The following is a 216292-nucleotide window of genomic DNA, read 5'->3' as shown; positions in this document are numbered from 1 at the left end:
ATAGGCATGTTAAGATGAAACCAAACAGAGCTGCACACAAAGCCATGGAAACTACCACTCATTTCTCTCAGTATAAAATCACAGATTAAGTTTTAAAGAGCTTACAGTTTACACTGATATGATGGGTAACATGATTTTAAAGCAATACTTCACCCACAAAATTATTTGTAGGGTAAATCATGCTGTGTTAATTTGGATCTGTGAAGAAAAGTTTGTCTCACATGCCTCTATGGAAAAAGTCAAAGATATTAATTTGTTGATTGATTGGCGACCATGTTTAAGTGAATAGTATCAAAATATCCATTCAACTGGATAAGGAAAGCCCTCAGCTTTGTTAATTTGCATAATGAAGGGCTCTCTGATGAAATTTTGCATGATGTCTGACCCCTTTTCCAAACAAATAGGAGAGCTGGACTTTCCAGATATTCCTGAATGATTAACCATGTATTTTAGGGACATTAAATTGCGATAACACAGGCAGTTGCCCAACGAACAACCTTATGTTTCAATATGTTATGTTACTTTTACCATTCTACACGTAAATGTATTTACAAATTTTTCTGCTCTTGATTTTATTACTATGTTTTTGTCTTGATCTGGGTACACTGATTTGTAGTTAATTCAGAGAGATGTGGATAGAAATTGTGTCTTTTGTAATAATGAAATCGAAAGTATTTGTCATTTATTTTATAAATGCCTTTGAGTTAAATTATTTTGGATGGAAATTGAACTTTTTTTTAAAAAAAAAAAAAAAACACACTAGTTCTAGTTCAAAGGTTCAATAAAGAAATATAATAATATTGTTTGATAAAAATGGACTTAGTAGGAAAAGTAGTAGGAAAAATATTTTGAATTTATTTACTTTTTATGGGACTCATAAAAAAAACCCAAAATACAAGAATTTAAAATAGAAATAGAACCTTACAGCCAAACACTACACGGAGTGAAAGACAGTAAAGCTGAAAAAATGGACACTGGACATCTGTAACTCCTTTAAGATTTTTTTCAATACTCCCATGTAGAGTATATATGTGGACTATTTTTGTAAATAGTTGTGTGTAGTTTGTCCTGCATGGTTTTGCGTTTAGTTTTTTTGTTTGTTTGTTTTTCTTATGTTTGCATTGTCCTATCTTATTCTTGTTACTTAACTGAATTTGTAAATATGCTCGAACTATTTATGGAATAACTGGAAAAACGATAAAGAAAAAAGAAGCGTGCACTCGTCGGCCGATTCATCATGAGGAATCGGCTGCGGTCGTGACCGTCGATGAATGAGGTCACTCTGATTGGCCGTTCTGCTCAGCGCGCGAGAACAGAAACGGAAGTGAAAAATGTCAACAAAGGGCTAAAGTCAGGGGAGAGCGAGATGGAAACAAAGTTGTTACATGAGGTAAGAATGTTTTTCTTTACCCATTTAGCTCTTAACAGAACTGTTTCCTGATTAGTTGTGTTGTTGGTCATTGGCGCACAGCAAATATGCTTTGTCCTTTCAATATTGGGTTGTGTTGTTAATGTGCTAACTAGCATTAGCTCGCTAACTGGCGCGCTTCCTATTTTAAAAGACGTTTGCAGATGGCTGCCCTCTGCTGGTGTGGAGGGGAATCCCTCAGAAAGTACGCGCTGGTTGGCCGTCGGTCTGGTGTGCCGCAGGAGGCTTTAAATGCCGCTAGCTCTTGGATGTCGGCTTGGTGTGTCATGGCCGTAAGGTAAGAGTGCGGAATGGGGACACAGTTTTTTCAAACGTTTAGCCATTATGGAGGTGGTAACAGCTCTGAAACTGTTTCTATGTAGAGACAGGATTATGTGCGGGATGGGTGTGACAGGGTTTTAACAGTGTGTTATGTTTGCGACTCACCATGGGAAATTAAAAAAGCAGCTAGTAGCAGTTAGCAACTACCTCCAAAAAATGTCCGCAAAAGGGGAAAACAAGGAGATTCGAGGTTCTCACTATCCAAGAATATCAGCCACCATATAACAGGGACTGTGAATGACTGTTATTGCCATGTTATGCCATTGTCATTATTTACACTGTAAAGTGCTTGCAGACGTTTATGTTGTATGTCACGTTAGGGGCCAATGCTGTTGTATTAAACGTCAAGCCTGTCTTGCCTCTCTTGCTTCCACAATGCCGGCATGCCATATAAATTCACGTACTGGAGCGGCTGATGCCACTGTTGATTGGTTCTGTGAAAAATACAATGGCGTCATAAAGAAAGGACTTTGTAGTGGCCCTATCACCGGATCTGTGTAAGAGGATAGATACATTTCACTTTCAGTCTAATTTTTTGTTGTTTAGTTTAAGTGAAAATGCATGTGCTTGGGCTGTACTGAGCATATGACTGGATAAATGAGACTTAGATTATAGTGCAAAGTTGTGTGAGAGTTTGTAAATGGATGTTGTGATATAATCATGCAGTTGTTAAACATGAACCCCATGACTTGAATTCATTAAGAACTTCTGCTTTTGGATTCTTTGTTCTTCAAATGTTTTGAAATAGTTTTGATGTTGTTAATTGTGGTTCCGAATCAATCAGTAAATCAATATGTTTGCCGTTTTCCACAGTGGTATGCGAGACAAAGTTTCTTCATGAATTCGAGGTAACACAGCATGACTGATTGACAAATAGTCATTTTGTGTTTGAAGTAGTCCTTTAAAATCTGATACTGCACTGCACATTTTAGAAGATCCTGGCGCTTTTGCCAGTGTAATGATCCACATCCTTTGTGCGAAAAAGAGCCCATAAAACTTAAGCTGTGTCAGGGCTGCTCAATTTTTCATCTACATGACAGCCTTTGATGATAAACCAGGACTTTTATCCAAGTGAACATTGCTCTTAAAAGACAGCCTCAACTCTCTCTCTGCTTCCAATCTAAACTATCCTGTCAGAAATGAACAGTTGTTGTTTCTGCTTGAGACTTTTTTTCATCCCATATGTATGTCATCCATTTAAGTGGGATGTTAAAGAGGGAGTGGGAGAAAGAGGATGAGGGAGAGGTACCTTGTAAAGAGGCAGAATCCTGGGAGCCAGGCTGCATAAAGAAATGGTGATAATTAGGCACGGCAAGTGGGATCAAAGAAAGCTGCCATCAATGAGCTATGCAAATGTCGGCTCATCCTGTCAGCCGCAGACAGTGATCTGAGAGTCCTGTGTCTGTGAGAAGTCAAATGGCAGACAAATTGACAGGATGAGCAATATAGCTCCACTCCACATTCATCAAGGTATGGTAGTGAAACTGGGACACTGTGATATAGTAGCATTTTCAGAGAAAAATAAGATGTTCTTCCAGCAGCTCAGCATGTCTCTTATGTTCCTCTAGGCAGAGCTGCTTTGTTTAGGTAATAAAGGATAAGGTTTAGTGCATGGGCTGTAATTTCTTCAATGACAGCAGCTCTTTGGAGCAGTGAGTGAGTGAGCGACAGACACCGAGTGCATAATAACAGCTTATGCCTTGATAACGTGCAAAGATCAAAGTCAAATCTTTCCTCATTCTGAATATAATCTGCACAGGAGTGGAATATTTACAAAACACTAACATAACATTCATGTTTTCATAGCGAGCCAAAGGTTGCCTTAGTGAATGAATATTCATAACTGTTGGCATGTGTCTTGCGGCTGGGCCCTGTTTCAACGCCCTGCCAAAGGAAACAAACTATAAAACTGCTGAAGAGCTTTTGATGTCTGGTGAGGTTGAAGTACAGCATGTTCTTCCTGGTTTTCTTTTATAAACAACAGTTTATCTTTAGCGTCTGTTGTGAACACTTCTAAAACAAACTTTGGAAATTGTAATGGGCAGCATATCAGTGTGTGGTTAGCACAATAACTAGTCGAATAATGATTTGTTAAATTATAACATTAATTTAACTGCATTTTGAGCTTTTAGCTACACACCAGAAAAGCTGGAAAACCTTGTTTTTTTTTTCAATAAACCAACATTTAGTTTGGCTTGAAATTTTTCAGCATAAATCATGTTTCTCTAATCTTGGTAATATGTAGCCTAATCACAGTTCTAATCAACTTTTTTGGTTTGTTTGATTGTTTTTTGATCCAATAACTTATAAACCTATACTTAGATTGAGAGAGATGTATGATATAAACAGGCCTACATGCGTCTAATACGATAATACAATTATGCAATAAATTATCAAAACAATACGTGTCCTCGAAATAAATATAAATCTACACAAAAACCATGAATGGAGCTGTTCGGAGAATCACACCAACAGAGGACGTGGTTTTAATATTCAACGACGCATGAGCTGCCAAACCAGTGTTCAGCGTGTCAAGGTAAACAAGACCTACAACCGGAAATCAAGTAATGTGCCTTTCAAAATAATGAAACCTTTGGTAAAGCCAGAACTTGAAACATAATTGAATGTAGAAGGACAAATACCGATTAAAATAGTCAACTCAGAGGTTCCACTGCATATGGTAAAAATGCACAAAAAAAAATACAATGATCATCAAAAAATTGTTTGCAAACAAAACACATTTAAACATATTTATCTATTATTATTGTTATTATTATGATTTATTATTATCTTGCTAAATTTCTGACAGCTTTTCACATTTCTCCCAGTAATGTGCAGTTGAATGAGACATCTCTTAGATCAAGGACCACAAATTTCAAAAGGGGAAAGGGCTGGAGCACATCTACTGATGTGAAATTATCATTTTTGATACAGTTATGCTACATTATATGAAAACAACAACAAAAACCTTGCACTATGTTGATCAGTCTTTTTCCCACTATAATGCCCTAAACAATACTAAGACTTAACTTTGACCTATCTGCAAAAATGTGTCAGGTATTTGTCATTTTAGACACTTGTGTAGGTCTGGTGAGTGATCAGTTATTAAACACAGCTATCTGACTCAGATTAAGCATCATAAAATGACTGAAGCAACCCTGGTGACATGAAGAAAATAGAGATTCTTCATTATGGTAAGTAGATTTATGATTGAATGGACGGTGATCTAACATCTATGTCTGCTTAAGTCAAACTATTTCATTTGGAACTACCCTTTTTAAAAATGTCATTAATATCTGACACATTACTTGCCACACTGCATAAAGGTTTTGCTAGTTGATAACGCTGGTTTCAACTTTGTCATCAATCTTGACATGTGTTTTGAAAAGGCAGTAACCGGAAGTGCCGTACCTGCTGTGTGTGCGTTGACAGAAACAGAAAACGCTCCGTGATCGCTGCTGTTCAAAGCGCTTCCACATTCAGTTGGACTGAAGGGGAGTCTGGAGACAGACAGCGTGTTGCCCTGTCTCCCCCACAGACCCCTACTTACACATTTATCTCGTTTCTGCACGCGGACAACCGATGCTTCAATGAACACGCGACTCTATAACCTGCTTTTGGATGAAGTTGGAGTTTTCTTCTTGCAGAACAAACACAATGTGACCATGCTGAATCAGTGACTGCGTTGTCCGATATTGGAGTACCTTTATTGATCCGGGGAAGAGGGACTTAAGAAATGGGGAAACTTCAGTCAAAACATGGTAATAAATGTTGAAGTTTTTCAGCACCGGGAAAGAAAATGTTGAAATATTTTGATTGCAGTTTATAAAAACTAACGATTGTCTGTTTTGCATCCCTGTCTCTTATGATCTGAAGCGTGTAAGCGCAGAGAAAACCCTGAAGGTGAGCCTTTTTTATGTGTATATATATATATATATATTAGGATTAATAAATGTTAATAATGTGGTGAAGAAGGTTGAGTTTGAGATGTGTACCTGCTGATCGGTGTGTTTTCTACATGTCTCAGGGGACAGTTTTGTTGTAAACGCCTTCCTCCGGAGAGGGATGGAGGAATGTGAAAGGTACAGCGCGACGGATCACAAGCTGAAGAACATGCAGGTAAAAGGCATTCATTTTCGCTTTATTTCTATGTCATTAAAATGAAATGAAAACACTTAAATGCCATCAAGTCTTCCTCTATTACGTGGAAACAAGTTTAAGCACAGTATCTCCAAGAGAGAAAAGCATGCAATAAAAATCAAAGTTGCTCTCTGATTTATTTTGGCAGAGAGGATTCTTTAATCCTATTCATTCTAAAAAATGTAAAATGTTGACTGTTATTATGTTTTTACACATAATTGAACTCACTGTTGTCAAGCTGCATGTATTAAGTCATGTTCAGCTTTAAATGAACTAAATTCATTATAAGAAAAAAACAGTGTGCCAGATGTGTGTGAGTGTGTGTTTGCTGATGAGATGAGCCTGTCAGTGACTTCAAAGTTGTATGCATTGAAGCTGTTACATTCCCTCTTCTTGAAAGATGAGCTGAGAACATCTTGACTTGAGGGGAAGGCAAACTGTATTCATAAGTATGTGTGAAGACACGCTGGTGTCTTTGCAAAGTTGTAGGTTGTTGTTCTTTCTGTCATGTCTGGCTCCGGCACAGCACTGCAGCGGTTATTCCCCTGCCAGCATCACTGGATGGGTTATGACAGCCATGAGCCCCGTGAGTGAAGCGGCTTGGCAATCCAGCACACACGCGCGCACACACACACACACACACACACACACACACAGACACACACACACCGAGAGAGACACACAGCCTGGATGGAAAGGTATTCGTTTCTCAGACTGAGGGATATAACGCTTGCTCTTGTGGCTGCTGGCATCGTGACTCAGGGCTGTGTCTTTTTCCTCAATGCCTCCCATTCTAGTGCGGCTCCCAGTGGGAAGCCCTCTGTGGCATAACATTACATCACTTCAATTAGTGTGTCGTTTTTGAGGGGTACAAGAGTCCCAAGCTCACGGACAGAAAGCTGTGATAGGTTCACACAGAGGTACTGACAATCTGTGAGGTGGGTGGCTGTAATAGTGAAAGAGTTATGGATTATATCAGGGCTATAAACCGCCCACTCATGGCAAATTAAAAGAGAACTTTACTCTGCTTCAGAGGAGGCAGAGTTCACACTCCCCTCAAGGAAAACCACCAAAGGCATGAGCTTGGCACTTATTAGTAGGTCGGTCCCACCCTCGCTTCTATCAAAGTCAGGCCCCTGATTTATTTTGAGTCATTAGTTGGTTTCATTAGAGGCTCACTCACAGACCAGAACTGGATAACTATCAGCATTTAGCCAACCAGCCTATTACTCTTTCTGCTTTCTTTGCTTTGAGGCTAAATTAGGATTGGTTAAGAGGAGGTGGAAAATGCAGTTGCATCAGTGACATACTGATCCTGATGAGTATTGATGGTAAAATATTGCTAAGTGAATAGCAAGAAATGCTTTTTCGAGCCAGAAAATATCACAAAAAATGACTTTCATTTACTCCTGTAATGCGCTTTTTTGGGCCATATCATTCTAGCTGTATGTTGTATACCAAACTGCTCCACTCACAGGGTTCAGATTACTCCTTAGTCATTGATTAAGGTCCGCACATCATAAGTTACCACATAATTTTGTTGGCCTAAATCACAAAGAAATAAAACATAGTGCAGGAATAAACAGAATTTGGCACTTCACTGCACATCAAAATTAATTGTGTGTGTGTGTTTTTGGTTTTTTTTTAAAAATTTGACATGTTCTTGAGTCACTTGAGGTCCATTTAGAGTGGACCTGCGAGCCATTTTTGAACCACGACCCACCAGTTGAGAACCATTGTGCTATACAAGTTTTTTTCCAGTACTGGGTGTAACACAACCCAAAGCACGATGCGAAGTGGAGCTGAAACAGTTAGTAGGTTAATTTATTATTGAATTAACAGGAAATTCATTAAATACTTTGCAAATAAGTTTAAGTTATTTTTTCAAACAGAAAGATTCTGGTTTCAGCCTCTCAGTTGTGAGGATGTCTTTGTTTCATGTCACATGTCTTTGTTTTTTTGAGCTGTTGATTGGACAAAACAATCATTTTGAGGATATCACTTTGGGCTTTGGGAAATAGTATTACTTTGTATTGGGTTTTTTTTTTTCATTTTTTTGTGATATTTTATAGAGTTACAAGGGCATTGGTTTTCTTTCATCGACAACTGCACATGCTCTAGATATTGAGGGGGGCATGTCCCCTGAGTCCCCCCAAAATCTACACTTATGATTGATGAATGTGAAATTATGCACATATTATCTTTTATCTGTAAAATATTAAATATTTGCAGCCCTGATGCAAAGTATCAAATTATCAAATACCAAATAATCCAGCATCACAAATATAACTGATACAATGCTGTTACGTTGCATATATGCTCAGTGTTGTATAGGAGAGGCAAAATCTGACCGCCTGCTCATATACAGTGACAGCTCTGTTCATGCTGTTTAAAATGAGCTCATGCTTGCATTAATGTTAAGATGGATGATGACTCCAGGGGTTTCTCATGCTGTGTAGATTCCCATCCAACAGAGTGACAGTTAGAATTTATCTCTGCTGTAAGACGATAACGCCACTTCCTCTTTTGATCCCACATACTGTTAATTAATTCTTCACCAAGATCGGATTACATTGTCACATTTCCAGATGTAATTATTGGATTATGACTTCTCAAATGTCCGGAGGTTTAGACTGTGATTAAACAAGTCCAAGTCAAATAAAACATGTCAGTAATTATTCCTGGTTTTTTTAAAGGTGGATTTGAAGTTTTTAGATGTATTTTAGCCATATTTTTTCTCCTCTGGGGTGTTTTAACATATAGCTCTCTAGCTTGTTGGTTGATGAACAGTTAAAATCACTTATGATTTTGTGCAGGAGATTGGCCAAACACACTGTTTAGCTCTGACCATCCCCCTCCTCATTGTCAAATGGGGGAGTAGGATTCCTGAGCTGTCTGGCTGCAACTTCAAAGCGTAGAGCTGGGAGTTATAAAAGGGCTCTGATATCAGTGGAGCCTCCGAACCCTCACCCCTCTATCCCCCTGCCCTGTCCTGGGGGATGGGCTGAGAGGGATGGAGTACAACCAGGAGAAAAAAACAACAAACAAGCGCTAACATCAATTTGTGTAAACTGACAAATCTCCTCAGTAAAGCAGTGTCTTTTCAACAAAATGTGAATGCTTTGCTGCACCTTAGCAAGAAATAACAAAAGATGAAAGACCTGTTTAAATATTGATATTGCTGCTGATTCAAGATCACAGCTGGCATGTTGCCGTCAGTGTGTAACTCTATAGGCTCCTTAAAGAGTGGTACTAGAGGAAAAGAGAGTGTGATTCAGCAGGATGACTTGGCTCATCCCGGCTATAGTCATCAGGAGTTTGACACTTTTTTGCAGGTGCTCAAAACAAGTCTAACTCGTCCAAGCACCTGGTGTAATATAGAAATATTGCAGGTGAGATCAAAGTGGCAGCCCGATGTATAATCTCCCACCCCACCCTCAAGAAATGAGTCTAGTCTGTGGTTATTGAATATGTAAAATGCAGAAAAACTCCTTACCCTGTACTTATCCAAACCTGCGTTCATTAGTGGAAGAGCTCTGTGAAGGTTCACTGTGTTTCACCTTTGGAAACATCAACACATCAACAGTCCAGACCCTCACACACACACATACACACAACCACAGTGCTTCATTTTGGAGCTTCAAACAGACATGCTTGGATGCCCAAATAATGACAGGCTAATTCAGCCTTTCAGCACCATCTTTTGTCTCAAAGCTTCCCACAGACTTGGCCTGTGAAGAGGGAGTGTGTCAACATTTTAAATTCCACAACAAAGACCTTTATTATTCCACTTTGAAAGGTTAATAATATCACACTTGAAGTTAAAAAGGCTCGGTTAGGGATTTGGTTGGATGCGACGACGTGCCAAAAGCACCCAGACGCAAATTTATTTTGACTTGCCGAGAGTTACACAGCACTCACCTCTCAATAATAAATTTAGTTTAAGAGCAGAGTTCCCAAGAAGCTCACTCAACTAATTGTAAGCTAATGTTTTTTTAACATTCATTTGGAATCTGTGAATAAGACTTTTCCCATATATAAAAATCCTCATTTGGCAATGCTGCTCAAAAATGGATGTTATGTTTGGACATTTTTTGCCGCTGGGCATTTGGGGATATCTTCTAGTCACCATGTTCATTTGGAGTTTGCAGTATTTGATTTGGATCTCAGGCTGGGATATCTGTGTAATCTTAAGGCTGTGGCCCTAAATGACATTTTGTTTTTCAGTTTAAAACTGAAGTCATTTCTTTTATTTTTTTAAAATTTGTTTGCAAAGGATATAAAAGCGCAGCTCCTGAAGTCTTCTTTCAAGAAATATTCCTGTCAGCAACATCTCATGACTTCTCCCTTCCACTTATCTTATGAACAGAAATTACAAAAAAAGCCTGTCCCTGATGCAGCACTACCAGGGAGCAATAGCCTACATGGCAGAGAGGAGACAAAAAGGTGTGCTCATATATGTACTGCTTTTGAAGGGACTTGAAGGCATTTGGAGAGTTTGTTTTTTTCCACCCCTTCTTTTTTTTTGGAAATTGGCTTCACAAGAAGGCTAGCTGTGAGCCTTCATCTCTGAATGAAAAGCATGTGGCTGGCATCCAGAACAGCGGGGTCTTTCAGCACGGCCCCGGCAGACATCTGTTCCTGGTTTGTACAGCAAAATCCTGGAGCAGGGAGAGGGGCTGTGGTGGGATGGGGGTGGAAGAGGGTGGTGGAGAAGAGGAAAAGCGGAGGAGGAGGAGAAGGAGGAATTGGGGGGGTTTAAAGGTGTTTTTTTCATGGGGGAGATATTTGAGGGATTTTAAAAGTAGTGGGGGAAGGGGAGTAATGGAGAGCCTCATCCGCTTCGTCCTCTGCATTGTTTGGGGGAGGCAGGAGCTGACCATTGATCTCACCTTACCAAATCACGCCGCTCCCTCTCTCTTTCTGTGTTGGTTGCCATTTGTCCAGAACAAACACTCATCTCTCTGTCAGTGTAAACATCATCACCTGGCTGGCTCCAACACTCGTCACAAGTGCGAGATGCTTGTTTGAGGCACTCTTTCATTAAGTGCGCATCACCACATGGCTTCACCTGTGAGTCAGAGGTCGAGTCCCTCTCCCGCTCTCTGTCAGTGTGTTTGTGAGGGAATGACTGAGTGAGAGGCAGAGTGTGGTTTGTGTGGCCTGTGCCTAATGGAGAAAGACATTAGAAACACTGCAGGCAGATTAAATGTTTATTTTTCTGAGGATATTTATACGGCCTGAAGTACTTTGAAGCAGTTTGCTCACTTTCACCCTAATTCCCCTGTGACCTGCACTCATGAAGGGAGGAAGGCTTCTCTCTCTGGCCATCAGGAGGAATCTGAGTCATCACACATTGGTTCACAATCCTTTAGCACAAACCAGGGCTGAATTTATCTACCAGGAGGCGTCTGGGAAAAATTTAGCTGTGGGTCCCTCGTAACCCTCCAACACCTTTGATTTGTGGGTCCAAACTAAATTTTCACCCTGATTAGGGTAAATCCCTGGGCCACCTTAAGTATCATAACATTTTGGCTTCTATTGTGTTTTAGTGGTGCATTTTACCTAGGGCAGCACCTTAATGTCAGAGATTTGAATCTTCAGTTGGAGAACCCTCAGTTGACTGAGATAGATTCATTTGACATTGTGGTCCCCAGACTTTCCTGCAGAGTGAGTGCTCTTGACTGTTACACTACTCTTTGGTAGAGGCTGCAGTGGACGTGATGCAGCGGCACAGAGGAAGAGACACTCTGCATTGCAAGGCTCCAAGATAACTTTATTTTCTCTCCTCTGCTTCAAAGAGTGGAATTTACAGCTCACAGCAATTTAATATAACACAATCTGGATTTTTTTATATCTAGTGTCGGCCAGTTAACCAGTTAAACACTTGTAGTGGAATAGTTGGTGTTCACACCTGATGCGTATCAATGCGTGTCATTGTCTTGGGCACTGATCGTCTTACTGTGCCGGGGAAATATAAGGAGTGTTCACACTAATCAACAACTGGATACTGGGGTCATGTGCTCTCAGATTTGGGCCCAGGTCCCTGATGTGAAAGCTCCAAATTGCCATGCAGAGATCCTTAAGTCTTTAGCCCTGTTACCCATTTTATCCAGGTGTTAATTTTATTTACGCCACATGCTGAGAAGTAGATTAGATTTGAAGATCGATACAACTATCACATCATTACAGACAAATATGGTGCTCCAGCCAGTGGCTTAGCATATTGGAACAACTAGCCTGACTCTGTCCAAAAACCTTCAAAATCTACAAACTTCCTATGAGTACTAGAAGTGCTTTCAGACAGTGAGTGGTTGCCACCGTCTGAAAGCATCTTAAGAACATATTCAGATTGACAGTCTGAAAAACACAACTCTTTCATTCATTTGAATGGATCTAGTCTGGTTGTGTTGCCAAAACAATGGGCCCCAGCAAAAAAAAAAAAGGGTTGTCTGGCAAAAATGTCAAACTTGGCTTAACGTTTGATGCAATGCACAATAGTGTGGCAAACCCTGCATAGACCAGCTTAATACATGCAAGATTACATTCCTGTTTTCTTGCTTCGGACAATGTATTTCCACCGTTAAGCTTGCAATTGTCAAATCATAATATAGTTGCTGCCAGATGTGTAAAACCTCCATTAGAGTATTATAAACCATTGTGTGGTGTTATGGCCTTGGTAACCTCCAAGGCTGAAAAATGAAGCCAGTGCGGAAGTGCCGTAACTGCAGTTTCTCTAATGGCCACTTGAGGCTGGCTTTAAAACAGAGTAAATACCTATTGACACCCGTGTTAAAATGCCCAACTTTACAGCAGAAATATGCATGTTTACAGCCTGATACAAAACACGGTTTTGGTTTCTGTGGCTAATGATAACATTCATGACACCAGTACAGGAGGTTAATTTTTTAATAACTCACCCGTTGCGCAAATCTCAGAGGGGTCCACATGAGTGACAGGCTTTCTACCAGGCATTGCAGCAGTGGGTGACTCAGATCAGAGGCCGATGGTCAGATCCACCCCTCGCTCCACAGCTCCAACCTCTCTTTTCAACTATGGCCAATTCTGACTCCAAAAAAACAAGATGGCTATGGCCCAAATGTTGAACTTCAGACTTTAAAATGACAAACCATGAACCAGTAAGTGATGTCAAGATAGCTACGTCCATCATTTATACAGTCTGCAGTGTTGGCATATAAGATTACCTGCTATTTAAACTGGACTTCCTCGATCGAATTTCATGTGTCACCAGTACAGGAAACAACACGCTCCACCATGTGAAGGTCATTAATTAACACATTAGATCTTGTTTGTGTAGGAAGGCACTGCTTCCGTCCAAAGAAATAGTCCCTGAAAAAAGAGATGTGTTAATTGGTGCACTTAAGAGGTGTTTGTACACAGATTTTTTTGAGTCAGGTTAGCCCTCTCTCCTTGTTTCAAGTCTTTGTGCTACGCTAAGCTAACTGTCTCCTGGCTACAGCATCATGTTTACTGTACAGAGTGGTAGCAGTCAATAATATAAGCCTGTAAAATAGCATATAAATGCCTATTTTTTGCCAAGGGTTTTTATAGAAATAGCTAAAATAAATATAACACACATCAGCATTTTATCCATATGGTGTATATATGATGCATAAATATTATGTTAATTTTTCCTATGGCTTAAAAGAGAATAGTATATATTTAGACATGAGAAATGACAGTCGCTTCCTTCATTAGTGGAGCTCTTATCTGCAGACATATGGAATGAAGCTCTGTCGCCTTTAGAGCGAGCTCAGTCCCATCATCGTGGCTTTGAAGTCGCTTCTTGTCACTGCCTTTCATGATATTTATGAGATATCTGATTGAGTACTTCAGAGAGATCAGTGTAGCTTTACAGGACCAGATTGCAGCAAGTCGTCGAGCAGGCAATTATATGTGAATACCTCAACTTCCCAAGTGGAGCCCATTGCGGGTTTTCAGTGACACGACATGACCTAGACGTGCGTGGTCAGTGATGACAGCACAGAGACCTCGCTTCCCCTTCATGGTTAGTGCGCTGGTGGCTGTTTGGGGCAGCCCCGCCTAGGGTTAACACTGGTCTGTGTCTTTGCTCTCACTCTCTGCCAGGGGAAAGAAAATACCTGAAGCTGGAGCCCAGTGCTTAGCGCTGACATTTTTGGCAAAGGCTGCTGGATCCAAGTCTGTGTTTGATCTTATACTTCTCCCAGCCAAGTAAAACACCGGGAGACTCAAAGGTTATTACATTTTAGTGTGTAAGGTATGTTTCCACATAAACCCCTGTTCCCGCTTAGAAAGCTTTTGCTCTTTTCCAAGTGGACTTCATTTTGCAAGCCTTAGAGCAGCCAGGGGAATATCATATTTTTTCAGTTATGGTTGTTGGTGGTGTTATTATATGCTGTCATTATAGCCATTGTTAATTGATTACATTGTTTAAATTAAATCTTCAGCTCAGTAAGGACACAGAAAGCTTCAACGTGCAGCCTATACATTATCAGAAGAGGCGTTGCAGATCTGTTTGCTCAATATTTAGTTGCTTTAAATATTTGCAGATTGAAAGGGAGGGAGAGGTTTTGCTTGTTTGTTGAAAGGGGACAGGGGATTCCTCTTTTGGACACGAGTTTGTTATCCTACAAATTCAGCCAGAGGAAACTTGAGATTGTCTCCACTAAGGTCAGATGCTGACCTGACATATATTCCACAATGCAAGCTCAGGAGGAAAACAAATAGTGTGCAGCACAGTACGCTCATAGGCATGAATGGCTTAGAACACAAATCTTTGCCATGAATACCTATACTTTAGTTGTTTGTGTGAGAAGAAAACAAATACATTAACTCTAAACAAAACAGTACCCAAAAGTAGTTTTTTGGCCCGTAATCATGAGTGCTCCAGGAATGAGTCCTAAAATGCAGAAATGAATCCCCTCATCTTGAAGACAATGGGTTTTTTAATGTTTTTTTTTTTTTGTTTTTTTATTCCTGAAATAAGGTCTCTGGTTAACACAAACTTAAGAGACTCTTGTTTTTTGACACAAGATCTGTCAGTAATTATCTCCCTCATGAATTATGAAGCTTTTTTGTGTCTTAAAAATAGCTGGTTGCTAACAAATGTCTACATGAGACTACAGAGCATCATCACGGTGAACACGGCTTTATAGCCTCATTGTGGTGGCGATGTTGAAGTTGTCCAACCGTGCTGTAGTTCATATATAGCTTAACATTTGCTTTTACCTCAGGTGATCACATCAAGGCTTCAATAATCATAAAAGTGGCGTTCACATGTCAAGATTATTTTGCTGAACAAAACGTGTAAGTATCATAAACATTTGTTTGCTACAGAGCTTAGTTTCTGTTATATTCCAAAATCCAGTGGAAAAATCCCGTTGATGTTTTTATGTGGGAACCACACTTATACATTGGCCTACCCATCTTATAAAGGCGCTACACAGCACCTTGGTCAAATAGTGCCATAAAGAATCATTGGATATCATATTAACTGATATACCATGGAGTAATCAAAATCATTCTAAATGGCAGTTTTACTTTATAACATGAGTGATTTTACCATTTTTCCTTATCTGCTGTGAGGGTCCAAGGGCAGAGGGATATTTAAATTACTATTTGTACAGCCCTTTGGGCCATGCTTTGTGATTGGGCTACAATGGATTTTGACTTGACTAATCTGTAAAGCACTTTAGGTTGCCTTTGGGTCTGAAATGTGCTATACAAATAAATTTGCCTTGCCTTGCCTATTGAGAATATCACACCTTTTCAAACCTGGAATATTCCCATGCAGATGGGGGCAAGACTGTTTTAGGCCATTCTCTTTTTGTAGGCTATTTTAATATTGTGTTTTATTTTCCTAGTAAACAAAACTGAACAAAGCTGACAAATCACTTAAAAGAACAATACACGGGCTTAAAAGATTCTGTACAGCTTCTTCATCTTAGTTTAGTTTACGGGGAAAAGAACCAGTAGAGAAGCTCTAAAGATCCAAACAGAAGCTTAAAAGTTTTTTTGTGTGGCAGCGGTGCTATACAGCACCTCAATCTACACTAAAGAACCAAAATTTTGCTATATGTAGAAAGAAATCTCTAAAATGTGTGTAAAATTTATTCGCTTTCATCAACACTCCTAGTGTTGTGATGTTACCTGCATCTCCTTTTGGCCCTTTACATTCAGTTTCTGTGTTGTTATTTTTGCGTGAAGAGCCTTCAGTCACCCCTGAATGCTTCGGAACTTTGTTCTTGCTCCACATTCCTGAACTTGACGCCCTGCTAGGTTTGAGGCTGGAGAGTGAAACACCACACACCACAAACACTGGCTTCCTGTATGCTTAAAAAAAAAAAGCTTAGTCGACAGAGGGCACTTAGAGATGCTGGCATTGTTGTTCATTGCTGTGATGATGTGCTGTTTTAAGTATTCCTTACATATAGTTGTACAGGTTTCCCATGGTCATGGAAAACCTGGAAAAATTATGGAATTTTATAATCAAGTTTTCCAGGCCTGGAAAAGTCAATCCTGAAAAAAACCTGGATATTCATTGTGTGTAATAAATTAAATTACATTGATATAACATAATGATGAATTTATTTTCTGTAGCTGACAACATAACGTAGCTTTAATATGTGTCGACATGTGACAATGTTTTGGTTGTTTTTTCAAGTGAGTTCATCTCGAAAGTATTTTGCTTTCTCTCTACGTACCATCTCTCCATTCGTGTATGCCCACGAGGGTTGAAGAAGGTTAAAAAACTTTTAAGTCCCTTGGCTTTAGGAGAAGGGCATACAACCTTAAATGGCTGTATTTTGTTTTTATTTCACTGCAATTTTCCAAAAGGTGCTCTTTTTTAAAAAAAAAAAAAGTGTTGGCCTTTCTTATTTATTTTTTTATGATTTTTATAGGAAACAAAGATTGTTGACAATTTTATTTTTTTCTTTTTAATTTATGGCATTTTATTTTTAATAAATGTGCGATTCTTCCTTTTTTAAAGAAAAGGTGTTAAGATTGCATGTTTTTTTTAATGGAGATTTTTTTATTTGTGTAATTTTGGCAATTTTTTACAGAAAACCTTTTTCTACATTTTTCCCTTAAATTGCTGTTGGTGATTTTTATTTTCTTTTAAATTTGGGGCAGTTTTTTTCTCTTAAATTTTTGAAAGACATGTTTACTTTAAAAATTGCCATAATAACACTATTTATTACAGCCAGAAGCTGTAAAAACAGAAATTATTGTTAGATTTTCCATAATTTCCAGCGGTCCTTGAACACATCATGTGGGATGCTGAAATTATGTTTGAATAGAGCTCGAGTCTTTTATGTTTGAAAAACACTGGGCACAAGTGAGGCAAGAAAAAACTATTGGGCAAGGAAAAAAATGTTTTGGGCCTGGTTGTAGCTCAAGCATTCTGCAAGGTAGTTAGCCTTATAATTTTCACTCCAGGTGTCCCTCGTGAGATTTGGGAGCATTGCCATGAGTCCGAGTGTTTTTTCCAAACAAGGAGTCAATACCTTAGGTTCATTTCAAGAACATCGGAGGAAAAAATGTGTACTTTATAGCAGAAGTGTGCTCATAGGTGAACACACTTTACATAACATCCATCTTCCTGTCCTCCAGTTTCATATACAGAATGCCACAGTACAAGATTTATCAAACACACCCAAACCCAGCCCCCTGAGGAGTTAGGCATCTTTCTCCTCTGCTCTGAGCTGAGCCTCCCCCTCTTTGGGACCCCAAGCCTGCACATATGTAGGTATCGCTATTACTCAGCTCATAAAACGCCACAGTTCCATCTGAAAGTGGTTAGCTGTTGAAACACACTAACAGCTTCAAAGCTTGGATCCAGGCTCTACAGACAGCACAGGCCTGGCCCGTCCTTCTGCACATCACATTCCTCTCCGATGGGGAATGGCTGCAAACTCGCTTTTGTTACACAAACCTGTTCCCCGTTATCGAAACCCTAAATGGGTCTCCACTGAAAGGAAGTGGTTTATTTTTGTCATGGGTGGTAAGTTTTCAGGGGGAATTTAATTCGGAAAGGAATGATTGTTCGGGGGAAAATGATAAAAACAAAACAGCAGTTCTAACTTTCTGCATTGGTGTATTTATATACTGAAGCACCTTTTGTGCTGTTACTATATGTGACAAAAAGGGAGGGAGAGGATGAAATGGTGCTGAAAGAGCCCACTGTTCTCATTTCCTCTGAAGGCAGCCTTCTGTTCTTCCCCCACCCATTTCTTTCCTGAGCCTCGTCCACTTCAAAAGCTGATCTGGCCCTGTGTGTGCCATGTAACTTGTTTACCTAAAGGCTCATTTCAAATAAACAGCAGTTTTCCTTGAGATGCCTGCCCCCCTCACTGAGAGCCTTTCAGAGACACCATCTGCTTGTAGGAGGTGCTTCACTAAGAAAACGTTCTCTTCTAAATCAGGATTTCATTTCATGATATCGCTGCTGAGTGACTTTTGAAGCTTGTAGCATTGAAAAAAAAGCACACAGCGTAGTACATTGTGTTAAAAACAGTGTTAACAAGATGAAAAAAGTATCTTTTGCTCATAGAAAATCTGCTTTTGAAAGTTTGTGGTACAAACATTAACAGTAAGCAGTAGATTTGCATATAAATGAAGACAGCAAAGATCTCAGATATAGCAGCTCTCTATAACAGCACCTTCGTCTTCATGTTGATCGGGGCTGACTGATCCTATCACTTCAAGAATGCCAGTGTATCAGAATATCTGAACTTTTACCCCCAGTGTCATGTGCTCAGCTTTGAGCACCACTCTATCCGGGCAGCACCTGATTATTTTATAGCTTTAAAGGTGTTATTGCACATCAGCCTCTTCAGCTTTTTGAACCATAAAACGTCTTCCAAGTGCTTTTATCAAACCTTAAGTGTCACACTTAGTGCTTTTAAGTGGGCTGCCTCCAGACTTGCTGTGTGATAGAGCACAAGACTCTATCAGACTTGTAGCTTTATACCTGAGATAAGATAAGACTACACAAGCAGCTAAGCTAAGCTAACTCAGCTCATGTTTAAGTGCTCTTTCATATTGCCTAACGGCCCTGGTTTCCAGTAATTATGGCTGTGAAAGCAGCAGCTCTCTGTGCGCTCTGCTGAGCTGCCCTCTGCACCATAGCCTTTTGATCTCTGCTTGTGCCATGGATGAATTACGTTCCAGAATTTCACACTGGGGAACAGTGTTTCAGACACACACAGCTAGTCTGTGAGGTCACTAAAGTGCACACATGGCAGCTTCAGTCCAAAAGGAAGAAGCACAGATGTTGCAGTCTCGCCGACTGTGGCCTCAAAATCTCTGCTCGGCATATTTCCGTGTCTGTGATGTGTCACAAATAAAAATTATAATTCATGGTTTGCACCATGTGGCTTTAAAATTCTTGTCTTGTAGCTACATTTTCAAAAGTAATTCATCATTCACATTCCCTCATATCCTTTTTTATTTTTTTCGACCAGTAATTTTCTTTGAGAATAATTCAACAGAAATATGAATGAGCTTTGCATGATTTTGGTGCACCAGTAATTGGCCCATGTGCTTCTTTCTTTTTTCCCCCCGTCTGTTCATCTTCAGCTTTCAACTTTGTCCCTTTTTTCATGGGAAGTTGCATTTCATATGCCAAAGCATTACAGCCAGTGGCCCTTTGGCAGCGGTCCATTTTACATGTCCAGGCTTCCTTCACATCGTCTGAATATCGTGGAGTCTCCTCTGCTTCCTGAGCCCAGCAGGAGTGTATTTTTAGGAATCCTCAGGAAAACACTTGGTGTTGACCCTGGGATGACCCGCTGTCCAGTTCCAGGACTGTGAGGAACTTCACAGCTTGGAATTAAGCCTGTTCATGCAGTGTCAAGAATTCTCGTGGTCTTTGAGACTGGCAATCCTGACCGGCTGCAGGAGACAGTCAGAGAGTTACACAACAACACAGAGACCGGAGATAAAAGAGGTGCAGCTAATTTGTATATTTAGCAGCTCTTTTTTTCTGTCAGATTCACAATATTTAAAGTCAAAAACTGGGCAGCAATCTGCAAAGCCAAGACATGTTTCGCCCAGAGCTTTAAATATTTCACAGTAAGGAGGAACACTACCAATTATGCAAACAAGCGGCGTCTCCTGGGACCTGAGGTTTGGCAAGTGTCATTGAGAATAGTTAGGCTATAGCAGATGAGTTATTAGGAGCTCTGCCTGTGTACTTGCCGTTCTACCTTGGTTATTTGTTGCATCCTACTGCACTTAACTCTGTATTTTGGCGGTCTGTGACCAGCGAGACTGTTTCTCCCTGAGGGATGAATGCAATAATAATAGTACTGTACAACAGCCACCTGGCTGTGTTTGCCCAGTATGCCTCACAGATGGACGTGTTGAGACTTCATACTACATTACCGGCTGATTGGTCATGGCTGCAAAAGCTCCTCTTATCGTGGTCAGTCATATGGATCCGCACCTCTCTGTGTAAGTTACCCATAGGGAGCAGTAACTAGTGGACGGTAGAGCACTGGTTTTGACCCTGAACCTGTTCTTATCCTGCTGGGGGACATGTTCAGGAAACCAGCATGCAGTTCACCCACCAACCCACAAGCTCTTAACAGCAGGAGGAGCACATCAGATTTAAGTGAGCAGCCAAAAAGTCATTGTGGATCAGAGAGAGAGCATCATTCAAGTGTGTTCTTTGGTGATTCCCATTGGGTACGCATTTTCCAAGTTATGTGGTAAGCTCAATTAAAATAAACTCCACTAACTCAAAATAAAATTTGTAGTTTGTCAAGTAATATGATTAAAAATTGGTGTGGCTCTGATCTTTAGTGAATTTAATGTTTAAACTCCCCATCAACCTGAGCAAGTTATTACATTTTTAAAAAAAGAAACCAATTTTCTCAGATTTCAGAGATTAAAATTGTGAAAGTGGTCTGATCACAGCATAAGGAAGCTGATGTTGATTCAGATATTAAAGGGTTAAGCATGACTGACACATGGTGTAGCCTCTGCCATTATTAGTGCAAGTCCAAACTTGACAAAGCAATCAACACAATGACAAATTAAATTTTCTAAAAAAAAAAAAAAAAAATCTGCTATAATCTCCATCTGACATCGAGTTTATAATCCATTCATAAGAACCGATTTGGACCATGCTAAAAGGTCCTTGAACTCATCTGATGTCGGGGTACATCGGACAAAAATTTGGGGAACTACTCTACATGTAAAGCTTGGCCAGTGTTGCAGCTCTTCCACACTGCCGCGCAGCTGTCCTTCCCCAACATGGTTTGTTTACATTTCTCAGTCACCCACAGGAGCACTGTAACGCCTGTAGTTCCACCAGCCTCCAACCACAGAGCCTCGCCCCTATGAACTGCCAGGCCTGGTTTTCAAAGCTGTGACTCAAATCCCTTTCAGCTTAACAACACGAGCAGTGAAAACAGCGGTGTCGGTGGTTATCTCACAGGTGAGAGCAATTATAACTGACATCTCAATACTTGACAGACAGTTGGAAACCTGACACTGGCTACAGTACACAAAAAGCACCCTTACAGGTGAGAGTGATTGTGTTGACATGGATTTTTCCTCGCAGAGCAGACAAAGTGGAGAGGGGCTTACAAATGCATTGTTGACTGTAACTGACAGACAGCCAGTTTGAATAGTTATACCAAGCCACTGGCGACACGAGATCATTTTAGCTGATCAGTTTTGAATACAGCTCAGCTGAACACTTGTGGAGAGTACCTGGTGGAGTTGCTTTGGACCATAATGGGATTGGCGTTGCAGCCACCTCGCCCACAACCTGGCATTCTCAGATCCACTGTGTTGTTTAAAGGGCCTAAGGAATGTGGAACAAATCCCCTCAGCTTTATCGGCCTGGGCGCACTCCCCATTGGCCAGGCTTAAGAGCCAGGGGCCTGCGCGGGAGCTTACAGAATTTCACATGGAGGCCAGAAACAGAGGAACATCCTGTTTGAGTCTAACCGCCTGTCCCACATTGGCTTTGATATGCCGGCGCCTTGTGCACTCGCTTCTTTCTTGTTTGTCAGGGTGTGTGTGTGTGTGTTTGAAATCCTGACTCTTAATGTCCTGTCTAGTTTCTATGCAGTTTTTATGCCTGGTGCTGACTTATATAGTTAATTTTAAAGCTGAAATGATTAATACATTGATAAATAGGTTGGTGGGAATAGTTGTTTAACCATTTGAAACCTGAGCAAAAAAGTGTTTGATTTCTTTCAGAAACATTTGGAGAGAGCAATGAACAACTTAAGACATGGTTTGAAAATTTGCAAAAAAATTTTTACCCAGATTACCCAAAAACGAGTCCAAAAAGAAGTAAAAGACAAAACACAAACAAGAAGATAACCTGGAAAAAAAGTGCTGAAAAAACGCAAACATTTTCCCCCATTTTTGGGGAACATTTAATTGAAATCCTCCCTTCTTTATTAAAACTAGTTTTTAAAGTAATTTTCTTGATCACTAATTTCGTACAATTTGTGGGTTATTTCTTGCCAAGTTGGTCTTGCCCTTTTCCCCATATTTTTGAAAGAAACTCATGTCAGTCCAGGTTTCAAACAATTAAATAGTTTATTTAGCATATTCACTAAAATATTTTCCAGGTTTTGTATTGTTGGTTAAACAAAGAATTTTAATATGCAGAGACACCACCTTGGCTTCGGGAAATTATGACAGGCATTACTCTGACATGTTAAAGACTAAACATTTTTAACATAGTAAGTTAGAGGTGTTGTGTGCAGAATTAAGTGGCATCGAGCGGTGAGGTTATACGCTGCAACAAATTGAAATTTATCCTGTGTGCTAAGGATATGAGAGGACTACAGTGGCCAATATGGAAATGCTAATGGCCCTTTCTAGAGCTAGTAGCCCGTTTTACACTGTCCATTCAAGGTGCTAAGGTGGTTAAGCTGGCAACGGAGGTAATAACAGTGCAAAATCAGCGTCTATGTAAAATGGACAGCTGTAACGCAGTGTGGTAGGACCCGATTGCAGCACAACAGAGCAGGCGAGTAGTTAGTAATGACCTTAATTTAATGTTTTGGCAGGTTGAATGGAGCAAAGCTGAGTAAAATCTGGTTTGTAGACAGACTGGGTGAGCTCACGTCCACAGGTGATAGTACAGAGTTCGAGAGGGGAAATTGTGAATGTGGAGCACACTGGCAGGTGAATGTATCATGTAAGTTTCAGAAACACTTACGGCAGGGAGCTTGTGGGAGAAGCAGGGACTCCAGAGAGGGGCAGGCAGGGTCCTAAAATCTGTATACTGGACCTTCAAGATGCTATATACATAGAAGTAGTATGCCTTATCACAAGACATGTAGACTGGAGGCATGAACCTCTAAAGACTTGACATTTTTATATTTTTACCCGTTAAAATCCCTAAACAAAATAATTTTATGACTCTCAAAAGAACCCCTTTCACCAAACTTTCGCTTGAGTAGATCATTGAATGTTTGAGTCCGTATAACACATGGCAATGGCCATATAGAAGTCCACACAGAGGCTTTTGCGTTACCACGAAGCCCTGTTACCTCAGAATTAAAGCAGCGTGTTCCATGTGTCGCACGTGTGTGTGTCACCACATTTTAAACTTTGCTTTTTTGTCTTTCTGTAAAACTCTTTTGCAGCAACTGATCAAATACATGAACAGTATTATGATCTACTACCTCTATAATTCAATACATTTGCCTAACCCAGATTCATGAGTGTGATTCCAGTCACTGGTATGAAGCACATGGTTTCTAAGTCCCTACAGTAGCTGCCTTTGTGACAGCTGAGAGGAGGGCACTCCATTACATCAGACTCCTATCAAAGCCCACTTTAATGAAGGCAAGCTGATTACAGCACCGGTGACAGATGCAGGGTGGTCAGCCAGTGATGCTAATCTTTGTTTATGCCATCCAGCAGGTCATAATCAAAGTGAGAGAAAGATCATTGAGAGGGGTGAAGAGGGGCGTGCAGACTTTAGGAGATAGTCTCTCCTGATTGAAGGCGAGCGGGTGACTTTCAGTGGTTTACGTGCTGCTCTGACATAGACAGGCAAGCATGCTCATCTCTCCCCACAGCTGTTGTTATACTAGGACCGAAGAGGCTTCGCCCCAGTGATTCATGTCCTGCCAAGGGAGAGGTTTTGCCTCCTGTTTGACCTCAGAGAGAGTCCCACTACCCTGAAAGGGCCATATCTGGGCCATCTTGGCCACATGGGGTCGGTCCAGATGACAGGATGGCATTTGCTCTGATCTAATTTCCATTCATAGAAAGACATGTCAGGGCACATACATACCGTAATTAGTAGACAGAGTCACATTTTAGCTATTGAGTAATGGCAGGGATTGAAAAGTTAAAGTTGAGGCTCATCTTGAAAATGCTCCAAACCGTTATTGTGAGTCCTTGGCTCAGTCGTGGTAACAACATTAAGCTGTGTTTCCATCAAGGGGTTTCAGTATTGTACCAATGGAATTAAAAGTAACACCTACGAACAGGTACCTAGACCCTAGATCTGTTTCCACTGCAGACAGTACTCTTACATATGGTCAGTATTGTTGTTGTTACTGGCTGCTCCATCCAGTGGCACTTGCTGTATTTCACTTGTTCACCGGTGATACAGAGTGGAGTCTTTACCCTGTTTATCGTCCACAGAACAGGGCTACGGGCTTGCGTGAGGTACTTTTTTAAAAGCTTGAAGATTCACTTAATACTAAAAGTGTACGTTATCCAAGAGAGACAAGAAAACAAGTGGAGTGGTCAAAGCAGTCGGCCCAGGGAATTATATGATATATTTTTTTTCTCAATCATCTTCTGGTAGAGGCTGCGAAACATCCTTTCATTTTATAATTAGTTATCTAATGTATGTAAAACTTGTCACGGTATGAACAGTGGTTAAACCAGCCACAGCTCAGCCCTGAGCACAGAGTGTTAATTCCCTACTGACCAATCAACAAACTGCAGCATTTCTAGCTCCACCTTTTGGTACCTGATCTGTATACTAGTTATCCCAGAGGCAGCATTGTATTCATTAGCCTAAAGATAAGGCCTTAATTGTCATAAAAATGTCTTAAATCAATCTTTCAAAAGTTTAAAACATATTGGGACATGAGAAGTAGGATTTTATAAACTGTTGTAACTGATGTTGCATTGTAAAATCTCAAAATAGATGGTAACATGAACATTTGTATGAATTTATCCTTTAGTTTTGGTTATTGTAAAATCGGTCTAAAACGTCATTCTGAAAAGCAATAGAAAGTCTTAAAAAGTCTTTAGTCTTAAATTTAAATAAACTTAAATTTCCTAGGAATAGAGATGGAAAATTTGAAGCTTTGAAATGTTTCAATACTTTTAAACCAGTGCTTTGAAATGTTTTAAAATGTTTCAAAACCTGTTCACTCTACATTGGCATCTGCTGGTAGAAGCTTGCATTGCACCCATTTATCATTGTTTTTGTTGTAAGCTCCCCTTTTTCCCCAGCCCAAAAGCCTACCTTAACAGGTTTCATGCAAATCAAATCAAACTGCTGTTGATTTAGTTCTTGTAGGATATGGTGACTATTTCATATCATTATTAGCTGTGTGACCTAATTGACCTAATAGTCTTGTGCTATGTTACAGTTAGTTTAGAGAACATTTTAACGGTTTCATTCATTAACAGAGACTTAATCTGTCTGGGTTTGGTACCGATCACGGGATGCTTCGAAATCCGTCTCGAGCTACGTGCTGGAGCCGGAAGTGAAAAAACGTTTTGAAACAGTTTGATCTTTAGTGTTGAAATTGCCATCTCTATGTAGGAATCCTGTAGAAGTACTTAAGGTACCATCTACAACTTTTCACAATGGAAACACTACAAAATGCCTACCAAACTGAACTAAACTGAACCGACCTGCTAGTGGAAACGCTCCATTAGAAACTGAATCATTAAAACTGCCTTTTAGCTAGTGTTTATATTGTGGTGGTCATTATTAGGCAGGCTCACTGTATCTGCTGTTTGTTTTAATATTGCTACTCAATACTAGCTGAAGCCAATCTGCTCTGTTGACTCTGAGCACCATAATTACCCCGATTTGGACTGAAAACTGAACCCTGATGAGGGAGAGAGAGCTTTCTGTTTAGCCGTCAGGAGACCTACATATTGTTCTTTTACTATCTTGCAAGAGAAGAGGCAGGAGTTGTGCAACTGGCCTTCGCTCTTTAGCTTCCCATATTTTCAGCCCCCCCTTCCCCTCATCTCTTTCACTCTGCCTCTCTTCAGTGTAACCGCTCACATCTGGTTTTGAGTCAAGGCCAGGTTGGTTTCTTCTGGAATGGAGGGCTTTTATTTCTCAATGGCCCCACTCCCTCTCCAGTTTCATTCTGCGGCAAAGAGTACGCAGTTTGTTTACGAACCAGCGTTCCTTTCTTCATATTGGTTCTACTCAATCCCTATTTCCATCATTGGGAAACCCCACAATCATCCCCAATTAATGGCCAGTGGGAGCAGGAATGCTGGTCGGCTGGTGGTTGTCAAGGCTTTCCTGTGGCGCCCTCCGAAGTGTCAGTTCCAGGTGACTTTGTGTTTCTTGAAACTGTGTACATCCTGGAGAACTCCCACTGTTAGCCACTCTGTGTTTGTCTCCCAAGACACTCTTTGCATCAGATTAAGGAAATAGCTGTTGGTCTGGTTCGGACAAGAAACCGCACAGGAGAAAAGAAGAGACGCAAACACAGAATTACATGAGAAATTTCAGCGCCTACTGTACTGCAAAAGTTGTTTTTAAACTGATTACTCTTTTATATAAAAAAATAAGCTATCTGAACTATTTCAGGAAAACTTCAAAATGATACGAGGAGGCATCCAGAGAGTATCCTGTGTTTGTGTTTTTTTTTTTTCCCAGCATATGTTTGTACTTGGATACGCATCCAGACATCTGATCATGTTGCCATATTTCATACCCCGAGGCCAGAGGAACTGTGTAAACAATCTTCATGTTAGCCTCCACTGTATTTGAGGATGATTTTCAAAATCACTTGTGCATCATATGAAGAATGGACTAAAAGAAATGCTTATATTTAGGGGGTGAGCTATAGAAGAGGGGGGATGTGAGAACAAAGATGTGCAGTGTTTTCCAGCGGGAGGATGGGTGGTAGGCAGGCAGAAAGAGAGAGACTGCTGGGGGATGTCTGATGTCACCTGGTAGGGAGCTATGAAAGCTTCCCCTGGTTACCCTATCCCACATAAAAGTCTGGCAGTAGGCTGAGGCTTTAGGGAAGCTTGGCAGAACTGCTGCATTAAACAGGAACAAACATCACACACCTCTCTGTCTGTCTCTTATGTCAAGGCGCCTGGGAGACAGAACCTGTTTACATGGAACACTGTCAGTGCATATTTTCAGTGCACTTTTTTTTAAAGCAACGGAGATCTAATATCATCTCCTTGTCATTCTGGTTTAAGCGTCCGTCCCACACATGCATCTGTCTCCCTTAATATCACACACTGTGTAGATGTGTATATCATGGGCTTCAGGTGGAAAACGAGCAACACTTTGCTCTAAAACGCTAACACATTTGCGCAGCCTACAGAGCAGTCTGTGATCTGATAGTGAAAGAATGAGAGCAGCTAGATGCCAGAAAGCAGTTAATTACACATGTGGTGGGCAGATTTGAGCCCGACACCGTGGGCGATGTGGATGGAGATGCCATGTGTTTAGACGTTAAACTGCAGACTGCGGTCGGACCCAGCCTGCTCTCTCATTAGCTCCCCCGATGAATGTAATGAGCGTGGAGGTGGTGGTGGTGAGGGGGGGAGCCATGTGTTCAACACAGGCCCTGCTGGTCCCCTCCTTGTGCACTCAGCAAGACGTCTCCTGATATCAGGATTTTAATTAGAGATGAGATTCACTTTTGGCAGCTGGTTGATTGACTCGTTTCATTATATTTAACACTGAATCCTGTCTTTCATTTAGAGGTGCTTATACCTTGTTCTGCACCCTCATGGGAACACGGATAAGAAGAATCAATGGTTTGTCTTTGATGTTCCTCTGAGCTGCAGAACAGTGCGTCTGTGTGAACTCCCTCTTCCTTACATACTGCCCTTCATTAAGGGACTGCGGTACAAAGGCGGGAGATAAAAGCATCAGAAAGGAAACAACAACTTGGCTGCAGAAACCACAAAAGATGGAAACTGTATGTGTGTGTGTGTGTGTGTGTGTGTTTGTGTAGGGATGCACACTCGTCTAGTTTCTAGCGTGCGTATTTGGTGATTAAAGATGGCAGCTTGTACCAGTTTTCTCCACCTTACCCAGAAGCCACCCAGAGTGTGTAAAAACCAGCAGTGGAATGTAACAAAGTTAGTCTACTCAAGTACTGTAATCGAGTACAAATCTGAGATACTTGTACTTTAGTTGAGTATTTTCTTTTCATGCCACTTAATACTTTTACCCAACTACATTTCAAAATGAAATAGTTTACTTTATGTTTCACTACATTTATCTGAATGCTTTAGTTACTTTGCAAAATAAGACTTTTGCATCAAAGCATGGGTAGAATTTAAAAAAGATAATGCTGGGGCGACCTCTAGCTCTCTGGGTAAAATGTGCGCCCCATGTGCCAAAGCCTTCTACAGCGACCCGGGTTCAAGTCTGGACTGTGGCCCTGTGCTTCGTGTCATTCCCCCCTCTCTCTCCCGCCTTTCCTGTCTCTCTCACACTGCCTATAAATAAAGGGAAATGCCCCAAAAAGTAAACTTAAAAGAGATAATGCTTACATTATATACAAGTGCATCTGCCACAATTAGTTAAATAATCAATCAATTGACAGTAAATTAATCAGTTATTTTTTTAAAAACAGATTAGGTTTTTTTTTGGGGGGGAGCAATTGCTTTTTTTTATATATATCTATATATATAGATATATATATCTATATAACATATAGATATATATATTGCTTGTCTTTTGATAAATGAAGTTTGGGGGTATTTTGTATATTTTCATAATAATTTTGAGTTTTCTATTTTTTAATGATTTGTGGGAAGGGGTTTTCTTTCTTTTTGTATAATAATAATTTTGAGTTTATTGGGCGGTGCTTTATTTTATTTTTTAGTTATTTAATTTTTTGTTGTTTTGTCTCATATAATTTTGAGTTTTTGGTTGTTAATTTAACAATATTGAAGGGTTCGGGGTGTTTTTCCTGTTTTGTTTTGTTTTGTTTTGTTTTGTTTTGTTTTGTTTTGTTTTGTTTTGTTTTGTTTTTTAAATTATTTTATTTTATTTTTTAAATTCTTTTTTACTAATAATTGTAAGGATGTGGCGTGTTTTTGTTTTTTAAAGAATTTTCTGTATTGGGTACTTTTATTTTTAATACCTAAAGTATATTTTCCTGATCATACTTACTTTTACTTAACACACTGCACTTTTTCTTGTAACAGAGTATTTTCACAGGGTGGTATCAGTACTTTTACTAAGTAAGTAAAAGATCAGGATACTTTGTCCACCACTGATAAAAACCCACCTCCACTTCTCCCACTGAGCTCATGGTGGCTGGAGTAAGCAATAGATAGACCATATCTCCCCTTAACAAACCACATCCTCCCCTGCTTCTCTTATCTGCTTCTCTCTTCTCCCATCTTTGTTCCTCTTATCTTTCCTTCCCTCCTTTTCCCCTTTGTGCCCTCTTTCCTTTCTTTCTGTTTTATTCCTCCCGCTCACTTCCTGCCCCTCTCCTGTTTCCCTCTCCTCTCCCCATGGCCCAATTCCCTTTCTCCTTTCTTTTCACTGTTTTCTCTCAATGTCTCCAGTGGCTAATTTGCAGGGGGTGTCCGAGCCTTGACCCTGAGACTCAAGCACCCCCCCCCTTCAGCGGTGAAGGTCAGGGCCAGATTACAGGCTGGAGGTATCATCCTCTGAAGTGAGGAATAATCACGGGCTCTGAGATTGTTAAATAGAACCACAGGCCCTGGCGCTGTCATTACTCTGAGAAAGAAGGGGAAGGGGAAGGGAGGGGGGTGGGGGGCTCGTTCACCTAAACGCATGCAGATGTTGCGACTCTCGCTTGAGCTCCGGCTCTGTTGAAGGTACACGGAGTTCTTTTGTTTTCTAGCATCTATCTGTTTTTTATTTGTCTCGTTTCACTGGGCCTCCTTGATTCAATCTGGTGGGATTTTATTTCAAAGTGCGTGCCGAGCAGCTTAGAGGACTGAGATGACGTAAATAAGATGAATCATTTGTTGTTTAAATACTTGTGGTTTAGGGGCTGTGCTGTACTTAATTTTCATTGTTTCCACAATCCAGTTGTAATTAAAGAATGGCTCTCTGTGTGTGTGTGTGTGTGTGTGTGAGCGCGTGCCCGTCTCCTCTGCCTCAGTGTGCCTCAGCATTAGCACATGTGTGGGATGGTTGTGAATACATTGTGGTTCTGTTTTATGCAGGATATAGATTATTCTCATATGACAGCGGTGTTTTTCCCCCTCCTTTTACCCCTTTGTCCTGCCTTTGTTTTATGGCTATGGAATAATGTATTTAATCAGTCCCATCCTATCTGCATGGAAATTTCCATGTGGCAATTATTCTCCATTCAAAATAAATACACACGATGCTGAGAGCTCACTGTGAGGTTTGTTTTATGTAAACCAAACTTCTCAGAGTCAAGTTGTCAGTGAGAAATACAACAAAATCTTTTCCCTAAACTCTTCCATCAAACTCTCCTTGCTGGGTTCCATGTCAGACAGGATGAGAATAAACAGGTTGGCTCGGAGAGAGACAGAGCTGAGACGATGTAGTGCATTATGGGTTTTTTGATGGATGAGAGGGGTCCATTTGAAGGGCTTGGAGGAATCTTGAAAGCTTGGCTTTGGCTGCGCTTGCTGCGTCCCAGACAGTGAAACACAATAAGCGTGCAGATGTTCAAAGTGTTTGGCCGCGCTGGAGCCTCCAGTCCTCTCCTCTCATCTGAGTAGGAAATGCTTTAGCTGGAACTGTTTGTTTTCTCTGTGTCTGTGGTCTGAACTGTAGATTCACTTACATCTCTGACCCCCCTCCTCCTCCCCTTCCCTCTCTCCTCATCTCTCTCCTTGTCCCAGGAGTTTCCAAATGGTGAGCTTAAGGAAGGACCATTCACAGATCAACACTGTCCCCTAGAGGGTAAGCAGGATGTCTTCTCAGTCTTTAATGAGCTATATGCTGAAACAATCTTTGAATATTTTATGCTGCAGAAACAGATCAAACTTTGTGTGACAGATGAGCATGTATGTGCAATTAGCATTTACGATTACATAAATTAAACAACCCCAATGCTGGTGTAAAAACATATGGATTATATCGCTGTTTGCATTCATTATTTACAGATACAGCAAAATCCAGTATATTTGGGTTTTATTTCGTTAGAACAACACCAATGCATGTGTGTTACTGGCACAAAAGTACAAAATAGGTGTGTGTTGGGTGAGCAGTTTAGTTAAAAATCAACATCTAAGTAAAGTTTATGATACTGTGACAGTTTTGGATTTTCTTTGGAATTGTAGAGTCGGAGCCAAAACAAATCTTGTCTCATTTCTGCATGCTTCCTTGTGTCTAACTTTAACATGTCCTCATGTGTTGACAGTGGTTCTTCCTCCAGAGAAGGCCGAGGGCTGTGAAAGTTACCTGCAGTACCTGCACACAGAGGACGGAGAGCGGGAGATTCTCAGAGACTCCACCAAAGCTCCTGGGAAGAAACGCATCAGTCTGGATGTAAGCAGTTAAATGACCTGGAAACCTTGCAATGCAGTCATGTGGTTTAGTTTATCGCGTGCATAAACAACAAAGGGACACATTTTGTAGCCCAAAGGTTCAGGGTTCTATTTCTGATCTAGGCCTGTTCCTCTAGAAGGTGCCTTCCCACCCAATTTTAGCAAAGTTATACCAGAAACATCCAGCTCAGGTGGATTGGGACTAGAGCTGGGTACTGGCACGCAATACTGATAAAAGGAAAATTCTGTGTTTTTCAACCTGGACCCTTTTCCCATTTTTGTATCTGAGTGTCTCGTGGCAATAGCAGTTTTTAAAATTCATCTAGTATTGAGCAGCTGCAGCAGCGAAACAGGATGCAATGTAATCCCTTTGGGCAATTGTGCAACGTCAATTTACGTCCAGTAAAAGTGCTTGTTTTTACCACTGACAGGCTCAGATTGTTATCACAACCCGACTGAAAACACCTTAAAGCGAAATTAAACATTTTTCCTTACCTTTTGTTGACATGGTCTGTTTGTTACTGTGACCAAGTCTCATTTAAGGAGAAGTTTTGTACTGAAATTTAGCTTGAGATGAATTGTTTAAACACCTGCATTGTGTTGGAGTACAGAAAGTGTAGCTTAGTGTTATCCAAAAGATTTGCATTGTCATGGCTGAATTTAAGCTGATTTCAACAATGTGAAAATGTCAGAGAAATTTCAGAAAATGTTATATATCTCTGTAGGCTTTCTCGTTATGTTAGCCTGTTAGTGGCAAAAACATAATTGATGATGTACAATTGCCAGTAAGGATTACGTCACAGCTGGTTTCGTTCAAAGTTTAACTGTAAGGTATCAACCAAAATAAGCCAATACTAGGAAGAACAAACACTCGTCCAGTCAAAGGATCCCTGCATTTGATCCATCTGTACCCAGATTTTTATAAACATGATTTGCATAGTTTTGCTTGCAAACAATCACCACAAGCATTCTTTAATTAAATTAAATGTGACGTGATTGGCCCTCAGCAGCAACAACCCATACAGTCTGTAGTGTGACATTTTACGCAACTTAATACAAAGTACCTCCATTCACATGATGTTTATTGAATGGTGTAGAGAAAATGTATCAAATGAAGTACTTTATTGGTATCTATATCACTTCAAGGTGCTGCTATTTGTTCTGGTATCATATTTTTTTTAAACTATGCCCAGGCCTAATTGGAACTCCAGCTTTATTATTATCATTATTAACGGGGGTTCGGCTATCTCTGCTAGCCACATGGTGTGCTGAGAACTGTTTATAGTGTTGCAACACTCTGCTATGAACAGGCACAAGCAATATTCCAGAAACAATGAATTATACTAAAGTGTGGCTTCAGGTGACAAGATTTTGGGGGGGTCAAAAAAAGGTCTCTCCTAAAGCATTTACCGAGAGTTTCAACTTTTTTTGTGTTCCAGTGAGCAAAAATAATTTAAACATAGGTGAGGAAAAGAAAAGCACGGTGGGTAACCTCTATCCGAGCCGTGGCTGTACGCCCTCACCCTGTGCACAGAACATCTGTCTGCATGTTGACACTGTTCCAGCCCATATCCTGATTGAATTTAGGGACCAATAAATAGAATAAATAGATTGTAATGTTTAGACTTGCATGTTTTAAACAACTGCTTAGATCTGCCCTTTGGTGATCACTCCTGGTTATGTGAGCTGAGGAGATATTATAGAACCATAAAGGGCTGCTTCTCTCCCAGGGGTCTCCTCCCCTGTTAATGTACACTGCCTTTCACACAGTGTCAGCTCTCCACCGTGCCTGCAGCACGGCCTATATTCCAGATGTTTATTTTTCCAATTATGGCCATGTTACTAGATACATCAGAATCAAAGTTACTGCCAAAAAGTTGTAACTGAGAGAAGAGGTTGCGCTCATTTTTCCTGGAAGAAGGTAGTAAGAGAAGGTGGTGGTGGCAGGGCCCGCCACGCTGACTTATTCCTCTGTGTTCCCCAACACAAAGGAGATGTAGCAGAGAAGTGGTCTGTTTACTTGTGCAGAATTAGAGTTGGCCTCTGCTCTATTCCTCTAAAGATCTATGAATACTTAAAGAAAATATTTTAAGTGTTCCACGCCTTCTCTCTTCTTTGCAGGGGAAGGCAGTCTTTAAATTTGCTGAAAAAGGGCATGCCCATCCAGACAAGGTTTCGTTTGATTGTGAAAACAACAGTGTCACAATCCTTCTTGTAAACAATAAAGTCTCATGCAGAGTGAAGATGACAGCACTCATTTCCTTTGTAAAAATGTTTATGAATCACACGGAGCCCGTGACAATGAAATTGGACGTACTTTGCTGCCCCCTGTAGTCATAAATGCGGCTGTGTTTTGTCTTTCAAGTCTTGTGCAAGTACTATTACTTTGCTTCAGTGGTGGACAAAGTGTTCAGACCTTTACTGAAGTAAAAGTACTAACCACATAGTTAAAATATTCTGTTTCAAGTAAAAGTCCTGCATTGAAATTGTTACTCAAGTAAAAGTATAAACAAATATACTTGAAATATTAAAAGTAAGAGTACCCAATGCAGAAAAATCTTTAGAAAACAGAACATGACAAAACCAACCAAAAAAAAAAAGATTGTTTTTTTTTTTTAAAAACTGTTAGCAACTAATTTTTTCTGTCAATCGACTGATTAATTAACTAATTGTTGCAGCTGTACTTGTATAAACTGTTTGGTAATTTAATTTATTACAAAACAGCATATTTTTTAAACTCTTGTTATGCTTTTATATGAAAATCTTAATCTGTAAACTAACTAAAGTGTTCTAATAAAAAGTACCACTTTTTCCTCTGAAAATGTTGTGGGATAAAAGTATAAAGTGACATGAAAAGTATATTTTAAAGTAAAGTACAAGTGCCTCAAATTTGTACTTAAGTTCTTCGCGTATTATTGACAAACAGATGTGGATAGAAACCTTCATATTGTTGATGTGTATTAAGTATGATTGTATGTATCCACAGGACTTAGAGTGTGACGTGTCTGTGGAGGATGACAACCGTCAGGAGTGGATCTTCACCCTTTATGACTTTGACAACAGTGGGAAAGTTACAAAAGATGTGCGTGTTTATTAGTTTTTACGCCTCTTTTCTTCAGTTTTTTTTCTATCCATGCACCCTCATTAGCTGTGTCCTCTTAATATTCATATTATTATTATTATTCATATATTCATAATATTCAATAATCTGCCCCTTTAATGTGTTTCTTTTTTGTCAAAAAAAGGACCACAAACTGTACTAACTGTGTTGTATCTGTCACTGTAGGATATGTCCAGTCTGATGCACACCATCTATGATGTGGTGGACGCCTCTGTGAATCAATCCTGCCATAATAAGAGCAAGACTCTGCGCGTCAAACTGACCGTCACTCCAGAGCCCAGATGTCTCAGAAGAGAAACCGGGACAGGTGAATATTCATGACTGTTTTCTGTTTTCTGTTCTTCTGTCTGCATCTTTGGTGTTTAGCAAGCAGTCATTGCTGTGAAGTTGTTGATGTGCACTTATCAATCAACCAGTGCAATCATCAATCTCTGATAGCAGTGGCCGGAGACATTATCTTTTCGGGAAGTTGTACGTATGTCTCATATCTCAAAAACGCCTTGAGGGAATTTCCTCAAATTTGGCACAAACATCCACTGCTACTCAAGGATGAATTGATTATAATTTTGGTGGCCAAAGGTCACTATGCCCTCAAAAAATACATTTTTGGCCATAATATGTAACTCTATAACAAAATTCTAGTTCTACACATTTTCAGAAGTTCTGGTGGTAATTGTATCTGGTTTTTCATCTATCAATATTTCTGGACTTGCCAAATACAAACAGCTGTTATTCTATGAAATACAATAAAAGTAAAAGTCAGTTTGTTTTCCTGGTCTGAGTTTTTGTACTTTCCATCCTTAGATCGTTGTCACCAAGACGAGGGGCGCTCAGCTGACAAGCGGCTTTCCTCTTCTGTCAGGTCAGTACACATCAAGTACTGAGGCCACCTGTGTGTACTGTTAGAAAAAACATGTAGTTTAATTGTGGAAATAATTTCCAGTCCTGTAGTCATGAGAGTTTTAATCATTTTTAGCAGCAAAGGGCAGAGCAATGAGGCGCCAGCCACCGAGGGTCAGCATTACTGTGTGGACGAGAACACAGAGAGGAGGAATCACTACCTGGACCTGGCTGGTATCGAGAACTACACCTCCAGATTTGATGGTAAGGGTCATTTATACTGTTTTACGGCGTGATTGTTGTAGACTGTAATTGCAACACTCAAAGAAATTATTTGGCCTATCTTTTTAGATGTATGTAATCCAGTTACATATAAAAATTCCACCAAACTGAATCAAGTTGTTCTAACAAAAAACAAACAAGCACCATTGTATAAATAAATGGAGTAAAATTGAGATGAATAGACTGGGAATTCATATAACTATAGCTGGTAGAATTGACCTAATTCACTTATACATTTACTATAAATAAGTTCAAATGTGTTAATGAACGTCAATATTTTTTAAATACATATCATTTATTAATAGCAGTTACATAAACTTTATTAAAATAAGTTAGGTCAATTTGATGAGCTGTACAAAAAAGAGTATTTTTTAGTTTTTGTTAAAATTGCTTGAGTTAATTGGATAGGAATTTTATATGTTTTTGTAATACGCAAATCTGACAAAAATGACCAAATAATTTCTTTGAGTGAGTGGCAGATTGAGAAATGACTATGGGGATACTGGGGGGGAGGTGGGGGGGGATATCAACTACAGTGTTATAAGCGATAGTTGTATAACCGTCTGACACTGTGTCTGCTGCCTGTCCTGCAGGAACCACACCTCCTCAGGAGGCTCCCGTCCGGAGCTCTCAGAGCCAGAGCCGCTCCCGCTCCCAGGAACCAGAAACCCAAGTTGTTCACCAGCGCCGCTCACAGGTCATCAGCGACAGCTACAACCCCCCAGAGTTTCGAAGCAAGGGCACACAGTTCGTCAAATCTCCCAAAGGTACCTATAAGGGAGGCGGAGGGAATAATGGGGGCAGCGGAGGTGGCAAATCCACTAAATGTCATGGCTACCACCCGCCTCTGCAAAGCATGCTGCACAGTGGCAGCGCAGCAGGACACGGGGGCCAGGATGTCTACCACTTGCCGCACCAAGCCCAGTCCTCCGGCCACCACCAGCACCCTTTGCAATACAGTCACAGCAAACGCCTGAGGGCAAAAGCCCGAGAGGCCATGTCCCCATCCAAAACCCCGCTGTCCCCTCAGTCCCACCCCCAGCAGCCCCCTGTGCCCTCTGTACTGCCAAACCTGGAGAGAGAGCAAGCGTCCGGCCCTCCTGGGAGCCCGGGGTTTGTGGTTCCTGTGGTCCAGCGTCACGAGCACCACCATCACCATGAACACCACCACCACCACCACTACCACCATTACCATCAGACATGACCGCATTCAGTGTGCAGTGACTGAACTGTACAGGACCAACCACAACCAACCACACCAGTCTGAAGGACTAATCGTCATCCCACAGGAGTGTCTCACGCTCTGTCCAGGATCTTTTTACTCTCCTCTTGCCAAGCTATACAGATATATCCTGAGATTAGATGTACTGGGGAATCGTGTAGTCTGACAGCTGATGATAGTGGGCCGGACAGTTATTGTGTAATGTGTGACACACTTTTGAAGTTTTTGTAGATTCTCTGCTGGGACTGCAGCGATCATGTTCAATAAGGGTACAGACGCCACACAGGAACAGATCAGAGGACTTTTAATGAGACGTTCCCTCCTGATGCTGTCGGTTGACGACCCTGGAAGCTATATGTCAGAGTAGGTGTGTTGTTCTGTGTGAGACCTTTCCAAAACATGGATCTCAGGTGTAAAGGTGCTGCTGCTCTCATGCTTTTCACAGAGGCTTCTTCCTCTGGGAGGCCTGATGTGGACTGAGGGGTTTCCTGTTTGGGGGGAGGGAGGGAGGGGGGAGTATGAAATCACCACTGCCAGTTTTAATGCAAAAATATCTTGCTATATGTATAAAAAAAATCTATATATGTAAACACATTTTACTGTATAATTATTATACTGTTTATGCATATGTCATCATGGATATAATTATGCATATAATGTATTTTGTCTTTTATATATTTTAATAAACGTTATATAGTTCATTTATATTATTGCAGTGGCAGTTTGTGTTTTTCTGCTCATAAAACAATTTATATTAGTGTGTTTGCTGCCACTGTGTGGACAGAAAAAGAGCCACAGTCGCTCAGTATGATGTTATTTGTTGGGATTTAACATAGTGTGTAGGATTTAGGGGCGTCTTTTGGCAGAAATTCAATATAATACTTACAGCCATGCTTTTATTATTGTATTATCCCCTGAAAAAAAGAATTGTTGCATTTTTGTTCCTTTACCCTGAGACATTTATTTCTACATATGGAGTGGGTCCTATAGTCTGCCATGTTGTTCTTAAAAGCCCAAAACAGACAAACCAAACAATGACTCTAGAGAAGGCCATTTTCACTTCATTTTTCACTTCATTTTTTTGTTATTTGTTTGTTTGTTTATTTTTGCATTTTAGCATTGGCCACATTAGTTCTCCCACATGCTTGGCACATGGGAGATGTTTCAGTTCTGCAACCACTAGATGCCATTAAATCTGACATACTAGATTTTTTAATGATAATACAATTATAGTTATTTTTTTATAATTATAATATCATTTTTGGTTTGAAAGTAGATTAAAAAAAACCCAATTGCATTTATTTTCTGGTCTTTTTAAATGAATGGGAATAATTTAATTCTCTATTTTCCTGCTAGACTTTGAAAAGGTGCCAGGCTGCAAATGTATATTGCATTTTAGTTGAAAATATATCCGGTATATATGCAACACATTTTTACTGGAGAACGTAAGAATCACTTTAGGCCTATAACAATGATAAATGAAAATTTAAATATTAAAAAATAACTTATTTATTTTCATATAGTTGCTGTTTTGTTTTTTTTGGGGGGGTCAAAGTCACAAGGAGCCAATGAAGACAGGCCAAAACCACCAAAAACCACAAAACTGATACTAAATCAATTATTGGAACTCAACGGCACAGGTCAGGCATATCCAGAGTCCAGCCCGGGGGCCAATTATGGCCCGTGGACCAATTTTAAATGGCCCTCGGCTCGACTTTCAAAGTATACTATGGCCTGCCACACAGTATTGGTGAAAGAAGCATGATCACTTTGGACTTTTGTCTTTACCTAAAAGAAGACATTTTCTGCCTTGTCCCAGACATGAATACAGTAAAGAAACGTCAAGTGGACAGTTAGGACCTCTGATTTCAGGCACAGTGGGAAGTTGACTTCATTTTCACTAGAAGATGAAACAGAAGATGATTACCTATTTGATGTCCCTGCTGAAAAAAAACAGCTTGACAATTTTAAGATGATTAACCTGGTTGACAGCTTTTTTGACCAGCTCAGTGTATGTTTTTGCATAGTTTTTGATGGTTTAGCTGATCAAACCAGTTTCTGATGGTCACTCAAGCTGGTTTTTCCATTAAAGTTCCTATAAAACTGAAACCAAATCAATGTCCTTGAGTATCCAGAAATATAATTGTCATGAGGAGGAAGTATGAAAAGCAAAGGGCATAAATCAGTTCAGTCTTCTGTCATGTATAACCACAAAGATAAATGTGCTCGGCATGACAAGCTGCTCACACCACCATCTCAAACCATCAAAGACCAGCAAGAACTGGGTCAGGCCCATCTTCGACCAACTAAAACCAACCAAATCCAGCTACCAACATAAACTGTTTTTTTTTTCAGCTGGAGTGAAAACCAGCTGGCTCCCAGGTATATTCACATTATTGAATCTGGCCCCCATTCAGAAAATGTTGGACACCCCGGGCATTAGTGATTATAATTACGTTTCATGGTGTCAGTATTTAATTCCATAGATTCAGCTTCCTTCCTCTTGGTAAAAGAGGTTCAGGTTGCAGCTATCTCAGGTATTTCCATCCGGGGTCGAGTTGAGCTGTCACCTCTCTGAACATGCGTGTGTCACGTGACCACAGATGCAACAGTCTGAGCCTTCCTGTCAGAGCAAGCGGCCTAAAACATGACAAAAACCAAAGCAGGATGTAAACTAGTGCTCATCTGTGTTAGACATGTGTTTGTTAACTTTTCCCTAACGACCAGATTGTTTAATGTATTATAATTTAAAAACTGTCGGCATAATAGTTTCTTTGTGTTGCTTCATATCAACGCGCTTTTGTTAATTGCCAGGCCGGCTCAGAGAAAGCAGCATTCCCTGCTCCGGTCGTCAGGGATTTAGGGAAGGACTGAATCCGAGCCCCGACTGAGACAAACAATGGCAGCTATGAAAGGCGAGGGGAGGGTCGGCCTAATGCAAATATCCACTTTGTGCGCCTTGGAGAACCTGCACTAAACACTGACAACTTACACCCAAAGTGAGTACGCACTACAGACTGCAAAACAGCGCAGGTTTTAGGGGTTTTATCGCTTTTTTTGCTCGAAATCGCGGACTAACTTCTCACATGGAGGTCCCTGAGCTTTAGCAACAAGTGGCGAAGGCGGAGTGGAGACAGGGTGGTGCAGCATCTCTGAAATGTGCCAAGTGCACCTGCTGAAGGACGAAACACAGAGGTAAGAAACGTCCAAAAAGTGCAGCATCGCCATGTATTAAAAAAGTACTAAATAAACTCTCTTCGTCACTTCTTTTCGGTAGTTTCAAGAGTAAATCTCCACCTTTTTTCGCATTCCGCAGTTCTACTTGTGTGTACGAAGCCTTAAGGGGGAAACTTTTGGGGCTTTTCCACCTTTTTTTTCCCTGTGCGGCTTATTTAGTGCAGCTAAGCCTGTCTCAGGAAAACGTGATTATCCTCAGACCATCGATACGCTGGCTTTCATTCAAGACATGCATGAGAAAGGCTTTGCAACATAATAGATCAGTGGGAGCCTGTCTGCTTGTATAGACGTGGGGCGAACAGGAGGGGAATTTCACTTGAATGTTGATATTGTTTGGTGTAAATCTGAGATTCTGGAGAAATATTGCATGCAAAGTGTGAGTTTGACCCTCTGATGTTTAAATGTAAGTTAGAGCAGTCTGTATTTGTTTTTAAAGTGAAGTCAATTTAGACCCCCATTTTGCATCATCTCTGCAGCCTGCACTTTCTGCCAGCGGTGAGCAGCAAAGTAAAGTGAAATGCTACTGTAAAGTCCCAGCATATCCCCCCAGAGAAACATCAAAGCAGACTCAACATGAGGCCTTTATCTGAACAATTGCTCCATTCTACCCTGCACCCCAACCCCGACCACCCCCACAACCCCCTATCCCCAATTTCCACTTGATTAAGCCCTAAACTGAGCAGAGTTGAAACTGGAGGGAAAATGGTTCACTAATTCTGACTCTCAAGTTATGACACAAAAGAAGGAAGGCTGTTCTCGCTGTTCTAATTTAAATCTGATTAAATACGTTGCCGAGAGTTTTCTTTGCTGGGATAAGAAACCATATTGTTGGACAAAATATAGACGGAAGAAGAGGTGACAGGCGACGGAAAGCTTCAGGTTTTTTTTTTCATATTTTTCAGTGTAATCATTCAGTTCCTGCTTGATATTACAAACTCAGGATGCGTAAATGTAATGCTGCATGCTGTATGAACAAAGAAAAGAATGCATCAAAACCAGTGTACCTGATTGCAGGCTGTTAAAGGCCCATTGTGTAGGATTCAGGGGGATAGATTTGCAGAAATAAAAAGTATGTTATAATCACATGAAATTAAGAACTGTTGTGTTTTTGTTGCCTTAAAATGAGCTGTTCATATCTACATAGGTAGTGGGTCCTTGTTCCTAGAGTCCGCCATGTTGCACCACCATGTTTCTACAATAGCCCCAAACACTGGCTCTAGATAGGGCCACCCATGTTTTTGCATTATTCGTGCCAGCCACCGTAGTTAGCAGGCCCTCTGGGCAGGTGCGCATTATAAGACAATGGGCCCCTGGGAATTGAGATGCAAAAAGCACCCCCCCACACACATACCTCTCAAGACACGTAGTTGTTTAGCCAGACTGTTTCCTTGTTTTGCATCTCTTTGTAGTTGTAATACATCTTTTTATGTGGTCATTTTGTGTTTTTGTGGTTGTTTTGCACCTTTTCGTAATTATTTTGTGTCTTGTTCCAGTTCCTTTGGATCGTGGGTTTTTTGAACACAAGTAAACCTGCTGAAAATAGGCTATAGTCTGCTTTCCCCCTGTCAGGAGGGCAGAGCGGCTCTGCAGCAGATGAGCATGCTTTTCTTGTGTGTGTGGAGAGTTTTGTTAGTGTGTCAGTGAGACATCATGGATGGACTGAGGTCACAGGTTCACAGTGGAGAGCAGCATTAATGGAGGCCTGTGAAAAATTTATGGTGGTTACTTCCTTGTTTATCTCTTACTTATTTAGTCTCTCTTTCAAACTTGGTGCAGACTAAATTGATTGAATCCACTGTCACTGCCACACTCGTCCACAGCTTAGGTGGAAATGGATGGTAATTAATGGCGGCGCTTCATCTCGCTGGTTAAGTAGCTGACATTAGTGCGCTCATGTAGGTGTTGTGTTCCCATCAATGCCAATCAAAGCCAGAGGTGATAAATACCCATGACTACTGCAGAGTCATTTGACCTGGATGCTAGCAGTTTTTTTGGGCAGTGGGAATAAAGCTACAGTGGTAATTTGAATCTGTTCCTGGACAGTATGTTTTAGTGACATTTTGCAGGTGAGGGCCAGGGCGCACTCCCTACACTTTGGTTCCCTTGCCCTTTGCCTAGTAGACCTGTTCAGTGATCTTTCCATGTTTCTGTGGCGAGCAGCACCAGAAAATTACTGATATATAACATGAAGTCGCTTTATTTTGTTTTTTTTTACTGGTTTATATCACCTAGTGTATTTCTTTTGGTGAGCAAGACACCTCTGCAGATAATTCAGCGCCCGATACAAAATCTCCTAAACTGTGAACACTGAAGGAATACTAACCAGGAGTTTATGCTTGGCATATGAGGGAAGCAGCAGCTGGTTGCAGTCTGCAATCCTCTCTGCTAGAAGCCACACTGTTCTTTAACTACTGAATATTATCAGCAACAACATGTACGCATACTGCTATACTGTCTGCATTTTACACCAAAATCTTAATGTTAGCAACCAAGCCAGGTGTTTATTATCCAGCATACATTATCATGCATGTGAAACAGTCTATAAAAGATGCAAAATAATAGTTAAAACTGCTGTTCATTTAAGAGTTTTCAGGGATTAGTGTGAATGCCACCAATGCAGTTTATGACTGCTCTTTACAATTCAGGAAAAAGTTGCAACAGCTCCTCTTCGAGACACTCTTTATGGCTGTTTAGAAACTTCTTAATGTTGCTGCATGCTCAGATATCGTCCAAATCTAAATGGCGTAGTTGAAATCCATTTCTCTGCATTAGTTTTCCAGTGTTTGTTCGTAATTATCTGTAATGGTGAGAGTAAGCAGAAGCAGCCTGCAGGCCACTGTACACATTCTCTGTCTGGTGGTGAGGTTGCCAGGCAATGTGAACTGCTAGATGGAGGCTGCTCTCCATCTCTTTCTGTCTCACAACCCCCCCACCTCTCCTCATAGCTTGCCTCTCCTCCTCTGCATACTAATACATGGACTAAAGGCTGATTACAAACCAGGGCTGTCAAACTGATTATTAATATTCCTCGCTTTGTGGGCCATTTACTGGGACAGAAGTTTATGGGAACTTACTCTTTTGTTATTTGTTGGATTTATGGTCTTCACTAATTCGCTTTGAAATACAGTAGACAGAAAGTCTACCAGTCTGCAGTTACTGTCATGTGTATGTGATAGTTCTGTTGAATTTTGCAGAAGTTTTTACATACCTTTATGCTGTCTACCAGAGGAGGGCAGTGTTCACGTGCTGTTGACAATGAGTAAACCCAGCGTTTAAGTAGTAAATCTACTTTTAACTTTTTTTTTTGGGATATGCTCCAATAAAATGTCAGTGAAATATCTTCTGGAGCTACAAACACTTTGCCCCAGACTCAACAGTCTGTCAGAAGTGTCTATCTCATTTGCATCTTTAAACAGGAAGGAATCATTACGCTGACAAAAACTCACACACAGATGAAGTGAGCGTTAAGTTTATTTAAAAGCAGGCACTCTCAATTGCAAAGGGGACCAAGTGTGCCAACTGTTAGCATCATACCAAATCTGTGTTTGTTTTAGTAGTTTTTGTATTATTTTTGTCTTTTTTTTAAATGAAAATTTAAGCAGCTAGCTGGTATTTCATAGAATTGCATTATTATTATTATTAGCACCATCATTATTGTTATTATAAAGCTGTCTCACCTAAATAAACAATGCAAACGGAAATGTAGTAAAGATAGAACACAAACAAATACAAAGAAAAGTTTTTTTTTAATGAAATATCACATAAATAAAATCAAACTTATAAGAAAATTAAACAAAAAATAAGGTAGACAAGCTGACATGAAGTGACATGCCCCCTGTTTAAAATGTCAATACTGAGGAAGTCCACATACAGAACTTCAGGCTCCTCTGTCTTCCACCAAAAACAAGTGCAACACTGATCCTTAAACTCCATGAACGTTTACATCCCATGCTGTCACAATCAGCCTCTCATCCATGTTTAGATGCACACTTTCTTTTGTGTGATCCAGTTTGCAGAGAAAAAGGTTCCTGCATGAATCTGCTCACAGGGTCTGTGGATTATTTTGGGTAACAGGTTCATGGTTTCTGGAAAAAGACATAGCTGTTCAGGTTTGAGCTAAGATATACACTTTTTTAAATTTGGGTATGAACTGTCCCTTTAACATCTTGAGTTTTCCATGTTGCTCATTTGTGTACTTTATCTAATCCAGATATGTAAACATAGATATAGGAACATATAGAAACTCAGCATTCTGTCATTGAGGAATTCCTCTTCCTGATAGGCCGTATCCTCTGGAGACAGGTATAATTAGAGCTATGGAAACAGGAAACACCTCGCCCTCCCTATCGTTTCCCCCCTCCTCTCTTTACCCCTCTTTTCTCCCTCTCTATCTCTCTCTCCCCCCCCCCTCCTCTCAGATGTGCATTTATTTGTACAAATTATCAGGTGCAGAGACGTAGAGTAAGGCCTGTAATGAGTCCTGTGATGGTTATCAGTGTGTTGTGCATCTTTGGGTTTACTGGAAATGAGGACATGGCTCGTGCCTGATTTTTTTCTCCCCCAAAAACTCAGCTCACAACCTGCACATTCAGTTTGGACAGTTTAAAAAAAAATTGACCTTTTTGCTCTTCTGTATGTACCTGTTACAATGAAAACTCACAATTATTTTCATTATAAATTAAATAGGTTTCTTTTAGTCTATATATTGTCCAAAAAGACTCCCATTACTAAAGTGGTGCCTTAAAGGAACAGTGTGTAATATGTAGGGGGATTTAGTGGCGACTTGCGGTGAGAATTGCAGATTGCAACCAGCTGAAACTTCACCCGGTTAGAATTTCTTCAGTGTTTGTTGTTCAGGAAGTTTTTACCGTGAGCCAAATTAAGCACAGAAGTCTCTTCCTCTACAAAACAAATGGTGATTTAAACCTGTGAATAAAGCTGTTTCATGCTACAAATCTGTGCCGTTCTGACAAAGCTTGTTGCTGCTCTCTTTGTGTCTGATGTGATAACGCGAATGACCCTATCCAGACCCAGTGTTTGGTTTGTCCACACTGGGCTACTTGCGGTGCAACGTAGCAGACTTTGTGGAGGACCCGCTCTCTATGTAGATGTAAACCGCTCATTCTAAAAACGAAACTCAATGATTCTTATTATAATCAAAATAAAACATACTTATTATATTGTATTCCATTTCTGCCATTATATCCCACTAAATCCTGTGCACTGCACTACTAAAATGGCAGAAAAAACCTCAAAGGCTTTCAGTTTACAGTGGTATTAAAGCAGAAAAAAAATGTAAGTATGTATGTAAGCAGATATTTTCTGACTGTATAGTCATTAATATGATTTTTACCTCAACTTATCACTGCTTAAACCTTAATCTTTTCACACTCTTTAGCTTGACTTGCATCACAATGGCGTTGACTGTCAGGGATTCATTCGTGGTGGATATTTACACACCCTCAAATGTGAGAGATGTAGGAGAGGAGCCTCTAATTTCTGTTCCTTCCTCTGAAGATTAAAGACCCTGCAGAGACCAGGTGTACAGCTCAGACCAAAGATTAGCCCACTTCACACTTCCCTTCATCTTAGACCGCATAAACGACTTGCTCGTGCGCCGCACTCCGCCTCTGTGAGGGTGCACAGATTACATTTTCAAAACAAGGAATCTTCTCTTCATTGTCCATGAATAGGGGAGCACCAGCACGTAGCCCAGTTCCAACAGTCTCTCCCCTTTCTGCTCAGGCACGCTGAGTTCAAGAGAGAGAAAAATCAGCTCTTTTTATTGATTCGAAGGAGCGGCTCCCACCTTTCCTCTTCCTGGTGTGGAATGCACACCTGGAGGTGTTTGCTGAGTGGCTCTAGTAATCCATATAACAATGCAGGCTGACATCTGGTGTCATCGAGAACGCTCTAAGCCGTTTGCTCTTACAGGCGCTGCATTGTCTCTACAGATCAGCGTGGCCGAGATGCTGTTGATCTCTTTATTGTGGCATTTATCTCTAATCCTTCATTTTTATTACCGACAGCACAATAGAGGAGTCCACAGGGTTTTGAGATGTCTTTTTAATTAGCAGAAAATGTGATGGAATATATGGAACTGATAAGAAAATACATAAATCTCAATCAAAACTTTTGCATAAATGGGGGAACAGAAAGCACAGGTAAAGTGCAGTTGTCTGGACCTTGTTGACATAGCAGGCCAGTGGAGTTGCACTGCTCATGGTTCCCCTCACAGTGTACACACAGGAGGGAGATGGGTGCAGATAAAACGACTGGGTCACGCCCCGCCGAGGAATTGGGATGCCTGGGGGGCTGGGAAACTTTCTGCCTGGCTAGCCTTAATATTGTGATTCTCCTCAGTCAACAAAGCAGTGCTTTTGATGGAACATGTCAGGTTCCTCCAGGACTCGGGGGCTGGTCCTCTCCTCTGGTTAGACAGCTGTCAGCCCGTCAGAGCCCAGAGAACCAGCGACTCCTCCATGTGTTGTTGGAGACTTCAAAGCAGGAGAGCAGAGCGAGGTGAGTGCTCATTTTAGAAACAACTGAACAGTTTTATCTGGGATTCATTTGGATCCTGTGTGTCGAGCTGTTGAGTCAAGTTGTGCTCACTGACCTTTTGGGCATTGTTCTGTCTTGGGATGTTTGTTTTTTGTTCTTAGAATTAAACCTGCTTTTTGTGAGGGAGAAGTTGAGCAGCGGCAACTGCTAATTGCACTTAATCTAAGAGCAAAGTTAAGCATTGTTGTTGTTGTGATACAGTGTTTCGTGTAGAGGATGGCAGTCATTGTTGAGAGTTTATATTGTTGGAATTGTTTATATTTAGAGGGAATTTTGAATTGATTCAATTAAAAATGAAAGTTATGAAAGAGCAGGGCATTATTGGCCTTTTAGGCTAGTTTAATTACCTGTCACATGACCAGATTAATTCATATGAAGAACAGCAGCACACACAGCCTCTAAATCTTAAACAATATAAAGCGGTGTGTGGTTGTGGCGAGGATCCAAAAACAAACATAACCCTGGGCATTTCTAGATAAATTCACATATTTAATGTGGGCAAAAAAAACAAATAGACATGTTTTAGCTCAAAGCTGCACGCAGGTGATGCCTTTAATCCTGAAATGTTTCTGTTTTTTTTGCCCCTTATTAAATAAAGAAATGTATGTAAGACTGTCGGTGTTCTGACTGTTTTCAGTGTAACGGATTGAAGTGTAATAGTACAAACATCTTATGACCTGCTCATGTCAAACTACTCCGTTAGTTAGAAGAATTTCTATTGTCCTAATAAATACTGCAACAAAGTACAGCCCCAACTCAGTATCAACTAAGTATTTAGTTGATGTATGTTGTAAATGCTTGTTGAAACAGATTTCTGGGTGCGTGGGTACCCAGGCAAGTCTGTGCAAGGACAAAAAAATCTCACATCAGTGCGTTTAATATAGGAAATATTTTCATGACTTACCTGTTTATCTGCCCTACAGCACAGATTAGATTTGCTTCCATGTGATTAGACATTAAAGGGAAGGAAAGCTTGATTAGTATAGTTTAAGACTGGAGAAAGCATCTATAACCTAAGCACTAGATGCTGTAGTCTCTGTGTTTACTGTGTGTCCACATTCTTGGTCAGACCGAGCTTGTCCTCTCCTTGACTCCTCGCTGATTTGAACTGTGGGAGCCGCTGCTGTAATTCGACCTTGCCTCCTCCAGCCACCTGTGCTCGCGTGCTCAGAGAAAACACTGGCTTTTGTGTTGGAGTGAGACGTCCACACAGCAGGGGGGCTAAGGTACATGAGGCGGCTATGACAGGTGGCATACTCCTCCTGAGCCTCCCCGCAGTAAAGAGCATGAATATGGTCGTGCTGCTGGTGGAACAGCTGCACCACACCGCCATGTGAGGGGAGGGCAAATCTCTTTCCTGACAAAGACATCAGAAAAACAGAGGAACTTTAGATCTGATTTAAGATGCGTTTCTTTTTAAACCTGTCAGTATGCATGTCTACATACAGTTTTTGGTCTCAGTCTTTGCTTGGCAGTTGGAGGCTGGGATTTGGAGGTGCTACAGTATGTGTGTGTGTTTGTGTAGCTGTGTGCATTTGTATAGCGAGGTAATTAATCTGTATCCTGGAGCCTAAAGAGTGCAACAGCACCACTTTGTCCCGTCTGTGAGAGGAGGAACGGTTCAGTCAGAGCTCCCAGTAAGTGTTTTCACCCGCCTGCTAGGACCGGTTGAGAAGGGGCAGAGGGGGCAGTAGCTCAGCCTGGATGGTGATGAGATGCGAGTTCCCATGGCTGTGTGAGGCAGTCAGAGGGGGAGTGATGACTCGTTCACTCTGTCCTCTATATGGACTCTGCTGCTTCACGGTCTGACTGTAAGTATAAAACTTCTTACAAAATGCTGCTCTTTTTAGTTCCTCTGTGCTATTACAGGCATAAACAGAAACTTCTAGAAGAGTTAGATATGAAAATTGTTGAATTTTGTCATTTTTATTCCTCATGCACTGAGCTTGTTGACGTAATGTTGTGAGCAAGAAAGTGTAGGCTCAGACAGGGTCTTATTTAATGATTGATTAATTGCTTAAGATGAGCAAAAATGCTGGTTTCAGGTAATCAAATGTAAGAAATTGCTGCTTTTCTTGGTTTCCTTGCATTTTAGTAAATTAAATATGGTCAGTTTTAGACTGTTGGTTAGACAAAATGAGGCATTTGGAGATGTTTCTCTGGTATTTTATATCATTTTACATAACAACAATGAAAAAAAAGTAGTTGCACCCCTAGTTGGTATGAATTTCCAAAGCTTTTGCAAAAATATGTTGAGTTGAGATGGATCTGACAGACATTATGCTGCAGTAAAGTGAAGTTTAAACTCACTTTGCTCTGTCTGCTGGCAGTAAATTACCACAAGTGTTGCCGTTCAGGAGTTTAAGAGGAAGAAAAAGGGTGAAGTTTTAAGAAGTTTAACTGTTGTTGGGTGGCCTGTGTGGCACTGTGAGGTTGGTACGAAGTGAGGTAGGACCAAGGTGTCACATTCCACAGTTTGGTGTGTGTGTGTGTGCGTGTGTGTGTGTGTGTGTTCATCACAAATGACCACCCATCTATTTACAACGGGGCATGTACTTGGCCTAATCTTGCTTAAATTTAAAGGAAGTGCATAGGTTGTAGCCAGTTGAAACGTTTCCTGATCAGAATTCCTTCTATGTTCGGGAGGTTTTTACCAGGAGCTGAATTATCTGCAGAGGTCTCTTCTTCTTCTCCTACAGAACAAACGGAGCAGGTGATTCAAACCAGCAAAAGCGCTGAATAAAGTAGTTTCACATTTAAAAAAAAACAACAGAAAGCAGTGGTTTTGGCACTCTTGCCACAGAGCAGACGCTTACTACAGTGGTAGACACGAAAACACGAATGGCTCCAGAGCCAGTGTTTGGACTGTCCTCTGTGGGTCACTGTAGAAGCATGGCAGTGCTACATGGCAATCTCTGTAAATGAGGACTTGCTCCCTATGAAGATAATAACAGCTCATTCTAAGGTTAAGAAAAAATGACTTATTTTCAGGTGATTATACACAAAAGAAAACATGCTTATTATTTCTTATTCCATTTTAACCAATAAGTCCTCTAAAATATATTTTCCAACATATTCTGGGTAAATATTTGGTGGAACACATGTATGTGTTCAGGCATGTACATCTGAAATGGACTGCAAATATCTTTCAATCTTAATCCAAACAAATCCTGTGTCCATCCTCCCTCTGCAAATCTGTCTTGTATTTTTATCTGTAGAGTTGTGGTCAGATATGACGATGAAAAATGATGAAACTGCAGCTCTCATGTCGTCTGACTAATTTGTTGCCCTGATTGCTTTATCAGATGGCGTATCACCCCTGGGACCGCCCTATCTGCCTTTTCAGATCGCATAAATATTGTTTACAAGAATTCTGCGTAAACGAGGCTATTTTAAGCCCAACCGTTGCTCGTGGAAAAACAGCAGGAAGAGTTTAATTCTTGTAGTTGAGCTGATGTTTTACTGTCCAGAACTCGACTGTTGTGTTGATTTGAATCAACATACTGTAGATAAGAACGCATGAAGCCCAAACATGGATTTATTTTTGTGTGTTACAGGGACATCAGCACTGTGGACTAAATCACCACACATTTAAACACAGCTTTCAGGATACATGTTGTTTACTGTTTGTCCCGCTGCAGCAGCAGAGCTCGATCCTGACCTAAATCACCAGGAATACAAACACGCTGAGGCCTCCTCTAGTGGCCGCAGAGGAAACACACGTCATAAAGAGGGGGGGGGGGGTTAAGATGGATGGAGATGGTGTTTGTCATATTACCAAAAATCCTTTCTGAGAGACTTTGAATCTTTTACCCGTGTCATTGGATGTTCAAAATATTAACTTTGTTATGAACTGAAAACAATTCATTTCTTTCAAACCACCTGTTATCAGTGTTAAATTGTAAAACTCACAGGCAACAATGTTGATCAATCTGTTATGGTTGATTTACATAATTACTAGATGCTGTTAACAGATAAAACTGGGGGATTATAGAAGGAAGGTGTAAATATACAGTACATACTATATGATGCAGAAGATATATTAAGAAAATTATCTGGAGCATGTCAGCAGTCAAGAAATAGATCCCAAAGTGCATCTTTTAATTAATTGAATAAGAGCATTAAGTCAAATTTGATGGTTAAAACTTGTTTTGCTAATAATGCTTGTTAATTGATATAGCATACAAATTTGACAAATTTCATCAATATTAATGTGAAAAAATGCTGTTAATTGTGAAGAACTCATTTTAGGACATTGGGACTTGATTATTGTCACGTTTAAGGAAATTAGGACTTTATTTTTGTATTATCACAGTATTTCAGATTGTATCAATTTCAGTGGGTCTGTACCGAAAAGCTGCCTTTTCAAGAGTAACTGGATTTGTATCAAACATGGCAGTTGAACATCCATTTTAATATAATACTTTAAAAATCTCAACATTTTTGGGTGGACTATAGGGGTTGTGGCACCAACCATAGAGCACAATGTTCCCAGTCCAAGAGCCTCAGGGGAGCTCCGCTGCATGTCATTACCCCGCACTTCCTGTCGTCCCTCTTCTGTCAACTTCATTTCATTTGCTTCAGAATTTTAAAAACAATCTCCTCACCATGGAGCCATGACAGACACGACTGCAGTCTCACTTCCTTGCCCAAAATTATACAGGACTCACTAAAAACGGCTTCAGTGGGCATCCTGCTTGGCTCAGTTGGCTGACGGGCCAGCATCTTGGACTTGTGCCGACCCGAGACCTTTGTTGACTCCGACTTGAACCGTTTTGTTGCTTATGTGCCGTAATTTCAACCCAATGAGATAAGTAAGAATTAAAAAGAAGGAAAAGGAGAAAAAAGCGGGAAACGGAGGAGACATAAAAGAAGAAAATCTGCCCGCGTTGACAGTGAAACCAGCCCAGTGGAAAAGGCCGGGGCAGCAGAAATTATAGGGTCAGACATGGCACCGACATTATGTGACTTGGAGAGGGAGGAGTGTGTATTTGCATAGTGCAGATGCAAGGTGTGTGTGTGTCTGTTTATGCAGCAGATTATACAGTAGAGATATACATAAGACTAAATGTAGATTCACTGTATATATAAAATTAGGTGTTATTGCTGATTTATCATCTTAGTTTACAGTAACGTCTCTGCTTATTTGTGATGAGTGGAGATGTGTTGATACTTTTGTCAGCTGTAGAGTAACTACAGCCCACATGTGCTCTGTGTGTCACTGCAGCCAGCGACTGTGTGTCGTCTTCGTCCTCTCTGTCGGGTCATTTTAATTAAGAATCTATTGCCTCTCTCCAAATATAAACCAACCCAATTACCTATCCTCACTACTGTCTCTGTTTACGCAGGCTGGCTTAATGTGATCGCCGCATTTTCACACAAAGCGTGCATTCTCACAGAGCACGTTTTCAACGAACAAGGATTTCCTGTGTTTAGGCAGAGCTGTGAGGGAGCTAACAAACAGCACAAACACACTCACCTCTGCTGTGTTTTTGTGTCTCGGTGACAGTTTTCTTGTAATGCGTGCCACATGTCATCATCGTGGAATGTTAACCAATGATATAATTGAGTTTATTGTCCCATGTCTTTAAATCTGCCCTTTAAAGAGAAGCAGTTTCTAGAGTTGAAGATGTCATGTCTGTCTCATGTGACAAGAGGATGTCCCGCATATGTCGGTCAGGGCTTGTTCAAAGATTGTGTATTCCCCTGACAATATTTAAGAGGAACGCCATTGTAGTGAGTGACCTGAGCCACCAATCCTATGCTGATGTCTTCCTTTCTTTTTCCTTTTGAAAAGCAGCAGAATAAGCTGAAACCCTAGTCCATTTGTATTGTCAGGACAAAGAGAGACTATTGTGGCAGGAGGGGTGGAGGGGAGCTGGGGGTGGAGGTAGGGGTGCAAGAGGTCAGGGGGTTGGCAGAGAGGAGTTAGTCACCCCTGCTGGGTGGAGTGTTGGGGGTGGTGGAGGTGTGCAGGTTAGGCAGTGTGTGTTTTTTTTCTCTCTCTGAATGATGAGCCTGAAGTTGCAGCAGTTTGCATTTATCCAGCTGGAAGAGGCTTCAGTAGCAGAGCTGCAGGGCGGGGGAGGTTTTGTTGAAGGGAGGGAGGGTGAGTGACGGGGAAGCCAGCGCGCTGCCTCTCTCACGCTTCGAGAGGAGTTTATTCTGCTCCAGCTGCCAACTCCACAGCACAGACAGAGAGCGTTAGGAGAGAAAAAAGTCCTGTCGATATCACAGAAATGACTAACAGCACTTACAGAGTGGACTGCACACTGGATTTTAGCGCTTGGAGTTGATGACAATTATTTATTTATTGTTTGGTGTTTTGTCTGGTGCCTAAATGCTGTCACTGGGCAAAATGCACTCCAGAGCAAAGTCCCGGAGCTGTGAAAACTACCTGAGTATTAAGGTACGAGCTTTAAATGTGCCGTCATTACAGTTTTGCTGAGACTTTTTGGAAGTTGCTGGGTTTGTTTGTGTGTTTTTACACGTTTTTCTGTATCGAGTGTAAACTTGGCTTCTTGGAAACTTTCAGTCAAGTGTGTGTGTGTGTGTGTGTGTGTGTGTGTGTGTGTGTGTGTGGTGTGTGTGTGTGTGTGTGGTGTGTGTGTGTGTGTGTGTGTGTGTGTGTGTGTGTGTGTGTGTGTGTGTGTGTGTTGTGCACATTCAGAGGATGGATGTTTTTAATGTCTCAGCTTGTAGATAGCAGATATTTTGACTTCTTGTTCTGTAGCCAAAACATAGCAGGTAGCTTTTTATTGATGTATAAAGTGAGAGAGAGAGGGGAGTCAGATGTTTTTACTCATCTAGCATTATATTATTGCTTGATGTAGTATTCATATCCTATTTTATGCCTCGTTTTCTTTTTTTTTTCAGAAAGACAACTCAGTACATCACAGTGTGTAGATGTTTGTTTTTTCAGCAAGTTTTTGTCTGCTGCTGTCTCAGATACTTGCCTGTTTGCAGGACTCTGTGTTCACGTTGAAGGGCACAGGGAGTGTAATTTGTCACTGATGGCTCCTCAACATGTTCTCCACCTGTCGTATGACAACCATAAACTGAATGTGGTGAATCTTGATGTTGATTTAAGACAAAGTGCAGTTTTAATGGGGAGCTAAACACAGAGCTCCTTAATATGCTTTTTAACAAGATAAATTTACTTCTTTAGGAGATACAGAAATCAGTGATTTTCAGCTGCGTACCTTCATCAGTGATGGTGGGCTTTTATCAGTACTCTAGATGTGATGAATGTACTACTTATCATTTCTGAGTTCAGTGAAATACACAAGTTTGTATCCTTTCTGATAAGTTAGTTTCCTGTATCATCCTCCCACTTGTTTTGGTATGCCCCAGTGCTATATTTACCCTGCAGAGGTATCAGCAGACTTTGTTGGTCTCCTGTGTCTCTCCTGTCGCTGCTCATCATGGCTCTGATTGGTTAAAGGAGCTCTATTCACTTTTTGTCTTCTTATGGTTTCCTTTATGTAAAGTCTTAATCAAGTGTGTGAATGTGTGCGTTTTGTTGTTTACAGTACAACAACTATCTATTGGGTCTGTCAGGCTGCTCAGGAACACTATCCTGTCAGTGGTGTTTACTTCCTGTAGGAAAGAGTCATTAGTTGACAACATAAATCAAGTCTTTCTGAAAACCAACGTGGGAAAAGTTTCATTTTGTCTCATTTAAAAATGAAAGTTTACAGCTGTCTCTTTGTCTCTTAGCTTGCATCTTTTGTTTTGTGTAATGTTTTTTGAAGATCCAGCTTGAAAAAATACGGAGGCCTTACAGTTTACAATGTATCACATAGGCTGATGGTTAGCAGAAGTGTTTGTTTAAATTACGGTCAAGCCGTGGGAATAAATAAAGGAACTGATTAAGTAAGTAAATTAATAAAGTAGGGCTGCAACTAATGATGATATTCATTGCTGATTTAACTGGTAATTATTTTCTCGATTAGTTGGGTGGTGTTAAAAATGTGAGGAAACAGTGAAAAACTTTGATCAGATGACGTCCTCAAATATTTTGTTTTGTCTACGACCGAAAGGTAATCAGTTTACTGTCATAGAGATGTAAAGAAAACAGAAAATACTCACATTTAAGAAGCAAGAATCAAAGAAATTTTTTTTACCTTAAAAATTACTCAAACTGTTTATTCGATTATTAAATCAGTTGGCGATTAATTCAGTAGTAGACCACTAATCGATCAATGGCTGCAGAAATGATAAAAATAGTAACTTTTGCCGAAGTGGGAGGGCCAGTTTATCAACTCCAGACTTCCCCTATTGTTGATCTCGCTGTCACCTCACAGACCCAGCTGTGTTTGGCACACAATCAGTGTGGGCCTCTCGGGGTTAAAGTTTATCTGCTGAGATAACATTATAACATTTACTAAAGTGTCCTCTTACAGTGCTGTTCTAATATTATGCTGTTGTTGACTGAAGAGTGTGCTTTGTAGTGTTGGAGAGATTTAGTTTCTTTGTGTCTAGTATGTGTGTGTTTTTTCAAGTTCAGTTTTCCTTCGATATCAAGATATGGAACGAATCGAGAAGAATTTAATAATCCCATTAAATACAGTTTCATTAAGAAATATTTTGATTTAAGATATTTGGCATTATTATGCTACATATTACCTGTATTTGGAGTTATTAGTGAAATGGTCAGATCTTTTGTCTGACTTTATTTCCTGGCTCCTCTCCTCGCCCCTCCTACTCTCATAAGATAGGATTTCTATTGGTACAGATCAAAAGCCGAATCAAACTGCGGGCTCAATGGTAAGGTCTCACCAGGCTCTTTTGTTGGCGTCCTGGCACCTGGCAGCAGGGCAGGTCTGAGCAACCTGTGGTCTTTGTCATTCTGCTGCCTTTGAGGCTGCTAGCAGGTTGGTTAGTGAGCAGCCTGTATGGGGGCTCCAGGCTCTCCTGTTACACTCCCCTGGTGGCTTCATGCTCCACTGGAGGCCTGGTAGGCAGCGCCTTTTGTGTCCCTGACCCACTAAATGTGTCAGTGACCACCTCTCGCTCTCGCTCTCGCTCTCCGTAGGTCTCTCACTCTTTCTTTCTCTTTCTGATGCACCCCCTCTCATTTTTATCCCTCTAACTTTGATTCCTTTCTTCTTCCACTTCTGACACATGCTTTAAAAGGTGCTGTACTTTTACACAATATATTTATAATTTGCGTCTTACATTGCAATATTTACTTCCACCACAACTTGACATGAAAGAGAATTAAGAAGCTATGTTTTCCTGTTTCACTGAGAGACAAAAGCCTCATCGTTTAGCTCTCTCACCGTCTCCGTGCATCTTCTGAACAGCTGGTTTACTGACGCTGCAGACAAAAGTGTCCCACCTGGAGTTTAAAGCCATTAATTACCACCTCAGTCCTCCATCACACAGGCGGCTGCTTTTACAAAGACCTGGCATCAGAAATGGTGGGACTTCCCAATGTGTTCCTGTCCTGGCTGAGGGTCTGAGGCTAGACATACACAACCATACACACTGCATTCCTCTGTGGCTCAGAGCGGATGGGAAGCTCAGCTTTGGTGGCTAAGCTCAGTCGTTGTGCTGAGACATGCAGATATGTCTCCCACTAGCCAGGTGACACTTTTTGAAAAGCTTTACTTACTTCCTGACGATGGAAAGCTACACATGTTGTACTTTATATAAGACATTATCTAAAGAGTGATGATGTAATGTCTATTTGCCACTGCTTTGCATGTAAACATTGCAGCTATTGTTCCGATGAGTGCAGTTTTTGTGTCCATATTGTAGCGTTGGATTACATGGGCTGCCACTCCGGTGTAACAGGTTGAATTTATCATTGAACTCAAGTCTCTGGTATATTAAGCAGAGTTTGTACAAGGTGCTTGAGGTGTTTGAAAATCAGTAGTACTTAAAGTAAAAAGTACTTAAAAGTACTTAAATATAATTGAGGAAAATAATGACTTCTTTTCTAAAACATTTAAGATTTACATTTAACATTTAAGAAACTTTTTTTTTTTAAACTTTTTTTGTCCATTGCCAGTTACATGCCTGAATTATTTAACCAGTTAATATTGAGTTAATTTTAGGCCTTGGTAGCATGTTTGCTCCTTTTACAAATCTGCACAATTCTTTTTCCTTAAAAATATAAAAGTGAGTGCTTGAAAAAGTACTTGAAAGTCCTTGAATTTGACCTGCCCCTGTCTGTGAGAACCCTGGTTGAGTAATCATTCTTCAAAACACCACCTCTGTCACTGCTTTTTTCTGCCTTGGGAACCTCAAGAGCAACTTGCTGGTGTGTTGTAGTGAGGGCTTTCCTCCCATTGTTAGCTTTCCTCCAATAAAGCACCGTGTTATTCTTCTCCTCCCGGGTGCAACAGTGACTAATGCCCAGAGACATTTTTGTCTCACTAAAAGCAGGCTGACTGCTAATGGAGGTGGGCGTTTTGTTTCAGGGCACCAAACACTGTACAGCACATACCACTTAGAGAGGCGGAGTGCACAATGAGCGCCTTGTAGTAGAGTCGTGGCATGTGTACGAATGCGCTGAACTGTACTCACTCTCCTCTAATTGATGGTGCTGAGCTGCTTAGATCAACAGGACAGATCCTACAAAGGGTGAAACATGGGCTGTCTGACAGGCTAAATTCACCGCAGCTCAGGCGATATCTTGATTTCTAGGCATTTTTTTTTACAAACTTTTTTGTCATGTAAATGCATTGGACAGTAGACATTCAAGTAAGAGTTAGGAGCTCAACCCCTGCGTTTTTCAGTGTGGTCCACAGTTGTCATAGTGTGGGACTTTCCCTGGCATTGCTGTCTATCTGTGTGGTTATCACTGGAGGCAGATGTCACTGTTGTGCTCCATTCGGGAAGGACAGATAGCCGAGGGGTGTTTGGCCTTGGCTCCAACTGCTGAGAGGAAGGTCATAACCTGAACCATGATCATAACTACAACATCAGGTCAACCTCATCTAGGTAGGCTGTAATCCCAAATGTCCCATCTTGTCCCAGACAAGTTGTAACTAAAGTTGTCGGACGTGTCATCTGTCCTGTTGGGGACAGGTGGTGGTGGTCCAGGTCATGCAGGGGACAGATAATATTCAGCGATGACATGGTTGTTATTACTGGGTAGCATTGCACCATCCAGCCGCAACTGGAGTCTAGTCTGTACTTTCCAGTTCTGCTGTTTGTGTCCGCTGACAGTGACGTCACTCCCACCAGGTGTTTCCCCTCTCGCTGATGGAAAGACCATCACGGCAACGTTTCCTGTCATGTTCGAACTTCCTGACTGTGTTGCTAAGTGGAATCATGCTCAGTAACTCACGTGCATATGCAACCGTGTGTTTATCTGGTTGAAGTCATGTACAGTAAGCACATGTTATTATATGGTCATAGTTTTGCAACGTTTGTTTGATATTTTTAACCGTACTTGCAGCATGGCGTTGTCGATCAGTCGTCAGGTGATTGATCTACCATTTTGGTCCACACTGTAATATCTCAATAACTATTCAACGAATTTTCATGAAATTTTGAACAGACATTCATGGTTTCAAGCGAATGAGTCCTACTGACTTTTATGATCCCCTAACTTTTCCTCAAAGGATACCAGAAGTTTGACTTTTTTTTTGTGAATTACAAATATTCAATGGATTGCCAAATTTTCATCAGCTTTGGCTGTACTTTTACTGCTAATTTGCAAATGTCAGCATGCTAACATGCCAAACAACAAGAGACAACATCAAATGTCTTTTTTTTAAAACATCAGTTTTCAATTGTGCTCTTAAAATAACATGATAATTATCCACTTTGTCAGCGTGCAGGTTGTGGTAACATTAGTCATAAAAGCAAGGGAAAAAATACTTTGCAAGATCCAATAGCTGTTACTTTCAGCTTTCAGATGATTTGTGAAGCTCGCCACCTTTGTAAATTTTGAAACTATTCCACATAGTTGACTTTTTCCACATCTTGCTAGCACATCTATAAGCATGTGACAGGCAGTCAAACTGTGTCAAAATCTCCTTACTGAGTCTAAATGTCCATATTTGAGAAGAACTATTCATAATTTGTGTTGGATTATTATTTCTTTATTTATTCGCTATTTGGGATTTTCTGGGATAATGGTATAGAGAAATGGAGCATATGAATACTTATTTGGTCATCGATTTCCATGGTAAGCTAATAAATGACTGGTAACTGAGGGATTGAAAGCCAAAAATGTTGGGAACCACTGGTATAGACTCCCATGTCCATTTTGGATATGTTCTAACGTTTTGCTGCATCTTGGGAAGAATGACCTGATTATAGATATCCAAACTAATCCAGCTCTTTCTTTTTCCCTTCCCCTTTCTTTTTCTTTCCCTCAGGACACTGAGTCTTTGGACAGCTGTATCCAGAGCACCTTGTCGGCCCTTTACCGCCCCTTCACTGCCACCGCTGCCACCGTCCTGTGGCAGCTCTTCAGTGTGGTGGAAAGGCAGTACAGAGGAGACGGCCTCCGCTGCCTCATTGACTTCTTGCTTCCCGCTAAGAGGATCCTGCAGGTCATCCAACAAGAAACCTGCGTGAGTTGTTGATAGATATGGCACCTGAGGTTTAATCAGTTTAACCTTCCTTGATTTATTTCAGATTTAATTTTGAGTTACAATATAGTCAGTCTCACCTGGTACCGACCTCAGTGATTTCCTGTTTTGCCTTCAATCTGAAAATGGAAATAAAGGGGCAGTGAGGGTAAAACAATGAAAAAGAAACCTAAAGCCATGCTAAAACATGTGTCAGGACATGTCCTTTCCCGAGGACTTCAAACATAGAATAATAAACATCTTGAAAGATAAGCAACTGGAGTGATAAGACAAAATGTTTGTGTGACAAAAGAATGTGAGAACAGTGCTGCTGAGTGGGAAAGGGGAGCATCAGACTGAGACAGAGTTGATTATTGTCCTGAACACAAGCTGAAAAGCAGCCATCTTTCTCTGAATAGACAGACAGAGGGAAACTGTGGTCTGTTTGAGAGGCTGCCATGGACTCTTGGGCCCAAAGTGAAATTCAATATTCGCTCTCTCAAGCTTTGATTGCTGTGTGTTAGGGCTCTACAACCAAAGCACTGAAACTTTATTCCTCTGCATTCATCTCTGCGGTGATTACACTGTGACGATAGCTGTAGAGCAATAGTTTCACCTAAGCCTAGCCCCTGAGAACAGCTTGCCGTGCATAAGAGTCTTTGTTTTGCAGGCAATATGAGAGGCTTCAGAGGAAGATCACATCCTCAGTCATATGAAAAACGCCAACCCTAAAGCAGTGTCTTTTCTCTTAGGGTATGGTTTTGATTCTGCCGTAGTGAAGATTTGTGTTGTGGTTGCTGCGAAACCAGGCCTGATCAGACAGGTTTTCCTTGTTGGATGAGTGATCGCTGTTAGTGATTCATCCAGTACGTCCCATGCAAACATCTCGCCACTCCATTAAAGTTAAACATGTGTTTGAACACATCTTAGCAGATGTCAGTCGTACCGCAGCCGAGTTGTGACACACCGATGATAATCCGTTACGGGAGTGGGTATTGACTGATTTCTCTGTTTTCTCTCAGGTGAGGTTCAGAGGATTGCTCTTCTATCATGAGGGGTGGCCTCTCTGCATCCATGAGAAAGTTGTCCTGCAGCTCGCCCCTCTGCACAAAGTGCGACTAAAGCAAGGAGACTTCTACCTACAGATTGTTCCTTTAGGACGTAAGACTGCCAAGCTCGTGATAAAATGTCTGACGGCCAGCGGGCAGGCCATTACAGAAGTCCCCATTGCAGAGAGCATGTATGGTAGCGTTTTCACAGCTGAGTTCCTGCAGAATGTAACGCGTGATCGAAATCTGCACCCGCTACAGAACTGTCTGCTCACCACTGGTACGACTGTGTACAGGACGCCGTGGAAGAACGTGGTCAACCCACTGTTTGTCAGTAGCACGGCGGACGCCATCATGCAAGCGCGCTGCAGTAGAGGTGGCTTCCGTGGCCATCTCAGCACCTGCAGCACCAGCGGATCCACGGGGACTCTTGACAGCCACCGCAGCTCCAGAGAGTCCCTGCACTCTCAGGGAGCTGACTCCATCTTCTCTGAGCCCACTTCTCCAAACAGAAACCACGCGGACCCCAGCAGTGAAAACCACAGCGTACTGGACTCTTCTACACCCGTCATTAAAATTGAAACCCCCCCTGAAGAGTGTGGGACAGGGAGTGAGGATAATGGTGGGAGGGGAGGAGGGCCAGGGTCCAAGATGCTCTCTTTTAGTACGGACCTCAGTAACCCAGGCCCTCGACGCCGCCTCCCAAGGGACTCTGTAGCATTCGAGAGCAGGAGACTTTTCAGGAAATCTTACATGGAGGCCCTGCAGAACCCCATGAGCCTCGGGTCCAGCTCTGAATCCATCCTGGAGGAAAGCCCAGATCCCAGCGCGGCCCTGAGAGAGAGCACAGTGACGCCAGGCAGCAGCCCCGACACCCGCACCTCCTCCAGAGAACACTTATCTCGGAGGCTGGGTGGTCGGAGCTGGCTCAGCGGGGACGACTCCAGGCCCAGCACACCTTTACTTTACTTACAGAGGGGGTTGAGGAGCGCAGAGAGACGAGCAGAAAGACGTTCAAAGTCGCTGGAGAGGACTAACAAGGCAGGCCAGGTTAAAGGCCACCGGGAACGATCCTCCTCTGGAGGCTCAGCTAGCAATTCGCCCAAAAAGCTGATGAATGGCTACACTCTTCGTTTTGGGAAGCTGGATGTTGAGGCGGCTTTTCCTGGTTCTGAGAGGAGAAGCAACAAAGAGGAGTCAGGTATGTGATGTTGCATTGACGTTTAACCCCTTGCGACAGATATCACATTTAAAGGGACACTTTTCAGTCAGGTCTGTGTCACTGCGGTGTGGCCACGTGTACAGATGAGCAGCGTTAAGGCGCCCACATTTATCTGGCGGATATTCGCTGGTGGACAGGAATTTTCATCTTTCTCTTCACTTCTCATGCAGATAATCATCTAATTGACATTTGTATATTAATACGGGATTATAAAGTGATGAAATAGACAGCTTTGCCGTTTACTGAATCATTATCAGTCCTCTTGATGAGGGTGGCTTCAGCTACAGGTGCAAATTTGTTTTCTGTCTCCATCTTTGGCAAACATGACTGTTGGTGTTTGAGTAGACGACACAAGGTAACCCGAATAACAAATGTTTTGCTGCTGCATCTCAAGGGCTCGTTTTTGTCATAAGCTTTGAAGAGACTATGTTTTTCATTTGGAGAAAGTAACTTTCTTGTTCCCATTGTAATGTCAATGTGCAAACTGCAGCAGCCTCAGGTAGCTGGTTGGAAGGAGATGCGTTTCTGTGAGGTAAAATATAGCGTAAAAAAAGATTTACTGAAGATTAATTAATTTTTTTATTTTGTCATTTATAATAATTATAATAACGATGATAATAATAACTTTATTTATATAGCACCATTAAAAATAGAGTTTATGAAGTGCTTTGACAAACAAAGCAAAGCAGAAATGAAATACATAGACTGCAATACAACAGAAAGCCAAACAGCTTTTTTGAACACAAACAAGAAGAAACAAGGGTAAAGTCAGCAAGGTGCAGGATGCATATTGTTGATATAAAATAATACAAATAGACCAAAAACAACAACAGAAACAAACAATAAAAGCAATCACACCATAAATTTAAGGATATAAAGTAGATAACACATAAATTAAAAAGATAAAATAAGTAAGAAGAAATAAAAGAAAGTGAAAGAAAAGACCCCAAATGCAAGAGGAGTACTTGATTACTCTAAGCAAATAATCTAAACACCATCTGTGTAGGAATAATTCTGTCTCAAGCTTTTTGATCCACACAAACAGTTGATCACTGATTACCACAGCGGTTTCCACTGTATTAATGCGCTCATTCACAGAACCTCAGGCTTCATTAGTATTGACAAGTTTGTTATTTTGGTGGTTAGATCATAATGACGGTCTGTGACTCATCATTTCTCGCTTATCAAATAGTACAACCTGAGGCTGTGAAAACCAAGCTTCCATCTCAATAACTAGATGATGGTTGTTTCTGTAGTCACGCCCTGCAGCAGGAGTGATTACAACAGTTCATCAGGTGGCTGCAGTTGGAGTCTGAGTTGAGACATAACTGTGAAGCATTAACGTCGTCATCAGTGGTGACAGATTGCTTTTCAAAATCCACCATGTGTATGCTTTGGCACGTTCAGGGCACAGGTATCGGCCCTACCCTGGAAACAGAACTTTACTCACAGCCCTGTGTTTTCTTTACCACTGTCAGACTGTTGTTTTTTTGTGTTGGTTCATACAGAGTAGTTTAGGAAAGTGGCGATGTGAGAGTACCGACTAGGGAATCATGCTGTTTTTAGAAAACACAGATTCTTCCGTGAATTGAAATGCGAGGGGAAAACCGAGTTTATTTAAATCTCTGAATCCTAATCTTGAACGCCGCGCCAGAGCTACAGCTGTTTGGACTGATTTTTTTAAAATAGGTGATTATGATTTAAATGTGTTAAATACACACCATGCAGCATAAATACAGTGGTTAAATAACATCATTACGTTCTTGAGATTACCTCAGAGGGGATTGTGTTTCAGCTGCTGCAAAGCAGGTTTCCCACAATGACATTTCAAAGGCAACAAAGGATCCTGTAAACCCTGTAAACTAACCACAGGGACCCCGGCATCCCACAATGAGATGACCCTACAGTGTTATTGGGGCTGGGGGCTGCACTGATCCCAGATGGGTTGCCTCATTTACAAAAGTTTCCTTTGTGAATCAATCAGCCACTGGGGATCCACCAAAAAAGCCTTTCAAACTGTGCCTGTGTCTTTGGAGAGTTCATTCAGTCCAGAAACACAAGACCTAACTCGCTCTGACTCACACCACTCTGAAAAAATACTCCAGCAGGATTAAATTACTCATGATATCAGCCAGCAAACTCTGGAATATCAAAACTCATCCTGCGTGATTTATGTGATCAGTAACTCAAAGCTCCAGCAACCACTGCAGATTTCGTCTCTTTGACGGCTTACAAATGTGTCCCGCAGACTACACAAAAAGACAGACTTTCACACAGGACAATACTCAGGAGGCTTTACTCTACATTTGTCACTTCCTCTGAAAACAAAGCAATTTAGGAAACATGCAGCAAACAGAAGCCTGGCCACACAGTCACACAGGAAATGCACTGACTGTTTGAAGACAATAGAGGCTGAGCTGGGAGGGTTTACTGTCACAGGACAGAGTGGGACAATACAAGAGGCCTCAGACTGTTTAAAAAGACAACACACAACAGGTGTCCACCAGATACAGATCTAAAATAACACATCTATGGCAGCCTATAAAGGTTTGAGGTTTATTTTAGTGCTTGGATGATATTTTGATAGATGCTGTTCTGTGTCAGTGCCGTCCTCTCTTTTGTCTCACAGTAGCAGAGTGGCTAAGGGATGGACATGCTTGTTCGCAAGTCCACCATTTTGGTTTAGACTGAATGTCTCATCAGCGGTTGGATGGATTACCATGACCTAGAGCAGCGTTAAGGTGTTAGAGAATGAATGACAATATTTTTTTCAGGGATACATGGTTGTTGTTGTTTTTTAAATATTTTTTAGGGATTTTATTGCCTTGATTTGATAGGACAGACGTAGTGTGAAAAGGGGAAAGAGAGAGTGGAGGACACGCAGCAAAGGCCCGAGGCCAGACACAAACCAGTGGCCGCTGCGCCAGGGACACAGCTTTGGTACATGGGGCCCCTGCTCTGCCACCTAAGCCACCGGGTACCCCATTGTTGTTGTTTTTTAGATGTTTTTTAGGATAGATGTCATTTGAATGTTTGTGAGAAAAAATAAGCTTTGATGGAGTTAGTATGCTCTATAATAATTTGTCCATGATAATAACCTTCTTTGTGCCGACCCAAGCTGCGAGTATTTGCTGTTGATCAATGCCGAAGCTCCAGAGTACCAGGAAATGGTGTTCCAGACAGTCTTAGTTTAGCGTGGAGCCTGACTACATTTATGTTTGTTCGGTGAAACTGTCTTGTTCTTTCTTTGTAATGGGGCTACAACTGTTTATTTGTATCGAATAACCTGCCAACTATTTACAGTCATCTTTATCAATTAATCATTTTGTCTAAAAGATTCATTTTAGAAAATAGTGAGAAATGCAAATGACCATTTCCCAGAGTTCAAAGTGACACAGTTATTCCTGTCTTGCTTTGTCAGACCAGCAGCCTCAAACCCAAAATTGTGGAGTTTGACAATCAATTGTTTTCTTGCTTATAAATGTTCTGTCAATCAGCCAATGGGTTAATTAAATAATTGTTGCAGCTCTGCTGTATACTCTGCATGCTGTGTGCTATCCATTTTGACATTTATTTATTTCACTTACATAAACACAACTGACATGAAATAAGTATAAAGTGTTTGTAAAGACAGAAATCTGTAATGGCTTATAAAACAACACACCCAAAGGAAATACAAGAGGTAAAATGTAAACATACAAAATCACCAGTATATTTTAAATATGAGTGTTCAAAAATGTCCCATTAGAAGTGTAGAAATGTAGTTACAGTACTTAATCAAGGCACAGTGGAGTATTGAGTCGGGTGTACAGAGATACTGTGTTTCGCTGCCTCAGGATGAAGTCCATAAATCGTGGTACCGTTTGGGAATGTCAGGAGCAGCATTCCTATAAACAGAGCCTGGAGCTATGGAAGGCTGAAGATATGAGTCTAATAACGCCGTGAGTTACCCGTGAGTCAGGCTGACTAAACACCTGGTCTCCGTGATGACTCAGTGTGAACTCACTACTAGAGCACACCTTTCTCACCACTAACAAACACTTGTTTCGTGAGGTGTTACCGTTTGCACTGAGGTGAAAGGAAGCTTCTCATTTCGATTGATTGCACTGCAGTTTTGTTCAATTGTGGCTCAGTAAGCATCACTTAGACAACATTTGCCTCCTATTTATAATTATTTGTACAGGACAGCGTGATGACATCATCAGCAGTGAGAGCAGGCGGCACAGGAGCAGTGGAGAAGAGTCACACAGTCCTAAGGCCGCCAATGGGTCGGCCATCAGGCCGGCTTCAGCACCACGCTCTTCCTGTGGGAGTATCTCAGCGCTCCCCAAACTGGTGTCAGAGGTCAATCAAGAACTGATCACATCGGGGGCTGTGATCATGCCGGGTAGGGGACAACACAGCTGATCATTTATTCACTTTATTATGAAAAAACAAAAATGACATTTCTCATTAACTTGTAAAATGTATTTTAAATCATGATATAATACATGGCAACAGGCCTTAACAGAGGAGACATACAGTTATCCTCAAATGATGTCATGATCCATTGTGTGAATTTTGAGTTTTTTCAACAGTAGTTGTTAATTTCTGGATAATATTGTACTGTGTTTGTTGTGAGGCAAAGGCTGATTCTAGAAACTGTCAAGTACTTTTTGCTCTAATTAATATTATTGTCTGATCCCACATAGAGGATAACATTGACCTGATAATACTGAGCTGCTTACAGATTTGACCTTCCTGACAGTGAAACTGATAGTGACATGTGAGCGGTAAGTGTTGACCCCCTGCTGGTGTTCTCTCTTCCAGGAAACAGAGACCGCAGTGGGAGGGCAGTGCTGCAGGTGTGCACGAGAGCTCAGGTGTGGGCTGGTGAGAGTTGCACGGTCAGTGACCTCACCTGTTTATTGGGCTACTACCGCTCCACGCTGCGGTAAGTCAAGCACACGCAGGGTTTATTTTGTCTGTGTTTAGAATAACTTCAGTAGCTTTTACAGCTGCCTGTTACCCCTGAGGTGAACATGACTACTAACCCATGCAGACTTTATTGATATTTTTTTCAATATTTCCAGTCTGCAGCTGTTATTTAGAGCTTATTGATGAATAAAAGGTGTTTTAAATAGGGCATTGTCAGTAAACTTAAAACGAAAAAATGAAGAAAATGACAGTTATCAGTCTTGCAGCATCTGTCTAGTTGGCATATATTCATGTTATTATATATATCCATTCTCGATTATACACTACAGTTTTTTTTTGTAAAGCCTCCACATATTTGCCATAGTTGTACAAAAATAAAAATGAATGTCTTACATCCATCCATCTCTTTAATTGGAATTATTGGATTTAAATATGCCCCCACGTTCATATACAAATGTCTTAATGTGGAAATAGACAAGTTACTTGCCCTGACTTATAATTATGGAGTAAATGCTGATTACACACTGTAACGGCCGTAGAATAATGACACCATAGGCATAACTTATTGTTCCATATAAGCCGCTCTTTCACTGTGCACTTCTGTCTGCTACCAGGCTACGATCTCCCGGGAATAAAAAGGCTCAATTCACGGCGAAAAGGACGTACATCAACCCTCTCAGCTGGTCATCAGCGTTGTTAGACACTAATATTTGGTTGAATTTAGGTTGTGACGTTGCATGACCTAAATTCAGTGTCAAGACAAAGTCTAACGCCAACGGCAACTTGTCTTTATTAGAGCACTGATGACAAATGACGTTGGTATTTTGTTTGTTTTAAGTTCGGAAGTAACCAAAATTCAGGTTCTTCCAAATGTCTCATGCCCACATCATCTCAACATAGAATAACATTTCACATGCAAAACATCATAATTTTAACATCCACATATCAGGAAATTTGGATTTTATTAGACATTTTAAATATCGTCAACCCGATTTTCATTTCAGCCAAAATTTAATATCTGTCTTTTTGACGTCATATTGGCGTCCGGTGCTATCTGGTATTGTACAGTCAAAACGGGAAAAAGGAGTTCTTTTTTTCCATGGTAGCTAATGGTACCTATCCCCCATCATCACAGTATCAGTCAGGATCAGTGTAAGTTCTTAGTTGTTACTAGCTCCAGCAGCGAAAATGGCGGACGGTGGAACAAAGGAAGTAACTGTGGAAACTGCGGTTGTTGCTCGGCTCTGAGGAAAATAGAAAGTGATCTGGTTATCTTTGCAACAGCAACGCCAACAATAATACCATTTGGAATGCAGGGGGGGGGGTAAAAAGTTGTCTGTTTCCACATTAAAACAATCATGTACGTTCAGGTTTTTCTCGTTTATTAGACAGTATCAAACTCTTAGCTGTCAAAATATGCCGCTAAATGCAGTCAGGTGTTTGACAAAGACGACACACTAACTGTAATGCTTTGGTTTCAGGAAAGAAAGGCGTGATCAAGGCCTAACTGTTGTAATAGACAGCAGGAGGCATCAGCCTGTTCCAGCTCTGTTGTCATCTCTGTCTGAACTGCAGGTGAGCCCGCAGTGGAAAATATGTAATTACCCTCCAACACACACACGCCCAAAGAGTTTACAGGCCTGGTTAAATCTCTGTTGTCCTTTGAGCTTTAAAGCTCCCCTTTGTCTCAGAGTTATGACACTATGTCACTCCTTCCACATTTGTTATTGTTGTACCTCAGTCTCTGACACAGTATGTTTTTTTTTAAAGAGGCACACCTTTAAATTTGTAGTGACTGCAGTTCCAAGACATTTTTCTGAAAAAAGGCCGGCCTCAGGGCTCTTGTGGAGGAGCCTGTGCTCACTTGTCTGTTTTTAACCGCACGCTGGGAGCAGGCTGGCTGCAGCCGACTTACAAGAGACATATCATCATGTTATGATGATGAGTTTTCTTACTGATGTCAGAATAATCATTCTGTAAACCGCAGCACATGCATTAAATTTAAATACACATTTTACATTGTTAAACTATAAAAAAAATGCACATCTTTTTAAGTAACTGCTTGTTTGTTTTTCTCAGGCATTAGCACCAAATGCACTTTACACTGTTCTCTTTCTGGTGGACAAGGAGGCAGCAGCCAAACCTGAGAGAGACATTGATGTACAGGTAAATAAAGACTAATATTGTCCAATGGATGAGAGGTGTTTTAATGCATTTGTTCCAAAAGACTATATTTAGGAAAAAGGAAACAGACATACTTCCTCAAAATGCATTGAAGCCTATTGAAAGTAATAGAGAGTGGCTCCTCAAATAAAAGTTTTAATAGTATTTCGATGCAACTTTTCTTTATATGTAATAGGAGCCCCACACGTGTGTACTGAAAAGTATAAAAATCCTGACTTTTTTATTGCTATTTCAAGGGATTTTTTACAACTTTTGACAAAACAGTAGAGCCCAAATGCTAAATATAGGATTTAGCCAAACATTTTTACTGATTGTGAGAATTTCTTCTGATTTGTGCATAGATTAGCCCAGAAATACAAATTTTCAGTTGTGGGCACAAATGGGTATAATATAGTGATGCATTTATGTTGTTAAATGCTACATATACTACACATATATGTAGATTTGAGAAGGGGCTTGCAAGCATTCAGATATGATATTTGTTACTGGATTGAGATGAATTTGATGATGATTTGATGAATTCCCATGTAATATCATCGCTGTCACACGACACAAATGATCAGTGCGTCTTTTTCTTGCCACAGACTGAAACGCTGTCATCTCTGAAAGCCCTGCTGAAGCACATTGACCAAACCCAGCTCACACGAGACCTGGAGGGCACCTTCTACTACGACCACAACCACTGGATCCACTTCAGACAGGTGGGTGTGACGGAGGTGGCTAGGCATTGTAAACATATTTGTAAACTTACTTAAGAGCTTAGGGAGGGTGGGGATACCTTACGAAAAACTGTTTCTTCAGTCAGTCAAAAAAAGCCCATTGTATTTCTTGTTGTTTTGCCAAAGTCATTTAGCAAGAAATTGCTCCTCTGGGCCAGTTGAAACAAGGTGTGCTGGAGACGTGTAAATAACACTTTCTTGAATCAACCTCTTGCATCCCACACAGGGATGGAGCCTTTTTTTCTCCAGAACTGCCCCCAGATTGTTTTGATGTTTTTTACTCTGCTAGTCCTAACAATCTTCTTCTATCTCTTTTTGCAATCTTACAGAAAATCGACCCGTTTGCCAGCAGCTGTAGCGCAGCCATCTCCTCCCTCCAGGAGTCCATCAGCACACTGAGCAACAGCGGCAACCTGCAGACCTCTCAGGTCAGACCCACCCCCTGCGGGCAGTCTGGCCCTCTGATTTATGTGTCTCCACTGACACACAATAGCTCTCTGCTGGCCTCGTTCCTCCTAACTGTTGTAAACAGTTCAGGAGTTTGTGTTATAGTTGCCTTCCATGATCTTTTAGCTTGTTGAGGTCAATAACACAATTTTAAACTGAAGTATTTTAGTTAACTTGTGATTATGTATATTTATTTGTCATTGTGCACGTTTATTCTAGGAGGTATCTGAGGTGATGGAACAACAGAGGCATCTCATGAAGTGTGTACTCGATGACACCCGTCTAAACAGACTGCGTCTGGAAGGAGGGACTGTCCTCGCCCGCATCAGGAAGGAAGAGGCCTGTGAGAATGAAAACTACAGGTACTGCAGGAGGAACTTTTCATCCACGAGTCAATATGAATAAAAACCTGTAGTGAAAAGTAAAATAAACTTTTCATGACCTGTTTTGTCTGTTTTCTTTGTTCATTTTTAGAGATGCTGTAGACATGTTGAATGCACTGTACAACCAAGTAGATGAAGAAGTTCATAAGCTTGTGATCCTCTCCAACAAGTCTCAGAAACAGCTGGAGAGCCTGCTGGAGGTGCGCAAGTTCGAGGAGCAAACACAACAGGTGAGCTTAAAGAAGTATTTCACAATTGGAAAGATGGTCTTTTCACAAAAGTGGGCTGTTCATGCAGTGGGAAGACACAAATACAAGTTGGTGCTAGAAGAACATCCGTTTTAGAGGTAGAGAACCTACAACTACCAGAATGCATAGTGCCACACCGAACCACGTAACACTCCCACTTGTAGGTGACCAAAGTTGGTTTCAGCTCATCCAAAAACAATTTGTCAGCAGGCTCGTAACAAACTATCTTGTATTACAGTTAAACAAGCAAAAATATATTTCTGAAAACCTTTTAGGAAAGAAATATCCGAATCAGAATCAGAATCTGGTTTTATTGCCAAGTACAGTGAATTTAAATAGAATAGAACATTAGATAAAAAAAATATAGAAGCAATTTAAATTTATAAAATGACAAAAGCGAATCTAGAGACCAATATGACATTACAGTAACAGCATCTTGGTTCATATTTGATTAGCACTGCCTAGTTTTATAGTTTGTTTGAAATTTTGTTTGTTTGAAAGAGAGAGAAAGGGGCAGATTTGATCCGCTTTTATACTCTTTAAATCCATAGTGGCAGCAAGACAAAAATGTGAAAGCACAATTTGAAGTTTGAGGAATAGCCCCATGGCTGACAAATGAGCAGGGATATCTGTCAGTCATATCTACTTTTTTATGACAAAACTGGCTTAAAGTGTCCCTTTGAACATCAAATATTTCACTCGACATCATCATCTGTACTGCTGATTTTCTGCTGCTTTTCTTCTCTCCGTCAAAAATGGGATAATCAATGAACAATCGCCTCCTCTTTCCAGATCAAACTGTGGTTCAGTGTAGAGGGAGAGAAGCAGCTCGCACCCTGGGAGTCACTCACTCTGTCTGTGGCCAAACTAAAGGAGATGAGAGGGAGCTTGGACCAGTTTCTGGAGGAATCAGTGGTAAATATGCCCGTGATTCATTTTATTTTATTTTTTATGGACCAATCAGCGCTAAATTGATTAGTTTTGTCTTCATCCTATCAGCACCAGCAGAGGCATGGCCTGCAGCTGGTGAAAGAGTCTCCGGAGTCCCTTCCAGGTTCTGTCCTCATGGACTTCAAGCAACATCTGGGCTCTATCTTAAGCAGAGTGGAGAGGAGGAAGACTCAGCTGGACATCCTGAACAACCTGTATGAATTTTATGACTCAGTAAGTATTTGAAATTACGCACATATCCTGTCAAATATGTAATGTCACATTTTACATGAGCATTTTTGGGTTAAATTGAAATACTTTAAGGTCCAGGGAATATATTGGCAGAAATTTAATATAATATAATAATTATGTTTTCTTTATTATATAATCATCTGAAAATAAGAATCATTGTGTTTTTGTTTAGAATGAGCGTTTATATAAACATAGGGAGCAGGTGGAGTCGGCCATGTTGCCCTGCTATATTTTTGCAGTAGCCCAGAACGGACAAACAAAAGAGGGCCATTTACATTTTTGCGCTGGCTACTGTATTAACCAACCCCTCTGTGGTGAACAGTGTTGGGAAAATATTTAAATATTTAAATACGTTTTCTAGAGAAGAGACCTGTGTGAATAATTCAGCTCCTGGTGAAAAGGAAGTTCATGCTTGGTACCTGGCAGAAGTTTAGGTTTGTTGCAGCCTGCAATCTTCATGCCTAGATGTTACTTTATCCTACACACTGCTCATTTAAAATCAGTGTGTGACAGTATCACAACACTAACATAGTACCTACAGGACTCCTTTACAACTGAATCATATTCAAGAGGGATTTCTTTTTGTAAGAATTAACCACACTGTCTAACTCTGATCTAAAGATGAATCACTGTTTCAAATCTTTAGGCGAACCGGTGGATGGAGCACTGCCAGGATTATTTCTGTCAGCTGAATCTTGACACTGCTGATCCTGCACTTCCTCCCTCTGTGGTGAAGAACCTTCAGGATTACTACACTGAAGCAGCCAAGTTCTCTGTGGAAAACTTTGGCACCCTCAACGACATGGTGCTCTCCCTGGAGAGTCCTCAGCAGCTGCAGCAGTGGAACACAGTGTGGCACAAATGTCAGCAGACCAAACAGCAGCTGGAAGAGACTTTGGCCCAAGCCATGACAGCAGCTCCAGACTCCTCGGCTGTCGACTCAGCGGCTTCTTTAAAGACTGCGGAAAGCCAGACTGCCACAACAGAGCAGCATGGAGTGAATTCATGCGTGCTTTTACCTTCAGTGATTACACCACTAACTTTTGAGGAGAACAAGCCTCACTCAGCTGGACCTTTCTCCAAGAGCCCAACCAGTTCAATCTCCTCCTCCACACACTTCACTTTCCCCCCTGAATGCGACAGCAAACTGAGGCAGAGTCCGTCCATGTTTGAGGACACGGACAGCGACTGCACCATCGACTCAACCATATCCTGCCACTCAGAGCCCGTCTACTCCGGGGCCGCACGTCTCCGCAAGCAGCCAATGAAGAAGATCATGAAGAAGACCATGAGCTATGAGTTGACCCAGAGGGACAGCGGCCACTTGGACATTAGCCACATTCACGGCTACACCGGTGTGTACATCAAGGGCTTGGAGGTGGCCAATAACGTGTCTGCGGAGAAGAAACTGCAGAGACCTGATGTGATGAGCCCGGCGTTAGGACGCAGCCGCAGCATGTCTACGCCCTCCAGGACCCACAACAGACGCAGTGACGGAGATGGAAAGAAACAGAGCAGGTGAGGAAATGATCCACTGATACTAAACATAAACTGGGACATTACTTTATATGTATGTTACATAAAAATGTTTATATATGTACAGTGCATGGACAAAATAACAGAAACACCAGTATTAAAAAAACCTAAATTAATGAAAGAAGCCTCAGTCTTTTTCAGCTGTTGTACAAACTCTTGATTTATATTTTAAGTCTTTGGAAAGGTGCTTCTAAGGTTTAAGTTACAGTCAGTGTCCCATTCTTTTGCTGTTTCTGGTATTTTGTCTACCTTGAATTCTGATACGTAAAAAAAGTAGTCATGTAACAAAATAGTATAACGAAATAAAGCAGAGAAAATCTGCAAATCCTTATCTGAGATGCTGGAATGAGCAATTATTTTGTATTTTTGCTTTAAAAATAGTGTAAAAAGATTAATTGACCATCAAAAAATGTAAATTCTTTCCTTGAAAACCTTAAGTTTTTCAAGAATGCAGGATTTGTCAATCAAGTGATTACATGTTGCTACCCTCACTAATTGGCACCAGAAATATTAGTCAGTTGAACTTATTATTAAGATTATTGTCATTTTATGCAATTAACCCAAAGACAATGCTGTTGTAATGATCAGGTACATTTCTTAAAGAGTTATTTTCCTAAAGAATTTTGTTTTTGAAAATTTGTAGTTAGCTTTTTTTTAGTAACCTGTTTCACAGGATAATGTTCAATTATGTATGTGATGAATGTTTTCAGACGGCTCTTACAACACACAAAAAGTTTTTCAGACTATTTATAGATTAAATTGTGCTAAATTCTGACTTTGTTCTGAGTGTTTTCTTACTTTTAAACCAGTCAACTACCTTAAAGTATTCTTTCCCTTGGCTTCTGTTGAAACATCAGGGAAATTAGTCTTTGGGAACTTCCCTAATATAAATCAATGTACTAATGCACTGAAAATGTTATGAATACTTCTCACACCTTATCCTGTTTCTTTGTTTACCAGTAAAGTGCAGCACATCATGGATGAGATGATCTCCACAGAGAGGGAGTACGTTCGCTCTCTCAGCTATGTCATTGAGCACTACTTCCCTGAGATGGAGCGGCTGGACTTGCCTCAGGACCTGCGAGGGAAGCGCAGCATCATTTTTGGTAACGTGGAGAAACTGTGGGACTTCCACAGTCAGTACTTCCTGAAGGAGCTGGAATCATGCGCCCACTCTCCGCTGTCCATCAGTAGCTGTTTTCTCAGACACGTGAGTCCAGACAGCCAGTCCGTCTGTGTGCCCTGAGGCGCACTGACAACCTAAAAACAGCACTCAGGTCTAGTGACTGTAATGTGTTGACCTGCAGTTACTGACGTTTTTCAAAACAACTTAATGCATGTCACCAGTGTGGTGTCAGGGATTCACAATGCTCTCTTGTTGTTTGTACCCATGTAGTCACTCATCAAACATAGACAACTACATCCACAGCCTCTTGGAAGCTGAATCATTCATAATGTTTGGCAAAGCATGCTGAAATGCATGCTTTTTACTGTAGTCAGCGTTGTAACTTGTTAATCTTGTGTGCAGGAGGATCAGTTTGGAATGTATGCTCTGTACAGCAAGAATAAGCCCCAGTCCGACGCTCTGCTCAGCAGCCATGGGAACGAATTCTTTAAGGTGCGTCTGGTCACATTCCTCACACGGTAGCAGGTCACAGGGGCAAGTGCTTGATGTTTTAGTCGTACACTCACTAAGTGCATCACAAAAAATGTCAACAGTGGATTTTGAGCAATACCTTGGCATGGCCAATATTACATTTTAATTATTTAAAAAAAATATTTGTCAATGTTAAGGTTATGTGTTAATGTTGAAAAAATAAATATCATTGGGTTTTGGTCTAAAAAAGTTGCACAGTGCAGTTCATCACTTAGCTCATGGCTTATAATGCGTTCCTGTCGTTTGCATGAGTAGATCCGTATTTAAAAGACTGTGGATTTTTAGAATCCATCAACGCCACAATAATAATCCTTACTGCATCTCTTTGCAGAATAAGCAGATGGAGCTCGGAGACAAGATGGACTTGGCGTCCTACTTGCTGAAGCCCATCCAGAGGATGAGTAAATATGCACTGCTGCTTAAGGACCTGATTAAGGAGTGCAGTCAGTCCCAGGAGCAGGAGCTGAGCGACCTCCGCACCGCAGAGGAGATGGTTAAGTTTCAGCTTCGCCATGGCAACGACCTACTGGCTATGGATGCCATTCGGGGCTGTGATGTAAGTAGTAATACATGGGCACACAGCCATGTGCTGCTATAATGAATATTTTGATGTCAGCATAAAAGCCAAATACTACTTAGCATTATTCTGAGACAATCCAGCATGACATTAAAGCTATTTTTGAATCGGAGGTCATCTTGTTATGAATACGGCAGAGTGAGGTCAGAGTCCCACCAGGAGTTGTATTGTTTTCTGTGACGCATGTGAACGGCCGTGTTTCCTCTCCAGGTGAATCTGAAAGAGCAGGGTCAACTCCGCTGCCAGGATGAGTTCATAGTCTGGTGTGGACGCAGGAAATACCTCCGCCACGTCTTCTTATTTGAAGACCTCATCCTCTTTAGCAAAACCAAGAAGATAGAAGGAGGATATGACTTTTACATCTATAAACAGTCCTTCAAAGTAAGAGCTTATTTTTATAAGATTATTTTCCCCTGCAACTTTTTTATAATGAAAAAACATGTAATGTTTTTTTCCTGTTCTTTTCTATTTAGACAGCAGAGATAGGTATGACTGAAAATGTTGGTGACAGCGGCCTGCGCTTTGAGATTTGGTTCCGTCGGAGGAAGTCGCAGGACACGTTTATACTCCAAGCGAGCTCGGCAGAGGTCAAGGCAGTGTGGACGGCCATCATAGGGAAGATTCTGTGGAGGCAGGCGCTCAGAAACAGAGGTGTTTATAATTGTAATTTCGATTGAATAACAATGTGACATTCAGGCTGTTTATCCCACGTAAAACAAAGACTTTGTCATTAAAGATTTACATTTCTGGACTCCAGAGTTGCGGATGCAGGAGATGGTGTCCATGGGGATTGGAAGCAAACCTTTTATGGACATCAAGCCAAGTGACGCAGCTATCAGCGACAGAGCCATTGACTATATCATGAAGGGGTCAGGTGAGCTGTTCTTGTGCACTTTGTTGATTTCAGCCTTTCAGCAATGTTTCAGAAATAATCTTCGTCTATAATAATACACCTGAAAACACACAATATATTCATGTACACTGAGCATGCGAGTGCTAGTTTAGACAGGAAGCAGATTATCTGCTCTCCGGTTTGTTGTTTAGTAACAGAAAACACTACATAGACCAGAGATTTCTTCACTTGAAGCGACAACAAGGTGAAACTGTTACCGAAAGTAACATCTGGGTATAAAACAGTCAAAGCGGAGGAGAACTTATCAGAAAAGCAAACACTTGAACAAACATCAGCGTGATAAACCTAATAGTGTGGATGTTGTGTTTCTCTGACTCCTCTCTCCAGTTTGTTGCATCTTCATGAGTCACTCTGTAATTATGCAGATACGCACTTCTTTTCTTTGCTGAAACCACAACAACTTGGCTCTTGCTTACGGGTCTTTTGATCTAAGTAGTATTATGAGAGTTTTGTCAAGTAAACACATCAGATGTAACTTAAGCCATACTGATTTGAATTCATTATAACCACAGTAAACTGTTTCACATTACTCCTCTATCAAGGCTCAGCAGAGATGCTGTAATTCAACATTCATGCCTTAGTTGTTGTAATTAACAACTGCAGGAATTTACAGACATTCTTATTACTTAACATCCCTCCTGTGATCTCACCGTGTTTGTCTCTATTGACAGAGGCGAGGACCAGAGCGTCCATTGCGGTGTCTTCGTTTGAACACGCCACTTCGTTCAAGCGACCTCATTCCACCATCTCCAACAGCAGCACCTCCTCCTCCAGCAGCCAGTCGTCGTCCTCCCTGCTGGGCTCGCTCAATCTTCATCTCTACTCCTCACCCTCTCACCCGCACACACATCCACACCTAATGACCAGCGTTCCCTCCTTCGCCCAGTGGCCCTACGACTGCATAGAAGAGGACGAGCTGGAGCAGGACAGCGGGAGTCAGCCCTCCATGAGTGAGTGACACATTTTTCTGCTGTAGTACGCAATGTTCATTATTTAAAGTTACAAGTAAAACACATTAGGGCATGTATCTGTGTTCATTTTGATTATGAAAAAAGTAAATGTCAGACTCAGAAAAATTATGGATGATAAATACAATTTTTGAAATATATATAAAGACTTTTTGACTTTTTTACACTCTTTGGGAAACTCGAGCACATAATCAGCAGATTATTTGTATTTACTCCTTATTTCTCACTCCACTTTCTATTACTGAAACCTTTCTTTGAGCTGTCAGTGTTACTCAAGAACCTAAATTGATTTAAACTGCTGTGATCAGTATTTTGCAATCAAAAACACAACCTCTTGCTAAGTGAGGACATAAAATATGGATGAAAAAAACTATTTTAGCAGACAATAATTAAAAAAAAAAAAAAAAGAAAGAAAAAAATAAAACTAATAACATTTTTATTAATTATTATACAATTATTGTGGCAAAAACATTTCACAATAATGCTATTATCATGATATCTAATCTAAAAGTCATCAGTAACCAGATGCAGGCACAAAGTTATTTTCACAATATTATTATATCATGTTTGTTAACATGACATCAATATTTGATTTTTAAGTATTACGATTATCAACAATACCTGTATATTACGTAACCCTTAACTAATAATAATTCATTTTTAGCGCTTTTTAAAACCCACTGTTCATATAAAAAGTATTAATCCTGCTTGGAAGTTTTCAGCTTGTGCTGATTTGATTTGGCATTTAACACAAATGCCAAATCAAATCAAAGAAAACACATCTCCTTAAATTCATCTAAATCAACTCAATTAAAGTCTTAGTATTTACCCACTCTGGGTCAGTATTTACTGTATGTTAAAAAGTGATTCCCAAAACAACAAAAAGGGGATAAATGAAGCAAAGATAAATATTATTAAAATGGAAAAATGCCTCATGATTTGAAAATAAAAACCAAATTTATAGATCTAGATTTAATAGTAAGGCCTTTATGTGTAGCATGTTTACAATGGGAGAAGGGAGATTAGATCGTCAAAGTGTATTCTTCACAGCTTCCACTAGGAGTTGCCAAAGGCTGAACATTTCCAACACACAGCTTTATGAATACATGAAGCCTTCACAACTTGTTAACTGAGCGCACACTGAATGAACTCTAGCCTCAATATTGAAGTAATTAAGTTCTGAGTTTTGTGATCCAGTGTTGCAGTGTTAATGTATCTTTTTTTCTCTTCAGTCACTGAAAGCTCAGAGACTTCCTCTCAGTGCACGTCCAGTGACAGTGTAACAGGGCTGAGTACCCTCACTATACCCGGGCACCCCAGCATCATCATGGACTCCTACAACAACAACAACAACAACAACGAGCCCCCTTCATTCCTGTGCTCCTCCACACCTCCCTCCTCCATCGCGTCTCCTTCGATTTTCCAGAAAGAGGAAGACCTCCAAACCCAGGCCACCAAGTTCATCACAGCAGTGAGTGTTTAATTACGTATCTTCTCACAAGAAGACCTCAAGTCATACTGCTAACGTCACGTTGCTTCGTGAGAATATATTTGAAATACAGCTTTAAATCAGATACAGCTGCCGTGACACCCATTTATATTTCGTGGCTTTAACTCAAGTTCTGTGTTCTGTCTTAAGTGTACCTTTATATAGAGGTATGAATAGTTTTGCATGTATTTCTTCTGCTTTTTTGTTGGCTGTGTGAAAGATGGTGGTAGGTTTACCACATGAAGAACGACCCTATTCATCTTTATTGTTTTCTAATTTCATTATGTCTTATTCATTAAAAGGTAATTTATCTGATTGTACTTTTAACTCTACCTCAAATTTATCACATAATAGACTATATTTTTTCTCTTGTGAGTCCCTTTAAGTCCAGCTTTGCCCAAAATGTGCTGTATTCGCCTTTGTACAGGCACTTTAGTCTAGGGCCCATGGTACATTTTCTTTTGTTTAAATACATACATTTTATTTATTTTTATTAATCACACTTCTTTATTTTTCGTCGAATAATTTTGTACATTTGTATGCCCTGGAAGCAATTAAGTTATAGTACTTCCCGTAAGCTCTGCAGGAGTCACGTTATCAAAATGTTGATTTATGGAGTTAAGTTGATGCTGCGTATAATCATAGTCTGAAGTGCTCCTGCTTTCTGAATGGAGTTTTTATTTTACTCAAGAGATGCAATAGTTGGCAAAGGCAATTATTTGGAAAAATAGCACCATATGTGTCTAAAAACACCTAGAGCCAGTAACATCTGTAAATAATTTTAAAGTCTGATTATGACCCTGATTTTGCTACAATGGTTGATTTTAAAAATTCTGAAATTGGTTGTATGAAGAATTAAAATCTCTTATCCTCTGAGTTGTCTGGGTTGCAGTGGTAAACCAGTTTCACAGTACACCACGATATTAAAACTGTTATAACAGTTATCATACAATGTACGTTGACTTATCTATGGTATTGAAAAAAAACAGGGCAGGGATCTCACCTGCGCATATACATCACTTTTATGTTTACGACTGCAAACTTTTTATACAAACTTCCAAAATTGGTTACAGGTTTCAATTATAATAAAGCATTTGTTCAACCAAAACCCTTCTAATTACAACAATAATAATAATACATCATTATTATTATTATTTGTGTGTAACTGTATACTGTGATACAGTGAACCCATTATATTTTGAAACCATTATAATTATATAAAATCAATATGTCAATCTCATTCTGTTGCAACCCTATTTCTGAGTTGGCTTAAGACCATTTTAAGCTGTTTGATCATGTTGAACATGTTTGATTTTTCCACCTGTAAAATGTATAAATATGAACATGAACCGGTACTTAGAGAAAACTGTCATCTTCAAAAGTCTGTAGATAAGACAAAAATTGTGTTCAGTTCTTTCACACATTGATCTGAATGTGAAACCTTTGCTCTGAAATGTATATTGTCTTTTTATAAACACAAATAAACCCAACAAACTACATAAGCTGATAAGACTGACTGGCACACTGTAGCCAGTGAGAGAACAGTTGAAGTTGGATTTCAGACTCCAACGCTTTAAAGGCAAGTGATGGACAAAAGCCGAAGCCCCAGTTAAACTCACCAACTTTTTGCTGTTTTGTTTTTACCAGAGCAAGTCCTCTCATATAGCAGTAGGCCTCTCTACTGTGGTCTGACTCAGAGCTGAGGGGTTTTAGCTCAGTAAGTAACTTGTCATCAGAGCGGACATCCATGTTGTCCCCCTCACAGCCTCATTAACAACTGTGAGGAGCCCGTGGCCTGACTACTAATCTGTGTGAAACTGTGCTTCTGGAGCCTGTGTTTTGTGCTGCATGGCAGAGGGCTCTCCTTCTGATGGGTGGTTTGTTTTGTAAACTTCTGGCTCTTTTTCATGTCTCTTGGTTTTCTCATCCTCTCATTTTCTTCTGTGCATCTGTTTGACATGAGGTTGAAATTTGTGTTGTGAACTGAATCAAGAGTTTTATGCATGTGTGAACACGAGCATGCTCTGTTACAGCCTTTGTTTTTTGGGGCTTTGGAATGCATTTATGTTTGTGTTTTTGCTGATGTTGCTGATGACGCCTGAGTTTTGTGTTTTTTAACAAACTGTTTAACTTGTTCTTTTTATTTATTTCTAATGTTTAAATTCAACCTTTGTTGTACCTAAATGGGGGGAAAACTGAATTGCATAACCACAATATAATTTTAGGTTAAAGGCACAAAATATTAAAATGCAAATAGCAGCATTAAATTGGTCTTCTGGAAGAGACTGTAAGAAATGAACAGTCTCATCTGTATTTACATTTAAGCAAATTGGATTTATCTCTAATAAATAATTTCAGGTTGCCTGTTCTCGTAGGACCTAATTGGCAATAAAACATTAAAAAATTCTAAAAAAAAAAAAAAAAAGAAGATATTCCCCGTGTTTAGATATCACTCTAAATGTGCAGTCAACGTTTGTTCAGCAGGACCCTAAAAGTAATTTTAAAAACTTAACTATGTGGCTTTTGAAATTATCATGAAAAAATATAAAAAACAAATGTTCTTTCTGCATGTTTTGATAGGTTTAGGCAGAGGTATTTTTTATTTGAATGCATTTAAATGTGTAATAGCTTCCTTGAAATCTGTCCTTTCAGTGCTCAGTGTTACTTTTTAGATAACTTTCTTTGTTCATTCTTCAACCTTCAAGTAATTTTCAGTGTCTTTCCATTAGTGTAATCTTTAATATTCAGTATGAAAGACTTTATATTGTAATATGCACACATTTGGTGATAGCGTAGTGTTCCTCTTTATTTTGTGTGTGCAGCCAGAGTGAAGCATCTGAAAACCCCAGTTTGAAAACCACTGTTTTATTTGCTTTGAAAATCACAAAAAGCTACATCTTACACAGCTCATTTTAGCTAAAAGAAAAGAAAAAAAACAGTTCCTTGTAAGCAACATTGATACCTCTTATTTTTAGTCGTACTATTTTTATGACAACCTTAAACAACTCAGGTAACTGTTGGTGTGATAAAATTTATAATCTTTAAAATGTGTGTTATGTAATGCAGTATAACCCTTAGAGCTGTTTAAACCCTGTCTCCACGAAATTCTGTCTGAATGTTACTAAACTGTTTTCTTAATCATGTTGTTATGGCAATGTAATCGCTGCCTGAATTATGTTCAAAGACAACATTTCTTTTCAGCTAACAAAACACGAAATTCATGTAATGTACAGGCTGTGAAAGGAAGTGGCTTGACACCTGAACTATGGGTTTGCATCTAAGACTCCTGTCTCAGGTTTAGGCAACAAATTCACTTTGGTTAAGATTAAGGGAAGATCGTTGTCTCTGTTAAATGTAAATGTCATGTTGTCATTTAAAAAGGCATGTTATAGTCACTACGAGTGGATAATTTAATGCAAGACTGCCTTTTTTGAGCAACAACTGATATACGTTCTCACCTAACATGCTGCTGATACGTTCAGTGTCAACATTTTTGTGACTTGCCAGTTTCAATAATTAGCAACATGTCCTAATTATGTTAATAGAGAATGGAATTTGCTCGGCATTTCAAGTAGACAGGGCTTCTTTAAAGATGTTTAAATTTAGCTGACTGACATTGTTTATATTGCATGCTGACTAAAGTCAAATCATTTGAGTGCATAATGTGTGACACAAGATGTTTATCTAATTCTCCTCTTGTGTGTTTCTTGTGTTTTCCTTCTTTCTTTGTAGCTGTGAAGACCTGGAGCTGAACGCTTCTCGATGCCACAGCAATTTATATATAAGGACCATGAGATGAAAATGAAAGGAGTCCAGCTTCGCAGCACTAAGACTAATGGATGAAGCTCAGCTGTTAATGACATTTCATTATGATTCTGTAAATTGGAAACTGACCCAAAATATATACTGCCTTAATGGTACGCCAGTGGTCTGTACATTTGTTTTAATGAACTAGGTATGAATCAGTGTTTATATTGTAGATGAGTTTTTTATGCATTTTACAAAAAAAAAAAATAGCAGGCAGATCAATCGAGACAATGTTGTACCATGATATATCTTTTCTTTTGTTGCCAGTCCTGTTATAAGTTTGTACAGATGATTAAAATGTTGTTGAAGTCATTGTATTTCTCTCTTTGTGTGCTGGAAGTGTGAGTGCAGCTTAAAACACTCTGCAGATATTTCCACTGATAAAAAAGCACAAGTGTAAAACCACACACAGAGACCCTCGCAGATACACAGACAGAGCAGTGCGATGAGGCCCATTACTACCGTTATACAGAAAGCAGAGGCTGAGGAGGATGAAGAGTGTTTTTTCCTTCACATGAGAAAAGCTGACATCTGTTTACCACAAGCTTTGTGTTCTCGGTCCGAGTCAAACATCAGAGGCAGACCACAGCCCAGGCTCGTTCAGCAGGGGTTTCAGCTCCAATATAGGCAGTCGAGACCGAACACAAAGCCACACTTCATGTACAACAAAAGAAAAAGAAAAATATTAATACAGTTACTTAACTTCTTTAAGTCCTAATTTACAGTCTCCTGGTCCTCTTCCCATCTAATTTAAAGTATTCAATTCTCAAATGTCGTATTCTTCAGCTCTGTGGTGATTTGGCACGCTTTTCTTTGGCGAACCAGACGCAGAGAACTGCTGAGAGAAAAACTTTGACCCCCAACATACAAAGCTCCAACACCTCCATCTGTTAGAAACAAAAAACATCAAGCAAACATTTGTTTCATTTTTCCAAATACATGTAAATATCTATTGCTAACTAAGCACTTTGAAGTGTTTCTTCCTTTCATACACCATCACATCGTCTTACCCTCAAATGTTGATCATGTTCTGGAATCCAGTAAGTCAGGTCGACACTTATCAGACCAGCTGAAACCACAGCTACAAAAATACAGCCACAGTTAACCCAGAGGGACACCTGCAACACAAATCATACGTCAGTTTCTCATTAATTCATTTTTATTCATTCAGCTAATAATCACCTTCACCCAGTTGCCCCTCCAGAAATGTTCAGTAGGGGTGGCCAGATGGAGCTACAGATAATCTTGGGGTAGCAGATAGTCAGAAATCACATACTGATATATTTTGGTTTCTTATTTAAAAGCTAATATTATTAAATATCCAATGTGCATAGACTTATTTCAGTGCAGTTAATAAATTTAGTTCCATAGTCCTGTTTTAATGTGTCATTGATGTACAGTATGTTTACATATAAAGTGATTCGTTGTACTTTAAATATGCTGGTTGTCTTTTTTCTTAAAAAGACAAACATACAGCTCCAATTTAAAGGAGATACATTTACATTGAGTGTAAGGAACAAAACATTTACTGAGAATCAAATCAAATTTAGGGAAGATTCGTGGGTACTTACAGAACCCGTTTTCATTAAGATTTCTGGAAGTGAGAGTTCAACCCCTTTGAAAATCACCATGTCAGTTGCTCACCAGAATTTAGCCTAAATTTGGTACATTATGTAGCTCCCTTTTCCAACAAGCTAAGACAACACAGTTAGTCAAAGTCTACTTTAAATTGTCTATTTTAAAAAGATACCACTACTTCATGCTAGCTTAAAAATAGCATGCCACAGCCTTTTAAAAACTGGAATATTATATAATATTTTTTTACTGTCACTTCATTAACTGTAATAAGTAGTTTGTTGGGCTAGTATTGAGGTGTACTTACAGGTAGTAATCCTGGATATTTGAACAAGAGGTTGGAAACAACTCCAGCAATGATGTACTGCAGAAGAGAAGAATGCAGAGTCAGTATTTGAAAACAAGTTTGATTAATAATTGTTAAGTAATTATTTTTATCTGCTTTGCTTGTGCATGTTTTTTATTATTTGTTTTTTAATTGAGAAAAGACTTACGAGTGCTCCACTCAGGAGAGAAACTCTGAACAAAGTGAAAAGGGACTCTTGCATCTCCTGTGTTACTGCAAAAATAATTCCCACTCCAACACTGAGGAGACCGCTCACCATCTGCAGAGACTAACAGACAAGCAGACACCATGAATTCATGACATTGTGTGTGTCCTTACTCGGAAATCATTACATTAAAAACACGATAATGAATTTAAAAAGAGAAGAAGTAAAATATTCATAAAATATAATGTCACATGATTCATGCAATTCATTAATCTTTGTAACATTTATTTATGCAGGAAAAGAGTAAATCTTAATCTGAAAAGTGCTTTTTATCTGAATCATAATAATAAATGAACAAATGACACACCAATGATTTTACCTGTGACTATATTGTTGCACATATTCTCAGTTTTATGTCGACAGAATTGGGTGAGTTTTACACTTAAGACAAAGAATACCACAAAACCCTCAACCGAGCATTTCCTGTTGCTTCTGTCCAAGTCTGCACACGGGTATAGGCCATTTTTTGGTATCCCCCTCCACACTGTTCTTGATATCTTGCATGAATTGTGTTGTAAATAGTTTTAGACATGAACTCAAATAGTCATGGGCAGTAATGAGAACAAGATAGCCATCACTGGTGCCTGGACATTAGTCAGTTCAAAGTAAAATATATATAATACAGAGATGTAAAGTGTGAGAAAAAATGTTTTACTATCTTGGTTCCTTTTTTCCTCATTATACAGAACATTGTTGCAGTTTTTAAAGAATACACTAAGACACACACTAAATAAAATACTTCAACTGTAAATATCTGATTATAATCATATTAATATAAACACAGTGTATCATCATATCTATGAATGCTTTCAAAGTGATCTCTATTCAAAGGAGCACACGACACTCTCAACGAGGATGAAATTTGAAATATATACTATATATATATATATATATATATATATATATTTACATATACATATACATATATACACTACATGTTGTATATAGTAAAAATGAAATACAACATTTTTCATACTGCAAAATGGGGTTATAGCCAGTGCTGTAGTCAAGACCACCTAAACCGAGATCAAGTCATGACCAAGACCAGACTGTACTGAGACCAAGACTTAGAAGGTTGAGACCTAGTCAAGACCAAGACCAGCTCAAGTCCCATGCTGCATGACACAGTAACGATAAAGTGTGGAACATACAAACCACAGGCACTCCTCTAATTGATCCAAAAACGCCTGCAAAAAAAACAACAAATGAAGGTTCCTCTTCATTCACATGTGTAGGAATTTTCCTTTGTAAACCAATGTCAGAAGTTGAATCCAAACTTCTTTGATGCAATCTCAACAATAGTTTAACATTATGACCTCGTCAAAGGGTTTAGTTTTTTGACGTGATATCCTGATGAGTTTAGTCACTCTTACCCCCAATACAGCAGGTTGTTTCTCCAGCAGGTCATGCAGCGGCCCTTTGCTGTCTGGCAGGAGCTCTGTGGGCCGGTAATGATGCACCAAAGGCGGCTCTCTCCACTCAGGTCTGCGTGGCAGCTCATCAGCTCCACGGATGTCCATGTCAACATCAGCACAGGCCATTTGGTGCTTCTCTGATCTGCAGAGATGATGGTTTTTAAATTCTTACTGTGAATCCTTTCTCCTTTGCTCCTCACATGAGACAAACACTGCAGTAAAACTTAAAAAAGTACAGAGCAACAGAAAAATAATAACCCTTAATAATAATAACACTGTAATGCAATACCATACAACAATCTAGTAATAAATTGTGAAAAGGAAGATTTTAAATTGTTGCTGACACACTGAGGTAACTATCCAACACATTTTTGAAACATGTTGTTGAATTACATTATTTCAGAAGTTGTCATGTTTTTGTGTATTTAAGTAAATAAGGCAGACAAGAAATTAAACATATCTTTCACTGTAATGTAATCTGTTACATCATTACCACAACGTACAACTTTGAAAAGAACTGTTGACCTACATGCACAAACAACTAATAAAATACCCGATGTCAATAAAATATAAAACACATAAAAAATAAGTATTTATTTAGCTCCCAATAGTCTCGTTTACTTATCAGAATTACAGATTCTCAGACGACACATGTGACATTTACAAAAACTTTCGATCCAAGTATAAACACATGCATTTGCAGAATACTCACGAAGTCATGTTTTTTATTGCAAAATATGTACAGAAAAGCTTTTTTTCTTAAAAAAAAAAAATGCAATTTAATAAAGATCTTACCAGATTTGTCTTGAGACGCATCTATTTCACTCTGTATCTCTGTATCTGTCTCAGAGAATCGCCTCAGTCTTCAGTCATTTTCACTTCCCTGACAATACTTTAAAAGATGAGGTCACCTCACACCTTAACTTCCTCACTCTGCCACAAGTCTCTACAATATCATCATGTTCGAACCCATAAGTTGCATTTTATGGTCCAGTATTTCTGATTCAACAAAACTTTTGTCTTTTGAAAATAAAGAAGTTACAATATCAAAAATATGAAGATGCTACAGTTTGAAATAAAATGTTTGCCAAATCAATCTGCGTGCAAAAATTTTGTGGGTTTTGTGTGTGTGTGTGTGTGTGTGTGTGTGTGTGTGTGTGTGTGTGTAAGTGTGTGTGTGGGTAAGAAAAAAAAGGTGGGGTGGGGGTGGGGGTTAAAGATTGGTGAACCAGGTCATTTCCTTGTCAAACTCTACGACAAAGCAGAGAATTTCAGGTCTGAATCAAGATAAGACACAAAAAAAAAGGTACGTTACTGAAAACCTCAACAGCAGATTCCCACATTGATAAAAGCTGCTTTAACCTTCTTCGCTTTGGTCACAGGAGAATGAAGAAGAAGACATTTGAATGTGATGAATCGATGATCATCACCATACCCATTGGGAGTCTGAGGAATGCTAGAGATGGTCAACTGATGCCGGAGAAATTTCAGTGTGTTTACAAAGATTCATACAAGGTCTTTGTTATTCGAGGGAAACCTAAACCCCTTGGGGGAAATTGGGTTGTTTCTCACACAGTAAGGGTCACACTACTTAACACACTATTTCATTGCTTTATATTTATCAACTTGCTGAGAAAAGCTTCATCTTTGTAAAAGAGCATTATTCTCTTTGTTTTTAGGCAGCCCAGGCCATCGCTGGTGTGTTCATTGTCATTCTCTGTCTGATTTTCACTCAGACAGATGACTTCCTCAGGTTCTACACTCTGCCCAGTGTTCTGGTAAATACAGCTGCAAAACTACTAATGCAATGGAGATGATTCTGTTAAAATACATTTAGAAACCAATTCTTTAGTCTTTTTTAGTTCTTATCTTATTATAATGTATCTCATCTTGTTTTTTTTTTTTTTTTCATGCTTCATAATATCATATCTCAGTGTTAATTTACACATTTTATCAATATCTTAGTTTGTGGTCTGTGGTATGCTGTCCTACGCTGCTGGGCAATTTCCAAATATGCATGTGGTAAGTTAATACAAAAAGTAAAGTATAAAGTATTTCATATACATATATATGAAATTCAACTACAATTGGTAACTTGCTTAACCTATAGATTTAGAAATTATGACATGTGCTGACTTGATATTATTATTTTTGATATGTTAGTATATAATTTGTAATGTATGTTATTTTATTACTATTTTTATTATAGCTTCTTTTATTCTATACTTCAGTTAGATTAAGAAAATAAGAAATCCAAACCCAAACTTGTATCTCCTAAACACCAAACATGGTGTTAAAGAATGCCTTCAAAAACATGGATTCAGAGTTTTTGAAGTAAATTTGAAGGGATTTGCAGAATAGCTAACAATCAGATTTTCAAAACTGTTACTTATGAAATCTAAATAACTATCTAATAACTTTAACAACGCACAAATTCACCACAGCTTATCTGGTATTTTTTTGGTTTCCAATAATTTTCTTGAATTATCTACTTATTTTTTTCATCTTCCAGACAAAGCTGTCATTCTCTCTGAACATCATCAGCTTCTTCTGGTCAGTTGCGGCAGTTTGTCTCTACGTGTTCAAGTTCAATGTTTCACCAGAAGGCAGCTCACACAAGGTAAAGAAACATTTACCCTTTTTTAAAAAAAAAACAACAACAACAACCCCCCCCCCCCCAAAAAATGTATTTTCACCTTCAAAGCTTTCAAAGCTTTCTCAACCTTTTTTTTTTTAGGTCCATGAAGGAATCAAGGGACTGATTATATCTCTGCTGGTTTTGGAGAAGTTACTGGCCCTTTCTTTGATCTACTGGCTGAGTAAAGCTGTATGCAGACAACATTTCAACACGTTGGTATGTCATTTTCCTTTATATACACAGAAGCTGCATTATACTTTAACATGAATGAGATAATTTGTATGTAACATTAGTTACTGTTTTTCCGCAGCCAATCATACTGCTGAAACAAGGCGACTGAAGGCTTGAAAGACTTAATGGAACTCATGAAACCAACAACAGACCACCTACTTACATGATACTTTTAAATTCCTCTTTATTCCTCTTTATCAAGTATGCACAGCCACTCAGTGTACATTAATTTGCGTCTTCTAGGTAACACAGTATACACGTATATGTTTGTGTACATCTACCTGTTTCTATTGCATTTTTGATCAGAAAAAAAAGTGGGCTATCAATTGCAAGCATCGGTGTGTCTACACTGCAAAATCATCTCTGATTTCTAAATCCTTGGGAAGGTTGTATTGTCTCCATTCCTGTAAATTTAGATCATATTTTAAAACTTGTATTGTAGCCTAGTCCTTGATTACTTTTATTCTGTTCTCCATGAATCATTTTGTAACTTTGCTTTGTGCAAATAAAGGTGGTTTTCTTTTGTTTGTTTGTTTATGCTTCATTTGTCATCTTGTGCACTTTTAAGACATTCAACTACTCTGAACAACGCCATATAATAGCTGAAAAAAAGCTGATGGTCAATATAGTATATCTACATTTGGTATCAGTTAGAAAAATAATTTTACACATTTTGTTGTGATACATTTGTTAAAAACAGCAAATGTATTCAAAAGATAAAATAATCAAGTAGAAGAAGGTTGCGGGAGTATAACAGTGTGAACCCAGAGACAACAAGTCATGTTTATACTTTGTGTTCCAACCTAAAAATACATCATTGCCATGCAAACTTAAGGTTGTCTGGCAATTTCAATTAGGTAGGGGTTTGTGGTTACTTTCTGCAATGACATTGCTCATAAATAATTTTTTTAATTTGACTTTTCAATCCACCCACTCCACTGAATTCAAGTCGCCTGATGTAAACGGAGTGTATCAAGTTGACAATTCTGTCTGATATCAGGCACGGGCCTACACATAAGGCAATACGAGCAATTGCTGAGAGGCCTACAAAAGATATTCTCTTACTGCAAGAGACAACAAAATTAAAATGCAACTTTCTAAACAAAACTGACAACATGTTCCATTTTTAAGCTCAGAGACAGGCAAAATGGACAGTTTATGTATGCTAGGTCTTACTTCAGTCTTTTTATCTTCCTCTTTTTTATCTTTTCTTTCTCTAAATATTAATGTAAAATTGTTGATATTTAATTTTAGGTATGTGGGTGCATGAATTTATGGTGCATAAGTCATTTGATTAAAATTGAATGACTTATGGAGAAGGGGTGGTAATGAATAAGTTTGTATTTCTTCTATAAATATGTAAACCAAGGCATCATGTGTTTGACCATTTCTTGCTTTATGTTTTCATTGTCTGTAAATGTATTTATTTATTTGTATGTCTCCTTATTTGTATAATCTTTTCTCTATTTTTTTTACATGTTCAATATAGATGAATAAATGACGGCCCTGATGCTTGACTTGTTAAAGTGGGGAGGTTTGCACTAGCAGATAAAACATAAACAGTCGTGCTGCTCTTCATGAAAAAAACGACAGGGACCCCTGCTGGGAGATGAGGATGTTTTTGGTTTCAATGACATGTGAAGCCCTGAGCGGCCACACGGGGGAGATAAACACACACAAAATCAAGTGAGGTAGAATCACCTTTCAGTGAAGGATGTTTTCTAGGAAACACATTCATTTGACTTTCAAATAACTTTACTGCTGTGCTGTGGTCAAATTACCAAAGCCTGTAGGCTGACATGGTTGTTTATATATATATATGTGTAAAGTAATCCAGGAGGTCACAGTTTAAGAGGTTTAATTGATTTGGCAGACTAGAAGAAGTCAACCTCTGTTCACTTGTTAGACTTTAAAATCCTTACACGGAGGTCACGCCAAAAACAATCAGAGCAACACATGATCAAGGGGTGCATGTGCACGCTTCCGCTTTGGGACACGCCCTATACAACCATGTTTCACCAATCACAATCAAAAGTGAAAAATTTCTCAAAAAAAGTGTCTTCCTCTTTTTAACCCTCTGTTGCTCATTCTGCTCAGCTGTCATTAACTTTGCACGCTGCTAACTAGCTATGTAACCGTATATATGTATTCTAACTGTTTGTGTGTGTGTGTGTAGTATCAGTTAGTGGTGTTTGCTGCTGCTGGTGGTGGGGATCACTTTCTCTCATGCTGCTGTGAGCCGCTGCTGGCTGCGTCCTGCTATGGCGTCCGTGTACAGCGGATCCCACACCTTGAGCAAGGATGATGTGAATTACAGGATGCATTTCCGAATGATAAACGAGCAGCAGGTTGAAGATATCACCATAGAGTTTTTCTACAGGCCGCACACGATAACGCTGCTGACATGCACGGTGCTCAGTTTGATGTATTTCGCCTTCGCAAGGTAAGTCGCTCACAGCTAGCACCGTTAGCTCGCTGGGTTAGCATAGTTAGCTAGCGCTCGGCTAACGGCTGCAGTGATGCTCTGTGACAGTGTACAGGTACAAAGGGGAGGTTAGCTAGCTTTTAGCCACTATTTAATTGATTTTCTTGCGGAAATACACTTTATATCCACACGAAGGCACTTGAATTACTATGTCAGTTGTGTCCGCCCACATTTTTGCTGTCATTAATCGTCAACAAGGCTAATAAATAGAAGTGTTGTGTTATGTAACGATAGTCCAGTGATGAACACTGTTTCCTGTGCTGACACTAGCTATAATGTACCGAGCATAACAACGAGTCATAACGCTACATTTAAAGTGATTTTCAGCGTTATAAACCACAATTTGACCTTAAAATCTAATTATTGCAAACCTTAATGTCTCTGCTAGGTGCTTTTTATAAGAAGTTGTTATAATAATAATAATAATAACACTACTAATAATAACTGTATTTGTATAGCACTGCTGCCCATATACAGCAAGTGCAAATCAAAGTGCTTTACACGATAAAAAAAAGACATAAAGCTAAAATGATAGGGTTGTAAGTACACAACCACACACACGCAGACACATAGGCTCAATGCAGACATGAAAGAAAGAAAGAGAAAGAAATTAATTAAGTTTGATACCAATGAAATAAAAGTTACACAAATGCAAGTCCAAATAATGGGTTTATAAATTTGCTTATAAGACTTATAAAGTATAGACTGCATAAAATTGGCAGTACTACAGTGTCTCTTTTGATACTAATGTTTTATTTGGGATTTGTGTGTTCACCCTGCCTGCAGAGATGATGGAAATCCCGACAGTAATCTCTGGGTGGGGCTCATCCTGGTCATCTCCTTCTTCCTTGTCATCAGTGTTTTGGCATTTCCTAATGGTGAGCAACAAAAAAAAAGAAAAAGAAATTGTTATTTTGTTTAGTCGAGTGTGTTTGCATTGACCTTAATTCAGTGGTGGATAAAGTACCCGTAAGCTATAGTTGAGTAAAAGTACAGATTTCTTACTGGGAAATGACTTTGGTAGAAGTCAAAGTCACCTAATAGAATATTAATAGCCTGAAGGTGCTTCACAAACAGCCATATGTTAGCACAGTAAACATATATGCAGGGTTCTCCCAGTAATGGAACACCTGGAAAAGTCATGAAATTTTACAATCTCATTTTCCAGGCCTGGATAAGTCATTGCATTAGTAAAAATGGATTTTTTTTGTGTGTAATGAAATTAATTATTATACTAATCTTGTAAAATGAAACAAACATAACCACCAAGTAGAGATTAGAAAAGGTTGCTGTTTAATTTTCATTCATTAACTAACATTTGGAGTAAAGTATATTATACAGTTCTGTTTGTGTTATACATTATGGGTCCTCGAAAAGTTTTGAAATGTTGTTGTTTCATTTTCATTTCATTTCTGGGAAGCCTGTAAATGACCCTTTTAGATAGAACAAGGAAGGACCCCATTATGAGAGGAATAAATAGACTGTAACAACAAAAAATGATTCCCCATTCTGCACGGTATCACTAGTGTCATTTTTAGTTTCTATTGTCAGTTCTCACCACTGTGATTTTTTGCTCCTTCTCAGCCATTAATCACAGACAAGGAAGCGAACTAGTCCAGGATTATGAGCAGTATATGTAAAACAATAACACAAAGAGAAACTGATTAATTTTTTCAGGAACAATGAGAAACCTGCATCCATGCCATAACTTGTATCTTTGACATAGTATCTTCATGTGCTTGACTTTAGGTCCATTCACCAGACCACATCCAGCAATATGGCGAATAGTATTTGGTGAGTGCTGATAAAAGTCTCCAAGATTGTAAATGTCCTTGTTTGGACCTTAGATTTCACTCTTCAATGTCATGTCTCTCTGTTGTCAAGGTCTGAGTGTCCTGTACTTCCTGTTCCTGGTTTTAATCATCTTCCTCAACTGGCAGCAGGTGAAGCAGCTAATGTATTGGTTGGACCCAAACCTGCGTTATGCCAAGAGAGAGGCAGACATAATGGTGAGTGATGCAGGCTTACACAGAAAAATAATTTTCATATTGATTTACATGCACCAGTTGCTTTCACTACCAGGGGATTATCATCATTGTAATGAGGCTTTCTGTGCTGCGCTCTGCAGGAATATGCCGTGAACTGCCATGTCATCACCTGGGAGAGAATCCTGAGCCATTTTGACATTTTTGCATTCAGCCATTTTTGGGGCTGGGGTATGAAGGCCCTGCTCATTCGGAGCTACGGCCTCTGCTGGACCATCAGTATTACCTGGGAACTTACTGAGGTAAGGAAGCACAGACCAGATGAGGTTTTCGCACACTGAACATCCTGTGGTATATTACTTTCTCTCTGGTTGCCTGTCACTCCTCTCTCTCATTCTGTTAATAATGGAGACATGTTAAGGTGAACTAAGCTGGTAATGGCAGTGGTTTACCTGGTGGAAACTGATGGGTTTAGTAATTTAATATTACACATTAAATATTATTGTGGGCTGTTTTAGTGATGGTGCAGGCTCTCATAGCCTCCTAATCTTCTGTTCAGCTATTCTTCATGCATCTGCTGCCTAATTTTGCTGAGTGCTGGTGGGACCAGGTGATTCTGGACATTCTGCTGTGTAATGGAGGAGGCATCTGGCTTGGCATGACTGTCTGCCGCTTTTTGGAGATGAGGACCTACCACTGGGCCAGTATTAAGTATGACCTTGCAGCCTGGAAATTGATATCGACTGCGTTTAAAGGGTGTCCAGTTTTGTGTCGTACCGTAGTCTGTGCGAACAGCACCAACAGAAACAAAGCCAGCTATTTTCAGTTTGATTTTCCAAGTCATTTACATTTATAAAAAAAGGCAGTGGAGTTTATATTGTAAACCCTGTGCATGCTTTTCATGGGATCAGCACTGATTTAATAATAATAATAATTATGCATCTAATATAAAGACAGAAATACATTAAAAACCTATCTGAGTTACTTGACTGTAAACTGAAATGTAAAATCTTTATTATTTGGCCTTTATGCTTTATTATGTAAATTTAAAAATGATTTTTATTGTGAGCCCAGTGAAAGATTGAAGGTTTACTTACTGTGATTCACTGATAACTTTTGAATATGTAAAAGTACTAATAAAAGTATAACTTGTGTGTACAGGGTTCCCGCAGATCCTAAAAAGTCTTAAAATGCATCAGGATAGCAGAACCAACAATGCTCATGTGTTCCATTCTAGAAAGTGTGCATTTTATTTTTTCAGTATTTGAAATGTATTTTCAGCTTTTTAACTTGACCAAAAAAGTCAAGTCAAGTCAAAATAAACATTTTGACATAATTGTCCCTAACTGCAAGTCATTTTTTTCTTTAAAATTTCTAAAATTGGTCTCAAATGTAATTCCTAGTGGCATTAAAAAGTCTCAAATCTGAATTTAATAAAGCTGTAGGAACCCAGGTGTAATATTTAAAAAACAAAAGGTATTGGTTAAATCAGAATTTAATAAATTGTTCATTCAGAAGAGTTAGTGCATTTACTCTCCTCTTCTGTAACATTTAGATAAAATCTATTCCACTCAAGCAAGGCCTTTGAAATGCCATTTTAAGATGTATGAAGTCTTGTTTTGAAATATGATATAGAAGTTCATCAAGGCTGAGTGGATGTGAATAATTAATGTGATGACATTGCTTTCATCCGGCTTTGTCCACTGTACTAACACAATGCTTATCGTAAATCTATCTCCAAGTCTTTGTAATCCTTCTCCCGTGCTTCCCATCCAGGGACATCCACACCACCACAGGGAAGATCAAACGAGCTGTGCTACAGTTCACCCCAGCAAGCTGGACCTATGTTCGCTGGCTTGACCCAAAGTCTTCCCTACAGCGAGTGATGGGCGTCTATCTCTTCATGATCATCTGGCAGGTGAGAAATCCTCTCTTGCCACCTCACGGTGACTAAGTGCTGACTAGTCAGGGATCATCCGGTGTGCTCTGCGTGCTAAGTCCAGGCTAATCCAATTGCCTCCTCTGTCACTGAAATCTAAAACCTGTCTCGCATGGATCCATATAATCATGAGTGTCCTGCTGTCTACACATTAACAGTTAATCCCATATGAGCGAAAGACACGCTTGATTACTTTGGAGCAATTTATGGTAATGAGAAAACCATGGATGGAGAACTTGAGTAAGCTCTATTGCTTTCCACTGGAGAGTCAACTGTTGCTGCCAAATTTCTATCCATTGGCAGCCATGGCGATGAAAGCTGCTATTTCTCTCATTTCTGTGTGGTGATGAAGCAGCATTGTTCTCCCCTCTCCCTCGCTCAGGCAGTCCACAACTCTGTGGAGGCTTTAAATAGTAATGACCAGTCTTGGAGAATTAGTTAAAGAGACGGGGGACGTCTCATCTCTGCTTAGTGCATTGACAGTTTAGCTGCTCTTCACTGCATTCAGCCACACAGGCTCCAGCCCAAATGAGTGAATAACAAGGCAGCAGGCTTCCCTCTCATTATTTTCCAGTGCGGATGAGAGGGACTTGGACAAAGCGTTCCCTGAAATGAACTGTTAGCATTGTTGCCAATTTGTTAATCCAAGTGTGACTTGCATTGTAGGAGACTCTTTGTTTGTTAGTGTCCTGGCTGAACTGGTTGACCTTTTCAGTGCTAATAAAGCACAAATTGAGTCTGACTGCCAATAGACGTTACTCACAGCACGCATTTGGACTTGTCAAACACAGGTGTAACTAATAACTTTAATAATGGCGGCATTCCTTTGAGGTTTTTGTGTGTGTGCGTGTGTGTGTGTGTGTGTGTGTGTGTGTGTGTGGGTGCGCTCTCACTGGCATGGCTGGCTGGCACATCAATAGATCTGAGCTGTCAATACATGTTGTTTGAAGCACAAATAGTTTTTAATCTTCATGTAACATGTTTCTACACTATTTGGGTGGTAAGTGTTAATGGGCATTTTTTTACGGAGGAAATTTTGACATTTGATAATAGGAAAAGCTATGTGAAAAAGGTAGTTGAACAGTGACACTGTTTTTATTGTGACGGCTCTGTACTCGAGCACCTTTGATGTTGACTTACAGCTTTATGGGTGTTGATGGGCATTCACATCAACATTGGGTGAACATAGTAGGAACTGTTGCCCTCTTAATACATCAAGTAATTTTACATCAGTACAGCAGGGCAAAGCCAAAGCAACCACTTCGCACTTTTACAGAAAAAAAGGAACAAAACATTTCATCATTTACATATTTATTGGGACATTTTGATATTCCTCTTAATCCCCTCCAACCACTAATCCAGAAATGTGAAACCTCCATGTGGAAATAAAACAGCATCACTGTGGATATTCCTTTTAACTATAAATATTTCCACAACATTTGGAACTAAACATGAAATATGAATACTTATTATGAATTATATAATTTCTTTTTTTTTTCTTTTTTTTTTTTAATTTATTTTTTATTGACATTCAGAATCAGATATACAGAGTCAGACGTTCAGAAACAGACATTTACATCTGGGACATCATTTGGGCGTATATCTAGTTTCCGTTGTCTGCCTCAAATGTCCGGAAGGAAAAACATAGTGTATATATATATATATATATATATATATATATATATATACACATATACACATACAACATATATACTTACACACGCACATACACACATACATATACATACATACCCGCAATATGTATATCTTTCTTTTCCTTAAACATTAACACTAACATGAACATGGGGTGTTTTCTGTTGAAATATTACAGTTAAATAAATAATTAATCCAGTCCGTCTTTATATGGTCAAAAAATGAAAATAAAATAAATATAGAAAAAAGAACCTTAAATAAAAGAGGGGCGTTTCAGGGAGATATACATTTTCCATTGCTTCCAGATGTGAATTATATAATTTCATATAATTTATATTAGGACAATGTATAAAAAGTGCTAATGTTGCTACACTCATCATTTCAATCTGAGTGACGCAGACCTCTGAGAAATGTGTCTTTCACATTACACACCTCCAAACCAGCCAGGCTCGCAGATCATTTCTGCCTGCCGGTATTGCTCTGTTGAACAAACTGTGAACAAACTGTGTAAAATAATTGAACCTCTGTGTGTGAGGATGTAGCATCTTGCATTGAACACACTTTAATGTGTTGATGGCTTTGTTATTTGGTGGTGTTGTTGTTGATGTTGGTTTGGTTGTCTGTTTATTTATATGATGATTGCCATACAGCATACAATGAATTTCCAAAAGGACAAACAAATATCTGTTTCCCTCTTTGTCCATAGCTAACAGAGTTGAACACATTCTTCCTCAAGCACATCTTCATCTTTCCTGCAAGTCACCCTCTCAGCTGGTGCCGGATCCTGTTTATTGGTGTCATCACAGCTCCAACAGTGAGGTAAAAAAAACAAACCAAACTGGAAACCGTTTTATTTGTAGGGAAATTATTTCTGGAAACTGATACTGTCAGATTTTTGTGGGATATTGTACATTGTTGTAAGCTTATATTTTGTCACTTGTTTTGAAGGCAAGTTCCTGACTACAGCTAATATTGCTAATGTTTGCTTTGTGTGTGTTCTTTGCTTTAGGCAGTATTATGCGTACCTTACAGACACACAGTGTAAGAGAGTCGGGACCCAGTGTTGGGTGTTTGGGTAAGTGAAATCTAGATTGTAGCCTTGAGGAAAGTAAAAAAAAAACCAAAACATTTTCTCTCAGGTAAAAGCCACTAAATAGCATGTTTGTTTTGAGCTTATTTTCAGAGAAATTGAAAGTTTACTGCAGGTGGGTCAGAGGCTTCAGTTATCAGTGTTTGTTTTTTTTCTCCTCTCACTCACAGGGCAATAGCCTTTCTGGAGGCCTTGGCATGTATTAAGTTTGGACAGGACTTGTTCTCAAAAACACAGATCCTCTATGTGATCCTCTGGCTGCTGTGTTTGGTAAGATCGGGATCACAGTAATGCTGCATTTCTGTGTCACAATCAATTATTATGGTCTTCAGTCAGCAGTCATGTCATATGATGCCATCAGCACGTGAAATCTTAACTTAACTTTGCCGCCAAAACGCCATAATTCACTCATAAATCTGTTTTAACAGAAACATTTCAACATCAAACACTTTGTGTGCTGTAAATGATTCATTTTTTTTTTGATTTTCCATGAATAACTAATTGGTCTCTGTTATGTTTGATCTGTATTTAGGCCTTCATTACATTCCTTTGCCTGTATGGAATGGTGTGGTATGCTGAAACTTATGGTCCAAGAGAAAAGGTATGTTTAGTGCTTGTCTTTTGCCCTTGTAAAGTCTGTTGTATAGTTCATTATAAAAAGTAACTTTAGAGATCCCCTCCACTCAAAAATGTATTTTTTTAATGTTTATGTCCTTGAATATATCTGAGCTTGTCAATTCTGATTGTGCTTGTGCAAAGTCTTTCACTAGAGAGTTGTTTTCACATTCCTTTACTGAAGGGGGCGATGTCTGTGCATCTCCTAAAATCTGAGATTCAGACGCACACTGGGCATATTTGATTAAGAATATCACAAATTCAAAGCCAACCACTGTCTAATGCAGAAAAGGCATATCAACAGGGGAACAGACCTCAACACAACACTGGCAAAGAAACCTGAAACCGATAGCATTGAGCAAACTTATTACCTTTGATATAAAAACTTCAGCCAGACGCAGACCTCTGGTTTATAATTGCATGTTTGACAACCACTAATGCTGTGTCAGTTGTTGCCAATTACAAGCTAACACACAATATAAACAAGAAAAGATATTACAATTGCATTTAGTATCCTGATCCGTCTGCTACTCAACATACTCCTCATCTGAACCTAGGTCTAACTGAGGCTCTAACATGTGAGGCTGAATCTCTCAGATGTTTATTTTAACGTTAGTCATTTTGATGCGTACTTCTCTTTCATTGGTCAACCTAGGGAGAGCAGCGGTGGTCAGATCCAGAATTCCTCCTGCCTCGTGGCCCACTGACCTTTTTCCAATTCACAGTGAAAAATATATTGATTCACACTGGGAATTTGTTTTGCGCTGTGAGTGATAAAATGGTGCCAGAGTGCATAAAAAAAGCATGTCACAATAGAACTTGTTTATCAGAAAGTGCCAGTGGAGGAATCCCTGTAACAGCAAACAGAGATCCAGACTACGCCCAGAATGTCCTCAACCCCCCCCCCCCAAAAGGTCCTTAACCTATGCAGTCTATTTCACACTTCTGTCGGGTAAACCAAACAGATACTTAAATGATAACATGATATGTTCATGGCCTTCCATGTGTTCCACTCTAAAAAGTGTTGTTTTTTCAACATTTGACATAAATAATCTTACTTTTTCACTGTACAAAAAAGTTACGTTTTATGTTACAATACACATATTTTGGGCAAAATAAAATTGGCCTTTAATTTTGGTTATTAGAAAATTGGTCTTAAACTTAAATCTGAGAGGCATTAAAAAAGTCTTGAAAAGTCTTAAATCCATCTTGCCTTAAGCTGCAGGAACTCTGAGTGGGACCAATCGCTCTTATGTGCCAGGTGCCAAATATTGCACAAGCATACTGAGCTGCAAAACGCTTTTACACCTAAGTCTGAATGACGAAAAGACATTTCTTAAACAGAGAAGTGAAGCCAGCCATGTTGCGTGTTCCATATCTAAAGAAATCAGCTGACTTGCTCTTGACGACCCTCTGTGAATATAAACTTTTCAGACCTTCTCCCCTCAGAGATTCTTATCACTCTTCGTACTGTGAAGCTGCACAGGGTCAGTTAGCCGCTATATGTTCCCTGTCCAGTTAATGGTATGTGTGTCATGTGTCTCCTCTTCCTGTCACAGAGCCTCTCAGAGTGTGAAGACAGCAATTACACTGAATCTCCTGACCATGAAGACACATTTAAAGGTACACTGACTTTACTGTAATTCATCAACCACATAAAAAAGGCTCACAAAACATTAATTAGTGTAGATGCTTCAACAAACCCCTTTTTGCGACATACTATAGTATAGCTTTTTTCAACATTTTAAATGTTAACTTTTTGGACTGTTTCCTTCCACATTCTATACTATTATGTTCTTCAAAATGTTAGACTATGACTTTTTTGGACCATTTTTTCCACGTTTTGCTACATAATATAATATGAATTTTGTAGCCTTTTAAATGTTGACTTTTTAGACTGTTCTTTTGAAATTCAACACCATAAACTTCTTCAAAATGCTGTACCATAAGTTTTATCGGCATCTGGAACGATGACTTTTTGACCGCTTTTACCACATGCTATAGTATGGCATTTTTTGACATACTATGGTATGACTTTTTTCAACATTTTAAATATTGACTTTTTGGACCATTCTTTCAGATATCTTTGGGGTGTTTTTGCCTTTAATTGACAGGACAGCACAAGCGTGAAATTGTTGAGAGAGAGAGAGAGAGAGAGAGAGGGAATGACATGCAGCAAAGGGCCGAGGCTGGAGTCGAACCCGCGGCCGCTGCAGCGAGGACACAGCCTCTATACATGGGGCGCCTGCTCTATCCACTGAGCCACCAGGCGCCCCTGGACTGTACTTTTGACATTCTGCGCTAACTTTTTAAAAATTATTTTAAGATTATTTTTGGGGGAATTTTCCCTTTTATTTATAGGGCAGTGAAACAGAGACAGGAAAGCAGGGGGAGAGAAGGGGATATGACATGACCAAATCATCACTGAACTATTTTTAGAGAGGTGGTAGGCCGTTCTGATAGATATTTGTCCCTATCAGAATGACCTACTCCCCATATAACTCTCTTTTGCGTGGATGCTTCAGTAGCATTGTTATCTGTTTCTTTATTAATGTGGATGCTTCAGAGCAAATCTACTGCCTCTGCACTATCACAAAAAAATCTCACTCAATCTCCTCTGGTGCACACAGTTTAAAGTCTTCATACACAGTTTACTACTACTATAGTAGTACTACTACAACAACTTATGCGATTACTTTTTCTTCTTCAACTACTGCTATACTGCTACTACTATTACTACTACTACTAATACTAGGACAACTAACTATACTCCTGCTACTGCTATTACTATTACTACTACTACTACTACTTCTACCATTACTGCTACTTATAGTAGTTGTGTACTGGGACTATTTCTACTGATAATACCACTACTTCTACTTCTACTACTACTGCCGCCATTGCCAATGCTACAGCTACACTGCTTCTGCTGCTGTTACTACTCCTTGTAGTAATACAAGTACTGCTACCTCTTCTACTTCCACGACTACTACGACTATTGATACTAATACTACTAGTATTATTTTTCCTTTTTTGATCAACTACTATTTCTGCATATTTTAAGCTACAGAAAACATTCAAATGTCAGGCATAAATGTCGTTGAAGAGCATAACATTCTGACATTTTCTTTCTACATTTTATGACTCGAAATATTAAACACTTCTTTATTTTAACCTTTTCAGTTAACATCAACTTCTTCCTTTGACACTCTTCCGGTTCAGCTCATAGTTTTTTCAGTTAAAAGCAGTTCAGCTTTCATTTCAGCCAGTCTTTTAGATTCAGCTATATATATCTGCATTTTCAGCCATGGTTTTAAACTGATTTCAGCTTTAATCATTCTGCAGGAAATGCATTTTCCCGTCTTCAACTGTAATCCTGTAAAGTGCTGACATCTAGTGTTTGGAATGATGTTTTACTCATAGTGCAAAGTGCAGTCACACCTTTAATAAACTCAATCCAAAGTGTTTGACCCTCACGTTTCAGACGAGACAGATGTGGAAGACGACAGCCCCACAACCAGATATAGAGGGAAGGTCTCCGGAAAGACCAAATCCATCAACGGCCTGGACAGCCAGTAGGAGTTGGAGCCAGAGGTTGGTGTGCGACTCCTGAACTCACTCCAAGGAGCCAGGTGTGAAGGATTACAGGAAGCACTTCCTGGGATAATTAGAGTCTAGAAAGCCCTCACCTACAGTAGAGGGAGTGGAGACAGGGGAGACTAAGTGGATGAACAGGCCCATGCAGTGTTATTAGGAGTGCACAGAGGCTTGGACTACGGAGACGCACACTTAAAGGTGTGCTGTAGTTGTAAAAAAAAAAACACTGATCACAGGTGTGTGTGTGTGTGTGTGTGTGTGTGTGTGTGTGTGTGTGTGTGTGTGTGTGTGTGTGTGTGTGTGTGTGTGTGTGTGTGTGTGTGTGTGAGAGTGAGAGAGAGAAGAGAGAGTGGTGTTTTGTGTTTGTGTGTGTGAGTGTATGAGAGAAAGGTGGAATAAAAACTGCCGATTCTAGATGTGACTGCATGATCATTGTAGCTGATGATATAATTTACAGACATTTATTCTATGAAACAGTATATCATTGATGGTTAATGTACATGTGACTGGTTTACTTTACCAGCCTTAACTCCAGTATGTTGGTTCAAAACATTTCAATGTTAAAAGCCATTATGTAGAATTTATCACAAGAATTAGAGCCTTTGTTTATAGCACTGTAAATGCTTTTTATTAGCGCCAGTCATCTATTGTCTATTTAGATGTTCACACTTGTTTGGTGTTTATAACTTGAATGTTGGCAGGATTTCAAAGCAAGATGGTTTGAGCTCAGTATGATCCTTGACTGAAGATTGCGTTTGACCTGGAACAAAGCAAAGCACACAGTTTAAGCACTTTTCAGAATGTTTTCTTGCAAATACTGTACATTTTGTAATGCTTGAGTGAGTATTTTGTGAATCATTGTGACCTTGAGTGATTTTACTCTCCCTGTCCATCTGTGGCTGCTATCTTTTTTTTTTTTTTTTTTTTTTTTACTGTACTGATAATGAAGGGCGACTATTCAAATTCCTGCATGTGTTGTCAGGCTCTACCTGTCTTTGTGCAGGTGCGGCTTCATTTATACAGTTGAGCCTCTTGTTATCGCATATATTGCATTTGCATGGCTATGTCAAATCAAGTGTTTTAGTAGGAAAATGTTACAAGAGTAGTCAGCAGATATTTGTATTACACCAACAGGGTGCCAGTATTTTTTTTTTTAAATGTCCTTCACTGTTATTCTAACTTTTTAATTCACCCCTTGTGCCTGTTTGCATGTTCTTTTATTATTCCCAGCTTTTTCTCAGTTTGGATTACAACTAAATTTTGTCTTTTTGTGGTTGATTTTTCTGCTCTGGAGTGCTTTCTTTATTTTCTTTTGCTCTGTCAGCATCAACTCAGTACAGATATATCCCTGATAATCCTCGACAATCCAGGTGTCGACCTCTGTGGAATGGACCAGCCTCCTGTGCTGCAGTGGACACTATAAATGGTACATTGTCTCTGGATTTAGATGTCATTTGCCAAAAACAATTCAGTTGAAAATGGCTGTTCTTTTTCACTGTGAATTAATGAGACATATTAAAATGTTTTACATTTCCTCTTAAACTGTCTGTGAGGTTATCATTGGACGTATGTGCCGTTTCTTGGTTTTTTAGTAGAGCTGCATCATTTACACCCTCATTAAAACAATAAATGTCTTAATTACTCATTTGCTATTTTAATTATACAAGTAGAAGTCTGTTCGGAAACTTAACAATAGGAAATCATGAATGACCTTGCTTGACCCCTGAAGAGCGCCCTGCTACAGCAGAGGAGTGCCGGATTGGCTGACTCAAGCACTGCCCGTCTAGGATCAGATTTCACTCTGTCTGCAAACCATGAAACTCAGAGACTGAAATAGCTGCCTTGTGCTGACCTATAACAACATGTTTTCGAAGGTATGGTTGATGTTCCCTTTGACAAGAGCTGCAAAGAATGTTGAATAGTCGGAAACATGATCAGAAGTAGTAGAGGTTTATCTAGAAATTCTGAGTGCTGTAAGAAAAAGCCTGAAGTTATGGCCAGCACAGTATTCAGGCACATTGTTACATCATGTAACAAATCTTGGCGATCACTGCTTCAGATCCAGACAGAAAACTTTATATAATCATACTTAATATACATAAAGAAATATATATTTTTCTTCTACTCTCAGCTTTCTGCATTCAAAAACGACCAGGGTCTGTGAACACTTAACATGTGTTTAAGCTGTTTTCCAAAGGAGGGCAGCAGAGAGCCTCAGTGTTGTGCAAAATGTCACGTGACCATTTGGGCCTAAAGCACAGGACGTGAATGTGTTGACAAAAATGTTGCAGTGCTCTGACTTCACATGCCCCTCTTCATCTCTGTCTCTCCATCTCCTTTAAATCGCCAGTCTTTCTGACCCTCCTGCATCAGCTGACTGATCCGTCTCAGCAGGTTTAAAGAACATCAGGATATCTCAGTCATGGCCAAGAGTCCTGGTTCCCCTCGTCGTGGCAGCCTGAGTCCTGAGGGGATTCTGAGAGAGATCCAGATCAACTTGCTGGAGTGTAAAGTCTGCTTTGAGAAGTTCAGCACTCAGCAGAGGGAGCACAGACCACACAACCTTTCCTGTGGCCATGTACTCTGTCTGGAATGCATCAAGGCTCTGTCCCACCCTCTCCTGAGGAAGCTGGAGTGCCCATTCTGTCGACAGCTGTGCAGCGTTGACAGCACCTCCCATTGCCAGGCTCTTAGTGACCTGCAGGAGTTGCTGTTGTCCCAGAGTCCCACGTCCTCTGCTCCGCCTTACAGGGCAAAGACAGGCCTTGGCTTGGCTGAAGGTTTGACATCCACTGCTCTGCACCTCTGCACAGCTTTTGGAGGGTGGGGGACTCTCATCAACCCCACTGGGATAGCCGTTTTGGGGTCTTCTGGGACAATAGTGGTGGTGCATGATGGTGAGAAGAGCGTGACAGTGTTCAGTCCACAGGGCAGGAGGCTGCACAGTTTTGGTCGAAGAGGACGAGCCAGTGGGGAGATCTGTTTCCCAGTGGATGTGGCAGTGACTCCCTGTGGTCATGTGGTGGTGACTGATGCAGGGGATAAAGCTGTGAAGGTTTTCACCTCCAGAGGGAACCACGTGTTGACGGTCAATGAGTCCCTCCAGATGCCCTGGGGTGTGGACACAGACAGCTGTGGGCACATCCTGGTCTCAGACGTCCAGGCTGGCATGCTGTCCAAGATAAAAGTGGACTATACTCGTGGTATCACTCTAGATCACCAAACAGCTGTTACAGAGCTGCAGCATCCAAAAGCAGTGGCCTGCTGTCGGGTGACTGGGAACACTGCAGTGATGGAGAATTTACCCAATGACACATGTCAAGGACACACGAGGCTGAGAGTGTTCACTAAAGACTTCCACCTCCTTTGTCAAACAGACAGTTTCAGCCTGACCCTGCAGTCCACAGTGAGGCTCAACATGTCAGACGTGGCCTTTGACAGAGATGGAGATGTGATTGTTACTGACTCCAATCAGGGGATGATTTGGAGTTTGGGGAAGCTCCAGAGTGGCCCAGCCCTGACCCCACTTGTGGGAGAACACCTCATCCGCCCAGTTGGACTGGTGCCACTGAACAACGCACTGGTCATTCTGGACAGTGGAGACCACACAGTGAAGATTTATTCTGCTAAATCTGATGCTAGGCCCATGGTGTAGTTCATGTTAGAGTAGACTGTGTAATGTAGCTTAAGATACTATGAAGTAAGAAATGATAATTCTAAGTGTGAATATAATAAAATGAGAGCTTTAGGGTTCGGTGTTTTATTTTGCACAAATTCAATGTAGAGATGAAATTTTCAAACAGTTGTGCAGTCATTAAAGGGATAAGAAAAGACAAAAATATCTATTTTTCTTACATAAAACAGTTAGATTTTCTTATTTTGCTGTTGGGGTGTACTGGATACTTTTACCTCTCAGAGCCACACAAATCGTTCAATTGAAATTAGCAAAAATAAATAATTATCCTCAATTGAATTGGTCGCAATTCATGTCCACATGGCCATAAACCTGAGATGAGGGATCGAACAAATAGAAATTGCTTCATTTTAATGGGGTGTCGAGTCAAATAAATTAAAAAAAATAAAGCAAAATGTAATAATAATATGATAATAATAAATGGATAATAATAAGGCATTATTATTATTATTATTATTATTATTATTATTATTATTATTGTTGTTGTTGTTGTTTTATTAAGAAATGTATAAATTGTTGTGGTAATAAATATAATAATAAAATGTAATAATAAATGCTTTGGATGGAATTATATCATCTGTGCTGAAGGTGGTTGAGGGACACTTACATTTCTGCCCTCAGTATTTCTAAACACCTGATTACGCCCCTGCTGCTACATAATATGTGTTGAATATTGTTTTATCATTATTATTAATCTCGTATTGTTTTTAAAGAGATGAATAATAGACCAAACAATCCGTGTCAGTGTGTCAGACAGACAGAGCTAGAAAGACACATGCTTATTTAAACTTGCTTTTTAATCAACCGTCTGCTCTTTATTCCGACATGTGAAGTGTCGTTAAACGATGCTTATCGCGGCTGCGTGTAAATCAACTTGTCACGCAGCCTCACATTTCTCGTCCGCTGGTCTCCCCCCGATACGCGGCGCGGTGCGTAAGTCCTTTCTCCCTCTTTGGCACAGCCGTCTCCAGTCTGCCTGAGGAGAGCAGTCGTGCTCCCAGTGGAAGATGGCGGTGGGGATGCTGTCTGGGGCTGGAGCAGAGTGCTGGATTTGCACAAAAAGCGAACCCGGATGGATATAAAGGAAAAAAATGAACATATTCCCATGTCTTCTCCTCGAGGTCTGGACTCTTTTGGGCTTGTTTAACTAGAGTCTGCTGCCCTTTTTCTGGCAGAAATCCGGGCTTCTTGTCGGGGATTCACAGACTATACATTGATAGCTCGGCGCATAGACAGGGTGGGAGTGAAAAGTGGACAAAAATGTCGGATTCAAAGGTAAAAGTTGCAGTGAGAGTTCGGCCCATGAACCGCAGGGGTAAGTGTGAAAAACGATGATTTCTCTTTGTAAACTCTCATGTCTGTCTCCTCGGATTCACGCCACATTATCACAAAGTTTGGCTTTCTTCGCCATTGCTGCTTTCAGCTCGAGTTCTGAGGCTGAAGTCAGACTTGAGTCTAGTTAAAACACCGTCAAAGCAGCGAGCATTTTACTTTTTCACACCCCCGCATTCTGCTTCACTTTCCCCCAACAAACTTTTCTCCACAGAAATTGAACTGAATACAAAATGTGTCGTGGATATGGAGGACAACCAAACAGTTCTGCACCCTCCACCCTCAAATGCAAAAGGAGACAACAGGTAAACAAAGCTGACACTGCCAAATGTTTGCAAATAAATATGCATATACTACAATAGAGCTTATAGTGAAGCGAATTTGTCGCAGCTAAGGCATCTTTCGCATTACTGCGCTTAGTTTGAGTGCAACAGAGTAAATAAAGTGTTTGCTGCACATATATGGGGGCTTTGGGTGCTTTTAAGTGAAAGAGCAGAAAAATGCACTCTCACTGTAAAATCCTCATCGCACCCTGGTTGTAATACAGTAACATTCAAGGTTAACTTATCTCTCCAGTGAGCTCAAATGTCTAATAATACATGAGAACATCAGAACAGCACACACATGACTCTGATTAACAGTAATGTTGATTAAACTTGCAACATTTGATCTTGGATTTAAGCAGTTTCTTTACATAAATGCCAGTAAACAAACGCAGTAAACAAACAGGAATGCTGCACTCCTCTTGCTGGTGCTTAGGAAGACATGATGTCTGTCACCCACCTGCTTGCAACATGATATTTTGTTATGTAATTCACATGAACTCTCCAATAGTAACCACCCCAGCATCATAATATTACCCTCATATACTGTGCATCTGATGTGGCGCTTCAAGGCCAGGCGAGGCGGTTGTTTGACTCATGAAGACGCCTGTTAAACTGAACAGATTAATGTCTTGCCTTCAGGGCATCGCCGCAGTCAGAGCTAATTTAACTTATGTTAGGGTGGTGTTAGACCGCACTGTGTGTTTAAGAAAATGGCAGGAGGATGCACACTTTTATCAGGTGAAAAAGTGGAGAAAAGCGGCACCAAATGAAAAGCTAAGCATCCTCTTATGTTTCACACTCTGCCTGCAGTTGGATGCTCAGCAGAAAAAGCTGCAGTTTGATGCTTGCTTGTGATCTGACGTGCTTTCAGACTGTAATGAGAACATGTAGGCTAATGATGGCTGTGTGCTAGGGAAGTCATTGAAATGCCATGCCTGTTAGAAACAGTCAGAGATATTTCACCCATTGTAGTTGAGGTTGTTTTCTACAATTTTGCGCTTGGTTCGTTTGCTCTCCTTCGCTGTTGTTGTCACACATGATTAGACAGCTGACCTGATTATCCACAGGCGCAAATAAAATCTAATAGGATACTCAATTAGGAAATAAAAAACAACTGTTTTTTTTTTTTCAGTTTATTGTCACTCAAATACAACTCTGGCGACAGTAGTCCGCAACGTGACATCTAAGAATGAAGTCATATGAGGCGAGTACAGTCAAGGTTTTTCTCATGGCCCACATCCAGTCTAGTTAACGCTCTCTCTGCTGCTCCATGGAACCAACAGTCAGCACTAAATGGTAATGAGCTTGCTCCCCCAGCAGCTCGAGTCCACACATTAACCTGTATTTAAGGCAATTATCAGCAACAGAAATTGCCACACAATGGCGGCGTTCCAGGCAATTAAACAAATCACACTCAAAGCTAACATATGTTGGACCAGGGATGCATGACAACAGAACACAAAGCTGTCCAAGGTGAAAGGTCAGAGGAACGACAGCGACTGTACGGACATTCAGAGCGCCTGCATTTGAAATATTCTTGCAGTGAAGTGATTAGTGTTTGGACATGATGGCGGAGCTTTCCACTGCTACCTGTTGCTATGTTGTTAACGGAGAGACAAACACATTTCACATTCAGGGGAAGTTTCCATATCTGATTTAGATGTCCTATCAGTCATACAGAGACTCCTTTTGTGGATTTAGAGCTGGGTTTATCCAAGTCTTATGATTTATTTTCTCTCCCAAACCTATTGTCAAGATTTGAGCAATTTCACCAATTGTAATTCCTAAAGGATCATTTCAGCCACAGAATGACCATTTGTAAATCAGTTAGTCAAGACATGATATCTTGAATTTGTGAAGAAAACTTTCGGTTTTCTTGCATGCCTCCATGGAAAATGGCTAACACATTGATATACTGATTGATAGTCCACCGTGTTTAAAAACAACAAGACTATAGAAAACATCTGCTTACAAACTCTCACACAACTCATGCAGTATAATCCAAGTCTCGTTTATCCAGTCATATGCTCAGTACTTCAGAAACATGTATTTTAGCTAAAACCTTACAGTTTACAACTGAAACAGAAGTCTGAACTGAATGTAGTCTATGCTTTTTTTCAAAGCCAGACTCAAATACAAAGGGCTTTTTTTCAAAATGCATGTGACTGGGAAGTCATTAGTAAATGACTGGATAAACAAGACTTGTTTTTTAGGGTTCCCCAATGAATGAGTCCTAAAACCTAGAAATGAGTTAGCATTTCACCACCTCCGGTTGCCTCATCTCAAAGTCAGTATTTTTTTTTTTAATGGATTTTTGGTTCCTCTTTTCAGGAATGAGGTCTATGGTTAACACAAGCTTAAGATACTTTCACATTTTGTTCCACAACATAAAATACATCTGAAAATACCCCTTTTGTGAATTTTAAAGCTTTTATGCATCTTAAAAAAGGCAGATGCTACCAAATAAGACTACAGAATGTCATCACACCAAGCTGTGCTAAACAAAGCTTTACAGCCTTGTTGTGGTGGCGATGTTAAATCATGAGTGTAGTTTGTTTAAAGCCTAACATTAGTGTTTTACTTCTGGCGATTGCATTTAGGGTTCAAAAATCCTGAAGTGGTATTCATTATCTTGCTAAACAAAACATGCATTTATCATACATGTTTGTTTTCCACAAAGCTCATTCCCTTGCGTGATATCTGAGAAAACTGTCAACTCGTTACACTCTGTTGAGTGTGCAGATTCAAAGGTCTAGACCCAGGCAACAGATTTCCTGCATAATCCAAAATCCAATGGAAAAATCACATGGGCTTTTTGACAAGGGAAAAAGGTATATTCTAAAGCTCCATGTCTGCCTACAGAAAACCGTCATTGCTCGTGCTGTCATTGCTCTGTATACTGCATGAGTTATGTGAGAGTAAATGGATGTTTTGATGTAATTTTGCTTCTGTTAAACGTGGTCTCCAGTCAATCAATAATTGAGTTTGCCGTTTTCCATGGAGGCATGTGAGAAAAGCAAAGTTTTCTTCACAAATATAGGTCACATGGCATGACTAATTGATCTAAAAATTGGTCATTTTGTGGGTGAAGAGTTCCTTGAAGTCTGTACATTCTGTAGCTGTACAGTGAATCCAGTTCAGTTTGGCTTTATTATGTCACATTTCTTTTCTATAGTGACATATAATTACTTGTGAACATTTCTCTCTCTCTCTCTGTGTGTGTGTGTGTGTGTGTTTTGGGTCTCTGTGTTTAGGCTGCCACGGTTTTCTTAAACCATATAATTTTCCTCTCGGCTTCTTGTGAAGCCGCAGAAGGGGGATACCCTGATCACGAAGAGTTTGCCTTTTTTTCAAAGACACCTGTTCTTGTGTGTCAGATTTAGTGGGTATTAACAAGCCAAATATGGCTGCAGGGCCAAGATCATGGGAACTTTTTCTCTCTCATGGGAATGCTTAGGCACAGCCTCAGGGAGGAGGCGGCAGTAATAGATATTTTTATGTTCATTTCCTAGGCTGTCGATTGTGAAGTACAGAATTTAACACTGGGGGAAAAAAAGACATGATGTTGTTCGGATTCCAGTGAACGTCTTTTTGCCTCAATAGTTTTGCTCAATACCAAAATATATGACTTCAGTCTGATGATGAACAGGAATCAAGTCTCTTGTGGGGTGAACATGGAACCACTTTCATGTTAGATAATCAGTTAGACAAAACTTTCCAGATTGTGTCTGAATTTTAATCAGGAGACCACACAGCGCCATAAAAATATGTAAGTCACCTGAGGAATTTGAAGAAATATAAGGGATTTCCTTTGATGGCTAAGCCGCATTCTTTGCACAGCAGAGCATTATAGCAACACTCGTGACCCGCCGCCTCCTCTCCTATTTCCCTGAGAAATGAACAATAATGCCTGTGGTGGGCAAATGAAACATGGATTGTGACTTCAGGGCGACAGGTTAAGTTTCCAGAGTTTAATCTTTCATCTGCCTGTTGAGCTGGCACGAATGGCACATTTGAAATGAGAATCTGGGAAAGCAGTTTTGTCTTCACGCGCCAGTCTGCTTTCCTCTGGGGTTTCGACACAATGGAGGTGGGGGTGGAGAGGCAGAGAAATACCTGAGGCTGCTGTCTGCTAAGGGATTGAGTGGTGGAGCATCATGACAAGAAAATACCCTTCCACTCACACAATGGGGCCGTATTACATCTATCATGCCCCAGCATGTCCATCAACATGCAACAATTGAATGCAGGGCCATCAAGCCCTCTTCGTGTAACCCCCCCTTTTCTGCATATTTCAGTCTAAATACAGTTGTGTTCAAAGACAAAAGCTAACCACAACCAACTTTTCAGAGAGGAGGACGGTCTTTACTTTTCTTTTCATTGCTGCTAAAAAAACTTAGTTAGTAGTAGTAGTAGTAGTAGTTTTAAAAGATATACATTCAACTCTAGTTTTCTTATGCTCCATGCTGTTGTAGCTCTGCAGTCCAACATTTCAAGATGATCAGTGGAAGTGTGGCTTTATCTGATAATGTCCGTAACCAAGCTTGTAATTTCCGCTCTAATCTTTTCCTTATCACTAATGGTTACAAGAGCTCCGTTGGGTTTATCTCCACTTAACTGAGTTGTCTTGTTTACTTGGATATTGTAATCTGAGTCTTTTGGGGGGAAGCTTCAGTTGAAAGGTCATCCAGACAGATGGCTCTATTTGCACTGATCTTGTATAGCTATGTTTTGAAGTTTGTTCAGAGATAGCTGTTTGGTTAGGTCCTTCATGCCTTTTTTTTAGAACCCTAAAGGTAAAAAGAAGTTATACAAAATGCTGCAGGTTAAAAGAAATTGTTTGACTTGAATACACTCGCTTGGTTTTTGTCAGACAGTTAGATTAGAGGATGGATACTACTGTCATGTCTGTATGGTAAATATGAGCAGCTGGTCATTCTCTTTAAATAGATTGTGCATATGAATGAATTCATGAAATCCTGTAGAAGTTTTGAAACTGAAAAAACTTGCAATTAACAGAATGTTTTGGATTGGAAGATTCCTTGGATGGCTTTTTGCCTTTATTAGACAGGACAGCTTAAGCATGAAAGAGGGAGAGAGAGGGGATAACATGCAAAGGGCAATATCAGTTGGGTATGCTGGATCAGCCCAAAATATGTACCCATAGCCCTAGAAGTTTTATCGCCATCAGATGACAGCGGATGGGTTCAGAGACTTCAAATAATCAGTTTCCAAAGTGTTGAATTGCTCCTTTAAATTTGGTTGCGCTCTTCTCTACAGGAAGACTACCGGAGATCTGACTTATGTGGTCAGCATGTAGTGTGTCAAGGCCTCTAATGCTTTTTACTAACCGTTATGATACACAGATGTCAGGTCTAAAGGTGTTGAGTAGACATGCAGTCTGCCGTGTTGCTGAAGTTCTGGAGGTTGGTCACATTTCCTGTCAGGTCACATATGACCAAGTGTCATCATGCTTTCCAAAACAAGCCTTTTACTGAATGACAATGCTGCCTTGTCTAATGGCTGCCCTCAGGAATGTTTCTTTTGTCTTTCCATTTTGCTCCCTTTGTGCCAATAATCAACCTTTCCATTCAGTAAGATGTTGTTCTCAGAGTTAGTCGGCCTAAAATATCAGCCCAGTTTTTCTCTGTAAGACTTAAGTCATGCGTGCTATGAGGAGAAAGTGTTGTGTGTCGCTGATAAAATGACTGTACTCCCTCGAGAACTGTTCCTGTTTGTTTAGAGGGTGGGACATTGTTTACATCTTGATCCGGAATTGAGAAAAGATGGCGTCCCCCTTCTTTGTCAAGACTGTGTCTCATTAATCTCAGATGTGGCTGTTCATTCTGAGAGCAGCCTATGTGAAAATCCACTCTCGGACATGTTTTTCCATAATGATTCTGGTTTTCCCTCTCATGTCATTCTCTCAGATGAGGCCTTTTTGAAGTTTTGAAGCCGGCTTGTTGTGTTTACATGGATTTAATGTCATGGCGGGAAAGGTTTATCAAGCACTCACTTTCAGTCAGGGAAAGAGGAGCCAGGAAACATTAACAAATGCTTAGAAAACAGGTTTTTCAGTTGATTCTGTCTGGAAAGAAATACTCTGCTCATTAAATTTAATTATGTTCAAGCACATAATTACTGGAAACAACTCTATGGCATATTTCTCTTGCAATTAATGGCTTTTGTGATATGTTTTTGCACTTCATGAGCTGGCTTTTGTCTTCTATTGTCCGTAGCGGCTGCACGGCACATGCATTCAGATAAGTGACATCTCGAAAGCAGACAGGGTCAAAGGAGGTGTGTCCTGGTAGTAAATGTGTCGCTTTATCTCCCCTCGGGAGGAAGCCTTACCATATTGAACAAATTGATGAACTTCACTGCTTTCTGTCTTGTTTGTTAACTTTTAACTAACCAGATTTAAGGCTTTGGAGCAGATGTGGTCAGTATCCGTGTCAGTGTTTTAGCATACACACAGCCTGCTGACCCGGCTTCTCACAGTGGTGTCAGAAATGCCAGAGAGGATTAAATTAGACCCTGCCTGCATCATATGTTGTGTTGTTAACGTTTGTTATGGAAACTTCGAGAGTCCCACACAGAAGTCGCAAGTCGTGAGCATCTTGTGTGCTGCTGATGGCAGCGCTGTTCATTAAGGCTGTTTTTGACATCCTGAGTTTGGCTTTTATATCGGAACTTTGACTCATGAGGCTGGTAGGTTGTCTCGCCTCCATGTTTACCTCTGTTGCTTAGCAACAGCGGTTGCCAAGTTACAGAAACATTCTGAAGTTATGCTGATGACCTAATGAGTGATATCCCCCAGCCACCCCAAATATTTTCATAGGAAGCTAATTTTAGGATTTAGAACAATGACCAATGGACTCATGTGTTTCGAATAAACTTAACACAGTGAGCAGTGAAGGAATGTAACGAAGTTCCTTTACTCAAGCACTAAACTTTGAGCTACTTGTACATTATGAGGGTATTTCCATTTTATTCTACATCATACTCAGTCCACCACAGTTCAGAGGGAAATTTTATTTACTCCACTACATTTATCTGACAGGTGTAGTTACTTGCTTTTAGAATTAAACACATTGTTAAGGATTAAATCAATACTCCCCTTACAGTAAAGCTGCAAAAAAGCTGCATTTATTTCAGGTATTAGCCTGGTTGTTGACTGCTCCACTGAAGACACATCTTGCATTGTTTCTTTTATGTAATTGTTCAAATGAGCCTTTATTTTTTTTAAAAAAAAACCCTGTTTCTTGTGCTGTGTTTAAAAAACTTTCACATGCATTTAAATCTTTGAAACCTGAACAGATTGGTTTATTTTTAATTTTTAAAAGAAAATGGAAGAAAATTACCTGGAAAAAATGTTTTAAATTGGAGAGAGTGTAAATATTTTAAGTTAATAATAATAAATGAGGGAAAACTACCTAGAAAACTATAATAATTATTCTATATTATTATAATTATTAAATAATTATCGATATATTTTGTGTTTTTGTTCTGTTGCTGTACTTGTTTTTTTTTTTTACCTTTTTCTTTTTTTTCTTTTTCCTGGTAAATTTTTCAGGGGAAAATGAAATTCAAAATAGATTTATGTATCAGAACGTTTTTTTTCTCCTTTTTCATCTCCAAGTAAGAATCTGTCCTCCAGGCTGTCCCACACTTTCATTTATTTGTGGTAACATCTTGATATCATAAGAATATTATAACATCAGCTAACACATTTTGATTTTCAATTTTTGGGGCTGGGCCGTCCATTGGGAGCCGTTTGGTTATTCATTGCACCACACTCTTCTTCTCTTGTTTCTATTCATTGTACTGGGTCTAAAAGTTTGCTTTCACTTGTCTGTGCAGCGGCTGCTTCTCTCATTCATCGATCTGGTCCTATCAGCTTTGATCGGATCGACTGAGCAATATGCAATTCAAACTCCACAAACTGCTGCTGAGGCTGTCATTACCGTAATGCCAAAGGTGCTGCTTTGGCATTATGATAATAGTACTTTTACCTCAGTAAAGGATCTGAGTACTTCTCTCCGCACTGGCCAAGAGGTTCACAGTAGATATGTTACGTAATAAAGCTGAAAAAGTTCCAGAAATTGTTTGTGTGGCAGAGTTAGCTGTCTCGGTAGCTTGGCTCAATCCTGCAGGTCTGTTTCTGTCATCAGCGAGCCAAACTTCCTTCAGAGCTGTTCTCTGAATAGTTTTAAATGTTCTGTATGTAAACCTCCAACTCCAACTACTTGTCATGTTTACTTTTGGATCACTGGTGCTAAGAAAAGTGACTGCCTGCTAAATCTTACATCAGGCTGTATGCTTTCTGGGAATAATCTTGAGTGTAATTGGTCAGACACAACACCCACCCTCTCTCACTGTAACTGCTTGGCATTTTCCTGCTCTCTCCTGTCTGTCTGTGCAGGACGGTGACCTCTGCATGAGTGGGTGGGGGGACCGGCGTGTTCAGTTTTAAACACACTAGAGAACCTTCTGAAATGTTAGCCTGTCAGCCTGTGAGAGCACATTGCGCTGTAACCCAACACTTTCCTTCACACACAGAGCTCTGAACGTTGTGTTTGGCTCTGCAGCTTGTTGAAATGTAATTGTCTGAAGCGTGTCCTCAGCCAAACAGGGGAGAGAGTCATCTGTGCCGTTAAATGGAGGTTAAAAGGGTGGGGGAAACATAGCTTCAGCAACGGATTGAGAAGAGGAATTTGAGTCTGTGGGGGGTGTGCCAGCTGAAAAATATGTTTGGGAGTGTGTGTGTGTGTGTGTGCGCAGGTCAGATGAATGTTGTGAATGTCATCTCAGTGGGGGGGGTCATCCATGTGAATTAAATATTCCATTTGAGCAGAAGGATTATATGATCAGAAACTCTTACAAAACCCTGCTAAATCACACTGATGAATCTGACAGTATATCCTTGTGTATCGGGGAGCTACAACATTAGCGCCTCTAGATTTGGATTTATTTATTTACATCATTTGATTTCTCATTTTCTTGCCTGTCAAACTCTGATGCCAGGGTAGCTAAATTGAGCCAGCCTGCCAGTTGGAGGGATTTTAAGAAATGCCAGATTAAATTAAATGATTTATTATAATTTTAAGTATCTATTCATATGATAGCTCCAGAGAGTGGACAAGCACTGTAATTTTTTAAGGGTAGATAGATGCTTCAGTAGGTGGATGATATAGTAGATTAATCTGGTTTGTTGCCTACTGGGCTAGAAGAGCGCAGTTTTCGGTGGCATAATAACCCAGTGGCCTTAATCCGGTTCCATAACCACGGGGGGGATTCCACTGCTGCTCTCCCACTCTTCGTACCATCCATTTGGGCACCAGCAGATATGGGTCTGAGTTGCAAGGCACAGAATGCCATGTTTTAACCAGTCATGTGTGATCTGGGTGACTCTGACCCTAGTTAATTAATTAAAAAATGCTCACAGCCTGGCTTTGTGGAGGTATTTCTTTCGAAAAGTGATAAGAAGTCAGGATTTTATAAAGAAGATCAAAATGTGCTCCTCTAATCTGTCTGCCACGGCACAGGATCAGTGCAGAGTGGGTGACTCATAGCAGTGTGAGAGGCCAATGTCCACCCTCGGCCAAGTTGAAATCATTCATGGGTGCCTTGGCATCAGGTAGCTGGAGGCGTGGGAGCCTGAGCGTGCCCTTGATGACACACACATTAAGGCATGCAGAAGCAGACACCAATGGGACTGCAAGACTGCAGCCATGCCCTGCTGGGTCTGCAGTGTCTGCCTGCATTTGTCTCTGAGTGGGAAAGAATCTGATGCTATTTGGCACTTCTGTGCCATAAATTAGCCTACATGTGTGTCACACACTTGGTCAACCACAACACAACCTTTAAGAGGCCCTCGAGCCATGACTTGCACGCTGATTATTAAGCAAAAGGCCCACAGGCTTTATGCTTGGATATGCTAGGATTCCCTTCAAATGAGCATGCCTTACAGTCTTAATTAATAATTCTAATCACAATACCTTGGAAAATACAGTATTTTCTTTAGTAGCAAGTGGTGGTAAATGTTACAGTATTAGTGTAAATAATAGAGGACTTATAAGAAGATAATAAGATATTTTATTTATTATTTATCATTCATCCAAATGTAAAGGACATAGCTTACATGTTTGTTTTGCAAGCAAGGTACACATTGCTAAGAAGGACACCGATTTCTGGGGAGATTAAAGAGATTATGTCCAAAGCGGAGTGGGAGAACTGGAGCCTAATGTACTTAAACTTATTGAGGGGGAGGTCTTAATGTTGTGATAGAGAGGAGGAGGTAAAGCAGGACACTATAATATAGAGTAAAATGAAGTCCGACATTGGAATGAAATTAATTTCTTCTGAGACGTTGTGAGGAAAAAGTAGCTCATGAAATCCTAAATATAGCCAGTTGGAAACAGTTCCCCTCATTGTCTTGTTCAGCATACCCGGCATACCATATACTGTACGTACAGTGTGTGACACAATGACCCCCAAACTCCTGCAGCCGCTGTGTTTCAGCAGCGTTACGTTCCTCTGCTTAAGAGTCGCGACTGCACGCATTCCATAACCTCATGTCTTTTGGTTCTTCACATTTAATGTGTGTGTGTCTTTTTCCGGTCTTATGTCTGTTGTCTTTTTGGGGATACATCTGTTCTCTGTCTTTGTCCACGGCTCATTCTTCACAGGGCTGTCGCTGCTGCTTTTCTATTTGTTGTTATAACACTCCCACATGTTTCTTTCATCTTTGACATTTTTGTTGCAACACTGACATATTATTTGGGGTTTTTACCTTTCAAGTAAGCATGCTCTAGGACCTGGTCAGCGGTCCTTATCACACCTCCTGTCTGCCTGTAGGAGGTCTTAGATGTGTGCTCCCTGCTGTCTGATGCTGATACATATCTCGTAACTCCTCACAGACATCCCCTCTCTGCTCTGCAGCGTGGAGCGCCCGACTTGAGGACTGAGGCCCTGCTGCAGTGTATCTGCTCTGATTGAGGCCGAGTCATTGTGGTTGTCAGTGGCCCAGATTCAAGATAGGATACTATGAACCCAAACAAGGCCCTCTTCCTTTTATTTCTTCACCCACTCTCTCTCTTTCTGTCCCTCATCATAATGAGCTCATGCAGAATTAATAGCCTTTTCACAGTCCTCAGAGGAAATCTGTTGATAATGCATACTTTCAATTTTGATTTTTTAGGACTTAAATGTCCAGTGTGTAGGACCAAGGGGCATCTATTAGCAGATATTGTGTCATAATTATGTTTTATAATCATGTAATCCCTACAATTGCACCTCTCTCTCTCTTTCTCTCTGAAACTCGGATCAAATGGTAAAAAAAGCCAGTACTGAGCTCATATAGATCTAATATATGAGAGTCTGTGAACAGGAAGTGGGTGGGACGCTTTTTCCTGTATCTTGAAAACAGAGGCTGAAAAAACTGAGATCAAATGGTAAAACTACTTTGTGCTGATCAAATATGACCCAAGATTTTGTTTCTGCATCGTCTATTTCTCAACCAAAATGTTTTCGGACACATTTTCGTGCACTGTTTAACTGTAATACGAGATCGTTTGATATCAGCAAGCTGCCATATTGTTTTCAGAAAGGCAACTTACATTAACCTCACCTACCAGTGGGAGCGTTTATTGGTCGTAGTAGTTGTAGGTTTTCTATCTCTTGAGCAAAAGCGCCCTTTTTCTTGGTTTTCTCTGGTCACGTAGCACCAATTTCAACAGTATTTGTATCTTTCTGCTGCGTGGACAGCCCAGTTTTACAGTTTGTCCTTTTAGCAGTGAAATACTTCTTTAACATTAAACCAAACAAAAGTGCAGAGGACCATTTTCTGTGGGTGTTGCCTTGCAGCTCTCCAGGCGTGCTATTGTTGGTGACTCAGCTCAGTTTGTGTGTGAGAGTCTTTGGTGCAGTGTTTCAGTCTTGCCCTGTATTAGTTACTGTGTGAAGGTGATGCCCACCTCTGTCACGGTGCCAGGAGACGCCTGCAGGAGGAATCTGCTTACTGTTAAAGGACGGGACTGTGGCAGATGTAGAAGCACAACATTGCAAAAAAAGTGCAAAAAATGCAAAAAAAAAAATGATAGTACTGCTCAACGAGTGCCCCAGGCTCTAGTTTTTTTTTTGTTTTTTTTTACAATGTATATGAATTTATATAATTTATCTCATAAGGCAATATTATATATCTTTTATTTCGTTCTATGTAATACAATGATGTGTCTGTTGTGCCACTGTAATGACTTGTTGTTCTCAAGTTTTTCCTTGGGAACAAAAAAATACATATCTTATGTCATCAAATCTTCATAATTTCCTAGACATATTATAATGGCTTTAACATTTGTTTGGAGCATAGACTTTAATGTTATATTTTTTCTTCTTTTGGGAATTCCCTTTCCAGTTAAGAAAATAATCCTTCATAAGTTAGGGCCATATACATTCCCCTTTTGTCTTTGGTTCCGGCAGCTGCTATTGCTGAGTGCAGCTTCCCCAACCTGGCCTCTCTGTTAAGTCCACAGGCATAAGAGCTATTTACTCAACAGAGTCAGTGGGACATTGAATCCTAAATCTCTTCCCTTCCTCACGCTCCACTGGCCCAATTATGAACCCAATCACAGCAGCACCTACCACCAGGAAACGCCACTGTGTGCAAGTGAATGAATGAGTGAATAAATGAGGAAAAGGAGTGAATGAAGAAGTCACACCAGGAATTCAAGAAATGTAGAAAGTTGGAAAGGTTTCATTAAAAAAAAGTTGTTGTGGTTTCAGTTCAGAAAAGCGGTTTGTGTCGACACAGACAATGGGAGGTTTCCTACTGTGAGAAGTGCAGCTGCATCTTACTGAGTGAGAACATGTTCTGACTGTTAAATTGTATCAATGCTAACCGTGCTCTTCTTGCCTCTCTGTTTTTTTTTCCTCCCCTTTATGATGGATTGCCCCTCTCGATCAACAGGAAACAATCCAAGGTATGTAAGTTTCATTTGTTTCTGTTGCTACAAAAAACAAAGGCCAGTGTCAACAGAGCTTACATGCAGTGTCAGCAGAAACCGTCATCTGTAGTGACTTCCCACTGACTGTCCTGCTATCACAGACACTGAAATCAGGATGCTGCACAGGCAACACTACTGCCCCTGAGAGGATGAGAAGCATCCACGTCGATCCACTGTTGTAGCGTTGTTTCTAGGACCATGATTGAAAGTGTTTTAGTAGTTTGGTTGGTCAGCAGGAGCCGGATAGATGTCCGTGTGAATGTGTCAGCGCTCTAAGATCTCGTGAACACCCACAAAGGCTCTACAATGAGAGAGGGATGAGCGCGGACACTGGGGCAGTGTGTGTTCACATTCAAAGCTGCATTGTTGGAGTGCACCCCCACCTCCCCCCTTGACAACACGCTGGTGACTAGCTCAGAGATGTTTCACACACCAGGGACGGGCTTTGTGCTCGGTGCACTCGGCCGCTGACTGGACCAGGGGAGCGTTAGCGCGGGCCACAGGCGTGCATGGTCTCTGGGGGCCTGTGAACCTGAGTTACCCTGTAATACCCTTCAGCTAGACCAGCACGTGGCTGTCTGCTTAGTTATAGCGGCACTCAAATGAGTCTCCCTGCATTCGAAAGGGTAAACGGAGGTTGCAGTCCAATCACATTCAACCAGTTTTCATTCCAGAAATGACAAAAAGGGCATTGTGCTCACAGCTTCATCATTATTTGTACTGCTGATTAATAGTAATTGTCCAATCATGAACAATTTGTTGCACAGTCACACCCTCAGGCTGGACAGAGACAGACCGGAGCAGAGCGAAGCCCTGGATTCCATACCAGTCCTAATTGAGAATGATGGCACTTTTGTTCTTTTGAATGGCACCCACTCACTTGTCTGAAGTCACAAGAGGAGGTCTTGCTTTCAAAGCATTCAGTGATCTCAGTGCTTCCCATGATGACTGTGCAACCAGTGGTTCCCTGGCCAATAGCCCTTATTATGATTAGAGGGGAGTTCAATTATTTGGGGTATTTGTGTAAGGGGAAAGTGCTTTGGCAGAGCTGCAACAGTGCACTGAAAGCCAGCAGTAGTAACATGCAGCAGAGTTGTGCTTGCACTGCAGTATGTTGCTGCAGCAGCAATTGTTTTGCATCTCTGAAGAAATCTGAAAAAGAGAAATGGCTGAGCAAAGATAAAAATCTTTGTTTTATTTTGTATTAAACTTTTATTTAACCAGAAAGCCTCAGTGAGCGTAAAAAATATCTTTTTTCAAGAGGGATTTGGTCAAGTAAGGTAGCAGTAACAATAAGTATGTTAACATGGACATGAATAACCCATTTTTGATTGGATTTTTGGAGTATCCAGTTCATGTTTTTAAGTATTGAAACGCCATATTTGTCCACAAGACACCCAAATATGTTAGCTGAAGTACTTTGAAAGAAACTGGGATGTATACGTGTAATATGAATAAACCAATTTCTCTGTGCTCATGCAAACACCATTTCCCATTTAGTTGGCCCCCCAGTTTGGAGAAGCAGACAGCAGACCAACACAGGTGCTAAGAAATGTACTGCTGTAGAAGAAGCAGCAACAAAACTTATGTTATCCTCAATATTAGTTTGTATACACTATATTAAGAATATTTTCAGTGTTCTACCTTAATGTCAGAAAGCGATGTCTGACAGAGAACTGATGCCGCCATATCGCTCTTTCAAAGTCAGACTTTATTGAAAAGAGATAAAGCCGTGGAAATGCTCCAATATAGCGTACACTTAAAGTGTTTTAGATGTTTTTTAGGTGGCAAAAGTACATTTTGCTGCTGCCCCTGTCTACTGCAGTAGATTGCTTAGCTTCCAGGTTAGCACTCCTGCCACCTCTCCAAACTGGGGCCATGCCAACAGCCATCTACTCTATGTTATATACTCGCTATTGAGAAGTACTCCATACAACTCCTCACAAAAAAATCAGAGTTATTCCTCTAAAATAACCTCAGAGCTGTCCAAAACAATAAATCAAAAACACAGTTTCTGCAACAATGAATTAAAATCACAGAGAGATGCCACTTTTTGTAATTTTAGATTTAATCGCTCCGTTACCTCATTCAGTGTGGACTTTGGGATGTCATGTCATACAGGTCCTCTGTCAACATGACTCGTGTTTTGAACAAGCAAGTATAAAATAATCCTATACTTACACTGAAACTACTCAGAGAAGATGTTTAATATTTGTCTTAAATTTGTCTCTTTTCTGTCTGTGGGGAGGGGGGGGTTCTTGGTAAATGAGGCCACTGCTCTTTCCCAGAGAGCATCCTCTCTGTGTGTCATCCATAAAGAGCTCATGCAGGTGCCTGGGGGACACAAGGGGTCTCTGCTGCTCAGGCCTGTGTTGCGAGACCCAGAGCTGAGGGCTGAGAGCCAGCCTACACCACCGGGAACAGCTACGGCCCCGTTTCCTTGGAGACGAGGGTCACCGGGTGCTGGAATTTCTTCTGGGGAGCGCTGACCCTGATTTATGAATTCATTTAACTCCAGCCGCTATGACAAAACTCGGGGCGGCTAACAGTAGATCTGTGCAGACAGTCATGGCGCTGTCTTAACGAGCATTACCTCGAACAATACTCGGTTAGACTTCATCTTACTCAACCAGACAAGCTCAGTCCTGCTGATGTACTGCAGGGTGGCATGGTACGGCACAATAAGCCCTGGTTTTGTACCACAGAAAAACTGAGACCACTACTAAGAAAGATCAGGTTGTGTTTTGCTGTACATGCTTGGACAAGTGTGAGATGTGTGTGTTTACACTCCCTGTGCTGACTCCTCTGCAGGTGTTCGCTTTTGACCACTGTTTCTGGTCCATGGATGAGTCCAACGTTCCAAAATATGCTGGTGAGTCATGAATGCTGAAACTGGTTCCTCACTCATCACCAAAGACCTTAAATCACGCCCCATGTAAAGACCTGCTGAGCTGTGAGCAGCAATAGCGCAGGGAAACTCCCTGCTTGATGGGAAGCTGTTTTTGCATCATGCAAAGCAAAGCACAGTGTGGCCATACCCAGTCATTTGCATTGTGACTGAATACATTAAAATGTGCAACTGAGTCAGTCGTCTTTGTGTTGTCTCAGTACAAGAAAGCCACCATGGGGTTCTGTACAATACATACACTCTCAGAAATAAAGGTGCTAAACCATATGAACAACATGAGAACCCTTTTTGGTTCCTGGTAGAATGTTTTATAAAGATTCTACCTGTAACCTTGAGGGTTCTATCAAGAACACAACATAAAGGGTTAGGCTTTTACCTATAACTTTATGTAAAAGGTTCCCTTTTACGATGTGGTTCCTACGAGAACCCTCTTTTTTCAGAACCTCTCCACCGTCTCAGGGTGCTAGAACCCACACATGGGGTTCTACCACACTGTAAAATCTGACAGGTTTATCTTGCTTAAAAGGATTTTGGAAACCAATTGCCTTAAAAAAGGGAAATAATATAACTATTAATCTTAAGTTAGGTTTACTCTATATCTCATTGTGAAGTTTATGTAAGATTTAACTGTATTTGCTTAATTTTGTGAAGGTGCTGCAATTTAAAAATGACAAGTGAAATTACCGTGTTCATTTTTAAGTGTAAGCAACCTCAGTAAACCAAGTTAGTCTGCATGAGTTTATCATCACAAATAGGATATTGCCAATGACCAAGTTCAGAGATTTGTTTTGTTAACATGCTTAAGAAAATACAAATATGACTAGCTAGTTTGCAACCAGCAGAATACATATACATGGCTCAGTATACTTGGTTTACTAAAGTTGTAATTAAACTTGTCATTTTAAGATGCAAAACTTCACAAAATAAAGTAAATGTGACCAAATTTTAAGAAACGTAACAATTAGATACAATAAACACATAAAATTAAGACTTATCAGATTTAACAGTGCAAGAACACTTTTATATAACTTTTAACTTGACTTGAAATTGACTTGTTTCATCTAGAGTCGACTGAGTGAGGCTCTAAAAATAGTAATTGATTATATTACTCATATATCGCTCCCACAAATCATGGTTTTAGTTTAACAAATTTAAAGAAAACTTAATGTTTTTCTTGTCTTGTTTCTGTGTCCCTTTTTTATCATTTTTTAGAAATTCTTGCATGTCTGTAAACACAGCACAGGCAGAACTTGTCACGTCAAGTTTTTTTTTTTCCTCAGCAGCAATTTGTGGAGTTTGAGTTGCAGGCTGGATAGTTGATCTGTTGACAGCAGCTGCTGTAGAGTGAGTGAAGGCAAACTTTTAAACTAAGCACAATGTAAGGTTGACTTTCACTTTCACTGCACCGGATGTTCAACTGCTCTGTCTGTGCCCAGTGTACACTCTGTGTCCCGAGAGGTGCAATTAATAACCAAATGGAAAAATTAATAAAAAAATGGAAAAAAAAAATCAATGGTCTACGTGGCAACAGATGTTGAAGTCGTTGTGAGTCAACAAATGAATATGTGAGAAATGCAAGGTGAGGGCCTTTTAGCACTTTCAGGAAGAACCCTTTGGAAACCTTTTTTTCTGAGAGTGAACTAAAATATTAACACATGAATCATGTACAATAAATTACCATGATACATCTGTTTGTCACATCTATTGAACAGAGGTTATTACTGCTTGTCTGGGGCAGATTAACATAATAATTGTACTTATTTTTCTTGTCATATCGCTCTCATTTTGTGATGGAAATGTAATGCTTACGTCTGCTTTGTGCTGAACCGACAGAGCAATCTGTTCAGTGAAGGGCTGCCTCAAGGGCCCGGGCCAAGGCTTTATTTAGCTCGTTAAACAGCTGTCCCATTCAGATGGAGCACAACAGCGAGCAATACAAGAGATTTCTCTACACAGCCCCACATTTTCCACATGGCCAGACAGGAATCTGTCATCTTTCATGAATTCTTAGTCTTCCTTGTGTAACCCTTGTCAGTACATTTCTCTGTGTTAATGTTGCTGCACTAATTTAAGGGTGGACGCCAGACAGCTAGTGGTACTTATATAACTGAATGGTTTATCTGTTTACCAAAATCTCCATGGTAACTGTTTCTTTGTCTGAAAGGTCAAGAGGTGGTGTTCAAGTGCCTTGGAGAGGGAATACTTGAAAATGCATTCCAGGGATATAACGCCTGCATATTTGCCTATGGACAAACAGGTAACTGAAAATCCAGATGACATCTACACTGAGTTGCTCATTTTATTATTTTGCAAAATCCATTACACCATGCAGTCTTTGAAGCATTTATACATAATAAATTGCCTCTATTTTACTTAAGTCTTTAAGTATATTTGCAGGTTGTGTTGTATCCAGATGTATCTGTAGAAAGTTTAAAGAACAGGAAGACTTGCATTTCTAATCACACTGGTGAATCACTTAGCTCATATCCTCCCTTCACCCTCGATCAAATTAGCTCCTTTATCCGACGTCCTGTCTTAGAGGGAAACACTGGGAAAGGGGAGACTGCTTATGAAAAGTTATTTCAGTTGCCCTCCAGTCACCTGATGTATGAGGAAAAAAAGTTGTAAACAGCACATTAGTCATGATGGGAACTAGAGAGGCACATGGCATGTGGTTTGGCATTTCTTTCTAATGCTGCGTTCGCATGGAATCAGAGAGACAGCAGACGGACAACACTGTCTGTAGACGCGGGAAAAGCAAATAATCCAACAGAATGGCAGGATGGATAAAACAAAATATGCATAAAGATATGTTGTGCTGGTGGTGCCGTATTGTTTACAAAAATGTAATAAAATACATTAAATGAAATAAACTTGTATTTATTATTTGATGTAGTAGTTTGAGTTATGTCCAGTAAGTGTCCAGATCGCCTGTGTTTTCGCCTTGTGTGACAGAACTGCACAACACCCCGCTGTAAATTTCATCGTGAAGGAGGTTGAAGGAAGTGAACAGTAATGCTGTATACTGTGTCTGTTGTCGGTATGCTCTCCCGGCCTCACCTAATTTTATTGTCCTGCTTTCGCCCACTAAAATGTCCGGTTTACCGTCTTCCTGATTTCAGTTGAACACATTATAGAAAAAATGCAAATATAGCAATTTGCAAATTATTATTTGCAAAACGCAAATAATATAAGAGTGAATCTAGGTTTGGCTCCCAATTTTATTGGTGATGCTGTTTACAAACAGTAACAGACAATTCCTGCAATGCATACCTTTGATTTTTACTGGTATTAAAGCATGGCACTGTGAGGACTTCTGTATGGGACACAATCATGTATGACTCTACAATGTCCATCCAGGTTCAGGCAAGTCTTTTTCCATGATGGGAAACGGGGAGCAGCCAGGTTTAATCCCTCGACTCTGCTGCTCGCTGTTTGAGAGGGTCCACAAAGAGGAGAATGAGTCCCATACGTTTAAGGTGGAGGTGTCCTACATGGAGATCTACAACGAGAAGGTCCGTGACCTGCTCGATCCCAAAGGGTGAGTCTGATGTGTTGACTCTTTCTTCGACATAAGCACATGGGACCTGTATAACCCTTGCTGAATCTAATAAGCTTCTGACCCGGGGTGACATGGGCACAGTTGGTAACATAAACCGTGGTATAATTTTCTCATAGTCTCGTTTCACTCCAACTCCAGCACGAGCAGTGACCCCTGCGTCAGCTCCCACTCTGTTAGTTTGCATCTCTTTATAGCTCTGTTGTGTCTAGTAGCATGAATGAAGGACGGTGACACAATGATGCGAGTAGGAAGCTCAACCCAGTCATTTCCTGCATGACAGCGGCCAGCGTCTTCCTCTCACACTGCTGCATTCTTCGCCTCCATGGTGTGATGTGGGTTGGCAGACAGACTGCAGGGGAGAGCGAGCTGTGAAAGAGTGTGTTTCAGGGACATCTGTTAGTGAAGCTGGGAGCAGCAGAGCGGTCAGAGCAGCCTGTGAGCTGAGCCCCAGAGAGGGACAACACTGGAGAGCTCTGTGTGCTGCAGATGTCTGAAGATGCAGCCAGAGCCGATCCGATGGCAACTTCCTCTCGCTTATATAGCAAGCCTCGCACTCTCTTGATCTTCCCATCTATCTGTCTTTGTGATTTTAGAATTAAATGTTGGCTGAGGTATTGACACGTAGAGTCAAGTGTAAATAGGATCTATGGCCATGGTTTGTCTGGTAGATGCAGCCTCTTGTGTGCCGCAGTGGTCAATCACTGGAGTGCAAACAGGGAAACTGTTTTCTGCCAACCACAGTCCTTCTGTGGCTATGAGGAGGGATTCAGTGACTCTACTGATCTATAGGATTTCTTCTCAACAACTGACAGGCAGCCAGATGAAGATGAGTTTCAGTTACACACATCTAATGAAGTGCTTCCTCCATTATGATGAATTTGGGCACTGTAGATTAGTTTGAGTCAATTCCACTCACACTGTCTTATTGCCCCAAATGTATAAAGGAGTTACCAAATCTGTGGTTAAAAACACACTAGTTACGTCTTTATCCTTTATATGCCTCCACACAGGCCACATTGGACAAATTATGTTCTCGGGTTGTCCGCCTGCCTGTCCCGTTCTTATGAATGTGGTATATTAAGAACATCTTAAGGATTTTTTTTCTTTCAAATTTGACACAAACGTCCATTTGGACTCAACAATGAACTGATTCGATTTTGGTCGTCGAAGGTCAAATGTCATGTTCACTGTGACCTTGCATCTGGCTCATTCTTGTGAATGTGATATCTCAAGAACAACTTAAGGAAGTTTCTTCAAATTTGGTGCAAACATCTGCTTAAACTCAACAATGAACTGATTAGATTTTTGTGGTTGAAAATCAAAGCTCAGTGTGACTACACCAAACAGGTTTTTGGCCACAACTCTAGAATTCATATGCTAATTCTGACAAATTTTAACACAAATGTCTAATAGGATAAAATGATGCTTTGATGACATTTTATATTCATAGTGTCAAAGGTCAACTTCACTGTGACATCATGATGTTCTGCAAAAACACTTTTAAATGTGATAAGTCAGGAACAGAAGGGGAGACATTTGGTCAGATACTGAATTGGTGACACTAATTTCAGGTTTCCACCTTGAAACTGTGCTGTTTGTGGAGATCTTCTGTGCTGCTGGGAGCTAGATTTGTTTGAAGAATCCATGTTTTCATGGATGTAAACTGTAAGTGCAACTTGATTAGCTTGCAGAGGCAAACAATCCCAAGGCAGTTGTTGTAGTTGCAGTTGCTGTTTTTTTAAATGAAGTAATCAATGAAGCATTTGCGGCTGTTTTTAAAAAATGATGTCTTCTGTAGGAATCAGTGGATTTGGGAGAGCCACAGGAAAGCTGGGCAAGTGAGAGAGTATTTAGAGATTCTATAAGAATTTCTGACAGTATAAAATAACCAGCCTTGTCCTTTAAGACTTTCAGAAACATTTTATGTGCATAATTATTTTCATGTGTCGACTTGGCATTTATCTCCTGTCAATATTTTATTGTAGTTGTATCGCATGTTGATGAAGTGTTAATTATTTCAGTATTGTATTAGCACGCAAGTCATTATTTTTTAACAAAAAGTAAGTAATAACAAATGCAATATTTTGATAAGATATTTCTTAGAAGTTATTTTAAAATACAGTTGTTACCAGAAACCAATCACATGCTCTTTCTTATTTCCCAGAAACTAATTTGATTTACTTTTCTAAGAGGAGCTCATACAAGCATTTGAAAACCCTAAGGCATTTATTCACCATTTTTTATTCATTTCAAATAAGGACCGAAGGTCAAAGGAGATGTTTTTAGCTTCTGCAAAGACAGAATTGGTTGAGTTGCCATAAGTGCAAAGAAATGTTACAAGACAATGACTTCATAAAGAGAGGAATGTCAAATTAAATGTGCATTATAAAGACCTGGTCAAACCCTTTTTTCATGCTTTCTTCTCTCACACATGTCCCTAATTGGAAATGCTAAATGAAGTCAAAATGTGAAAAATAAAGTCAAACTTTCAATATAAGTGCCAGGCAGAAAAAAACAATCAAAATGTCAAGAATAAAGTCATTTCCTCTGATCCTTTAAACTGTTTCTCGTGGTTCAAAATCCTCTCTGAATTGCACACAGCTGTAACTATTGATACCCTTGTATCTGTTCATTCCAGATATTTCAGTTTGCATGAATGCAGCCACCTCTTCCCAGTTAGTGTGGTTTCTCCATTCGAGTAGACGCATTCTCCTCAATGTTGTAATATGTATTACCGCACTATATTTATGCACTAAAAGAGAAATTATTTACTTAATACTAAAACAGATTCTGAATGACATTTTTACTAAGTCACAACGCATTCTGTAGAGGCAGCCATATAAATCAGATGTTTGATTTATTCTCAAAATTTGATTTCAGTCTTGAAATGTCAAGTTCATTCTCACACTTATGACTCTGTTCTCAACAACATGACTTTATTCTTGAAAAGGTATTTCAACTTTATTCTCGAAATGCACAAAGAAAACAATCTTCTTGCAATTTTCTTTTCTTGTGCCTGCCACTTATACTGAAAGTCCAACTTTATTTTCGATATTTCAACTTAATTCTCAACATTTTTATTTTATTCTAAAAACACAAAATAAAAAAAAAACTAACTCTTCCATTTTGTGTTGCTTTCTGCAGGGGCCGACAGTCCCTGAAAGTTCGGGAACACAAAGTACTGGGCCCATACGTGGATGGTCTGTCTCAGCTGGCTGTGACGAGCTTTGAGGTGTGTCTTTCACCCTTCTGTCATCTCGCTGTGGCCACAGGCGCAGTTGAATCCACCCTGTATCAGTGACTACAGGCGTCATATTTCACATATACAGAGACATGATTTATAGCATCCAGCAGAAATGCCTTTATATCATATCCCCAGTTGTCAAGCCGCTGATTTACATTTGGAAGAATCATTTATTTCACATCCTCCCAAATGGAGAAACATATTCCTGATGTGGGATGTAGTCATGGGGTTTCTTGTAGTTTATATGCCAAGCATTGGCAGGGCCTTCCTTAATTAAGTTTAAACATCTCCACCCTGTTCCCCTGTGCTCTGCTCTGCCTGATATTAGTGCAGTGGTTTTCCCACCGCCTTGGCCCACCGCCTGCTTTGACCCAGCTAAATCACATGGCACTTTGCCATGTGTGAATACCGGCTGACCTCACTGTTATCACAATGATTCATGTGCAAGTGTTGCCTTCATCTGGTGAAATATGTTCATATTATGTCAAACTTTTCTCAAACATGTTTCTTTCATGACCTACCTTTCTATATTTTTAGGACATTGAGGTGTTAATGTCAGAGGGAAACAAATCTCGCACAGTTGCAGCCACCAACATGAATGAGGAGAGCAGTCGATCGCATGGCGTCTTCAGTATCATTGTCACACAAACGCTTTATGATCTGCAGTCTGGGGTCAGTATTTTTGTTTGTTTGTTTGTTTGTTTTTAGTTGTTTTTTGGTTGCTTTTTTTTGCATTTCACCACTTTCACAAAGATTTTTTTCTTTAATTTACAGAAACTAATTTGTTTTTATCCTATTTATCTCGTCATGGGTTCTGACTTGCTGTTTGCTCATGTTGTGATGGGAAACAGAATTCAGGGGAGAAAGTGAGCAAGATGAGTCTCGTTGACCTGGCAGGAAGTGAACGAGTGTCAAAGACTGGAGCCGCTGGAGAGAGACTCAAAGAGGGCAGCAATATTAACAAGTGGGTATATTTTTAAAGGAATAGAAATGTATAAAGTCCAATTAATCATTTGGCTTACACTGATAAGTGAAACTGATATTTTTGTGTGTGTGTGTGTGTGTGTGTTTGTGGTTATAGGTCTCTCACCACGTTGGGCTGTGTGATTTCTGCTCTGGCTGATCAGTCTGCAGGAAAGGGAAAGGCCAAATTTGTGCCGTACAGAGACTCAGTCCTCACCTGGCTACTGAAGGTTTGACCAACAAATTATCTTTAATATTATAATTATAAAGATGGATGAGGTAATATTGTGGTTGTTCAATATAATAATAATAATAGACTGAAAGGGAACATTTAGCGGCTGTTCTTTCTTACAACACGTTTTCTTGTCTCCAGGACAACCTTGGTGGCAATAGTAAGACAGCCATGATAGCCACAGTGAGTCCAGCGGCTGATAATTACGAGGAGACTCTGTCCACGCTACGCTATGCGGATAGAGCCAAGAGAATAGTCAACCATGCCGTGGTGAACGAAGACCCCAATGCTCGGATCATCAGGGAGCTCAGGGAAGAGGTGGAGAAGCTCAAAGTTCAACTCTCTCAGGCCGAGGTGAGAGGAGGGATTGGGCGGACCAAAGAGGCTCACAAATTGTGGATGTATTTTTGCCAGATTTGTCATAAATTACACGATGATCTAGACTGTACTGATGCTGATTTTCTTTCCCATTTATTCCCATCAGTCCTTAAAGGCTCCTGAGCTGAAGGAGAAACTGCAAGAGTCTGAGAAACTGATTGAGGAGATGACTGTCACCTGGGAGGAGAAACTAAGGAAGACAGAGGAGATTGCCACTGTATGCACCTCAGTCATACACAGAATCCAAAATATGAATCAGCATTTTTGTATGCACAGTCACACTGTTATTATCTTTGTTTTCAGGAGCGTCAGAGGCAGCTGGAGAGCATGGGCATCTCTCTGGAAACATCAGGGATCAAAGTTGGTGAAGACAAATGTTTCCTGGTTAATCTGAATGCTGATCCTGCCCTCAATGAGCTGCTGGTCTACTACCTGAAGGTAATACTGTTTTTACAATGTGATAATGCAACACTGGCAAGAAAACAAGTCACAGATACTACATTGCCTTCACTAACTTTGAGTTTTGCCATTAATACTTCAGTGTTGCCTTATTTGTAGGATTATGTGTCCCAGGTGACTACATTGGAAAAATAACATAAATAGTTAAATGCATTTATGAGGACTTTTTTTTACACTTTCCACTCTGTATTTAATTTATTTGTTTCTATAAACATGTCAGCCTGCATCTTTTCCACTGTTCCCCTTACATTTCAACATATGCCTACAATATACTCAAAGACTTCTAAAAGACTTAACTGACATCCTCTCAAATCTAAAGACAGAGTTTTTAGTCACAGGCTGTAAGATTTTGCAAAGATTTGGGATCATGTGGTGTTTGTAAGACAACAGCTAGATTCCTTTTGAGATTATTTCCCATCATGCTCCAGGTGGAAAATATTACGCCAACTCCCTTTGACAAGTACAACATATTTACATTTCCTTATGTGTCTGCCACCAGATATAACTCTAAAAAGATAAGATAAATGGCATCATATGTCAACAGTGTTTTTGTTAATTCGCAATCAATATAATCTAACAACTTGCTACCAGCAGTAAAAGAGAACAGACACTTTTTTTTTACATTGTTGTGCCTCCCTGTAGATGTTCATGACATGTGGAATTGCTTGAAAAGTCGTTTGGTGTAGGGTTGGTGTTAAGGAGCTCTTACAAAAGATGAATATATTGGCTACACTACGTGAGTGTCCCAATTTTGTTCTTATTCCAAGGATTCTTTAAAAGAATATTATGCTGATGTTAAGTATGCTGCTACAAGAAATGTATTTTTTTTTTTTTAGATTTGTAGAGTGAAGGCCATGGATGGATGGATGATGTTTTTCATGGCACATGCTTTAGCTTTTTGCCTTCAGTGGGTGGAAAAGTCACAAATCCAGAATACCTCGTAATAACTCAAGTTTGTACAGAAGCCAGAAAGTTCCCTTAATAACATCAATTTCAGGGATTAGTCACTGCCAAAAAAGCCAGTTAGTCACTTATTCACTCCCTGTTATTACAGCAAATTGTTAACAACACAGACTCATTACCTTGGTAATATTTACTGTAGACTGAGGCCTTGAAACACAGCACGTATGGTGCAGTGATCCAGATGACGCTGTGAGAGCAGAGAGGAGTCCAGTCAGAGTAGCTCTGGACTTTGCAAAGTGGAGCAACCAACCAGCTAGCTGGACCTGTAAGAGCAGAGGCATGTGAGAAAGCAGCGTGTGGCGCACTGAACAACAGGCCTTTGTCTGGCTTCTGCAGACCAGCCTGGCATATCAGTGTGGAATGACTATAGTGATGTGAAATGGGTTAGTTCGCTGCAGGGTAGGACATCCTCCAGAAGCTGGGATGTTTGTTTAACAACGCCCACTCGGCAATGAGAGACACAAGTTTTTTCACTTAGGTCTGGGTATGATTTGGTTCTATTCTTGAATTTGAAGTTTTATTTTTTGCAAATGTCAAAACGTTTGTGCAAATTGGTTCAATAAACAACATTTGCTGGAAAGTTGGAACAGGATGTTGGGTGTAATTATTTTCAGATCTGTGATTATAGTTTCCTTAATCTGTCCTCCACCTGTGTGTAGGAGCACACGCGTGTGGGCGCAGACACGTCTCAGGACATTCAGCTCTTTGGGATCGGCATCCAGCCGGAGCACTGCGTCCTGGAGATGTGCCCGGATGGTGATGTCACCCTGATGCCCATAGGGAATGCCAGGTGAGCTACTATACAACTACCACCAACATACTCGCTGTCTGTCTCTCTGTGTGTCCCTCTGTTGTCTCTCTCCTTCATGGATGACTGGACCTCAGTGTTTCACATGACCTCACTGTACAGGAATCTATGATCTGAGCTCCTCGCTTTGATATCAGAGCCATGTCTCCCTCCCACTACAAAAGGATTGTTCCCTCTCAGTTAGTTTTCCTTGTTTGAAGATGAAGATTATAACGCTGTCTGACATCTTCATTATTTGAATTCATTTATTGTTCTTCAGGACCTGTGTGAATGGAACAATGATTGATTCCTTGGTGCACCTGTGGCATGGAGATCGAATCTTGTGGGGCAACAATCACTTCTTCAGGTATAAGACTTGTCGTATTGTGGCCACAATTAAACGTGTAAAGAATTATTCAATTGAAACTGATTAGAAGTTGTTGCTCTGTAGGATTAACCTGCCGAAGCGAAAGCGGCGGGACCGTTTAAAGGAGCTGGAGAGAGCGTCTCCCAGAGAGAGCTTCATCGAGGCAGATGTGGAGACCGCCAGTGAAGCATCATCTGAGCAGGACTACAGCTATGAGTTCGCCCAGATGGAGGTCATAATGAAGACTCTTGGGAACAATGGTAGGATTAGGATAGTCTGTATTATGCAATCTACACGATCCTTTAGGCTTTCAGGCCACAGCTGTACACAGTATATATTCCACTCAGGTTTCTGAACCTTCAGCTTGTTCCAGCTACTCAGACCAAAAATATCATAACATAAACCGTTACTGTAAAACAATACTCTGCTTGGAGTGTATCTTCTTATCTTGAATATGGAAAAGCACAATTCTAGCGTTAACTAAAAGCAGCTGAATATTTGCAGTTGTTGCTTTCCTTAAAATGTCTGAAAATTATGAAAAATTGACATCACAGTTTTCCAGAACTCGACACCTTCAACTTGCTTGTTTTGCATAATCAAAGGTCCAAGTCTCACAGATATTCGATTTGCAATAAAGATCAACAATGACACAAAACAGAAAGAAGCACCAAACCTGAGTGTTTCGGAAGACAGGCACAAAATTTACAATATACTTACATGTATTTGCAAATATTATATTATTATATTATTATCCACCAAAACAGAATGGACTATAAACTATTACTACCTGACATAAGACTTGCGTCTTGTGGAATAAGATCATTTTGGGTTACCTTAGTGAAAAATCATGATAGAAACTGCATATTAAGACACTTACTGTATTACTTATCAGCTGTGGGGGTTGCCTTTTTGGTTGTTTTATTGACCTGTTCCTTTACTGAAGAGGCTCTAGTACTTCTGCTCCTGTTGTTTGTAATCAAGACTTGTATACTGGGTTTTGAAATGTGCTGTTTCTCATGTGTGTAGACCCGATGCAGAATGTGGTCCAGGTGCTGGAGAAGCAGTACCTGGAGGAGAAGCGGACGGCTCTGGAGGAGCAGAGGGTGATGTATGAACGAGAGCTAGAGTCGCTACGCCAACAGCTATCTCCAGAGAAAATGCCCCAACACCACCGCAGCAGCAGCGAGCGCCTTACGTTCCCGACGCACACGCCACACGGCAAACTGAGGCTGTGGACGGAGGAGCGGTCAGTGGAATGCACTCACACGCCCTCTCATAAAAACAACTGTTCACTGCAGGGAGGCAGGACTCATGACTGAAAAGCTGAAATATGAAGTCATTTTCCGTGTTTTTTTCCTTCACTTTTTGCAGTTGCATGAAATGATCCCAATATTCGCCTTATTAGATTTACACTGTTACATGGACCTGAAGAAGCCAAATACAGTTTTTAAAGCCTGGAGTCAGTCAAGAGTTGGAGTTGTCTTACTGGGATTTTATTGATGTTGAATCACTCTGAGTCAGTCAGTTGCTGCAGTTTTATCTGTGAGGCATGTTGCTGTCAAGTTCCTCCTCACCTTGAAGGTCACGTGTGTAGGATTTAGGGGATCTATTGGCAGAAATCTTAATTCATGGCTATATTTTCTTTAGTTTATCATTAACTGAAAATAAGAACTGTTATGTTTTCGTTACCTTAGAATAAGCCGTTTATATTTACAGAGCGGGTCCTCCTCCATGGATTAGCCGTGTTGTTCATCATTTTGTTTTTACAGTGGCCAGAACTGACAAATCAAACACTGGCTTTAGACAATGCAAATAGCAATTTTGCATTGGCCACCTTAGTACAAGATTGGCACAAGGGAGAAGTTTCAGTTAGTTGCAATCTGTAACCTCATCGCTAGATGCCGCTAAATACACTGGATCTTTAAAAATATACTATTCAGTTTTTACCGAAAAAACTATGTATAGACTCAAACAAAAGTCATCCTTCTCAATGATCACTTAAGTCTGAATGGAAGTGTGTAGCCATGTATTTATATGCAGAGATTGTGCCCTCTTATTTCATTTTGTGAGGTCAGGACTGTATATAAAGGCAGCAGTCAAATGCCAGCTACGCAAATTGCAGACACAGTGCAGAAGGAGAAAAAAAACAAACGTGTTGAGGCGAAACGCCAGGTGGACAAAGCTTTTCCAAATCAAGAGTGAATCTGGGATTGGTTTTCACTTTCATTTTGCCAGCTCATGCTGTTTACAAGCAGTAAAGGCAAATCCTGCATAGTATACATTTGAAGATGCTATCTGGAATGAAGTAAAGTTACTTTTTTTAAACCCTTTATTCACCATTGAGTGTATACATATAACCAAATACAAAGTCAACAAAGTGATGATATTGGATTCAATATTGGATAAAAGTAAGAAAAGCAAAAACAATAATGAACATAAAGATACTTCAAAAGAAAAAGAAAAAAGAATAAAAACAAACAAAAGACAATGAAAACAAACAAATAAACAAATAGAGCATTGAGTGTTTGAGTTTAGTTATATTTCATATAAGAGCTTTGCAGCATGGGTTTGGTTTGGTGTTATTAATTCCTTCTGGTCATGTCTGGTCATGTTTTTTGTTTTTTTTAAACTCTCTTCTCTTCCTTTCCTGATTTCCTCCTTTTCATTTCCTTCCCCTCCCTTCGTTTCCCCAGAAACACAGTTGTGTTTACATTTAAGTAAAGTTACTTGTCGTCTTCCTGATATGTAACAGTCACTCCTGCTAAAGGCCTCATTTAAATTATGGTTTAGTGAAGGGATGCAGAATTGTGTCTCAACACTACTACAACACCAAAATTTCCCTGACACATTGACAACATGTTGGCGTGTACTATGCTGGATTTGGCCTCATCATCCTTACATAACATAGAGGCACCAGGCCCCTCTGCACACCATTGTAGCTTCAGTAATAGCTAGTTAGCTTTAGCCGTTTTTCTCTGACCTGACTCAGTTTTTACTGGTGTTTCTTTGAAACTCTGGCCACTGTGGTTTGATAGTCAGATCTGAGGCTTGGGAGATGGGAGGCTTTTACTAAAACTTAAACATCACATTTTTTTCAAGTCAAAGTTCAGTCAGTCAGTAACTACCCTCTCAACTCTGTGTATGTTTTGCATCAGCTGTTTCTGTCAGTGAGAATGGTGTGTGTAGTTATGTCCAGACAGAGAGTATATAACAGGTGGCAGGTCTTCATCTTCATGAATGAATGATCTCTGTGTTCTGTTGTCTCTCTTTCGCTGTGTGTGTGTGTGTGTGTGTGTGTGTGTGTGTGTGTGTGTGCGTGCGTGCGTGCGTGCGTGCGTGCGTGCGTGCGTGTGTGCGCGTGTCAGGGATGAGCTTTTCCGTCAGAGCCTGTCTCGACTCAGGGAGCAGGTCGTGAAAGCCAACACTTTGGTGCGAGAAGCCAACTTTTTGGCTGAGGAGATGAACAAACTGACTGACTATCAGGTCACCCTTCAGATTCCTGCAGCCAACCTCAGCGCCAACCGCAAGGTCAGACCTCTGAACCCCCCTGCAATCACACACCACCACCAACACATGATCTCACTATAGAGGATACGGTACCTCACTGATACAGATTTTATTGACATCTGTTCATGAGTAAATATCTACTGAAAAATAAGAAGTGTCCAAATCTCTTCGCCTGTTTTTATATAGCGTGGAACGATAGTGAGTGAGCCGGCTATTCAGGTGCGGAGAAAAGGGAGGGGGACCCAAGTGTGGACCATTGAGAAGCTGGAAAACAAACTGGTGGATATGAGAGACCACTACAGGGACTGGAAGGAAGGCACAGAGGAGATGGTAAGAAATAGAGGAACGGAAACAGGAAAGGATTAGAAAAATACAAGATTTTAAAAAATCATTTCTTTAAATGTTCCTTTTATTTCAGCATAACAAGGCAAACAGTAAACACTGTGACCCGTTCTATGAGGCGCAAGAGAACCACAACCTAATAGGAGTAGCCAACATTTTTCTGGAGTGCCTTTTCCATGATGTCAAACTTCAATATGCTGTCCCCATCATCAGTCAGCAGGGAGAGGTAAGGGAACGCCAACATGGTGCAGCATTTTGTTATACTTATTACATTAGGTCCATATGAAACAATGATGTGCATATATTAAAAATTAGACATGTTGGGGAAACTTTTTTAACGTTGGAGATGATGTCTTTCTGCCCTGTGTTACAGGTCGCAGGCAGGTTGCACATTGAGCTGATGAGAGTGAGTGGAGTCGTACCGGAGCGCCTGTCTGGGGGAGACGACTCGTCAGAGAACTCCAGTGAGAGTAGCTGCTATGAGGTGATGGACACCAACGGGGAGATTGTCCACATGGCCAAGAGGCTCACCTGCAGGGTAAAGCCATGTCAGAGTCACTGGATTTTGACTAAAGGTCTATTTGAACAGGACTATTATTACCAGGGGACCTCATGTGATTTAGAAATGACCACCCACGTCTGTGTTTTGTGCAGCTCATTCTTACGGTATAATAAGTAAAGTCTAAGTAAAGTCTGTATTTTACTCAAATGCTCTGACACTGTGTCGCATGTCATCCATCTCGTTATCTATTTCAAAATGTCACTCTACTGATGGATTTGAGTTTGCTCTTTCTGCCAATGGGTCTTCGTGCTGTGTGGCGAGATTAGCCCCCTGCACTCAAAATGCTGTCAAAACTTTTATTTATAATTGCCAACAAAGCTTCCATAGTTCACGACCAAGGAAAAGACAGAAAAGAGGTGTGAAGAAAACCAAAAACCTGAATATCACCCCAAATCACAGTGATTTGGGGTACAGTTACGGGATTACAGTTACGGGATTATTGGGGTGGAATTTTACCTGACAAATTTCAGAAATGGCAAATGACCTCTGCAATTATTACAAAATACCAAAGGTCCCCAGAGAATTGTAGCCCCAAGTGAATAGATTTTAGTGTAGATATTTTAAAATTTTAAGAGGTCTGTTTAACTCTTTTTCTGGCTTGTTTTTTATTGCTGCCAGACAAACTGATGGTTGTTGCAGCACAAAAACGCTCAGTCACATCTTGTCTATTTGTGTCTTTGCTGCAGGTGCGGATCAGGGAGGCCACAGGTCTGCCACTCAACCTGTCCAACTTTGTCTTCTGTCAGTACACCTTCTGGGAGCATGGTGAGCCCACTGTGGCCCCTCCCATGGTAAGCCCAGACAGACCCTCCCCCAGAAGCCCAGATGCCCAGTTCACTGTCCAGTTTGATCACTGCAAGGTGCGTGAAAATAAGCTGCTTGATGTTTTAACTTGAGGTTGTTAATGTCTTACCTTGAAGCATTGAAAATTTTAATATCTGCACCATATGTTAACTTTTATTGTCACATCAATTCCACTCCAAACGTCTTGTCTTTGTGCAGGACTACGTTGTGCATGTGACGGATGAGTTTTTGGAGTTTATATCAGATGGAGCATTGGCCATAGAGGTGTGGGGTCACCGCTGTGCTGGGAATGGACGTTCACTCTGGGAGTTGGATGCACTAGAGGCCAAAACCCAGACGCTCCGCGACAGGTATCATATGTTGCGCACAGACTCACACACACAAACACACACAAAAATTTCACGTCTTACTAATCTTGGCTGTTGTGTGCTCTAGGTGGAGTGAGGTGTCTCGCAGGATTGAGCTGGTGATTTCCATCCAGGAGCTGAATGAGCAGGGAGAGTACTCATCTGTAGAGCTGCATCCTGGAAAAGACATCAGCACAGGAGGAGTCTTCCAACTGCGACAGGTCAGAGAAAAACTATGAGCAAGTTTCCCTTTGGGTCAGACTGGCTGCCCTGCCTCAAACACACATTTATCTTAATGAATTTTGTAATTATAAACAGCCATGTATGCATGCTATACTTAGAGAGTCCTGGCAGCATCGCTCTGATGTTTTATTATGGGGATTTGTCCAAGCAGGGTCACTCCAGGAGGCTGCAGGTGTGTGTGAAGCCGGTCCAAAACTCAGGCACTCTGCCTCTGCTGGTGGAGGCTGTGCTGTCTGTCTCTATCGGCTGTGTGTCTGCTCGCTCCACCAAACTACAGAGACCACTCGACAGCTACCAGGTCTGTGAAACAATGATAGACATTCTTGCTGTTAGTCACATGAAGTTGAGACTATGAAACTATTCTGTCAACAAAAATTGGATGATGATTTGTATGTATTTGATTCTGCTTTCTGGGAACAGTATGCCTGTTTCATGCCAGTGATATACAATATTATGCTGATTCAGCCAAAGTATGTTTAGTCTGTCTCTGGTTGCGTGCTTTGACTGGTTCATCTGGGAAGCTGGCAGTGAGTCGAAAGAAGGCCAAGGAATGTACAAACTCATTAGTGTCCTGTTTGTTCTGTTAACATGCACTGATGTGCCCTGATGATGAAAGGAAGCGATAATGTGATGAGCTCCTTTTTGTTTTCCACATTCAGAATCATAGTTATTAGCTGCATTTGATGGCATTCATTAATTAAAAGCATAAAACCATGGATGTAAATTATTCGTTCATTTCTCAGGTGGTCACCAACTTTGTCAGACATTGATACTCAGTTGAATTTAGCTTGTGACTTTGGGTTACCAAAGTTCAATGTCAGGACGACGTCTAATGCCAATGTCAGTTTGGTGTAGAATACAAACAGACGATGACATTTTATAGGTATTAAGTTGTGTTGTTAAGTAACCAAAATATAGTATCCTCCAAACGTCTCATGCCAGTATCATATTGATGTACAATAATGTTATATAATCATAAGGTACCTAGAACAAAACCCAAAATTTGCAAAATACAATAATGTAACGTCATTAGACATTTTAAATATCATCAACCCAAGTTTCATTTCAACCAAAATGTAACGTCTCTCCAGCTTAAGAGTCCAATGTCTTTCTGACGTCATGTTGACATCTGGTGCCAGCTGGGATCACTAATACCCCTTTTCCACCAACATTGCACAGGTACCATTCCGGTTTGAGCACCTAATTTTGAAGCATTTGAAGCATTTCGACCAAATGTGAGGTGGCTCAAAACCGAAGAAGTTGGTTCCCATCTGAAACCAAAAAACAGCAGGTTTTTCAAAATCAGTGGGCATGTCATACTCTAAAGTTTGAAAAGAAATGATGGAGAAGGTAGTAATTGAGAGGTTAAGGGACGAATCATTGGAAATAAAGAGTCTGCAGTGGTCTTATTTATAGTTGGACCATGCTTATTTTCTGTATAAAAACAAATGTCTATAATAATAGAGTTCCCAAGTTCATGGAAAATGTGGAAAAGTCATGAAATGTCACATTTTCCATCCCTTGAGGGGCCATGGAATTAGTAAAAAACAATCAATGAAAGTTTTGTAAAAGTCACACATTTTTGTTGTGTGTAATGAAATTGTTACAACGATATATCACAGATAACCTTCCACATAATGTAACATTCTGTCAAATTAATTTTCTGTAGCTGTCGACTTAACATGGCTCTGATATACAGTAGGTCGATAAGAATCAACGTTATGTTAACCATCACTTCCGTTTCTTTTTCTCCTCGCATTCTGTCTCTCCCAAATAGCAGCGAGCTGAAATTATGTTTAAATTGAGTTTGAATCTGATATGTTAAAAAAAATTCCAGGCATGTGGGGCAAGAAAAAGAGATGATTGAAGGTCATGAAAAGTCATGGAAAAGTTTAGAAACTGTGGCCATAAAAATGTGAGAGTAATCAATGCGATTCACCATCTTGCTGCCTCTGTTTACTTCTGTTATGCGTTGTGCAACACCCTGCATTGAGGACACATCCTTGATTGCAATGGCTCCTCTCAAAAGTGGTTGAAACACAGGCTGGTTTGCTAAATAGCATTAAGGTTCCAAGAATCCTGAATGGGTTCAAGAACCAGCTAATTTAGTGGAAAAGAGGCATGACATTCCTAGAAAGTTACATGAGCAGTGAATGGTTTGCTATGAGCTGTCATGTCAGGGCCTTTTTCTGGTTCCAAACATTTGACTGAATGTGTTCTCTCCTGCCAGAGAGAGGAGGAAGACGATATGGATAGTTATCAGGTACCCTCTCAGTCTCCTCCTGCTGCTGCTCCCCCTGTAGCTCACTCTGCAGCATGAAGGAAAACCAACCTCATCGTGTGATTGCGACTAGGCCTGTTGCTGAGGGCATGTGAGGCAGGAGGCAGAGGGCTGTGCCAACTAAACGAGTGCTTTATTAAAAAGCAGCTGCACATGTGGATGATTTCTGTCGCTGTAATTATCAATCACACCAACCGTTCTTTGGCAGCCCTGTATGCAAAATACAGTTCCGCCCATGGCTGAGCTCCCAGCCAGCAGCCTGTCTGCCAGGGATCCTGTCCCGCTCTCTTTCGCATTCCCCCGCCAGCAGTGGTGGATGAAGTACCTAAAAGCCATACTTGTGTAAAAGTACAGATATCTACTTTGTTAGATGTTAAAGTCACAATTTGAATACTAATTAAGTATCAGTCTTAAAGTATCTGATATTTACTTTACTTATGAGTATAAAAAGTATTTCTATGATTTTAAATGCAATTACGTTTTGAAAATAAAAGTGTAAGTACAGGCTGGTAATAAAAAAGCAAGCGTTCAGAATTTTGAGAATTATGATTTTTATTTTTACGTAACATACACCACCTTAATATATAACATACACAAACTTAGAAATATCGCGTAAATTACACTTGAAGAAAAGCTGTTTTTTCCTCACAACTTTAAAGATTTAAACAACAAAATCCATTTTTTCTTCTCCTCCATCCCTTCTTCCATCTGTCTGTCCCTCCCTCTTTTCTTCCTCCCTTTCTTCCCTATTTTGTAGTAAGTAAAAAAAGCTTACGGGAAATGTATTGGAGTAAAAGTATGCATTTTATTCAGAAAATGCAGTGAAGTAAAAATGAAAGTTGAGAGAAATGTAAATCCAGGCTTATTATTATTGTTATTATTATTATACTTATTATTAGTATTTTTATTTAGTTATTTTGTATCAGTCATCACAATCTGTAAAGTAACTAAAACTATCAAATAGATTTAGTGAAGTAAAAGTACAATATTTGCTTCTAAGATGGAGTGTAGAAGTATTAAGTGGCATAAAATGGAAATAATCCAAAAGTACAAGTATCTCAAAATTAATTTAAGTACAATACTTAAGTAAATGTACTTAGTTGCTTTCCACCACTGCCCTCAGGTTGCTGCACACTAATGCTGCTGTTTGCTTGTCACGACTGAAGAGCTGCAGGAATAACAATCCTCACTGATTCACTTGCATGGCTGCATGGTTTACAGTAATTTGCATGGTGAAGTGTGCTGACGTCACAGGCGTAATACGTTTGGCTTTGAGGTCTTGTTGGTTACTGTGGACGTTGTGGTTCCTTCATAGAGTGATCTGCTGTACATCCAGGTAGGACTTAGGGTGGCTGTGGCTGTGGTGTGCGCATGGTGTGTGTGTGTGTGTGTGTGTGTGTGTGTGTGTGTGGGTGCAGTGGGGTGTGTGTGAATGCATTTGTGTGAGTTGCAAAGGGGTTAAAAGGAGGTTTTGTATGTGTGTGTGTGTGTGTGTGTGTGTGTGTGTGTGTGTGTGTGTGTGTGTGTTTTGAGAATTTGGCCATTATCGTTGTTCAGCCAAAAATGCAACTTGGGACCTTGGACTTTAAATTAGCTTTCACTTGACTTGGCTGGTGGGTATGTTAAGGAGCAGTTATGGTACTCCCTCAGACAAATCAGCCCTGTGTACCCTCACCTCGCCCAGCTACCTTGGCACTGCGCCCTGCAGCAGATCCTCTGTCTTACTGAGCCAGCTGGCACTGATTCTGCTCTTTGCCTGTTTCCAGGAGGAAGATCTCAACTGTGTCCGAGAGCGTTGGTCCGAGGCCCTGATCAAACGTCGGGAGTACCTTGATGAACAAATCAAGAAAATCATCAACAAACACGGTTAGTCTTAGGCCCTGTGTTACAGCTGCCACTGGCCTGAAGGACCTGTGGTGTGTGTTTTTTGTCCTTGTGTTGTGATTGTACCTTTCTCCTCATTCATATTATCCAGAGAAGTCAGAGGAGGATGTTGAGCGTGAGGCACGGCTGGTGGAGCAGTGGGTTGGCCTGACTGAAGAGAGAAATGCAGTGCTGGTACCTGCACCTGGCAGTGGCATCCCTGGAGCTCCTGCAGACTGGTAAAAACACAAGCACACTCCTGTGCACTTGTCTGACTCTCTTCAATTGCAGTGTCTGTTTTTTAGGGGGGTTTTTTTACCATTAACCTCATATTCAACTCCTTGTAGGACCCCACCTGCAGGAATGGAAGCTCACATCCCAGTGCTCTTCCTGGATTTAAATGGTAAGGTTGACACATCCTCTATATCATCTGACATGTTGCAGCCTCCCTCCAGTCATGTGCAAACACTCTCTGTCTTTCCTGCCACCAGCTGATAATCTGACAGTAAATGAGCAGCTGACCGGCCCACATGCTGCAGGCGTTAACTCTATCCTGCCAAAGGAGCATGGGAGCCAATTCTTCTATCTGCCCATCATCAGGCACAGTGATGAGGAGGTAAGAGATGGGTTTAACTTTACTGCCTCCCTGTGGCCATCAAAGGAAACTCCAGGAAACCTACAAAAGTTCAGATGCAAGTGTAGTTTCAGAGATTGTGATTTAAAGCTGAGTGACACTAAATTTATATGCACAAAATATTCTTGTTTTTGCCCTTTCTCTGATGAGACAATAGTTCTACTAAGCAGTTTACATAACTAAAAAAATGAATATTCAACTAATAATCCTGTTTACATGCAGCCATTTGATTAGCCTGGCCTAACATGAGGTTTATTATGTCAAAATATAGAAAAGTGAAATGCTTGTGTCATTTTGCTTGTAATGTATCAAAATACAATTTTTTTTTTCCACCCGTTATGGACCTGTTCGTCCTCACAAACACAGTGTCACCTTTATTCCTTCAGAGACTGTCTAAAAAGGTTTTACAATGTTTGTGAATATCCAAAAACCTGTTCATATTTAATTGTTTCGTAATGTTAAAAGTAGGTGTGTTTCGTTTCAACCAGAATTATGGGCTTTTCTTTAGGACATGCATCTCCACCACAGCCTTGGAAGCGCTTGGCTAGTTGGTTTGTGTACAGCGCGTCCATGACAGTGCACAGCGTAGACCATAAAAAGGCATGAGGCCGTGTGTTGCAAACTGTGGTAAAAACCCCAGTAGAGATGCATATTCTGAATTACACAGTCATGTAATTACACGGCATCATTCATGGAAACAGGGATTAAACAGAAAAGTTTTTTTCTTTGATATTTTGCAGCAGGTTCAACCATGCAGTAATAACCACCCTCTTTAAGGTGCTTAAGTGCTGTGAGATGGTCATTTTCCTGCTTATTAGCTAACTGCTGCAGACCCAAAGCTGCAGCCCGCCTACATGACTGTGATCAATGTTTCTGTGTGTGCAGTCACAGCTAACTGGAGCTCCGTTAATACAACACAACTTTTCTGATTCACCAGGTGTCTGCAGTGTGCTCCTGGGACTCATCCATCCATGACTCTGTGCACCTCAACCGCATCACATCTCCAAACGAACGCATTTACCTGATCATCAAAGCCACAGTGCAGCTCAGCCACCCCGCCTCCATGGAGCTGGTGCTCCGCAAGAGGATCGCTGTCAACATCTACAACAAACAGGTTAATACAAGAGGGATCAGAGTTAATCAGAGAGGGTCAGCTCACTGTAGTGGTAGGTGTTAGCAGCAATGGATTGTGTTTTACTGATTGACATTTTGTTTCCTACAGAGTTTCACTCAGAGTCTCAAGAGAAGAATGTCCTTAAAGAACACGCTTTATTCCTGTGGTGTGACTTATGAAATCGTCTCCAACATACCAAAGGTTAAACCTGTTCATCCTGTATCTAGCTGCTTTCCAGATGTGCGATAAATAGCTAGTTGTGTTAATCATCATCAGCCTTTTTTACATTTCTTCTCTTCTCTGTTCAGGCCTCAGAGGAGCCAGAGGAAAGGGAAACCTTGGCCCTCATGGCTGCTCGTGGCGACAGCGAGGAGACTCAGGATGGAGAAACCTACATAGAAAAGTACACACGGGGAGTTCTGGAAGTGGAGAATATCCTCAGTCTGGAGAGGCTACGACAGGTATTTTACACGGCAGAGTTCTGGCATACCAAAACACAAACAATCTGATTGGGGATCGTGTCAAGATGCACGTCTTTGTTTTTTCCCTGAAGGCTGTGACAGTGAAGGAAGCACTCACTGCCAAGGGGAGACACCTAAGAAGGAGTATCAGCACACCAAATGTACAGCATGTAATGAACACATCACTCACTGCACTGCCAACAGCACAATAAGGAAATACTGTTATTAGATAAAATGACACTGATATCATGTCGTTTCTTGCTCTCCAGTCTTCATGTAGTAAAACAGATCTGACGGGTTGTGAAGATGAAGACTGTAAGGTAAGTTTGCCTTAACATGTTTATCACAAAACTCTGATGTTAGACTGTATTCAATTTTTCTTACCTGCAGAACTCATTTATAAATATCTTGTCATCACAAAATAAGCCTCTCCTTATGATGACATGATTATAAAGCAACTTTGTCAAAATGCATATTTTTTCCTGGAGCTAAATGCTGTTTAAAAGGCATTTCCTTCATCCTTTAAGGGTCTCCACTTGATCCCTGAAATTGTAGATCACAGCTACTCAACTATATTGTTAAGGGGCCAGACATTTCCCTGAGCTCATATTCTCATCATTAATGTGCACTTGACACAACGTTCCACCACATTTTCAGAACTTTTATTTCACTACAAGGTTCAGTCGAAGCATCTTTACTTACTTCCAAGATGCATGGAGAAGAGAGATCAATCAAAGGCTTAAAAACTCCAGCAACACATGTACTATTTAGAAGAACTGTACTGCAAAACCAATGCGTTTAGCTTGTATAGATATAGAAGTAAGAAGTAAAGTGTTACTATACAGCAGAAGAGTCTTTTGGCTGCAAATCTACTTTAACCTCACAATACTTTCCAATTTTACTTGTGTATTAATGCCTAGGACCACTGTGATCATGTGGACAGCACCAACTGCAATCCCCAGGAGGGCTCGCTTTGCACTACACCTATCAAAAACAAGGAGAATCCAGGTAAAACACAGACACAGCAAATGTGCAATAGCTGCATTGTGTCCTGACCTCTTTTTGTGTTAAATTGTTTTTTGTGTTGCCACATTATAACTGGGCTACCACTGAATGCTCCCACACAGGCCTGGTTCCAGAAAGTCCTACGTTTTTCAACTCCAGCCCCTTCAAGGTGCTTTCCCCACAGCCGCCTAAGTTCCTCAAATCCCTCCTGCCTGTCAAAGAGGAGAACAAGGCGAAGAAAGTCCTGGAGGCCCGGCCACTGCTCGGACAAGAGGTAAGGAGGAGAAATTCACTCTTTCTTAAGTGGGGAATGTTCAACATGTTGTTTTGCCATGTTGTTCCCATATATCCTTGTTCTGTCAATCCTCTGTCAAACCCCATTTTACCATGTCACTTATCATATCAAATTACATTTCCACAACATGATATACATACAGACATTGACAAAAATTTGTAATCGTCCAAAGAGATCATTATCGTTAAAAATGCTTTGTTGTTGTGTGACTGGCTGAAAAAACACACAACGGCACTGACTGTGTTTATGTCACTGTACTGAAATAAGAGAGCATGACTCACAGGAGCATGATTTCACTTGAGGAGAGCCACAACGCTAAATGAGACAAAGCTATGCTGTAAAGTCTTGTGCCTAATTTTATCTGTGAAAATATGAGTTTTTTGATAGAGTGTGGCTGTTGCAACCATTTAAACTAACCTTGCATATTTGTTTTCATTTGTGCTTGAAGTGGACTCAAAGAATTCCAGGTAGTTGAATCCATGTCAGGGATGCTGTAGTTGGGAAAAAGGGGTCTCTAGCTAGCAACAAAATGATTCAGTCAGCAGCAGGATTAGAGAGTATGATTGCGGTGATGCATCTATTGCAGCAGTTTGGATAAAAAAGCTTATTTTTTTTCAACAGGCTATAATAGTGTGTGGACATGAGAGAAAGATTGTTAAGAGACTACAAATATATCACAAGAAGTAATGTTGCATTAAATAGTAAAGTTACTCACACCCAGGACACTTCAAGCACTGTTTTCTGTGAAATATTAAACTGCATGGCACTAACTGTGTAACTGGCCTGCCCAGCTCCATGCATGCTGTGTGTGTGTGAAGTGTTATTCTGACCCATCCGCAGAGCATGCGCTCATGTGTGGACAGCCCTGCACTGCTCCCCCCTCCCTGCCCCTGGCGCCGGCCCAGGGCAGGCAGCGAGGGCCACTGCAAGCCTTCCACCTCCACCTCCACCCCCACCACTCCCACCAGCAGACAGCTCAGCCACATACTGCCACACACTGCTGTAAGTGCTACACACTCCAGCACACACCGCTCTGAGGCTTACTGTCAGAGTTTCACACAAACACACACACACACACACACACACACACCCCTACACTCCATGACACACTGATATGACACGCTCACACTGGTGTAAGTATCTCACTGCCACAGTTTGCTTTTAGGGTTACACATTGACACCATTTCAACCAGTCTACAAGCTGGTGACAGAGCATATGAAGTGGCAGGAGTCCCATTGACTTAAGTCTTTGTTGACAAGTTTCATAAAAAGGTAACTTAAAAATCTTAAGTTAAACAATGACTCCCTGGTCAGCTGCTTGAATTGAGATTACCAATATTATCACTATAATCAACAAAATATACTTAAAACTCTTAAAGTGGAACTAAAGCATATTGGGATCATTTTACCTTACATTTTGTGAAGAAACATTCATTTTTATTGCATCACCTATAGGACACCTAACTTTTTTGTTTTAGTGAACATCCATTATAGTGAAAAATATTTTTGCAAGGGGGGGTTGTGACACTTAATTCACAATGTAAGTCAATAGGAAAATGTCTTCTTTGGGCCCTCAGTCATCACATTACCGTGTAATTACACTGTTTGGCCACTGTAAAATGTAGCTTCAAAGTCCAGCACATTTTGCAGGGTCTGGTATGTAGCACTTTTTGCAGTCTCTTATTGTTGGTTGCCCAGCACTCTCTTTAGGAGCTGCAGGACATGATAGCTACAATTATCTCAATGTAAATTCACTACAATCGAATTTATGTGAAGGTTTTTTATTACAATCTGCGAAAAAGTCATGTATTGTCCCACCCCTAGTCTGTGTAGTATTGATCACAAGATGAAAAGCCTTATGCTCAGTGCACTGGACTTACCATACTGTGTACATGTACAGTTATCTAAGAGCAGAGAGGGAAAACAATGTTGTTGTTTTTTTAAAAAAAAAACAAAAAAAAAAAAACGTCATCAATGAGGACATTGTCCTAAATATGTTAATATTTAGGTTGTTAAAGTGTCATTAAGATAATATTGTACAAATGAGTACAAAAAAAAACCTTAGTTCCTTGAGAACAGTAGGTTTTTTGTATTAAAATTTGTGGCAGTGGCTCCTGCAGTATTCAAAAAGGTTCCCATTGCCATGTTGCCACTGTTAACAATGGCTCATCAACCATGTGTTTACCCAGACCTGAGCATAATGGTACAGTAACAACCACCTCAAAGCAAAGTTAATAAAACAAAGAAAATGTGCCACATTCTTCATACACTGCATTCATATTCCATTATCACATTGACACCATTTTTCATTGTCCTCATTCACTTAAAAAAGAGTGTTTCTATAGGCTGATGCTCCATACAGGCTTTAGCTGACATCATGTCTGGTGGGATGTGTCTTTTGTCCTGCTGCTGTTGTTTTCATCAGCAGGACTCTGAGGACGAGGAGACAGATGTGGACATGACTCTGAATCTTGATCGAGGCCCTCAGGACCACAGCAGCTTCCAGCCTTACATCCCAGAGGACTTTGCAAACTTTGAGATCTACAACGCCACTCTGGAGAACCAGGAGGGGTTTTTGGCCTCCCGTTCTGACTTGAAGGGAAGCCGGTGTGGAGGTGGAAGTGGAGAGAGAGAGGTGTCCCGAAGCCCCACGGCCAGCAGTTGCACTAGTGGCTACTTTTCACACAGTGCCTCCAACGCTACGCTATCTGACATGCCTTTCAGTACCAGTGAGAGCTCTGACCACCTCAGCTGCACCTCCAGAGACCCCCACGACCCTCTCGGCTGCCCTGCTGGAAGAGGCTGCACCCAAACCAAAAGTGTTTCTGCAGGGAGTGACACCCAGCAGCCTCCTCCCTCTGGGGCTCAGGAGCTGCTCATCCACCCTTCCTCCTTGCCTGTCAGTATCCCAAACTGCAGAGACAAGCAGCAAACATTCCCTCTGCCTCATAACTGTGTGCTCAGTGCTAGCCAGGAGTTCACTGACTTTAAAGGGGCTGACGACAGTATTGGAGACAGCGATTTGGCACATTTTACAGAGGGGTGGGAGCAGGAGGGTTTGGAGAAAAAATCATGTGACACAGGCAATCAACAGTCCTCTGATGTCTCTGGTATTATCACATCTGCTCCTGAAGACACTGCTGCATGTAAATGTCCAAATAACACAGGCTCTGTTAGTGTTGCTGTGTCCTACCCTCACATAACCCCAGTTTGCACTTCAGTCAGAGTACCAGTATCTGTGCCTGACAAAGTCCCAGCTCCATCTCCAGCATCACCATTCCCAGTCACACCTACAGCCCAACCCACTGCCCCGACTCCTCGAGCAGGAGGAGAACCTCCAACCGAGGAGCCGGCCCAAGGAGATCTGCCCCACGGGAGTCCCTGTCCAAGCCCAAACCCCAGCAGCGCCGAGCCATCAGGAGATTCCAGTGGAGATGAGAGCACGCCTGCAGCTCAACTTCCTGACTGGATGGCCCCAGGAGAGCAGGTGTGGGTGGGGAAGAGGAGAGGAACAGTTCACTATGTTGGAGGGGTGGAGTTTGCTAAGGGGATCTGGATTGGTGTGAAGCTTGACATGGCAGTGGGTGAGTCATTTCAAGAAATTTGCCTCCAAAAAAATCTATTAGTAGAGCCTGTCATATGCAAATGCAAATACACATATTATGTGACAATTTTACATTGACGTATATTGAGATAATTTAGAAATTAATCATCACATAGTTTTTCCACCAGAGAGTGTATTTTAACGTTCTACTAACAATTCTCTAATAACTAATTTTTGGGATCCTCATTAAAAAATGCTGATGTTATTTGTCTATGGAAACAAAAATAACAAAAAAGCAAAATTACTTACTACTTACTACTCTGGCCCACATACATTATGTACGTGGGCCAGAATGAGATCAGTGTTGTCGAAAGCAAGGCCAAAATTAGGGCGTGTGACTGAACACGCATCACAGCCTGCGAAACAACTCAGCCGCAAGTGCCTTAAAACTGAACAAAAATTACTCAATTATTCATTTATTCAATTTGTTAAGAGAAAATAATAAAAGTAGAGGTAGCACTATTTATAAAAGTACTTGACTGGGTTTGGTGTTAACTGCTTTGTATGAGCAACAGTACTTAGCTGCAGTCATCTAGCAATTATTTGGCTACATGATAGCGTACATAGTCATAATTTGATGCACATTTTAACAGTTGGATTTTAAAGCAATTTATTTACATTATAAACATCTAGCTATTTGTACTCAGATGTAAAATATGGTCTGAAAAATCTACTGTAATATCTGGAAGTTTGTGTCGTCATAAGTTTGGAATTTTGAAATGGAAAATGTAAAGGAACACAAAGTACTGCTGTTTAATGAAGAGAACAAGTGCTGTGCTTTTCCCCTTGTGTATGAAAGGTCCAAATGTGACATAGTATGAAAGTTTGGAACTACAATTCATCCACAATAATTCTACATATCTATAATGACTGATCTTCCTTTAGGTAAGCATAACGGGACTGTCCAGGGCAGGGTGTACTTCCGCTGCCCCCCAGGTCACGGTGTGTTTGTGAAGCCGTCTCGCCTCACCAGAGGACCGCCCTCCATGGACACAGAGCCCCAGACTCTCATCAGATAGAACCTAAAGAAGAAACAACTTGCTGAGGAACAACAGAGACCTGAGGGTGGTTGTCAGATCCAGCGCCTACGGGTGAACTTCGGGCTGACTTCAGCATGGCTCCTCTCCCTGTGATGGAGATGCTGATGTATTCTGCTTCTCTAAAGCATATCTGACCTGTGCATTTAATGAAGGTATATCCTAATTACTGTTCACTGAAAATTCACTATGCACATATCTGAGTTTTCTATACGGTGGTATTTTTGATAGAGAACTTCACTTTTAACTGGGAGTCCATATGGAAACATTACCCACATACATTTTCTTACATTGGTTTCTTAACATTATATATAATATTTTTATAAGACAATGCATCCTCCCTGAGGCTCATAGCAGAGTAATCTGGGATATGAAGATTAAGAATGTACTACTGTTAATAAACATTGATATTTACATCAATATGATATGTCAGGGGTAACCAAAGAACCACGGTTCCATATCTGCTGTTATGTGTTATTTTTCTAATGTGTGGAGGTAAACACTATATATCTATGTGTCCAAGTAAAGCTTAGTGCCATATCTCTAGGAGTAATGCCACATACCCTGAACAAATCTGCAAAACCTGAGTTGCTTTCAGTGTTTGACTGCAGTAATCATGTTAAATTATCCTGTTGAAGTACTGTAACACTGTGGAGGAAATAATCCCCATCCAGCATGAGACTGTTGCTGTTTGAACGCTTGCACTGGAAAGGATTCTTGGAGAGTTCGCCGACTATCTTCCATATTGGACTGATGAGATATTTTCTAACTGATGTGACTGAGAAACATTGTGTCATCACTTTAATCCGGGGGAACAAAGCAGCAGGGCTTTGTCCAAGGCCTGGATGTACTGATGCCTTAACGCCCTGTTTTCATAAAGGCAGGCACATAAACCGCAGACTGCTCAGTGACCTCCATAACAGGTTCACTGAGTTTTAAACTAACTGTATGGACCTGAAACCTGTGTATGTATATCATGATGCCCAGAAGCATTCAAAATGCCACCCAGCCTCGCTGACTGACTGAAAACCTTTTTAACTGATTGTCCATCTGCATTTTATATGTTAACTGACTGATATATAACACCACATGCTAAAAGGTACTCAATAATGCATTTTTTTTCACATGGAGAATTGGATGAATGGGTGATGGATGGTATCAGGTTACAGAAGACGGTGCAAACGTAGTTTAGTTATGAAGAAGAGCTGTCCTATGAACTTGTATTTTTTATGGAAGTGGTGAACTGTGGAACTGACTAGAGATAGTTATATATCCAAGCTGTAATTTCAAGTAAATGAGACAAACCCAAGACCTTACTTTAAAGAAGAGAACAAAGCTGCTCTCCCTCATAAGGAGTTGTAAATAGAAATGTATTTGAACATAGTATTTACACTATTATAATGTACAGAATTGTATTTATAATGTATCGCAAACTGTTTTAATTGGTACAAAATGTTCTAGAATAGAACATTTACAATCAGAGAAACCTGTGTTGACTCTTCATTTGGCTCATTCAAGCTCTCTGTTTTTACTATGTTTTAGTAGTTTGTCTGTCTCACTTTCCAGTACATGTCTAACATCTCTTATCCAAATGCAATAATATGCCATTTTAAATGCAAGTTCTTTTCAAATCTGCTCTAATCTTACATTCTTGCATTGAGGTCAAATTTCTAGGTTAAGGAGGGCCAACCTGTTGCTCCGTAGCCACATGCGGGTCTTTTGCTCCTCTCCAGTGGCTCTCTGTAGCTTTAACAAGAAGTTTTTGTTTTTTTTACATCTTCAAAAATGGCTCTTTTAATAGTAAAGGTTGCCAATTGGTGTCCCACAGGTCCTTTTAGAGTTTGGTGTGATGCATGACTATCCGTTGTTTTAGCGTGTTCAATGCTTAATTTCCCCTCCCATGCTCCAATTTTCTAAAACAAAAAATACTCTAATAGATCTTTGATGATGAGTCGGTATCAAATGTGTACAGAGAGAAAGTATCAATCTGCAGTAAATTTTGCTGATGTTGACATTTGATTATGTGCTCGAGACACAGCTATTTTGTATATTTATTGAAAAAATATTTTACTGTAGATTATTTTAAAAGGGAGGGTGTTCTGCAAAAAAACATGCAGAAATCACTATGGCATGGGTCACTTAAGCCAAAGCACTGTAAAGATAAATATCACAGCGGAGTGTAATTCTTTACTACATCTCTTAGCTGAGATGTCAACACTGATGTGTGCTCCACTTCTCAGTGTGGGGCAAAAGAGTCGCCTGCCACTCGCAAATATATGGTCCCCTGGAAGTAACCCTATCTGTGACTGGTGTAAAGGTAAACAACACAAACATGTAAACATGTTGCCCCACACATATGATGCAGGCACCCGTGGGCCAATCACAGATTCCCCCACACATGAGGTGTGCAACCAAACTGGAAGGCTGTTATCATTTCAAACTTGCGTTGATTAACATCCAGGGTTCCCATGGTCATGAAATTCCTGGAAAAGTTCTGAAATTAGAAAAACTGTTTTCCAGGCCTGGAAATAGTTTGGAATTAATCCTTTGAAACCTGAGCGAATAGGCTTGATTTCTTCCTTCATTTCAGAAAAACCTACCCAAAGAGCAACTAAACAATATATGACCCCAAATTAACAAGATTTTTTTTTTTTTTAAAGTTACAAGAGGGTAGCCCATAAATTGGAATTACCTTGAAAATTATATGAAAAAAAGAATAAAAATAATAATCATTTTGAGTATGTCATTATCATAATCATAGGTTAAACATAATGTTCTCTCCTTTTATTTAATTTTTTGTCAATTAATTTTGTTAATTCATTTTTTGTGGATTAGGCTATCTCTTGCCAAGTTGTTCATTGCCTTTTATCCCCAAGTATTTGACAGAAATCAAACCAGCAGTTAACAGGATGGTCTAGAATAGTTTTGAATATGCATTGTTTTGGCTGTTGTTGCTAATATGTTTATAAAAAGACATAACTCACAAACTTTTTTTCAAGCCTACTAATTTAACTCTGTTGTGACAGTGTTGCTCTGTGTGACTGATGAAAAGTCACTAAAACATTACGTGAAAAAAATATTTTGGAAAAATGTTATGTATTATGTAGCCTATGTAAAAGTTTTGGAAATTCATAGCCGGAAACCCTGAACATCTCTTTCTCTGTGACTGGAAACTTTTCTATGAAAATCGGTGAGTTTTCGCTACACTTTTTTTTTTTTTTTTTGCAGTGTGTCCTTGCCACTGTTTTAGCAGCTGTGCGCCAGTAGGCAGCCTGCGCAGGGTGGCGGTGGTCTGGATATGGGTGGAGTTAAGTATCTGTGTCACACTGACAACTGGGAAACCTCCCGCACCAATCTAACAGGTGTCCTCCTCCTCCTCCTCCTCCTCCTTCTCTCTCAGAGCCTCAGTCACATCTCCGGGGGACTGCCTGTCCGCGCCGCACTCTCTCCCTCAACTCCTCTGAACGCTGTTTCTTTACTTTATCCGACCAGAACTACTTCCAGGAAATCGCTTTAACGCACATCTACAAATGATGCACTCCGCACAGAAAGACACCACGTTCACAAAGATCTTCGTAGGAGGTCTTCCTTATCACACAACCGACTCCAGTCTCAGGAAATACTTCGAGGTGTTTGGAGACATCGAGGAGGCTGTTGTCATCACCGATCGGCAGACGGGGAAATCCAGAGGATATGGATTTGTGAGTAGCAACCTGTTGCCAAGTCTGAGATGCCATTTTTAAAGTTGGTTTGCACACGTGCACAGTCGGGGATAAGGGTCAATCGATCCAGTATCAGCACCTGTAGGCGGAAGGTTTTTGCTAGTTCATGTTTTGTGTGACAGGAATAGGTCATTTTTATCAGAAATTGGACAATTTTGGAACCACTTTATCATAATGTGCTTGTGAATTACCCACCATGTGACCTGACTAGTCTTTACATTTACCAAAATATCTAAAAAATAAAATTAAAAAAAGGAGCAAATGATCCATATTTTTTAGGTATCAGTCACTGTGACCAAACTTTACAGTAAGAAATCACAATGTAAAATGTGTTGTTTCCTTTAGGTGACCATGGCAGACCGGGCCTCTGCAGACCGAGCCTGCAAGGACCCCAACCCCATAATAGATGGCAGAAAAGCCAACGTGAATCTGGCCTACCTGGGGGCCAAACCCAGGGTCATACAGCCAGGTGAGGGACTGGACCTCAGCTTTATGTCACAACTTCAAGATAATCAAGGTGGACCACAAAGACAGCAGCCTAAATGCCTTTACACACAATTGTGAACTTGATATTTGGATGATGCAAACTTAATATGTTATTTTCTCTTGAAAGCAGGGGTGTAGATTTAATTTTTAGAAATGAGGGGGGACACAAAGGAAACTGTGGGTTGGGAGTCCCTCACCATTAAATTTTGAGTAGGATATTTAATTTGCTGCACTTTAAAATCTGACTAGTTGATACTTAAAAAATCTTGGAAAGCGATTGCCTTGGAAAAGGAAAGTCAATACAAATATAAATCTTAATTTATGTTTAATGACTAATTGTTAAATTAAAGTAAAATTTAGCTGTCTTTACTTAATTTTGTTAAGTTGTTGCCTTGTTGTTTGCAATTTTAGTAAACCAAGTTAGTCTGACTTGGTTGTGACAAAGAGGATTTTGCCAGTAATGATGTTAGGAGATCTGAGTGTTCAGTTTTGTTAACATGTTTAAAAATATACAAATGTGACTGACTAGTTTTCAACCAGCAGAATACAGATATAGATCACAGTATACTTGGTTTACTGAAGTTGCATTTTTAATTTGCATTAACTTCCCAAATGAACTAAATGTCACAAAGTTTTAAGTAAACTTAGTAATATTCATATTAACTGATATTTTTCAAGGCAATGGGTTTGCATTTCCTTTTAGTATAATAGTAAGTATAATCAACTTGCCAGATTTTACAGTGTGCATACTGGTGTGTTTTTATGCACACATTTGTGCCATTTTTGCATAGATTATTGTGCAAATATCTTAAATTTTGGCCTACTTTTGTGTTTTTATTAGGGGAGGAGATACAATTACACGTTTTAAATATTGAGGGGGATGTGTCCCCTGTGCCCCCCCCCCCCAGAAATCTACACATATGCTTGAAAGAATCAGAACACTGTTTTCAAAATCATCTTCACTGCAATACAATAGTGTCAGTACTTCAAACGAAACTTCAACAAGTGCCTGTTTTCCTTCCTTTCCAGGATTTGCATTCGGTGTGCCTCAGATACATCCAGCATTCATCCAAAGACCTTACGGGTAAGTCAAGCTGCAGATCTGACATTCCTGTTACTAAATCTGTCTGTGTAAAGTGGAAGAAATCTGTTATTTTCCTTTTTATGGTGTCATATAATGTGTCTTTGTTGTTGTAAAGTGTCATTTGTCATTGCCTCCACCTGTTACATCCTGAATGAGGACATGTGAGTGTGGATGTGTGCTCCTTTGCTTGACGTTGACTGTGAAGGAAGTGAACATTTTGTCCCCAGCCACTGCCGGACTTGACTTTATGTTGTCTATCTCTCTCTGATCTGACAGGGTCGGTAACGGTTAAAATAGCTGATGAAGGGACATGATGATTTGAGGAATAGCTGAGTCTGCATTGGGCAGAGCACTAAAGTGTTACCTGTATACTCTGACATACACAAACGAACCACAATGGTGACTAGATGCATGGAAGTCCTTTGTTTTTTTTCACAGTTTTCCATAGTACATAGATTGGTGTGTGCCTTGTTTTCAGTATGATGTGGTGTTCAGCTTAACTGTGTGCTTATTCCTACTTGCAGTGGGGGAGGCGGGGGGTGCAGGAGGTTTTTTGTGCACACTTTGTGAGTTTTTTTGATAGGGAGTTGTAACTCTGCAACGGGGTGTTGATTCCTTTTCCCTTTTTAATAATTGATTTGTGCTTTAGCCTGTGGTTTATTTTTTTCTCCCAGTTTCTTGTTAACATTGAGTCAATTGTGTTTTGTTGTCAAAAGGGGGCTGATGATCACTCACTGTGTGTTAATTCCAAAATTGATCCCCCGCAACAAAACAAACACTGGGTTGCATGTGGGAGTTCTTTTTCTGTTTTCTTACCCATGATGCTGTGTTTTTTGTTTTTTTTTTATTAACCCATTGCTTTCCGTTGTAGCTTAACAGCTACACGATACTGAGCATATTGTTTTCTTTCATATTTTTCTCATATGGTTTTAACAATACATTTTAATTGTGCAGGGGGGTGTACCATACTGGTACTAGCAAATCAGCAGTTTAATAGACTAAGTTAACCCATTGAAACCTGAAGCAACATTGCTTTTCTTATGCTGCTGTCAGATGCCTTTCACAAGTGTTGAAACCTTTGAACAAATCGGTGTGATTTCGTTCAACAACATGGGGAAAAAAGGCAATAAGCACCTTGGTAGGAAATGTTCCACAAATGGCAAGAAGTGAGTAGATTTAGAGAATTATTTTTTAAAAGCCAGTGGGAAATGTCTAGGGTAAAAATATAACATTTAGGGAACATTTTTATTCATAATAATCCTAATTAAATAATTTAAAATGATTTAAAATAAAAGATTATTCTTTTAAGCACATTTTCCAACACAATAGATCTATTTTTTAGCTTTGCAATAAACCAAAAAAGTCTTTTTATACATATAGACAGACTCAAATGTTCACTGCAGAGACAGAGATCTTAGCCGGTCTCTTAGGCAGCAGCTGTTGGCTACAGTGATCTCCACAGCCTCTCAAATTCAGATGGAAAATGGGAGTCACTCAGCAGCGCTGTTAATAATGTATGGCACAGACAGGGCCGCTCGACTGTGGACAACAGGTGGGCCGAGCCATGTGCCCATGAAGCCTTTTGGTTATGTGCTGGGGATTACCCATGTGTCCTGGTGATTTACAAAGCACCTTTATTTAGCTCTCGACGTGCAGAGCCACAAAATGTTCCTCCGGTCTCTTTCAATGGAGACAGCTTAAGTCAGCCGTCCTCTTTTGGCGCTTGAAGTGTTCATATTAAAACAAGGTCACATCACGAAGAAAGGCATGTTGGTTTCGATCTTGTCATGTTTTAAAGTACACTTGTAATTAGATTTGTCATCATTTAAGTTTTTACTGGAATTGTAACATTTTCTGTGATCATTATGCAACTATAGTAGTATAGTATAGTACAAAACCGTTCTCTTGTTCACAGCATCCCACTTTTGTAACCAGAGTGCCGCTTTCTAATCAGCCAGGACGCCTGCGGTCTGATAATAAAGCAGTAAATTCAGAAAAGTCACTGAGACACTAGAGCGGCGTAGGCGGCCATTACAGTTGATGAGTGCCCTGCCATGTGTTACTGAAGGAGAAGATCAGCTTGTCCTTTGGAGATGACAAGGGGAGCAAAAATAGCATGCTTCCAGCCTCCCTTGTCAGTCAAGTTGGAGTGTGTATGTTTGTGTGGGGGTGTGTGTCTGGAAGAGGGGGAGGGGGCACGTGTTTATGGACAGATATAACAGTTTCACACCTGCTCCTCAATATATTTACCAGGGTGACTTTACTCAAGTTTAAAGTGGGGCCAGATTTACCGAGATACCCCGGCTTGTATTTATCCATTTATATCCCGGCCTGTATTCAGACTGATGCTTTCCAATGAAGAGATCCCATCTGATCTCCTGTTACACCACGTTTCCATTTTAAAATAGATAAATAAATCTATTTTTCAAGCAAATAAACACACCAGGGCCTCTACAGAACCTAATACAACCCACTTGATAACCGTATGGTTAATTCAGCAGCTTCATTGTCTGCCTTGCAATGTATTGCATTCATTAGCTTCTCATAAAGAAACAAAAGCCTTTTTTGCCTTATTTGTTTGTGTTTAAGGACCTATTAACATGTGTTGGCATGCCTGTATTTGTGGTGTTGTTGTGAGTGACCATAGTGGACAGAATATAATGTCCACTTCTTCTCCTGATATGTTGTGGTGTTGTGCGATAAGCTCGCATTTTGTCAAATACCGTTTTCAGTGAAACACTGGGTGCACAGCTGGGCTGTCTCTTCTCTTAATGCCTTACTGTGTTTCAGATTCAGGTGCTTTTTTTTTTTTTTAAATTAAAAGCTGTGCTCGTGTTTCTTTGTGGTTTTGCTGCTTCTTTAACTTTTCATTTCTAGGTAGGGTATTTATTTTCAGTTGTTAATGAATGGATTTGCTGTGTTCTGAGGACTGGATTGACGTTTTTGAGGCGCCTGCTTTTCAGTTTCAGCGTTGGAAAAATGACCAGCTGTGACTCTGCTTGACCCAGGGTGTCTTTCTGTCCTACAGAGTCCCTGCCCACTATGTCTACCCTCAGGCCTTTGTCCAACCCAGCGTGGTGATCCCTCACGTACAACCTTCTGCTGCTACAGCAACAGCTGCTGCCGCCACTTCCCCATACCTTGACTATACTGGAGCAGCATATGCCCAGTACTCTGCGGCTGCTGCCACTGCTGCTGCCGCTGCTGCTGCATATGAGCAGTATCCGTATGCGGCTTCACCAGCACCAACAAGCTACATGACCACAGCAGGGTATGGATACGCTGTCCAGCAGCCACTCGCCACTGCTGCCACCCCAGGAGCTGCGGCTGCTGCTGCCTTCAGCCAGTACCAGCCTCAGCAGCTCCAAACAGATCGCATGCAGTGAAACCATGAAAACCACTTTAAAGGAGGAAAGCAGGGGAGGTCACCTCCTCCGACGAAGAGGGCAAAGTTACAGTATGAGGGGGAAGACCGTAGGGGCTCAATGATGGATGTCACTCCCACATTTTAACTTAGCAGTCCTTCTACCAAAGAGCCTGAAGAAAATCACCAAAATGTGGAGAAAATAAGGAATAACTGTATATTTTATTCAACTGAGATCAGTATTTTGTCACTATTGAATATATATGAATATTTAATATTTATTCAGCAGGAAAATATTTAATGTTAATTGACTTACTGGACCTCATGTCAACCATTGCTGAATTTTGTGTATATATATTGCAGAGGAATTTGTATAATTCCAAAGTGCATTCATGTCTTATGATCAGGTTCCTTCCCCACCTCTTTGAAAACAAACCAAAACACTTGCATACATATGAGAACAGCGTGTTACTATCATGCAGTTTTCAGTATTTCATAGTTTTGGACCAGTATTTTGCTTGGTAAAGCTATGCAGACATTGATATAGAGGATAGTATTTTGTTAAGATTGTTCTCTCTTTTTTTATAACTGTTTGGAGTGAGATAGATTAGACACCCTCAGTTGGTTCCCTCTAATATGTGTTTTCTTGATTCTATGTTAAGACAAAATGCTGAAGTAACAGCTGAAAAGCACTCAATTTTCTTCTCTTTAAATTGCACCTCAAGTAAACTCAGCATAAGGGAAGAAACATTATTGAATGTGAATTGCTCATTTTGACAAAATGTCTCATAATGTGCCTTTTAAATTATGCTATTTATGTATTTATTATGGAGCCTTACAGTAATAAACCCTTTATTTTGTGTTCATGTGTTAGTATGAAGCCTACTAGGGAGCTCGTCCACATGTGCTGCTGCATAATGATCAAGAGCATACGATGGATGTTTAAACAAAGCAATACACTGTGTATAAAGAACAAAAGATGAGTGGAACGGTAGCAATAAGTCCAACGCATTTCCTGTTTTCTGTAGATTTAAAGTTGTCGTCTCTAATAGATTCTTAATTCTTTAATGTCGCTTTTTATACTTGACCAGTTTGATAAAGGACAGCATGAGAACTGTTCACTTTTTAAATTTTGTACATTTGATGTCATTAGACATTAAATGTTTTCTAGTGCAACGGCATCACCTGTTTTGCCTTGCATTTTGTAATGCATGAGTCAAAATAATGCAAATATTCGTTATGTGAAATAAAAGTAAATTTACCTTCAACTTTTTTTGTTTGTTTGTGTTCTTTGTAATGTAGATTTTTTTTCTCACAGCCTTTAATTTGTTTAATGAAATTATGTCATGTGATGCTCACAGTTGTAGATACAGAAACAAAACTCCTAGGTGGCAAAAATGACCTGGCCCAGAATCGATATGAAGAAATTAGTTGGGCTTCTTCAGGTTGCCCGACTTGGCTGAGCCTCGGCATGAATGATGCCCCAGAATCGGGCCAGATAATGGCATAACGGCATGATTCCGGCTGCCAACACTGCCATCACTGGGCCATTATCAAAAATGACCTGGTCCAGCATCGGCCAAAACTCGCCATGCTGAAAGAAAGAAATTGGGCCACATCAGGTTGCCAGACTCGGCTTAGACTGAGACAGGCCGCATCTGGCTGCCTGACTCAGCTGAAACTCTGCATGAATGACGCCCCAGAATCAGGCTAAATAAACCGGCCCAATTCTGGCTGCCAACACTGCCATTACTGGGCCATTATCAAAAGTGACCTGGCCCAGCATCGGCCCAAACTTGGCATACCAGTAGAAATGAGTCGGGCTGTATTTAGTTGCTCGAGTCAGTTGAGACTCGGCATGAATGATGCCCCATAAACGGGCCAAATAAACCGGGCCAATTCTGGCTGCCAACTCTGCCATCACAGGGCTTCAACAGATAGTAAAATAATGCATGTATACATCTAAACAACTGCCTTGAGTGGTCAGTTAAAGTATGTACAGTCTGTGTGCAACATAAAAGAAGACCAGCTCTTAGCTTTTAGAAAAATAACCTGACTTTAACATCACTTAGCAAGAAATAGTCTGATTAAGAAACCCATGTCAAAAAAGAAACACAAATGGCAAGAAATGCATCCTGCATCTCAGGACACACATGTCACTAACTCATGATGGATTACAAGTTGATCTACACTTGAAACACTGCTGCAGAGTTTGATGCTGGCCTCTGTTTACATTATAAATCAGCTTAGATGTTTTTGCGTAACATGAATCCACCTGATGTGACTCCAAAATAGTAAGTAGGTGAAGTCCCTCTTCCCACATTACACAACCATTAGTTGAAACAAACTGTTAGCCAGATACCCTCATGCTGACCAAATGAAATAAATCAAAAATCTCAAAATGATCTCAAGTGTTAGACATGTTTGTCATGTTTCTGTATAGATTATGATACATTTACATAGTAAATGCCAAGTACAGCAATATCTTGGGTGTCCTCTGGCGACACAGGACCAAACAGCTGAAATGGACACTCACTCTGTGGAACCTCTGAGAGTTGGAGACCTGACAGTCCATGCTCTGTTTTGTTCACCTGTTCACAATCCCTCACTATTGTACCAACCACTTATTTCTATACAGCTGTGAGGAAACTTGTGGTGTGACCTGGGGCAGACAGAGAAGCAGGCAGGCAGCTGCAGGGTCTGAGTATCCACACTCTCTGTTCCAATCAGATAAATGTTGTTTCATGTGTTTCCCCAGTCGCCCTCTCAGATTTTCTCACCAAAGCTGTCACCTCCTGACACCTGCTGGTTCATGTGCGGCACTCCTTATTGCAAAGCATTATGGGGCAACGCAGCTGTGAGATAAGTTTTCACTGCATCTACTGGAGTGTATGTCACTCTACAATTGAATTAAAGTAAATATGCTGATGATGGAATTTAATTTTTTAAATTACTAATAAACAATATTATGTTGCCATCATAATAAGATTTTTATAACTTTTTTAAAAAATCATTATGGTTTGGTAACATGTATTTCTCTCCTTAAAACAGTGCATAATTCCTACCATGTCAATTTTGACCATTAACACTGCATTTGCATGCAATTTGTTTTTAAAAAAGGAATGACAAAAAAACTAAAAGAATCAGGATGTATTTCATTTTAAGAGTATATTGTTGGGGATGTAATAAAGCCTTGTTTTGATCATACTAAAAAATCAAAAGCATATTTCATACATCTAAACTAAAGAACAATTAAATTTGATTGACCCAGGGTGTCTTTCTGTTAAATTTAGGTGTAACATTTAAAAAGAAAAATATAAAAATACATTAAAAATGTATTTTATTGTATTTAAATGTCCATTGTTGTAGGTGTAATGAGGCCTTGTCTTGAGCAGAAAAATCTACATCTAAACATGATCCAGTTTGGGTATGAACACAATAGGAGGATTACCTAAAACAAAAATACTCTGCAAAATGCAGAATTACCCATGTCAGAATAGTACAATGTACATTATAAGACTGTATTTGATGCATTACAGGGTAAGTATTACTTTAATGATGCAGTTGGTAAAGGTGTAGTTATTTTTTAATTACTTTACACTGCTGGGTGGGTTATTCGTTGGTAATACAAAAGGATTTATCATTAATTATACTTTGTATGAATAATTTAAACATGTAAAGTAACCAGCAACTGAAGCTGTCATATAATTGTAGAAGAGTATATAGCAGGGCTACATTATTTTCCTTTCAGAATTGTAAAAATGTGAATACTTAAGTAAAACACAGGCACCTCAAAGTTGAACTTTAGTTTCTTTTTTAAAATTCTTATTTGCACAACAGAGTGTAACAAAATTCCAGTATACAATTTAACAAATACAAACAAAACAACATATGACAAAAAGTCATATTAAACAGATAATATTATAAAAACAGGAATGTCAAGTGCACTGGTTGCCTTTTGATAGTTGAATCAGTGAGTTGCTTCATATAATGTTCAGTATCCTTCAGAAAATTGACAATATTAGTTATTTTGTTGTTGTTGTTGTTGTTGTTGTTGTTTTGTTTTTGTTTTTGTTTTTTTACCGCTAAACTAACATTTATGTATGAAGTAGGCTACTTTGCTAAAATTATTACCAATAATTATTTAGAAAAAATGTTTTTCCCCAGGTAACTGAGAACACCAAAAGTTGAACTTTGGTGCAAAAGATGCAGTTTTGCCGTGAACGTGTTTCGGTACTTTCCACGATTGCAGATAATATCCTCATTGAACTCATGCTGATGTTTACAGATAGTGGCATTTTTCCGCAGGAAGTTTTGCACACTTTACTTTCGAAATGACTGACGCACTTCCAACAGACTTTTGATCAAAGACATGCTATGTTCATGTTCTCCAGTAGTTATCGGAATTTTAAATGCCAACTTGTAAAAGCATTCACTTCAACATCCAAGTGTCATAAATATAACTGGGAAAGACGTACTTTTCGGAAAGCGGAATTGTAACTGTAATGTAACCAACGAAATAATGTGGAAGTGTCTGAAAACAAAGAAAACGTGGCTGTCTTTGGTCAGTCGCGTCTATCAATGCATTTAACCCATATTTCGTTGTTTTATTGCTGTATTATTAATGAGCACTATTTTCCACACATTCAACCATTTATCATACAACACTGAATGGCCCCATGAAGTGAACGCACTCACTGTTATCGACATCGTTATCTTTAATACTTGTTAAACATAGTTTCCCAACTCTATCAAATTCCCCACGTGTCCTGAACGCATCATTCCGCATCCTGGGGGCGGTGAGGTTTACTGGCAGAGCGAGGAAAAAAAACAAGCGAAAAATACCACAAATAACTTTGGGGTGGCCAACTGGGACTGAAACTTTGATTGTGGGAAATGTAAGTAGTTTTTAAAATTATTTTTCTCTCCCAACTTTGTCGATCCCTGCTGTCCTTCAGTTTTCCAGCCCGTACTGGCCAACGTTATTGTTTGGTGAAAAAACATGGCCATCTTGTGTTGTGCGATTTAGCGAAAAACGTACCGACTTGTTCTGTGTCAGACATTAGCTATCTGTGTGCCTCTGAGTTAAATACTCCCCTGAATTGAGGTTATGTGGGATAAATGGCCGTTTCTTGCCTGAAAGTGAAATTTGTGGCCTAATTTCGGTCGCGTTAATGTCGGGAGTCTCCGTGGAAACTCGGTTAACATTGGTGTCAAACCCAAACCATCAGAAACCCCTCAATCTAAAGTGAATTTATCGGTAGGAAAAGACACATTGTCCACAAAGCATATAAATCCTTGGTTTAATTAAATTGTCGATCGATGGCTGTTATCAATTATGATATATAGCGGAAGTGAGCGTTGTCATGTGACCTCGATGACGTTACGTAGTATCACAGTGTGGACTCCAGTCTGGGCGTCTGTCATCAGTTAACAGCTGTCGTTTCTTTTAACTTGATCAGCTTAAATGTGATTTCTCTTTATTCTCTCTTTTTCCATCCATCCAACCCACTAATCCAACGCTCCAGCGGCTCTGTGCTCCCGACCTGAGCCGGAGATGACCACCGAGAAGCCTCCATACTCTCCGGTGGAGGGGGGACCCTCTTCACCCTCGCTCCACGGGCAGCCAGCCTATCCTGCCGCATTTGACACGAATATGTTAGGCCCAAATATGTTCGGAGCACCTGCCCCAGGTGGTGCACCACCTCCTATTGGGTTTGCTGCTCCTGGTGGTTTTGGTGCTCCTGGTGCTCCTGGTGGTTTTGGTGCTCCTGGTGCTCCTGGTGGTTTTGGTGCTCCTGGTGGTTTTGGTGCTCCTGGTGGTTTTGATGCTCCTGGTGGTGTACCTGCTTCTGGTGGGTTTGCTGCTCCAGGTGGTTTCCCTGCTCCTGGTGGTCTCCCTTTTCCTCCACCAACTGCTTTTGGACCAGGTGTTCCTGGAGCCTTCGAAAAGCCTGCAAACTCACCGGGCGCCCCACCCTACTCTCCGCCTGGCCAGGGCTTTGATGGAAACTTAAGTGGTGAGTATTTCTAACATTTTCGCTAGTTTTTTCTTTTTTTTTATGGCATTGCATTCCTAAGTGTGATTAAATCAAATTGATGTTTCTGCTTGGTGCCACTGCAGATAATGTTTATCACAACGAGGACAACCCACCACCCTTTCATGAGAATCAAGACTTTGATTTTGGATTAGACAACAAGAACATCAGAAGAGCCTTTATCCGAAAGGTAAGGGCACAATGTGGTTTGAAAAAAAGTCAAATTAATATGGCTGGTTGTATGAGGCCATTAAAGGCAGTGTTGCAAATATAAGAAATTAGATTTTTCAATTAGATTTTTTTTAATACGGTTTTTCATCAATGCAGTGAAGTACTGATATGTAAATTTGCTGGATTTGTCTACATCTGTGATAATAATAATTAATAATAATAATAGTGATAATAATAATATCTTAGATTTCATATAGCACATTTTATGATACCCAAGCACACTTTGCACAGTTGAATAAAGCGTAACACAAACAAACAAAGAGAAAATGTACCACGCTACAGTATATGACGACATTGTGATATAAAGTTGCATATACAATGACAGAGGATAATATGTGTGGCTCACTCTAGACCACAAGTCTGCACAATCCTGTAGCACTCAGTTATGTAATAATTTCCTGAAAATGTAAAAATCTTGTTGAGTAAATTTTTTGTGAAAGCACCAACAGTCAACCCTGCAATACTTTTGCAAGGTTCATATCAAGGTATTTGGAGAAATATATTGTGACATTTAAGTTTTGACATATTGGGCAGCCCTACAGTGATAATGTAACAATTTCCAGAAAATGTAATAATATTTGCTTTTTTAGCTGATTGAAAATGTAATGAAACCCAAAAATGTATTAACTTGACGAATATTGTTTCACCAAAGTAATACATGTCTAGGTTGGTTAATTTTTTTTCTTTAAACTGATGATGTAATAACTTCATCAGAAAGTGTAATAATATTTTATTAGTAATGCACCTTTTTTTTCCCCTTGGAAACGTAAAGTGTGCAAGTCTAAAAAAAATTCTAATACTATTAGTAGCATATTAGCCTACTGTAAAGATCAACATTTGACACTGATGTTGTGTTTTAGAAATGTAGACTCTAGGTTTTATGTAGAATTTTAAATCAAGAGATGGTAAGTGGCATGTTATGTAACACAAGTGTGTGATGAAGGCAAAAGAGACAGTCTACACAAAATGTCCTTTTCCCTCTGAGTCAGCAGTGATCCTGATTGAATGAAGTGTTTCCTTTGCCTCTCCTGATCTTATGAGATTTCTGCATGATACAGGGAAGTTCACACACCAAATATAAACCTAATAAAATCCAATGAAATAAATATATACGGACAGTAGAACCAAGGGTAACAACAAGTGGGAGATGATGGAGAAGGAAGTTTGCTTCCACTGTTCATATGTATTTTTTTACTATTTACTGTTAACTAGAGATCCAGTAACAGAAACCTGACATTACACTGATACAGCTTTAATATGTGTTTTGGGTTAGGGTCAGATATGTGATTTCACTTTAGTTTATGGTACGGTTCTTTTATAATCAGTTTTGGACAATTTGTTACGTTATTGGTGAAGTTATTACATTATTGGGGTTTAATGCATTTTCAGGAGTTATAACATTTTCGAGGGAGCTATTACATTATTGAGTAGGGATGTCCCGATCAGTATCAGGCCCGATCAAGGCATTTTTTTTACTGATCGGGATCTGTTATTTTGATCATGCCCTGCCCAATTGTTTACGTTCGCCGTCATACAGATGTCGTAAACAGAGAGCACAATTTGCAGCAGATTTTCAGTTTTTTTTTTCATGTTCAACTTAAGTTGCTACACCACTTAAAGTGTAATTGAGAAAGTTTAAGCAGAATCATGACAGATTTTTGTTTGTTGCGACTGGAAATGTTAAAGTTAAATTATAACAATACTTTGAAGTGGAATTGTGATTATTTTGCTCATTGATAGTGTTCTGGACTTTTATTACAGTGCTACACAACATGGATTTTAGAGCTATTTCTAAAGACATGTTAGTTTGTTTTCTTTGTTATTTTTGTAAAAATGAAATAAATAACCTTTAGGACCCTTAAACCTTTTCTTGTATTGCATAACATAGCTATTAAACTGTCCAGCATACACACTGGATTGATTTTAATAACTCTAAAGTACTTGAAGTGTGGATTGTGGAGCTTTATTATCCTGGTAAATATTGGATTGGGACTCGGGACAGATACCAAGTATCAAATGACATGGATTGAGATTGTGGAAAAAGCAAAACTTGATTGGAAAATCCCTATTATTGAGTGTTACAATACTCCAGATTTATTGTCTTAAAAATACAGAATGAATACATTTATTTAACTTCAGATATGAATTTACAAAAAATACATGTAATGATAAACAATTGGGAGATGCGTGTATGTGCAGTAGAGATTAAAGAGCCTGCCCTTTAAAGATACACTATGCTTAGCATTACTGTTTGTGAACACGCTCACTGTAAGTCACTCAGATTCACTCTCATTTGGCATCTTGCCTTGCTGTATTTGATATTTTCAGTGCTGTGTCTCTTGGGTACCTGCTGCCTTTTATCTCTCCTGGTCGCTACCTTTTTATACAGCCTCAACCTCACCTGAGCTGAGGGTACACGCCCGAAAACCTCCCAAACACAGAAAATAAGAAAATACGGGCAGCGTCCCTCCAGAAAAATACACTTCTGCATTGAGTCTATACATTGTATTTTTTAGGAGAAAAAATTTTACCTTTTTGAAGTTGAAAAAAAAATACTACTTGTTGTGTCTCGTCAGTTTCATTGACAGTTTTTTGCCATCCTGCTGACTGATAAACAAAATCCAAACATAACCTCTGTTTTGGAGCTTATCATGTGTTTTGATACAACTTTAAATCCACCAATAACATACGTATGCTTGGTTAGACAGATCTTCCATGTTGTCTGGCTAATAATTTGCTCTTCCTTGCAGGTGTTCTTGGTGTTGACGGCTCAGCTGTTGGTGACATTCGCCTTTGTGGCTGTTTTCACTTTTGTGGATGAAGTCAAGGCCTTTGTCATGGTGAACATCTGGACATACTTGGTGTCCTATGTCGTGTTCTTCGTGTCGGTTTGTGTGATCAGCTGCTGTGGAAGCGTTCGGCGAAGACATCCTTGGAACCTGGTTGCATTAGTAAGCCTGCTCACACTTTTGTTTGTTTCATAATAGAAGACAGAGAGTGGAGGAGTTACAGCTCAGGAAGTACTGTGTTACCTCAACTATTGAACCAGAATTGTGTAGGATCTCTGATTTACAAATCAAACTGTGTGAAAACTTTGTTTTCTATAATCCTTTGTTCTAAAAATTGAATTGGATAAATAACAAACAGCAATGTATTGTGGTTTAGTGAGAGAAGAGACTGCCTCTTCCCAAAAAAGCTGACATTTTGTACTTATGAAGTTTCTAGAAAAAAAAAAAAAAAAAAAAAAAAAAAAAAAAAAAAAAAAAAAAAAAAAAAATCAATTTGGATCAAGCCTCACAAATAATATTATTAATGTTATGATTACTATTACTATTATTATTATTATTATTATTATTATTATTAGTAGTAGTAGTAGTAGTAGTAGTAGTAGTAGTAGTAGTAATATAACTACACACTAATTTGCCATATTGTCTCCGTTCTTGCCATATAATCCCCTTGACTCAGACATGTTACAGCAGTGCTGATTGACTGTATTTGTGTTTCTTGTTTTCAGTCCGTGTTGACTCTCAGTATGTCCTACATGGTGGGAATGATCGCCAGCTTCCATGACACTGACTCGGTGGTCATGGCGGTGGGCATCACAGCAGTTGTGTGCTTCACAGTGGTCATCTTCTCTCTGCAGGTTTGTTTCCTAGCGTCTGTCTCTTGTATGCATGTCATGCGCATTGATCATACTCTGATGTGACCTCAGTGTCTCTCTTGGCCTTTTCCCACAGACCAAGTACGACTTCACTTCCTGTTATGGAGTACTTTTTGTCTGTTTAATTGTCCTGATCATCTTCGGCCTCCTCTGCATCTTCATCCGCGACAGGATTCTGCACATCGTCTATGCTGGACTGGGAGCTTTGCTCTTCACCTGTGTAAGTACTCAAACTGACAATTGTCTGTCAGCTTCATTGTATCTGATGATCGTGACTGTAGTCATCAGTATTCGACTCATTAAAACTAATTCTTAGATCTCAGTCACCTCTTTTCTGGGGTGATGCATTTTTGCACTATTTCTCTTCTTGAAATGTGAACTAAATAGCCTAAAAGGGTTGTTGTATGTTAAAAGCAATGTACCTGATTTGTCCAAACTGATCTTTGACAAAAATTCCTGAAAGTATGATACCTGTTTGCACTGTTTCCTTGCTAAAAAGCCTAAAATCTGTACATCAGTAAAACCTTACATCATAGGATACATAAATCAAACCACTAAGGGCACTGACCAGTCTGTAAATTCTGAGCGGCCGCAGATTTGACTCCAGCCTTGGCCCTTTGCTGCTTGTCGTCGCCTCTCTCTCTACCTTTCACACTTGCTTTGTCCTATCCATTAAAGGCCAAAAAGCCCCGAAAAATCTTGGAAAAAAAAAAAAAATTAAGTGTGAGTATAACAAGACTGCTGAATGAGAGATGCATCCACAGTACACAGAAACGGATCACAAACAAATTGAAGGCACTGGAAAAAAAGCAGTCCACCCAAAGTAATTAGGATTTACCAGTTATCTGTTTTCATAATTGTGATGTACTGATATACTGTACAATGAGGAATTCAAGTACTAAACACTAACTCCATTTCTGCTTTCTGAAAATAAAGTTAGCAACGTATTTATGAGCAAAACAACATTTGGCTGTGAGATGTGTGTGTGTTTTTTTTTTTAAATGCATTGCTGTAGTTTTTCAAATGTATTTTCTACTCACTGTGAGTACCACATTCGTCTCTTTTATATTAGGGCATTAGACCGAAATGTCTCAAAAACATCCAAATAAAACAGAACTATTTGCACAGGTAGATGCCACTAGAAGTAAGTTAGAAAATGTGTTGTTTTTTTTGTAAACTGGGCGACACTTTAAGCCAAAAATTAAAAACTGGATTGTGACAGATTTTTCTAAATCATTTGTCAGCTACATGTTGCATTAATGTTAGAAAAAGACAGAAAGATTGACCCACTGTGAATTTCTTCTATCACAGTTCTTGGCTGTGGACACGCAGCTGCTACTTGGTAACAAGGAACTGGCTCTGAGTCCAGAAGAATACATCTTTGGTGCTCTCAACCTGTACATGGACATCATCAACATCTTCCTCTATATTCTCGCTATCATTGGGAGAGCGAGGGGAAGCTGAGCAGGAGGACCAACAGAAATGAAGTGCTTTGAGTTCATGTCTAGCAGTCAGTTACCATAATCCTGACTTTGATTTTGTCTTGTAGTGTGCATTGATCACGTAGCTAGAGGATAATTTGCTTCACCCTGTGTAAATGTTATTTTTTTGATAATATATATAGATTGTCTATGTTGTAGATTGGGGGTTTATTAAAGTTTTATGAGGTATATGACTTGTACAAAACCTAACTAATTTAGAAATTGAAATGTGATATGAAATCATGCAAAAGTATGAAGATTTGACTCTAACATTTTTTTCCAGGGCTTTCAACTATATTATAGTCTTCATCTGCAGGAATTTGATTAGTTGTCATGAAGGTGAATGTACTGACGTGCAAGCTCAGTAGCAGTTGTGATTTCATCCATTCCACTTTTCATACTCCTTGTTCAGGTTGGCTTCTTTGGATTCAGATCTTGTTATGCAAATAAAACTAACAAGTGGATCTCTTGAGTTTAGATTGTTTAGTCAATGTACAATTTCCAGAGTCAAGATTAAACTTAACCAATAAGCAAGCAGGGATGGGAAGGGCTGAAAAAGTGTATTATATGTAATCGTGCCTTCCGTGGAGCTTGTTTGTCGACAAATCCGTCACCATGACCACAGAGCAAACTATATCAGCTGGGTAATAATATGATTGAAAGCCCTAATCACAGTTAGTAAGCCGACCCTGGGTTTTTTGTCAAACTTCTACTTCCAGTAACCTTTAATGCTGTGTATAAACTTCTTTTCTAAACCTGATCTCTGTTGTTTGTATGGACTGAAATGATCACATCATAGAACTCCAGCCTGTTGTGATTTGATATACGATTCTGCAGCAGTGGAGGAAGTTTTGGGTGTATTTGTGGCTCAGCTGTGAAACTGGGAGCATCAAAATGGACCTGGAGCAAAGTTTTACTGCCTTGCTGTCAAAAAGTGAACAACTGGAGCAGGAAAATGAGCTGTTGAAGTTGATGCTGAGTGTAGTGAAGGAAAACAGAGACCTGCAAGTGAGGTTGCAAACCTCTGACAGTGGAGCTCTTGAGGAATTATCAGGTATTGTTTTTTTCTGCCACTAGATGGCAGCTAAGATGTAGTTCAGAGTTGTCAGAACAGGGGCAAAATTTGAGCATTGACTGCTTTAAATATGGATTAAACCAGGGTGATATTTGCATTGTGCTTTCCTTTGCTCATGTAATTATCTGTCTCTGTAACATGCAGTAAATGTAACCGTGCGCTCAAACTGGATCCAAAACACTCTGAGTAATTTAAATAGGTATTTTATTGTAGAAAGTAAACAACGGAGGGCGTGTAATGTCCTGCCGTGACAGTCGGGTAAATAATAGCCTTGGTTCACTCTGCTTCAGGATACGGAGCCTGTGTGTTTGTATTTCTCTTGCATCTCACCAGAAACCACATTAGCCACGTTAGCCGCGTTAGCTGCCTCTCCTAGTGCACTAGAATAAAACAAAGGGCCCTTAAAGGGCTCTGGCCTCTCTTTGCTGAGGTAAGCACAACCACAGCGAGAGTCAATTTTCGCGAGTTTCAAAATACGCCAAACATATACAAGCGACCATATACGAGCGAGTTCTTCGCGTTTGGTGTGAACGCACAGGTATGCTCAAATTCTGGTACAGCATGCTGCCTCAGGTTTCAGATGTAAACATTCTCAAAGGTTAAAACTTTGCAGGTGCAACATTTCACAAATGTTTTCTCGCTATGCAATGAGAAAGCAGTGATCTTGACAGTGTATGATTTCCCTAACAATATATATATATAATCAAATGAATCAGTTTTGATTGTCACATGTAATTAGTGCAATGTAATCCAACCAGTTCCTTTAGGTTGTCCATCAAAATGTCTAAAAATAGAACAGAAAAATAATAATATTAATAATATTAATATGCATTTTTGCAAAAATTAAAGGTAAATTTACAGTTATACAATGAATGTATTGGTGATTCTACTTCCAAATGTACCTAAATCTCCCAAACATCTTACAACAGGGATTTTTATGAAGGATTTTAAAATGTATTTCTTTATCTTGTTGGTGATGCAGAACTTCAGACAATGTTGTACAATACCTCTCAGTGTGAGCAGTGCTATGGGTAACCCCTATAATTTTTTTTTTCTTAAATCATCATTAGGATGTTATTTTCTTAGCACATTGGCATTGCATTATTGTATGTTCTGATTACTACTTAGTTTATGCATCTTTACATGTCGGTTTAAAAAAAACAATTGAATATTAAAAAACGTTAAATATTGCTTCACACAAGGCAGCAAATAAAAATCAACAAAGTATATAATCAAGTCATATCAAATGGAGAACTGAAAAGTAACAAGAGACATTAACAAGATGAGAATAAAATACATTAATCTCAGAAATATACAATAAAAGAAATAAAGGGACAATTCAAGCAGCAATTGTGTAAAGAAATACTCTGGTAAAGTCAGGATGTGTCCATTGATGATTGTGAAGAGATTTCAAAGATGTTACCAAGTCAGCAGCAGTATTTCATCAGGCAGATCATCCCTGAGCCTCTGGGCCCTGATTACAAAGGCTTACCACTTTTTATTAGTGATAAATAAATAATGTACTTTCTCTTTACCAGTATCCACACCCTCAGGAAGACATCCATCCAGTCTGTGGCAAAACACCATCAACGAGAGACAATTCAGACAAGATTTGCAACAAACCAGAGTCAAACATGAACAGCGGACCTCATCGCTTGTTGACTTAAAGTCTTTCATCCAAAACTCGGTGCACACAGACACAAGTGAAGAAGCAGAGTTTCAAAGCTCCCGGGCCGATTTTCCATGTAAGGTCAAAGGTCAGTGATGCCTGACATGCAGAAATTTTGAGTAGTAACAGTGTAACCAAACAGAAACGTTAAAAAAATAATGATAATAGTATGTATTTTCATTTTAATTGTTTCATTGCAGGTCCAGAGAGGCTGCTGGGAGAGATTGCCTACCAACTGGATAGGAGGATTTTATCTCATATCTTCCAGGGCCAGAAGAGGCTTTATGGCTTCACACTGCTGAATATCCCCCATAAAATAATAGAGGTAAGAGGGGACAACCTCTGTTCATTTCTCCATCCAAAAACTGGTTGTGTGACTTTTGCAGTGCACAGATAAGAGATCAAATCTACTGTAACTTGTACCATTATCAGCTCTGAAAATAGCACTAACCATATCATTCACCTTACTCAGAAGGAAGTCACAAGCCTTTCCTCATCTCTTGCAGGTCAGCAGCCACCCGCTGACAGGGAAGGTAGACGACGGCTATCGGCTTCATCTCACTCAGAGGTATGCCGACCTCATGGAGAGGCTGAACCAGCTCGGCTACAAACCGACACTTCACCCTCCTTTCACTGAATTTATTGTCAACACTTATGGGATCCTGAAGGAGAGGCCTTGTGAAAACAGTCCCCAGGCAACTGAATACAACAATCCAGACTTTCTGAGGAATTTTATCGTGACCACTGCACCAAGAAAACTTCAGAGGGACCTTCTGCTGGTGCTCACCTGCCTCTGCAACATGGCCGAGCAGCACAGGAAGCCTCTTCTGATGTGGTAGATGTGAAGTCATCTAAAGACCACCAAGGCTTACATTGCCCTTAAACTGGAGATAACCACTGATAAATTAAATGGCATGATAAAAACTGTGTGGCTATGAATTTTATTGGTGGATGGTAAAGCCGCAAATATATTTTCCTATTCATATACATTTTGCTTTTATGCATTGTGAGACTGAACAATGAATTTTATTGAGGCCTGATGTAGAAAATCTTGCACTTTTGATGAACCATAAAGTAAACTTGATAAAGAATAACACAAACTTTATGAATAATTAAATCAACTTAATGAGTGATGAAATAAACTCAGTCAGCCTCAGTTGTCCTTACTTGACTTTATGTTGTGCATGGACAGACACATTCCAAAAACTAGAAGCAACAGAAGATTCACTCTTTCACACGTCACATAGATGTGCCTATCAATGTAGTATTACATCTACAAGGTCTTGCCCTTGCAGTATCTTAACAGTCAGACTTACTGGAGACAGTGACAGACTCCAAGGTCCTAATGACATTACTGAATCATACCACTCTGTTCAATTACTCATGATTACATTTATATAATTTCATCATATAAAATAATAGTTTTCTAAGACAAAGACATAAAGCATTCAGTCTCTCTCAAACAGATTTCATGTACAAACAAAAGGGACGGTCTATTAAAAGACATCTAAAAGTGGTGTCTTATTTCAACCAATATTCAATAGTATACTACTTTCTTAACAGGTGAACAAAATAATCAGTTAAACAATCTGAGCTAAATGTAATGTTACTGAATTTTGTTTCAGCTCCTGTTTGAAGGTCTGTGACTAGATTGTTATGAATATTCATACAAATACGCTGTTTACAGAAATGAGTCAAGGGTTTGAGTAGTAATATCACTTGAGAGACAAAAAGCATCCATCAGGAGGTGGCCTGCTTTTACACAGTTTTATATCTCTCTCAATAGTGGGTCAAACCCAGTAAATATTACGAAATCCTTTTATTTCTCTTGTCAAATCTTATTGGCTTAAGTTGCCTCAGGTAAGGTCACGTGCCAGACTGGCCCAACACCATGACAACGCCATGAGGGCGTGGCTTAACGTGATGATCCCACAGATGAGCCACTGAAAGCATACCAGGGTGGGCTGATGTGAAGGGAAACTACTTTACCGAGCTGGTTATACGGTTTTGAAACAGAAACCGATCATTAAACATGGACATGTGACAACCTAATTAATGAATGAATGTGACGAAATCGACCCATTAGCTGATTGCTCGCCGTATGGCTTCACCAGACGGACTGTCCCAGTTTTCGTGCTAAGGTAAGACCATCTGTGCTGCCACGTTAGCCGAGAGGCTAGCTACGCACCAGGACAGGTGACAGTTTTAATTTGCGATAACCTGAATATACGTAGACTTTATAAAGCATGTATTAAATGTAATATTTGCAAAGTCAAATGCTAGACCGATAGAGCAACGCTGTGCGGTTATATACACCAACGTTAATGTAGTTTTGAAAGTCTTTCTGAACGGTTTAATACCTGAAACTGTTAGCTTGGCATTTTACCCGCAGACAGGCGATGAGGGAGTCACCCCAACTACCTGTATGAGTTTCGACTGACCCGGTGTAATGACACAGAAAGCTCGCATCCTTGGAAAATATAACATTACTAGTCATGCTAGCCTGCTTTGAGTGGGGTGTTTGTAAGTATAATCGACATAAGCAGGTTGGTTTGCAGCTTCCTGGCTGTATTTCTTAAATTTTGTGCTGTTATCACAGGAGCCAGAGCTCAACGTTTGCCCTGGGAGTGAACGCTTGATTGCAACATATTAACATTAAAAGACAGATCCCCACAACAGTGTTAACATTATGATCAGATTTTTCATAGTAAAATATAGACTAGAGGTGTTAAACTCATTTTAGTTCATGGGTCACACACAGCCTACTTTGATCTCAAGTGGTCCAGACCAGGAAAACCATTGCACAATAACCTAGCGATACACCTATAATAACCTAACAACGCCTTCAGATTATCATTTTCTTTAAATAATAAGAAAAACATTCTGAAAGCATTCATCCATTCACAAAACAGATAATGAACAGCTTAAGATGTCTGAAGAAAACAAGTGCAATTTTAACACCACAATGTAAGACATTATTAATCCCATACAGGGGAAGTACACATATTACAGCAGCTCAACAGTTAAAAGCAAGAGGGGAAAAAAGAGAGCGATATCTAGTACTAAAAAGGATAAAGAAGATGTTACACACAATACAAGTTAGATAAAATAAGAATAAAATAATATAAAATGTATATAGACCTTTTACTTATACTGATACTGTATGTACATGATTGGTATTTACGCAGAATAACTAAAACGCACACATGGTGTGGTATATATTTACTGTAAAAATATAGAAATATAGCCTATAAATATTGCACAGCCGTGTTGAACAATATAAAGAATATGGATATGTACATATAAATGTGTGTTTTTATGATGATTATGAATAAATAGAGTACACACGCACACACACACACATAAGTGGAAATGGTTTGCAAATTTGCTGTTGTGTTGTAAGTGTTGTGTGATGGAGGCAGAGAAAAAACAGTATTACTATATGTTATACAGTTTTGTTAAAGAGCCTGACTGCTGTAAGAAAGAAGTAGCTGCTGTAGTGCTCTGTCTTGCACAGTGGGTGCTGCAGTCAGTCTATCACTCACTATTGTTACATGCACATTTTGCTATATATTTTCACTTATGTGAAGTAATTCTGGCATCACCACATCACACTTTGGTGAAAGCTATTGAGGCAACAGGTTAAATAAGCCTCTGCCTTACAAACCATTAAGAAAGAAGTCAGATACCGATTCATTTGTATTGATATACTTTTAAATATGTCCACTTTATCAGAGAACTGTGTTCTGGTCAGGGTGTAATAGACTCTGAAACTTCATTTTATTTGAAGTAGGCTTCTCAGTGTTGCTTGCTCCTGAAAGCTGAGCCGTATGTGTGTCACTCCTGATATAAGGTATCCAGACCCCTTCAATTAATATCATTGTATCACATGGTGTGACTATATTATATTTCAGATTTTTAAAAAAATCAGTAAAATATTAGGAAAACAATTGTTAGGTTTTACCATTGACACACCCTGTGACTTAAGATTGTTTAATTAATGTGTAAATACACAAAGGTGCGGTGTTCAGACAGGCTCATTTCGCCTGTGGCTAGCAGCACAGCAGATGGTGGCAGCTGGATTATAGGCTGGTTACACCATGATTTTCTCTCTGCCTCCGTAAAACTGATCATGATGCATTGCATAAGCATGCAGTAAGCCGGTCGGGTCTGCCTCTGCATCTGACTGGATTGCAATCATGGCAGTGCTGCTGTCTGTTGCTTCATGTTTTGGACAATGCATGTATGGCCTTGAAGTCTGTGTGCAAATAAAAGACAGTTATTCCTAAGAATCCCCAAAGTTAAGGTTTATACAGGATGTAAAAGCCATGTCACAACATTTCAATCCCTTTCTCCTGTCTCAGTGTCCAGTGAAGCCCACAAGATAGACTTCACACTGGAATGAGGGCAGAACGGGAATGACGCTGGAACGGGCAGTCCCAATGTTGCTCATCCTGATTTTTGCTTAGAAAAGGGGCAGAGACATGGCCCTGGAGACATCTTCATTTCCTAATGGGTGTATTGCAGGCATCCATACAGTGGGATGGGCACTCATCCTGCCCTGCTTCTGGTTTCTTGATCGACTCATTGCTGTGTGCAAGTCCACCACCCAGGAGCAAACCCAGCGACTGGAGCAGGAATGCTACCTCCACCCCCTCAAAGTCTTCTTCGGCTCCATTATCTTCTTCATTCTTTTTCTTGTCACAGCCCCCTTGGCCTTCCTGGGATTTATTGTCTGGGCACCTCTTCAGGCCTGTCGCAGGCCCTTTTCCTACCACATAGAGGCACCATCCTCAGCAGAGAAGGAGACACACAGGGGCTTTGAGCTGGTAGGAAAGGCATCATTTGGATTTGCAACTGCCAACCTATGTCTGTTGCCTGACAGCCTGGCTCGCTTCAACAACCTGGGGCACACCCAGCGCAGGGCTACCGTCATTGGGCAGCACATTGTCCAGGGTGTGTGTCGACCCCATATCCGCATCTTTGTTGACTCCCCCAGCAGCTGTGGGACTCTCAGCCCCTCCAACAGCATCCTCCCTGCAGCTAACTCAACTTCATATGGGGCTACTGATAGACAAGCACAGCCTCCAATGAGTCATCACTCCGATTCAGCTGAAGTACACGTTTCAGTCCCAAAATCCAGTAGTCACGTGGTTTGCGTGCCCTGTGATGACACAGAGGAGCCCTCAACTGAATCACATTCTCCCCTTTTCAATTCCAATCAGAACTCAAACCAGCAGGGGCGAGCAGGTCACCGAAGTGCTCCTCGAGCTTTGTTCTCCCAGGGTCTCCGCCAGCAGGATGATGTGCCCTGGGAAGTGTCTTCACTGTTTCCAGCCAATGTGGACATCCTGTGTCTGGAGGAAGTGTTTGATAAAAGGGCCGCACAGAAGCTCATCCAAGCACTAAGACCCGTGTTTGGACACATCCTGTATGACATTGGTGTGTATGCCTGCCAGCCACCGTGCAGATGTTCCTCTTTTAAGTTCTTCAACAGCGGGATGTTCCTCGCCAGCCGGTTCCCTCTGCTCGAGGCCCAGTACCACTGCTTTCCCAACAGCCGTGGGGAAGATGCACTGGCTGCCAAGGGCCTCCTTTCTGCCAAGGTACCTTGCTGAATATAATTCATTGAGCTGCTCTCTGTTATCTCTGTTGTCCTTTTTATGTTGTGGAATTCATATTAAAGGAGTTGTATGAGACAGAGCAAAGCAATGATTCAGATTCTGGGCTGCAGTTATGTGCACATGGCTCTCATCATGGGGGTGGCTGAGCCGGCTTGCAGCAAACGGTGCTAACAGCAGAGAGTGCTGACAGAGCTAACAGTCTTCATGTGGGGAGGGGTCAAGGGGGGGCACTATGCTTCTACGATGCGCTTAGGCCTGGATGCTGTTATCAGTGATAAACAACATATTAGTACATAGAGTGGTGGTGACTAGGTAGTTAGTGACACACACACACACACACACACACACACACACACACAGAGGTACTCACATGCACTAATGTATGCACAACTGTACCATCTACCACAACAAACAGAGAAGCTCAGATTACAACCCACACACAGGGAGGGTGACTTCATTTCCTTGTTCAGGACATCAATACTTCACTAAGGGTTGCGGAGATATACCGGTTTTACAGTATACTGTGGTATAAAAGTTGACAATTATGATTCAGTGTACGTTTGCTTATCTACGATATTGAAATGCAACAGGACCAAGAATCTCGCCTCTATTTTAGTTTAAAAAGGGCGATTTTTTTACACATATTTTCACCAAGTCTTAATTATAATGATAAAACATTTGTGATTTTTCCTTTAAGGGTCACTCCGACCAATTATAATTATAACAATAATTATTTAACACCCTGACACCATGAAACAACAATATTTTCTGAGACAGTTATTGTACCATGGAAATCTCATACCATTGTAACCCCGCTCCACTATATCTTTACATAGTAAATAGTTGTTTTCAGCTGTATTAATGTTCTGAATGTCACATACAACTCCTTTAATTAGTCATGCTTTTGTCACAGTATGACCAGAGTGAAAAAAGATAAAATGTTTGTTTTTTAAATTTTCAGGTGCTAATCGGGCAGAATCAAAAACAAAAGAAAGTGGTTGGCTATTTTAACTGCACACATCTTCATGCACCAGAGGGCAAGTCATTTTTTTCTTATTTTATTTTGTTTGCTCAGGTGAACTTAAAATTTGGCATTTTCTTTTAGGATAGAGATCAGCTAGGTCTGTGATAGTCGGTCTGTGTTTTCTTTAATCAGGTGAGGGAGAAATTCGCTGTGAGCAGTTGAACATGATTACAAAGTGGATTGGTGATTTTCAAGTTGCCAACAAATTGCCGGATGAGGATATTGCCTTTGATGTGCTCTGTGGAGATTTCAACTTTGACAACTGCTCACCAGGTTTGTCTCTAACAGATTAATATTCTTTAGTGACATTATTCTTTTATCCTTGAAAGCATCTTTACCAAAAAGTTTTTTTTTATAGTATTTATATGTTTTCTGTGGTCTAGATGACACCTTAGAACAGAATCACTGTCTGTTTGAGGAATACAGAGATCCTTGCAGAGCAGGGCCTGGAAAAGAGAAGCCCTGGGTCATTGGTGGGTGCCATTATAAGCCATTAGACCGCAGTAAATACCTCACACTTACAAAACAATAACGATTCATTTGGCATTTTATTGGTTACATCCAAAGGTACTCTTCTGGAGCAGCCCACTTTGTATGAAGATGACATAAACACCCCAGAAAATCTACAAAGGTATATTCAGTTCCACCTTCTTATGTCTCTGTAGCACAGCCCCACTAATGTGACCAGAACTCCTCACTCACTGTTGATTCACCGAAGCTGAAGATCCGCTCTGTCTTCTCTGTGTCTCTGCCTAGAACTTTGGAGAGGGAGGAGCTAAGAAAGCAGTACATCTCCCCTCCTGTTCCTGCAGAGGACTGCCCATTGGTTTATCCTGAGACTGGCCAGCCATGGATCGGACGTCGGCTCGACTACATCCTGTACCGCGAAAGCTCAATTTCAAAACACTGTCGAACAGTACGTGTCCCTATTTGTTTTTACTCTTTTTTTCTCATTCTTCTTCTCCATTGTCTCTGTCTCCTTTAAGTTGGAAATAACTTTGACATGCTACAAATAAATAATGAAATATTTGCGCGTGGTAAAATTACTGACAGTATTTATAAAAAGGGTCAAGATTTGCTCCATTAAACATAAAACATCATAAGACACATGCTTTTTCTTTGTCTCCATCCAGGAAATTGAAGAGGTGACCTTTATAACCCAGCTTGCTGGTCTTACGGACCATATTCCTGTGGGCTTGAGACTGAATGTAACTATGGACTCTGACGCTACTGATTAATGGTGATGATAGTGAACACAGCATTGTGTACAAAGGGAAAAAAATATACAACAATGGACATTGCTCTGATCTATCCGTCTATAAGCACAACAGTATCTCCTTGACATATTTGAATTTGTGCTTTGTATGACAGAGTACAGACCAATTAGGTTATACCTCAGGTGGAATTAATTTGTTTTTTAAAAATTTTATAATGTTTTTAATTTTATAAATTTACATAAGCCCATTTATGGGCAAATGTATTGCTTTTATAACACAATATATTTTTTAGGATTTTTTTTCCTACAGAAATATATGCAAATAATAAATTTTATACCATGTCTCCTGCTATTAATTTGCAGTCAATTGTGAGTTGCATTTCTAACTCTGCCCATCTGTCGCTGTGCTGTCAGTGCTGTTTGTAAACACTAGGGGCGCTTTTTATTTCAGGCAAGGCACAGAGATCAACGAAGAAGACGTATGAACCAATCACAAGTCAAGGACGAGCGAGTTACTTCCTGTTTGTAGCTTTTTAGCTTTTGAAAAGCTCGTGGTTGATTGAGATATTCTGACTTGTTGTAAAAGTTAAAATCATGAATATTCTTACTCGCTCTAAGAAACTGGTATTGACGGTATTTAAAAGTGGAGTTTTACTTGAACAAAGTAGTGTTTTTAGAGGCGTCTCTTCGGTCTCCACCTCGGCTCGTAGTGATGGTCCGTTTTCGCCTCGACGATTTACAGCAAATGTCTCTTCGTGTCCGCACCGGCATCATGTATCTACACTTCTCTTAGACACAAAAAGATTTTATTCAGAGATTTGTCAGGGCAGCAGTGATTCAGAGAAGAGCACCGGAGTGTCTGAAGAGAAATCACGCGAGATGGACAGTGATACTAGTGCACGAAGGCAAAGTAAGTAACGTTAGCTGTTTAACGTTAAGAACTGAAATGTTTAGTCGGTCAATAGATCAACTGCTCGATCGACAGCGATAGACAATTAATCACGAGTAAATATTTTGAATGATCAATTCTCTTTAGTATTTTTGTATTTTTAAATCAAAAGTGCTATTTATATGATTTTATCATATTTGTTCTGCATTTCTTTAACATGTATAATAGTAAACTGAATTTCCTTTTGTTTTGTTGTGTTGGCCGGGCTAATGCACAGTAATATTTTTGGATGCGATGCTTTGGGATTTGGGAAACTGCGGGGGGAATTTTTCATTGAGTTATAGAAAAAAAATAGTGGCAGATTAATCTAATGATAAAAGAAAAGAAATTTAGTCATGAGTTTGGACCCCGTGAAATTGTAAGGGCAGCTACTTGTTAATCCCCCCCCTTACTTTCCAAAAATAGTACATCAGATTTATCTAGAGCCCAAAGCAGCAAATCCTCACATTTGAGAAACTGGAACTTTTTTTTGTTTGAAATTCATTGAGTGTTTCAGATTTTGAATTGTGCCTGGCCTCTTCAGTTTTTTCTGACACTTAGCAGACTTATAACACAATTTTAACTGACCTGTAAGATAATCTGTGAATTGACAGATAACTAAAAATGGTTAGTTGCAGACTTAATGTAATAGATTAAGAGCCACAGTCACCGTGCATTGCTTTATTTACTGAATGTATTTCTCTGTTTCAGTACAAATAGCATTTTAGTACCTACCGTGCAATGATTAAAATGAATATAGTTCAACCTTAACATTTTTGAGAAACATTTATTGCTTAATTATTGTCAGACAAAGTCTTTCACTCTTGTTTTCTCCAGGATCTCCTGAGACGTTCACCCTCGATGTGCTGGTGTCTCTGCTGCGTCAGGAAAATGCAGTGGACATCTGTGTGATAAAAGTACCAGATCAGATCAAATACACAGAGTACTTCATTGTTGCCAGCGGTGTATCTCCAAGACACCTCCGTGCAATGGCACTTTATGCCATCAAAGTGGTAACTGACAATAATTTCCTTATGGACAAGTGTTGATATGTGCAACCTGTGTTTGTTTTTAAAACTTATGCGGTGGCTGGTTTTCCTCCAGTACAAGTTTCTAAAGAAAGATGGAGCTCCACATGTCAAGATAGAAGGAAAGGATGCAGAGGACTGGATGTGTATTGACTTTGGTCTGTAAAACTTAGAAATCCTATCTTCTTATACCTAATTTAGACAGTTATTAATATGAACGAATGTTTGTTGATAGAGTTAGCAGCAGTAATCACTTTCTGCTCTTCTTTGTGTCTCAGGGAATATGGTTGTTCACTTCATGCTACCCGAGACAAGAGAAGTGTATGAACTGGAGAAACTTTGGACTCTTCGCATGTATGATGAGCAGCTGAAGAGTATACCCCCCGAGAAGCTTCCAGAAGACTTCATATATGATCTTGAAGTCACAAAGTGACAAGTCATCTAAGATGGACACAGACTTTTCTACTTCTTTGGGACACTGGATACATAATCTCCTATCTCTGTGAGTAAAAATAAAAGGTGATTTTGTCACTGAAAATTGTCTTTAGTCAAAAACCCCCCCCCAAAAAAACAAGCGTTTTGGATTGAGATATTTGACTGAACTGAGCACCAGTACCTTGTGGATGACTGGTCCCATTGGTCACATTGATTAATTGTATAGACCTTTCTTTTTCATATTTGCACCATTAGAGGACATCAGGTGGTATTTGTAAAACATCAGCGTATATTTGAATGATTTTGGGGTATGCTGCCGAATATATGTTATATATATTATATATATGTTTTACCATACTGATATGGTCAAAAATAAATTATTTTAATACAATTCTAAATCTTTTCAAATTATTTTCTGAATATTTTCTTGTATTATCACAGTACAAGTGAATTTTACATTATCATTTAAACTGAAAGTAGGCAACCTCTTGTTGTCAAAAGGCATGACATAAAAAAAATGTAGCAGAGTTATGGAATACAGACTCATGAAAAGGAAATAGTACCAGAACTTCAAAGTTGTGCAAAGTACATTACTATATAAAGTGCACTCTCACCCTTCCCGAAAAGTTCCCATTAACCGAGTTGCTGTCAGCAAAGAGTGAGATTTACAAACATTTTTTCAAAAAATTGATTTATGGGTCACAAAAACAAACCATTCTCGTTGATGCTTTCAACCAAATCAAACAGGTAGATTGCTCCTCCGGGGAAAAGAGAAGTTGTTGCTCAAAGTATTATTGGTGACATGCTTTTCGCTCAGCACTTATGTGTGCGGAAAGATTGCTCAGTGAATTGGTGACATACTGAAAGGTCGGTCAGCGCTTGTGTAATTCAAAGAAATTCGACAGTCTGCAACTGTGCAGTCTTCAGCTAATAGCCAGTATTGAGGATACAACGTATGTTATTAATAAAAAGTATACTGACAACATTATAAAACTAATACGTCAGCATTTTAAGATATCCTTCACCAAGGTCTCTGTAGATATTTTGAGTTTCTGTCATAACATTACATTAAAATACACTAATAAATTATTGCTGAAGATTAAAAAGGTTTTATGAAGGCGAGACACCCCAAGTGATTTTTTTTTTTCATGCACTGGTCATTTTTGAGAGGGTGGGATATTTTGCTTTCACAATGTGTCTCCTTTCAGACTAACTGAAAGAAATTGTCCAAAATACACATTTAGGTGTTTATTTGAGTTCAGATTACTAAAAAATGAATTTTATTTTTATTTTATTTTTTCATGCACTGGTTAATTATGAAACTTTGAAAGATTTCAATTCTGGAAATATAAAGCTAATAAAATATAATATAAAATATAATGCTAAAGTGCATATTTACTTAAATCATATCTAATTTGCATATGTCAACATGAAATGAAAAAAAAACTTAAATAAAAACAAATACTTGAAAAATATCCGAATGCAAGGAATCAACTGGGGAAGTTTCATGGTGGCATCTTTTTTTTTTTTTTTTTTAACTCTAGTTTAAGAAATCGAAATTGATTTTGTTATGGCTGTTTATAGTATTTTCTGATTTGAGATATCCAAAATCCCTCTGTAAAAACCATTGACTTATTTGTCAACAAAAATTAGACAAGATTTTGTACCTGACTTAATCAAATGTTTGTTTTGGAACTGTATGCAAAGTCTGATGGTAGATCCAAACTGCCCCAGAAGCACAACTACCACATGACTGCACGCTCTCTCTCTCCCACACACACACACACACACACACACACACACACACACACACACACACACACACACACACACACACACACATACACACACACAAAAACTGTCATAACTTCCTTGCAAGTGACCATTCTGTATGATTGACTTGTTTTAAGTCATGCTGGATCTGAACATTAGCTGAATGTAAAAATGTAATGAAGCGGGAGATGCCTGCGCAGAGCCTGATGGGACTAGATGTTTGAATGTTTTTGTGCCTTGCGGTTGTGGTCTGAAAGTGAAGAATGACTCAAAAGATAAGAATTAATCTCAACAGCTTCAAGTAACAGAGTTTCCAGCTTTACACCATCAGAAACGCCCTAAAATGCAGCTATTGGACTTTAAAGTGTTGATCAATATTAAATATTCATAATTTATCTGATGACTGACACATTGACACACTGTCACATTTTCATTTTGTAATGGTGGTACTTGTGAGATTGCACAGAACCGACTGATGCAATCATTTAGTGCAGTTCAGTGTGTGACCCTTTGTGTCACAAACTATTAAATCAGCTGGGTTCTAGCAGATTAGCAAAATGACTCCAGAGGGAAAACTGAAATGAGTGAAGAGCAAAGATTAGTTCTGTGTTTGACTCAAAAGTTGCCAGTGTGGCTAATGTTCTCATTAGCTGCACAGCCATTTTACCCGCTGTTGTGTCGCCGTTAATGGCCATGATGTTAATATCCTCTATGATGGAGGAGATTGAAGGAGATTAGTTTGCTTTTGGAAACAGCAGATCATCTGTCTTCCATAGTGGATTTATTGCTGTTTAAGGTATATTAGGTGGCACAAAATTGTTAACTCAATTTCACCACATCCTTTATTTGCAGATAATTCCATGTGTGTGCATGGCAACCACAGAGAAATTAGCAAATTTATCGGATGCTGCAAATTACTCCCTGGTATGCAATTGGCTGCAGATAAATCATTTATCTATTCAACCCCCAACCAACACTTCAGTCCCAGCTAAAAGCCCCTAAAAGCCTCTGTGCTGTTCGTGTTGTATTGGTGATTTCAAAGAACAAGTAGAAGGAGTAAATATTCAGATTCTCAGTCTGCGTCCTACAGGTGGGTTGGCATTTGATTGCAATGCTTGGTGCTCTCTCAGTGGAGGGTCTTTATAAGAAGTGTTACCAGAGAGCACATCTACTGTATCAGACATGGCACCAAAATGGCTCTCTGTGCTTTGTCCACCTGGCTTTCATTTGTCACCAATGTACTGTGCCAGCTGATGTGACCTAAGTATTTAAAATCAGGCGTTTTTTTATTAGCCTTTGTCCATACAGAACATCCATTCATTCACAAATAAAGGTGATGAAAAGTTCTTGAAGACGTTGGCTGGTGACTCTTCAGAAAATGACAAGTAGTGCTTTATGTATTATTGTAGGAATAGGAGTACTGATATTATCCTCTACATATGCATTATATTTCAGATTTGCCAGATTTATTACTCTGCTTTCTAGAAGTTTTGGAGCAGTCATGATGACATTTGTAGTGACCGTAAACAGGATATGGGAGTGATACTTTGATTTGTGTTGTCTATTTAAATCATTATATGAAAAATGAATACATTTTTAATAAGTGTTTAATGTGAGGCTAAAAGGGCTTAGTTCTTATGTACTTTTCCTTTCAAGACTGTGCTTGCCCTCTGCAAGAGTTCTGATATGACTGTCATAGGAAACGACAGCACCAATCTACTGTCAAATTTCACTAGAGTGCTCTTCAAAGAAAATAGTTACCATTAAAGTAATCTTACCATTTAGGGGCCGAAAGCTTTTTGTGCCCTCTATCAGCCTGGAATTGAAAATGTATAGGTTTGAGTGATTTACTGGCCCTTCCTGTTTGATTTGGTGTAATTTGGAGCTTTGTTGCTTTTTTGCTTTGGCCAAAAGTCAGTTGTGTTTTAAGTCGAGTTATAAAGCCACTGTTTTGCATTCGTGTAGATTATATACATGAGATCTTAAGAGAATGCAAAAAATATATATATTTATATTCACATACATGCAGGGTGTCTACAGGTTCTTATATCGTCTTAAAATGACTTAAATCCAATTTTATTTTAGGTGAATTGTACCTTAAACTTAATTACAACAGTGATGCAACACTGATTATGTAACATACTGAAAATGAATTATAATGTATTCAAAACTGTGCTTACTTAATAAAAGAAACAATTACTTTTAAAAATTCAATTTTATAAATATTAGACTGTTTTTCATTTAACTGAATCACTTCTGTAAGCATTAAACCAAAGCCGTGCATAAAAAGATGCTTTGATTATCATGTGATAAAGACTATATCTGCCTTTTCTATTATTCAAACAATTTTATAACGATACATTTTTCAGATTATTTATGCACAAGTAGTTCCAACACAGAATTCCAATCAGTTTGCCAATAGACCTTGGTGCAAACACCTTAGTCCTGACCACATCACTGTTGTGCCATAAATGACGTTACAGCACACCCTCTCATGTAATATTGCTTCATTAAATTCATGTTTCTTGATGCAGACACCCCCTCTGCATTTCTCCATAAAATTAAACATCATTTCCCCAAACATATTTCATCTTAATGTGAAAACAAGAGACCACCATCAGCCATTTGAAGTTACACATCATTGGTTTTATTGAGGCTTGTCATGCTGGCTGTGACTCTTAAGTGGACACTCTAAATTAACAGATCCGTCTACACTTTTTCCCACAACTTTGCCAAGGACTACACTTTGATATTAAAATGCACTTTTGGAACGGATAGGAAAGGATAAACTTGCTGTAATCAAGAGTAGTCTCTTTTCTACTTTTTAAACATGAATCGTCTATATTGTGTACTTAATGTTGAAGCAAGATTGATTAAGGATAAAATAAGCACATTTCAGATTGTTTGGAATCAATTAACTGCACCTCTAAATTAAAGACATTTGCTGAAAATGGAGTTGATCATGCTGTAAAACACACATTTGTGGTAATTCAGGAATAAGAATATCTTCAAAACACACCTCTGCTAAAATGATTGAAAAAAACAAAACAAAAATGTACACCTTCAATTCAAATCATTGATGTTTTAATGAATTAAATGTTGTGACATCTTACATGTTTTGGTCTTTTCACAATATTGTAACTGAGTATCTCCATTTGTTTAACTGTCGTGACATTCAGGGATTACCAAACTAATGAGGCCGAGATATTTCTCAGGAGTACCCTAAAAGTGAATGAAATGACCCTCCCTCCCCATCTGACACACAGTATAAAACACAGGCAATGTTGGGAAACTGGCAGAGGTGCCTTCAACAGCGAGAAAATCGACCACAGCAGACTTTTCAAGTGTTGCATTGTAATGTAAGCCGTCTTTTTCATTTCTCACCTTTTCATTGAAATGCACACTTTTTTTTATTGTATGTCAATAAGTAATGTTGGATCTGGAAGCTTTTATGGTGGCATACCAATCCAATATAGAACTTCTACTTTTGATTTTGGCATTGTACATTACTGAATAATTATTTTTATTTAATGATGTGTTTTGACTCTCTTTTCCATGTGGTCCAGGATTCGCTCCAGCGCTGTGATGTCGCTGGGTATTCTGGCTCTCTGCCTGCTGGCTTGTATTCAGTCTGGCATAAACGCATACCCTGCCAAGCCTGCTAGTCCCCGGGAAGGCGCACCACCTGAGGAGCTCGCCAAATATTACTCTGCATTAAGACACTACATCAATCTCATTACGAGACAGAGGTTAGTCCTTCGGTTGTTATAACATGCTTTAAGTACAGATGATTTTGAAAGTACATGCAAAGTACTGATAGATTGCCTGAATCTTTTTTCTGCATAGGTATGGGAAAAGAGATGTCCCAGATACTGTATTTTCAGACGTGTTTGTGAGCGAGAGCACAGAGAGTATTCCAGGATCAAACTACATAAGGTAAGTTATTTCAAAATGTTGCTTTTTATACTTTTTTGTTGTTTTATTTTTTATACAAAGATTTTTTTTTTAAACTGTATGTGTTATCTATGTCAGTTTTTTTGTTTGTATTTATGTATGGTATTGTATGATAAAAAGTGTGAGATAAGATACCAGAAACATTCCATATAATTTAGTGTAATTCAATGCAATAGCCATGTAATAAATCTATTCATGTGAAGCTGATGATGGTCAGTCTATGTTTACACTGTTGATAAGAGTTGATTTTTAAAGTTGTAGTTAGTGGTGGTATCGGATTTTGTTACATACTATTAACAGATGTTTTTTAAATACACTTTCTTACTCTTATGTGTTTTTTAAAACAAGAAGACTCACATACTGTAGGTTTTAATATTTGTCAAAAACAACATTTCACTTAACTTCCTTGTGTTGTAGGTATGACGGGCTGCCACTGTGGTGATGCTGCTGCCACTGTCATTTGCAGGTCGACTTAACCGTAAAGCTGCTGCCATGTCTGTTACTGACATCAATTGAACATGTACTGCATGGAATAAACATTGTGTAATGCAACTATTTTGGCCTATAATATTGCCAGTGGTACCCTAAAACATAATATTGACATATTAACCCATTGTCTCTCTCAGGCTCATTTGTCCTAACAAACATTTAGCTATACTACCTTGCCTGCCTGCAGTGTAGGTATGTCGATCAATGTAATGTGTGTCATCCTCTTGTGGAGTAACAGTGCTCTCTACCGGTGGATAGGCATCTAAACATTTTGACAGTTTTTCCAAGTGGGGCAAATACCTTGTAATTCATCTCTGCTGCTAGTGTTCTTTTCCGGGGAGAGTTAAATTAGAAATTAACTGTAAATTGAGTTCACCATAGTGTTGCATTTATTCCACTTGTAATATCAAGCCAGTTTAGATGTGCCTCCACCTTACCTGAAAACAGATTAACAATTTAATCCAATTAAGTGGCCTGGATATATCAAAAGCAAATCAGGTAACACAGTGAATTTGGTTAACTCTGTTATGACACATGGTCCAGGCTTCTAGCTCTCTATAACTATGCAAGCTCTGTCTCTCTAAAGACACTTCAGTGCTGCTGAATTACCAGATATGGTGAATGGGATATTGCTTGGTGCTATGTGTGGTGCAAATAAGATTACTTGTGGGCAAATGTGGGGATGGTATATCACAGATGCCATTAATGGTTGCATGAAAAGATATGATGATATGTGAACAGATATATGAACAGGCCTAAAGTACATAAAAATATCAGTGTATTTTTATTGAGTATTAGAAAATGGCTGGGGAGACCACCCAACAACCCGCTATCACTGGTATACAAAGTCTTCAATCAAAGGCAGCCAGAGGGTATGTGGCATTAATTTTTATGGGTCATTGCATTTTGATGGTGAAACAGTGATTTAAGAAACCGTGGAGGCTGTTTACCCGCACATACATTTTCACAATTACCGGTTGTCGTTGTGGGGTAAAGTTTACGGTAAATTATATGGGTGGGTTGTGCAGGATTTCAATGTGCTAGATATAACTTGAGCGGCATTGAATGTCATTAGCACATCACAGTGTAGCTGGACGGGGCGCAGGCAGACTCACACTAACAAGTTACTATTGCGCAAGAGGTCTGCATATTAGGAAACTGCAATGGAGGGAAGCATGAAAGCGTGACTGGATGATACTAATTAAATCGGGTAACGTATCATTCATTCATTTTACCAGACACATAAACAACGTTCTCATCATGGGACCCTCTAGTTTATTACATACATACAACCAGCTAACATTAGCTAGCTAGTCCGAGCCTCATGATGTAACGGTTAGCTACTAGCTAATGTATTGACTTGCTGCCAACTGTACCTCACTACTTCTCCTTCGCAACATGAAAGGGCGAATTAAGTTGTGCAAATTTTGCCGGCTTGTCTGTACGTTTGTGGCAGCACAACAGTGTCTGTTTGTGTTAACGATTTGTAAGCGCACGCCGGTATTTGCTAGCAGTAATTAGCATCGCTAACTTGCGTGCATACGAGCCCCAAACTAGTAATGGCCAGCACCAACTTGGTCGGACATTAGTGGAGTAACGCTAAGCGCCAATGAGGACCTGACAACATGTAGCTGCATATCGCAAATGATATCGGATCGTTGTGCGTTAACGTCAACACAGATGTTTACCAACACTAATTAGCTACAAAGAGCTAGTGATCATTTTTAGCTAAGTTAACTCACATTTGAGGTGGACACGTGCCCAGTGCGCATGTAGCTTGACAGCACGTTTTAACAAGTGCAGGCGACACGTTTCGTGGAAGCTGATTTCGGTTTAGCTCCAGTGTCATGACTTTGGAGCCGCTAGAGAAACGTAACTGCCACCACGAGTATCTTGCGCTTACTGTCCACCTCGCTGCTCCTCGTGGGTCTGATAAGGAGTGTAAGCGGTGCCTTAAGCAACTGTGTGCTTTCTGCGTCAACTCTCTCTATATATAAGTATTCTTCTTATTTTGCGCAATGTATGAACATCACATACACTGAAAAACACAATATTTTAAGTCTCCATCTGCTGGTGAGTCATCACAGTAAGAGTATGCGTAATATGATGTTTATTACATTACAGAGGAGACTGCATGTTAAGTAAAAAAGTGGATGTATCGATATTAGTTATAGGCAAGTGGGTTGGTTTTTTTTTTTTTAAATTGGCATATCGGGTATCAGCAAAATATCCATTATCATGCATCCCTAAAGTCTATTACAATGATTTGGCCGATAGTATTTTCATTTTTCAATGAACTAGCAATAGTGATACAAATCTCTTAGTTTAGAATAACTATTAACCAAGTCTTTTTATAGGAGAAAAAATAAATTAATACATCACCATGCCTGATCAACTGGCCTAGCTCTAGTCTAAATATTACATCAAATAAATAACCAGAAAGTCAAAAACAAGTGTTAAGTGTTTCAATTCAGTCAAAAACAATGCTTACTGTATTACTGTCATTGAATTTTGACATCATCAGTGGTGATGCATGGATAAAGTTAGTTTCACATCTATAAACTTGTAATCATGGTCAGTGTTACCTGAAAATTGTTCTTTAATCATTGGAAATATTGAGGTTACTGAAAAATATTGTTTTTGATCTACTTAAAAAATTTTGGACATTTGCCTAATTTTAAAGTTGAGAACATGTTATTCAAAAATTGCTTAAAACAATAGAGGTTCCTGCACATGGAATATGCAGTGCTTAACAACAGAGTATTTGGGCAGCTCCAATGACTAGAACTATCTTCATAGTAGTTCTGTAAATCACCACAAAAATCCCATAAATTACATTTTTTAAGTGACTTTATTAAGGACACAGACAATAGTCTTTGTACAAAAATACAGTAAAATACAGACATTACATGAAAGCTTATTGTTGTTACAAGTTTTGATACTTTTAAATCCACAGTCACTCCTTTGAGCTGAGTTTGGTGATGGTGATAGTCTTGATGAGCAGACTTTGGTCATGTGATTAGCTCAGCCAATTACAATGGCTGTATTACAGTGCCACTATATTAACAGGACAGGGTGGGCAATGAAGGTAACCCTGGGGCAAAGAGGACCTTACTTACCAGCATGAGATGTTTTTGTCCATATTTAAGAGGGCTTTTAAGTTGTCTTGGACTATGTCACTTAAAAAAAGGTGTAATGTGATTTTCCTTCCATTCACCCTTAAGTCCAAAGAGTCCAGATGAGTGTTTTGTAGAAAACGTGGGGCTCCGTGCTGGGAGTGCTGCACTGATGATCTGAACACGATTTGTAGGTGAGTTTGTGCCTTTCTTGTTTCTCCCTGACTAACACATACATGTTGAGTTTCATGTGAAGACAATACAGTGTCCTTGATCTAACAAAACTGTATTACACTTTCAAGTAGGGGTCGACCGATATTGGTTTTTCAGGGCTGATACTTATACCGATAAGTTTAATGAGACCGATAACTGATAACCGGAACCTATTTGCATTTACAATAAAAATGAAAATATTTCTGTTGAAATTTAGAATTTGGAATATAACAAACTCCAACACAAAACTTTGTTTAATTGCCTTCAGCAAATATTTAATCAAAACTGAAACTTTCAACATAATGTCCCTGCAACTTTTTGAAAATTTTATTTTATAAACTTGAGTGAAAATTTAAATAAAATATGAATAAATTAAAAAATAGCTCCCTGAAGTTTTACAGAGTCAAAGTTCCTCTCATGCTGACAGTTTCTTTGCATGTATTGCAGACTGCCTTCCCTGGTGTTGGCTGAGTTTAATATTTATACTTTTTCATTAATTCATTTTTATTGGCGATCATTAAAATAAAATGCTGATACAGATAATCGGCAGAATGCCAAATATCAGCCCCGATTATTGTCCAGGCCAATACTCTGTTGACCCCTACTTTCAAGATCTAAAATAAATCATTCATATTTTTGCGTTCCTCCTTTTTGATTGTTGTAATTCACTGTTTACCACCACTTTTCTGTGTCAATACTTCAGATGGTCCAAAATACGACTTCTAGACTTCTAACAAATGCACAACGAGGTCACAATTTTCACCTAGCCACAGTGAAATTATTGAGGCCTTCTGGCTCTCCCAAAATCGAGGTTTAAAACGATAGGAGACCGTGCTTTTGCAGTAGTGGCCAACACCCTGTTGGTTTAAGGAAGCTGTTAAAAACTGCTCTTTCATAAGCAATTTGTCCTGTAATGGGTCTTTACCCTCTGTGTGCCTTTTATTGTTTGCACTGTACAGCCCCTTGCGGTTTCGAAAGGCGCTTTATGAATAAAGTTTACTTACTTAGAAGGGGCCTATGCTCAAAAAGCCCATTCTTCTGTTTGTCCACCCACCCACCAAGGCTTTGGTAGGGCTGTTTTTGCCTCACTCTGTTTGGAGATCATGTTTGCACAGTCCCCAAGGGCCTCCCAGTGTGTGGCTGGCACAACCTTTAGCCAGAAGGATGGGAGACTTATCCTTTGTCATTCAATGGCCCTCTTTGTCATTCCCTTAATTCAGAAGTGCTCTTTGTGCTGACATGCATATAAAACACCATCAGTACAAATGTTTTATGTTTTGCAAGCCATGCCTCCATCTGCATTTGTTTCAACAGCAACACATGCTAGCTTGATCAATAACATGTCATAGCTTGTACAGTATGGTGATCTTAGTGTTCAGTGTACTGACTGAGCTGGTTTCCCACCTTCCTCAGCCCTCCAGTTGCTCTGGTTTCTGTAAGCGGGCAGTTGGGTGGCTTTTGACCAAGACTTTCTCCATCCTGAGCAGAGGAATATTAAACATGACTGTGGCCAATGCAAAGTCTGGCAAAGGTAAGCTGTCAAAGACAAAGTCCGAACTAATGTTTTGCACAGAAACTGTTGTAATGTTGTCTGCAAAATTTTACATTTCATTATCATTTGAATGGTACTGTGCCCACTACCCAGAGATAGTTGTGTGGGTGCTGCTGCCTCTGAACTTTCACATTTGTCCCTTTATGACATACAGTTACTACACATGACAGCAACAACAAACACAACAAACATATGATTTACTTGCAAAACAACTAAGTGTTTAACCCCAAAGTGATTGCATTTATATCTGTCTGTTTCTATTTACAAACTGTCTGGTGAAAAAAAAGCAAATGGACAGCTTATTCTCATAAAATGCATGACAAATCCTGTTTTAATGGAAAGATAAGTACATGGAAATACAATTTGTTATTAATTTTATTAAAAATCACTGAATATGAATTTACTAGCTGTATTTGTCTGGCTCTCGGGCTCCAGTTTCTTGCTGTGTGCTCTCAGCCTTTACAAGGCAGATCTGTTAGTAGAACAATTGCTTTGTGACTCTGCGTGCTTGTTGCTGCTGCTGCAGTGGAAATAAGGGATGTTCTTTGTGAATTGGCCCATTGATAGCCTGTCCACTTATTGTTCTTGCCTTGTAAGCTCTTATTATAGCATTGTTTTGTTGTTGTTTTTTGTCATCTGCGTTTTCATTGGCTAGGAATTTTAATTATTACTGGCTATGAGCTGTTTGTAACTAACATTTCTGGCTGCATCACAAAGCAGTGACTGCCCAGCTCAAAAGAAGTAAGGATTGTGGTTGTTGGCATTCTGTTTGCCCAAAATCACTGAAGTATTTCTTCTTTTTTTTTTTACCTTCAGCCATGCAGCAGGTACTGGACAACCTGAAAGACCTGCCATCAGGCTCAGGAGCCAAAGATATTGACCTCATCTTTCTCAGAGGCATCATGGAGAGCCCCATCGTGCGCTCCCTCGCCAAGGTAAAAACCACACACACAGACACACAGATGTAATTTCATTAGTCATCAAGCTCTTTCTTTTCTTTAGCTGAGGAGCAGATGTCAAAGTGAGCCCAAATTAAGGTGTAATAAGTGTTGCATGTCACCACACATCTTGGATGACCACTGCTTCCTGGCAGTGTACCTTATAATGCTCAACAACATATTTCACCGGCAAGGCAATGCGAAAATGCTTTTTTTTTGTGGGAGGCAGGGGAAATATTCAGGTTCTCTCTTACTTATAAAATATGATTTTTTTTAACAAGGGTGTGTACAAAATTGTTTATGTGCTTCACTGTGACGTTAACTAAACTAATGTTCCGGTGTTGAGTTTAAATTACTTGCAGCCAGGTAATGTTTTCTGGCCAGTGTAAGGTCTAACTATGCTTATTACTAGAAGAAAGAAATAAGCATCACATTTGCTTTGTACAGGGTGGTAAGTGGCACACTTCCTGTTTTTTTTTCTTTACATATTCACTCAAAAGGAATTTAAAGCCTCTGCTTCAGCTTGAGTAGATGAAATTGTTCCTTTTTTAACACCAGTGAAACTGGTTTTAACACAGCTAAAAGAGGTTGACAGCATGAAGAACGAATGGCTTACATAACATCTCTGATGCAAATTGAGGTCATGAGGTTCATCTACTATATCTATGAATAGAACCATTTCTAAAGAAGACCTGTCACAAAGGCGAGCTCTTGTCCTCATTTCTAACAAACGGAGCACTGCTTTCCTTGAATGTTAATCTGTTTTCCTTCCTATGTAGTTTGGTGTAATGCCATATCATAGACCCCCTTTACACCTTGCATTAAAATGTGCCTTGTATCCAGATTGTATCTAGACATGATTTAACCTGATTATAATTACACTTGGTATTAATATGTGTCTCCACTCAGTAAAGTGGTCATTTTTATATAAAACTCTGCACAAATTCAAGTTCCATAAAGCTTTCATGAAGACAATCCAACCACCATCAAACGATGCTGAGCAAACTCTGCCTTCATTGATTAGTTTTAAGCCAACTAAAAAAAATCTATCTCAGTTTAAGTGTAGCCTACGCTATATTTAGAATATTTCCATCGCTTGCCTTAAAACAGCCCTTACCAACAGGGATTTGAAGCCGTTAGGCCTACATCTAAAAAAAAAACTCCATTGAGAAACACATTTTACTGAACAGTGGATTTGTAGGTTACTGCTTCATTAATTCAGCTATTGTGGAAATATAGTGTAAACTTAAAAATATATTGTTTTTTTTTTTAAGTGGCTAAACTATGTTTTGCTGTGGCCTCGTCCCCAGCAGTACATCGCTTCAGTGCAAGTGTTTTGGGACTGTATTTATCAGAGGAGGGGGTTGGCCAGGGTGGAACTTATTTTATTTGAATTAAATATAAAATACTACCTTTTCAAGTTGTATGTCCCTCACCTAAGCCAAAATTAAAAAACACAGGTTTTTTTCAGTGCTTACATTTAAAAAAAAAAAAAACCTGACCCGTTTTGCATTACCCCCGCCCCCCTCATAAGTGACGAATAGTCCATTTCCGTGAACACCGAGGGAGGCCACCTATGAGCATGTGCAGAATGCCTAGTCCAGTAAAAGTCCAGTTTTAGTCGGACTTACACAATAATTCGACTTTTTCTGACATTATGTAAACATACTGATTTTCTTGGAGAGTTCAATTGGAAAAAATATGGTCAGATTCTTCATAACACCAGCAATTAAACAGTCAAAGGTAAAGCAGACAGCATGCTGGAAAGACTTTGGAGAAGAGAGAGCAACTCATTATCATGCATTTTGGAAATGCCCTGGAATCCATAATTATTGGAGAACAATTAAAGATAAAAAAAAATGTAAACATTAAGACTGGCTTTAATTTCCAGGTCCTATACTTGGGAAGGATGCTACAACAGCTCCTTGTCCAATATGAACATTTCCAGAACAAAGCTGGTCAACAGTAAAAGAGCGATCGTGAAAAAATGGTTTAATCAATAGCCACCCTCTATAGTTTACTGGTTTAAATTTTGTTATGAAAAATGTACCTTTAAGCTGAGATTCGACAGCCTTATTTGAAAAATGTTTTAAAGGATGGAATTAGTTTATTAAACAAGAACTGATTTTAGGTAAAACTTGTGCTGTAACCGAGATCTGGGTGGTGTACTGAATGAACCAGTGTATTGCTGTGTGCTGCCATGCCGTGTATAGCTGAGGATATTGCTGCTGTTCCTCAGCGGGCCCATAAATCACAGGCCTATAGTGCAATTTATATAGTAAAGGCTGTTTGTAGTGCACTCTGCTGCTGTCTTGTGGGCCCGAGCAGGCCATACAATATTTAAGGCCTTTATTATTATATACAAGGCCACTTTAGGATGTCTTAATTCTGTGTGTGTTCCTGGCAGTGATGCATCATATGGGCTGTGCTAGACTTATGTGAAAAGCCAAAACCAGTCATTTGAAGAGGTGTTGTTGTACTGTGATACACAATGACAATTAAAAAAAAAAAAAAGTTATGACGCAGTTGCCTTTTTCTCTATTTATTATTATTACTATTAGGATTATTATTTAAACATTGTTCACATGGTTTGGCTTATTTGTTTATGCGCTTGTCTGCATGTTTTTTTGTTATTATTTTGTTTGTTCATCTGTGTGGCTTTGTTTTGTCAGTACTAAAAAAGTGAACAGTGTAAGAGGCTTTGTACCTGATTATTTAAATTTAAAAAAAAATAATAAGAAAAAAAATTAGAAAGAACTAAAACAATGTTTTCATTGTTAAAAAATACAGCTGAATAGGGTACATAGGGTACATTTCCTGATATTGTCTGCATTTTCAGAGACAATATTGGGAATATTGGTCTGCAAAAAAAAGAACCAAAGCCCAGTGTATGCTTAGTCTAGCTGGTGAATGATTTCACAGTGAAATGCTTTTCATATTATCTTGAGTTGCCAAACAATTTACTGTTTCACTAAAATGAATGAATTCCAGCTAGTGGGACGATAGCTACCTTAGGACAAGGAAACAAGAATTATTTTAAAGCAATAGGTGGGGTGGACAAAAAGTGTTGTGTCATAAATTAATCAATAAAATTATGTTTCCCAGAAAGTAAAAATGTTATGAATATGGTATGAGAACACCAAAAAAAAATGGTTAGCATCCACCTGCTCGACAAAGATGCTGGATGTGTTGTTCTAGCCTCACCCTCACCGTTATGTTTTATCTGCTTTAAAAATAGTAAAGGGTTATATGGTCAAAATACCAACATAAAATAGAGATTCATGATTTGGAACCCTCACCTAAATTCTCTAATTCAAAAATATAGGATGATTTTAATTTTATGTTCTGTGTTTCAAGCTCTCAGCAAACAGCCTAATGCAGTGGTCATTTTTTTGTTGCGTGTGTGTGCGTGTGTGTGTGCAGGCCCATGAGCGTCTCGAGGAAGTAAAGTTAAAAGCTGTGCGGAATGATAATGTTCAACTAGTCACGGACATCCTGGACTCTCTCAACAACCTGCCAGAAAAAGATGCTGCCGCTGCTGAGCTCGTCAAAATCCTCCAGGAGCCGCATTTTAAGGTACCTCAGACCTCATTCCTCTCGTACAGGTATTAGCTATTACTGGGTGTAAGGGGAGTGAATGGCCCAGAGACTTATAGAGTAAATGGTTTCAGTTGTGTACTATTTGTGTGGGAGTGGATGTCAGAGCTTGTTTCAGAAACCATTGGCTAATATTCTCTGAAGTGGTGGCAGTTCTGCTTTCTTGTAGCCCTTTATATTTTCAACCTCTTACAAGCTGTGGCATGGGAGGGTGTGGGTGTATTCCTCGGGCCAATAGCAGGCTGAGTTATGTGGGTAAAGTCGGGGGGAGAAGCCTGTGACACCTACAGTTTCAGTAAATCTTTACTTTTGCTGATGCAGTCTGTAGTCTCTGACCAATGCTAACTCTATGATGTGGCTGCTGGGGTAAGAAAAGGAACAATTTATTTTACATTTATCTATTAGCCATCTGATCTAATGCAGTCATGAAAAAGTCTTTATATGAAGGAATGTGCACATTAAGGTGATTTATGTCTTCTCTCTTTAATGGAAGAATATACAATGCATGTTGTAGTGGTATTAACTGTTAGTAGCAATGATTGTTGTCTTTCTTGGTGAGAAACATGTTGGAAATGTATTTCGAATTACCTTAAAGTACGGATATCTCTCTCTTTTTTTTCTTCTTTTTCCTGACTTAGTCTTTGATAGAGGCCCATGACAAAGTTGCTTCAAAGTGCTATGAAATGCCCCACGCTACGGTGAACAGCAGTGCTTTGTTGACGAGTTCACTCATGCCTGCTGATGCTGTCAGGATGATTGGCATCCAGAAGAAAGCCGGGGAACCACTGGTGAGTTAGCCAGGCATTTATATCAACCACAGCTCCGCAGAGGGAACGTGTTAAGTGTTTTACGCATGTCCTCTATTACTGACCATGTGTTAGAACAGGGTGACGCAGTTTTACACAGTAACTTGACAACTGTTCCTTCTTTCATAGCAACCAGACTGACCAACCCATTAGATAGACCTCCTGTGTGATTTATGTAGTGCTGATGTACGATACTAAATGACTCTTACTCTCTTTCAGGGGGTGACGTTTCGAGTGGAGCGGGGAGAGATGGTGATCGCACGGATCCTGCACGGCAGCTCGATTGACAGGCAGGGCATGCTGCACACAGGGGACATAATCCGTGAGGTGAACGGTCGCGAAGTTGGTAGGAATCCCCATGAACTGCAGGAGCTGTTGGGGCAGTGCAGTGGGAGCATCACCCTCAAGGTCCTGCCCAGCTACAGAGACACACCGGCACCTCCACAGGTGAGACTGCAATTTAACAACAAAACAATAAAATATTGTTACACTGGAAAATCTGAAATATTGAGTACTTCTTTTTTTTGAGGAGCTCTTTTAAACATGATGTAAATCATTAAATCAGTGGATGAATTGCACCAGAGAACAGAGTGTGCAGGACCTGGTGTGCCAGGTGTACAAGGCTGTTTGGAGTTGTACTGTACCTGTTAGGGATCGGGCAAAAGCTGCCTGACCTGGGTGACCTCAGAATGCCAGGCTTCTGAAAACTGAGCCCAGTGAGGGTCTATTAATAACACTCCACACATTATCTGGGACACACACCACTATTCACAGGAGCACCCCCTCTCCTTACAGTAACAGGCACACACAGCAGCTGACACCGAGGAGCAGTATGTCGGGTTATGTCAGACACTGACCTTTGTGCTGGGGAGGATCGAATGATCTCATTCTACTGTTTGGTTATGTGCTTGTTGGGTCTCAGTTATGTTAAGAGTATAATCTTGTAAATAAAAGTTTTAATTAAAGAAAGTCTATAAATATTACTGCCTAATTAGATATGGTGAGTGTTAATGGGAAAAAAAGACATGCACATTATTATCATGTAACTTTATTTTAACATTTAAAGAGTTGTCAAGACACATTATATGTTATACAGCCATGGCACTGGAGATAAAAAATAATAATTTTTGGCACAAGGTAAACAAAGTGTTTTGTTAACATTATCCAGCTAAATGTGACAATGTAATTTTATAGGGATTTGAAGTATTGCTGAATGCTATTGTATATGTTTTGTATGATTTGAATTGTCTGATTTAATTGTCTAATATCTTGTTCTTAGATTTATCTGAAGCCCCATTTCAACTATAATCCGGCCACAGACAACTTGATCCCCTGTAAAGAGGCAGGCCTGGCCTTTTCCAAGGGAGACATCCTTCATGTAGTCAACAAGGAGGACCCCAACTGGTGGCAAGTGAGTGGACAGATTTTGCTCAGTGATGGTTGTAAAGGACAGTCCTGCTTAGACCAGAGCTGCATAGTTAATAGACCGAATCACAATGTTTGTTTACAATAACTTCTCCTTATAACATGCACATTAAAATCAGTGGTGCTGAGCAAACACTGCCTCAGTTGGTTGGTTTTTAGCCAAATAAATAAAGGCCCATCCAGAAAAATCTATATCAAGTTTAAGTGTATGCTATATTTAGAATATTTTCACATCTTTGCCTTGCTGTTAGCAATGATTTAGGAAATTCAAGTTGTTACCTTAAAGCCATCTGACTCCACTGATAAAAACAGTACTTTTACTAAGCAGACCCTCGCAAGTTCCTGATCTACTGCTGTCCTGATCAATAATAAGTATAAAATAAAGCATCGAAAAATATAGTGTACAGTTAAACTGATTGATTTTTTAAGGTGGCTAAGATACATTTTGTTGCAGCCCCCATCCAAAGCAGTACTTTAAAGTTTATTTGCCAATAGATTTGATTTATTAATGACGCTATCAGAAAACATAAAATTAGCATTGCAGAGACGTCAGATAAGTCAGTCCATTGTGTTTAACTATGTGTCTTTTACAGATCTCTTACAGATGAAAATGACAACAGAAATAAACAAGTTAACCAATTTCATATGTCTTTCAATTCAAATTTGTCACTAATTGTCTACCCCGAAGTGATTATTAGCGCAACGTCAAAGTGATTTGGAGGATTTGAAGTGGGGTAAAACTGACAGTTGAAAACTGCAAGAGATGGCTAAAGATGAGGAAGATGTGGCAGGGTGATCCTTCACTATGTGAAATATTTAATCCAATCATTTTTCCACTACTCTGATGTCCATGTAGGCACGCAAAGTTGTTGGTGGAGCTACTGGTCTCATTCCCAGTCAGTTCTTGGAGGAGAAGAGGAAAGCTTTTGTGAGAAGAGACTGGGATACTTCTGGTACAGGTCAGTTCAAATCATGCTCACACAGGTCAACTCATTCACATCGTGCTCCCGGCTACTCTCTCATGTTTAGTCATCATAATAGTCAGGAAGCTCTTAAGCACCACTATGTGGTGATCTGATGCTCTCTTTTTTTATTTGTCTCAGGGATGCTCTGTGGAACTGGGAAGAAAAAGAAGAAAAAAATGATGTACCTCACTTCAAAGAATGCAGGTGTGTATCACCATTGGATCTGTGATCTGTATCCTACAAACAAGAAATTTTGGGAAAAGTGCATAGATTACATTACAATGCTCAGTTAGCCTGTGAATTGCCTTGGACAGAATTTGACCGTTATGAGCTGCAGATCTATGAGGAGGTAGCCAAGATGCCGCCATTTCAGAGGAAAACGCTGGTTCTGATTGGAGCCCAGGGAGTAGGGAGGCGGAGCCTGAAGAACAGACTTATTGTCATGAATCCTCTGCGATATGGAACCACAGTACCCTGTAAGTGTGAGAGACAGACAGCTGACGTAGTTGCATTATCTGCAACAAGATTCCCCGCCAAGGTGACACATAACACTTTTTCTTACCTTTTACCTTCAGTCACGTCACGCCGTCCGAGGGAAGAGGAGAGAGATGGCCAGAACTACTGCTTTGTGACGCGGGAACAGATGGAGAAGGACATCAAGGAAAGCCGTTATCTAGAGCACGGCGAGTATGATGCCAACCTTTATGGCACCAAGATCGACTCTATCCATGAAGTGGTAGCTGCAGGCCGTACCTGCATCCTGGACGTCAACCCCCAGGTTAGTCAAAGGCACATGCTCTTAAGAGATGTCTCTTTAGATTGTTTTTTCCCTAAAACTTTGGTTGTGACACTTTATTTTCTGCTCAGGCCCTGAAAGTGTTGAAGACTGCTGAGTTTATGCCATTTGTAGTGTTCATTGCTGCTCCTGAATTGGACACACTAAGAGCTATGCACAAAGCTGTGGTAGATGCTGGACTTACGACCAAACTACTCACGGTAGGTTTTTATAGGATTTTAAGAGATTGTTTGGACTTTTTTAAGGGAGGTTGTATCAGGTACTTATCCATAGTATTCCATCCACAGCGTAGTATCTGCAGGACATGATGGTTGGAGAAGCAGACTTAAGTGCCAGCCCAGTGTACTGCTGTGGACAGGGGCAGCAGCAAAGTGCCTTTTAGCCACTGAAAAAGAAGCCCCGCCTAAAAAAAAAAAAAAAAAATCTAGTTTTAAATGCACTTTTGATCGGTTAGTTTGTGTTGTATAATCACTTTGGTGAATTTGAAGAACCCTTGATAAACCCTTTTAAACCCCAAAGTCACACAACAATACAAACAAACTGATCAAGGCAGTGCTAGACTAGAAGCTTCTGTGTTCTGCGAGATAAAATTGTTTGTTTGTGTGAAAGGAGTCTGGTGGCTTTGAAGAGAGCAATATAATGGGATCAGTTCCCAATTAGAAAGGGCTCTCTGACAGCAAGGTAAATTGGTGAAAATATTCTAAACATAGACTACACTTAAACAAATACTGTTTTTTTTTTAAGTGGCTAAAATACATTTTGCTGCTGCCCAGTCTACACCAGTTTATTGCTTAGCTCCCAAGGTGGTTCTCTGCCTGCTTCTCTAAATTGGGGACTGATAACTACTGTAGGTATAGTGTTTTTGTCAAATAAAAAAAAAAAATCAAAGCTCATAGTATAGTATGTCATTAAAACAAATCACAGAAAAGTCAAGAAAAGTATAGTAAGTTGTTTAAAGAAAAAAAAATAATGTAAAGATGTGACAGAAAATCACAATAAATAAAATGTAGATGTAAATAAAAATTTCAGGAGTATAGTATGTCATAAAAAAGTCAGATTTTATGTATGCAAGCATGTTGGAAAGTTTAAGTATAGCATGCCATAAAAGGTGAAAAAGAAATTGATTATAAAGTATGTCATAAAAAGTAGAAAAATGTCACAGTAAACTTGCTATAAAAAGTTTAAAAATAAATAAATAAATAAAATAGTATGTCATAAATGCCATCATACTATAGTATCATGTAAAGAGAATAACAGTCATGGTACAATATGTCATAATGAGAGAGGAATAAAACGTCATACAGCACAGTATGTCGCAAAAAGTGGGAAAAAAAGACATAGTATAGTGCGTTAAAACCAGTGAAAAAAAAATCACAGTATACTATATCACTAAAAATTCAGTAAAGTATGTCATGAAAAACATAGTATAAAACATGTCATAAAAAGTAGAAAAATTGTCATAGTACATTATGTCAAGAAGTGCAAAAAATGTATGTATAGTACATCATAAAAGTCATAGTTTAGTGACTGTTAAGATAAATTTATGCTATTTTGTATGTAATACCCAAGTATGACTTTTTTGTGCTACTTTTAACGACATAGTATAGTATGAATTTTTTATGCTATTTTGGACGACATATTATAGTATGACTTTTTGAAGTTATTTTAGACAACATACTATAGTAGGACTTTTTAATGCCATTTCGGACTATATGCTATAGAATGAACCTTTTATTCCAAAAATGTTGGAAAGTATGTCATAAAAAAAAGGTAATGCCCTGAGTTTGGATCTCACATACAATCGCAATTTAAAAAGTCCCAACTATCCCTTCAAGCCTTTGAAATCAAGATTAAACTTTAACTGGTCATTGGTCATAATTTGTTTTTCCCTCCATCATCCCAATAGTTTATTTCTATTTCATTAACAGGAGAACGATTTGAAGAAAACTGTGGACGAGAGTGCAAGGATCCGCCGGGCATACAGCCACTACTTTGACCTGACTATTGTCAATGACAATCTTGACAAGGCCTTTGACCAACTGCAGGAGGTAGTAGAGCGATTATTCATGGAGTCGCAGTGGGTCCCAGTTAGCTGGGTCTACTGATGTTTTACTCTCCACAGGACAGACATAGCTGTCTGAACTGCTAGGCTTGGGATGAAAGGGGACACCTGAAGGGACAGAGTATTCAACACTGCACTGCACACATGGACAAAGTGTTGGACATCAGACCTGTGTTCATATAGGTCACGCACAAAGCTGCATAAGAGTCACCTTGATCTGAATTGCCAGATTCTTTTCTAGCACACTATGCAACTCACAACACACAGTAAGTGTACTTATTTATTGGCAAGATTTTTTTTAAATAATCCTTTCTATTAATATGGATTGGAAAAAGATACTGGCCCCTGTGTCAGGATGTTTTTAAAAGCAAATACAATTTTTACCATTTATCTGTCTTACATACAGATGTGAATTTTTATTTATTCTGCAATAATGAGGAGTGCTTGCTCACTGAAAAGAACAATACCTCAGTGTTAAGTTTACAGTGCATATGCCTGCCGTACTTCATCTCATTTTTTCCACTATAAAACATGTAGATTAGTGTCATATTTTAAGACCCTTTTCCTCCTTAAGGTTTCATTAATGCTCTGCTGTCTTTGCAGTTGAAACTCATACCTGCAAAAAAACACTTTGATATTGTACAGAAGGAAAAGTAAATCTGTAGTGTTTGCCCATTATTTCTTTCACTCAAGCACAACAGATTACATTTAATATGTTAATGGTCAGACATTTGAATCATGTAAGTATTTCAGACCGTTAGACCTGTCGATAAGGTGCTGTTTTTGTGTTTGAAAAAAAACTTTCCACAGGACTCTTGAACAGGGTACTGCATCTCAGACAACCATCCCTTTTGATGTGATATTACTAAAACTTAACTGTTTTAAATATAGTTCATATTTACCTATAAAAGGTTATATTTTACAAGGTTTCAGAAAAGATGTATTTTCAGATGTGAAATAAATAACTGGTGTTTTCTACCAGTGCTTTGGATTTTCTTTGTTCGTCATAGAAAATGTCAAAGTATAGTATGTCGAAAAAAAGTCAAAAAATGACATGTCGAAAAAACAGCTGAAAATCACATGAAATAGCAAACCAAGACACGTCATAGGATAGAATGTTGCGGACAAAAACACCATAATATAGGATGTCGAAAAAACTACAGAAAATGGCATACTATAGTAAATGTCAAAATATGACTTCCAAAAAACAGCTGAAAACCACATAAAACCACATAAAAGAGCATGCTGAGAACGCCATAGTTTAGGACGTTGCAAAAACGGACACAAACACTATACTATCCTATGGCATTCTCGACATGCTCTTTTATGTGGTTTCTAACTGTTTTTGGGACATGTACATGCACGTGGACCCAAAAACAGCCATCACATAGAATGTTGCAAAAAGGACCAAAAACACCAGAATTTGGCGTGCCGAAAAAACGTAAATAAATGCAATACAATAGTATGTTGAAAAGTATTTAAATTTGACATGTCCGAAAAACAACCGCCCAGAATTGCATGCTGATAAACGCCATAGCATAAAAAGTTGCAAAAACGACCAACACCACCAAATGTAATGAAAATGCAATACTATTGTATGGCGAAAAATGTCAAAATTTGATATGTCCCAGAAACAGCAAAAAACAGCTGAAAAGGGCATAAAATGGCATGCAGAGACACGCCATAGCATAGAATGTTGCAAAAATGTCCAAAAACACCATAATAATGCATGTCGAAAAAAATGACTGAAAAGGCAGTATGGCAAAAATGTCCAAAAAACAGCTGGTAACACCTCAAAACAGCAAAAAATAGTGTGCCAAGACACGCCATATCATAAAAAGCTGCAAAAATGGCCCAAAACACCAAAATTTGGCATGTTAAAACAACAGAAAATGCCATACTATAGTATGGCAAAAAATGTCAAAATATGATTTGAATGAGGAATGTCCAAAAAACAGCTAAAAACCACAGAAAATAGCATGCTGATATATCATATTTTGATGTTTCGCCATACTATTGTATGGCATTTAGGGTAATTTTTTCGACATGCTATATTATGGTGTTTTTAGCCATTTTTGCAACATTCTATGCTCTGACCTGTCTCGGCATGCTATTTTATGTGGTTCTGAGCATTTTTTGGACATGTCATATTTTGGCATTTCTCGCAAAACTATAGTATGGAATTTTCTGTCGTTTTTTTTTCGTTTTTGGCCCTGCCTGCAATATTCTATGCTTTAATGTGTCTCAGCTGTTTTTTGGACGTTTTTTGCTAAAAACCACAGAAAATAGTATGCCGATATGTCATCTTTTAACTTTTTTTTTTGCCATACTATCGTATTGCATTTTCTGTCATTTTTTCGACATGCTATATTATGGTGGTTTTAGCTGTTTTTGCAACATTTTATTCTATGACGTGTCTCAGCATGCTATTTTATGTGGTTTTGAGCGTTTTTTGGACATGTCATATGTTGACATTTCTCGAAACACTATAGTATGGCATTTTCGACATGCTGTATTATGGTGTTTTTGGCCGTATCTACAATATTCTATGCTATGACGTGTCTCGGCATGCTATTTAATGTGGTTTTCAGCTGTTTTTTGTCAAATGTCATATTTTTACATGGAAAATACCATACTATACCGTGGCGAAAAATATCAAAATATGACTTGTCCAAAAAACGGCTGAAAACCACATTAAATAGCATGCAGAGACATGTCATAGCATAGAATAGTGCAGACACGGCCAAAAACACCATATATGTGATATGTCATATTTTGACATTTTCCGCCAGAGCATAGAAAGTTTCAAAAACGACCAAAACCACCAGAATTTGGTGTGCTGAAAAAACGACCAAATGTGCAATACTATAGTATGGCAAAAAAATGTCAAAATTTGACATGTCTCAAAACCAGCAAAAAATTAAATACGCATAAAATGGCATGCAGAGACATGCCTTAGTGTAGAATGTTAAAACGGCCAATAACACCATAATAATGCATGTCAAAAAAATGACCGAAAAGGCAAGGCTATAGTATGGCAAAAATGTCAAAAATAGACATGTCTCAAAAACAATTAAAAATAACATGAAAGACCATGCCGAGACGTGGCATCTCACAGAATGTTGCAAATACATCCAATAACACCATAATAATGTATGTCAAAAAAATGACCAACAAGGCATGTCTTTACTATGGCAAAAATGTCAAAATATGACGAGTCCCAAAAATAGCTGAAAACTGCCTAAAACAGCAAAAAAAGAGCGTGCCCAGACATGCCTGAGCATAGAATGGTACAAAAATGTCCAAAAATACGATAATAATGCATGTCGAAAAAATGACCAACAAGGCAAGTCCATACTATGGCAGAAATGTCAAAAAATGACATGTCCCAAAAACAGCTGAAAACAGCTAAAAATAGCGTGAAAGAGCATGCCAAGATACGCCATAGCATAGAATGTTGCAAAAACGTCCAATAATACCATAATAATGCATGTCGAAAAAATGACCGAACAGGCAAGACTATAGTATGGCAACAATGTCAAAAAATGACTTGTCTCAAAAACAGCTGAAAATAGCTAAAAATAGCATGAAAAAGCATGCCCAGACATGCCATAGTAAAGAATGTTTCAAATACATCCAATAACACCATAATAATGAACGTCAAAAAAATGACCGAAAAAGGCAAGGCTATAGTATGGCAAAAATGTCAAAACATGACATGTCCCAAAGAATAGCTGAAAACAGCTAAAAATTAAATACTTAAAAAAGTAGTTTCAGGTTTCACAGTTAACCGATTAGCCAAGATTGCCTAAAGAGTCCAATCTAGAAGTTGCCCATAACAACAGAGGGATCAAACCCTGGATCCTCGTCTTGAGAGATGCTTTCACAGCTCTCAAGTATGGCAACAATGTCAAAAAATGACCTGTCCTACAAAACAGCTGAAAACAGCTTCAAACAGCATAAAAGACTGTGCCGAGACACGTGCCATAGCAAAGAATGTTTCAAAAAACATCCAATAACACCATAATAATAAATGTTGAAAAAATGACTGAAAAGGAAAGGCTATAGTATGGCAACAATGTCAAAAAATGACCTGTCCTACAAAACAGCTGAAAACAGCAAAAAAAATAACATGAAAGAGCATGCCGAGATATACACCATAGCATAGAATGTTTCAAAAACACCCAAAAACACCATAATAATGAATATGAAAATAATGACCAAAAAGGCAAGGCTATAGTATGGCAAAAATGTCAAAAAATGACATGTCCCAAAAACGGCCGAAAACAGCTAAAAATAGCATGAAAGTATGTGCCGAGACACGCCATAGCGTAAAATGTTTCAAAAAACATCCAATAACACCATAATAATGCACGTCAAAAAAATGACCGAAAAGGCAAGGCTATAGTATGGCAAAAATGTCAAAAAATGCCATGTCCCAAAAACAGCTGAAAACAGCTAAAATAGCATGAAAGAGCTCGCGGAGACATGCCCTAGCATAGAATGTTGCAAAAACAACCAAAAACACCATAATAATTCATGTTCAAAAAAATGACCGAAAAGGCAAGGTTATAGTGAAAGGCAAAAATGTCATCAAAAATACTTAAAAAGTGATGTAGTTTCAGGTTTCAAAATAGCGATTAAAAGATTGCCGAGAGTGATCTAGCATAGAGTTGCCCGCAAAAACGTCCAACAGAGGGATCAAACCTAATAATCCTCGTCAAAAAGATGCTTTCACAGCTATCAAGTATGGCAACAATGTCAAAAAATGACCTGTCCTAAAACAGCTGAAAACAGCAAAAAAAATAACATGAAAGAGCATGCCGAGATACACCATAGCATAGAATGTTTCAAAAACACCCAAAACACCATAATAATGAATTGAAAAAATGACCAAAAGGCAAGGCTATAGTATGGCAAAAATGTCAAAACATGACATGTCCCAAAAACAGCTGAAAACAGCTAAAAAGAGCATAAAAGATCATGCCGAGAGACACGGCATAGCGTAGAATGTTTCAAAAACGTCCAATAATACCATAATAATGCATGTCGAAAAAATGACCAAAAAGGCAAGGCTATAGTATGGCAAAAATGTCAAAAAATGACATGTCCCAAAAAACAGCTGAAAACAGCTAAAAAGAGCATAAAAGATCATGCCGAGACACGCCATAGCATAGAATGTTGCAAAAACGTCCAATAATACCATAATAATGCATGTCGAAAAAATGACCGAACAGGCAAGACTATAGTATGGCAACAATGTCAAAAAATGACTTGTCTCAAAAACAGCTGAAAACAGCTAAAAATAGCATGAAAAAGCATGCCCAGACATGCCATAGCAAAGAATGTTTCAAAAACATCCAATAACACCATAATAATGAATGTCAAAAAAATGACCGAAAAAGGCAAGGCTATAGTATGGCAAAAATGTCAAAAAATGACATGTCCAAAAAAATAGCCGAAAACAGCTAAAAATAGCATAAAAGAGCATGCCGAGACACGCGATAGCATAGAATGTTGCAAAAACGTCCAATAATACCATAATAATGCAAGTTGAAAAAATGACCAAAAAGGCAAGGCTATAGTATGGCAAAAATTTCAAAAAATATGACATGTCCCCAAAAACAGCTGAAAACAGCTAAAAAATAACATGAACGTATGTGCAGAGACACGCCATAGCGTAGAATGTTTCAAAAAACATCCAATAACACCATAATAATGCATGTCAAAAAAATAACCAAAAAGGCAAGGCTATAGTATGGCAACAATGTCAAAAAATGCCATGTGTCCCAAAACAGCTGCAAAAACAGCTTAAAAAAACAGCATAAAAGAGCGTGCCGAGGTACACCCATAGCATAAATGTTTCAAAAACATCCAAAAACACCATAATAACAAATGTTGAAAAAATGACCAAAAAGGCAAGGCTATAGTATGGCAACAATGTCAAAAAATGCCATGTCCCCAAAACAGCTGAAAAACAGCTTAAAACTGCATAAAAGAGCGTGCCGAGATATACCCTAGCATAGAATGTTTCAAAAACGACCAAAAATACCATAATAACAAATGTTGAAAAAATGACCGAAAAGGCAAGGCTATAGTATGGCAACAATGTCAAAAAATGCCATGTCCCCAAAACAGCTGAAAACAGCTTAAAACAGCATAAAAGAGCATGCCAAGACATGCCCTAGCATAGAATATTGCAAAAACAACCAAAAACATCATAATAATGCATGTTGAAAAAATGACCGAACAGGCAAGGCTATAGTATGGCAAAAATGTCAAAAAATGACATGTCCCAAAAACAGATGAAAAAAGCTAAAATAGCATGAAAGAGCATGCCGAGATACGCGATAGCATAGAATGTGTTTCAAAAAAACATCCAATAACACTATAATAATGCACGTCAAAAAAATGACCGAAAAAGCCATGGCTATAGTATGGGCAAAAATGTCAAAAAATGACATGTCCCAAAACAGCCGAAAACAACCTAAAAATAGCATGAAAAAGAGCATGCCGAGATACGCCATAGCATAGAATGTTGCAAAAACACGCCCAATAATACCATAATAATGAACGTCAAAAAAATGACCGAAAAGGCAAGGCTATAGTATGGCAAAAATTTCAAAAAATGCCATGTCCCCAAAACAGCTGAAAACAGCTAAAAATAACATGAACGTATAAAAAGTGCAGAGACACGCCATAGCGTAGAATGTTTCAAAAAACATCCAATAACACCATAATAATGCATGTTGATCAAAAAATGACCGAAAAGGCAAGGCTATAGTATGGCAACAATGTCAAAAAATGCCATGTCCCCAAAACAGCTGAAAACAGCTTAAAACTGCATAAAAAGAGCGTGCCGAGTATGCCCTAGCATAGAAATGTTTCAAAAACAGCCAAAAACACCATAATAAAAATGTTGAAAAAATGACCAAAAAGGCAAGGCTATAGTATGGCAACAATGTCAAAAAATGCCATGTCCCAAAAAACAGCTGGCAAAAATTTCAAAATATGACATGTCCCAAAAATAGCCGAAAACAGCTCAAAATAGCATAAAAGAGCATGCCGAGACACGCGATAGCATAGAATGTTGCAAAAAAACGTCCAATAATACCATAATAATGCAAGTTGAAAAAATGACCAAAAAGGCAAGGCTATAATTTCAAAATATGACATGTCCAAAAAAACAGCTGAAAACAGCTAAAAATAACATGAACGTATGTGCAGAGACACGCCATAGCGTAGAATGTTTCAAAAAACATCCAATAACACCATAATAATGCATGTTGAAAAAATGACCGAAAAGGCAAGGCTATAGTATGGCAACAATGTCAAAAAATGCCATGTCCCCAAAACAGCTGAAAACAGCTTAAAACAGCATAAAAGAGCGTGCCGAGGTATGCCCTAGCATAGAATGTTTCAAAAAACAGCCAAAAACACCATAATAACAAATGTTGAAAAAATGACCGAAAAGGCAAGGCTATAGTATGGCAAACAATGTCAAAGAATGCCATGTCCCCAAAAACAGATGAAAACAGCTTAAAACAGCATAAAAGAGCATGCCGAGACATGCCCTAGCATAGAATTTGCAAAAGCAACCAAAAACATCATAAAAATGCATGTTGAAAAAATGACCGAAAAACAGGCAAGGCTATAGTATGGCAAAAATTTCAAAATATGACATGTCCCAAAAACAGCCGAAAACAGCTAAAAATAGCATAAAAGAGCATGCCGAGACACGCGATAGCATAGAATGTTGCAAAAACGTCCAATAATACCATAATAATGCAAGTTGAAAAAATGACCCAAAAAAAGGCTATAGTATGGCAAAAATTTCAAAAATATGACATGTCCCCCAAAACAGCTGAAAACAGCTAAAAATAACATGAAACGTATGTGCAGAGACACGCCATAGCGTAGAATGTTTCAAAAAACATCCAATAACACCATAATAATGCATGTTGAAAAAATGACCGAAAAGGCAAGGCTATAGTATGGCAACAATGTCAAAAAAATGCCATGTCCCCAAAACAGCTGAAAACAGCAAAAAAACTGCATAAAAGAGCGTGCCGAGGTATGCCCTAGCATAGAATGTTTCAAAAACAGCCAAAAACACCATAATAACAAATGTTGAAAAAATGACCAAAAAGGCAAGGCTATAGTATGGCAACAATGTCAAAAAATGCCATGTCCCCAAAACAGCTGGAAAACAGCTTAAAACTGCATAAAACAGCATGCCAAGACATGCCCATAGCATAGAATATTGCAAAAACAACCAAAAACATCATAATAATGCATGTTGAAAAAATGACCAAACAGGCAAGGCTATAGTATGGCAAAAATGTCAAAAAATGACATGTCCCAAAAATATGAAAAACAGCTCAAAATAGCATAAAAGAGCATGCCGAGACATGCGATAGCATAGAATGTTGCAAAAAACGTCCAATAATACCATAATAATGCAAGTTGAAAAAATGACCAAAAAGGCAAGGCTATAGTATGGCAACAATGTCAAAAAATGCCATGTCCCCAAAACAGCTGAAAAAAACAGCTTAAAACAGCATAAAACAGCATAAAAGAGCATGCCGAGACACGCGATAGCATAGAATGTTTGCAAAAACGTCCAATAATACCATAATAATGCAAGTTGAAAAAATGACCAAAAAGGCAAGGCTATAGTATGGCAACAATGTCAAAAAATGCCATGTCCCCAAAACAGCTGAAAACAGCTTAAAACTGCATAAAAGAGCGTGCCGAGATACCCTAGCATAG

The 216292-nt window shown here is 39.6% G+C and overlaps 14 protein-coding genes across 28 annotated transcripts; 13 read left to right on the top strand and 1 right to left on the bottom strand.

Annotated features, from left to right (window-relative positions):
• Positions 1-5238: 5238 nt before the first annotated feature.
• nkd2b (NKD inhibitor of WNT signaling pathway 2b) lies at positions 5239-37555 on the top strand. 2 transcript variants are annotated; one of them, XM_042490286.1, is made up of 10 exons: positions 5239-5511; positions 5627-5653; positions 5778-5869; positions 30932-30992; positions 31453-31580; positions 34566-34661; positions 34866-35007; positions 35505-35562; positions 35680-35804; positions 36416-37555. In XM_042490286.1, exons 1-10 carry the CDS (start codon positions 5487-5489, stop codon positions 37024-37026), a joined length of 1365 nt encoding a protein of 454 aa, XP_042346220.1. In that variant the 5' UTR covers positions 5239-5486; the 3' UTR covers positions 37027-37555. The 2 variants fall into 2 exon arrangements, with proteins under 2 accessions (XP_042346220.1, XP_042346219.1); XM_042490285.1 differs by having other exon boundaries at positions 35677-35804.
• Positions 37556-53024: 15469 nt separating this feature from the next.
• zgc:158766 (uncharacterized protein LOC100009641 homolog) lies at positions 53025-82988 on the top strand. 3 transcript variants are annotated; one of them, XM_042489728.1, is made up of 24 exons: positions 53025-53251; positions 59184-59381; positions 60401-61628; positions 65833-66036; positions 66459-66582; positions 68048-68141; positions 68646-68732; positions 69335-69451; positions 69799-69897; positions 70136-70278; positions 70391-70529; positions 71340-71462; positions 71547-71711; positions 72376-73247; positions 74226-74475; positions 74794-74883; positions 75254-75478; positions 75710-75880; positions 75973-76150; positions 76257-76373; positions 77084-77362; positions 78613-78851; positions 80517-80586; positions 82602-82988. In XM_042489728.1, the coding sequence occupies exons 1-23, from the start codon at positions 53183-53185 to the stop codon at positions 80559-80561; spliced, it is 5256 nt and encodes a 1751-aa protein (XP_042345662.1). In that variant the 5' UTR covers positions 53025-53182; the 3' UTR covers positions 80562-80586; positions 82602-82988. The 3 variants fall into 3 exon arrangements, with proteins under 3 accessions (XP_042345662.1, XP_042345661.1, XP_042345663.1); XM_042489727.1 differs by having other exon boundaries at positions 76236-76373; XM_042489729.1 differs by lacking the exon at positions 80517-80586 and having other exon boundaries at positions 76236-76373.
• Positions 81719-87180, bottom strand: si:ch211-269k10.4 (uncharacterized protein LOC100150242 homolog). Its single transcript, XM_042489730.1, has 6 exons — positions 87013-87180; positions 86176-86359; positions 84746-84865; positions 84559-84615; positions 83687-83794; positions 81719-83563 (listed from the first exon to the last, which is right to left on the bottom strand). The coding sequence occupies exons 2-6, from the start codon at positions 86341-86343 to the stop codon at positions 83459-83461; spliced, it is 558 nt and encodes a 185-aa protein (XP_042345664.1). The 5' UTR covers positions 86344-86359; positions 87013-87180; the 3' UTR covers positions 81719-83458.
• A 298-nt stretch (positions 87181-87478) lies between these two features.
• Positions 87479-89613, top strand: LOC121946338. The gene is made up of 7 exons (XM_042490870.1): positions 87479-87523; positions 87600-87768; positions 87897-87995; positions 88183-88239; positions 88730-88837; positions 88955-89071; positions 89166-89613. The coding sequence occupies exons 2-7, from the start codon at positions 87604-87606 to the stop codon at positions 89193-89195; spliced, it is 576 nt and encodes a 191-aa protein (XP_042346804.1). The 5' UTR covers positions 87479-87523; positions 87600-87603; the 3' UTR covers positions 89196-89613.
• A 1566-nt stretch (positions 89614-91179) lies between these two features.
• ptdss1a (phosphatidylserine synthase 1a) lies at positions 91180-102730 on the top strand. The gene is made up of 13 exons (XM_042490023.1): positions 91180-91529; positions 92358-92449; positions 93321-93365; positions 93456-93580; positions 93700-93858; positions 94116-94267; positions 95333-95474; positions 97855-97967; positions 98158-98223; positions 98409-98508; positions 98771-98839; positions 100413-100476; positions 102338-102730. The coding sequence occupies exons 1-13, from the start codon at positions 91348-91350 to the stop codon at positions 102430-102432; spliced, it is 1404 nt and encodes a 467-aa protein (XP_042345957.1). The 5' UTR covers positions 91180-91347; the 3' UTR covers positions 102433-102730.
• Positions 102731-104769: 2039 nt separating this feature from the next.
• On the top strand, positions 104770-106379 carry LOC121946360 (E3 ubiquitin-protein ligase NHLRC1-like). Its single transcript, XM_042490917.1, has one exon. The coding sequence runs from the start codon at positions 104873-104875 to the stop codon at positions 106103-106105; it is 1233 nt and encodes a 410-aa protein (XP_042346851.1). The 5' UTR covers positions 104770-104872; the 3' UTR covers positions 106106-106379.
• A 768-nt stretch (positions 106380-107147) lies between these two features.
• kif13a (kinesin family member 13A) lies at positions 107148-154250 on the top strand. 8 transcript variants are annotated; one of them, XM_042489615.1, is made up of 40 exons: positions 107148-107459; positions 107691-107781; positions 120770-120782; positions 123618-123678; positions 125879-125971; positions 127075-127255; positions 130421-130508; positions 131058-131192; positions 131372-131484; positions 131602-131713; positions 131857-132069; positions 132200-132310; positions 132397-132531; positions 134175-134305; positions 134583-134669; positions 134754-134929; positions 135696-135915; positions 138035-138197; positions 138363-138506; positions 138595-138744; positions 138892-139056; positions 139767-139940; positions 140083-140234; positions 140320-140452; positions 140626-140772; positions 142705-142737; positions 144522-144621; positions 144731-144857; positions 144966-145021; positions 145110-145234; positions 146190-146366; positions 146475-146567; positions 146675-146827; positions 146920-146988; positions 147097-147147; positions 147748-147835; positions 147955-148106; positions 148968-149129; positions 150553-151711; positions 152617-154250. In XM_042489615.1, the coding sequence occupies exons 1-40, from the start codon at positions 107405-107407 to the stop codon at positions 152748-152750; spliced, it is 5922 nt and encodes a 1973-aa protein (XP_042345549.1). In that variant the 5' UTR covers positions 107148-107404; the 3' UTR covers positions 152751-154250. The 8 variants fall into 8 exon arrangements, with proteins under 8 accessions (XP_042345549.1, XP_042345548.1, XP_042345547.1 ...); XM_042489614.1 differs by having other exon boundaries at positions 146920-146997; positions 150556-151711; XM_042489613.1 differs by having other exon boundaries at positions 146920-146997.
• Positions 154251-156104: 1854 nt separating this feature from the next.
• On the top strand, positions 156105-162692 carry rbm24b (RNA binding motif protein 24b). Of its 2 annotated transcripts, none has more exons than XM_042489490.1 (4): positions 156105-156469; positions 156836-156959; positions 158006-158060; positions 161089-162692. In XM_042489490.1, exons 1-4 carry the CDS (start codon positions 156299-156301, stop codon positions 161444-161446), a joined length of 708 nt encoding a protein of 235 aa, XP_042345424.1. In that variant the 5' UTR covers positions 156105-156298; the 3' UTR covers positions 161447-162692. The 2 variants fall into 2 exon arrangements, with proteins under 2 accessions (XP_042345424.1, XP_042345423.1); XM_042489489.1 differs by having other exon boundaries at positions 156836-157007.
• Positions 162693-166204: 3512 nt separating this feature from the next.
• grinab (glutamate receptor, ionotropic, N-methyl D-aspartate-associated protein 1b (glutamate binding)) lies at positions 166205-173595 on the top strand. The gene is made up of 7 exons (XM_042489488.1): positions 166205-166322; positions 166953-167444; positions 167549-167652; positions 170444-170644; positions 171208-171336; positions 171431-171574; positions 172666-173595. Exons 2-7 carry the CDS (start codon positions 166982-166984, stop codon positions 172816-172818), a joined length of 1194 nt encoding a protein of 397 aa, XP_042345422.1. The 5' UTR covers positions 166205-166322; positions 166953-166981; the 3' UTR covers positions 172819-173595.
• A 134-nt stretch (positions 173596-173729) lies between these two features.
• LOC121945403 (speriolin-like) lies at positions 173730-176537 on the top strand. Its single transcript, XM_042489556.1, has 5 exons — positions 173730-173843; positions 174346-174448; positions 175449-175667; positions 175780-175904; positions 176086-176537. Exons 1-5 carry the CDS (start codon positions 173730-173732, stop codon positions 176416-176418), a joined length of 894 nt encoding a protein of 297 aa, XP_042345490.1. The 3' UTR covers positions 176419-176537.
• A 981-nt stretch (positions 176538-177518) lies between these two features.
• Positions 177519-183776, top strand: smpd5 (sphingomyelin phosphodiesterase 5). The gene is made up of 8 exons (XM_042489941.1): positions 177519-177720; positions 179944-181185; positions 182165-182240; positions 182360-182500; positions 182611-182700; positions 182795-182858; positions 182984-183143; positions 183361-183776. Exons 2-8 carry the CDS (start codon positions 180064-180066, stop codon positions 183463-183465), a joined length of 1758 nt encoding a protein of 585 aa, XP_042345875.1. The 5' UTR covers positions 177519-177720; positions 179944-180063; the 3' UTR covers positions 183466-183776.
• Positions 183777-183957: 181 nt separating this feature from the next.
• malsu1 (mitochondrial assembly of ribosomal large subunit 1) lies at positions 183958-190934 on the top strand. 3 transcript variants are annotated; one of them, XR_006105964.1, is made up of 5 exons: positions 183958-184353; positions 185209-185384; positions 185476-185557; positions 185678-185901; positions 190874-190934. XR_006105964.1 is itself a non-coding variant. In XM_042489710.1 (4 exons), the coding sequence occupies exons 1-4, from the start codon at positions 184038-184040 to the stop codon at positions 185830-185832; spliced, it is 729 nt and encodes a 242-aa protein (XP_042345644.1). In that variant the 5' UTR covers positions 183958-184037; the 3' UTR covers positions 185833-186205. The 3 variants fall into 3 exon arrangements, 1 of the variants encoding a protein (XP_042345644.1); XR_006105963.1 differs by lacking the exon at positions 190874-190934 and adding an exon at positions 190787-190873; XM_042489710.1 differs by lacking the exon at positions 190874-190934 and having other exon boundaries at positions 185678-186205.
• LOC121945505 (peptide YY-like) lies at positions 190881-196873 on the top strand. 2 transcript variants are annotated; one of them, XM_042489711.1, is made up of 5 exons: positions 190881-190966; positions 191174-191356; positions 191454-191543; positions 195275-195360; positions 196793-196873. In XM_042489711.1, coding segments are annotated over exons 1-4 (348 nt in total). In that variant the 5' UTR covers positions 190881-190964; the 3' UTR covers positions 195348-195360; positions 196793-196873. The 2 variants fall into 2 exon arrangements, with proteins under 2 accessions (XP_042345645.1, XP_042345646.1); XM_042489712.1 differs by lacking the exons at positions 195275-195360; positions 196793-196873 and adding an exon at positions 191979-192107.
• On the top strand, positions 196797-208477 carry pals2a (protein associated with LIN7 2, MAGUK family member a). Its single transcript, XM_042489708.1, has 12 exons — positions 196797-196910; positions 197748-197866; positions 201293-201445; positions 202105-202254; positions 202492-202719; positions 203552-203683; positions 204554-204656; positions 204801-204866; positions 204977-205138; positions 205238-205440; positions 205530-205658; positions 207387-208477. Exons 1-12 carry the CDS (start codon positions 196880-196882, stop codon positions 207561-207563), a joined length of 1653 nt encoding a protein of 550 aa, XP_042345642.1. The 5' UTR covers positions 196797-196879; the 3' UTR covers positions 207564-208477.
• The last annotated feature ends 7815 nt before the right edge of the window (positions 208478-216292 follow it).

This window comes from Plectropomus leopardus, chromosome 7 (genome assembly GCF_008729295.1).
Source record: "Plectropomus leopardus isolate mb chromosome 7, YSFRI_Pleo_2.0, whole genome shotgun sequence".
Lineage (NCBI taxonomy): Eukaryota > Metazoa > Chordata > Actinopteri > Perciformes > Serranidae > Plectropomus > Plectropomus leopardus.
The sequence above is the reverse complement of the archived record's forward strand: the minus strand, read 5'-3'. Positions and strand labels throughout refer to the sequence as shown.

What these genes read in the sequence shown, in the direction of transcription:
- nkd2b (XM_042490285.1), top strand. Translation starts at nt 5,487, where the DNA reads ATGGGGAAACTTCAGTCAAAACATG. An exon ending in GAAACTTCAGTCAAAACATG is followed by an intron (nt 5,512 to 5,626) that starts GTAATAAATGTT and finishes TATGATCTGAAG; the next exon opens with CGTGTAAGCGCAGAGAAAAC. An exon ending in CAGAAGAGAAACCGGGACAG is followed by an intron (nt 35,008 to 35,504) that starts GTGAATATTCAT and finishes TTCCATCCTTAG; the next exon opens with ATCGTTGTCACCAAGACGAG.
- zgc:158766 (XM_042489727.1), top strand. Translation starts at nt 53,183, where the DNA reads ATGCTGTCACTGGGCAAAATGCACTCCAGAGCAAAGTCCCGGAGCTGT. An exon ending in AGAGAGACATTGATGTACAG is followed by an intron (nt 68,733 to 69,334) that starts GTAAATAAAGAC and finishes TTCTTGCCACAG; the next exon opens with ACTGAAACGCTGTCATCTCT. An exon ending in GCAACCTGCAGACCTCTCAG is followed by an intron (nt 69,898 to 70,135) that starts GTCAGACCCACC and finishes CGTTTATTCTAG; the next exon opens with GAGGTATCTGAGGTGATGGA.
- si:ch211-269k10.4 (XM_042489730.1), bottom strand. Translation starts at nt 86,343, where the DNA reads ATGGCCTGTGCTGATGTTGACATGGACATCCGTGGAGCTGATGAGCTG. An exon ending in CTCTCCTGAGTGGAGCACTC is followed by an intron (nt 84,616 to 84,745) that starts GTAAGTCTTTTC and finishes TCTCTTCTGCAG; the next exon opens with TACATCATTGCTGGAGTTGT. An exon ending in AACATGATCAACATTTGAGG is followed by an intron (nt 83,564 to 83,686) that starts GTAAGACGATGT and finishes TGTTTCTAACAG; the next exon opens with ATGGAGGTGTTGGAGCTTTG.
- LOC121946338 (XM_042490870.1), top strand. Translation starts at nt 87,604, where the DNA reads ATGAAGAAGAAGACATTTGAATGTGATGAATCGATGATCATCACCATA. An exon ending in GGAAACCTAAACCCCTTGGG is followed by an intron (nt 87,769 to 87,896) that starts GGAAATTGGGTT and finishes CTTTGTTTTTAG; the next exon opens with GCAGCCCAGGCCATCGCTGG. An exon ending in ACACTCTGCCCAGTGTTCTG is followed by an intron (nt 87,996 to 88,182) that starts GTAAATACAGCT and finishes TCAATATCTTAG; the next exon opens with TTTGTGGTCTGTGGTATGCT.
- ptdss1a (XM_042490023.1), top strand. Translation starts at nt 91,348, where the DNA reads ATGGCGTCCGTGTACAGCGGATCCCACACCTTGAGCAAGGATGATGTG. An exon ending in TGTTTTGGCATTTCCTAATG is followed by an intron (nt 92,450 to 93,320) that starts GTGAGCAACAAA and finishes GCTTGACTTTAG; the next exon opens with GTCCATTCACCAGACCACAT. An exon ending in AATATGGCGAATAGTATTTG is followed by an intron (nt 93,366 to 93,455) that starts GTGAGTGCTGAT and finishes TCTGTTGTCAAG; the next exon opens with GTCTGAGTGTCCTGTACTTC.
- LOC121946360 (XM_042490917.1), top strand. Translation starts at nt 104,873, where the DNA reads ATGGCCAAGAGTCCTGGTTCCCCTCGTCGTGGCAGCCTGAGTCCTGAG.
- kif13a (XM_042489613.1), top strand. Translation starts at nt 107,405, where the DNA reads ATGTCGGATTCAAAGGTAAAAGTTGCAGTGAGAGTTCGGCCCATGAAC. An exon ending in AGGCTGTGGACGGAGGAGCG is followed by an intron (nt 135,916 to 138,034) that starts GTCAGTGGAATG and finishes TGCGCGTGTCAG; the next exon opens with GGATGAGCTTTTCCGTCAGA. An exon ending in GAGTCTTCCAACTGCGACAG is followed by an intron (nt 140,453 to 140,625) that starts GTCAGAGAAAAA and finishes TTGTCCAAGCAG; the next exon opens with GGTCACTCCAGGAGGCTGCA.
- rbm24b (XM_042489489.1), top strand. Translation starts at nt 156,299, where the DNA reads ATGATGCACTCCGCACAGAAAGACACCACGTTCACAAAGATCTTCGTA. An exon ending in ACAACTTCAAGATAATCAAG is followed by an intron (nt 157,008 to 158,005) that starts GTGGACCACAAA and finishes CTTCCTTTCCAG; the next exon opens with GATTTGCATTCGGTGTGCCT. An exon ending in TTCATCCAAAGACCTTACGG is followed by an intron (nt 158,061 to 161,088) that starts GTAAGTCAAGCT and finishes TCTGTCCTACAG; the next exon opens with AGTCCCTGCCCACTATGTCT.
- grinab (XM_042489488.1), top strand. Translation starts at nt 166,982, where the DNA reads ATGACCACCGAGAAGCCTCCATACTCTCCGGTGGAGGGGGGACCCTCT. An exon ending in CTTTGATGGAAACTTAAGTG is followed by an intron (nt 167,445 to 167,548) that starts GTGAGTATTTCT and finishes GTGCCACTGCAG; the next exon opens with ATAATGTTTATCACAACGAG. An exon ending in GAAGAGCCTTTATCCGAAAG is followed by an intron (nt 167,653 to 170,443) that starts GTAAGGGCACAA and finishes TCTTCCTTGCAG; the next exon opens with GTGTTCTTGGTGTTGACGGC.
- LOC121945403 (XM_042489556.1), top strand. Translation starts at nt 173,730, where the DNA reads ATGGACCTGGAGCAAAGTTTTACTGCCTTGCTGTCAAAAAGTGAACAA. An exon ending in TTTTCCATGTAAGGTCAAAG is followed by an intron (nt 175,668 to 175,779) that starts GTCAGTGATGCC and finishes GTTTCATTGCAG; the next exon opens with GTCCAGAGAGGCTGCTGGGA. An exon ending in TCCCCCATAAAATAATAGAG is followed by an intron (nt 175,905 to 176,085) that starts GTAAGAGGGGAC and finishes CATCTCTTGCAG; the next exon opens with GTCAGCAGCCACCCGCTGAC.
- smpd5 (XM_042489941.1), top strand. Translation starts at nt 180,064, where the DNA reads ATGGCCCTGGAGACATCTTCATTTCCTAATGGGTGTATTGCAGGCATC. An exon ending in ACATCTTCATGCACCAGAGG is followed by an intron (nt 182,241 to 182,359) that starts GCAAGTCATTTT and finishes TTCTTTAATCAG; the next exon opens with GTGAGGGAGAAATTCGCTGT. An exon ending in TTTCAAAACACTGTCGAACA is followed by an intron (nt 183,144 to 183,360) that starts GTACGTGTCCCT and finishes GTCTCCATCCAG; the next exon opens with GAAATTGAAGAGGTGACCTT.
- malsu1 (XM_042489710.1), top strand. Translation starts at nt 184,038, where the DNA reads ATGAATATTCTTACTCGCTCTAAGAAACTGGTATTGACGGTATTTAAA. An exon ending in CACTTTATGCCATCAAAGTG is followed by an intron (nt 185,385 to 185,475) that starts GTAACTGACAAT and finishes GTTTTCCTCCAG; the next exon opens with TACAAGTTTCTAAAGAAAGA. An exon ending in CTGGATGTGTATTGACTTTG is followed by an intron (nt 185,558 to 185,677) that starts GTCTGTAAAACT and finishes TTTGTGTCTCAG; the next exon opens with GGAATATGGTTGTTCACTTC.
- LOC121945505 (XM_042489711.1), top strand. An exon ending in AATCTCATTACGAGACAGAG is followed by an intron (nt 191,357 to 191,453) that starts GTTAGTCCTTCG and finishes TTTTCTGCATAG; the next exon opens with GTATGGGAAAAGAGATGTCC. An exon ending in CCAGGATCAAACTACATAAG is followed by an intron (nt 191,544 to 195,274) that starts GTAAGTTATTTC and finishes TTCACCCTTAAG; the next exon opens with TCCAAAGAGTCCAGATGAGT.
- pals2a (XM_042489708.1), top strand. Translation starts at nt 196,880, where the DNA reads ATGACTGTGGCCAATGCAAAGTCTGGCAAAG. An exon ending in CAATGCAAAGTCTGGCAAAG is followed by an intron (nt 196,911 to 197,747) that starts GTAAGCTGTCAA and finishes TTTTACCTTCAG; the next exon opens with CCATGCAGCAGGTACTGGAC. An exon ending in TCGTGCGCTCCCTCGCCAAG is followed by an intron (nt 197,867 to 201,292) that starts GTAAAAACCACA and finishes GTGTGTGTGCAG; the next exon opens with GCCCATGAGCGTCTCGAGGA.